The 288,358-nt window shown below is 36.5% G+C and overlaps 27 protein-coding genes and 1 pseudogene across 42 annotated transcripts; 15 read left to right on the top strand and 13 right to left on the bottom strand.

The window, feature by feature from the left end:
• Positions 1-692: 692 nt before the first annotated feature.
• Positions 693-2,711, bottom strand: LOC106707499 (cytochrome P450 6B6). Its single transcript, XM_045677858.1, has 2 exons — positions 1,306-2,711; positions 693-989 (listed from the first exon to the last, which is right to left on the bottom strand). The coding sequence occupies exons 1-2, from the start codon at positions 2,666-2,668 to the stop codon at positions 817-819; spliced, it is 1,536 nt and encodes a 511-aa protein (XP_045533814.1). The 5' UTR covers positions 2,669-2,711; the 3' UTR covers positions 693-816.
• A 1,566-nt stretch (positions 2,712-4,277) lies between these two features.
• On the top strand, positions 4,278-6,098 carry LOC123721007 (annotated as a pseudogene).
• Positions 6,099-41,929: 35,831 nt separating this feature from the next.
• Positions 41,930-48,758, top strand: LOC106707669. Its single transcript, XM_045677994.1, has 15 exons — positions 41,930-42,076; positions 42,311-42,476; positions 42,738-42,920; positions 43,103-43,351; positions 43,679-43,802; positions 44,370-44,540; positions 44,795-44,924; positions 45,269-45,399; positions 45,805-45,942; positions 46,017-46,126; positions 46,401-46,536; positions 46,698-46,867; positions 47,389-47,606; positions 47,843-47,948; positions 48,475-48,758. The coding sequence occupies exons 1-15, from the start codon at positions 42,051-42,053 to the stop codon at positions 48,733-48,735; spliced, it is 2,319 nt and encodes a 772-aa protein (XP_045533950.1). The 5' UTR covers positions 41,930-42,050; the 3' UTR covers positions 48,736-48,758.
• A 1,174-nt stretch (positions 48,759-49,932) lies between these two features.
• Positions 49,933-54,491, bottom strand: LOC106708725 (exocyst complex component 7). The gene is made up of 16 exons (XM_045677961.1): positions 54,306-54,491; positions 54,005-54,170; positions 53,670-53,797; positions 53,437-53,511; positions 53,240-53,357; positions 52,739-52,956; positions 52,599-52,660; positions 52,408-52,508; positions 52,125-52,333; positions 51,884-52,051; positions 51,670-51,808; positions 51,488-51,583; positions 51,181-51,394; positions 50,942-51,035; positions 50,673-50,867; positions 49,933-50,059 (listed from the first exon to the last, which is right to left on the bottom strand). The coding sequence occupies exons 1-16, from the start codon at positions 54,351-54,353 to the stop codon at positions 50,018-50,020; spliced, it is 2,073 nt and encodes a 690-aa protein (XP_045533917.1). The 5' UTR covers positions 54,354-54,491; the 3' UTR covers positions 49,933-50,017.
• Positions 54,492-54,809: 318 nt separating this feature from the next.
• Positions 54,810-56,138, top strand: LOC106708794 (protein transport protein Sec61 subunit gamma). Its single transcript, XM_014500349.2, has 3 exons — positions 54,810-54,949; positions 55,036-55,132; positions 55,903-56,138. Exons 2-3 carry the CDS (start codon positions 55,039-55,041, stop codon positions 56,013-56,015), a joined length of 207 nt encoding a protein of 68 aa, XP_014355835.1. The 5' UTR covers positions 54,810-54,949; positions 55,036-55,038; the 3' UTR covers positions 56,016-56,138.
• Positions 56,139-56,867: 729 nt separating this feature from the next.
• On the bottom strand, positions 56,868-63,240 carry LOC106708644 (glycine N-methyltransferase). Its single transcript, XM_045677943.1, has 6 exons — positions 63,035-63,240; positions 61,580-61,802; positions 58,830-58,957; positions 58,138-58,397; positions 57,814-57,929; positions 56,868-57,098 (listed from the first exon to the last, which is right to left on the bottom strand). The coding sequence occupies exons 2-6, from the start codon at positions 61,786-61,788 to the stop codon at positions 56,930-56,932; spliced, it is 882 nt and encodes a 293-aa protein (XP_045533899.1). The 5' UTR covers positions 61,789-61,802; positions 63,035-63,240; the 3' UTR covers positions 56,868-56,929.
• Positions 63,241-65,148: 1,908 nt separating this feature from the next.
• Positions 65,149-71,655, bottom strand: LOC106707502 (zinc finger matrin-type protein CG9776). Its single transcript, XM_045677993.1, has 13 exons — positions 71,230-71,655; positions 70,792-70,951; positions 69,839-70,032; positions 69,579-69,706; positions 68,526-68,654; positions 68,123-68,226; positions 67,656-67,774; positions 67,056-67,344; positions 66,727-66,832; positions 66,245-66,576; positions 66,020-66,156; positions 65,779-65,918; positions 65,149-65,703 (listed from the first exon to the last, which is right to left on the bottom strand). The coding sequence occupies exons 1-13, from the start codon at positions 71,500-71,502 to the stop codon at positions 65,280-65,282; spliced, it is 2,535 nt and encodes an 844-aa protein (XP_045533949.1). The 5' UTR covers positions 71,503-71,655; the 3' UTR covers positions 65,149-65,279.
• A 2,934-nt stretch (positions 71,656-74,589) lies between these two features.
• On the top strand, positions 74,590-103,109 carry LOC106708928 (neprilysin-4). Of its 2 annotated transcripts, XM_045677953.1 has the most exons (16): positions 74,590-74,626; positions 84,548-84,615; positions 96,181-96,323; positions 97,997-98,251; positions 98,325-98,527; positions 99,519-99,695; positions 99,794-99,901; positions 100,010-100,154; positions 100,437-100,651; positions 101,024-101,200; positions 101,280-101,383; positions 101,469-101,527; positions 101,643-101,691; positions 101,868-101,935; positions 102,011-102,324; positions 102,716-103,109. In XM_045677953.1, exons 1-16 carry the CDS (start codon positions 74,615-74,617, stop codon positions 102,890-102,892), a joined length of 2,274 nt encoding a protein of 757 aa, XP_045533909.1. In that variant the 5' UTR covers positions 74,590-74,614; the 3' UTR covers positions 102,893-103,109. The 2 variants fall into 2 exon arrangements, with proteins under 2 accessions (XP_045533909.1, XP_045533910.1); XM_045677954.1 differs by lacking the exons at positions 74,590-74,626; positions 84,548-84,615; positions 96,181-96,323 and adding an exon at positions 97,262-97,417.
• A 458-nt stretch (positions 103,110-103,567) lies between these two features.
• LOC106708753 (probable U3 small nucleolar RNA-associated protein 11) lies at positions 103,568-105,645 on the bottom strand. The gene is made up of 4 exons (XM_014500305.2): positions 105,273-105,645; positions 104,948-105,073; positions 104,364-104,555; positions 103,568-103,780 (listed from the first exon to the last, which is right to left on the bottom strand). Exons 1-4 carry the CDS (start codon positions 105,501-105,503, stop codon positions 103,571-103,573), a joined length of 759 nt encoding a protein of 252 aa, XP_014355791.2. The 5' UTR covers positions 105,504-105,645; the 3' UTR covers positions 103,568-103,570.
• Positions 105,646-106,953: 1,308 nt separating this feature from the next.
• Positions 106,954-109,882, top strand: LOC106708642 (sodium channel protein Nach). Its single transcript, XM_014500179.2, has 9 exons — positions 106,954-107,054; positions 107,152-107,349; positions 107,429-107,698; positions 107,791-107,890; positions 108,003-108,170; positions 108,284-108,407; positions 108,850-108,955; positions 109,131-109,237; positions 109,752-109,882. Exons 1-9 carry the CDS (start codon positions 106,954-106,956, stop codon positions 109,880-109,882), a joined length of 1,305 nt encoding a protein of 434 aa, XP_014355665.2.
• A 3,327-nt stretch (positions 109,883-113,209) lies between these two features.
• LOC106708733 (E3 ubiquitin-protein ligase TM129) lies at positions 113,210-115,297 on the bottom strand. The gene is made up of 5 exons (XM_045678064.1): positions 114,665-115,297; positions 114,455-114,584; positions 114,118-114,372; positions 113,845-113,969; positions 113,210-113,476 (listed from the first exon to the last, which is right to left on the bottom strand). The coding sequence occupies exons 1-5, from the start codon at positions 115,090-115,092 to the stop codon at positions 113,305-113,307; spliced, it is 1,110 nt and encodes a 369-aa protein (XP_045534020.1). The 5' UTR covers positions 115,093-115,297; the 3' UTR covers positions 113,210-113,304.
• Positions 115,298-116,023: 726 nt separating this feature from the next.
• Positions 116,024-122,202, top strand: LOC106708660 (coatomer subunit beta). Its single transcript, XM_045677884.1, has 20 exons — positions 116,024-116,056; positions 116,361-116,455; positions 116,592-116,821; positions 117,259-117,428; positions 117,530-117,737; positions 117,805-117,942; positions 118,125-118,323; positions 118,404-118,549; positions 118,625-118,765; positions 118,844-119,002; positions 119,085-119,185; positions 119,302-119,495; positions 119,669-119,847; positions 119,932-120,058; positions 120,208-120,357; positions 120,436-120,597; positions 120,687-120,832; positions 121,177-121,266; positions 121,338-121,511; positions 122,038-122,202. The coding sequence occupies exons 2-20, from the start codon at positions 116,365-116,367 to the stop codon at positions 122,152-122,154; spliced, it is 2,922 nt and encodes a 973-aa protein (XP_045533840.1). The 5' UTR covers positions 116,024-116,056; positions 116,361-116,364; the 3' UTR covers positions 122,155-122,202.
• Positions 122,203-123,289: 1,087 nt separating this feature from the next.
• On the bottom strand, positions 123,290-131,883 carry LOC106708840 (troponin T, skeletal muscle). Of its 7 annotated transcripts, none has more exons than XM_014500408.2 (14): positions 131,775-131,883; positions 128,491-128,531; positions 128,251-128,292; positions 127,531-127,548; positions 126,930-126,947; positions 126,139-126,166; positions 125,934-126,059; positions 125,638-125,853; positions 125,272-125,490; positions 125,105-125,197; positions 124,902-124,982; positions 124,706-124,784; positions 123,651-123,865; positions 123,290-123,497 (listed from the first exon to the last, which is right to left on the bottom strand). In XM_014500408.2, exons 2-13 carry the CDS (start codon positions 128,511-128,513, stop codon positions 123,651-123,653), a joined length of 1,158 nt encoding a protein of 385 aa, XP_014355894.1. In that variant the 5' UTR covers positions 128,514-128,531; positions 131,775-131,883; the 3' UTR covers positions 123,290-123,497. The 7 variants fall into 7 exon arrangements, with proteins under 7 accessions (XP_014355894.1, XP_014355891.1, XP_014355893.1 ...); XM_014500405.2 differs by lacking the exon at positions 124,706-124,784 and adding an exon at positions 124,167-124,245 and having other exon boundaries at positions 123,290-123,496; XM_014500407.2 differs by lacking the exons at positions 124,706-124,784; positions 131,775-131,883 and adding exons at positions 124,167-124,245; positions 131,693-131,712.
• A 1,702-nt stretch (positions 131,884-133,585) lies between these two features.
• Positions 133,586-141,422, top strand: LOC106708641 (helicase POLQ-like). Its single transcript, XM_045677885.1, has 16 exons — positions 133,586-134,437; positions 134,912-135,090; positions 135,255-135,446; positions 136,950-137,031; positions 137,405-137,604; positions 137,878-138,023; positions 138,201-138,359; positions 138,534-138,703; positions 138,809-139,013; positions 139,195-139,355; positions 139,438-139,589; positions 139,669-139,764; positions 139,844-139,935; positions 140,014-140,257; positions 140,931-141,065; positions 141,319-141,422. The coding sequence occupies exons 1-16, from the start codon at positions 133,750-133,752 to the stop codon at positions 141,391-141,393; spliced, it is 2,976 nt and encodes a 991-aa protein (XP_045533841.1). The 5' UTR covers positions 133,586-133,749; the 3' UTR covers positions 141,394-141,422.
• Positions 141,423-142,262: 840 nt separating this feature from the next.
• LOC106708697 (ribosomal RNA-processing protein 8) lies at positions 142,263-145,143 on the bottom strand. The gene is made up of 5 exons (XM_014500235.2): positions 144,957-145,143; positions 143,642-144,305; positions 143,161-143,335; positions 142,630-142,866; positions 142,263-142,491 (listed from the first exon to the last, which is right to left on the bottom strand). Exons 1-5 carry the CDS (start codon positions 145,023-145,025, stop codon positions 142,278-142,280), a joined length of 1,359 nt encoding a protein of 452 aa, XP_014355721.2. The 5' UTR covers positions 145,026-145,143; the 3' UTR covers positions 142,263-142,277.
• Positions 145,144-146,617: 1,474 nt separating this feature from the next.
• On the top strand, positions 146,618-163,622 carry LOC106708886 (beta-1,4-glucuronyltransferase 1). The gene is made up of 4 exons (XM_045677888.1): positions 146,618-146,748; positions 147,175-148,121; positions 148,347-148,503; positions 163,293-163,622. The coding sequence occupies exons 1-4, from the start codon at positions 146,695-146,697 to the stop codon at positions 163,509-163,511; spliced, it is 1,377 nt and encodes a 458-aa protein (XP_045533844.1). The 5' UTR covers positions 146,618-146,694; the 3' UTR covers positions 163,512-163,622.
• On the top strand, positions 159,807-162,823 carry LOC123720994 (trypsin-like). The gene is made up of 5 exons (XM_045677889.1): positions 159,807-160,057; positions 160,416-160,665; positions 161,713-161,962; positions 162,281-162,430; positions 162,651-162,823. Exons 1-5 carry the CDS (start codon positions 160,009-160,011, stop codon positions 162,795-162,797), a joined length of 846 nt encoding a protein of 281 aa, XP_045533845.1. The 5' UTR covers positions 159,807-160,008; the 3' UTR covers positions 162,798-162,823.
• A 747-nt stretch (positions 163,623-164,369) lies between the features above and the next one.
• Positions 164,370-167,739, top strand: LOC123720997. The gene is made up of 2 exons (XM_045677921.1): positions 164,370-165,166; positions 165,976-167,739. The coding sequence occupies exons 1-2, from the start codon at positions 164,559-164,561 to the stop codon at positions 166,088-166,090; spliced, it is 723 nt and encodes a 240-aa protein (XP_045533877.1). The 5' UTR covers positions 164,370-164,558; the 3' UTR covers positions 166,091-167,739.
• Positions 167,740-175,646: 7,907 nt separating this feature from the next.
• On the bottom strand, positions 175,647-178,021 carry LOC106707354 (trypsin delta). Its single transcript, XM_014503523.2, has 6 exons — positions 177,808-178,021; positions 177,467-177,481; positions 177,138-177,285; positions 176,599-176,851; positions 176,050-176,205; positions 175,647-175,845 (listed from the first exon to the last, which is right to left on the bottom strand). Exons 1-6 carry the CDS (start codon positions 178,019-178,021, stop codon positions 175,663-175,665), a joined length of 969 nt encoding a protein of 322 aa, XP_014359009.2. The 3' UTR covers positions 175,647-175,662.
• Positions 178,022-180,994: 2,973 nt separating this feature from the next.
• LOC123721006 lies at positions 180,995-182,047 on the bottom strand. Its single transcript, XM_045677992.1, has one exon. The coding sequence runs from the start codon at positions 182,045-182,047 to the stop codon at positions 180,995-180,997; it is 1,053 nt and encodes a 350-aa protein (XP_045533948.1).
• A 2,014-nt stretch (positions 182,048-184,061) lies between these two features.
• LOC123720902 (cytochrome P450 6B6-like) lies at positions 184,062-192,019 on the top strand. Its single transcript, XM_045678161.1, has 3 exons — positions 184,062-184,116; positions 190,048-191,446; positions 191,789-192,019. The coding sequence occupies exons 2-3, from the start codon at positions 190,084-190,086 to the stop codon at positions 191,959-191,961; spliced, it is 1,536 nt and encodes a 511-aa protein (XP_045534117.1). The 5' UTR covers positions 184,062-184,116; positions 190,048-190,083; the 3' UTR covers positions 191,962-192,019.
• On the bottom strand, positions 184,325-185,377 carry LOC123721005. Its single transcript, XM_045677991.1, has one exon. It carries the CDS (start codon positions 185,375-185,377, stop codon positions 184,325-184,327), a length of 1,053 nt encoding a protein of 350 aa, XP_045533947.1.
• Positions 192,020-202,285: 10,266 nt separating the features above from the next.
• LOC106707481 (cytochrome P450 6B6) lies at positions 202,286-236,874 on the top strand. Of its 7 annotated transcripts, none has more exons than XM_045677848.1 (3): positions 202,286-203,831; positions 231,682-231,850; positions 234,275-234,368. In XM_045677848.1, exons 1-3 carry the CDS (start codon positions 202,469-202,471, stop codon positions 234,351-234,353), a joined length of 1,611 nt encoding a protein of 536 aa, XP_045533804.1. In that variant the 5' UTR covers positions 202,286-202,468; the 3' UTR covers positions 234,354-234,368. The 7 variants fall into 7 exon arrangements, with proteins under 7 accessions (XP_045533804.1, XP_045533806.1, XP_045533805.1 ...); XM_045677849.1 differs by lacking the exon at positions 202,286-203,831 and adding an exon at positions 211,391-212,876; XM_045677847.1 differs by lacking the exon at positions 202,286-203,831 and adding an exon at positions 229,835-231,337.
• On the bottom strand, positions 222,774-223,786 carry LOC123720990 (beta-1,4-glucuronyltransferase 1-like). Its single transcript, XM_045677855.1, has 2 exons — positions 223,468-223,786; positions 222,774-223,289 (listed from the first exon to the last, which is right to left on the bottom strand). The coding sequence occupies exons 1-2, from the start codon at positions 223,591-223,593 to the stop codon at positions 223,071-223,073; spliced, it is 345 nt and encodes a 114-aa protein (XP_045533811.1). The 5' UTR covers positions 223,594-223,786; the 3' UTR covers positions 222,774-223,070.
• Positions 236,875-242,346: 5,472 nt separating the features above from the next.
• On the bottom strand, positions 242,347-244,224 carry LOC106708889 (cytochrome P450 6B6). Its single transcript, XM_045677854.1, is given in 3 exon segments — positions 242,347-242,378; positions 242,381-242,503; positions 242,831-244,224. Coding segments are annotated over 3 exon segments (1,518 nt in total). The 5' UTR covers positions 244,194-244,224.
• Positions 244,225-248,802: 4,578 nt separating this feature from the next.
• On the top strand, positions 248,803-257,017 carry LOC106711887 (cytochrome P450 6B2). Of its 3 annotated transcripts, none has more exons than XM_045677846.1 (2): positions 248,803-250,190; positions 256,744-257,017. In XM_045677846.1, exons 1-2 carry the CDS (start codon positions 248,828-248,830, stop codon positions 256,914-256,916), a joined length of 1,536 nt encoding a protein of 511 aa, XP_045533802.1. In that variant the 5' UTR covers positions 248,803-248,827; the 3' UTR covers positions 256,917-257,017. The 3 variants fall into 3 exon arrangements, with proteins under 3 accessions (XP_045533802.1, XP_045533801.1, XP_014359794.2); XM_045677845.1 differs by lacking the exon at positions 256,744-257,017 and adding an exon at positions 250,446-250,705 and having other exon boundaries at positions 248,806-250,190; XM_014504308.2 differs by lacking the exon at positions 248,803-250,190 and adding an exon at positions 255,130-256,540.
• Positions 257,018-269,374: 12,357 nt separating this feature from the next.
• On the top strand, positions 269,375-271,161 carry LOC106711888 (cytochrome P450 6B2). The gene is made up of 2 exons (XM_045677902.1): positions 269,375-270,784; positions 270,968-271,161. Exons 1-2 carry the CDS (start codon positions 269,422-269,424, stop codon positions 271,138-271,140), a joined length of 1,536 nt encoding a protein of 511 aa, XP_045533858.1. The 5' UTR covers positions 269,375-269,421; the 3' UTR covers positions 271,141-271,161.
• A 10,413-nt stretch (positions 271,162-281,574) lies between these two features.
• On the top strand, positions 281,575-283,513 carry LOC123720993 (cytochrome P450 6B2-like). Its single transcript, XM_045677874.1, has 2 exons — positions 281,575-282,984; positions 283,341-283,513. Exons 1-2 carry the CDS (start codon positions 281,622-281,624, stop codon positions 283,511-283,513), a joined length of 1,536 nt encoding a protein of 511 aa, XP_045533830.1. The 5' UTR covers positions 281,575-281,621.
• Positions 283,514-288,358: the final 4,845 nt, after the last annotated feature.

Raw genomic sequence — 288,358 nt, 5'->3', positions numbered from 1 at the left:
CTGACATTTAAAATTTTGCCTACACACGTTTGTTTTAACTATATACTATGTTCGACTGTTAAATCTAAAGGTGTGTAGCGGGCTTTACCCAGCGGGCCTCAGGCAAACCTGTTCAGTTTGGTTTCATATTTTGACTAAATGATGACTAGGCGATAAACATTTCTAGTCATGATGAATGTCAGCTAAAGTGATAAAAAATTATAATTATTAAACGAACAATATCAATATTAAATTAAATGACAAGTGAAGGTCATTAGATCATCAGAAGTAAAAATGATATACTAATATAGCTCATAGATTTGTTGGGTTTTACATCTTTTAAGTGAAACTAGGTATCGCCCGCGACTCCGTCCGCGCGGAATTAAAAAAATAATAAGTAGCCTATGTGTTCTTCCAGACTATGATCTACATCTATGCTAAATTTCATCGAGATCCGTTGAGCATTTGTAATATTAGTATGATAAATATGTCCTCATCTCTTAGTTCGTCTGGGAAAATGTACAGATAAAAAGTGACAGAAAAAGACATGGAAAGGAGAAAGGAACAAGGACTTTGACATCTTCCATATATCGAAAGTAAGAAATTAAAACCAAAATTAGTATCAAAATATTTATTTATTTAGGCTAATAAAAAATAATTAATACCAGTGGGGAATTATTTAAAGTTCAGTGAAACAATAAAGGGTATTTATAAGCATGATAACGCGTGTAAATAACACTTAATTTTTTTACAATGTTATCAAATGTACGTACAAATAAGACATGATATTCCCCAAATTTAGAACAAAAAAATCTTTCACGAGTACACGTGTAACACTTACTTACTTCTCAACTTAAACATCAAAGGTAATCCACCGATAACACCTTGCACTCCATTAGAAGTGGGATCAACCTTAAGCTGGCGCACCGTTTGCGGCGCGGGTTCAACCGAGTAGCACGACAGCACCGCCGCCAGACCAGCCAGCGACTGCATCAGACCCAGTCTCTCACCTGGAATAGTATTTTATACTTATTAGTTTTAAGTAGCGACATTTTTAATATAATATTTGATTATTTCCTCAACTTATCACAAAGAAATAGTATGCTTGCTATAGACAATATATTATCTTCGTTTAATTCTTGCAAACCTAAATCTCATTCGTGTATCAATTAACTTCTGTACATTTTTAACCGCTGTTGTGATGATTCCTCAAATACTTTCTACGACAAACATAAAACATTTTACGCATATTTTTCAACGTATAAAATAGTTTTTCGAACAATAATATTTTAATGGCTTTGTTAGTAAAAAACAAAGTAAACTTACCAATACATGCACGGGGACCTTCGCCAAATGGTAAATATATATTTTTGGTCATCGGGTTAATAAAATCAGTTAGGAAACGGCTTGGCTTGAATTTCTCTGGCTCCTCGAAATACAGAGGATCCATGTGGAACGCCTGCACTGGTATTAATATTGAAACGCCCTCGTCAATAGTAAGGTCCAACTCGGGGAACGTGCACTTACGAGTACACTTCCTTACCAAGTGACCCAACGATGGGAACATTCGGATGCCTTCTTTGAAAGCACAATGCAAGTAAGTCATTTCAGAAACCGCATCATAGCTGAGCTTGTTATCGTATTTCGCTAAAACTCTATCGATTTCTTCTTGCACTTTCCTTTGCTCCTCAGGATTGTATGCTAGTTCATGCAGCGTATAGCTTGTAGAAGAAGAGGAAGTTTCGAAACCCGCGGCGAAGAAGATCATGATTTGAGCCGTAATTATTTCTTCGGTTAACTCCAAAGATACTTCTTCAGGCACGCCATTCGGTTTTATTTTTTCTATTGATTGGCCCACGATCTTTCCTTTTTTCTTATATTCCAAAAGAAGATCGACGAAGTCGTGCCTGCCACATGGTTCGTAATTTCTCTTTTGCAGAATATTTTTGACAAGGGCGTTCGCGTCATTTTCTATTTTGCTAAATAGTTTCATATGTTTGCACGCTTCTGGAAACATCTCTTTGAGCATTTGTTTAATTATTTGACTCAATTCTACCTTAAAAATATCAATACCAAGTTGTCTAAAATAAGAATTTTCCACACTAAGAGAATCCATGTCGAGGCCGAACCCACAAGCACCGATGAAGTCAGTAGTGTACCGCGCCATTATCTCCCGAGAGTCCAGGACTCGTCCAGTCGGCGGTGCGTTGATAGCGTGGTTCTGCAGACGCTCAGCACGCTCCACGATGAGAGGGAACATCGCCTTCAGTTTTCCGCTGGTAAACGCTGGAGACATACGCTGCCTCAACAATTTCCAGAGATCTCCTTCAGCAAGGAAAAGATTTTTTGCCAAGGGCTCAACAACCTTTTGGTGAGTATTTAAACCTCTCATGTGAAAATGTCCAAAGTCTGAAACGAGGATGCGCTTAACAATTTCTGGATCTCTTACGACAAGTTCCGGACGCATCGCTCGATAAAATCCAACTACTTTTTCCTTGGGGTATTTCCAGTACATTTCCACGCCAATTTCTGTCATACTTTTCTTCCATAAGTACATACGCGCATTGTTGCCGAAAAATGGTACAGGTTTGTCATGTTTGATTCCTTTTTTCTCCCAATACGTGAACGTTCTTGTACCGTAGAGGTACAGGGCGACGCACAACACGAACACGACAGCCAGGGTCAACATGGTGGAAGATCTGTCAGTCGAAAACACTCCGCAAGTTTATATAGCCCGCAGTCCGATAATAAATTGATAACAACAGTACACAAATCAGAAATATTTTTGTACTAAATCATTATTACAATGTACTATATACATTATATCAACTTGAAGGTCACAAGTGGCCTCCTCGGCGGCATACACACTAACCATAGGTAGGTATGAGTTAGTCGTAAAAGAGGTAGTTGCTCGGTGTAGATTGCTGCATCAACCAACTACTATTTAAAATGCTAAATAATATTAATGTTAGGTATTTTTCCATGTTGATCAGATCTTCAAGGCAAAGATATGGTTGTGTTATTTTATAAATTAAAATAAGCGCCTGCTATAAAATTCAGTCAAAGATTTGAAACTGCTATTTATTTTATACAACAATAGTGGTAAGATTTTTTCATCAGAAGTAAAAGTGTATACCAAACTTGGGATGTATGTACAGAAAATAGGTGTATTTTATATTGTTATATTTGACCTAAATAAACAGAGCAATATAAATAAAATCTATTTTAATATACACTAACTAGATTAGAAGTGTTCACTATTGTTGCGTAAGTTATTGCAGAACTATGGTAAATGTTAAGAGGTTGTAGTTGTTTAATTTAATAAAAAAGAATAACTATTTTTCGGTCCTATTAGAAACTGATACATACTAGGTTTTACGAGAGGCGGTTAGTTAATATTGGTAATGGGAAGAAAATTAAAAATTAAGTATTTATGTTTATATTAACATTCAGTAATCGACAAAGTTATTATTATTTTTATTACAAACCGGCCCGCGACTGCGTCAGCGCAAAATTTATAAAAGTAACCTATAATGTACCCGGCAGCTACCGAACAGCGAAAGCTCGTCAAAATCGGCCCAACCGTTTCTGAGGTTGCTCGAAACAAACACGGCTAATGGACAGACAGACAAACGGACGGACGGAATAATTACTTTTATTTAATTGTTATTTTAAAATTATTTTTAAAAAGTTACAGTTTAAATTATCTTTTTAAAAGACAATACTAATCAATTAAAAAGATACCAAATATCCGTTTAAGATTGCTTATATACTTTCAATATAGGTTTTAATAAAGAGTTTAAAAATGAACAATTTTACTTTTCTTTTCATGTTCGGTAGAAGTTTCTCATCCAAGTTGTATACAGTCCCCCAACATGCTTTCAATATGATGGTCTTAGTAAGGTCTCTCAAACTCCATTATATCTTGATGGAAGAGTTCCCAGAGTTATTCCAAATAAGCTCCCATATTTTCTTATATAATCAGAATACATTAATGAACAATTTTTTCTCCTTGTTATATGCAATGCAACGTTGACTCAAACACCGGCCGCCTAACAGAACGTAATAGGATTATGAGGCACAACATTTGATGCGCGTGTTCAACCGAGTACCGCGAGAACATCTACCAGACGCTGTAGGGACTTCATCAGACTGAGTCTTTCATCTGAAATTGTATTTATTAAAGTTATTATTGTATGTTTTATATTTTTATCACGTAAGTACTGGACTGACCAAGTACGCACCACACTCGACTCCAGCATACATAATGCCATCCACAGCGCCGAAAACCGCACAGAATGGAGAACCACCCTTCGCGAGATGGTCAAGAGGAGAGGTCGGGACCCTCAGGAGTGAGGAAACGATGCGCAGAGAGAGAGAGAAGTAAATAATATGGTAGTAGTGATAAAAATAATAGGAAATGGATCGTGACGTTTACGACTATAAATAAAAACTAGAAAAGCAACGAACTTGCTGCAATCGATTCTTATAATTATTGTAAATTTACTATCAACTAATATTTCCTTCAACGACGAATTGTAATTTTATTTTTAGCCGACTTCAAAAAGAAGGAAGTTATCAATTCGACTGTATTTTTTTTTAACTCGATTACTTGATAACGTTTGAAATGTCATTTCCTGTCAGCATTATAAGCAAATTTCAATCACATGAATACACATGTTATATTGGACAAAAAAAAAAACTATTCAGAATGGCAATTGAAATGTTTGGAAATTTTCAAGCAATGACTCTTTTATTTGCCTTTGTAGTAGGTGACGACATAGATATCAGCACCAGCATAGATTACACGCAGCTAGCAAAAGGAGTTGAAAATAATAAGAATGACTTGATAGGATTTCTAAATAAAAAAACGATTCGCGATAAATATAAGTATAATTCATAAGCAACATTGTTAAACAACCTGATGGAAGATTGTAATTGTAAGATCGCATGTGTCGGGGCAGAACACGTTGATAGCGGCGGTGCCTTGGGAGGTGTCGCTGCTAGAGAAGACCTACCCTATCTGCGGCGGCTCCATCATCACCGACCTCTGGCTGCTCACCGCCGCGCATTAAAGTACCTCCGCTATCCGCTTTCCAGATATTTGCTAGAGCTTCATGAAATTGTGTTAAAGTAATGTATGGTCGAAACAAAACAACAACTATACTCCGTCTAGAAGTACCTACTAAGAACTGTTCTAAAGACAAAAGAACAATATAATAGACACTAGATTTTGCAGTCAACTAGTTTTCAAATGTGGATTTGCGGCAGTTAAATATAATAAATAATTTGAATTTGAATCCTCCTTCAAAAGATTTTCTCTAACACCTTCAATATCGTCAGGTCACATGCCAGTGCACTGAGTGTACGTCTTGACCCACGGGGGCGAGATGTACGACGTGAAGAATTGCTTCATTCACCCGCGTTACACCAGCAAGACAAAGAACAACGACGTTGGCCTCGTGCGGCTGTATGCGTCGCTTCGCTTCTCGGCACGCGTGCTGTCCATAGGACTCGTTGCCAAGGAGTCCAAGCTGCTGGCCGATCAACCGGCTATAGTGTCGGGATGGGGAAAACTGTGCGTAATTTTTTTTCGTTAAATATTTATTTTTGTTTCATGAAGCATGTACTGTGTAATTTGTAATGTTAAGTAAGTCCGTGCCAACGACGCAATCACCGCCTAAGGTTCTAGTCCTCACAAAATGAACCTTAAAATAAAAATTTAAAGCAAAAATTTGGAAATATAAATATGTATTTATTCATCGAAAGAATTGTTTTAGAATATAACTTATAAGATATTTTTCATGCTCATCTTCATTAATCCACCAGAACTTTTTAATTACCCAAATATTTATTAACGCAAAGAGATCCGCCATCGCACACGTTTTAGCATCCAAGAACATAGATTTATTTCTCTTCGAGGTTAGGTTATGTAAAGCATTCCTAATTATATATCAGGAAGGCGGGCCCAGCGCGACGTATCTTCAGTCCTTCACCATAAAGACTATCGCGATGAAGCTGTGTCGGCTCTTGGAGCTCAACAAAAAGTCAATCGATCCGGCATCCATGTTCTGCGCTGGTCTTTTAGCCAACCTTCGCCAGACACACGTCAGGCATGACATGGCCCGTCAATCATATTAAAAAAAATATGCTTTTAACATTACTTATGAACTTGGAAGGTATTTTAGACTCGAGCAATAGGCCAAATTGAAGTACCATAATTTTATTGGCTGCGGAACTTTCCCGGCGTCTACACTAGACTTTCCAACCCTGTTATATGGGATTGGCTGCAGAATCATTTTACAAATAAATCAATTAATTAACATAATAAATTATTGTAAAGTGTAATCTTACTTCAAAAGCTTAACTGAAAAATATAAAACCAAATCAAGTAATTTTTTATCGTTCAAGAAAATACCGGTTTGGTTTAACTTGACATGGGTCTTTGAGTGTTATTGCGCCTGTGAATACATATGCCTATATACTAAGCGTCTTAACTAATTGAATATGCTCAATATCATTTTAGAAGTAAGTCGAATAGTGAATATGAAAATTTATAGACTCACTAGCTGTCGCCCGCGACTCCGTCCGAGCGCAGTTGAAAAATAGATGTTGGCCTATTCTCAGACCTACTGAATATGCTCACAAAATTTCATGAGAATCGGTCAAGCCGTTTCGGAGGAGTACGGGAACGAAAACTGTGACACGAGAATTTTATATATTAGAAGATCATAGGTACTTTATTACTACAATATTAAAGGAAAATATAATTGATTAGATAGTTGATTAGATAGATATAATACTATGATTCGGTGATTTTTTCATCCACGTGACTAAAGTTGACTTGCAAAATAAGTGGTAATCGCTAACGTTCACTTATCACAGGAAATAAACTGCGATTCGAACGTCACCTAATCTAACATCAAAATCAATACAAAAATATCATCCATAAAAAGTAAAGTGTGAAGAAAAGAGGAACTCTTTTCTTCAAGTTGATATGAAGTATTTTTCTTGATGATTTTATTTCCTTGTCAAAAACACAGATTTATTTTATAAATTTAAGACCATGTTAATTTTATTATTTGGTTTTTAGTTAAAGTAAAAACGTTTTATGTTGTTTCTTTTTGTTATTAGAAACGCAGATACGTTTTTTTATTGAAGATTCTCTTTATAAATACGAGTATGTCTATAAAAATATCTTTAGCTATCGATTTTCTATCGATCTTCTCGGACTTCTCTCCCTGTCGCGCGATTTTCTCTCCCTATCCCCCACTTGGCGACGCCCATGCTTGTCATTTTTTTTTTTTTTGTGACTGAGTCGTCACTGTTTGCCTTGAAGAGGCATTTACAGCTTCACCGGGCTTGAGGTGGCCGGGCGCAGATGGCGCGTAGCCTAAACCTCGTATATGAGTAACTGGGCTCGAGGGCTCCCTCAGGAGCCTCGGCACGGGCTGTTACCGGATTGGGAGGTCACCGAGCTCTTATGCTTGTCATGTTAGACTCCTTTCCCCTGCCAATCCCTGAATGTTCTGAAACCGTACAGGTACAGAGCAGCGATCAATACGACTATCCCGACCATGACTTCTTTTAATCTTTACCTATGAAATTATCGTTTTGTATGAAAAAAATTAAACGATTTTTTTTTTTCATGTATTTTTTATTATTCGAAGTATGTATTAATGGCAGTTAATTGATGGCCTTCTTAAAGAAATCAGCTGGACGGGAGGCACCAAATTCTTCAAAGGAAATTTATACTGCCTGTCGAGTATTGAATTTTATTACCGCCCAGAAGTTATTCAAATTCTGGAAAAAGTAGTAGTCTGTAGGCACAAGGTCTGGTGAGTAGGGCGGATGATGGAGAGCTTCCAACCCCAGTTCTTGCAACTTGGAGACCATCTGCTGTGCAGTATGAGGTCGCGCGTTGTGGTGCAGGAGCTGTCGTTAACTACACTTCTGTTACTATATATAACTTCAAACTTTCGTGGTTTTTACTAATATAATGTTCGTAAGAAACGGGATTCTTACCACGATTAGGCTGTTTGAGCTCCCGATATTTCGGCACAGTTGCATGCGCCATGTTCACGGGTTGACTCACCGAATATCGGGAGCCGAACCGAATGAAATATCGGGAGCTCAAACAGCCTAATCGTGGTAAGAATCCCGTTTCTTACGAACATTATACTTCTGTTACTGTAGTCACGAAGTGTCTAATCTGAATACACGTACCAACACACGTATGTGTACACGTATTTTACTGTCTGATTGATACTGAATCAAGCTACCTACGTACCTCGTCGATTATCACTCTGAATCGGAATGCATCCATCATTGAATCGAGGTACCTACATACCCCGTCGATCTTTATGTAAGATGAACATCCTAAAGCAAGGGTTTTTAACCCCGCGAATGGTCTTCACCACCCCTTACAGCCATCCCTATCCATACGGTCTGAATTTCTCTGATAAATATCAACAAACAACTCACCGCAGTGATACATATACAGTAATATCGCATATACACTGTACTTCTGATATTTATTTATTTATTTATTTGAACATTTTGCCTTTTCCAGGCGTCGTTACATATAATTTTTAACATACATTAAAATAACAAATTACTTATTACTAGGAATTACTTATTAAATGAAAATGATTAATGGCAATTGTTTAATCGCTTACCAACTGTTTCTCTGAATCATCGCTTACCAACTGTTTCTCTGAATCAAAACTGAATCGCAATCTCTGTCTGCCTTCTTTTATATTATTCAGCCAAAGCGAGTAAAACATTACCCTCCATAATGAAAATATTCTAATGTTGACAGGAGAAAAATGTTGCTAGTTCAAAGACTTAGTTTTTTACCGAACTAATCCGCGTGCGTTCGCGACAGGAGCAGTGGAGACGAGTGATTGACCTATGCTTGTTGAAGATGAGCCAGCTTCTACATCATTCATAGTACACATCTACAGTAATGCTCACCCCGTTTGGTAAGAAGCTGATAAATCACATCGGCGCTAGACCAAACAGTCACCAAACAGTGATCATCACTTTTCCAGAACGGAAGCGAGCAAAATCGATAACAGGTGGTGCGTTGGTTTGTAGTGTTAGCTCTGTAGGACATTTTTGCTCTTTTAGGCCGCAACCTTCGCGTAAAGGTTGAACTCGCTTTTAATAATCATTAGACATTAATTCTTATTTAAATATTCACAGAGCACAATCAGTTTGCATCTTTACTTGTTTTAAGTTAGTGAAACAGTTTGATATATGTAAGTACTTAACAGTCATCATTACAAGGCATTTTTTTTGTTAATCTATTATAGGTAAATGTGTAACAATATTTACTTTTTGAGGTATTATTTATATGCAACTCATCATGCGCGATCGTGACTGTTTTATGTCTTAACACCCTTATCATACTTCATACTAATATTACAAATGCGAATGTAGTGTCGGAAAACTTTGGTTTGCGTTATCATTATCGACTAATTTTAAACTTTATCTATCTCATTTACATTAAAATTTATCTATATCTGTTATTTTATAACAAATTTTAAGATTGTTTAATTGTTTAAATAGCTATCTTGATAAATTTTGAAAACCATACCATGGGGTTAGTTGTAACAAAATCTCGAAGCTTGTTGTAACGTGTTATAATATGCCCCAAGTTATGATGTAGATAGCTACTTTTTTTCTTACTTTTAGAATGAGGTTGTATCAAAGAAAGTTAAGGCGGGCAACACAAAGCCAAGAAGTGTACGAGTTAGCGACAGCTAATGTTTTAGAAAAAAAATGCATTATTCGGAAAGCTAGTCAGACTTTCGGATTATGCCACGTCTCTCTTTATAGATACACTAACTGTCGCCCGCGACTCCGTCCGCGCGCAGTTAAAAAATGGGGGGGTATGAAAAATAGATGTTGGCCGATTCTCAGACCTACTGAATATGCTCACAAAATTTCATGAGAATCGGTCAAGCCGTTTCGGAGGAGTACGGGAACGAAAACTGTGACACGAGAATTTTATATATTAGATAAAGAAAAAGAATAATGAACGTACATACATACAAATAACAATACCGAGTTTAGGGAGATGACTTGGTTTACTCTCTAAAACTACGGCTAAGTGGTTTTTTAATGGTAGTGACACACGGTATGTATGGTGACCGAACGATCTGGTTTGTGTGAATGGTGACGCTTGTTATAAAATGTGGTAGATTGCTGACGATAGGAAAACAATTATTGTGCGGCGCTTACACCATACAATCTCATTGTTATACCATAACTTTATTGTTTTTTTTTTTCATTTAATCTTATCATTTTATTTACTTTTATATATTGTTATAAGATTTAATAACAAATGTGTTTTAGTTCTCCTAAAATTTCATCCAATATTTGCTTATCGTAAACCAATTTTCAGATTGGGTTTACGTTAGACAAATGTGTAAGTTGTATTTTAGTGCACTTGGGGGCGAAAAATGCAATTTGCGTTCGTCGCTACTCGTGCTGTATGCTTTTTAATCCAAATTTATAGCAGCAACAGCTTGGTGTGAGATTTTTTGGCAAAGTTTACACCATTTTTGTAATTTATACGTAAAATATTTATATTGTAACTTATGTAAGTGAATGACTGAATGAGATCATTACATTTTTTATGTTCGTTTACGCACAAAGAGTAGGTACAAAACAAATAAAAAGAGAGTTAATAAGAATTTCAGGAGGATCCTGCTATTTTCAGAATTCAATGAATTCAGTTATTTCATATTATGATAATATTAGAATTGTAATACCAACAACTAAATGTGCTTACATACTTTATTCAAAGATTAATCACTTTGTAAATGTTTGTGTGAGTATTGCATGGGTTTGTAAAACAGTTCTTTACCATTCAATGCTCGCTCAAAGCTCGCCGAAGCGGAAGCAAAACACAAAGCGTATAACCGCTATTGTTGTAAGAAAAATCTTTTTAAAACCACGCGCCCAGTATTCCATATTCCATTTAAACAAATATGTCGGAAAATGCCTTTACAAAGTACTACGAGAACTCAGGTATCTTTATGCTAATTGAAATGTATCCAGACAATATGTTTAAAGCTCCATTCTTACATAATACATCATATAAATATTTGGAATGGATAATGAAGATTTTGTGTTGCCAAATATTTCATGGAGCAAGCAACAGTCAAAACAAATACAGTGATTTTAGTTTAGGAAGCAATCCGTGTTATCCCGAAAAATGCGTCCCCTAATTGTCCGGCCTCAATTGTACCACGACCATAAAATGTTTTGTATCGGAAATTGGATTGCTGGCCTTTGCGGCCCGGGCCACGCGTCTATTCGTACCTAACCTCCATCTGCATTATCACACGCCATATCTTATTCCGTATGGAAGGGAATAAAACCAAATATACTTATCTTTAGTCAAAATATTGGCTTATCAAATTTATCAGTTTCTATTATTACAATTTGTGTTATATAATTTGTTTTAAGATTATTATAATTATGGAGCACTATAAAGAAACGGAGGACGGAGGATGAGACGCATAGTAAGAGTGAATATTCTCCTTCTGTAGGTCCCCTCTTCCATCGATCAAAGGAAGGCAGCGATCACTTCGCTAATTCGGCGAATCAGCTAGCCGCTTTCTCGTTTAATTTACGCTCAGTAAATTTACGAAATAATAGAGACACGTATGGAGGACTATATATATTTTATTTACTTATAGTCCCTTTGTGCAGATTTCTCACTACATCAACCCTAATAAACGTAGGCTTTGTACGTGTTTTAATGAAAATACGTGAATAGATGAACGTGAAAATTAACACGCATAAAGCTATTTTGATCGAAAATCAAAAATCCTTACGAATTATGTTTGATTTTCAACCAATAGGTGACCACTAGTATTATTAATACCTTAAATATTTGCTACCGCATTGCTGACAGCTGACTGGTGACTGTTGCAATGAAAACAATTGCCAACAGTGAGCCACGAGGCGGTCGTAACATCCGGGTATGCCAGTCACGTACAACCGGTTCATGACCGGCTCCCACCGGGAATTCGACCGTATTGAATTCTCATCGCACCAACAACCGCCGCCGATTACAAGTCACAACCGGCTATGTACAGAGGTCTACGCCAAAGCTACTACTTTTAACACATTCCAAATAAAAGTCGAAAATTTGTAAATATACAAACGTCAAATTCCATACTTGGCGGCCATTACACTATTTTATATATTTTTTTTAAATTGTTATAATTATGACATAGAGTGAAGTAAAATTATATCATAAAGTTACCTAATGTTAAATAGTTATATGAGAAAGAATATTATATTAATAATATTTCGGAATTTAAGAATATTAGGACAAATCATGTTCTATCTATTATTTACTATATTTAGGCTTTCGTTTGGAACAATTAATAGGCTTGTAATACACAAACAAAATTAATGCGGACGACGAGATTAAAATTAACATGACCTGTTACAGTATATTGACTACATCTTGTCTGTCTGATGCACATCGTCCTGAGCCAATTCTTGTACTACTCCAACGACTAGGACGTTATATCTGTCTATACCTGTCTATTGTATAGCGTAGAGTAAGTCATGACCTTTATCATTTTAAGGCGTACAAGACGTTTAGAACATTATCGCTTTAGAGATGGGATACAATCAGCAGAGTTCACATACATTCAGTCTGTCTGTCAGTGAGTCTGTACATTCATAAGAAAAGTTTTAAGGTACCATCTATTTCTACTAAGAAGTCTTAAAATTGGGTTAATTTTATATGTCCAGTCAAACTGTATTAAGCTTTGGAATTATCTCGATCATAAACCAAGTAGATCTGTCGATGTAAAACACAAAAACTATTTAGAAAGTTTCCAATTCTTCTATACACGGACGCTTCAAAGCTAATGCATTGCAAATTGAAAACGGTTTTGAAGAAAATTTAAATACGAAATGAAATGCAAATGAATCCTTCTGCATCGCAAATTAGCTTTAAATATTTTATTATCATTACTTTAACAGATTAACTTAAGCTTAAAACAAAACCATTTCATCATAATATCCATCACATTCTGCTACTTTTACATTGATTACTTTCATTAACAACCCTCAAGAGTATACGCGGAATTTAATCGTTTAAAAACTATACTAAAAGACTACAGAATATCTTCTACAAAACGACCTACCAAATATTTTATTAATTCTACATCTCATTCCGGATCATTCTTAATCGTACCTATTATTCGTATTTTAGTTATAAATAATAATTAAATAAAAAATTACAGAAATTACATGCATAATTCTACTACTGCACGTCAAAGAACTTTCCCACGCGTTTATTGTACCTACGTTATATACTTACGTTGAAACGAAGTTAAGTGTACGTACAAAGATTGGGACTCTAGTATAGTTATTCGCATTTTGATAAATTATTTCGTGTGTAAACAATTTTTACAGTTAAACCTGCATGTGAAATGAAGCGAGCTTAATTGCGTTGGCAATTAGACGTGGCAGCAAGTAGAATGGAACTCCATTATTCATTAGTGTCATTAGACGCAGCCAAAATCGCAACTTTGTTACAATTATTTAATATCTTTATTTATATCTGTTATATGTTTGATACGAAAACGACTACTGTTAGATCGATTTGTAAGACAACTAACGAACATAGAGTGGGTATATAAATGCTATTCAATTATTTGTTACCATTGGGGTTTTCCGTTGGACCGATCGGCCTATAGATCAATCAGCCCAGATTTTTCCAATCGGCCGATGACCGGTGTGTCCAACGGGAAACTTGGACTTCTTTGAAATCCATTTGAATAGGTTTTTAAATCAAAATGAAAATTCCTAGTTAAACTTTTCTACAATACTTAAGCTTCTCTGTCTGCATGTGGCATCGCCGAGGGACGCTGTGTACACTGTAATGATGGTATTTTTCTTTGTTTGTTCCGCTTAATGAATTGTAACGCGGTCTCAGGTGTTGCGGCGCTGGTTAACTACATAATTTTAATTAGCTTGCACTTATTTTATGTTCTTTGTGTTTCTACTTTCTAATTACGTAAGGTTGCATCGTAGAAAAAGAATTATACCGTACTTATTTTTAATTACATCTCATTTGAATAAAGCGTAACATAAACGTAAATGAATAACAAAATATATAAATTAGAACAAAAATGGTAAGACATCATTTTATGATACGAATGCAATTGTTAATTTCAACGTCAGTCGTCTTATTAATTCTGAATATTTGGTATAAGTTCGTAATTTGATTTCCTGCGTTATTTACGTTCAAACCCGGCAGCTTGTTTGCCCCGAAAGAATACGAGAAGAGCAACAAGAAGCGTACAACTGAGAGCTAATTAAAAATGCGCATCATTTAATTGATATCTCCGCCCTTGTGCGCGTTCGAATTATTTGAAACGAAATAATTCCAGCAAAGAATAACGTTTTTACCTACAAAATAAAGTGTTATCTTATGTGAAGCGGTTATTTAAAATTTAAAGGTTTTTTATCGAAATTTCTAGTACAGTATTTATGCAGTACTCACACGTTAGGTTTTTCATGACACATTTTAACGTGTGTGTGTAATACGTGTAAGACTGTACAGTAATGTATCTCAGATATACCTATCGGTTTTGCCTACAACGTTGAAACCGTCATGCGAAACCTAACGTGTGTGGCTTACATTATAAATTAAACAAAAACAAAATAGCATGAAACTATAATTTATTTAAACGTTTGTCTTATTTGAAAAAAATAATTAATAAGTAATATCTGATTCAATTTAATTTCAAATAAAATATAAATTTTGCTTAATTAAAAAGCAAACTCATTGAAGGAAGTAACGGTTAGTTAGGCACAAGAACAATATTTTTAAAGAATTCTTCGTTCCGACTTTGATCTCAAGTATCAGTGAATTATTCGAATGGAATTTACATATTGAGAGTCGGAGCGCTCGCAGATTTCTTATACGAGATTAATTTAGTGCACAAAAGGCTGCGGATTATAAAAATAAGAAATTTATACCAAGAATTTACGACTCTTTTCATGGATTTTCTTTAACAGTCAAAATTTTCATCAGATTAAGATGATTTTTATATCTTACTAGCTGTCGCCCGCGACTCCGTCCGCGCGCAGTTAAAAAAAAATGAAAAATAGATGTTGGCCGATTCTCAGACATACTGAATATGCTCACAAAATTTCATGAGAATCGGTCAAGCCGTTTCGGAGGAGTACGGGAACGAAAACTGTGACACGAGAATTTTATATATTAGATTAATTTATTTACTTCTTTATCATGATATAAATTACCCAACCTTTAGGTCGTTCTCCATTACATTTAGTCGTTCATAGCAACTCGTATGAAGCCTAATTGCTTTCTAATTGATCTCCTTAATTCATAGTCTAATTGCCGTCGCAATTAAGAAAGCGTCATTTAGCATGCAACATTTTTATGAAAAAAAATTGTTTTATGAATTAATTCTTTGTCTTCTGGATGTAATAATTTAATCGGAAATCTTATTCAACTATATAAAAATGTTTCTGAACAACACTGTGTAATATTTTACTTCTCGGCGAATTAATTAATGTAATGTGTGTCTATGTATAGTATATCTTATGCCATATTCTTAATTTAAATGATGTTAATAAAATCTGTAGAGTCGCGTCGTTGACAAAGTTGTAATACATAGGTTAACAGTGTCTTGCGGCGGAAGCAGTAGTCATCATAGCTGGCCGCAGAAATAGATGTGTAGTCCAAATATTCGCATCACGTTTGATTTCGGTCCCAATCGGGATGCCGCCAATATTGAATTCTCCCGCCCTCGGTCCCGATCCACCACGCTTGAGCCTCGTTCACACTTCGACTATCGCCTTGACAGAACATTCGAGTTATACACCTTATATATCTAATTGTACATAATACATAACACATGTTATATAATTATTATTGATATTAAAATACAATCATGTTTGCAAGATGTATCTTGTTAGATTCGTTAACAAATTAATTGCAGCATTTACTTTTTGCATTTTAAAGCGATTATTAAATGTTCAACTCTAATATTTTTCTTTCCATTGTTTAGTTTGGAATTCAAATAAAACGTAAATGGACAGGAGCATACTTCATGTTTAATAAAATTTATATTTAATAAAAAAAATACAAAGCAAAATATAATAGAAAAATAACAACGGAATCTGTACTCGTATCCGATCAGTCTGCAGTCCAGTATCAGCAATTTGGCAATACTAACGAAATCAGATAACGATACCCAATCAGGCGCCTGTCAGCTGTCCATTGAACAGACTCCGTGTAAATTTGCCTTTCTTTTTCTCCCTACCAAATTGCTTTGTCTGTCGCAAATGTTCTTGAATCGACTAAATTTTAATACAGCCAAGTTTTGCTATACCATCAAATTGAACTTCGATTGACTTTAAAGATAATCAAGGTCACAATGCTTTTGACAACATAATTTCGTATTTAGTTCTGCTTGAACAGTTTTTATTGGGACTGCCATCTCTTTAGGTTTCAATTCTTCGGGTCCCTTTTTGTCATTCGCCAAGAAGTAAAGTGTGAGAATCGTTATTTTACTTTTTCTCCGGTGTTCACATAGTCTACATTTATTATTAGGAGCCCAGATTGTTGCCTTTATATAAAAAGAAAGATAACATCGATTGGAAGTGATTCGTTGATTTGTAGTAATCAAAGCGGACAGCCGAAAGGCATCGTAGCTCATCTCAAGGAAATTCGGAGCACGTACACTGGTATCCGGGCCGCAGATATTGAAAACCCTTCCCCCAATGTTAAAACTTATGTATCATCGGGATTATAAACAATAGAAAACTTTGACTGGATTGTAAGAGAATGAGATTTCGATTGGTTAATATTTAATAAGGTTTAAAACAACAAATTAGAACAATAAACACTCCCCAAATCGATGTATTAGGAAAGCTGAGTAGGAAGTAGGTAAGTATTATAATTTATAGAAAAAGTTTCAGAAAGAAATAAAACTAGCTTACTTTGAAAGTAGTAATTTGAAGTTGTAGTAGAAAGTTACGGTGCAACAGTTCGCAACATGAAGCGAATTGTGGTACAAACTTTAAAAACAGGTTTAATCTCTTAAAAGCCCCTTTTGTAGAGCACGGACCTTTTTAGGCCGTTCTTAAGCAGCATTACTGTCAAAATTTCTTAGTAGACCTCGAGTATTATCGGCATGTTTTCATCTTTACTACTATTTTTTTATGGTTAGTATAAAATAAACATCAGTGCTCCCTTAGCTATATATTTTGGAGATAGTTAATTGAAAACAAAAATATTACACAGTAAGAAAAAAATACTGAACAACGTTTTCCAACTATTATTGTTTAAGTTTCTAGGAACCAGCATCAGGTATCCCTCTATCAATATAGGTCTTGAGTTAGCTTAAGTTACTAACTAAAATGATAAGTAACGATACTTTTGATAGCTGTACCATTATTTTAAATATTATATTAAAATTTTATCGAACGACAAATAGTATTTTAACGCCATGTTAATTGAATGTTGTTTTACAAGTGATTGAGAGCGGGCTTTGACAATTTGTCCGACTCTGATCTAATTTGTATTTCAATCAGTTGCCCGAATTTACACGCGTCAGAGCCAAATGAAAGATTACACATTCGAATAACTTGCTTTGGTTTTTGTCCATGTCAAATGAATTAAAAAAAATAGTTCATTATATTATCGTAATTAATGTAAGCTAATAAATATTTATTATTTTATTATCTTACATATGTTACGCCATTACTTGTCGTGTATTTTTTCAGTGATGTCAAATATTAAATTTCTTTGTATGAAAAAACAAAATGCTTACAAATACATACAGGTAGGTTTGACGAAACAACTTGTTTTTTTGAACCGTTACATTTCGCTGAGTTCACGGAAAATGTTCGTGCATCAAAATGAAAGACTCCCCCGAGAAATTCCATTGCAAAAATGTGAAAGGCTTAAAATATGTGTGTGAAATTCGGCCCCACCTGGACAATGGAAAAGCTATTTTTTATATTTTAACGCTTTACCCACAAAAAATGCTTTAACAAAATATAGGTCGTTGGTTTTTTTTAATTTTAAATAAAAATAATAATACATATATACACACATACACATAAATACAAAAACAATCTCTTTAAAGTTGATTAAAAATACTTTATACTCTCATTCACAAAGCTATAATAAGCATTCTAAAAGCATAAGATCTCTTTGGCATAAGCAACTAAAAATTAACAAAAATACGTTATAAATTATTGGTGAAGAGAAGAAGAACAATAGAAGAATAGAATAAACGTTTATTGCCACACAAAATAAAGTTATGAACTAATATTAAAACAAGATTAAGAACGTGGCAAAAGGTGGCCAGCTCTTCTGATATAGGGACGACATTGGCCCTCCCTGTGCTGGTTTTCAACAAGCCCCTTTGGTCTCACACCATTTGCACTTAGTAAAGAAAGAATAAGTAAACAACGGAATTGGATAATTTAATAAGCATAATCATTTATAGTTGTTGTAACAAAGAACAATATTCTAGATGCTTGTTTGCTGTTTCAAAAATACATATTGTGTAAATATGACCATAATTAAATATTTTACAATAATATTAGTCAAAATTAGTGAAGTATAAATAAAGCGCGGTTAAAAGAGCAACGCGGTGCTAGAGAGCTAATTAAAACTGCGCATTGTTAATTCAGAACTGCGCCGCGTTCACTGCGCTCAGTTGTAACACAAAAGATTAATCATCAACATATAATATAAAATACACTATTTCCATAAAAATAACTAAAGCAAAATTAGGCTGTAGTTCTCAAGTAATGCTACCAAAATATTTGGTTTTAATTTGCCCGTTTTGTTACAGTAACAATGGAAAATAAGCAATCTCCAGTAAATATTTCTAACTTAAAAAAAGATTTTAGTCACTGACTTAATGAATAAACTATTATTTTTTTAAATTATGTCTTTTCACAATGTATTTCGCGACGATAAATAGTCCTCATTTGGAGATTTACTTTAAATTAACTTATTTCAATTTCATATTTTCTGGAGCTCATTTGAGCAATTGAGCATTACATTTTTTTGTACCTAGCGTATCAACAGTTAATCAGCATCTGTGTGAACATAGTATTTAATCACTTGCAAACCTCTAAGTCTCCATACCGACCGCCTCTCCTTCGAGACCGTATTAGCTATAACGTAATTGCAATAGATTAATTTAGCCAAACAGGATTACAGTCCGAGGGGAATTTGTGATATATTGCAAGTAATTTGCGGCTTTCTCTTGTGGTTAGGCCTGTCGAATCATCAAACGCATACCAAAGCGACAACGTTAAATGACGTGCGACCTTATTGTTGGACTAGTTGAATAATTACTCGAATATTATATATCGTATCTAAGATACGAAACCTGCTTTGAAGAACATTATGTTTGCATTGTAAAATTATTTATTATTATTAATATCTGTTTTGTCATACGACTAGTTGTCGCTCGCGACTACTTCCGTATGGAATTGAGAAAAAAACTCAATAAGTAGCCTCTGTTGTAGCTTCTGTAGCATGTGTTCTTCCTATGTTTTACATATGTGGTAAATTTTATCAAGATGCGTTGAGCCGTTCCGAAGATACTTCCTATCAAACATCTATCCATCCATCTAAATATTCGCATTTATAATATTAGTAAGATAATTTGAATTAAACAGACTTTAGGGTACGTAAAAATGAATAAAAAACTAATAAAGGGGTCGTTTCTACAATCTAAAAATAAGGATGGTTACTGATTTATCTTTCGAGAACCCTCAATTTGAAAAAAAATATGTATGATAACATAAAAATGTATATTCCCACAATATAAATCTATTTTGCATTCAAACATCAATACAAAAGCACTTGAGCGCCGGAATCCAAGCCAATCAAATGTTAGCGAAGTCAATCGGATGTTGGCAACGGTTCAAAAGGACGCCAAATAGAATATCTGATTGTTGTTCCGATACAAATTTTTGGCATTTGTCCGTTTTACATCGCTCAATTTGCTGTTGAGTGGCAATTCATACGGATGTTTGAATCCGAACCACCCACTATAATAATGACGATGCCATAAAATGCTGCTAAAATAGATTGTAATTGAAATCATTATATTTTAATTAGCGATATTAAATATGTTCAACAAAATCGTTTGAACTTTAATTTGAACAATGAATAGAAATTTGTTTTACGAACACATTGTAGTGGTAGATCCCGCAACAACAATAGTTCTTGGGTGCACGAATGGGCAGGGTCGACCGGTGAAATACCACGACACAGAAGACTTGCGTCAAATGGAAGCAATTCCGCGTTTCGTCAGATGAGTGTGTGTGTCGGAGGCCTAATTTTAGTCTTCGTTTCTTTCCAACCCTTTTATTATAAGGAAAAGATAGGAAGGGGCAGTGGATTTCATGGAGGAGTGGACGCATAACAAGAGGATATATCCTCGTTCTGTGCGTCCTCTCCTCTTTCGAATAAAGGTAGGCAACGCATCTGCAATTAAGGATGTCTATGGGCAGCGATTGCTTCGCTTTTAAGCGTATTCAGGTAGGCACCTTATGATATAAAAAAAAAAAAACAATGTCACGTCCATTCTACTACAGCAGTTCTTGTTGTCTATACTACTTTTGGAATGAATATTACATTGAAAATAGAATACAATTTAAAACAAAGGAAACAAGATAAGGATAAATCGATGTATGCTGTAAAAATGTAATTAGTAAAAATTTGAATCATAAACATAATCTTGATGTAAATATTGCACACAAATTTGGTCCTTCGATCTTACGATGTTATAGGTTCTTCTAATTTATTAGAAGTATAGTTATTTGTAATATTGTAGATAGTAGAGACACTTTAATTCCCCTCTCCAAAAAGCATTACTCGACAATTCAATTAAAATACAATTTCAGGCGTAGAAATATTAATTTCGCTTGAAACTTGTTGAGGCATAGACAACTTTATATTAGAAAACTTTATTAATATGAACACGGTCTTGTAATTTGAAAATCTCGTTATTAAATTGTCACCGAGCTGTGTGGGCCTAATGATTCCTAATACGAGATCTCATTTTCTCTCTTAATTACTGATGAAATCAAGCCGTTTCATTACATATGCAGGCCCGTACTTAATGTGACGATTAGGATACGTGCCCAAAGCGCACCGGCACGAGGTATTTAACTTGAAAATGTGATTTCAGTTATTATCAAGTATTAAAAACGAACTTATTCTATTATACTTCATTTGTTCTTCTATTGTATGTATTCTTTTTTTCTTTATTAATTTCCAATCTTATTGTACAAGTCGGCTTTTGCTAATAATATTATAACACAGTCTATTTTTTAACTATCACTTAAGATTATAATTTTATAAATGTAATCTAATATATAAAATTCTCGTGTCACAGTTTTCGTTCCCGTACTCCTCCGAAATGGCTTGACCGATTCTCATGAAATTTTGTGAGCATATTCAGTAGGTCTGAGAATCGGCCAACATCTATTTTTCATTTTTTTTTATATAAATCTCATTAATATACTTCTTACCTTTGAATATGCAGTCGTTTACTTTTGTGAGATTCGTTAGCAAGAAATGTGGGTCTAGCACGAATAATTGTGACAATCACCTTCATATCCTCACGTTATCGTAAATTATGTCAAAATTTGTATAAAATTTTTAGTGTACTTTACCATAGTTGTACGATAGTGATGCTGAACAAATTTTAAAATAGATTTTGTCGATGTCGATAAGATGGCTAACAAATACCTTAGGATTATACGAGTAGTTTGTTTATAATTCAACAAACTTACGAACATAATTTTGTTGAAAAAATTACGATTTAAATTCATAAAAAGTAATCAGGAATAAAAGTTTGAGATGTCATTAGATAAATGTGAATTTTATTTGAACCTCTAGCTCTATAAATGAAATCGAGTTTGCGGAAACGGAAGCCCGAACCGGACGCTCAATATGCTAATGTCGATTACATTACCGAACAATTCGATGATACTCGTCTTCACAGTCTCCAAGACATTTAAATATTATACTTGAAAGCTCAATTAACTGGAATTTTTAATCGAATTATGCTAAGATGATGAAAAGGTAAATTTTGCTTTTATATTTACCTATTTTTATGACGTTACCATAAGTAGAATTTATTTCAGAACTATTTTATTCGTGCGGCAAATAAAGATTTATTGGAGACTGTAAAACTAAATCTAAGTAACGTTAGAATGAAACGTGTTTATGGCACATCACTAGCTTTAACACTATTTTACAGTCTTTTCATTTTAGTTGTTCTATTTTACAATTTACGGATTTTAAATTAATTACTTTGTGTCTAAATGTACATAAATGATGAAAAGAAACTAGTTTTGCAACTTTGTATATGTTCATAAATTAATTCAAGTATCCAATTATTCCTGTCTCTGCAATTAATCTATCTTATATCTATATATATAAAAGAAAGTTGTGTTAGTTACACCATTTATAACTCAAGAACGGCTGAATCGATTTGACTGAAAATTAGTGGGCAGGTAGCTTAGAAACAGGAATAGGACATAGGATAATTTTTACCCCGTTTTCTTTTCTTTTTTTTTATTCTGCGCTGACGGAGTCGCGGGAAAAAGCTAGTTATTATTATTTTTTGAATGTAATATTAAAAAATATGTAAATCAATGAACATATAAATCAAATATAGGTACTATCCATATATAAACGGAGGTATTTTTTTAACTGGTAAAAGGATATACTTTGTAGTCAATAAACATCAATACTCATATACTATATAGAAAGCTCCTCTTTACATGAACTCAATACGGTCCAGATTATGAAAATAAGCAAGACATTTCATTTGTAAGTTAGCTCTCATGTCTAAAGAAAATTTTTCTCATAAAAACAGAAAGTGAATTTTAGTGCATTTGAACTCTGACTGACCATCAAGCAGCCGTACGTGGAATACATGCAAATAAAATGTTACCTTACTTCATGTTAGTTGTACATGTATTGTAGAATTCCTAGATAAAGTTAACGTAGCTCCATTTAAAACTATTCACGAGGAACAAAGTAAATTGGTGCATGTGCGAGAGAAAGAATTGCAAGTTTACATGGAACGGAAGTCCGACAGCCGCCTGATTGTAGATCTGTATTCGTTAGTGACTCGCAATTGCAGATCGAATGGAGACCCGCCCTGAATACGCATTTTAAATAACTATCTTCCACTATAAAACTTACTTCCTTACTTAATATTATAAATGCGAATGTTTGGATGGATGGATGTTTGTTAGAAAGTATGTCTAGAACGGCTCAACAGATCTCAGTGAAGTTTGGCATAGATGTATGTAGGTCATAGATTGGGAGAAAGCATAGGCTTCTTGATAAACTTTTTTTAATCTCGCACTAACGGAGATGGGCGTCAACTAGTAGAAAATAATTTCCAATTTCAATGTTGACTAGTAACTTATCGGCAACTTATTATACCTTCATCATATTAGGGTGAAAATGCCAAACTAAAATATACCTAATCCATCTAATTAGGTATATTTTAACTCACAGTTCATCATCATATAAATAAACGTTGGTATTATATTACGAGGGTCACACTGAAAGTTCTTAGAAAATCAAAAACTGAGCAAACTAGCAAGTAGTTATTTTTATTATATATTTTCAGAATATTACTATTAACATTGATACATTACTGCATTCGATAGAACCATCGAGAAAACCACTTTGCCCACTTGTCCTTAGGGGTCTCTTCGATGGCCTTCTGGAACCCAGCCGCTGGTTCTTTGGCGTCCATAAAATTTTTTCCTCGAAGTTTTTCTTTTAATTTCGGGAATAAATAAAAATCGCAAGGTGCGAGGTCGGGGCTAAATGGCGAGTGACCCAGAAATTCCACGTCTGACGACACTAAATAGTCGATCGTTCGCCCGGCGGTGTGCGAAGAGACGTTGTCGTGGTGAAGTAGGATCCTACTTCAAGGTCGTTTCTCTCAATCTTTTTCCAAGACAAGTGGCAAACAATTGTTAGTATACCACTCTGCACTAAGTAAATTTTGATCTTCTAAAACAATCGTCGCGTAATGACCGGTCCTTCCGAAGAATGAGGCCACCATCTTTTTTCCTGCACTTCGACCTCTCATCAATCTAGTTGGCAACTTCTCGGAAGGAAACACCCACTGAGCAGATTGTCTTTTGGTTTCCGGATCATAGCAGTAAATCCAGCTTTCGTCACCCGTAAGCATGTCGAACACAGCTTTTGAGTCACCTCCGTTAAATATTTGTATCATTTCACGGCATCAATCAACACGACGGAGTTTTTGGGCCTCGGTCAAATAATGGGGTATCCACCGGTTATAAAGCTTCCTAATGGCTAAATATTTGTGGAGGATTTTTTGCACTTGAGTCATACCGATGCCTAAGATTGTCCGAATCTGTTGATAGGTTACTCTTGGATCTGTCTCTATCATACACCACACAACACTGATGTTATCTTCAGTCGTCGCCGTAGGAGGCCGTCCTTGACGCAGAGCATCGTTGAGATTAGTGCGGCCACGTTTAAACTCATTAAACCAGTTATAAACAGTGGTCCGAGAAGGGTCTTCATGGTGAAAGGCCAATCGAAGTCTGTCACAACATTCTTGGTGACTTAAATTACACCGAAAGTCATACAAAATCATGGTACGAAAATTTTCTCGCGTTAAATTCATACTGGCGTGACACCAACAACTTTCAATTTGCCGCCAAATCGTAAAACAAATGACAAACGAATGAAATTAATACTCAATAACATTAGCAAGAGTTCTATTTTCAAAATTTAAACTTATTAGAGTATTCTGGTATTAGAGTGCCAACGCTTCGGACTGTCAAAAAGAAAAACGTCACCTATCTAAGACATTTTCCGCGGCACGTGGAATACAACCTTCTCCAACTAATTATGATGGGCAAAATAGCAAAAGACGATCTGGACGAAAAAAAGAAATCGTGCTTGCGAAATGTCAAGGACTGGACGAATATTGCCAGCGTAAAATATTTATATCTCTCAGCACAAGACTGGCTAAAGTTAAATAAGCTGACGGCCAATCTTTATCAGTAGAGAAGCACTTAGAGAGAGATAGATCAGAGTTAATTAAAACTCAAATAATGATTGAAAGAATAATTGATTTTTAATGATAGGTTTATCAGAGATCGATGACAATCAATGTATGTATAGGTTTACATCATTAATTTGCAATTGTGATGCGCTAATGGATTGCAAACAATCATTTGCATGCCATTTGGTAAATAAATTAAATTTCGTAAACAATCTGCATATGGTTACAAATATGTATAATGGAATTTTATATTAAATACAGACTGAAATGGAACGAAATATATTTTAATTAGCAGTCGCCCGCGACTCAAAAAAAAAACACAATATGCCCATGTGTTCTTCCAGACCATGATCTACATCAATGCCAAATTTCATCGAGATCCGTTGAGCCATTATGGAAATACCTTCAAACAAACATCCATCCATCCAAACATTCGCATTTAGAATATTAGTAAGATAGAATAAATTCAATTTTCATCACTTGAATTATTATTTTGAAATATATCCTTTCATAAACAAAATTTTACATTTCATTTATATGTTTTACCTTATAGCAACCATAACGTCTGTTCAAATTGTCTATGGAAATTGTTTCTCACCGCTCTTCATATATTTGAACAAAGTCACTGTTACTTCGATTGATAATTAAACTTAGAAGCATCGCTATGGCTCAATTTTCAGAACAATTACAATGAGAGTACTCACAATAGTTGGGAATGACCACGCTCTCCACCTCCCCTGCATCCCATACAATTATGAGCCCTAAATCTAACTGCTCACTCGCACTCTATGCACTTCACAAATAATTACTTCGAAATGCAATGTTATAAATGCATGTATAGAAAGAAGAATTTTACAAATTTCATCTTCTCGGTGAATTTTCATTTGCCTCTCATAATGAAGTAAGGTCGAAAAGGAATAAATAAGTACGTGCTAAAATACAGCTCTTATATTGACAGATATACGATGGTTGATCTTAAGTAATAATCGTATTTAAAGAAATAATTTTCTAATAATGTTTAATATATAACATTGTTTAACATAGCAAGCAAGAATGGAGCAACACGTAAAGTTTCACTAAAGGCGTTTTATCGCAAAATTATGCGACTCTCTTTACGACTACGAACATGTCTTAATTTGTCGCCGTCCGCGTGTATCGTTCTCCACTATCACAATGAAAACATCTTTAATAATAAAACCACAGGAAAATTATAAAAGGATTTTCAATTGAAAGATTAATATTTTGTTCGTTTTATTTTAGAACAGAAATCATCTTGATTGAATTCTAAGACGTTGAATGAAGCGACAATTTTATAAATAAGTACAGTACTCTATGAATTAAAGCGAAAGAAAAAGATTGCTTTTATCTCTTTAATAGTAACGAGCAGGTTAAAACATTTTCGACATAAAATATCCCACTCCTAAAATTATCTTTACATTAAAACCTTTTTAGTTGTTTGCCAGTTATAAATTCAAATGCTTAGAATATATTAAACGTTTTAAGATTGGGAGAATAGAAAATAATATTTTAAAAGAACGTTTAGAGATGCACTGAAGCAGCAATCTTAGATCTAATACGCTTTACAGACAAGTCCTTCTACAGAAATATAATATTTATTTCAAATACATGAATAGCTTACTCTTTGTAAAATCTCTAAAAGGAGACTTTATTCTATGGATAAAGATAAATAATTTATATTTTTACTATCAAAATATTCTAAGCTTTTGATAAGAGTTCGCATGATGAATATCAAAGTGAGGGAGCTTTTGAGAGAAGCTTTTCAATCCTCGTCGGGTAGACGCACAGTAAATTCTAATATCGGACGCATTCCCGTCACGTTTGATTTTGTTTCGCGTCAGGCGGCTAGATCCATCCGGCCTAGCACCCGCAGAAGTACCTAACGCTACGGCATAGCTTACATAATACATAGTTACATATTCAGCTTTGATCTGGACCACACTACTAACATCACATTGATACCTTATTTACTTTAAACTTCTATAGATAAGGATAGAACAAATATGATATTACTAGCTGCTACTAGCTCCGTCAAATAAAAAAAACATAATAAGTAGCCTATGTGTTCTTCCAGACTATGTTCTACATCTGTGCCAAAATTCATTAAGATCTGTTGAGCCGTACTGGAGATACCTTCAACCAAACATCCATCCATTCATACAAACATTCTCATCTATATATATAAAAGAAAGTCGTGTTAGTTACACAATTTATAACTCAAGATCGGGCGAATTGATTTAGCTGAAAATTGATGGGGAGGTAGCTTAGAACTAGGAGACGGACATAGGAACTTTTTAATCTTGTGTGCATTTTTTTATTCCGCGCGGACGAAGTCGCGGGTAAAAGCTAGTTTATAATATTAGTAAGAAGAATACTTTTGCGAAATACTATGAATACTCTACGTCATTCGTAGAGCATTACCTACGAAGAGAGATTTGTAGCTCGCTACGTAGCAAATACACAAGGGCTGTAATTTTTCAAACACAATCGCAGTGCTTATTAATAACAGCATAAAAGCTTAATTATGTTGCTTAAGTTTTAAAATCTATCGATAGTTTAAATTATATTTTATTTTCAAGCCATAATTGGTTATGTCTGGCAGTTAAAATAATGTTCAATTGATAATAAAAACTATAACAACATAGAGTCTCTACTCTCTACTCATATAGTGAAAGCGATGCACATATGAATGAAAATAAAAAAACTAAATAAAACCTATATTAGAAAGAAGGGATGTTTTATTTGCATAATCGAAATTTAGTCGGAACCTCAGAAAGTTCACTCGTATCTATCGTGTCTACTGCATTTTATGTAAATTAGTACCCAGCGGACTGCCCTAATTTAGTATTCGTGTAAGACAAACTTAAACTTATTTGTTTCAGTATAAACTTTGATGTTGTCACTAAATTATACAAAATCCATACATCCTTGTATGTTCATATGATGTAAAGATGTATACATGTTAAGTACCTAAAACAAAAAGCTATATATATTTACAGAGTTAGTGTTATAAATATCCATACAATTTTACATCTTCTGCCATTTAAGGCGAGAAATACATATTATGTATAATGTGCTTTGGTATGTGCTTTGAGAGTGACATGAGAGAGACATTTTTAAAGTGGGAATAATCGCACCATGTTACTATAACTATTTACAAGGTACTTATAACCATTAAAATAGAAAAACACTTGATTTAAATACATATGTACAATGCAATAATATGTCGTGTTTATCAGTATTGTTGGTTTGTATTTAAAAGTATCTCTCAACTCTCTCTGCTTTTAACATTTGCCTACCTCGTTAGTTTTTCAACGGAGAACTCTTTTTCTTTTTATGCTCGTTAAAGGCATCACGGACCGCTGTTTCGTTAGTTTTGTATCGCTTTACAGTTTCCTTTTTGTTGGGAAGCGGAAACTTTGTCACAGAGTCATAAAGCGCTTTTATTTTCGTCACTGTTACTGAGATGAGTTAGCTTACTTTAAATCTGGAGGACGGTGAAAAAAATTTGGACAGCTTTTACCGGAAAAAATTTCATCGGACGTTATTTGTGATGCTTTATTTTTGACTTTACAAAGTAAATAACAGTTTTTATCACGGGATTTCTTAATTCCTAATTTCGAAACACACAAATATAAATATGTTGTCACGTGTTTTTAAACTAAATTATTGGCAGTAGAAACTCACAGCTTATTTACACTAGTTGTTGTTCTAAATATACATCATCATCGTCATCAGCTCACTATACGTCCCCACCGAGGGGCTCGGAGCCTACCCCAATTTAGGGGTGACTAAGCCATAGTCAACCACGCTGGCCAAGTGCGGGTTGGTTGACTTCACACATATCATTGAATTTCTTCTCAGATATGTGCAGCATCACGATGTTTTCCTTCACCGTAAGAACGTCGGATAAATGTACATACGTAAATCGAAAATCGAAAAACACATTGGTACATGGCGGGATTCGAACCCAGGACCTGCAGATTGCAAGTCAAGTGCTTAAACCCCTGAGCCACCGACGCTCTGTTAATACATGCTCTGTCTCTCTAAATATACATGTTTTAAAATAATATCCGTATCGTACTAAAGGTTTTAATAAAAATATAAAAATAGTTCTCTCAGTCGTCATAAATAGCACAATTTATAGGTCATAATGACACAGTCAGTTGCATAAACTTGTGTACTTTACGTATCGACATTTCCTTGCATGCAGACTTATGCGAGAAAGTTCACTTCAATAACTATATGTTGTGAAACACTCTAATTTACTTCTGGAAATTAATGCAAGTTTAAGACCAAATACAACCTTTCAGAGAAGTCATAACAAAGCAAAAAAAAGTTTTAGGAAACGTAATAAAACCTCGAGCACAAATATCGAATATCAGACAAGCTTCTTGTGTTACCAAATTTGCGGTAAAACTTTCGCCTGCAAATCAGACCCGAAAAGAAAATGTAAACGTTCACCCGACATCAATCCCTTTTCTTGTTTATTCTGAATCAATTTTTTAGAAGTTCTTTTCTACGTAATCAGATCCAAGTTCATTTTGAAGACGTAAAAGAAATATTCGTTTATTCGAAAGGATCAAGATTTTATAAGAAATTAAAATGACGTATCATAGAGTTAATCTGAATACCTTGTTTTATAATAAGAAAAATCTATTAAACACCGTATTTTTTCATAATACAAATTTATTTCGTATTTCATTCGTTTCATATCTTATTGATTTATGTCCAGCAGTAAATTGATACAGGCTGATAATAAAGTTGATAACAAAAACAAACAAATGAAAATACTTTAATAAGAGAGAAAATGAACATGCCTTTAATTTACTAAAAGAACCACGAAACTCTTCTTCTAGCTAGATGCAAGACCATGTGGAAATTAAAATCTAAAATTTCAGCTGAGTGTGCTCATTTGAATGCTAAAGGCTGCTTTGAGCGTCCGCCAAAGCCTGCGCGCCGACAATTAAACCTTTTATGTACCACCACTGCCGCTTTAATGTGTGAAAAAATTTGCTTATACATGACTAACTTTATTTCTAACTTATGAAACTTAAACAAAAAAGGGACACACACAAATCCGTTGATTAATGGTAGGCAAACGCATCTGCATTTGCGGATGTCTATGGGCAACGGTCACCTCGCTATTTCGGCGAATCCAGGTGGCCGTTTGCTTGTTTGCCACCTTTTGATATAAAAAAATAAATAAAAAAAGGATTGTTTTTTTTTTAAAAGCTTTTATACAACTTGCAATGTATGTGTATTAGTTCGGGACGAATATTACAACTCAATTTTGCAGCAGATGTCTTCAATCGATTGAGCTAAAATTTTGCATACATGTGTATTTTATATCATGTGGCAAACGAGCAAGCGACATCCGCAATCGCAAATACGTTGCCTACGAAAAGGGTGCGAAGAGAAAAGGGACAATATTAGGCCTCCGACACGCACACTCAATGGACGAAACGCGGAATTACTTTCACTTGACTCCTGTCTTCTGTGTGGTCGTGGTATTACATCGGTCGAACCGGCTAATTCGTGCAACAGATATTGTTGTTGCTGGCGTCTACCACTGTTGTTTCGTATCGATCGTTCGATATCATTGTATCTATATATTTATTGTGAGAACAAAACATCAAAGAGACAAGAAAAGTTGAGACAAGGTCGTAAGAAAAGCAACGAAATATTTTATGACAGTTTCTGTCCTTAAGGTTACGCGTCAATTTTATTTTATTCCCAATATTTCTTTTGCTCGTATTTGGTTTTTAGTTCATTTTTATTGGAGTTTTCTTCATATTCAATATATTTCATTTCCGTTTCAGTGGCTCGTGAAAATTCAATATCCTCTTACATAAACGTGTGCTTTATTACAATCGTCATAAAAAAACCCAAGCAACGATGACTTACATTTTGACATTATTCTCAGACAACATTCACCAAAAACACATTTAAAATGTTACAAGAAACTCCTAGAACATTTCTAGTTCAATACCTAATTCATCTAACTGTACAGTTCTTGTATATCTTATAATATACATGTACATATAGAAAGGAATAATAGCAATTAAACAGGCATTTCTTCTGAAAGAGCATTGTGGAGTTTATTTTACAAAACCAGAGTACTGTATAATTCTGGTAGCAGTATATCTGTTGAGGAATTTGTTAAAAACAATGCGTCTATCTGAGACAGAAAAATTTCACATATTTTAATCTCTACAGTAATTAGTACTCAACTCTCCTGCAATCAAGCGAATGCAAACCAAGTTAAGAACGGAAATGGAACAATTATGTAAATTAGTACGTGAACTTTGTGGGAACGCGTAAGAAATTCGTCTGTGGGTAATTTAAGCAGGCGTTAAATACGCCCTCTATCGCCAAGTGTTGGCAACTCTTCAGTCACAATGTTGTCTTTGGCAAAAACAACGGCCGTACTAATTTAACGCTCCATGGCTCCAGTTCACAGTCACCGGCAGACGTCAAAGGGAATTTGAATGCATGTAGTCTATTTGAGCGTAGAAAGCAAATGCAAATTAGCACAAGGTTTTTACAACGAATTTCGTCGGAATTTTCCTTTGGTACTGGCACTAACGATTCTAGGGATAATTACTTATTCAGATAAATAAATACAACATTAATAAAAGCTTTGATGATAATAATACAAAGAGACGTACAAAATATAAATCTTTTTTTTCTACTTTATCCGATGAATTTGTTTACATGTCAATTAAAGACTACAACTAAAACATTGCACAATTTTTTTGATTATTATTAGTTAAAATTTTGGTATCTACTATCAAACGATTTTTACATTGAAGCTTTCCCCAGTGCCTCATTACGGCGGCCTACAGGATCGCTTTATTGTCAGAAATTAAACGCAGCTTCCTGCTATTACCCTAATAGCGTTTACCAATTCATTTGCAGTTCATTTTATTTTAAAAACCTTCTTTGTAAGAATCGCTTTCATCGAATCTATTTTAAATCAACTTTTTAGCCGACTTCAAAAAGAAGGAGGTTATCATACTGATGTAAATACATTGTTAGCTTAGTAAAAAATTTGCGAATTTTGTTCATGTTAAAAATGTACAATGCCTCATTAATATCGCAAAGTTTAACTTGAAAAAAAAACACTCGCCATTCCTCTCCTAACAATAATTCTCTACTCATCATTCACTTGTTTGATCTGTAAAGTTATGCTCTGTATGTCTTAATTTTAATATGTCTGTATTTTAGTACGTATGAAGTCAGGGCGGTAAATTGTTGCAGCTCGAACAATCTGCACACGAACCGCAAAATTGTGCCAACTTCCCCACACCGCCCCGCACTACCCCACATCACCCAGAACTACCGCCCGCCTGCACACCACTCGCAATCGCAACCAATAATAATCTTATTTCCCACATAACCTATGCAATCTAAATTTCGAAACATTTATGAAACACGTTCTCTTCTATTATGTTTGTGAATAATATTTAGGATAACGTTGAAATTCAAAATGCGAATGTTTAGATGAATAAATTGATGGATGTTTGTTTCTCCTAAACGGCACAACGGATCTTTATGAAATTTGGCACAGATGTAGAACATAGTCTGGAAGAAAACATAGGCTACTTATTACGTTTTCATTTAATTCCGTGCGGACGAAATCTCAGGCGACAGTTACTCTACTATATTTTGATTTAAGTATAAAGTTATTCTGCGCTTATTGATAAACGTATAAGCTGGCACCCGCGACTTCTTACGTTCGAAACCCGAATTAAGTATATGATCCATTATTATCAAGTTTTTCTATCGATTTTCAAGTAATTTTGCTATTGGAGAAATACATCTCCATACAAATTAGCTCCTATTTTATTTATCGGTCAGTAAGTTTATTCTTAACACATTAAGATGTAGGCGGTGCAAGATGTTCTCACATTTCGTGCGCGGCGACGGGCACGTCTCTGGTTGCTCGTTAGAGGCGCTATCGACGGCACGTATCCCATTTAAGATTGATTTAAGCTCCCAAGCCACGATATGTGTGAATATTTTTATTCCCAATAGCAATCTTATATGTCTATTTGATACTTTTCTTCTCAGATATCTTACTATACGTGTAACTAAGAGTTCAGTAAGTATGATAGGAATCATATCACGGACTTAGTATTCTTATATCTTATCGTTGAAAACTTTATTACGTTAGTTTACAAATTAAAAAAAAAGACCAAGGATTTTTTCGCAATATTATATACTAGCTTCGGCCGTTACTTAGTCCGCGCGGAATTTTAAAAAAACTTTGTAAGTAGACAATGTGTTTTTCCAGACTCTGTTCTACATCTATGCCTTCATCGATATCCGTTAAGCCGCTTTGGAGATACGTAGTATCAAATATCCATCCATCCAAAATTTCACATATATATTAGTATGATATATAAGTTTGAAGAACTCAGCAACATTAAGATAGATGCAACATGTGTAGCTCGCAGCACTGGCCGTGTGGAATTTCTCTTCTTAAGCTTTAAAACAATTTATTACATTAGTGAGGTCTTTTGATTCCGACTAAAATATGTTGCCACTTTAAGAATTAGGTAAGTAATTATCTCAGAATTTACTATAATGTATTATATATCTATAAGCTATTTTACATTCGGTCGTTACTTCAATTCTATCTTTCGTTCGCGTTCAATTTGTTTCGTTTCCAAACCAACGAATTGAAAAAATTCAATATTGTCGGTGACGTATGCAAGGATGCTTTATTACACATATAAAAACGTAAGCCTCAATATACAGACATGTACTGTTTTTTCCACTTATCTCGTATTTCGCTTTCATTTTCCATTCTAATGTATTCTGTTATTGTTTCACTATTATTTTTTGTATTAAATCGCATGAAATAATTTTGTCTTATTTTACTCTGAGCCGTTGGTTTCTGAGATCAAAATATCCGTTTAAAACATATTGTTATCTCTGTTTTTGTCAAAGATGACAGGAATGAGGATTTGTTTTATGCAGAGATTTCGGTCTAAGAAACCCACAGTTAATCATAAAAGATTCTGTTTTTTTATTGTTTTTATACTCCATAGAGGTTTTGTGTAGAAACATTTGAAGTGTTACAAGAAAGTTAATATTAAAATCTCCGCTTGCTTATTGTAAGTACTCAAGTAATTACACGCTCAAGTTTCTGGTCGGAAAACAAGGATTATGTAAATAAAGTGAACGTTTCCACCAGTTGTTATTATTTGCAGTTGTTGGAAACAAAAGAAAACTTTACATTTGATACAAAAAAAATAATACGAAATACAGTATTTGTATGTTCAGGGTAATCTTTTTTAGAGACCTGTCGTTATTTAGTAGTTAATTTAGTTTATTTACTAGCTGTCGACCGCGAATCTGTCCGCGCGGAATTAAAAAAAACTTAATGTGTTCTTCCAGACTATGTTATAAATCTGTACCAAATTTCATCAAGATCCGTTGAGTCGTTCCGGAGATACATTCAAACAAAAATCCATACATCCATCCATCTAAACATTCGCATTCATAATATTAGTAAGATCTATACTAGTAGTATAAAATATAAACAGGAAAAATTTCATTGGTGATTTGCTGTTGGATAGCTACTCTATCCTAGGGTGACATGGTCTACATTTATTACTGGATTTATTTATTCCGCTCGAACGAAGTGGCGGGTTACTGCTAGTCCTTCGTAAAAATATAATTTACACCTAGAAAAATAAACAAGGTAGGTTGTATACTTTATTTTAAACTTATCTATAGTTAACACCCAAGCGTTTTACGATACAGGAATATCTTTACATTTTTTATTAATTGCTCGAACATATTAATTTATAACTGTAATAGAAAACTTATAAAAAATAAGCAGGATAATAAACTTTTCTTAGGTGTTTACCGTTTAACCCCAGATAATACCATATTGTAATAATTAATTTAAGGCTATCGAATAGGTGCTTTCCTGATTTTATTAAAATAAACCTTCTTTGTTCTCTAGGTGCTATGGACTGGCATTACGGTGTGAGGGTCCTTAGCAGTGAAATAATTATCGGAATATGCCGAGTACAGGCGCGGCTCATTGAGTCCGCCGCCCTTTTATTAATGAGCTGAAGTGGCTCATTGTGCGACGCTCAAAAGAATCCCCGGAACCGATTAGATCTGATTAATGACGTCATGAAAATATTCTACTTGTTCTATTCGAGTTTTTCAACCAATTCATGTTTTTTACCTTTTTTGTGTTAGCTAAAAACATGTTATTGGCACAAAACATAACGAAGTCTAACTACTGTTTTAAATACTGTGGAAATAAGGAAGCATCTCATACTTCGTGACGACCGATTTTCACTTCTTACAATATTCAATAGTTTCTCAACTGAATATAATGAAATAAATAAAATGTAGAATAAAATAAAAATAATATAAAACGCTTGTTGCTTCAGCAAGTGCAGTGATATGTAATCTGTCTTGAGCCTCTCAAACCTGCCGCTGTCGGCATCGCGCAGACTTTTCTTATATCATTTTTCCAATAGATACGTAGTATTTATTATTAACTAGCATTTACCCGCGACTCCGTCCGCGCGGAATAAAAAATAGAAAACGGGGTAAAAATTATCCTATGTCCGTTTCCTGGTTCTTAGCTACCTGCCCACCAATTTTCAGTCAAATCGATTCAGCCGTTCTTGAGTTATATATAGTGTAACTAACACGACTTTCTTTTATATATAAAGATAGATGATTTTGTGATGTGCCACTTTACGTTGTTAGCAATGAAATTTATTAAAACTAGTGCAATTTCTGACTACGATGTTCCTTTAAACACTGAAATCAATATCCTCGTTTCAAAATAAAATATAATTAGTTTCAAGTATTTTGTAATTGTTCTTCTTTTTTCTTTCTTTCTTCTTTCTGCTTGACCAAAAAAAACAATAGATTTAAGATGCAAAGTTGCCAGGAATATATTGTATGCCTAGTGTTATATCGCAAAGGTGGAATATATTCCGAAATCCTATTTTATTTGCTATTAATAAGGAAATGTTTCAAAAACAAAATGTTGCTATTTTTAATTTCAGTACCGACATGATTGTACTGTAGAGTCTAGACAAACTAAAAATAATAAAAAGTATTTTAATTTTTATTTTGATGTGGTTCGTTGGCACGCGACACGACCGGCTTCGCCAACCGACACAATAAACACGACTAACGTTGCATAAAATCCCCCTCGATGCGTAGCTGACTGCTTAACTTGAAAATAACCTATAAATTTCATTACAAGTATACAAAACTAGAAAATTTAAGTGACTGTTTTTTTTTATTTCACACACGCCAAATGTACGTGACATTTCCGGAGGTCAGTCCCCAAAGGAGCAGCGTTAAGAACGCATAGGCCAATTCAAGACGGAGTAAAAGAAAAAAAAATCTTGAAGCAAAACGTAAAACGAATAAATACTTCGGTTATGAAAAAATTAAATCAAGGCTACAGAACGAAACATTAATTGACGTGTACCCTAAAGTAATTAACAGTTTCTGTTTTCTTATATTCACATGAAATCGTGTAAGTATATATTTTGATTTTTCCGAGTATAATCATGACATCAAAACCATATTAACATAATATGTGCGGGTCCCGCGTTGTCCCAAAAGTTTTTTCGGGGCGCAATTCGATTATTCAGAATATCAGTTCCTTTCTTTAAATAAAAAATTCTTTCAATAACAACGGCCCTGATGTATTCGGAATTTCCCTTCCAAAAGTTTTTATTTTAACTCAACATATAGATAGAATCATGTAGTTTCAAAGTTTCTCTTCATGGCACGTATGTCAGACATGCAATTTTGTGTGATTATTTCGTTAGTCAAAGTTAATTTAAACCTCAAGTAAAGTGACTTATAATAACCTAAACGTCGTTTATTACACAATATTTAACATTATACTCTGGACTCTGTGGCACCTAGGTATCATTGCCACAAATGCAACAGCAACGCCAACTATCACGGCAGTAGTAAATGCAAAGCGGGGACTCCCCGTGAGACATAATCTTAGTTGTTTATGGCCACCACCAGCGTGGACTTGACTTTGCCAACCAAACTTCCGCAATGAATTTTACTGGCAACGTGCAGTATCACCAATGTATATGAAAATGGTTTAATTTTAACGCCATTTCATCTGCGATTATATAGAATTAATCTGAAAAATGAAAAACTCTTTATTTAATATGTTCATATGCTAATCAAGTCCAAAGTTACGGTAGTACAGATTTAGTTATGGGTATTTTTAACTGTCATGTGCTATAAAGTCATGTAACAAAATTATTAACGACAATACCGCTAATAAAGTTGAAACTTTTCATTACGTTAAAACATTATGAGGCGCCTTTATAACGAAGCGATGAGGCGAAGCGCGAACGCCATTGTCGAGTTTGTCTGCCGCCGACGTATAGAGTTAATTAATTACCAATTACGGAAGCCGCGCTGTAATGCCAGCAACCATAGGTGGGCACAGTTAATCAAAAAGTTAACTTCGTTAATCGTTAATTCGTTAAATAAAAATTTAACTTCGTTAATCGTTAAAGCGTTTAATTTATGAAAATTTAACGCAAGTTAAAGTTAACAGTTAAAGTTAATTTTTGTTTATATTACAAGTATAAGGCGCAAGCGGGAAATGGCCATACGAATAATCTCCGAATCGTATGGACCGATTTTGTCGAGACTTTCAATAGAACTTACGGCTTTCGAAATCTCGGGCGATCGCTAATTCTATCTTTAGTTTAGTTATATAATATACTAAAATAAAATTTAGACAATAGGAGCAATGGACTAATGCCTGTACCATAATAATGACATAGCATGCACTAGTTACACACACTTATATTTATACTACACTGACAATGATGAACAATTGACTTTTTCAGTAAAAATTTTTATCGACAATCCGACGTCACGGAATTAAAGAGCTAACTAAATTTAGACAACACAAATTTTCTATTAAACATTAAGACATGTGGATAATATTCAAAAGAAAACAATCAAAACTTTTGTGCAGTATTTACATTTATCTGTTACTATTTGCACCAGGATATTCATTTGCTCATACTCCAACAACTGAACATTTAATTTTATGTATAATTTGGTAATATTTTTTTATTTTATTTTAGCTGAGGACCCAAGAACAGACTTATCATTTTTTACGTACTTTTTATTTATTAATATAGATTTATTAATAAAACTTCTAACATCAGAGGAAACTTATTATGACATTGATAAATCAATACATAGTATAAAACAAAGTCGCTTTCGCTGTATGTCCGTATGTATGCTTAGATCTTTAAAACTACGCAACGGATTTTGACGCGGTTTTTTTTAATAGATAGAGTGATTCTTAAGGAAGGTTTGTATGTATAATAAATGCATAATATAGTAGAGAAACACTGATAAATTTAAAGTTTTCTAATGTGATGTCGTAAATAAGCACGTTTTTTTGCGCTTATATTGCAAACGCTGGCTGAACCCTACGAGATAGACCAAAATAATGTACTACAGTATTGTTCACCTTAAAAAGTTCAACAAAAAAGTCCGCGATGGTATATGTCTATCTCTTAGGGATAACCCAGCATAACCATTTTTATTCTTTTACGAAGTGATTTTAAACAATACAGCATTAATCCTTATCCATTTAAGTACCTTAAATAAATTGTGCATTTATTCTGTAGTAGGTATATTTTGCATTGCACCCGTGCGAAGCCGGGGCGGGTCGCTAGTAAACTATATAACCAATCCAGTGATACATCTCAACACATCAAACTATACAACTGAGATGCCTTCGATAACTTCTATCATCTAATGATCTATCGTCCAATCTATTGTTATATGTTAAATCAAGTTAAATTACCCAGTGTATAGAGCAGAAGTTACACGACATAACGAAAACAACTGATCGCGGGTGATGTCTTCTCTTTTTCTTATCGCCTATAAAATCGTTATAGTTAATTAGTAAGAATATGTTTTGAATTATTTTCAACGACATTCGATTAATTTTAAAATAAACTTTCGATATACGTAAAAAAAAATCGATGTCTTTTTGTAAAGGTCACTTGTGGCGACATTTCACATATTAATTTTAGTATAACACAATTTAACATTATTTCACTAACATAATTATTTTATCTTTTTCCTCATTTTTTCTCGTTTTGTCGTATACTTTTTTTTTGTAAACAAACAAATTATCTTCGCTATTGTCTTTGTGCAGCGCACGTGCATCCCCGACCATTAGAATTAGGGTTGGGGCCATAAATGCATCGAGTTCGTTATCGCATTCTCTGGGCGGCTGTCCATTTGATCCTTTGTTCATATTTTTGTTGTTCTTAAAATTATTTTTCGTTGACTATGAAGAAGCCCCAAAAAAACAAACGACGATAATAAACACTTAAATCCCTTTTGTTTTTGAGGAATGTTTATTGCGTGCACATTTCGTCTTTCGAATTTTTAAATTTATTTTTCATTGTTTGTTTCTTATCTACGCAATGACAAAAAAATCCTATTTGTACGCTTTTTCAAATGAACCATAAACTATATTTTTTATATTTTTTGTTGTCTTTAAACTCCAACCAAAATAAACATTTTTGTCTGTAACAAAGTTTAGTTGTATTTTAGGTACGACGTTGAAGAGTAATGCACACTCGATTATTTTGATTGCAATTCAACGCGAGTTTATCTTTTTTAATAGATTTTGCGTCTCACGTATAACAATTATTGAATTAAGAGTAAAGTGTTTTCGAACCTTATGTTGATTTTATAACAAAGTCTTGTTCTAAAAAAAAGTGATGTTAAATAAATGAAAACCAGTTTTAATGTGAATAAAATGTAATAAAGACTTTTCGAGATATTTGTGTAAATGTGAAATAATTAATAAACTTTGAAGGTGTCTAGCGCCTAAACTTCGCAATATTTGATAGAGGTAAGTTTGTTTAAATCGTCACTATTTTTGAACAAGGATTCTGTGGTACTCTTTTGATCACGTCTATCCCGGCCGCTTGGTGTATTGTATAACATGCATCACACTCGCTCGGTCTCTTTCTTTCTCGTTCTCGTTCACCATTCGACTCGCCGACGGTCGCCGAACATAGCCGAACTTACAAATGTAGCCTGATGCATAATTTAAAATAAAATGACAACACGTCAATAAGTGTCTATTGTAACAATTAACGGACTAAATTAACGGAAGTAGAATTTAACGGAAGTTAACAAGAGCGTTAACACTTTTTGAATTTAACTTAAAAGTTAATCCGTTAAGGAAAATGTTAACTTCGTTAATTAACGATTAACGGATTAACGAGTTAATGCCCACCTTTGCCAGCAACCCTTTCGCTACGGAACCACAACATATATTATCCGTGACACTAGCTTTTACATCACATCGTATTAGTATTTTTAAAATTATTTTGTAACTTTTCTATAAATATGACATCGTATACAAGTTAAAAATTCAGACGAGCATTTTTATGTCACCAATGCGAAATAAAAATAAACATACCAAAAACACTTTCCTAAATTTGGAAAAACAATTGTGATAACAAGTTGATGTGTTCAGAGTCCCGACCTGGTCCGAAAGCTCATGAATAAATCGTAAGCAGTCAGGTGTGAAATAAATCAGAGATAATTTTCCAATCCGCGGCCGCCGCGACCCGCGCCTCCGTCACGTCACGAAAGTCGGCTCGAGGCAGATTACGCACAGCGCACCTGTCGGAGCGACTTGGGTTTGACAGGATTTTTATTGGATCCCTATTTCCCTATTCAATAAGTTTGGGTTGGCATTACACAGTGAACTGAGGCGTGAAATGTTTTATCCGTTGTAATGGGTTTGCGTGAAACACGACGGGTCTCATTGTTATTGTGATATATTCGCACGAATATTGTCTGAATATTACTTTTTAGATAAACTCAAACCATACCGATACTATACTTACATAACTCAAGCCCTAATATCAAAAATATGATCAAAAGTATTATTTAGCTGTGATTATTACTCTGAAAAGTTGCCCGGACATTAACAAATTGAGAATGCCATACAACAGGCGCGTACTGAACTCGCCAGCACTAACGGGTGTATTACCCAAACATAACCTGTGTAATATATATCCAGTTAATCTCAGGTTTTTTTTTATATATCAAAAGGTGGCAAACGAGCAAACGGCCACCTGGATTCGCCGACATTGCAAGGCGACCGTTGCGCATAGACATCCGCAAATGCAGATGCGTTGCCTACTGTAATCAACGGAGAAAGGGACGCAAAGAAAGAGGATATTTCTCCTTCCTATGCGTCCCCTCTTCCGCCAAATCCACTTCCCCTTCCCATCCTTTCCTAATAAGAAAAGGGTGGGAAGGGAAAGTCAATTAAAATTAGGCCTCCGGCACCATACTCATCAGACGAAACGCGAAATTGCTTCCACTTTACGCCTGTCTTCTGTGTGGTCGTAATATTTCACCGATCGACCCGGCCCATTCGTGCAAAAATGTTGTAAAAGTAGTTCGAAATCGATTACGAGATTCAACTATATGTCTGAACCGGAAATCATAAAACAATAAATAATGTAAAAAATTATAAAATTAAGGTATTTTGGTTTGGTTTATAATATTTTTTTCCGTAAAACAATATTTGAATTGGCTGGATAGATAAGCAACTTTTGCTTCAGATATTAAAAAGGTTACGAGTGTAAAAGTCAATGTCAAAGTCAAGTCAAAACATTAACACATTTATTTGTGAAAATGAATAGGTCATTTTAATTTAAATAATGAAAAAGTGTAACAAAAGAATAGTAAAGAAATTGTTATATCAAAATATATTACATGTAAAACGCATAGACACTTATTTTTTCCAACGAATTTGTGCTTAACTCTGTAATAAAGAACTGATGTATGAAAAACAAATATAAGCGAAAATAAAACATGGAACACATAAGACAATTTGATTGGTAAGTTAACATTACACATTGTTTATAAAATGTGATTATTCTTCTAGAGTACTTCCTTTAAATGATCTAATACCTCATAAATAAAACACAAATAAAATTTGAACATTGTTTTTCAAATTTACTATTTGATGCACTATAATTATATGCACTAGAATTTATAGTGTTTTTATTAAAACACAATTTAAACTACCAACATGAGATATACATACAGAAGCTAAGCCATTTTTATTTTAGGTGTTACTCTGAACATGAGCACTATTTTGTAAGAGAAAATGATCTAGACAACTGTGTGACAGAGAGGATACTACGAAATAAATTCCGAGACCCGCTAATTTCCAGTGAATCAGAAGATGAAAAACCTACATTCAATTGGAATGAGATATTAGCAAAGCAACAAATGGTAACTGTTTAAATTTAAAAACATTTTCACATTGAAATAAACATTATATGTCCATTAAGCATTTAAATATAGCCTCGTACAAAAAGCCATGCACTTAATTAGGTTCATTGTAATATTTTATTTAGAGTTAGGATTTGTTACGAGAGGAAAACATTCACTATTGAAGTATTTAAAGCCTTTAAATTAATGTGAATAATAAACAATCATAAACACAGTTCAACTGCTCTGTTGAAATGTTACAATATCTATATTTTTTCACAGAACAATGTACAACACAGAGTGTTTGTACCTGGATTCCGTAACATACTGCCTTACCCCAAACTCTCCAATCTGACAAGGTCACAGCACTTTCAATGTCTAAAGGTGCTCTGTGCCAAGAATCCTGACATCTTGCCAAAAGAATTTATACCACTACCAAAGAATTTTGATTACAAAATTTTTGAAGTGAGTAAAACATTTTTTTTAATTTTCATTTCATTCTATTATTAGTAAAGTTTTGTAAATGAACTTAATAAAAATGTCTTTAAGGTAACTAAAATAAACCAAATTATTATCCTTGATTGGTTATTAATACTGAATTGTGCCAGTTCTTTCAATACAGATTTTGACTGTATTATAATTTTCAGGATGTACAAAAAGCTTATTTGGAGGAGCAAAAGGAATTCATAGCGTGGGCTAAAACTATGTGGACGACAAACCATTGCATAAGAGCTCTCAGACCGAAACCCCTTGTGGAAACAATGTATGAGGCGGAGTTTGAGATAAAGGCCAAAGAAATGGAATCATTTCCAAAGAATTATATAATGGCCGCACAAATACCGTTAGAATCAAGAAATGACAAGTATGAAATGATACATGACAAAGAATTAATTAGTGTAAGTTGTATAGCTATTTTCAAATATCTTGACAGCCCAAGATTATTGGTGCAGTGCAAAGTGCATCCTGTTACACCTAAATTTGTGTTCTGCGCAAAGACTCACGTGAAATTAAGAGCAGCCACAATAACTGAAATCTACTATACAAGTAACCTTGATTTACATCCCAGATGGATAAAAAAATATATTGTCTATATTTTTACTGATAGAGGTTTCTTGAAAGAATTTAATTATTTGATTCATTAGTTTTTGACTTTAAAAAGAAAAGTTAATTCTGGTAAAAAAAAAAACAATGCATTTAAGTTTAATATGGTTTATTTTTAATAGGTGGATATCAACAGTTTACCACAGATAAGCAATCCTCTGCCTATCACAAAGAAGTTGACCATTATGATCCCGAGAGCTGTACCGGAGCCATGTATGAAGCACCCCTGTAGAATAATATTACCATGTAAGTAGACAACTTTGTTTATATATTACACTTGCCACTATATGCTAGGTCTGTTAAAAGAAATTATACCCTTTTCCAAATTAAAAGCTAAAATAGATTACAGCCATATTCCTATTTTCAATCAGACATTGTTTAAAGTGATATAGTGGACCCAAACTGTAGATCTCAGCTAAACGCTTTACAATTCAATAGTACTGATTCTTTCAATGTTGTTATAATTAGTTTTTACTGTTTTTTAATTGCATTTTTTTTCATCTTGAATTCGATAAAGTGATAAAATTTGAAATCTTGGATTATTTATCCTTTATGTTATGAGGTTGGTGAAAAAATATTTTTGAATCAACCAAGGTGTACTTTTTGTTTACAAATTAAACAATGCATGAGTGTTGTGACAAATAAAGTTAAGAATATGTATATTAGAGGAAGTTTGAAAGTAGCGCCAGTGATGGAGAAGTAGAGGAGCAGAAAGTCAGCATGATATGGACCTAGAATGTAGTGAATTCAGATATAAGGACTGATACGAGATTCATGTAGGAACAAGGGTAGTTTGATAATGATATTGTCCAGACGAGACATCCACCACAACTCTACCACTGACGGAGGTGCACTCCGCACTGGCTCAGTATGCGGCGGAGCAGGGGGCAGCTTGTGTGGCTGATGAGAATGCACTCACCTGTCTTCTGCAGACGGACAAGCAGTGGTCTTTGTGTCTGTCTGTCTGTGATGTTGTTACAACAGGTGAGCTCACTTAGTATACAATATATATAAGCTTTTAAATAGTAATTAAATGCCATAAAATATTGATAATTGTATATAATCCTTTTTTTTCATGATTGAAAGGTTTCTGGTCATTTTAGAATAACAGTGTCCCACAACTGTGTGCCAAAAGTTTGACTGTGGATCTCGGATTCTTTGACTCTGTTCCATATTCAGAACAATTTTTGCTCCCTAAGCTCACGCTAAATATTCCCTTAGTGTATGATAATATCTTTTATCAATTGTTGTAGATGGCAGCAGTCATAGTGTACTAGTGCTGGGTGGAGAGTTCTCCATAGTGAGGGAGTGCGCTCAGACTCGCACACGCAGAGCATACACACATCTACTGGAACACGCTCTCATACCGTAAGACCACAGCATACCGTACACATTTTCAGGATAGGTCACCTATGTGTTCTTCCCGACTGTGTTCTACATATGTGCCAAATTTCATCGTGATCCATTTAGCCGTTCTGGAGATATCTTCGAACAAACATGAATACAATCATTCGCATTTATAATATTAGTAAGGCTAGCTATCGCCCACAACTCCGTCAATATGGAATTAAAGAATAACTTTAATTTCTCCCGCAAACAAAAGCTACTTTAATATTCATATTATAATATTTGGTCATAATTCATAATCTCTGTCTTATACCTTTAAATTATAAGTGTGAATGTAAATATTTAACTAAACATTTCTTACACAGTGATGAAGAGAAAGTTAAATTATATTACAAGAGCAAAGAAACAACAGCTAACAATATGAAAAGTTGCACAAATCTGTCCCAATATTTGGACGACTCTAGCGATGACGAATGTCCCTTGTTCATTGTTGCTGGTAAGTTTATGTAAATTAAAAAAAACAACACAATTTTATAGTGGGGAGAAAAACCGTCATCTAGCTGTCATCTGTCAAATTTTATATGTCATTCTAACGTTTAAAAACAAAACTAAAGTTGTATCAATCTACAGCTTGAAAAAAAAACAGTTTTTTGTTAAAACTAACTTATGAACTTTATTTAACAAGTTACGTATTTTTGGATTTTTTTTTATAATTTAACGGAAGTCGTTGCCACGAATACAGTCCACAGTACTTTGTATGTAAAATTAAGTGTTTTTAGTGCTACTGTCAATCTCGATCTTGCTCCCTTTTCTCCTCATAAATTGTGATAACGAATATTTTATAATGTTATGAATTTACTCTAATATTGTGCCATGAATTTCGTGTTTTTTAAATCTTTAGATGAAATGCAAGCAAATAATACGGATACAGATGAAGTGACAGATGAAAATCCTTCAGCAAACAACTTTATATCCAATGAAAATAATACTAAAACTAAACCAGAAGTAGACAGTGACATCTACAAATGTACCTGTGAAGGTAAGTTTTATACAAAAGTTATATATATTAATGTAAGACGATTTTTTAAAGTTTTTTTTTGTCTATTTCCAAAGGTACTATATTCGAAAGACCTCCGCCGCGGTCTTTTAACAAGTGGCGATTTAAAAATTTCAACAATTCCGATAGCTTCAGTATTATTGTACACTGCTCACATAAACTTAAGGTGAGTAACTTTGCTAGAAAAATTACAAGAAAAATAAAATATTTATAGTATAGCTATAGCCCGCGACTCCGTCCGCGTGGAATAAAAAAAACATATTAAGTAACTATGTGTTCTTCCAGACTATGTTCTACATCTGTGCCAAATTTAATTAAGATCTGATAAGCAGTTGTGGAGATACCTTCAAACAAACATTTATCCATCCATCCAAACAATCGCATTTATAGTATTAGTAACATTAAGTGTAACAAGCGTACTCCTTATTGTTGTGAGACAGAACTCTGTGGGTGAGGTTGTGTTGGAGGCTGTGCCGGAGTACCAGCTGGAGCTGGGCGCCAGCGAGCTCTCATCTCACACCATCAGCAGTCTGGCACTCTCGCTCATGCTGAGGAGGCACGCCACGCTCATGACAGGTACACATTCAACTTGGCAATGACTGGTTTGGCTCACTGGCGCCAGTTAGTGTGTATTATTCCAGCGCCGATTTTGAGTCCTACTGCTCTAATATAAGTCATATATAAAGTCTAACTGTTGTATATTTCCTAAAACTGGTTATATTTTAAAATACTATTAGTGCGAGTGGACGGTCAGTCGGGTGAGGTGGTGCGCGTCGACAGCAACAATCTGGAGGAGCTGAGGGCGGAGCACCCGACGGCGGGCGCTGCGGAGGCCGCTCACACGTTGGGTACCACTCTGGCTCAGCTGCAGGGACTACTACCCGGACACTACCTGCTCAGGCACGAGGTACTTCACACTAATTCATAACATAGGAAAAGTTATACCAGTGGTAGACGTCAGCAACAACAACAGTTGCAGGAATTGTCCTCGCTCAGTGAAATACCACGACCTCACAGAAGACAGGCCTCAAGTGGAAGTAATTCCAAGTACAGTCTGATGAGTGTGGTGCTGGAGGACTCATTTTAGTCCTCTTTCCTTTTTGTAACCTTTTCTTATAAGGAAAGAATGGGAAGGGGAGGTGGATTTGATGGAGGAGATGCATAGGAAGGTTAAATATTTTCTTTTTACGCGTCTCCTCCTTCGTCGATTGAGGGTAGGCAACGCATCTGCAATTGTGAATGTCTATGGGCAGCGGTCGCTTCGTCATTTCGGCGAATTCATGTGGCCGCTTGCTCATTTTTCACCTTGTAATATAAAAAAATACTTTAATATATTCAACACTTTAGTAGATTACCTAATTGTAGGACTTATTTACAAGAATACTAAAACAGAAGTACGTAAACAGTGTTGTATGTATGTGGTTATAGCCTAGCCACGGTATGAACGCGTTGCTGTACCGGCCGTGCGGTGTGGGCGGGGCGGGGGCGGGAGAGGGCGTGTCCGGGGCGGGGTCGGGGCAGGGGGCGGGGGGCGTGGCCGAGTGCGTGCGGCTCGCATTCAGCTGCGAGCAGCGCGCGGACGCGGACGAGACGCAGGCGGTGCGCGCGCCGCCCAACATCGTGCCGTTGTTGCTGCCGTTGCACAAGTACTTACACAACTTAAGACCGAATTAAGGCTGATTTGAACTTAGACCACCTAGATGATCTAGTCCGGAACTCTTATACGATCCATATCATCAACCAAATATAACACACCTAATGGTGACTTAATAGTCAGCGGAAAATGATTAAAAATGGTGAAATTTCTCTTAGACTAAAGTATTTTATAACCCAAAGAATAACATATAAAATTATAGGTTTTCCTAAAAGCAGTATGTCGTAGGTATCGCAAAATACTTCCGTGCGCTTTCACCCCGCACGAGCTGCAGGTGGCCAAGGAGACGAAGAAGCCTGCAGCACGACAGAAGCCTCCGCCGCACGCCATCACGGTCAGTATGTTCTCAAAATATATAGCTATACGGAACATTGTTTCGGAAAGTCAAAAAAAATACTATTTATGCCCAAAATTATCTACCTACTAAACTAATTTTGTTACTTTTATTATAGCAAGTTAACACAAGTTATAAAGAACAGATACTAACACTGTATAGATATTTATTGTTACAATGTTTAAAAATACCATAGACAATAAGATGCCAACCCGATTGAAAAGTATGCAAATTGTAATTTTCAGATTTCAGTGTTTTGATTACACTAACTTTGCCACTCATATTTAATAAAACTTTATAAATACACTTTGACAGTTAACAGAGTCAATGCCACCTAAAAAATTCTGACGTTTAATATTTTTTACAATGCAAAGTCAATGGAATCAAAAATTCAGCCACGTCATTTGACAGATAATATATTTTTTTCTTTGACAGACATTTGAAACCTGACAGATAATGTATGGATTAGTTGTTGTTGTTGTTGTAATGTGACCTCTTTCATGTGTGCCTGTTGTCTGGTTGTTAGTTGGGCGCGCAGCCGGAGGGCGCGGGGAACACTAAGGTACCGCGGCGACCGCTCGTATGTCTTAGGGTTAGCGCGAAGCCCCACCCTGCGTTAAGTATCCACCGTGTCGATGTTTCACCTTGTCCGGAGACAACCCTACCACAATGTCATACCATAGACAAATGTCAATGTCACACTATAGACAAGTGTCAATTGACTATGGTTGTCTTTTCGGCACTTACAATATATCGGAAAATAAATAAATCCAGCTATTTATATTAATTAAGGGATAGAGGTATTTCATCCATTCTGTAAAAAATACCTTTTAAAAACGAAATTTTAAAAGCAAAAACTACGTATGAAGATTTTTTTACATTATAAAATGTTAAGAATTAAATTAAGCAAGGTGAAGCCTCGACAAAACATTTATTCTCTATTGAAAAGCTAATGAAAGCTACGCTTCACGAAAATTACTAGGATTTTAGTTAAAATTTGAAGTTCCAAGAACTTTATTTATTTCTGCTTTTATTCCGGCTAAACACCGGACTGTAATTGATACTCAGAGTAGTATCAGTTACAAATAAGAATGGGTTTATTATTTCTTGCGTCGTTAAGCGTTTTTGTATATTGATCACCTTTAGCAGTTGTCTATGCCCCGATGATATGATCTTTACGTCAAATATTAGATCAACTAAAGTGTTTTCAAGTATTTTTTGCCTGGAAACATTTCTAACTCTATTCTCTCTCAACCAGAGATAATAATGATGGTTGTAAGCTAAAACATTGAAAAAATATGTAAATTTTCAATCTTTCCGGGGTCATAGACAATCTCAAATATAACAGATGGTGGAGCGAATTGCATTAAAAAGTTTGTACAAAAAAAAATCGCAAAAATATTTGGTACAAACTATCTAGGATTCGAACCCTCGTCCTTTATATTTGCAGATCAACAAATTTGTAATTTAACAACAATAAAACTGTCCGTCAAAATGTAATAAAGTAGACATTTTTTTAATGTATTTTTAAAGCCAATGGCTTAAATAAATTTTGTTTCTTATTTTAATGCTGGGTTCAAATCCCGTGAAAGGCAAAATGGTTGGTTAAAGTTTTGCAATATTTGTGTTCCCTGTGTTAGTGATCAAAAACAGCTCTATAGAAAATTCACCAACAGACAGCAAGTGGTATTTTATATATGTATATAAAATAGCACTTATATTTTATGTATATATATTACTTCGTTTTATTTATCCGTATGTTTAGTTGTGATTACATTTTTATATGTATTTTTATCACAATATCTTTGTTTCAGTGGCCAAAGAAGAAGAAAGGAAAGAAATCAAAAAGAAAAGTATAAGCCAATAAAGGTTTATGTTGACATTATTGTTTAATTCATTATAATTTCATTTCTCTTAATTAAATTATTCTTAAATAAAACGGATGATTAAATGAAACAATTATTCACGGGTTATATTCATCTATATTCAGTTTTAAAAAAAAATATACATAATTAAAATTTTTGATTATAAAATAATTTAATAACAATAATATATATTTTTTATAATTTTTAAGCGGCTTCATCGAAATAGCCGTCCAATTGTGTCGCGATCTGCAACAAAATTTAGCACTTTCAAAACAAGATTCGTTAAAATAGTTCACTCTTCTAAAGCTCGACATTTGCAATAGTAAATAAAACAGAAATAATCATTTCACAGCCGACTAAAGCAAAGAAAAATAAAAATTCTCAACAATTTCACACTTATAACATTGTCTATGCCTTCAGGGTCGAGAAATATTTTTTCTTCACAGCACAACACAGCACTTCAACACAAATAAAACCATCGTGTACTCAGAACGAAGACATTTAATTCATTTTTTTTGACCGGCCACTGTTTGCCTTGGACCTCTCCAAGGCAAACAGTGGCCGGTTATTACGGTGGCCGAGTTTACGGCCATTTACAGTTTCACAGTAGTGGGCGTAGTGTGAAGTGGGCGTAGTGTGTAAGGGGTGAAGTATGTAGCGGGCGTAGATTGTAGTGGGCGAAGTGTGAAGTAGGCGTAGTGTGAAGTAGGCGTAGTGTGTAAGGGGTGAAGTGTGTAGTGGGCGAAGTGTGAAGTGGGCGTAGTGTGTAAGGGGTGAAGTGTGTAGCGGGCGAAGTGTGAAGTGGGCGTAGTGTGTGGCGGGCGAAGTGTGCAGCGGGTGTAGTGTGTAGTGGGCGTACCTGTAGGGGCGTGTACTTGAGGTACTTGTCGGGGTTCTTGGAGAAGGGCAGATGTGCGTGGGCGTCGTAGAATGCGGTGTAGGCGGGCAACAGCGCCTGCTTGTTGTCGCGCTTCAGAGACTCGCGCAGCTCCGCGTCGGGCACACTGTAGCCCGTCTGAGCGCGCCGGCACTCCTCCCACTCGCGATTGAATGACTTACGACAGACATATACAACTATATTATATACCATTCTGTGACATATGTTGTAAATGTCTGTATGGTGCTCACCGCAAATTTGTCTTTAAGCAGCTGTCTATCTTTGTCGCGCAGCTTGCTGGGCAGCGGCTCGTCCAGCGTGATGTGAGACAGCAGCTTGTTCCAGCTGCAGGCATTATTTATCGTTTATATCAATAACCGACTCGAAGGACCAAATTACATAGCGAGATATACAAGAAAAATATTATAGAATTGACTATCTATAGTGTGGAGAGATACAGGGTGGTGCATTGTGAGGTGGCAGTGCATACCTCTGCAGGTAGTTGTTCTTGTGCTCCTGTATGATGTCGCGGTATGTGGCCTCGCACTGCGGCTCCGCCAGCGCCAGCACGTCCAGCAGTCCGCCTCGCTGCAGACCCTGCAGCAGGTACAGCGTGTTGTTCAGCAGGAAGATGGCCTTGAGCGCATCCGGGTACTGCTCGCTCTTGCTGCGCAGCGCCAGGTTCAGCTGCGCCAGCACCTTGCCTGTACAAAGCAACAATTAGTGTCACCACTATACGCACGTGTACATAGTACACGTGTACTGTGTGTACTCTAAAACTTGTCAGTAATACTTACGCATGTATATGGCGAGCATGAGGGCGTTGCGGTCCTGTACGGCGGGCAGCTGGCTGGCGGCGCGCATGTACGCCGGCTCCTGCGCCAGCGCCGCGCCTGCGCAACATGGACATTACAGCATATGTACCACATGACACGACGCTGTGTCAGTGCGGGGAAGGGCGGAGGTAGGCGGCGCTCACCGACAGTGGGCAGATGCGCGGCGAGGGCGTGGCAGTGGGCCAACGCAGCAGCCGCCAGCTGGTGCACAGTTCCGTCCACCGCGCCCGCCGCGCTGTCGCTCTTCACCCCCTCCACCCACTCCTCCAGCGTGCGCACGCACTGCAACATCACACGCACGTCACTCCCCACTCCCCACGCCCACAACACACACTACCGCATCCTGAGTGTACTGACGTGTTGCTGGCAGCTGTTCAATATGGCGGTGTAGGGAGCGGGCGAGGCGGGCTGCAGCGCGCGCTGCACGTCCGGCTGCAGCCGCTGAAGACGCGCCAGCAGCGCCCAGCACGCAGCGGCGCCGCGGCTGCAGCGCGACGCCGCACGGTGGCTACGGTTACACGCACGCTACAAAGTTAAACAAGGGATTATAACGTTATTCAAATAATAGTCAGTGTAAGAAGAATGTTGTGCGATGTACCTCAACGTCTGCGGCGAGCAGGGCGAAGCAGTCCTTGAGCGTGGCCGCGAGGAGCGCGGGCAGACGCGGCAGCGGCACCAGGCCGAGTGCGGCGCGCTGCTCGTGGCGCGCCAGCCGGCACACGCAGGCCGCCAGCGCGCCCGCGCACTCCGCATCCGCCTCCTCCTGCCCCGGACCCTGCCCCGGACCCTCGCCGCACTCCTCCCCGTCTGACACACACACACACATTGCATCACAACACGTATGACTTTATGTTATTTTATGAAGGTTCAATATGGCTTACAGGATTCGTTGATAGACCTCCGCGGGCCTATCGCGAGACCCGTCGACTGCTCCAGCGTCTGAGACGCTTTCATCATTAATTTGTTCGCGCGCTTTTCTAATCTATAAACGAAATCAACAAAATTGTTAAGTTATGTAAATCGAAAACTATTGCATTTTCCTAAAATTGATATAGCATTAAATATTACTAACACTTTCTGTAATTTGCTCGTCTTTTTAGTGCTGTCTGAACGATGGAGCAAGTTCTTCGATTTCTGAAACAATACAATCATACATTTCCAAAAAAATGCAACAATATTTCAGCAGTAGTTTGTAAGACAGGCAACACTGACCATGAGGGGCGAGGCGGCCATGGAGCGCGACCTGAGGAAGTCCTTGAAGGCGGTGAGAGAGGAGCGTGCTGCGGGCGCCCGCACTGCCAGCAGCGCGGCAGCGGGAGGTCTGCCCGCGGCGCTCAGCCAAGCCGCAGCGCTGCGCATCGTCTCCAGCGCAGTCCCGCTCCCGCAGCCGCTGCCGCTCACACTCACACTCACGCTCTCCACGCTAGAGTCTGACGTGGCACAACCGCTCAATTATACATATTATACTAGTGGCTTAACTAAGACTTAATGGGTAAAGCTATGTGCTGACAATGTATTAACCAAAAACCACCAATTTGCTTTATCGCTTTGTCATAGCTTTCAGCACTCTTTTTATTCAAGGTACCAAATCTTTTTTCGTTAATAAGAAAATCTTATAGCCCTATATTGGCTGCCCGTAGATTTGTAGTGTCCTATTCTTTGAAGTTTCAAATAAAGTAATGTAAATTCAGCAAAGTGTACTTAGATAATTACCTTCCTCCAAGGCAATCATGTCCATGAGAGTGGTGGGGGAGAGAGGCCTGGTGTTGCGGCTCAACAGCTCCTCAAATGCACTTTCCAACTTCAGCACTCCCGTGTTGTATAACTGATTCTGAATATATTCAAACATAAGATGTATCTAAGAACATTAACATACAAAAGATTCAATTTTAAAATTGATTTTAACTTACAATATTTTCTAGTTCAACACTTTGAGGATTATTCTTATTGAAGTAGTTCTGTGCTTCTGCTAATTTATCCAAAGCCTGTGGAAGATAAGTAATATTTAAATACTTCTATTTATTATTTAGAATTTTTAGTTTAACTCAATAAAAAAAATCAATGTCACATGGAAATAACATTTTGTACTAAGAGACTGTAATTTTTTTAACAATAAATGATTTTAAACACTTGAATGAAATACCTCAAGATAAATATTTAAAGATTCTGTGGAGGATGTGTGTGGACCGGCTTGTATAAGATCAGCCAGCTCTCTGGACATCATGTAGAAGTTGATCACATGGTCCAGAGCCTTCACTGTGCGCTCCATATCTACAATAAATATTTTTTTGACTGGTTATATTAGTCAAAAAGGTGGTAAATGCATATAATAAAAAGCTGGCTCAATCTAACTGGCATTTTTCCTATAGGATGTTATAAAATGTTTTATGACAATTTTGCAACTGACTTTCCAGACAAGTTTAATTTCATATGAACAAATCGTAGTGGCATTAAAAATGTTAACTTTATATAACATACTGTTATGTATATGTTGCAAGCGAGCAGTGTCCCCATATAAAGGCAGAACAGCCGTCTCCAATTGCTGCAGCCTTTGCTCGCAGGCGCCTAGCACGTTGCACACGTCTCCTGCCAACGCGGAGCTGCGATTTGCAGCCGCTTTTAACTCTTGAATGTTTGTCATCTCCTAAAAACATAAAAATGTTAGGGAAACGCCCACATAACAACGAAGCAGGTAACAACCCCGTAGCATGATACTAATTCAATCGTGTACTTAGTGAAAGAAGAAAATAAATTAAAAAATTTCGTTGCCTCAAATTACCTTTTTTAATTTCATTTCTATTTCGAATTTTTTCTCAATCGCGTACATTATGGCTTATCTTCAGAGAAACTATTATTATGCCACTAATATTCAAATTATTAGGTAAAATATCGCTTCAAAATATATGTCCTGAATGCACTACATCAACAGCTAAAATAATTGCAGTTCTTAAATAAAATAATGTTTTTGATAAAAATTTACAAATAAATAATAATATGACAGCCTGTCAACTGTCAAACATCTAACATCTGGGATATCAAAAGCCAATGGAATGACAAGTGGGTAAAGAAAATTGTTCTTGTTTGAATTTTTTCAATTACTTTTTAAAACCAAATAATTGCATTTTGATTTTGCAAACATATGTATTGAACCACTAATTACCGCATTACTTCTTTTGGATAATCGCAAATAAACTTCTTAAATATAAATGATAAAAGATTGACATTCACAAATTTTATTGTTGTATCCAAACGGGTTATGAATGTATGATGACGTGCCGTGCCTTCTCGAAACGTGGCTGACGTTTAATTTTGGGTTGTCTTGTCATAATTGTATAAATCCAACAAGAGTGAAGCGTAGGCACTTTTACAATAACTGCTCAAAGGATTGCATTAATTATTGTGTTAAATTGCTCTAAATAAAACGTAAGTTTAAATTGTGTAAAATTTATTTGTGTTGTGATGTGACAAACTCGACAAACTTTTATTGATTTATTGAATTCCTATTTCAGAAAATGGATCAAATCGCAAAGTTTGTAGAGCCAGGCAAGCAGTTCGCTAAAGACTCTATTAGATTAGTAAGAAGGTGCACAAAACCAGACAGAAAAGGTAAGATAATCCAGATATATTGTGAAGTGTCATCATCATCATCATCAGCTCACTATATGTCCCCACCGAGGGGCTCGGAGCCTACCCCAAGTTAGGGGTGACTAGGCCATAGTCAACCACGCTGGCCAAGTGCGGGTTGGTTGACTTCACCCATATCATTGAATTTCTTCTCAGATATGTGCAGGTTGCATCACGATGTTTTCCTTCACCGTAAGAACGTCGGATAAATGTACATATGTTAATCGAAAATCGAAAAACACATTGGTACATGGCGGGATTCGAACCCAGGACCTGCAGATTGCAAGTCAAGTGCTGAAACCCCTGAGCCACCGACGCTCTTCTTGTGAAGTATGCTACATATATAATATCCTGTTAATAGACGCATTATATTATTTACTTTACTATGAGTTTCCATTTGTGAAACAGTTGGTACACACACATTTTGTATTCTGTATTTTTCAAAGTGAATAGAAAGGATGTCAGTATTTTTTTGTATTTGTATTTTAGCACTAGAAACATAAGGGTAAAAACTGAAAAGAACTAACAATATACCAATAAAAATACTGACTAAAGCATTATCAACTCAGTGAATGTATGCCTTCATAAAAGAATACTTTAGTATAAGGAATATATTCATAACAGCTGCTATAGAAGTGAAAAAAGGGACAGACTGGCATCAGAGTAGAATCACATATATAATTCGAGCTTTACTGATTAACCAACTGTCTCTATGTTACTGATGATAATATATTTTACTTCTTTATTTGCAGAATTCCAAAAGATTGCAATTGCCACTGCTATCGGATTCTGCATCATGGGATTCATTGGTTTCTTTGTAAAATTAATTCACATCCCCATCAACAACATTATTGTTGGATCGTAAGCTTTAGTTAGTTGCTTAGATATAAATTTTAACTTTAAGCCCAGAGCCCTCTAACTTAAATTCTCAATTCTCCTCCGTTTGCACTATGATTTAAATAAATAAATTATATCAATTTTTTTATTTATCTGTAGTTTTTATTTTTGTATATTTTTTTCCTATTTCTTCTTGATTATTAAAATTTTGTGGAGATGCAAATTGGAATGGTTATAAATGAAATATTTGAAAACTTGTATTAGAAAATAAATTAACCAGATACTACCATATCTGTCGCCTGCCTTATTACAAGGCAATTTAGGGTTTTTACAAACAAAATTGGCTACATAAGCCACATGCAAGCACATCAACGGCAAAACCGGAGTTGAAGACAGTTGCCGTGGCTGATATCGGCCGGGATTACATCATTAAAAAAAGGACGAATAAAACCACATAATAAAATTTATAAAAATTCAACAATTTTATTACAACAAAATGTCAAACAATGTCTTTAATAATAAATGCATATAGAGCTAATTATTCGAGTTCTGAACCCATTCAATCTATGTAAAAATGTGACCTACATTTTGGTAGTTTATGGAAAACATTTTGGTAGTTTATTTGTTGGTTGCATTTTATCTTAGTGTAAGAAAGTAACACTTAATTAAAGAAATAGTTACTTTTCTTTTATATTATGTTAAAGTTAAAAAAAACGTAGTATAAAATCTCAACAATAAAGTAAAAAATGGACAAATAAAAAGTGAAGATGTCAAATATATGTCATAAATTAATAGATTGATCAAAACTTAGCGATAATATTAATTTTACTTGTGACTTTTATTGTAAAATTGAGTATATTTTATTCACTTGAGCCCTGAAGTATTTTTCAGTATCCATAATTGTGTTAATTAAATCTATTTGTACTAATAAAAATAGGAACATCAATTGAGTGGTTTCCGCATTACATGTATGTAGTAGGCGGGATTGTCTACTTGATCCAATGCCTTGAAGTCAGCATATATGCTGTGCTCTGCCTTGTTGTCGAATGCCTCATCCAACATCGATGTGAACTTGTCCAGCTTGTGTGGGTAGTAGCACAACCGGAACATGCTGTCAATATAAAACATCACCTTTTTAATAGGAGATCTTCTTGTCTGGGGTATAAAGGGTCTTTTTTAGTTTAACAGTGGTAGACGCCGGCAACAACATCAGTTGCACGAATTGGTCGGCTCGTCCGGTGAAATACCACAACCACACAGAAGACAGACGTGAAGTGGAAGTAATTCCGCGTTTCGTCTGTTGAGTGTGGTGCCGGAGGCCTAATTTTAGTCCTCTTCCCCTTAACATTCTTTTCTTATAAGGAAAGGATGAGAAGGGGAAGTGGATTTGGCGGAAGAGGGGACGCATGGAAAGGGGCAATGTCCTCTTTCTGTGCGTCCCCTCCTCCGTTCATTAAAGGTAGGCAACGCATCTATATTTGCGGATGTCTATGGGCAATGGTCCCCTCGCTATTTTCGCGAATTCAGGTGACCATTTGCTTGTTTGCCACATTTTCATATAAAAAAAAAACGATTGAATGGAGCAATTATGTCGTAACTGGTTAACGTTATGTAAGTTTTTTGGTTTCTTTTTGGATATTATGAATTAACCTATATAGAATAGAATTGAGGTCTTCAACTTCGAAATCGAAAGTTTTAAAAGGTATCAACTCGTTTATCCTTCCACAAAGGTGCCCCTGCAAACTGGTTGTTATAGACGAATTGGTATCGAAGTTAACAAATATAATAGAACACAATGAATACATCAATTCACTTCTGTCTTTTACCTTTGTTCGTTAAGTTCTGCGTCGTCGTTCGTGTGGATGAGGTAGTCCAGCGCTACCAGCTCAGGCTTCCCGCGCACCACCAGGACTGACGTCTTGATATCCACTGGATAGCTGCACTATTTATACAATACATTATTTAGTCTATTGCAGATTTTACATAGAAAAATTATAATGTAAATTAAAATTTGGTCCTTCAAGCAAGATAGCCATTTTTACATTACCTGAGGAATTATTTCGTAGTCGCCAAAAACCTGTGCCTAACTTTCTATAATTCACAGGCGGAAGTAAAAACAAAACAAAAATTATAAAATTATAGTTACTTACATTGTAATATATGGAATGTCCGGGTGTAGCTCCGCTGTTGATCATGGCGTCGTAGTTCCTGTGATCGATGAACAGCAGGCCGCCGGGCTTCAGCACCTTGGCGAAGTTCCGGAGGCACATCTTCTGCGTGCGTTGGTCCTCGAACTCGTCCAGCAAGTGGGCGAACGAGTTGCCCAGACAGATGACCGCGTCGAAGGTAGCGCCCGGCAGGAACGACTGGATGTCGGCCGGCAATGTCTCCCAACTAGCTTCTTCGATTACTGGAAAATGAGAGATTACATAATGTCTTATTGGTTTGATAACATACTTATTTATTCTTTAGCACTTTTATAAGTACAAGGAGGACTTAATGCCTAAAGGCATTCTCTACCAGTCATCCGGTATATGAGAGGAAAGTATAATTATGTGCAGGGCAGATGTGAATTGAAGATACTATTTTACTAATACAAATATTATGTAATACTTCTTACCAATTTGGTCGCATCTACATTTAAACTTATTAAAGTAGGTACTTTAAACTTGAAAATTTACGTTAAAATAGGTACCGAGAAAGGTCATGTGACTTAAATTATAAAAATTGCAATTTATTTTTAAAATAAAAACTATAATATCTTAAACTATATTATACGTAATAAGTACCTACGTAATGGCAACACTATTCAACAATTTAATTAGGTATATATTGTACGTACTCCACTCATCATACTTGTGGTCCTTTCTCTTCTCCCAGCGCGCCTTGAGCGCATGTTTCAACATCTTGTCTGAGGCGTCCACGGACACCACCTTGAAACCCTCGTCCACCAACATCATAGAGTCTATTCTGAAAGTACAAACACATTTACATTTAGCAAGCGCCAATAGTCTAATGGTTCATGGCACAGACGTCCGATCATACGGTCGTCTGTTCGATTTCCGCTATTCAACTATTGTCACAACCATATCCTAGAATCCTAGCACAAGGCTACAGTTAATTAGATTGATAATATCAAATAATCTCTTAGTAATTTTAATTAAAAAAAAAACTAACGAGTGTAGATATATTGTCTACTAAATGTAAACTTCTTTAAGTTAAAATTGCACTAGGTATTTGTGAATAACATTTGACAAAAAATATTTCTTCGAAATTCTTCGAACTTAAAATATAACATTATTAGATCATTATTTTCTTCCTAGTTGATTAGTATCCCCGTATAAGGGTCTTATCTTAAACTAATTCGATGTTTTATAATTTCTAAACGCTAGTGGCAGAATTTTGATGAGCCTTTTGTTTTATTTTTATCCTTAAAAATATAAACTTGTTCTTGTTCGACAGATTTATAATCATCTGATGTTGGACAGAGAGAAGAAATTGTTTAGATTGTAGTTAGTGTCAAGATATGAAATTAATTTTGTTATGTTCTCCTGCGTAACGACAAGTCGAGATAAATGACGTGCGATAAGAGAGCTGTTTATGTCGAAAGGTTAACACTATCTTGTCTTATTAGATATTTAAACGTAATTACACTGTTTTATATAAACATTATCATACATAGATAATAAATACGACAGTCAACGAAAACATGATGGACATAAAAAAAAGTTCATTACACATTTGAGAGTCGATTCGTGAAATTATTAAGATATTTATTAGGCGAATACTTTAACTATCCGATTAAATACCGTTTTTTATTAGATTTATTTCCGAATACCAAAGGATATAATATACTTCTGATCAAGTCTCTTTTTTGTCATATCAAAAGGGAATTTTAAACTACATAACTTCTGCTGATGACGAATATTATTTGCTTAATAATTACTGTTAAAACCAAAAAAGCGCCGCAAATAAAGTTATTTATTTTTTTAAATAAAAAAGTAGTCATTATGAATCGGTATGTGCCAATGATGTTCTGATGATGTGAAAACCGTATTTAAATCCGCTTCGTGGCTTAGCATTACATACAAGCGAAAGTTCACGAAAAGACAATTTGTTTAAAAATATTTACACATGTAAAATAATTTTTAAATAGTTTTTTTTTTACATCCGATGACTATTTTCTGCTTTCAATAAAGTAAACTTATCTCATGTCAGTAAATCAAAACAGGTTATCGCGCAACTCAAAAACTTGTCCAAATTATGTCCCAACTTTCGCGTTTTATTTTTGATCCTGTTTCGGGACCCTTTTATATGTGATTTAAATCGTCTTCTTCTCGAGAAGTTTCGAGGAATTTTAAACTTGATATAACCTTAAGTATTATAACTTACAAACTGGCAACACATTTCCATCCTTAATATAGATCTATGGGTAGCAGTCTTTTACTATTAGAACCAATTCATGCCGCCTGCTCATTTGCTACCTTTCCAAAAATAACGGAAGATCAACGTTGTTAGATTTCGAAAAATGTAAACACAACATAATATTATGCGATTTTTTTTATTGACATAAAATATTCGCACGGACAGAAATTCTGCTGCCATAAACAATGCATGCTTTATTTGAGACTATCAAATAGCTATAAGTATAACTAGCGTTGCCAGGCGTCCGGATAAAGCCGGACATAGGTAGACTTTTTGATTGCGTGTCCGGCCAAAATAAACGGTTTTCCGGCTTTTGTTAGGCTTTTTACATTTCCCAAACGAGAGTGTACCTATTAATACTGAGACAAAATCCTAAATAACATAGAGTGTCCGACCTTTCTACCCAAATGTCCGGCCAAACTGGCTGGTCTGTCTGGCTAGTAGGTTTGGCGACCTGGTAACCCTAAGTATAATACGTCTGGACTGACCAGAACATTTCAGGTATAACTACTGGCATTGCATTACGTATTGTACGCTGAATACAATATAGCTTTCAATTGCCTTATCGCTTTGTGTACTCGTATGTTACCAACTTTTGTTACTTTATCATTTTTTTTTTTGCTTAGTTAAATGATAAGATTTTCATACACGGACAGCGTTTATCTCGCAGTTATATAGTGTTTTGTTTTAGATAAGTATATAAAAATTAATCAAACATGTAAAATGTATATCAAGACTAGCTGTCGCCCGCGACTCCGTCCGCGCGCAATTAAAAAAATCTTAATAGGGGTATGAAAAATAGATGGTAGCCGATTCTCAGACCTACTGAATGTGAATATAAAATTCCATAACAATCGGTCAAGCCGTTTTGGAGGAGTACGGTAGCTAACATTGTGACATGGAAATTTTATATACAAGATAATTTATATATCCAATCACGTACATTTTAATAGCTCATTTTGAGATGACATTTCAACTTGGAGGTTAACTTTTGTACTTTTATCGTTAAAAATATAACTTCTTAGATAGCACCAATCAGTCAGTTATACATAGAATTACGTCAACTATTATCAATAGTTTGATACCAAGATGAAAACTGTGCTTAATTGTTCACTTAGGGCGTGCCTTAGTATAGATTTCTCATGTTAAACTCTGATTTATACACACCCTGTACCGCAGGCGGCGTCCAGCACCTTAACGCAGTTGTGTTTCCTGAGCAGACCCGTAAGGAAGTTCTTGTAGTTCTGCGTGCGCTGGTTACTGTCACCGATGTACTTCTTCCACACCCTGGCCGCCTTGCCGTCCGCGTACTGATCCTTCACACCCTCAGAGGGGATCCCCTGCGACCGGGAGTGGAATACTTTGTCCGCTGACATCGTGTGTTAACACCCTGTTGGTTAATGGGATACTGTTAAACTGTAGTCATTTGAAAAGAGATTTGTATTTAAGAAACAACTGTACTCATTAAATCTATAGTTTTTAGGCGTTTTAATGGAATGATTGACCATTTCCCGGTCTTAAAATTAAATCTTAGTTAAGTCGCTTGTAATATTGTACCGCCTAATATTTATTTTATTGTCCAATACACACCTATGCACCGTTACCTACTGAGGTAACTGTAAACGCGTAGCTAGTCTGCGTAACTTTATAAAAAGTTTTACATAGACTGTATTGCTAAATTATTCGATTATATATTTTGATATCTAATTACGTCATCTTATCACAAATGTTACGTTGCAACTGATTCAGCACGACAAAGCTTATCGGATACATAACATTACGTAAATGCCTAGGTTACCTACTAGTTAAACATACAAAAAACATAGGTTTTACTTTTAAATACGCTAGAGATTGTGTGAAGATTGTTCTAATTTTTGTTTTCTGGTGTAGCTTATCTCGTCTGCCACAAACCACTTTATGGTCTGATAAAAATTATAAATCATAAACGTTACTAGCATAGTGTGTCTTGTAGAGCGAAAGCTTATCTACAAGTATAACCATAGCTAAGCTGCCCATAGTCTATTCCAATAATAAACTCTACCAATTTCAATGTAACGTAATATAAGTAACTCTGATTACTTTGATAATATTTACGTTATTATGAAGTAACTAATTTCTTTCCATTATTAATTTATAAAGACGATAAAGTTAAATATTTATTGATATCCGAACTCAATTAAATAATTAATGTTGTGCGGTTATGACATATACGTATAATTTATCACAACTCTGTGTTATTATAATTTTTTAAATGCATTATATTGGTTACTGCCATTTTATGTTATTAATTATTATTATTAACACCAAAGATAAAACGCATGCATTTAATATTCATAATTTAAGACCAAATTTTTGTATTTATTTTTGTGCACATATTTTGTAAAAATTTGTGTCTTATTGGATTTATTTTAATTTCATAAAGTCGAGAATAATGTTAATAATACACCGAAATAAAACAATTAAAGCGAGAAATCTTTTCTCAATTTTTGAATGAGACATGCGGCGTGTAGAAAATTTATGTACATTTACATAATTTTACAATAACACAATTTAAATCGATTTATTATTAAATAATACAAAGATATTTTACCACAAAAAAGCATTGATAAATAAAATTCCTACCTATAATACAATTAATATCCCAGCGTTTCAATATCACAGTAAACGGCAACGATGTATCAACGATTAGCACTGGAACAACAATCCATATTCAACACGTTATATATTTTAGCACGTACTAAACAATGATGCAATAAAACGATGGTTTTCACGTCCGACGTATAGACCCGCCTCGCTGACACTACGCGGTTACGCGGTTGCGACTAACTGACGCTCGCGGTCTGATCTAACCCACTATTTGAACAGAGGCCTGCAAATTTCAATGTCCTGATGGCATTGATCGTGAAATGCTATAATATAAATAGCTAAAAACTAAAAATTACACACTCTTTTTAAAGGCTTATGTTCAGTAAATCTTACCAATATATTAAATACGAAAGTTTGGATGTATGTTTGTTAGAAGTTATCTCCAGAAAGGTTCAACAAATCTCGGCTCTTTAAAATTTGGCACAGTCATTTGACATAGTCTACTGATAAAATGTAACATGGAATTACGTAACATTATTTGTACCATGTTTTTCTTTGCTATGCATTCTTTTAATTTGATTTTAGTATATGCTGTAATTTTAACTATTATTCTGTTTTTAAATTATTCTAATGATTCTCTATATTTTTTTGTAATAAGCATATCGCAATTTTTAAAAATGTTATGCAATATTTTGAGCGAAAGAAATAGAAATCTTACATGATATAAAAAATACTAACTTCATGTCCAGATATTATTTAGGCAAATCCTTGTGACCATTTTGATACATGAATGCATTGAACATAATAAAATGCATTTATATTTTTCACGGAGTTTCATTCATATTTCGGGGCTTCGAACCTCGACCTTAGATTGCGCATTCAAAATGTCAAAAATCAATATTTATCAAAGAATGTCTTCATACCGCTGCTCCCACGGTGCTGGCCACACAAATCGCATGGTAGCGACTACAAATCCGCTTCGTGTGCAGTGGCCCTTTGGCTGTTAGCAAATTATAGTACTCTGCCCGTAATGACGAGACAGTTCCTACGAGTTCTTACATTTGTACATATCCCATTTTATCTTTTAATATGGTTATTTATTTCTAGTAGTAGTTCAGTTATTTATTTTAAGTCTAGTTTGTGCATTACGTAAATATTTTGTTGCATGATAACACATCCGCACATCTCTGGCTCACATTTGTACAGCGTCATCTATTATTGAATTAAGATAACGCTTCTTCTAACTCAATAACATTGACAATGTAAGCGTGTTACGATAGAGTTGTAATACCTACACATTCATACAAAACCTTTCTTTGACGAAATTGAGAACTGTATGTATTGTTCCTAGAGTGGAACCTTAGGAATAACAAAGTGATATTAATTCCATGGTAGTCATAGGTCAAAGGTCAGGAATGCGGTGAAATGATATGGCATCGTATTATCGTTTAATTTATTTAGTTAAAGTCAGAAATAACAATGAAAATATTGTTTTATTAAAAAAATATTATTCTATAATAAAACGTTACATTAGAAGTACATAATTGTTACTTAAAAATAAATCAACCTCACGTAAATTAGTTAATTATAGTTAGACGAACTTATCTAAGCCGGTGAGAGCTAACATCGCGGTTAGTTTTATTAGAAAATATGTGAAATTTACATATTCATAAAAAATCACACAAAAAAACATGACACGAGGATATTGTGATACATTTTTGACATTGACAGGGCGCCCCCCTAGTGAGCTGTCATAATTTAGTTTGACTTATGTCCACCGGGTCAGATTACTTTGTCTATCTATAGTGTTACTGTGTGTTTACGACTGTAGTGATTTTGGTTTTGAAATTACCTTTCATATTGTTATTGAAAAAAAAACGGAATAATATTTGTCACAGCAGTGAAAACCCAGAGTAAAGTACACACAAAAATATATTAACTTTAAGATTAATTGACAAATAAACAATTTTGTTCAATACAAAATATTCAATCAACCAGAAAGGTTACTTTATTTTTCAGCATTTAAATTAAGAAACAGGTAAATAAAATAAAAATAAGTTAGCATCAAGTCAGTTTGAAGTCCATTTCATTTTATTGTTCAGGTAAATGAAGTTTAATTTTTTATATTCAAAGGATTGGCACTACTGTTGTATATTCCGACTAATTTGTGAAGAAAATACTCTGAAGTATTAATAATATAATAATATTATTTTGTAAAACGACATCTGACAATTTACTAACTAAACAATTGTGTAAATATTTTCTGGAAAACGCGTCAGGTTTACATGCCGGCGCCGACATCAGTCGCATCAATACCGAGCATCGCGAGCTCATCCAATTCCTCTTTGTTCTTCTCCTTTCCTTCCGTCTTCTTCGTCTCCGGACCCTCGTTCTTGTTACTCTTCTGTTGTCCGGGCACGATGGGTACATGCGTGTCGTAGAGTTGTGGTCGCGCGGGCTGGAACATCTGCTGGTTGAGGTCGAAGCCCATCATCATGGGCGACATGGGCGACACCTGGGTGATGGGCGGCTGCACTAGGCCCAGGTGGGCGAAGGGCATGGGCGCGAAGGGCGGGGGCAAGCCCGGCATGAACAGCTCCGGCTGCGTCAGGTCAGATGGCTTCGCGTTGGAGGGGAAGATGATGTCCAGCGCCTCCTGGAAGTCTTTGGGCAGGTTGTTGGCTGGCTGCGGCGGAGGGATCGGCCTGCGAATTTATTTTAAAGTATTTAAATGAACTTAGGTTTTGCGGTATGTGTGTCAGCAGTATGTGTGTACTGACGGCGGCAGCAGCTGCTGCGGGCAGGGCGGGCAGGGTGGGCAGGAGGGCGGCAGGAAGGCGAGCGGTGGCATCGCAATCCCCAACTCCTGCTGCTGCTTCTCGAGCTGCGCCTTCGCTATCTTCTCCTTGAATATCGCCACCTGTAAGAAATGTCACCAAAGAGTTAAGTCACTGATTTTTTTTACACAAATTACTTCTACACAATTTATTTCATTTTCTTTGTATATAAATAGAATGATACCTTTTTCTGTATCTCCGCGTCCATCTCCTCTCTCTTCTTCTTGATGACTTCTTGTTCATGCTTCTTCTTCTCTTCCTCTTTCTTCTGTTCCTCACTCTTTGCTGTTTTCGATAAGTTTTTGAAGACGGGCATCTTTCCTGAAGAAGAATTATTAACATTTTTCGTATAAACAAAAGTCATGAAGAACCACTAAATAATAAAGAAAATAATGATTTCAAAACTGACCAATAAAAGGCATCTTCTTAATTTCTGGCTTTTTCACATCTGCTTGCTGAGCTGATCGCGACTGACTATCCCTTGTATCCTGATTCTCATTTCTTCTCTCTGTTCTTTCCTCTCTTCTATCCGGCTCCTCTCTCCTTTCATCTCTTCTCTCAGATCTGTCCTCTCTTCTCTCAGTCCTGTCGTCTCTTCTCTCCGACCTCTCATCTCTCTTCTCCGGTCTCTCATTTCTTCTGTCATCTCTCCTCTCCTGTCTATCTTCTCTTCTGTTCTCTGACCTGCGCTCGCCGTGACGATCTTGACCTTCGCGGGATGGAGATTTGCGTCGGTCTTTTCTTTACAAAAATAAACATTGGTTTAGTAAACAAATTGTCATATCCTATTTTGGAAGAAACTTTATAATTATTTTATTTATGTATTTTTTTTTAAATATTAATTAATAAAACACAAAAAAAACTTAATTAAACAATATAATGTCTACTCACTCGACTCTGTACTTCAAGTTGTCCAACAATTTCCTGTCTAAGTTGACAGGTATAGATGACATCCATTCTGACAGAGCATTCTTGTCTATCACGCTTTCTTTCTTTTCTGAAATATCTCATAAAATGTTTAAAAAAATACCTCAAGATGAAAAAACTACCATTTTAAAGAAGAAAAAAACAGGTTGTTTGTAAAATAAACACATAAAATTCTAGACAGAACTTAATTAGTAATTCGGATTAATTGACCAATTTTTTTACTAGAACGAAAGCTTTGTTGATCTACAGGTATTTTAACAATTTTCATTGTTAAAACATACAAACATACTTACTTTTACGTTTCTTATCATCACTGTCCGAACTACTGGAACTGCTGGACTCGCTGCTGGACCTCTTCCTCTTGTTCTTCTTCTTCTTCCTTCTGTCCTTCTTCCGTTTCTTGTCCGTTGTGTCGGGGCTGGCCTTCCTCTTTGTGTGGAAACCGTCCTTGCTGAAGGTGATGGTGTGTGCAGCGTATGGCGGCTTCTCCTCCCCCTTGGACTTGGCTCTGCTCTTCTCGAAGGCCTTCTGTCTATCAGACATCCAGTCCGTATCCCAGTGAGGGTTCTGTTCTACAAAGTTCTGGAAACATCATTACAATTATATTATTATGAATTATTTGATCATGTAAAGAGATTTTAATCCGTATTTTCTCTGTTTAATTTAATTACCAATCAAGTGATAGGAATTAAAAAACTCGATTTCAAATCTCGATGTCATTTAAATCAAATTGAAAAACATATCGAAGATTTTTACTTCAAATTTATACAAATACGATGTTTTCCGTATGAAAATCAAAACATACTGAAACAAAAAGTGAGTTCTAATATTGCCATCCCAATTTCTTTGCCAAAATGGAGACAGCAATTATAGTTATATAAGTGTATACTAACAGTGTAGTTTTTAGAGTGCACGATGGACTTGAGATGTGCAGATGCGCAGTGCAAGTCACCAATGAACTGGTCACACAACTTGCAGTACCACGCTGTTGACGGCACGAAGAACTGAAGACCTGAACATATCAGCTTTTAAAAGCAAATGTTGACAAATGAGCAAGCAGACATTTGAAGTCACCAAAATAGACAAGAGTCCGTTGCCCATAGATTTTCATCTATATAGATACACAGAAAGAGGAAATTTCTCTTCTTTTGTGTTCTCTCCTGTGCCAAATTCCTGTCATCTCTTCCTTATAAGAATTAAGATAGGAAGGGAAAAGACACTAAAATTGGATGGTATTTCACCGGACTAGCAGACATGTGCACACCCAACAAATATTTTTCTTACTGGATCTACCTGTTAAAGTACATAAAGCATAGAAAAATAAAAAAAAAATTGTACTGAAATATAATGAGATGCTTACCTCTAATAGGTGTGCGTTTGGTTGGAGCGGAGGGGTAGTTGGGGAAGCCCTCGTTCATACCAGTCACAGAGTGCCACGGCGCCTCCATGTGAGAAGACGCCATTCTACACACAGTATACCACGTTAATACCGAAGTAGGAGCACATTTTTCTTTTTATATCTTCCAAAGTAGTAATTCTGCTATGACTTTACGTAACGACCATAGATAAATTAGGAAACAAAATCAATATGTCCGACTGGCTTCATACCGTGGCATGTGATTCCTAAATTTCCCGGCTTCACGATGACGAAAAATAAAGTTAAGAATCAACGAAACCAGGGACATTTTAAAATAATTTACAAGTAAAAAGAGTTCTGAACTGAAAAAGAGATCTGCTATACACTAAAACAAAGCGTAGTTTACTTGTGGTGTGTGGGCGAATGTAGATGTGTGAGGTAGTCTTTAGCGGTGGCGGGGAACTCATTGCAGACGCGGCACCAATGCATCTCCGGATCGTAGTACACGTAGTTGAACCTCTTAGTCGACGGCGACCTAACAACAGTTAACAGTACGCTGCTTTAAATTGTGCCATACACGGACCACCTTAAACAGTAGATGCAGTTAATGCAGTCCGTCTATTGTCAGTACAAAGGAATAACAAAAAAATGTTATACTCTTCGTTGTGTTGTGATATCGCGTATGAACGAAAAGATCGCGTTTGATAATTTCGACAAAATGTTCATGAGTGTTTTTTTTACAAAAGGTTCAAAAAGTCCTTTCTAATTGACGTCATTTTTACCGTAGCTGCAAAAAAAAATCGAAGTTAGTCTGAAAAAAAATTACATCATTTACGAAATGCCGTAAATTGTGGCATAATTATATAAAATAAATAAAGTTTATTATTATTAGTATGAATTCTCATTATGTTTTACTACAATACAAAATAAAAATATTGGAATGTAGACATAGATATAATAAAATCTATTAAAAAAATGTTGAAATATGAAAACGTAAGTTATTACGAAATTATACAAACATACAACAAAACTCCAAAATCACACAAAAACTTAACAAGATAAATTGGATATAAGAAAGGATAGTAAAATAAAAATCTGTAAACATTAGTATGCATTACTTTATTTAAATTAGACATAATTTTTTCTTAAGTAAAAGCAACATTTCCAATGTTACAAAAACTTAAATATTTCAATACATTTATAGGTAAAAAAAAATATATAAATCATATCAGCAATTTATATTACAAAATGCATTAAAAAAAAATCTTCTTTCGTAAGTCCGTAATTTCCTTTGACCACCGTTGTATATAACCACAAACAACTTGATAATCCACAAACTGGTAAACTTTATGCTTCACTGTACTATATTTAATGTTATTCAATAAAAAAACTTACAAATTATAAATAAATTAATTTAATATATAAAATATATAAACGTATGTAACAAACAGCATAGTACCTGGACTTTCTCCTTGAGCCGCGTTCACCCGAGTTATCCTCTTCATTCTTGTCCACCTCTTCTCCGATGATACCGTTCAACATGTCCACTACATTGTTGATCGTCTTCAACTTATTTTGTATCTCCAACTATAGCAAATGTATTACGATATGCCGCATTAGAAATAAGAGAAACATTGTAGGAAAAAGCTTAAAAAAAATGACTATAAAATGATCAATAACTTAACATAAGTATTTAATTTAAGCAATTTGAAATCAAACCTGTAACTTTGTATTCTCTTTCAAAAACCGTTTGGTGTCAGGACTTGGTGAACGTTTGGAGTCGCTGTGCAGTTCACTTCTCTGCTCTTTCAAGGTCTCCAGCTCCTTTTTCAATATGGTCGCTTTCTTCATGCAGTCCTCGCGTTGTTTCGACAGAGCTGCCTTTTGGTGACGCATTTCCGATTCTATCGCCGCTGTTAAAAGATAATATAGATTTATATACATATTAATAATATTATAACAAAGGGAATTTCATTTATTATATAACAAGTGTAAATAGGAAAATATGCAAACCTTAATTGATTCATAGAAAATATATTAAATAATCTGTTAGGTTCACTTTGTCTTCTCAGTAATGGGATAGTGCAATAGCATCCGATACTTGCTTATATACCAAATTAAGGTTAATAAATTGTAGATTTTTGTTGTGTAATGCACAAATATTATATATCTAACACTTCATTTAGAAAACATCTGCATGATTTAACAAGACTCAACCCTGATCTTATGAGCCGGCTGGAAAGTAGGTCTTGAAGTTAATAGATGAAAGTTGCTATAATTCCGGTACACACTATCTTAGATATGGTTCCGCCTGCATTACTGATGCAAAGTATGTTACTCTATTGATAAAAAATTAAATATTACGCATTACTATATGAATAACCAAAATACAATTGGTAGAAACACTTTCTCACACAACTTACCATGTAAAATGTAAATATTAGATAAAATAATTTATAATTAATATACACCAAGAACATTCTGTCTCAAACCCTTCCTCTACAGGGAATTTTGTTTTTTTTTTATACTTCAACTGTAATATTTGATGTCACTTACAACAATGGAATACATGATAATCCCTTTCATGCAGTATTTTTGGTGCTAAGATAAAAATTAGTTAAAAACAATCTTAAAATGCAGTTTTAGTGTCTGAAATTATGAGTATCACTTACCTTCCTTTTTGATTTGCTCTTCAACATTGTTGAATGCAGGTGGGGCAGAAGCAGGCTGACTCCATCCCGAGGAACCAGGTGGCATTGGAGGCATCCCACCTCCAAAGTTTTCATAGTTAACAGGATATGATGGCTGATAGTTGCGTTGATAATTTCCACCCTTGAAGAATTGATATCAGTTGTAAGTAATTATGTTAACACATTCAATGCCACTATTTTTTTTCTTAAAGTGTACTCGCAAGGTTATTGATGACCCTAAATGTGATGAAAATATACTATTTTGGAGTCAAATACCACAAAACATATTGATATTTTTGTAACTCAGAATCAGATTTGAAAATTCTTGTATTTTCATAGCTTAATTAGATTTTGCTAGCCTATAACCAAACAGTCATCAATAATGTTTGAAAATATATAAATTTAGCGCAATATAATTACATCTCGTGTAAAAGACGGTGGTGCATTTCCGCTGAAACCTTCTTGAAATTGATTATCCCATAATTCATTAGGTTCTGGCAGTTTTGATATCTCATTTAGAATGTTATCATCTAATATATCCTTTTCAGGTTTTTGTGGTGTGCGGCTTCGTCGTTTACCCTCCCTACTGGGAGGGCTTCTACTGCGTTTCCTCTGCATTTGATTTCTGTAATAATTTCGGTCCCAACCGCCACCACGGTCGTAACCTGACTTCCGAGAAACATCGCGAGACATAGTCAGTTCAAGAAAATTTCATTTAATATCTTACAAACAAGGATATTTACGTCTATGTAAAACTTAAATTAATTACACACGATAAAGAAAATCTTATATATTTTGCTTTAATTAAGAAATTACGCTTCACATAAGTTCAAACAAAACTTTGACTTTGACAGTGACAGTTACCGCCATTTTGTCATGTAGGCTTGTCCATAAATCCATAATGTGTACAGTGTGTACATGTTGTCCATGGCCTCCAACCTCCACAGCTGGTAAAATTTCCAAATATCGAGATTTCGATATTTCTTCTTTTCTAATATGAAATAATCGATTTAAAAATTATCCACCTATCGAAACTTTATCGATAATTATTTAAAATTCTCTTTTGGCTGTGACTTTGTCCAAATCCAAAAAGAAATCGTATTAAGAAGCCTATGCGAAATTCCAGGCCGTAATCTTTATCTGTGCCAAATTTCATTCAGATCGATTTAATCGTTTTGGAGATACCTGCCAAAGAGAGAGTTTTTCGTAGTTCAAGATTCTATTCTACGATTCTACTCTACAACACGATTTGTCACTTAATACGCCATGACAGGTTATTGTGTTTTCGCGGGACTTTGAAATATGATTTCTGGAAACACAAAATTTTTAATTTTTCTGTAAAATATGATGTTTTTCTAAATTGAAATTTTTTAAATTAAAAAATCGTGGTTTGATCCATGAATAACTTCTTCCGTTTTCCGTGTAGGGGTGAGATAGAGAAAAATGCACAGTAAATGTATAACAGTAGCAAATAATGAGGCAGGTTATTTTTTTTCGTCACATATCCTGTCAATATTTTTTAAATATCTACATGAAATAAATTCAGTGTATTTTTACCCAACTGGTAAAACCTAGTTCTGGAAATGTTTTCAGGTTTTCATGTATGCAGTTTAGCATGTATGTTTGTATGTAAATTCTTTGTGTCGGCCTAGAGCCTAAACGACTGAAACTATTTTGATAAGTGACACTAGGTTCGCCTTTTTTGCCGGATTTTAGATATATTAGCACAAAACACATACAGCGGACTTAAGTAATTACTGAAAAACGAGTTTAAATCTCACTGGTCACAACTTTAAAAAAAAGTATTACGTACAATATTAGGTATATTTCATCCATTAGAGTCTAGCATTTGAGCTTTTAGGCATTTAAAATTTAGGTTAGGTTATACATTTGTAATTTCCTTATTTGTGAAAAAGAAAACAAGCTATAAAACACGCCAATCAGAAAGCGCCTATCATGAGGACAAAGCAAAACGGTGAAGGTTTTTTATACCTATTTAATTAATAAGGCGCTATTATTCAAATATCGTGGAAGTAAATATTAAATATGTTAAATCAATCCAGTATGTATACGATCTAACAAAATCAAAACCAAAAAAGATTAAATCTAATATATAAAATTCTCGTGTCACAGTTTTCGTTCCCGTACTCCTCCGAAACGGCTTGACTGATTCTCATGAAATTTTGTGAGCATATTCAGTAGGTCTGAGAATCGGCCAACATCTATTTTTCATTTTGTTTTTTTATTTAACTGCGCGCGGACGGAGTCGCGGGCGACAGCTAGTATTTCTACAAAATAACGATAACAACCACACAACTCACGTCAGTATCCCAGAGGGGTAGGCAGAGACCACGCACGAATTTGGCGCGGTTCTGACACACCTCTAGCTTCTTCTACATTTATCTAAATAAATCGATAAAAAATCATTACTTTGTATATAATTTATATTCTTGTTTTATAACAATTTAAAGTGTACAGTAGCGGCTGTGTTAGATTTTTTTAGGGAAAGTAAGGTTATAACTTATAACTTCTTAAGTGACTTAAGGTCATCTAGATTACGTATTTTGGTGAAAAATAATTAGCCGTGTCTGAGCTAAATTTTGCCGATTTTTGTATTTTAATGTTAACGTTGGACGACTGAAAGACTATTTCAAATGTAAACAAGGTAAGGATGTAGAAAGGGGTCATAAAATCATTTATCCCTCCCCTCCATTTTGCTTAAAGCTTGCTAGTTCACCAAGTGTAGCTGTTATTCTGCACGACATTGGTTCGACCGGAGACGTACCTCATTTATAGGTGAGAATTCGTTGTCCACCCATCTAAACATCTATTCACCTGAACAACAAATTATGTGGTGATTAAAAACTCCATGTTGATAGGAATAACATAGACTTTATGAATATATATGTACGTTTTTGAAACAATGCAATAATAGGCAATTATTAATTTGCTGAGTTTGAGATTAAGACATGCTCTTTGAAATAGTGAAACCTCCATTAGTGACAGATTTATCGAAATTGCAGCTGTGTTGACATCGGATCGGGCGCGTCACCTTCACCTTGCCGTGCCGTGTCGAGTTCTATTGATGTCTGTGTCACAAGCTCACTAGTACTAGTAACTACACTACGCGGGAATTCATTTACTTTATATTTTTAACCGACTTCATTAAAAAAACATCCATACTTAATACGAATCCAATGGTGGAAAAACAATTCTTAAACAAATTTTAACGGAAAGAACGCTATCCCGCGTACGTAAATACGGAAATGAATAATCATTTATTTAAGTGTCGACTGTGATTTCCTTCTTTAAATTAAGGGAAAATGTATTGAATGAAGACTTACCAGTAGACCATTAAATATTCGAACCCAGGATCGCATTTTTCGTAGTTACTTTTACGCTGACAAAAGGCTTGAAGGAACAAAATTGATGTTTTAGTTTTGCAAGTATTTGTTCTTAGTTTTATACCTTCCTGTTCAATCTTGAATACAATGATTATGTAAAATCCATCAAAGGGTTTAAATCAATAATTAATTGATAGTTGCCAAAAGTTGGCAACCTCCCGTTAGGTCGTTGCACTGCGATGGCGGGGAAGCAAAACCGCCAGAGACACGCCGGCGCAACCATTGCCGTGCGTTCGCTGGACGCATGCGCGTTGCCTCTGCCTTTCTTGTGGCGCGAAAAAGTACTCGTCTGCAGTTCGATATTTGAAAAAAAAGTAAAAAAAAATTACTTTGTATTGTAAAATTTTATTTACAATATTTTAGTTGTGTGTTTGTGTTAGTTATAGAAGAAAATAGTCAAAATGAAATATAAGGTAAGATTATATAATATAATTTATAATATTCATAAATATTGCTTTTAATGTAAAATCTATTATTATTTTTTTATTAATTGAATTAAAAAATATTTATGTAGAATTAATAAAAACAGTTTTATAAAACCAACACGGTCTGATCTAGAATTAAACTTGTCCCTAAAGTTTATTACCTACACAAATATTAGTAAGCGAAAACCTAAAGAAGTGTAGCAAAAGCATAATGTTTAATTTTAAGAGATTTGTCATTCGTTTTTTTAAATTAATATTGTTTAAACAATTTAAAAGTACTAATAGAAGGTAGTTGGCTATCCGAGATTTGTACAGTAACACTTAAGGAAACTAAATACGAAAAAGTATAAATTACGAAAAATTACGAAAAAGTATAAAGTAATTTTATTGTAATACAGACTAACGTAAAAATTAATTAAGACTGCTTTAATGTAACACTCATTTTGTGGGAGCCTTGGCTCTTGAACTAGGTTGCACTGTGTTTCAGGAGTTAATACCTTTCCCCTTCCATAAATTCAAGGTATTTTACAAACTAGCTGTCGCCCACGACTCCGTCCGCGCGCAATTAAAAAAAGACTCAATTAGTAGTCTATGTGTTCTTCTAGACTTCTATACGATCCGTTGAGTCGTCAAACAAACATCCATCCATCCACCCATCCATCCAAACATTCGCATTTATAATATTAGTAAAAAGTAAGATAGGACCAACCACGTTCTTACCAAGTAAATTTTTCATAGTTTGTTCTGGTGACTGAGTATCAAATCTCTCCACACAAAAACCAAATACAAGAAAAACATAATAGTTATAAAGTATGTCCTATTATGTATCTTATCCCCTAAGTGGTATGTGAAAAGTATTTTCTCCCTCCAGCAGCGCCCGATAGACGACCAATTTTTTTTAAATATTTATGTGGTTAATTTTAAAATAATAATAACAATAATAAACTTTATATCACTTCCGTTAAACAGACCGCAGTAAGTAACTATTAAAACTGAAATTTTAAATCAAGTATGCAAAGCCCAGAGAGTTATAAGAAACTTACAGCAATAAAAAAATAACCTTTTACATTTTTTTTTCATTATCTTAAATTTAACCCATCAAAAGCAAAACAATTACAATCGAATCTGCAATTGCGGATGTCTATGGGCAGCGGTCGCTTCGCTGTTTAGACGAACTCAGGTGACCGCTTGCTTGTTTGCCACCTTAGGACATAAAAAAAATTATTTGAAAAACCTCACCTTTGCAACCTCACCATTTACGAATTAAATAAAATTAATTTTCATATTGGTCCTAAGGATGGATAGGATGGATAAGTGGGGTAAGTATACGTCGCTATCTTGACAATTGACATTTTTAATTATCGTAGCTATAAAGATTTTAATAAAATTTATCTTTGGGAATGGAACCAAGAGTCGTGTATTACAATACTAACTACTCAGTCAATGGGTTACCAAAAAGTGTAAAGTAAATATAATTTGATTGAGACGTTTTCTCTCACAGATGCGAGAAAAATGATACCCGTATCCATTGAGGCGAACGAAAATATTTGGCAGTGTTGTTGTTATAACGATTAAGGTTGAACCATTGTCGATGTATATTATATTTATCATTTTACGTTTTGAGCTGCGATATATCTGGTTGAAGAGACAATTCTGGGATAATGTGAACTGTCTTTTGTTATTTGAACTGTTTTATACGATGTTCCCAGACCTAATACAATATAGCGATAGTCTTAGTTAATTTGTAATGTCAATTAAAATAAGTAAACTCTAAAATAAAATTAAGAGTGAAGGAAAGAATCTTCTCTTTCTGATTAAAATAAAATTGAATTATTATTTTTAAGCTTCATTATGCAACTGATTTCCCATCATAAGCATTGTTCTAGTCTGTACCTTTTTACCAAAATCTATATATATAAAAGAAAGTCGTGTTAGTTACCACTCAAGAACGGCGATCTGAATCGGATCTGAAACGGCGAATCGATTTGACTGAAAATTGGTGGGCAGGTAGCTTAGAACCAGGAAACGGACATAGGATAATTTTTATCCCGTTTTCTATTTTTTATTCCGAGCGGACGGAGTCGCGGGTAAAAGCTAGTATAATATAAAAGAAAGTCGTGTTAGTTACACTATTTATAACTCAAGATCGGTCGAACTGATTTAGCTGAAAAGTGATGGGGAGGTGGCTTAGAACTAGGAGACGGACATAGGAACTTTTTTTTTTATCATGTGTGCATTTTTTTTATTCCGTGCGGACGGAGTCGCGGGTAATAGCTAGTTATTTATAAAACAGAATAAAACAATAAATTTCTGATCAAAGTATCATGTGACTTAATTTTAAAAGCTCTTTTTTATAACACTGAGCTTTATAATTAAAACTTGTACCTAAATAAAAGATGCTGGCTGCAAATAACTGCACTTTATCCAGTTCCGATCGAAACCAGTCGAGTTCTGACTGCGACCCCATACCGTCAAATTTATGCCGTTATGATGTAAACAGAATTCGCATCACCCCTTCAAATGGTTCATCGACCTTAGTACATCGACAATTTGACAATGCTCGAGCAACAGTTATAATAAATTATTCATACCGTATTGTTCACTATTAATCATATATCTCGAATGATTTATCGCTGACATAAATGTAGGTGTTAGTTAGAATTTTGTACATAAAAATGTTATTGCAAAATAACATTTTTCACACATATTTTACCCTTAAAGCATACATAGTTAATATAGCGTTCTTTTAACTAAATTAAACCTTTAACCATGTTAAAGGTTCGACAGAATTCCCTATAACAAAGAAGTTGTAAAAATATTTGTATCACTAAATAGTTTTTGCCTACGACTTCATCTGTGAATAAAAAACATTTAGTAATAAAAAATATCTGCTTAGTTTTTCTTGGTGTAAATTCCATTTATCATTTCTAACTTATGTTATTAAAAACTAACTGTATGGAAGGTTTGCGGTACAAGAAGTGGTTTTATGACGCATTTCCATATACACAAGAGCCTTAGTGTTTTCCACCTTTACACCTGCTTTTCTTTAAACATGGAAATCATCCAATTGATATTTATCTTTGAAAGTTCAGGATGTTAAAAATTCTTTTGATAAATTATTTTCTATAATGTATTATAGTGTTGTCCATACATACAATACAACAGTATATACATCCATACAATGTAATAACATCTGACATTACTAGACAGGCTTGTATTTAACTTTCAAATATTAAATGGCTTTGATTTGTAAGAGGCATGTCAAAGCTCACAAGACTCGTCCTTGCATAACGGATGCGCCGGCGCATCTCTTGTATGTACCTTCAGTCACGCCTTAAACCTATAATAAAATCGATGTTGTGGCTAAATGGTGAGAAAACAACATTTAAATTTAATATTAACATAGTCATACAGCAAAAATAAAATTAAATTCATTAATATTTAACAGATAAACAATCAACCGAACGAATACAATTAAATTTGATCAAATTATTATCTTACTAATATTATAAATACGAATGTTTAGATGGATGTATGTTTGTTTGAAGGTATCTCAGGAACGGCTCAACGAATCTTAACGAAATTTGGCACTGATGACATACTCTGAAAGAACATATAGGCTACATATTAAGTTTTTTTAATTCCATGCGGACGGAGTCGCGGGCGGCAGCTATTTTGCAATAATTCTAAACTTACAATCTGTTTACTATAGACCGACTTTGAATTGAATAATGCAGGTTACAGTGGACATGTTTAATGCATTCGCTTGCTTATTTAATTGAGTTTATTATGCGCACGCGCCTCCATGTTCTTTGCCTTATGATATACGAGTACATCTCATAGTAATAAAAATTACGTCTTCTTTTTATAATATGAACGACGTCACGAATCGTGATTTGATTTCCAGTAATTGAATTTTCCTACGTTTGTATATTGTTTTGTATTTATCTTGATAACGACTGCGACGTTGTGAACTGCTTGATATATGACATATAAAATTTCGTAAATAGATGTTAAATAATTCGTAGTCTTTAGCAAGAAATAAGCAAACACAGGGTCGGCGGGTAAGAGTGCGACCGCCTACACAACAGGTCTTAGGGTATTATACAGTGTCACATAACCCTTTTTAAACTCCCCCCCCACTCTCCAGCATGGTAAAATTAGGACACCGTAGAAAGCTCGCCCAGGGCGCTAGTAGAAACCGTAACTACTAACGTAACATATATACCAACAGATAATATACCAACTTTATAAGTAACCGTAACTACGGGATTGGCATGTAGATGTCATGAGATATAGTTTCATGTTTAATTCGAGAGATATCTGAGAAGTTTGACCCACGTCTGAAAGAGTTATACATTGTTCAGACAACCCCATGTGTTTTATGTTCTATTGTAACACGATGTGGGTGTTGAGTTTCGATATGGGTGTTCATTTGGAAGGTTAAAGCAATATTAAAGTCAACATATTCTATAGTACAGTTATTAGTAACTACTGCAGTTTAATTTCTTATTAATTGGTAATGAATAAATTTTCTCGGAATCTCGATGTATTTTCTTTTTAACAATTACTTTTATTATCATTTGTAATTATACATAATAATAAGTATTTATATATTTAATTCTCACTACAATGTAAAGTTAAATAAACATAATATATAAATAAAACATAATATATTATATTATTTTACAAAAACATCTTTCCCCACTTTTTCTCATAGTTATTCTTACGCAAATATCAAATAGATTACGTAACTATAAAGTACATAGAAGGAAAATATTCTTTTTTTTTAAATAAATAAACCCGGACAACTGTAGTAAATCAACAAGAGTGAACTTTAGATGTTTTGTGTAGGTATACAATGATTTTTTACTTACAGTAATGTATTTAGAAATATTTAAGGAGGTTATAATAAAATGTATGTCTTGTCTATGTATAACCTAAAATAAAAACATTTACAACATAACACGTGAAATATTGGAATTCCAAAAGAAAAGTCTTTATTTCAGCAACACCTAGGGTATCATACATTTCTATATTAATACAGAAAATGAATTCTCCAAAGTTAATTTAAAATAATTATTTGTAAAAGAAAATGAAAAAGTGATGGACCGATGGTTAAAGTTGCGAAAGTTCACCAACGGTGCTAACCTAGGGACTAACATTAATTTACGCGCGAAAACTTGAAACATGGCGTCTGAAGCAATCAAATTAGATACGGCAACTGAAGTGCCGCAAGTTTCGAAGATCACTGAATAGAAAATTTTTGCAACGTTGTGAAAATTTTATACGTTAATCGTTATTTAAAGTGGTACAAGAATTGAATTGTGCAATTGTAAGATGACTAATTTGACGGTAAAATATTATTATTTTTTATGTCGTATCGCAACGTCAATCTCACTAGATATAGACTAGACTAGAATATGTAATCACGTATAGGTTAAAAAATATAATTATTAAAAAATATAAGATGCTGTTTAAGATGGTACGTACTCGAATACGTACTACGGCAATAGACACTTGGTATACAACGAAGTATACGGGTACTAAATAGGCTTAAATGCACACACGTTCCAGCTAGTGAAGGACCGCGATACCAAAGACAATATCGTTTCAAAACGAAAGGGAAAGTTGAGAGCAAGAAACAAATTCGCTTTCTCACGACCTAAGCGCAATATATATTCTGTCACAGGCATAATTAAAATTGACATGTGTGTGAGCATAGATGCCTTTGAAATCTCATCTATTATATAAAAAAAAACTCCAAATTGCTAATGTAGAAAAAAAATTGATAATAAAGCATGTCAACAAACATTAAAAACAACAAACATAAACTTTAGGACTTCGTCCCAAAATAACCTAGTCTATTAAATATAAGCGTCAATACAGAAGAACAAAAAACACATAAAAATATAGAATATCAGTTTCTACGGTTGAAATTTCTTGTGTCCTCAACATCCTATTCTTAAAAAAGTTACAACATAAAAATTGCAAATTTCAAGCTGAAATGAAATGAAACTGAAATTAATATTATGTTCTTAAATTACTATGTTAACGTTTAACAATACGTAACAAATTATAACAACAATACATTATAAATTAAATATTATAATATTATAAATTAGTTGTGCAAGTATTGACAAAGTGTGAATAATTTAATGACAAATTTTTTATTGGTGCCAAAAAGAAATTTGTAATATTAAGTTTTTCCTTAGAAAAACACTCCCACATTTTGACAGAACGAAATCAAACAAAGTATAAAGTGACGTCCGACATGACGAATGATAGATCGACTTTAAGGAGAAAAACCTGATACGCCGACCTTACAGAGTGGGTGCTTATTACCGTTCCATACATAGATTTTGATCAGTTTCCAATCAGCATGGTTAATTTAAGTAAAGACAATATTTTGTTACATTATCTTTTACATTTGTAAACAAACAAATTGTTAAGTTGTGGGTCAAACTCATTATTGATGCCACGATCACCTTTCAAATAGTTAGACGCGCAACGAACTGCTGAAAATAAGACAAAAAATCTAAAGAGAAGTGTAACAGTGAGGCAAGTGGGACACAGATAATGTTACCATATTCCAACATAACTGCGGACGTAACAGTACTATAATCGCTGTATTAGCTAACGATTCTTTCGTTAGATAGTCATTGAAATAATTATTATTCTAGCAATACCATTTTATGAATTAATAAGTTTCAATAAATCTGTCTTTGGTTAATCTCTTGATTGCTTTCGTTAACTACGAAAAAAGGCTTGATCCTTCGAGTCGGATTTAATAGGATATACATTTGACTTGGCTGTATAACTTTTTTTAAACAACTCTGTTGACATGCGTAAAATAACATATTTATATCGCTGTTGATCTTAGCTTCCTTAATGAATAGAGCTAATTTTTTTTAATGGAATTGTAAGTTATAAAAAAATGTTATTAAATAAAACTGGTAGGTTCCAGTCCTCGAAAACTTCCTAGTAATATGGTAAGCTTTGTCATATAGCAACTAGGACGTGGTGACATAATGGCAGTTTCTGTGGTATCACATAATGTAGCATTGCGTGCGAACATGGCACTGGGCGACCGAGGATAGTTTTTGTGCCGGTTCAATAAAGATTGTTGACCTATTGCCTCTATTGAACAGAGCCGTCTTCGCTTACATATCTCGTCCCTTTCCGTTTCCAAGTAAAATTAGGTTATACTTATGCTAAACGAAAGACTGGAGACAATAAAGAAAAAAAATAAAAAAAATTAATAAAGATAAGTAATAACCAGGTTTATGAAATTTAAAATCAGATGCATTATGCTTATTACTTAAGTAATAGTAATCTTTTTTATAATTTAAATCATTTTCATGTGTCATGTACCTTATTAATGACTTGCTGTCGCCCGCGACACCGTCCGCGTGGAATTAAAAACAAACGTAATAAGTTGCCTAAGTATTCTTCCAGACTATGTTCTACATATGTGCCAAATTTCATAAAGATCCGTTGAGCCGTTTCGGAGATACCTTCAAACAAACATCCATCCATGCATCTAAACATTCGTATTTATTATATAAGTACGATAAATATTCATATAATTAAAAATAATTAAATTTGTAAGTTATAATATCTGTTGTATTGTTTAGTTGCACTAACCGTGAGTGCGTTTCATTGAATCAACATCTCGGATTGATTCATGCGTTCAGAGACGGAAAGCGGCAGCGGCGGTAACTAAGGTTGTTTGTTAATTATTATCTATATATTGTCAAGACATTAGCGTAATTTACACGACGAAATTCTATTTTAAAAATAAAACCATTAAGCTGAGCTTTTTTAATTTAAAAACTTTATCTATATTTTTTAATTAAATTAATTAAATGCCTGGTTGTCTATTAATACTTTTAATTATGCGAAATCCAACAACATCTTAACATATAAGATAAGAATTAATAACAACTTGCTCTCAGCGCCTCAGTTCATAGTATTATTGGGACCTTGGAGGTTAATCTTGTTGAACAAATCTCACCTCGACGGCTGCATGACGGCGGCGCTAGTGTGTTCCTCTTGTCTATGTCATCCTGCCTGCACGCTCCATGAACTCCACGACAATGAAAACATAAATATTAGTGTCTTTGGATATTGATAAGGGTTTTAAATTCGTTTATTTCACATAATGAAACGAAGCTAGAATTAAAAGTTAATTGTTAACCTTTAACTAGGATAAGGTTTAGAGTTTTATTACGTAAAAATTAATTTAGGAACGTTTGTAAATAAACTTATCTAGTCTTAGAATCAGTCGTCTGTTATGCTAACAAAAATTTTCTTTTAGTCCTTCGTCAATAAGCGTGAGATTTTCAATCGTTCACTATCCGCTACAAGCTTGTCGCAGCCGCCATTTTGACTATGAGAAAGTGATATAATTGCATCCACCAACCAATGCACTCTTGCAATACGATTGCTTAAAAGTAAGAAAGCTTCTGTTAATCACCATACATTGCGTGCTCTGTATTATTAAAAAGTTAATTGAATTTGATACGTAACATGGAAACTATTGTAGTAAAACAATAACATAAGCAATAACATGTAACGTATTGATGAACACGGAATACGTTTTGACAAATATGACGAAATAAAACAACACAGATAATTAATAACCTAGTCGTATTTTAACGTTTTTAATAGCTTTGTACAGCTATTATAACATTATTTTGTTAACATTATAATCATGAAAAAAGTAAAAATATAATCACTGCACTCATCAACATCTTAGTAATTAGAAAAGTAAAATATACCAACTGATCTGTAACTGTTAAACCAAATTGACAATAGCCGAATATAATTTTCGAATCCAGGACTTAAGATTTCGCAAACCGTATACTCCATTAAGCTACATGTGCGGCGTAATATATTACGTATTTAAAAAACCATTAGCAGCGTCATTAAAGTATTAAATGCTTCTTCTCTTTTGATAATCTTTTTTACTACAAACTGACATATGACATACTTTTAGTAAAATGATTCTCGCATAGCATAATTATCTGTATTTAGAAATAACTCTTAATTTAATAAAATAAATGATTTTGTAACAATAAACAGTGATGATATGAATTAGAAAACGGCTATTGTTTTATAATTCATTACCTTTATATACAAATATGTAACTCTAGGTATTGATGAACACTTGACACACGTTTTTGCATTCGTTAAAATCTTGTTGATTTCTTAAAAACAATTAACATTCCAATTCCCTTAAATCTTAATTGTTAAAAACAAACAAAACTTGTAGAAGTAAATATAACATTTTAAACATAACTTTTGATAAATTTTTGAATATAAACAGTTTTCGACTATTGTTTTGGTAAAAAGTTTGAATCAATTTTATACATCGTGTTGCTAGTAAAAATTCCTACGTCTGAAAACTTAAAAAAATCCTGTAAATTTAAACCGTCAAATTCTATCTTGTCTTTCGACGTTCTGCCGACCCCTTTGTGTGGCAGTGGTTATAATATATATTTGGTAGTATATCAGCATATTCGGCCATTGTGCGGCATCGCGTGCGCTATCTGCAATCAGTATTGTCGGCATTGTGCTGCCACTGACACACACAATGCCGTTTGATATCATTACCGGAGACTCGAATGTTATATCACCGATGTCGGCTTCAAGTCGGCTAATGCAATCGCGATAAAATCCTAAAAGACATCGCGCAAGCACATTCAATTGTTCAGCTGTTCTTTTCCAAGGCCGATATGAGATAATCCGCAAAAAATGTTCGATCTTTTTGAAGAATTATTTAAAATAATTCGTACCATCCATACCGAGTGAACCATCTTCTAAAATAGAATTAAGCTTATAGGAATCATTTATTTATTTCAAAAATATAATAAAACTTAAACATAATAAATTGTTTTGTCACAGGTGAGAGACGTGGAGAGTGACAGTCAGAGTTCCAGTGCTATGCCGGCTTGCAAACTGGAAGAGAAGCTGTAAGTACCTGTAATAAATTTTTGATATAGCTGATGATATGAACTAAGTAATGCAAAAATTACTAGGATAATATTAATTAATTAATTATGTCAAACAACTTGGTTTAAAAAATATATAAATGTAACAGAAGACTATATCTTCGATTCGTATGTGAACTACATATTGATCCTGCACTGTTACTGCACGTGTCCAGTATATTAGCATAAGATATAGACGAGCAAATCACGGAAACGACTGCCCTGCATACAATTGATACCTTCCAAAAATAACTTATAGAAAATATTACCTCATTCGCCTTTTCTTCCGTAAAGTAAATAGTGCTTGTTGTTTTGCAAGAAGAATGATGACCTATTCGTATGCAAAAGTGTAAAAAAAATTAAGCAAAGATAGAAATAAATTCGTCAGATTGTGAGTTCTTTAGTTTATTGGCGCTAAACATTTACGAATGTATCGCGGAAGTAGTTTATTCTGACGATAGAACTCCAATACTGTGAATGCATCGCTTGCATAACTCGTGCACGCACGTTGCCCACTTTGCCTACATCGCTCACTTTAACCATACTATGGTAACTTTGACGATAATTCGAGTGGGTTGTAGGAATTACATTTTAATGCATTTGGTACGTTATGAATACAAAAGATTGCTATTAATATTTTCAAAGGTGCTGTGTTGAATGTGTCAACTAACTTTATACATAGGACATCAACGCCAAATATTGTTTTTTTTTATTTGATTCACAATCGAATACTTTTTTGACCAATATATGTAATCATAATTTGAAATAATTTTCACGTCTATCGCACGACAAAGAAAGTTTTACTTAAGAGTATCTCCGATTACGGGTAACAGGCTCAACTGATCTTGATGATATTTGGCACAGATGTAGAACATAGTCTGAAAGAACACATAGAAGAAACAAGTCTTTACAATAAGACTTTTTTTATGTTTTAAATTTTTTGAAATACTGAAATAATTGATGTTTCAAAATAAATACCTCTAAAGAGGTAGAAGCGGCAGGTAAAGACTAATTAACAGGACAAGAACTGCTCTACAAAACAAATGACTCATCACTGTATAAACAGTTAATTATAAAACAAATATGTTTTCAAACCAAAACGCATTATTTTATTTAATATCAATAGTGTTTTTTTTTTAATTTTCATAAAAACATCCGCGTCTATTAAAATCTTTTACCTCATGGAATATTACTTTTGCTAATTATCTGTTAACCAAATTACGTTAGTTAAATGCTTAAAATAATTATTATTAATTAAATCTTGTTTCAACTTTCTCTGGTAGGAGTTTGTTTATATTTTCATAGTTTCGTATTGTTTAGAATAACCAAGTACTAAACACGATCTAAATCTGGATTGTTCGTGTTAATATTTGAGCTTTAGACTCCATTAAATTCAATTATGTGTGTATGTATATTTTTTATATTTGTGCACAAAAGTACATTAGCAAAGTACACTGAAGCCTCAGTAATTAAGTTAAGAATTAAAACCGCTACAACAAGCACTATTTTTTTTTAATGTGGTGAGCTTGAAGTCTTTTGCTTCCGGACTGTACGATGTACAATCAGCGACAAAGATTAGACATTACCTAGTAATATTTTCAGCAATCAATTGTATATAGCTGTATTAAGTGTTTCTGTTCAATAACTTTTGTAGACAACTGTACAGTAACTAGAACATTTATCGGAACAACGAGAAATCGTCGAGTAATAAAATGCTAAGGTCTAACAATGAATATGTCAAAAGCGTGATATATTTATATGAACACGATTGTACATTGATACGGAATTGATCATCAATTACTGATAGCTTACATTTTATTATTTCTAGATTCTAGGTCCTAATTTATTATTTTATATCAACGTGGAAAAATACAATAATTTTTGTTAATCGTTTTGTAAAAAACTCTCAAAATCCAATGAACTATGAACGATTTGAATTATACATTAAAAATCAATATTATTTAACAACCAACAGAATTATAAGCTATTGAAAAACCTAATGATATTGTTACCGATGTAACAAAAGTCACAAAAAGAGCTCAACAACTATTTATGGTAGAAAAAATGACATTGAGACAGCGGGCGTTACAGATGGCCGAGTTGTTCAGCCTCACGATGGATTTCCACAACAGTTACATGCATATTATCATGGATGAATATATTTTTGGTTATAACACCCGATGTAATCCCACAACCACGATCCCAATCAGCCAATTACCATACAAAAGATGTGCATATTGTAATAATTGTAATATCAAATTCAATTTGAAAAGTATTTTATGACTATTAATTAGATAGAATTATTATCAACAAAGAAGCAGCATTTCTTCACATTATTATAAGAGCTTATATTTTCTTGAAAGTATTTTCAACATTATTCTATGTTTTAATACACGTTTTCATTAAGATCTTTACCTTCCGTTGTTGCTCATCTCTATATTTAAATATTTTTACGTGAATACAAAAGGATTATCTCTTTTTTTATTCAAAAGCGAAAGCGCTTCCCGATACTCCAAGGCTGGATACATCATGCAAAGAAAGCGCCGGAGATTCTTTATTACCTTCAGTAATTTATACATCACACAACCGTCGTAGGGTTATGAATATTCCCTTTGTCCCTTCCTTTGTCGATCCAATCATTCGCTCATGAATAATTCACAAATATTTTAATAGCCATGTCTCATCTGATGTTTTGTATGTACGACCATACATCATTATCTCTGTTTACAATAAAAGAAATGATGCGCTGTTTTTCCGTCTTTTCATTTACAAGGTAACGAGACGAGCTACATAATTAAAAGTGAGAGACGATTGCAGTATAAATTAATAAAAAAAATAAATTAAAATTCATACGACTAGTTATTTTGTCCTTGTTTGTTAAAAAGTTTCCTAGTGATTTTTTTTTTCAAAAATGTAATTTAATTAAAGTACTTTTAAGGCGCGTCAAAGCATTTTTACATTTACTTGATTTTTTTTTAAGTTACCTTTTTTAATTTTTATTTCCGAAAAATATATTTTGTCTCAGTTTCGCCATACTTGTTACAATTTATATATTCCTTTGTATTATTAAGGCCAACGGAAACCCAGTAATTAATAATGATAATTCATCTTATTCTTGGGTGTAACTTGATTCCATATTTGATTTATTAAATATAACAATTTTCAGTGTTCGTGTTCAAGGCCACTAAAAACTAATTGGTTTCTAAACAAATAAAATTACCAACAGATATGCGTCATCTTGTTCATTACTCGAATATATTAGATCTAAACATAAAATATTATTTTACGTCATACAATTTTATCTACAAACCCTTTTGTTCTTTTATTTGTTTATGCTTTCTTTTCTTTCGCTTGTTTGTTTTTTGCAATTGTTATTTTTACATCGACACAGGCGATGCGTAAAATGTTCTAATTGATGTTAAAGCATTAAGAACATTAAAAACGTTGTAGGTTACAGACGGATGAACATACAATGTACATATATTAATTGTACATCAATAATCAGTTTTCCTCGTTTGATAACAGCCCGCTCGTAACTCGTTCGTAACTGAATCGCCTAATCAGTAGCTGCGTGTAATCAAAGTCTTTTTTTACTGATGATCGTATATATTATATACTTTGTTAAGTTTGAATAACTGAAGGTCTGTAAATACCGCGTATTTCCTGCTACTTTTTTACTAACGCTTTTATCGATAACTAAAAATTCGTAGCGTAGTAAAGCCACATTCTCGGCCGCCTCAACTAGTGTCCTGCGAAATCGTTCTTTACCATTCTTTAAAAAAATATCGAACGAAAAAAACTAACTTACGTCATGAAAAAACAGTATATTTATTTTGGATTCGTTATAATATTGACTTATTTGATCCACCGCCGAATCATTGACAGCGAAAGTGTCTGTTAAAATTGAATGGATAGTAAAGTCGTATGTGTGCGTTTGTCGCCTTGAGCTTGGCAGCGGCCAGAGGCCAGCATGTAACGGCCTGCAGGCAGCGGCCAATGGCCAGGGGCAATAAGGACATCCGCCGCTTTACGATACTTTCTAATCTTTACCTCTATACGCTTGGCTTAAATCTTTTCGATTTATTATCTCACGCAAGTGTTAAGAGCATGTAACATGTACGTTTCCAGTTTTTTTTAACTAGCTGGCGTCCACGAATTCGTATACGTTGACATTGAATTAAAAAAAAACTCAATGAGTTTCTTTTAAATTTTTTTTTATAAACATTTCTCCATAAAATGTTTATCCCCGAATTTTATGTTTTGTATTCCCTACTATCTTTGAAGGATAACCTTGTGTCAGATAGAAGACATTTTGCCATTTTCGTGCTTGAAAACATATAAAGCTTACTATGTGTTGACACGATGTTCGCGACAAGCTTTTGTATGTTACATAAGATATATTTTTAAGTCAAGTAAAAGTTGATCCTTATGTAATACTAATTATATCTTTACTTCGTTGGCGTTTTGAAATTGAACTTTTTACTTAAATGACAATGAACAACCTGCCTGCCCTGGATAAAGCACTTTAACATTACTTCATAGTAAGTAACTGTTTTTGCTATACATAACTCGTAAGTATTTTTACCGCCATTATTTTTAAAAAAGGTTTTACTGTCAGCTTTCGATACAGAAATTCGCCAAAATTCAATCGACGTAAACGTTTCATTAAGAAGGGTTTCTATAAACATTACGAAGTAAATTATGACTTACATTCATACAACGTTTAATAGTTAGCAGGTCCTAACAGAGCAATTTACAGGGAAAGTGAGGTCCTTATTAGGCAGCATTACACTGCGACGTAACCGGACGCCTATTTAGCGGAGCACCCACACAAGCGGCGCAAGACACAAGCGGTATACATAGCGGGATACATTTATATTATATACAAATTGTAATTTTATATTTTTTATTATTATTTTATGGTGCTTTGACCTGACCAAAAAACGATTTTTCACAAAATTGTTAGGGCTCTGTCTACTGAACTAGTTAAAATTATGTTTTGGGAGACAGCGCCTTCTATCTATTAACTTATGTTAATAAGAGTTAGTTGCTACATTGTATCTAAATATTTAAATTACAATAAATTTTGTCTTTAAAAATTTAAATTTTAAATTAATTAATTCATTACTTACGATTTATTTAAACTAAAATACTCGTAGTAATAAATACGCTGCCTCTTTTGCGTTAGATCAGGGTAGTGGAAAGCCGCGTGCGCGAGTAGAATTAATTGCATGCGCAGGCGCATACGCAGGCGTGGCAATGAACCTGCGTCCACACGTGCTGCCTTCCATTGTCCACACAATACTGTCTTACTTTATCTCATAATTATTATGGAAATCTTAATCTCTTATCTAAGGCATAAAATTGACATAATCTGTGCAAGAAATTTTCTAGACTTTTATTTTCTAGACCTTTTTTAAAATTTATAGATTTTTTTATAGCACAAGGTGGCAAACGAGCAAACAGCCACCTGGATTCGCCGCAATAGCGAGGCGACCGTTGCCCATAGACATCCGCGAATGCAGATGCGTTGCCTATCTTTAATCAACGGAGAAGGGACGCCGATTTTATACCGAACACGCATTTTTTCTTTAACTTTTGAACTCTTAATTTAATTTCTTTCTCCTCACTTCTTCTATGTATCCCAGGAAAAAATTTAGGAATTACTGGTTTATCACCTTCAATGAACGTGAAAATTCTTTTCTTTTAATTCTATTCCTAATTTTGGTAGACAACATTACCTTTTTGATACTTATGACCGTATTACGAGTATTATTTTTTATTACGTGACCGAGACGCGCTTTACGGTAAGTCTTCGTTATTGCTAAGGCAATTCAATACATTTCCGGATCATTGAATTTTCAATATTATTATAATAATCGCACAAGGCTTGTTTGTGTTTCCTTAATCAGATCATACTTTTATGTGCCAAATAAACACGGTTCCGTTTTTTTTGCCGAAAAAGTTACAAAGCATACGATAAACTACTTTTACTTGACCAAATTCAACTTTATATGTGACTTAAATTATCAAAACGTCGATACGGTGAAAGGCTTTGTTGAATGATAAAGTATTTTAAAATATTAATAACAATCTAATATATAAAATTCTCGTGTCACAGTTTTCGTTCTCGTACTCCTCCGAAACGGCTTGACCGATTCTCATGAAATTTTGTGAGCATATTCAGTAGGTCTGAGAATCGGCCAACATCTATTTTTCATTTTTTTTTAACTGCGCGCGGAAGGAGTCGCGGGCGACATATATGTATAGATATATTTTTCGAATGTAATGATTGTTTTGAAACTTTTTTTTGAAGTAACAACAACTTAAATTGAATCCAATTATACAAAACATAATTAAACTTAATTTAAATATAATATTAAAACTAAAATATATCATTAAAAGGTTTTCCTTTAGGCAAGGTTCCGAAGATACTGGCAGCGTTCCCCCTTTGAATGGCTAGACTAATTCTTTGTAGGTAGCTGCCAGCTCTTCGATCTCCTGTGATGTCGACTAACTTTTTTGCTGTTTCCTTAAAAAGCCTTCTAGCACTTTTTTGAAGTTGAACTAGTTCAACTATAGTTTAAACCGCTACTCTCCGTTACTAAAAATCAAATGAACCTATAACCTAATACACGCAATAGGCTTGTCTACTTACAAAGACAATTTGCATAACATAACAATACAGTAACGTAGTATTGTGATAGTGTTGTAATGGTCCTGCTCGACCTGGGAGGCGTATACTGAGTGCTCACATCTATGTCACACTAAGGATCGATCTTTGTCTAACAGCTCTATTGCAAGTGAAAGAGACCCGGATGTGATCTGATCTACTTTTAAACGAGCACCGAAACTTGTATTCACATTCCTAACTGTAATGTCCTTTACTGTTACTCATAGAAAGAAATGCAATCATACTTCTGACCAGAGGCAGGTAAAGGAAGCGTATGTGGGTTATATTACTTCTCTTTTACTTTTTATTTTATGTTGTTATATTCCGTACTTTTATACAGTTTTCAACGCTTAAGTGATAGCTCATTCTACCCATAATTACTTTTATAAAATACCTAAACCCCAATTAATCTTTACTAAGTATTTATAAGGCCTATGCCAAGAGGCACACTGAGATTAGGGACATTTTATCATTTTTTTGCACGTGTATATTTCAAATAATTTCAGAATAAAGGGATATATTATTATTATTATTAAGTAGTTATAGTGTGGTTAATAAATGAACTTTATTGCTTCATAAACGTGCTTAGTCAGTCTTTGTGTCTTCGAACTGCGAGGAAAGTTGATTCAACAATGGAATTTACTCGCTAGGCAAGTGTGGAGAACGTAAAAGTCATTTAGTTAGCCATAAGTCAAGGCGTCGCTTTGTATGCGCACCGCAAGACGTGACCGGACTGCGTGTGCTGCGTCTGGACACGTGCCTTGCCGTTAGCCTGACAGATAGGGCTGACAACTTCCAAGAAACGCAGACCTAAACACTGCATCAAAAAACACGAAGACCTGTGACTCATTTTCTTGTAAAAATGATGTCCAGTGATTTGTCACACCATCCACTTTAATCCAAGACATCGATTTTAAATTCTTCACCAAAATTATGCTCCATAAAAACCAGAAGAATTATAGGAAGCGTCAGACCTACAGACAAGTCAATCCATTCTATTATAACTACGTACAATATTAATTTATATACGAAGTCAAATCTATTGAAAAAAGTTATGCAAATCTGGTAAATAAACATCTGGGCTCAACTAGCTCGTTGTTATCTACTAAAACTAGAGAGCAATATGGCCTTTAGGATTTAGGACTATGTTACCATATGCCTGAGCATATTGTATAAACGATACGAAAGTTTAACCACGTCTACCATTCTTACACCTCAAGATAATAAATAAAATGAATCTTACGTATTGCTCATCCTCGTAAAACAAGTTAAAGTTGCGTCAAGTTTTCCTTCATGTGAAATTATTCCGAGTAAAAGGAAATATGTGTCAAGCCTGCCGCAAACATTACTCAGATGACAGAATTATTTTGGAGAATGAGAGAAAGAGAAATACTAACTAAACTACGTAGAAACAAAGCTCAAGTTAGATTTTCCTCAAACTAGATTTATATTACGGTAACTAGTGATGCAACGGATGTCTGTTTCCGTTTCCGCAAGTGCGGAAGTTCCGCATGCTTTTCAACATCCGTTTCTGCTTCTGTTTCCGCAACTTTTATAACGGAGATAAAACGGAACTTTACGACGGCTGAGAGATCCAAATGCGCGGCGCGAGACGGGCAGTCCGTGCGCGGCCTTTCGGCACTTGTCGCATTTGTTTGTTTACGTACTATTTTGTGAATTTAAGCGCGTAATATTTTCTGCTGCTGTTTGAAACGATCAGTTTCTCTTGCTGGAGTGAACTGTCTAGTTGTTGCCCATATAAAATTTGACAACTGGCAAAATGTGACTATTTCATACTTACGAGTTATTAAATGTACTTTTGAATAAGTGATAACCATGTAATATATCATCATCATTATTTGTAATATATCATCATCATTATTATCATCAGCTTACTATGCATCCCCACTGAGGGGCTCGGAGCCTACCCCAAATTAGGGGTGACTAGGCCATAGTCTACCACGCTGGCCCAGAGCGGGTTGACTTCACACATATCATTGAATTTTTTCTCAGATATGTGCAGGCAGCATCACTACGTTTTCCTTCACCGTAAGAACGTCGGATAAATGTACATATGTAAATCGAAAAACACATTGCGGGACATGGCGGGATACGAACCCAGGCCCTGCAGATTGCAAGTCAAGTGCCACGAGCCACCGACGCCTAATAATTATATCTTTTTCTAATCTAGATTTGGTGCATTTGATACTTAACACATTCACTGTTTACAAAATAAAAAAAATGTAACAGCTGGGAGCCAAAACTTTTTATGATGAATTTTTATTTAGTATCTGGGAATGTTGAACATATAGATAAATTAATAATGTTATTATAATTATTTCAATAAAAAACACATTTTTTGCGTTTGAGCGCTAGAGATCACCATCACACATATACACAAACACATACACACACGCATACACACACATACAGGACATACATATATTTAAAAAATACACATACATAACATTAAGTTCAGCCTTAGCTTCATGTGATACAAGATATTTGTATGTTTGCCTCCGTACGAACGTGGTACTAATCACTATAACACTGTAAGAATGAAACTAATACTCTTTTTCGTTAGTTGACTATATTGCCAGAGTGGCCACACAAAGCAACATGGACTCGCTTCAAACGCCGGCGGCTTACTGGCTACTACAAAGTGAACGGGCTCCTCGCTCGGATCCGAGTGGTCAGCAGTGAATGTATTAATAAAGAAATAAATATATTTGTCGTTTGTCAACACGAGTGGTTTGGCGAACATTAATTTGTAAATAGTGTAATTTTGTTTCCTGAAAATAAATAAAAAAACGCGTATTTTAACTTATTGCAGTGCAGTAAAAAATACATACATTGAAGGCTAAAGGACACCGATATCCAATGCCTTTATAAATTAAAAACGAATACAAACTGTTTTTACCCAAAAAAATATTTTTGTAAATATGTTTTTTATTATTATTTACACTTCTGTTTCCGCATCCGTTTCCGTTTCCGTTTCTGCTAAAATTTATTTTTGACATCTGTTTCCGTTTCTGGTTCCGGTAAGACACTTCCGTTGCATCACTAACGGTAACTACTAACATAGCCTAACCCTTTAATCGTTGAAAATACCTTCTAACAAACATCCATCCATCCATTTCTTCTTCTTCTTCTCGGCCACGTAACGCCCACTGCTGGGCATAGGCCTCCCCCAAAGATCGCCACGATGATCGGTCCTGTGCAACCCGCATCTAGGATACTCCCGCAATCTTGACTAATCCATTCATTTAAACTTTCGCAGTTATAATATTAGTAAGGAGTTAAAGATATTTTAAATTACTTTTTTAAAGTTTTATGCCACACATGATGATACGATGTTATGTATAATGTTTCTAGCTGCTTACTTCATTTTTTCCCAACGGTAATGAATTTTAAACGTAAAAATATTATCTTTGAATGTCAAGTTTGCAGTTTATCATTTTAAATATAACTTGCTATGCGCATGGTTACGATCTTTTTTTTTATATATCAAAGTTAAATGGTACAAAGAACTACTTAATTCAGATATTTGTTTTGAAGAATACTGTTTAAGATATTTAAAAGGGATAGCAACAAAAATTATAGATACGAAGACATATATACGGATATGTATATTGTTATTTGTTAATTTTATATACACATTTTACTCCAGTTGAAAACCTCTTTAGCCTTCTATTAATTTACTTATACTTCATTCAGCAAACATAATTATGCGAATACTGTTTAATAACACACCAAAATTGCTGAAAAAGAAGACATTTAAAGAAAGACAGGTAATCTTCGTGATTTGTTTACATGTAATATTTACTAATCAGAAATTCTTGTTATGGAAATGTCTTCGAAGAAATGCTCTCTTCATTTACACATACATTTTTTAAATAAAAAAATATGTATTTTGTAAGAACGTTTTTTTTTTAATATGTATTTTGTAAGAACGTCACTAGTAATTGAAAGTTAAATAATAGGCTTCAAATCATTATTACTTTATGATATTTAAGTATGTACAACAGTAACAGAGTAAGGCAAATTACAACTTACAATGTTTTACCATTTTGCTGATTACGGGTATGATGCTCAGTCGCAACAATTTCCGCAGTGGAAAAGGAACCTACCATTGTCTAGCATTCATTATAATTTCACTCTATTATTTTTGTTATGTTCTTCCATGATCATTGCAACACATTCAGTGCCATCGATTCGTATCACGAGTCCATTCTGACGTGAAAAAATTATTAAAACATTTTTTTTTTCAATTTATTTTTGGAGCAACCTATGTGTTAGACTTGTTAAAACAGTATGACCATATTATTTGCTATATCTTGTATTGCAATATAGTTCAATTATCTTGACTATTTTTACATAAAATATGAATAAATTATTAAAGAAATTGTCTAATTATATATCATTGCATATGCAATTAGATTACATATAACTTATAAATTTAAATACACGTGTCGGTAAGTAAATAAATAATGTACAAATATTATATACTTACATAATTTACGAGAGTAATCTTCAGAAGATACGAGTACATACAACATTCTTGCTTCTAGACAGGAAGTGATTAAAATAATTGTTCACCAATTTAAAAATTATTTATCACCACATATTTTATTTTTAAATTACGAATTATCTGCCTATTTATTATTTTCTTCATTTATTCGGTAAATGTAATGTTTTTTTTTTTAGAAAACGCCAATAGCCCTATGGTTAAGGGTACAGGCATCCAACCAGGTGCTCGTGAGTTCGAATATTCGTAGTGACATTCGTAACAACAAATAGTAAATTTCAAATCAGCTATAAAAACTGGTTTTTTCGCGGTAGTGGAAAAAGAGTTTAAAATAATTTGTTTTCAGGGAGCGTACGGTACGACGGTCGTCGGTACTGATCTGCGCGTTGGTGCTGTCACTGGCGGCGCTGGGCGGGTATACAGCAGTGCTGCTGCTGGCCGGCAACTCTGCCACCATGCCCTGCCTTAGCGAGGAGTGCGTCGCCACTGGTAAAATACCACCATCTACCACGCAACAACAATCACTTTATCTAGTTTCGATCCAAACTACTAAGTACAAAAAACTACAAAAAACATGTTAAAAAATTTAAATATTAAAATATAGAGTTGCCATGTGTGAAATTTAATGTTCCATTGTTTACCATTTTAGTATTGGATCGAAACGAGATATAATTTACTTCTCTATTCTCTTTCTTTAACCTTTTATTGCAATAAAATCCCAGTGTTTACTCTCCCAAGCGTCATTTGTTATGATGTAAATATGCAGTAAACACTTGAATGGAATCCGGCAGTTGTTTGTACGCAATTAAAGAAATAGAAGATTGCAACAATTAAAAATAATTAAACTTCATAATAAAAATAATTTGCATTTGAGTCGACGCGATGTGCAAGCTGCATGAAAATACATTAAATTCTACCTAGAGCACTTCTACAAAAGGATGTTTACACACTAGACTTGGATATAAATTAAAAGTAGCAATTATAAAAAATGAAATTAATTCTACTCATTACAAAATCCAGGATACATATTGTCGTAAACTTTCCGGTCTACATCAGATGCTGATAATTCGAAGTCACCGACTCAGTAGTTAGTTGGCAAATTACTTTAATTATAATGTAATTTAATACTGAATTAAAATGATAATTAAATAATATACAATAATTTAACATTACATTTTCCCTTAATAACGACGTAGTTTAAGATCATCGGCATGATTTATGCCACGTGGCGTTTTCAACGTAATTGAACCTAACTGCGTACTAAAAGCTGATACGGTTGCATTAATAAGGCACCGATGCGCAGTAACCAGGAATTTTGTTTGTCCGTTTGACCGTACCTGCCACCATGGGTACACATATTTATTTTCTAACACGTGTACACAAACAATATCAGAACAACATATAACGCCTAACATATAAATTAACTTTTCAGTCACAATTTATACGTCAAGTTAGACTGATATTAGAAAAAATATATTTTGTTACAATGGATTTTATAAAAGTGGTGATGTTTTTTGTTGGTGTTGTTACTTTAATAAATTCTTCACCCGTTGACAATAATATGTCATTGATAGAAAAGACTGGTGAGCAAAGTGAAGACGTTAATTTGAACTACTTTAATAAACATTTTAAATTAGGAAAGTCTTTAATCTAATTACTAATATTAAAAATATTTTTTTTTATGAAATGCCGGTTGTTCAGGATCGTTAAAACTAAACTATCATAGACCTTCAAATTTATTAAAGAGTATGTTATTGATTTTACATAATCAATATGCTTTGATGCATGCTCACAAATGTGTGTGACACAAGTATCATCATTTCGTTAGGTTTTTACGAGACCGACGCAGACTTTATGTATGCGGGTTTTTATGTATGTATGTCAATTTCATTATGACCTTGCGGCGTAAACGATTGAACTGTTTTTGATGATTTGGTACAAACAATTTATTTTTTTATTAACTATAACAGTGTTTTTTATATATATTATTTATTTATATATTTATATATATATATATATATATATATATATATATAAATAAATAAAAAATTGTATAAAGAATAAGTGAACATAACTATACATCAATGTATGGAATTTATATAAAGCTAAATAAATAAATAAATAAAATAACAGTGTTTTTTAATTTCCATATATATCGACAGCCTCCCGTATCCTCTCATCGCTGAACAAAGATGTGGAACCGTGCACTGACTTCTACGAGTTCGCGTGCGGCGGCTGGATCAAGAAGAATCCGGTGCCGGAATGGGCAACCTCCTGGGACCAGCTGGCGCTGCTGCGGGAGCAACTGATAGAGAACCTGCGCGAGCTGCTGGAGGCGGGCGATGGGGAGGACGGAGAGATCCTGCCAGAGAGCGTAAAGAAGGCCAAGATTCTGTACAAGACTTGTATTAATACCGGTATGTTACATTTTATTGCCTATTTAATTATTACAATTTCTTAACTTAAAGAAAATCTTTAAATTGTCAACAGACAAATTGGAAGAGAACGGAATCAAGCCGATCGAGAGCTTACTATCGAAGTTAGGTCTGCCGAGCAAACCGCCTCAGAATGCAAGCGAGGACTTCTCGTGGGAGTCAGTGGCGGGGCGCGGCCGCCGCATGCTGGGTCTCAACGTGCTGATCAGCGTGCAGGTCGCAGAGGACGTTCGCAACACCAGCAGGAACCGCGTCGTGGTCAGTACTAATAAATATCTCATGTCTATCGCGCATAACACAACGGAGAAGACAGAGATTGTGGACTCGTATTTGGCACACCTGTCTCGCCTCTTCCACATTCATATATCTACGAATAGAGGTGTAAACTGTATGATTGTATTCCCACTGATGATGTAGCTAATGTATGACTTAAAGAAAATGTCAAATATAAATTTAAAATCATTATCAAGACTCTAATATAGGTATAAGGACCAAACAACTAAAGTTGTAAGTTCCTCGCTATTTCTGTGGTAAAGTCAAGGATAACTTATAAATGTAATTTTAGAAAAACCCATATTGCAAAACAAAGGATTAAAAACTTCCATTGATGGTTACGACTTCTTATATAATTTTTTTTATATTTATTTTTTGTGGACATTTTAATCGAATTAAATTTTATGTTACGCGCATTGCTTTGTAAAACAAAAATAATGTACGTAGAAACAAGCACGCTTAAGTTGCTGATATACCACACTTCGCATGAAATCGAGCCATCAAATGCTAAAGACTAGTCACGAACTGGAATCTTTAAGAACGTCAAGATGTCTCATTAGATTGTGTTTACCTTAAAGATATCATCTGTATACCTACACAAATTAAATTCGTTTTATAAAGTTACATACTCTAACATCCTAAATAAATTAAATTTTTGATATATTCGTTGTACTAAGTTTACAAATTGATTCGTCGAATTCTACGGTATGGTTTGATTAAATGTGGAATTTTTATAACTATAGTTATTTTTTCCATAACTAAAATTGATATAATCTTGCTAGGCTTGCGAAATTATTTCAATTATTTCATCTTCAATAGCGACTTAAGTTGGCTCAAATCTTATATTAGACCAGTTGTTCCTCGTCGATCTGCTTTTAACCTTTACCTATTATTAAAATATGACCTGGATATTGATGTATGGCGAAGAATAAAAATGTTTTTTTATCTATCTTTACTCCGGTTGTTTCTCCGCCAGGTGGAGCAAGTGTCGCCGGGCTTCAGCGAGCGGTACCTGCTGCAGGAGCAACAGTTCGCTCACGAACTGGCGCAGTACGAACAGTACATCCGCGACATGGTCTCTATCGCCGACCCCGACGTTGATGCTCAGCTCTTCGCCGATGACATTATAGCCTTCAGCAAGAGCCTCGCCAAGGTACGGTCTCCTTAGACGTAGCGACCGATTTGCAGGAACCAGTCACAGATACATATCGCATCACGGAGAATTTCTCTATTGCTTGCTTATTTTCCTAGATAATGACCCCGATGGAAGTCCGTCGTAGCGGCACGCACTTGTTCCACGAGGTCAGCTTGTCGCAGCTGCTGCAAGGCACCGCCGGAGGACCGCCGCAGTGGAACCAGGTACTCAAGAGTCATTGCAATTTGTAAACAAATTCTTACAATTTGTACCAATTTTTCAAGTCCAATCTACTATCAGAAGTTATATACGGTGTTAATTGATAATTGCAGCATAATTGGGAGAAATACCTGAAGCTGGTGTTCGCCAACACGAGTGTGACACTGGACCCCATCACCGACCGCATCATCGTCATGGACCTGCCATACCTGCAGAAGTTGTCCGTACTTCTCAATGAAACGGAACCCCTCGTAGTTGGCAAGTGGCATCTGTGACTTTTTAATCATATTCAGCTCACTATATGTCTCCACTGCCTTTCCAAGTTAGGGGTGACTATGACATAGTCAACGAGACCCAGTGCTCAAAACTCATTGGTAAATGGCGGGATTCGAATTCAGGACCTGCAGATTGCAAGTCAACTGCTCAAACACCTGAGCCACCGACGCTCTTCATTTAAGGGCTCGCAAAATCTGATTGTAGAATATGTCAAGAGGTTACTTTTGTTTCGCCCTCTTCTATGATGAATGTTGTCGACGTCAGAGCGGTTCCTGTGGTGGAGCGTGTTCTCGACGGTGGCGCCGATGACGCTGCGCTCCTTCCGCGACCTCGGGTTCAGGTTCTCGCGCGAGGTGTTCGGTCTGCGCCAGCGCACGCCGCGCTGGAAGACCTGCGCCGCCAACGTCAACGCCAACTTCGGCCTCGCCCTCAGCTACGCCTACGTCCGCCGACACTTCCACCCCGACGACAGGGAGAAGGTAAACTAGTAACGATCTCATAAGGGTTGTAATAGTAAGATCTGTTTTTCTCAAAGCCTAATTTTAATCCTGGAAAGTATCTGAAGAGGAAGTGGATTTATCGGAGGACGGGACGCATAGAAAGGCGAAATAATCTTTTGCTGTGCGTCCCGTCCTCCGTCAATTAAAGGAAGGCGCATTTGCAATTGCGGATATTTAAGACCATTCGCTATTTCGGCGAATTAAGTGACCGACTGCTTGTTTCCTATCTTATACAATAAAAAAGTATCTGTAATTCTCTTGAAATTGTGATAGCGGAAAAGAATATTTTGTGGTGTCAGAGTAGAGATAGTGTTGTAAATGGTGTGATGTGCGAGGTGCGATGTGTCTCAGGCAGTGGAGATGGTGGAGGATGTGCGCGCGGCGTTCGCGGCGGCGGTCCAGCAGCTGGACTGGATGGACGCGAGCACGCGCGCGCGAACACTGCGCAAGCTGCAGGCGATACGTAACTTTGTCGGCTTCCCCGCCTGGCTGCTGCACACAGACAAGCTTGACGCACATTACAAACATGTACGTAGCTTTGTTACACTTTAACTTTTACATTCGAGATACACAGATGTTATTGTTATTGTTGTTGTTGTTGTTGCAGGCGCACGTGGTCGAGGGCAGTCTGTTCGACACTTACCTTAACCTGACGTGGGCCGCCGTCAAGAAGTCCTTCGAGTCGCTGCGAGAGAAACCGGACAGGAACAGGTCCTTACGCAAACACCATTCAAAATATTGTTCTTTCTTATTGCAGTATGTTTGTGATTTACATTATTGTTTGTTTCTCTCTCAGATGGGTTGCAACAGCTACCACAGTGAACGCGTTTTATTCGGCTACACTTAATTCAGTCAGTAAGTGACAATTTAAATATGTTTGAATAAAGTAAGGTTTTATACACATACATTAAAAAATACAGTTTTGTTTACATTTGTATTATTTAGTACTGTAGCGTTGGTAAATTTTCAGCATTCCCGGCGGGCATTCTGCAGCCGCCTTTCTACGGCAACGGCATTGAGTGAGTTCATGTCTTTCTTAATATTATAAATACTGAAAGTTTGGATGAATAGACGGATGTTTGTTATCACGTAAGTCAACGGCTGAATCGATAGAGATATTTTTCAGCCTAGAATAACTAATAGGCTACTAATCGCGGTCATCTCGTACCTAAATACTTTTTAATTTTTCTCTCAGGGCAATAAACTACGGCTCCATCGGCGCAATCATGGGACACGAAGTTACGCACGGCTTTGATGACCAAGGTAAGAATTATTAAAGGTTCTTCGAATACTTTTTTTGTGGTCTAGATATGTAACAGTGGAGTGCAACATGTTCAGGTCGTCGCTACGACGAGGAGGGCAACCTGAAGCAGTGGTGGTCTGCGGCGACGCTGGAGCACTACCACGCGAAGGTGCAGTGCATCATCGAGCAGTACGGGCGCTATCACATGCCGCAGCTGCCCGACTACGCGGTGCACGGCTTCAACACGCAGGGAGAGAACATCGCCGACAATGGCGGCCTCCGCGCCGCGCTCAGCGCATACGCGCGCTACACGCGGCGACACGCCGCCCTCGCCGCCGCGCACCCGCGTGTGCTGCCCGGCCTCCCACACTACTCCCCCAAACAGCTCTTCTTCCTCGGCTTCGCGCAGGTACGCTCGCACACCCACACTTACCTACTCTATGGCGGCTCGCAACTATTTTATATTGCAGATAATGACGAACGAGCAGAGGGCCACCAGATTTCGCTCTAATAGCGAAGTAACCGCTGCCCATACATTCCTGTTACAAGCCTACCATTAATGAACACAGTAATGGACGTACAGAAAGAGGTTATATCCCCTTCCTGTTCGTCCTCGCCCCTGCCAAATCCACATCTCATCCTAGAACTTCACCACACATACACAAAGACACACTCATCAACCGAAACGGAGAAATACTGCCACTTTACGTTTGTTTTCTGCGCGGTCGTGTATATTCTATTGAATATTGATGGAGTACGATAACATGTTTTTTTTTCAAACAACATGTACTATGTATCAGATCTGGTGCGGCAACTCGACAGTGGGCGCGCTGAAGTCCAAGCTGGTGGAGGGGGTGCACAGCCCCAACAAGATCCGCGTCATCGGCACCCTCAGCAACTCTGAGGAGTTCGCGGAGGCCTGGAGCTGCCCCAAGGGCTCCCCCATGAACCCCCACCACAAGTGCGTGCTCTGGTAACACACGTCATCATAGATATAACTCGACCAAAGACAATATACACTTTCATTAAGTTATTTTTAAAGTTACCGACCTAGTTTTTAATATATTGTACTTAATTAATTTTAATTGGTTATTTATTATTTTAAACGCGACTTAAAATTGTCAAATTGACTGAAATTCTAGATATTTATAGCTTCCTATAATCTGGGTTATGAAAATGGACATAAGAAAGTGATAATTTTATATAATCAACGAAATTAAAAAAATCACTGAACGCATTTGAGATTATAGAATTAAATTTTGAAAGAGATGGATAAATATATGTAAGTTACGAGTGAGTGAGATATCTGATTAATATTATATCGAAATAGACATAGATTTTTACTGATTACTATATGCAATAGTTTTTAAGATTCATAATAATTTTGTACTTTTAAAAAGCAATTGTGATCATTGTAGTTCCCGAAATCATGTTGTCCGGAGTTAAATAAAAAATTCAACTTATAAAAACTACCACAAATACGATGAATTTAATTTCCTTATCAACTTTATATCAAATAACTGAATGAAAACCAATTTTACTCCGTACAACTAAGATTTTAATATCATATTGTAAAGTAAGTGAACAAATTCAACTTTAAGTTCATAACTTTACTATTTATTACGAAATAAAACATACAAATAACATGGGATATTTTATTTCTTCCTCATATATTGGAACTTGTAGACGGGTGCAGAAACTTTCGTACCCTGCCGTATTCTCTTGGGCTTCATGATCTTAGCATCATGGAGGTGCCTCTTCAGTTCCATCTTCTGTTGTACAACTGTCAGCTGCTTCTCTCGCTCTATCCTCTTTGACAGCTCCTTGTACGTCTTTAGTTTTGTTTTTGTTGCTTCTTTTACAACCTGTACGAAGATAGTAATTTATTTATCATTTATTTTCCTTAATAAAGACAGGCTGTGATGTAAAACATTCAGTTAATTGGAAATTGAAAGTCATTTCCATCAATTTCATTATTCAAACACAAAAAAACTAAATATAGGATGTTCTACATTTTGTAATTTTTTATTTCCTGTGTTTGTTGATGCCATGACATAAAATAAGCCACGTTTTTGGAACGAAGTTCCTTATCGCGCGTTGTGAAAGGGTGCTAGACGGATAAAATTCTTACGAAAAGTTGTCACGACACTTTTTGCTATAGACGAATGAGCGCTACTTCACCATGGCAACGACGTGACAATATATAACGAAAATTCATAGAAATAAAATGTACTTCTTGTGAAGACTTAATTCTTATTTTCAACCATCTAAAGTCAAACCTGGATAAACAAGTCCAAGGAACCTCAATATTTTTCTTGCTCATTGTGGTTTCTCTCTAAACCGAGTTTCTTGTTTATAAAATTTCTCCGTTGGGACAAACAATGACTTTTACTTAAAGAGGTTTCATGCTTATCCCAGTTGGACTGTACACTAAAAATTACAACTTACCTGTTCATCTACAGTGGGTAATGTAATCTTGTTCAAATCTGAAAGCCTGGGGCGGTTAGACTTCCTATTTATCAGAGAGGGATGAGTGTCCAGCCTCTTAGCTAAGTCAAAGTTCTTCTCTTCCCCTTCGTCCACAAAGAATATGTGAGTGTTGGGTGTTGCATCAACTACATCTGTCATGTGCAACTGAGACTGAAAACAATGGTATAACATAGTAGTTAATTCATGCAAAATATTGCTTTAGTAGTAAATATATATTCTGATTTAATGAATTCATTATTTTTAAAATAGGTAAATCTTTTTAAATTTCAAAGTGAAAAAATTAAAGCAAATAATAACTGGATATACAAAATTACATATTTGAAAAACTAACAACAACATGTCTATAAGATATATCTTTTTAAGTATTCAAATAATTTCTATGAACAAATACTCTATTTTAATCATTCTGTGATCAAGACGGGGGTGACAATGGAGATGACGGCAGCCAGATTGATTTGGAGGATGGGAACATGGTGCACCAACGCTATGTAGGTGGGACAAGGTCAAGGAATAATAATTCTGTGAACATATGTCCTACCAACCTGTAGTTTCTCAATGCGTCTGCTCTCCATGGTACGCTTCATGTTGATGTACTTGATATCCTGTGTCTGCATCAGCTTTATCTGCTCCACGCTATGCTCCTCCTCCTTCTCCAGCTCATGATGCTCCTGAATACAATGAATGTTAATATCACGAGAAATTACCATGACATTTGAGATCTTTATCAAGCAATAAGTTTCACAGACTGGTGACAATTATAGGAGAATCCAACAAGTTATAATGCTGAATGTTACAATATAATTTAGTGTACTTCAGTAAAGCAAGGGATCTTTAGGTCCTACATTCTGATGTAACGATTCAACTCACCCCATCCTTGACTCTTGAATTAACCATATGAAAGTAGAATTCATCTGGATTTTTGTCCAACGTACGTTTGCGTAACAGTTTAAGCGTTGCGCCCTTCTCATGATAATCTTCAGCTCTCTTTTTGTAATCTTTTTTCTTTTCCAATAATCCCAAATGTTTTCTGGATTCGGGCTGATGTCGTTCTTTGTGCGTTTTTTGGTTAGCCTTCGCAGCTTTTTTCCATGAAGACATATTGCTTTAATTTAACACGTTAAATCTTATAACTTACAAAAATTGTAACTAAATTGTGTTTTTAATTTAAATATTATAAGATTCGTACAAAAACGCTACAAACAACGAATAACTTGGCACGTTTTGATGACATTTAGAATGACCTGACACTGACATTGACATAATCTCAACCAATAACAAAATTACAGCCACTGCTGTGACTGCTGTCAAAATACGGTTTAAAAAATATTCTGTTAAACGCAGATATCATTTTAACAATGTTTAAAGTCAAGTCGGGCATAAAATAATTGTAGAAAAATTTCATGGGTCATAGGAAAATAAACTAAAGGACTTTTGCAAGTATGAAGTTACGTTAGGTTTAAAAATATTGGTCAAAATTAGTATTTTCAAGAACATTTTGCGATCTCAAGTTAGGCCGTTTTTTTCAGGCGGAAAGACAGGTTATGTGGAACTTGACTCTCTAAAACCCTCTCGGTGGCCATCCTTAAATACAACTAGTGAGAGTCCTGGGATTTCCAAAGGAACGCACCAGGACAAAATATCGGTTTTGATCTAAGGCATGTAGTTCCTACATGCCGCATATCAGAACCGTATCCTTTTACTCTAGTTTAGTCGAAAGCTCAACACATTGTGCCAACGAAAGTCTTGAACGCGAAATCAACGAAAGTTAGGTCTATTGCGTTCCAAATACGAACAATTGTACGCCTGTTACCAACTACCATAAGAACAATTTATTTCAAACATAATATAAACCAAAGCTTCAAATGGTTACATATTTATTATACATTGAAGCGTCATTAAGGTATATACATTTATTATATAATAATGAATTCCAACGCTAATTATCGGCGGACACAGCTCACCCCGCCAGCCCTCTCCATGTTGACAATATAAATCGCCTGATAGCGATTTCAAATAGCTATCTCAATGTCATCATTAGCAGATACTGATCGATAGACATGTCACCAGTTGTAGCATTGAATTGTGTCTTTTGGACAAACTATCTACATCACCTTGGCTTTATTACTTTGCCCGTATCTGATCATACTTTGTTGTAAAATGATCATGTTTCAAGTTTACTGCACGTTGTTAAGTCAGGTCGTTTTATTCAAACAATACTTACTTATCCAAATACTGTACGTAAATTTAAGTTCCAAATCTAGGATCAGAGAAGTTGCTAAAACTTCACAGGTAATAACCAGTTAAAGCTAAAATAGTAGCATTTTTAAAGCAATTTTACTTAATTACACCTTTGTTGGCGGTTGCTGCTAAAGGTCAGCGGTCATAAAGAGTTGACAGCGCGCTAATTACAAGTGACACGATGACAAGTACGTGTTGCTGACGGTGTTAATAGCTCTTATTATCTGATCAAATATCAGTAAATTGCCAAACTTAATACATTTTTGAGTTTTGTCCACACGACAAAGCCAGTGGCATTTGCAGTCCCGTCATGGCAAAGCCTTCAACGTGGGTGATGACGGTGCGCCATTTCTACAAAACCACGACGCTACACGGCTTCAAATATTTGGGTTCTAAATTCTTTTCAGATCGGTTGGTATATTATTTTAAAGACACACCAGGGTTTGCAGCAAATTAAGCGACTATAGATTTATCGTACTGGTCTGTTCACTTCTTGGTAACCTGGCAGAGTGGGATGGCTGTTGTGCTGCTGCGCGAGCGCGTGCTGTGCGGGCGTGTTGTGCGCTGTGCTGTGGGCTCGTTTCACGCAGGTGCCGGCGTTGATAACGCTGCGCGACCTACTTGCTGAGCCCCAGGTGCTGCGCCTCTCCAACATCGCCTTCTGCCCCGCCGCCGGCAACATCGCTTACTTGTTTCAACAGAACTTGTATGTAACGAAAAGATCATAAAAAGAAGCTACGACAATCAAACAAAAGATGTTAGCTCAAAGAGATAAATTACCTCAGAGTTACAGACAACGCAACACGAACGCGACTGCCGGCGATACTGTCGCTGGTGCTGCGCAGGAAGCCGTTGACTGACAGCCAGGCGGAGTTGCTGGAGGGCGCGCTGAACGTCAACAATCTGACGCTGGTGGGGGCGTTGACGCGGCTGATGCCCCCCTGCTCTCGCATCATCAGGAACTGCCGCTGGCTAACGATGACACTGCCCTGCGGTGACATCTTCCAGCAGGAGCTGACGCAGTGGGGCCTCTGCTGTGTCATGCGCCCCAACGAGTTCGTAATGCTAAGCATTGCACTAGCAACTTGCACTTGGTACTAACCAACAGTAGCTTTAATAATATTATAATGTTTAATTAATGTCACAGAATCCAACTGTCATCACTTTTAACTACCCGCTTCACGACCTCAAGGCGGCTGATAACCGGCATGCAGTTCTCGGACCACAGTCGCGTCTATGGCTGTGAGGTAAACACTGCTTTTATAGTCATGTTATATTATAAGGGCTTTTGTTACACAAATATTGTTATTATATTATTTGTATTACGCCTAAGCTTCAGACATTAACTTTAATTGTTAGTTTTTCACAAAATACCCGGGCGAAGAGTGGGTGGAGCCAGTTCCCCTAACTCCAGGCTACAACTACATAGGCTCGCTGACGTCCACCTCCATAGTGGACAGCGACGCCGACAAGCTCGTCAACAACCGCTGTGTCTACAAGGACCACTACACCAGGAGCAACTGCATGGTACATCTGTATATCACATGTTGTCGCGGTCTATTTTGTGACCGTGTTTCTAATAGGTTTCTGTATATCTGTTAAATTATTATTCATAAAACCTTATAATAATAATTTTGCAGATAAAATGCAAAGAAAAGTTGTGCGGCTGCGCTGATCCTCTGCAAAGCAACGAGGACAACGAGACGAGCGGCCTACCCACATGCTCTATACCAAACCTCAACTGCTTGCGGACTTACAAGGATGGTATACGACTTAAGATATCATAGTTAAAGACCAAACATTCTAGACTCTACACATATTGTATGTATTAATAACATTCTTGTCTGTAGGTACTATCAAAAAAGTATATTTCGTTCACATGATGTATTTGAGAAAACGAAGAACCAATTTTAATTTTTTTTTGTCTAGCTGTACATCTGTCCGCAAAGCCGCTTTTGTTTTGAGTGATCTCGGTACGGCTGGACAGATTTTGACGGGATTTGAAGGTAGCTGATGCACGCGGGCATATTATAGGGACCTATTTTTTTACCTCTGCGCTGACGAAGTCGCGGGCGACCGCTTGACTATAAGTCCACCCTTGCCAGTTGGGACTTGTGAGTGGTTTTTCGTGAACATTGTGTTTTTTTATTTAACTAATTTATAGCAATTGATATATCTTATTGTTTAATTGCAAGTACTGTTTCAGATAATTTAAGTTGCAACTGCCTGCCTTCCTGCAGAAGAGTATCAACGGACTTATCCCTCGAATTCAGTCCCATGAATGCCTTCGAACATGTTTACGACAACGTTTAGTAAGTAATTTTAATTATATTAAAATAATTAAAAATCGAAATCCATTCTTTAGAGGCTCTTTATATTGCACAATTTTATGAGTCATGGGTTTGATATTTCAAAATAGACAATAGAAGATGTAAACTAATAATTTTGTAAAATTAAATCTTACTCAATGCTGTAATTGTCTTGCAGCGAGGGTCTGAACGCCAGCCAGGCGGTGGTGCTGAGTCTGCACATCAAGATCACTGATTCCAAGAAATTCGTCGTGAACCCAACAGAGACTTGGATCACTTTGTTATGTATGTATGCTATATAAATTACGAAGCGCCAATAGCAAAATGATTAAAAGTACGTCCATGTGTTCGTGGGTTTGAATCTCACCATTCTACTTTTATAGTGTACCTTTTTTATAAACAAAAAAAGAATATTCGTATCTAAAAGATAATAGAAAAGAATATTTTTGATGTGAAACATCTATAGGCTCACTTGTAAACCGATTTGTTGGCGTGGCGACGCTTGCCGAGGCGACGGGTCGCCACGCTATACATATATATATATTATGTGTAGTAAAGTGTACGGTGTGGCGACGGGTCGCCACGCTATACTGAGGTATACATATATATATTTTATTTTAATAATATTATCTTTTATGCATATTACTTGTACACACACGATGTTTCACATCTGCCAGGCGTCCCATGACGGCTCACATTTTTTTTTTAATTATTGACGTAACTTTTTTGGTTCCTACGTCATTCAGTCATGTTAACTGAGGTGAGTATGTATGTATGTAACATAGTAATGTTGTGACAGCGTCTCTCGGCGGTGTGTTCAACATGTTCCTGGGTGTGGGATTGTTCAGCGCGCTGGAGCTGCTCTTCCTCATCTTTGTCAAGTTGCCGATAGCTTTGAGGAAATCCAAGAAGTTGCCACCACTAAAATAAACTGTAATCTCTTTGAAAATACAGAGATAGTTTCCCTATTAAAAACAACAGATTATGTATAATTTTTGTGATCATAAAGTTTTGAATTCAGTTTAATATTAATAAAATGCTTATACGTAATTTCATATCATTTTATTACGACACCAATTGATACATAAACAAACATTTAATAACAATATAGTTGAGTACATTTAAAAAACAGTTAATATTAAAACTATGTTTAAACCTTACTTTGTTGTTTGTGTAATTTTTTTTACATTTATAAAAAAATCACGTTTCGATAAATTTGACTAACCGTAGATTTCTGAGACTAAAAACTCTGTCTAAAACATTTCGCCATCTCTGTCATTATCTTTAACGAAACAGAGATAACAATATGTTTTAAACGGAGATTTTAATCTCAGAAACTTACCGTAAATGACTAGTTACACTTACATACAGTTAAACTTCACTTATCAGAATATTTTGAATTTTGATTTTTTAACGTGTAAATTCTAATAATTTCACACGGACAGGAATGTTCCAAAATAAAACTAACAATTTGCATTGTTTATCTATATATATAAAAGAAAGTCGTGTTAGTTACACCATTTATAACTCAAGAACGGCTGAATAGATTTGACTGAAAATTGGTGGGCAGGTAGCTTAGAACCAGGAAACGGACATAGGATAATTTTTACCCCGTTTTCTATTTTTTTTTACTCCGCGCGGACGGAGTCGCGGGTAAAAGCTAGTCTTATATATAAAATTCTCGTGTCACAGTTTTCGTTCCCGTACTCCTCCGAAACGGCTTGACCGATTCTCATGAAATTTTGTGAGCATATTCAGTAGGTCTGAGAATCGGCCAACATCTATTTTTCATACCTCTCCTCTCGGAGTCGCGGGCGACAGCTAGTAGTTATCTATAATTTCGCTTATCGCTTGATAAAGATCTTTTAATAATACATAAATATAATATGTCTATTTATATAAATCCTGTAAAGATGGACCCCGACGGGTCCGAAACTAGTCGGTGCCGTCACCGGACGATCACATGTGAGTTAAGTCATTCTTAATTAATTATTATGTCTCACGAAAGTTTAAACAAATCGTAACAAGATTCATAATTAAAGTTATGATTATCGCCAGAATTTATTATGTATAGTGGCTTGCATTAATATCTCTTACAAATTTAAATGTCAAAAATCATCTTTCATTACTTTTTTTAGATTGGCAGTTTTTTTATCAGTTGTAGAAAAAAAGACGACTTGTAAACACCATAATATTGATATGTAAATTGTTGCCATCAGAAAAATTAAAAAAATTGATGACACGTTAATTTTTTCACACAATGTATAACCAAATAGATTATATCAAACATATTTTCTTGTAAGTTTATACAGTTTATTTAACTGACAAAGAGGGTAATGTTTTTCGCGTGTATGTTAGTTTGTTTTTATGTATGTGAATTTGATGTATATGTAAGTTCCATCGTGACGTCACAGAGCCTAAACGACTGAACCGATTTTAACGAGTAAGTCATTCGATACGTCATCTTCCCCGGAGTGTCATCTTACTTAATATTATAATGCAATTTAGATGGATGGATGGATGGATGGATGGATGGATGGATGGATGAATGGATGGGTGGATGGATGGATGTTTGTTTTAATGTATCTCCGGAACGGCTCACAAATCTTTATGAAAATTGTCTGGAAAAATACAAAGGCCACTTATTACGTTTTTTTTTAATTCCATGCCGACGGAATCTCGGGCAAAATCTAGTATGGTATATTACATCGACACTAAAACACATGCTTTGAGAAGGTTTAAAAAGCAGCCAATTGATAACGATCACATCATTAGAGCCTCGATCAGTCGTGTTTTTTTTTTAATTCAGGCTAGTTATTACATATAAATATACCGATAGTCAAATGTAATAAAGTTAAAATGCCATTCCATTTTTCGAGTTGAAAAACCTCGTAATTATGTAAAAATAGTACATCATATAAAATACACGATTCATTTATATTTTGAAATACATTTAAAGTTCACATATATATATTTTTTTTATTCACACTTATTTTTTTCAATACATACTAAAGTTATTAACAAATTAATGTAATATATAATATATAGACACTTATATATTTCTTTTAAAAACAACATTTGTAGTATATACAAAGCGATTAGAACATTATTAATCTAATTACAACATACACTTACGCTCTTCTATAGATAGACAGGAACTATCAAATAAAATCCCTAGTAAAAAATAAATAGCGAAATAACTGATTACATTAAATATTAATAAACTTTATCTACTTTATCTAACTTTATTATTATATAGGATTTAGAATTATTAAAACCGTTTGACACTTTAATAAACTAACAGACCATAGATCAAACTATTCTCTAGAAGGGATGGTCTCTATGGAGCTCAGATCAAGATGAATCTGTCCAAGTTGTGGGTTTACAAAATGAAGGCGGAAATCGGAATTTGTCAAAACACTTTTATATGACCTTACTATGAAGAGTAAATTTTCGAAAAAAAAAAGCAATATGTTTATCAAAAAACCTTATTACCTCAAATTATATAGTTTTATTTTAGTACAAAATAGTTCTAAAAATATAAGTAATTGATAGATATTCAGTACCAGTAATTTTATACATGAATAAAAAAAAAGATTCGTACATAACAAATATATATAAAAATATATTGAGATATAGAGAGATATTAGGCAAATGCTTTATGAGATATATAAAGCAAATACTTTGCCAGCTACTGATATAACTTATACATATATTTTATATCTTAATTTAAATTCAAACAAAAATATATTCAACACAAACAACATTAAGTTATAAATTAAGCACAAATTAAACAGAGCACAATCATAGACTATTTCTAGTTTATATAGTACATAGTACATAGACGATTTTACAAATAAATCAATCAAATATTCTAAATATTTCTTTGTTGTCAATATTAAAATTTCATAAATTCATTTCAATATTTAACAAAAAAAAAAAATTATAAAAATAACATTAGTATCAGTCCTTTTAATGTGCAAATTTTTAAATTAAACAAACTGGAAAAATTTACAAATCATAAAGTTTCATCATAATGTTCGACACATTTATACATACATACACATTGAGCTAAATAATCAAAAATAATAAATACCATTTAAATGTATACCAACAGACATTCAATTCGCATAGACTAGAGTGAAGTTACAATCTATTTAGAGTCAAAGGTATTCAATTGATAAAAAGACACTTTACTCAGCATTACAGTTATAATTTTTTATAGTTTTGCAACAAAATTTCTGCAAATTTTAAATAAAAAGTGTAAATACCACAACATTGCAAACTTGAATGTAGTGGTTAGTATAGCGTGTGGTTTAGAGCGGCGGCGGGTTTGCCAGGAGGAACATACTTCAGGAGTCCCGCTGGCGCGCCGGCAGCACGTCCAGCATGCAGAAGACGGCGCGGCACACGGGGCACGAGCCGCGCGCCGCCAGCCACGCGCTGCTGGGCGTGCCAGCCCCCAGTGCAGCCCCCGCCCGCGCCGCCCACCACCGCGCCATGCACGAGCAGCACCACAGCACCCTGCACCGCACACCACTACACTACAGCCCTATCTCCTACTCTCAATACATTTACATTCCCTACTGTTTATGTTTCTTTACAATACTCCGCTTAAAAGATCATTATGTTCATAGTAACATTAGGCAAAATGTATATATCATCATAATCAGTTCATCTTATGTCCCCACTGAGGCTCTTGGATCCTACCCCAAGTTAGCGGTGACTAGGCCATAATCAATCACACTGGCCCAGTGTAGGTTGACTTCACACATATCATCACAATGTTTTCGTTGACCGTAAGAATGTTGGGTAAAAAGTATATAAGATCAATAAAAAGTATAAATATTGCAATAAATAGGTTCAAGTGATTGTGGAGGGGTGTAGCCTACCTGCAGTTGCACTGCTGGCAGGGCGGCGGCGCGATGCCGGCGAGCGGCGCGGGCACCGGCTCGCAGCGTCGGTCCAGCTTCACATCCGCCATGTTCTGCATGCACCCAATGCACTGCTCCAGTTCCTTACAAAGAGAATATATCTTATAAATATACATCTCACACTAACTTATAGCTAGGTCTTCGAACTCCCAAATCAAGTAATCACCACATATATATATATATGTATGTACTCATATTAAATTATAACAGTTCTATTTCTTAATAGTATACCTGATCAACATAGTAGGTGGGGTTCTGGTCGACATAGTGTTTGAAAAGTGTGACAAATCTCTCAACAACTGTGGGCAGTAGCGAAATATGGTCGGGCACTCGAACGGGTCGCGGCAGACGGGGTTGTAGCTCGCGCAGTGCGGTCGTCGTAACTCGGAATGAGAAGGGCTCCACATCGGGCCGGTATGGGATCACTTCTATGTTCACATATTGCACCTCCTCCTCACCCGTTGGAGTCAGAGTGTGGTTATCAGTCTAAGTACAAGAAAGGAAATAAGAACTGATGCTAGTAGAATTTTTGAAGCGTAAAAATGTTTAAATTTTAAATATAACTTACAGCAGTAGCAAATAATGAACAGTCTCCATGCTGCACAGCATTCATGCCATATTGAGTGACTCTAATGAGCCAAGTATCAGTGGCCACCAACTTGCTTGTGGCAGTCAGTGGCAGGCACACTTTGTCCACACTGCAAGAGGAATTACTCTTGCTTAGACTACGTTTAAAACATTGATTTTTTTTTATTGTTTATGTATAAAGCAAAATTACCTGCGAAAAGCAATATTGATGTTATTAGCGACCACCCGCCAGTCGCAGCCCTGAGGTACGTAACATAAAAGAGGCCGTACGACAGGGTGCTTCAGTTTTTCGTACTCCCACCAGCAAACGAGCTTATAGCACATTAGCAACACAATGATAACTGTAGAGATCGCCGACGGCATCATCCACGACCCTCGCTCACCACCGCACCACAGTGTAAAAACATATCCCAGCGGCAAACAAGAATGAAAAAAAGCCGTAATTGTTATTCTCTTCATATGATATCCGATAAAGTTCATATTTTCGGAACCTAAAAATCCCTCGAAGATCTGAGGAATAGTAAACCCAGCGGCCACGAACTCAGTGGGTGGATAAATAACGCAAAATGAAAATAGCAAATAGAATAATGTGAGAAGTATATCCATTGCGAAGGACATTCAAATTTACAAAGATATTGTTATTTTTTATCTCGGTACCACGCACAAAAATGAAGTTAAAACATAGCGGATGCGCAGTTTCCTTCTTTTCCTTATCAAAATTGTGTATTAAATAAGCACAATATCAATACTGCTTATCAATGACACCTTAAAATGTTTTTTAAAGATTTTATGGCTTGGATACTGAATCATTCAGCCAAGATTGACAAATGAAAATTGCACCAAAGAGCCAAAGAAGACCGAATGACAACTGACAGTGACACTGGTGGTAAGTTCGAATCTCAATCGCTTTAAAAAATCGATAAAGCAATGAAAATGGATAATACAATTTTCTAGACAGAGGTAGCAATTAGACAACATAGGCATTTTCTCTGTAATAAATTTCTGGTAGTAAATTTATTTATACTGAGTAGGAAATTTATTTTAAATGGTGGCCACGCATTATTATGTTTCTTTTTACTGCTTCAGTATTGAAGGAAACTGCAATTAATTGCAAATTTCATCAATATCTCCCTGGCTTTATCTCACTTACGTGGAGAAGGCACAAGGTTTTATAAACCCCAGTTTTCGCCTGCCTGTCGCCAACCTTACTTGAGAGATATATCTTAAAATGAAAAACAATATAACCTAAATAATTATAGCTTAGTAATTCAAAATTACTTCTAAAAATACACCTACAATATAAATTAGTAAAAAAGCATTTTAACAAAAGTAAAATAATAAAGAATAAATCGATTGTAATATTTGATTTGAGAAATAAATACTAAACGAACGGCAACCTGTCAATACAAGTGTCAATTTGTCAAAGTGAAATGTGGATGTGGACACGTATTAATCAAAATTGTTTGATTTATTTTTAAAATTACTTAATTACTTAGGTTTTATTACATGTTTTAGATCCGATTTAAGTAATTTAACTTAAATCGTGGCAGATATTTTTCACAAAAAGGTTTCTTATATCCAGGTAAATTTTCAACAAAAATACTGGTAGTAATTTATATCAACAAAATTGTTAATTTAGGTTTTTTGTAATTAAAAATGGAAACAAAGTGGTCACGTTAGTAAGATAGGAATACACCGTTCAAAAGGCTAAAATAATAAGTAACCGGCATTTTTATATGCATTTGAAAATCATAAAACGTTTGTTCAACATTATCGTTGATTCATACATTCCCAGACATAAATACGCTACTATATATTTCGTCGTTATTATTATTTTATTATCCTTCATTTAATTTTTTAATAACATTTTGTATTTTGCATTGCAGCAAGATGGCAGGTGTGGAACAGCCCTGCTATACCCTCATCAACTTCCCCACAGACACAGAGCCTCACAATGACATGCAGCTTAAGCTAGATTTAGGTACCATTAGTGTTATAATATATTGCTATATTAATAAATATACTATTTTCTTTGTTAAAAAACATACACATATATGAGCCTTGTGTTATTTATTACTTGTATTATTTAAAGGATGTATTTTATTTTATTTCAATAGAAAAAGGAGATATAAAGAAAAAGATTGAAGCATTAAAGAAGACAATTGGTATTATTCTATCCGGTGAGAAGATTCCTGGTCTTCTGATGATAATCATCAGATTTGTGTTGCCGTTGCAAGATCACACTATCAAAAAGCTTCTACTGATATTTTGGGAGATTGTTCCCAAGACATCATCTGATGGAAAACTCCTGCAAGAAATGATTCTTGTTTGTGATGCGTACAGAAAGGTAAACTTCGCCTTGACAACTCTTGTGCTGTTCATGTGTATCTTAAATCTTAAGCTGGGTATTCACTATGTTTGCGAACCTATTGCGCTCTGCGCTCATGCAGCAGCTCTGCATAGTGGATACGTTTGCGAACTTGGAGCGCGTACGGTGCGTGCTCCGCGCTCAGCGCTCCAACGGGTAGCAGTAAATTGGGCGAACACAAAGGGGAGCTCAGTCTGTTCGTGGACGTGGGCACGCATGTTCCTATGGAGATACGTGTACCAATCTCCATCAGAGCGGTTACGGGAGCGCGGAGCGCAAGAGGTTCGCGAACGTAATGGATACCCACCTTTATTTTTGAACAGATCTGTTAATTTTTACTTGATGTGATAAAAATATATTTTATTCCACTGCTCAATTCTATGGTCATGTTAGAGATGTACGATATATGTCGTCAGGATTTGCAACACCCTAATGAGTTCATCCGTGGCTCAACGCTGCGGTTCCTGTGCAAGCTGAAGGAGCCAGAGCTGCTGGAGCCGCTGATGCCCGCCATCCGTGCTTGCCTCGAGCACCGCCACTCTTACGTACGCCGTAACGCAGTGCTTGCTATATTCACTATCTATAGGTACAAAAAGCTACTATTACTTTTACTATCATCAAAGTGGATTTGAAACACACTTTTTTCAATTTTGTTGTGCAGCAATTTAAAGGTTTAATTGTTTACAGAAATTTCGAGTTCCTGATCCCAGACGCACCGGAGCTGGTGGCTAACTTCCTCGAGAATGAGCAGGACATGTCGTGCAAGCGGAACGCTTTCCTTATGTTGCTGCACGCCGACCAGGAGCGCGCACTCGCCTACCTCGCCGCACGCCTCGACAACGTGCACAGCTTCGGTGACATCCTGCAGCTCGTCATCGTCGAGCTCATATACAAGGTCTTATATCTACCACGTCTCCCCAACTTGAAGTGTAACAGAGTGTACAACGACAGTTGTGCGTCAGGTGTGCCACGTGAACCCGTCGGAGCGGTCCCGGTTCATCCGCACCGTGTACGAGCTGCTGAACGCGGCGAGCGCGGCCGTGCGCTACGAGGCGGCCGGCACGCTCGTCACGCTCTCCAACGCGCCCGCCGCCATCAAGGTGAGAGCTGACACGCCCTGGCAGTGACACGCCACCGCAGTGACACGCCCCCGCAGTGACACGCCCCCGCACTGACACGCCCACACACTGACACGCCCCGCACTGACACGCCTACACATTGACACGCCCACACACTGACACGCCTCCGCAGTGACACGCCCACTGACACACGCTTGTCGCAGGCGGCTGCGTCGTGCTACATCGACCTGATAGTGAAGGAGAGCGACAACAACGTGAAGCTGATCGTGGTGGGGCGGCTGAGCGAGCTGCGCGCGCAGGGCGGAGAGGCGGCGGCGCGCGCGCTGCCCGACCTCGCCATGGACGTGCTGCGCGTGCTCGCCGCCTCCGACCTGGACGTGCGCCGCCACACGCTGCAGCTAGGTGATACTTCTGTCCCACGATACTGAGATATTGCAGTCGAAGTGCGGCGAGTCACTAGACGTGTTGTGTTTGTGTGTCAGCGCTGGAGCTGGTGAGCCCGCAGCACGCCGAGGAGCTGGTGTCGGTGCTGCGCAAGGAGGCGGTGCGCGCGCAGGCCGCCGACCACGACGACGCCGCCAAGTACCGCCAGCTGCTCGTGCGCGCCATGCACCGCGCCGCCATCAAGGTATCACACACACTCTGTTGTTGCGTTGGATCAACAAAGATGTGAAGAAGGTGTTAATGTGTTGCGGTGCGTCAGTTCCCCGAGGTGGCGGGCAGCGTGGCGCCGGCGCTGCTGGAGCTGGTGGGCGACGGCAGCGAGCTGGCCGCGCACGACGTCATGCTGTTCCTGCGCGCCGCGCTGCACACCTACCCCGAGCTCAGGGAACTCATATACAAGGTGACACCGAGTTGCAGGACCGGGTAGCCTTGCCTTCTTTTATGTATCTGTTTACTTTAATGTGTTGTGGTTTTTCAGAAACTACTAGAGTCGATAACCAGCATCAAGGTGGGTAAGATCGCGCGCTCCGCGCTGTGGCTGGTGGCGGAGTTCGCGGACGGCGAGCAGCGCGTGCAGGCAGCGCTCGACGTCCTCGCCTCGGTCATACCCATGCCTGCAACTGATGACACTAACAAGGTATCTATATACTGTTCACAATTCTACATTTAGATCTTTTTCTCGTTGTTTAAGATAACTTTGTAATTTAATTAACTCTCAGGAGGAGGAGAAGACCGAGGAGCAGAAGACGGAGGCGCCGGCGAGACAGCTGGTGACCAGCGACGGCACGTATGCCACACAGTCCGCCTTCAACCTGCCCACGTCAGTACTAACACACGTTGTTACCGACATTATTATTACCCTTTTCTATTGAGGAAAAGATGGTGATTAGACGACGACTATGCACCATGCGTTATAAAAAATGTTCGTTTACGCAGGGAGGGTGCGGATGGTGTGGGGGGTGCGGGCAAGGGCAGCGGGCTGGGCGCGGCGCTGCGCGAGGGCGACAGCTTCACAGTGGCGTGCGCGTGCTCCGCCCTCGCCAAGCTGGGCCTGCGTCTGCCGCCGCCGCGAGCTGCGCGTGCGCTGCATCTCTCCGCCGCGCTGCTCGCGCACCACAAGCTGCACGCAGGTACTGGACCACACTACCCTCACTTCTTACTGAGAAGAAATTTGTGAAATCAACTAACCTGCACTGGACCAGTGTGATTTAGTCACCTCAAACTTGGAGTAGTCTTCGAGCCCCTCGGTGAGGAAGTTACCAGGTGGATATTGTAAATGGTTTGTCTGTGTGTGGTCGTGCAGGCAGCAACGGGTCGAGCCTGACGGCGGACGACTTGGAGCACGCGGCGCTGTGCCTGCTGGCGGGCGGGGCGCAGCCCGAGGCGGTGCGCGAGGCGCTGCTGCACGGCACGAGGCGCGCCCTCGCCGCCCTCCTCGCGCTGCCCGACCGCGCCGCCGCCACACTGCTGCCGCACGCCGAGGTACACCGCCATCCTCATCTTATATAGGTACAAGTCTCACTACACATATTGCAGTGTATATATGTATTGTGTGTTTGTGTGCAGGAACGTCCGCCGCCTGTGAAGACGAAGGTGCCGGTGGAGACGGGCATCGTGTTCCCCGCGCTCGCCGGCGCAGCTGCGCACGCGCACCACGACATCTTCCAGATATCGCTCTCCAAAGCGGTGCAGGGTACGCATCTACTCCAACTGCTCTATCATACACATACCTCTTTGAACATTTTTGCCCGATTTATTTCAGTCCAGTGATTGTTTTCAACGCTCAATCATTTACAACTGAAAATATGTAAACTCACAGTATAACTGTAACAATGTGCGCAGGTCGCGTGGGGGGTGGTGGGGGTGGCGAAGAGGGTCGACTGTCGCGTGTGACGCAGCTGACTGGTTTCTCGGACCCCGTGTACGCGGAGGCCATCGTCGCCGTCAACCAGTACGACATCGTGCTCGATGTGCTCGTCGTCAACCAGACCGGTAAGTGAAGACTGCTGATTGTGTACCTGCAGCGATGGCAACTGCTGGAGGCGGATGTAACGTGTGTCTTGTGCGCAGATGACACGCTGCAGAACTGCTGCGTGGAGCTGGCCACGCTGGGCGAGCTGCGGCTGGTGGAGCGCCCCGCCCCCGTCGTGCTGGCGCCCCGGGACTTCGCCTCCATACGAGCACACGTTAAGGTCGCCTCCACCGAGAACGGCATCATATTCGGCAACATCGGTAATTTGTTCTTATCTAATAATACATTGAATAATATATATGTAAATATTATGTATTTTGAAATTAACGAGTGTTTGTTATCGTGTCAGTGTACGAGGTGTCAGGTGCGTCAATGGACCGCGGCGTGGTGGTGCTCAATGACATCCACATCGACATCGTGGACTACATCCAGCCCGCCGTCTGCAGCGACGCAGACTTCCGCCAGATGTGGGCGGAGTTCGAGTGGGAGAACAAGGCGAGTTGTCCCACGCCCCTCACACCACCCCCCCACACCACGCCCCCACACCACGCCCCCACTCCATGCCCCCCACACCACGCCCCCACACCACGCCCCCATACCACGCCCCCACACCACGCCCCCTACATCACACCCCCTACATCACGCCCCTACACCACGCCCCCCACACCACGCCCCTTACATCACGCCGCCACACCACGCCTCGTACATCACACCCCCTACATCACGCCCCCACACCACGCCCCCACACCACGCCCCCCCACACCACGCCCCCTACATCACGCCCCCACGGCAAAAGGGTCACGAGCAGTGCTAAATGTTGTTTGTTATAATATTTGCAGGTGTCGGTGAACACCAACATAACTGACCTGCGCGAGTACCTCGACCACCTGCTGACCTCCACCAACATGAAGTGTCTCACACCGGACAAGGTGACAATACGACCTGCTATTGCATTGTACAATGTACAACAAGACGTTTGTGTATATGTTGTGATGTGCAGGCGCTGTCAGGTCAGTGCGGTTTCCTGGCGGCCAACTTGTACGCGCGCTCCATCTTCGGTGAGGACGCGCTCGCCAACGTCAGCATTGAGACTCCGCCCCCGCGCTCCGCCGCCACGTCTGCGCCTTCGCCCCAACCTGTACTGGGACATGTCCGCATCCGCGCTAAGAGCCAGGTATGTATCAGGAATACACCGAAATGGAGAAGCGACCCTTACATATCAGTAATTGCAGATGAGTTGCCTATCTTTTAATCGACGGAAGATGAGACGCAGAGAATATTCCCCTTTCTCATGTGTCCCCTCCTCCATCAAATCCACGTTCCTTTATAAAAAAAATGGCGGAAATGGAAAGCGCGGAACAATTGGTCCAATGGGATTATTTAAAATTCTTCGCCCATACACTTTATGTGTTCGCAAATGTTTAGATGGATGAATGGATGGATGGATGGATGTTGGTTTGAAAGTATCTACAGAACGGCTGAAAAGATCTTGATGAAATTTGGGTTATAGAATATAGTCAGGAAGAACACATAGGCTACTTATTAAGTTTTTTTTTCATACCGCGCGAACAGAGTCGCGGTCGACAGCTAGTAATATATGAATTTTGTAACATTTTATTTGTTAACAAAGTGATGTTTAACACTAGAGCACAAGTCAAGTTGTACTGTATGTATGTATGTATGTATGTATGTATGTACAGGGCATGGCGCTAAGTCTGGGAGATAAGATCAACATGATGGCGAAGTCTCCGCCGCCTCGCCCCGCCCCAGAGGAGGCTGCGCCCCGCGCTGACATACCTGCCTTCCTTGATGACTAACTACCACATACACTATATTATTCAATACATTTTACACATTACGAAAATAACTATAACTTATAACTGTTTTTTAATTAAATGTTATTTTGTTATGATATTTTTCAAACAGGTTACTTTGAAACAAAAATAAAACTGTATATTACGTCAATGCGTACGAATATCTGAATATTTTGTTTAACATTCCTTTACGTATAAAAATTATTTACACAAAATAATATTGTGACGGTAAGTCAGTACAGAGGAGTCAAGTTAGATTATAAAATTAATATAGTTAATTGTGGTTTTCTGAGACCGAAATCTCCAATTAAAATATATTGTTATCTCTATTTTGTCTAATGACAGGGATGACGATATGTTTTCGAAATGTTGGCCTCAGAAACCCACTGTAAGTATGTTATATTAATTAAGTTATATTTAATGTAATTTGAATATATTTCTTAGAAATTATTGAGTTCTTTTATTGGAAAATTTCCCGATATATTTAATATCAAATTACGATCTTATTTCATTAAAAATACGACATTGAATATTGGTCTTTACTCATTTTTTTAACCTTACCATTTTTTTCTTTGCCTCCTACTTCAATGTCGCCCGCGACTCCGTCCGAGCGGCATTAAAAAAACGCCTATGTTTTCTTCCAGACTATGTTCTACATGATGCCAAATTTCATCAAGATCTATTATGCAGTTTAGGAGATATGTACTTTCAAACAAACATCCATCCATCTAAACTTTCGCATTTATAATATTAGTAAGATCTGGATGAAATTTGACATGTATATAGTCTAGGAACACATAGGCCACTAATTAAGTTATTTATTTAATTCTGCGTGCTCGAGGTCACAAGCGACAGATAGTGTAGTATAAAGCATTTGCTCTTTTGCATTTTTTTTGAGGATTAATTTAAAAATAAAGTTTTATATTGGCACAAGCGACTTGACTCGTTCTTGTCATCTCAGTAGTTTGGTACGGTTAATAATTTCTTACCTTTTCATTGACAAGCGTTTGATGGCGGATATGCTTAACATCATTGTACGGACATTTTTCCCCTTACCAATGTTGCTTATTTGAGCTGCGTACTATTTACGCACATTATTTGACTATTAAATAGTTGGGTAAAATAAAAGAAATATAAGTTTTTATGAAATAAATTAGTTTATTGCGACGTGACAGATGTTGTTGACGCGTGTCGTGTGTAAATGTTTGCTCCGTAACGATTGACTCAACAGTATAAATAATAAAAATAATTTATAATAGCAATAAGTTAATGGATTGGTTACAAAACAGTTCAACGGACGCGGCCGGCCCGCGCCCTTCGCCCCTCGCACCTCGCCCCATCCCGCCCTGAGGACAAACAACATTCGTTACTGTCTCGCATCTTTTAAAGTAAAAAAAAAACAAATATTTTGTACATTCCAAAGAAAAGTGAACAGTCAGAAATAGTAGTGCTTCTTTTAAATTCAAAGTTCTGGAATTTAAACAACAATCGAAACCTACTTATTCCTCTTCTTCTTCCTCCTCCTCTTCCTCTTCCTCCTCCTCCTCCTCGACCTCCTCCTCCTCGACGACCTCTTCCTCCTCCTCCTCGGGCTCGGGCTCGTATTGCGGCTCCTCGTCCTCGGGCTCCGCCTTCACGTCCTCCTCACCCTCCGGCGACTCCGGCTCGCCCTTCTTCTTGCCCGGCCTCTCGCCGAACCACTTGGGCAGTCGCGCTGCACATAAACACAACGTTAAAAATTATAATTCTTCTTGAATATTAGCTAATTTGCCAATAATTCAAGTGTCTACTAATTTTAAAAGTGCAAAATAAACGAGTCAAATTTTAATATGTAATCAAACAAACAGAGGAATATTGGGATTTATACAAAAACAGATCGAATACAAGATCTACGTGTGGTAAGTGCGGGGGGAAATTGTTTACATTTTTTTTTACAATAAATCATGATACAATGAAATGGATTTAATGTACAAAGGAATAAGGTCCGTTTCGCGTCGGCAGAGTCGGTCACTTACCCTTTTGCCTGCCGCCGAACTGCTCGGCCCTTTCGTGCCAGATCTTCTCAAGGAAGTCCTTGTTCAGTTTCTCTAGGTCCTAGGCAATGGTTAACATTCAGGGTCAATACAAATGGTGACGGGGCTCGATACAAGGTACGATGGGCGGTACGAGGCGGACGGTGCTCAACGCAATGCCAAACTAACCTCATGCAAACTGTATTCAAAATTATTTACGTATTTTATTATTGACTCAATCTAATTTAAATAATTCCATAAAGTACTTTTCCAGTTAACACCGAGGTTGAATGAACTACCAGAGCGACGTCTATCCACATTAGAAGACATGGCTTATGTTTAGCTTGTGGCTAGATATATAAATGTTTCTGGGAGTATTTAATATTGGTGTTCAGTTAGTTGGGCATTGGTGCAATATTGGACAATACATGTGGGGACGAGTGACGAACACCATGCCGAGGTAATGCCGAGGTAATGCCGAGGTCATGCCGAGGTCATGCCGGGGCGTCAGTCACACAACATCGCGCCGAGTCGCGGCTTACATTTGTTTCGGTTCGTCCACTGATCCATCTTCTCCTTCCACAACTTATCCAAAACTTCCGCTTCTATAGTACTGTAACCCTGCGTTTAAATATCCTCCATCAAATATTTCTATCGCGATTAATGTTGATAACAATATGGTTTAAAGTTTATACGAATTTAATACACCGTATGGAATAATTTATATTTTCTACTTACACCTTCGAATAATTTCTTTTTGTCGTCATAGGACCGTGTGTCGACACGCCTTTCATATTTTGACGCGACCTGGATTTTGGGCTAGAAGAAAAAAAAATAATTTTATTAATTCACGATTCTATTGGTCTTTGGGACTAATAGTTGACAGAAATCCCACGTGTATATTATGAACCATAAGACCTTAGCATAACAGATGAACTTACGGGGTGCTTGCCTGTGAGTGCCTCGGGGTCGAGACCCTTCTTCAGGGCCTTGTGTCTCAGCTGCTGCTTTTGTCTTTCTTTGAGCTCTTTTAACTGCAAGCAATGGCTTACATTAACATTGAATAGAAATCAAAAAATATTGTTTATTAATGATAGTTGCTACTAACGTCGTAGTCCTGTCTCTTTTGCCTCTCCTCGAGGTCGTATTTCTCTGTTTCGAGCTTGACTATGCACTCCCAGAGCTCGGTGGCCTTCTGGCGCAGCTTGTCTACGGACAGGCCCTCGATGTTGAGCGGCTTGATGCGGATGGAGAGGGAGATCTTCTTCTCCTCCTCCAGCTGCTCCTTGGTCTTGTTGCGCTCCAGCTGAGCGCTGCTCAGTCCGAACTGAAATAAAACTCTATGCTTATTTTCCAGTTTATTTTTTCAGTTTAGTTTTTATTTTTCTTCAATGATTGATGTCATATGTATCTTTCTATTAACATGAATGAAGCCGGATGAATCTACCTCGTGTAGCATAAGAGATTAGCTTACGTTATCGCTCTTCTTCTGAATGGTGAAGTTGGGTCCGGTCTTGCTGGACTCCTTCATGGCCTGCAGCATGGCCTGGCGCTTCTTCTCCGCCTCCTCGAGCCGCTGTCTCTTCTCCTCGATGTCGCGCTGTTTCTTCTCCTCGATCTCCCGGACTCTCCTCTCCTCCTCCTCCTTCTTCTTCTGGGCGAGGCGCTTCTCTTCTTCAGCGCGAGAAACCTACGAACACATAGGTCATGTTATAATGTGTGTGAATGATAACAATTTATATCATCAGAATCGATTTTATATAGTCATACCTTGCGTTTAGCCTGCTTCTCTTTGAGGCGCTTGAGCTCGTCCTCCTCCTTGGCCCGCTGTTTGCGCCATTCGTTGATGTACTCCTTCAGCTGCTCGTCCAAGTCCGACCGCTTCTGGTCTTGACGCTGCCAACGTACACATTGTATTTTAGTGACTGTTGTACACAATTGAATTGAAGCTACAAACAGAAGATCCGCTGCTTACCTTGATGAATTCTGGATCTCCCTCACCCCTGCAAAATGAAATCCATATGAATATCGGAGTATATTCGAGTACTTTTGTTAATGTTAGAGCCGACACAGCGCCGGCGAACAATACAAATACAGCTTCTGTTACAATGGATATTAATTGATAATTAAGAAACAGTCGCTCGATCGCTAAGCTTTCATTAACTTTTCGTCTGTTTCGTAAAATTAAACAAAATATAGCCTCGAATCCAACGCTTTATTATGGCGATACATGGATAAAGTTAACACGTACTTCTATCAGCTCGGTTATGTCAGCGGACGGATTATTCAATGACACATAACATATAATTTTTATATCCGGAGCGACGTTGCCGCGCGCCACATATAGTATTAGACAAACTTCCACCAAAGCGATTACAGCGAGCGTCTCGGAAGTCGCCAGAAGTTTCGTCGCGGCGCGAGTCGCTGCTCCACACGGACGACGAGGATATGGCGGACATAACATTATAATACAAATTATTGTATTAAGGGACGCTCATGCTGTCACGTCATGCGATTATTGACGCAATCGGGGCTAGCTCGAGCGCGGTAACCGTTGACCGACATCTCGACACATTGCGAGCGGCGCGGGCGCAAACCGCCTCGGAAATAGATCGCCTGCCGACCGACAGAAATAGCTTTCGCAGCGGTCGAATCGAAGGCGGTTAGGCATAGCAGTTTACATCCGCGACGAGCTTGCGCCCGAGCCTGGTTTAGTTAAATGACAGTTTAATGGTTAGTGACACCACAGAGAGCGGTGCAACTTACGCGATCGATGGTCTACTCCTAGAAACAGAAAATAACAATCAGCCTCTACATCTTACCACCGGTAGCTAGCTATCTACAATCGACATTAAGTGATTCATTTTCAAGATCTCTTTGCTATAAACTAAACTATGATATTACCACATGGTTAAACTTTATTGTTAAAACACGAGCTACGTTGTCTATAGATTAGATACGAATATATTTTTAAATTAAACAAAAACTTACTCCATTAATCCTCAGTTGGAATAGATCGAGGTGTGTGTGTATGTGTCTATATGTTTTGTATAGAACAAGAAATAATGTCGAATATAGGTAATTAGCTACATAATATCGTCTTAAATAATTATAGATAGGAAAGAAGTAAGCGGTGAGAGCGATTATTTTGCGCATACGCATCCCTTTTATAACGTTACAAGCAATTGTGAAGGTTTATTTAAATTTTGAATAGAAGGTAAATACGGCCGCCGGCCAATGCAAGATTAATTCATTTGCCAATCACAATCTCCACATCGATAGGTGTAGCGTAACATCGAATCGAAAGAACCCATCGACTAAAAGCGAAGCGTCTTAAGTCTAAAGTAGAAACCGTCGAGACACTTACTCTGGTTTAGGAGCGGGCCTGCGTGTTGGCACGTCGACGTCGGCAGAAGAAGATAAAAGAAAAAAAAACATAGATTAGAAATTGAATCCTTATAAACAAAGAAATGACACTTTACAATAAGCACTTCTTTGTTAAGGCAAACGAGAGACAGATTCAAAATGGACGAGAGAAAAGATCCGACGGGTTCGAGTCGGCTTCTCGCGTCCTCGGTTGATGGTTCCTGATGCAGGCAGAACCATTTGTGAACAAGTGTCGTTGTGCTGCAGTCATGCAAGTCGTTGGAAGCACATATAAACAGCGGTCGAGCTCCTACCGTGTATGGTGCGTCGGTAAGCAATAGAGGCCGCGACTCAAGCACTAAAAGCGTTAGGTTGGCGCTAGACTTAGCCTAATGAGCGAAGTGAGAGCTAGTGCTGGATCAACCAAAAGGGCACGCCACTTACTTCCTGCAACAAAAGAGAGAAGAGGGGTCGGTGAGGGCGTGCAAAAGTTTCGAAAGGAGGTACACGGTGCAATGGCTTCCCTCTCCTTAGTCTTTAACTAATTCAGGGATTTTTAGCTAAGTAGAACTAATAGATTTATAAAACGAAAGATGATAGACTAGCCGAGGCAGAGATACCAGGCCCTGATAAGCTAGAGTAATGAAAATCAAACAGTAGAGGTATATAGAGTGGGGTCTAGTCTGCTGGAAGAGGAAGGTACGGGACTGGCAATACTTACGTCTCCGGAACTTCTTCTTCTACTTCCTCCTCCTCGGAGCCACTGCAAAACACAAAGTAGACATCAACTCATTACAATTTTTACCTATGCTAAAAACCAAACTGACGTGATGATATTGGACGTTAATAAATTGCAGTGAGATTAAAGTGCGGGAGTGAGAACTTTTTATTTTATTTGTCGTTAAAATAAAACGTTGTGAAGTTAATTATATTAAATGATATAGATTAAATGGCAACTTACGAATATTCCTCCTCGTCAGACATGTTGGTAATTTATGTTATCTGTGAATTAAAAATACATCATTATTGTCTATTGTTATATTTGACATTTTGAGCTTTAAAAAAGATTGAATTACTATTTGTATGTAAATTACATAACATAAATAATAAAACTAACAGTCATCTTGACAGCCTTTTCTTTGACCAATGAGAAAGCGGTAGCTCTACAGCTTTTTTTAAATCTTACTAATATTATAAATGCGAATTTTTAGATGAATGCATAGTTGGATGGACGGATGTTTGTTTTAAGGTATTTCCGGAACGGATCAACGAATATTGATGAAATTTAGCATAGATGTAATGAAATTTTGGAAGAACACATAGGCTAATAATAAAGTTTTTTTTAAATACCGCGCGGGCGGACTCGCGTACTACAAAATAAATTTTATTTCTGGTTACATCATCAGTTTAATGTTGCCATTTTCGCAACTTCTAAATTCCATAAAAAATGTTATGCAGGTTAATTTGCAATTGGAGTTGAAACATTGATAACTTTCAGAAGTAAGGAAACTTTTGCTCATTGGTATCCTTAAAATCATTTGTAGGTGCAGCTCGCTATCAGTGTCAAAAAAAACTGCCATAAAATCCTTAAAGGACTATTTCTACATAGGATTTCATCTGCATACAACTTGTAATCGGGCTAAACGTTTTTCTTTTTCATGAATAAATAATTATAAGACAAAGACGAGGTTAACTGCCAGTGTCAATGTTGCCATATCTTAATATAAACTACTCACAAATCTCCCAGTTATATCATTCACAGAAAAAAAATAAGATTTAAGGTACGATTTATAGACCATTCAATATTAAAATGATTAAAAACTGCCGTTTGGTTGTGTAATTTTCAATTGCATTACATCTTAGTGACTGGACTATTTGTGTCTTGGCATTCCACCCTACTTAATGCCCGATGTTGTTACTATAGTATACCTTTCAATTGTTTATAGTTGGCGTGAACTCAGAATATTCAAAATATATCCTGATATTATCTAAACAAATTGTACATAGATACTGATAAGAAGAGATAACTCTCTCTGACATTAATTTGATTTAAATTAAGTTTTGTATCATGGCTTAATCTTATTTACTGGACAAAAATATTTTATTGTCCAGTATGGTATGATACTTGCTACGAAGAATATTGTCTTAGTATCTTTTCCGAACTTTCTTTTCAACATTTACTGCTATTGTATAACTGTAGCAGACATTTCTGCATTGACTTGTGAAGTATAAAATTAAGAAGATTTAAACTTAAACCAACTCTGATTAAGACCAATCGTCCTTGAGAAATATTTCAAATAGGTGAAGTTGAAAACCAATTGGCTGTTTCAAGGTCATCCCGTTGTGCACTATGTTGTCTTTGGTAGGCGCAATGCTATGTGAAATTTTTCGCAAGTCGCCAAAGGCTTGTCACATCTGACTGGTAATATGTAAATTAATTGTAAATTTTTTTGTAGCTGCCACACACATAATTTTTCAATCCAAAAGTAAAAAAAAAAACTATATGTCCATTCATCCGTAATCGATTGCAACCAATGTAACATGATGTCATAACAGCATAATGCACTTGTAATGCACATATACACAAGAACCTATCGATGAATAAAGCGAGAGCGGCGCTCCGCATTACCTAATAAACGCGTTCGCGTGCCAAACAGTTGAAAAAATAGAACGGTCGCCGGGAGGGATGGCGCGAAACGCGTATTGTTTATGATGTCCCGGTTTATTTTTAGAGGTTTTATCTTTCTCGCCATCGCGCACACCTACGGCCGGCGAGCTGGCAAACTTTCAAGCGGAATATAAAATTGGATTTCAGTACGAAGGCAACGCTTCAAATACCGATTGCGTTGACTTTCCTAGCAACGTTCTATGATTCAAAAGGTCTTTGAAAGGTTATGGACAGGCCATAGACAATTTCCATCGGTCATCCGTTGGACCAATTTGTACTCATAAAAAAATCTTATGTTGCTTCTAATATTCAAACTCTTTTTATAATTCGTCTATTATCGTAACCTTCATTGATTTGTTAAGAATTTAAGGTTGGTTTTGTAAATGTAAACTTAAGGTATATTTTCAGGATAACAAACTGTCCTATTTTTTTGCGCCAATAGAATATTAATTGGACTGAACATTCGCTCGATGCAACTATTTTGAGCGTCGTCTGTGGCGCAGTTGCTAAGCGTATAATACCAATGTGTTCTTCGCTTTTCGAAAATTTAGGGTAAGCTCTGAGCTCCTAGGTGGGGACAGATATGGTCTGATAACGAATTATTTTATTGATTCTATTCCCAATCAATTTCGTCGTGCTCAACTAAACCTCCTAATGAAAGTATGAGAAACATGTCAGATATATGCAGGTATATTATGTTGATCAATAAAACAATATTTCGTATAAAAAGAATAATGTTGTGGCCAGACCATACCACGTGCACATACTTGCCAGCTTACAAACTGATTCTTTAAGATCAAAGATTGTTAAATGATAAAAATTATAAATTGTTGTCAAAGCTTTGCGTTACAATAACAGGTGGTTAAAAGTGTGGAGAAAATGTTATCTAGAAAAAAAATTTATACATGCAATTTTGATCGTTAAGTTACGAAGTTGCTTTGATAACTTAACAATTTTGATCTTCAATATTTATTTATACCTGACAACACAAAAAGCTTTCTGCATCTTATATAAATGTTATTGCAAAACTTTAAACAGTACTAAATTTATTTGACCACTTTAAAATATTCAATTACAAGCATTCAAAAAATTCTGCTTAAATATTCGTTGATAGTCTCTTCTTTTTACCTCAATCAATAGAAAATTAGTGAAAGTTGTAACAAATTTGCAAATTTTTAACAAGTTAGAGTTAAATTACAAAGATAACTTAGATTTAAGCCAGTGTCCGGCTGATGTTATAATAATATTGTGTATCAAAATAAAAGTGTACAGTGTGTAGTGCATTTTGGATGTGAAAAATGACATTTTGACCGGTAAAGGTAAGAAACATGTCCACAAGAATCGCGGCGGCTAGCGTCGCTCCCGCGAGGTAATGTAATCCCGCGCGCTATACAAGGCGCTCGTCTATTTCTGCGCGGCGCCCGCTGCCCCCGATTTGGCAACACTACACGGGTTTTATTTTTAAACTGCACAAATCCATTAGGTGCAACATTACCGTAAAACCGTCGGTTTTGTATCGCACTTAGGGCCCCTACACACTGTACGGGTCCGAGACACTAGCACTTCGCGGCACTTACGTCGCACGGGTTGAAGGCGGTCACTCAGTCACTGGTTCGCACCGGCAGCGCAGCGACGTTGGAATGTGGAGTCCGCGGCGACCGGGGCGGCTCTGGCGGTGGCGCGCCCAAGCGCGGCGACGGCCCCCGCCCGCGCCGATGCCCTCGCCCGCACCCCGCAACTATTTTTGGGCGCGGTCATTTTTGAGCTGAAACGTCGGCAGCTCCGGTTTCTGAAGGGAACTGACACCCTGCACTCGGCACGCGCCGCTCGCTCCCAGCTACCTCGCCTGCACCCTGACGGCGACGCGCTGCTCGGCAGTAACGGGCGTGGCCCACTGTCGCCTGGCGATTACATATCCAGCAACATTAAGTAGTTCAAGGAGAAATTCAACTACAAACAAGCAAAATTATCAAAGCTAGACGAAAAGATAATTTTGCTTGAGATTGCATCCCTATTGAATTGCCATCTCTTACTGGATGACATCTCTGAGGTTGGCCACCCGGCTTTCAGAAAATCAACTTGTTTTTGGTCCAAAATAAGTTTATACTTGTTTGATATTTCCAGTCGTTTTTTGTTGTTATTTTACTTATGAAAGTCCTCAGCATGATGGAAACTTCCAAACCCATTGGCGCTTCGCAAGGAGTACATCGCGATAATGTCACATTAGCTTTCCAATTCAATGGAACAATCGGTAAGAGAAAAGAACCAGAGAGTTCTGCTGCATTCGATTTACAAAATTTCTAAAGAAAAAAAGGAATTAAGGTCATGGTTGCTCATACATATGTATTGGGATGGACATCGCTCTAGGCACGACACTGTCTATCGTTATAGTAGGAAATGTTATAAAGCATTGCCAATCAGAACTCTACGCATATTTACTTATTTGTATATAAAGTCAGATCGTGTAATATTATTACCTAACTATTACACCACTAAGATGGCAATTGTCCAAGGAGTACGGGTACATTTAGTAGGAGTTCAGTACAAATACTCATAATTATGTACTAGGGTGTGCTTTGTGTATGGCCAAGCGTCGTTAGTGCGTTTGAGTGATAAAAAGAAACTAAAGTTAATTAACGAGCATATTTGTAAAAGTTAATTTTCAATATCCGTATATACTCTAATGGATAGGTCTAGTTAAATTCTTTGATCTATTTATACAACCTAACAGGAACTTTCGAGTTTAATTAATTTAAAAAGTCTTACATGAGACATAATCACGTCTGCTTACAAAGAAATAGACTGGTTTTATGTGATCTTTCTTGTAATAAAAATATAAATGTTTACATATGTGGAATTTATTCCGTTACTCAACTCTATACTTTAACAATGGTAGAGACCGCAACATCTTTTCTCGAATGGGCCGGCTCGACCGATGAAATTAAAAGGCAATTTTTTCTTAATAAATTTCAAATTACAACATGATAAAAATCTTCGCCCTAATAAGGAGCCGCTTTTGCTAGTCAGGGCGAGCGAAGAAAGTCCTATATTATTCAACAATGTACACTTTACTAAGAAACGATTACCCTTTCACATTTGGGCTTAGGCACAGGGATTTCAATTTATTTCTAGATTTGTTATACATCGCAGTGGTAGTAATTTTACATTGGTAGATCCCGTAACAACAATATTATATTTATTGGGGGCACGAATGGGCCGCGGGCCGCGGGTCGACCAGTGAAATACCACGACCACAGAAAAGACAGGCGTCAAGTAGAAGCAATTTACCGTTTCGTCTGATGTGTTTGCGTTCTTTTTGATAATATAAAAATTAATTTACAAAAAAAAACAGCGATAAAAGAAATTAGTTTTGTAATTAAAATGAACGTTAATTTTTGAACGTAAGTTTTTAGAAAATTGAATTTGACATTGACAGCTCGTGAAAATTCTGTTTATTTTATTTAACCAAAACATTTAACAATATTTGTTTATATTATGCTCATTAACTCTTTAATGTAATTGTGATGTTATATAATAAATAGTAAGTTAAAAATGAACTCTGAAAAAAATCATGACATTAATTCTACGTGTAATTCAACATCAACTCCGAAAAGGCGGCGACTGGGGACTAGAAGAATTTTAAGTGAAGTGAATAACAAAAATGATTTATTTGCGAACTTTATACGACCTCAATCGAATTATAAAGGGCTACCTGTTCCTGCAGACTGTTGTGATTCACCACCATTGCCTTGCAATCAAGTAGAATATTTAAGTGATTCAGGAAATAATACTAGCGACGATATAAATTGTACATCCGATATCACAGAATCATGTTTTGGGCAAGAAATTGAAACCTTTACACCTCTTTCTCATAATGAAAAAAATCCACAATGCCTTAACATACTTAAGGATGATGTATCTGATGAAATGTTTTCATCGAAATTAGAAGACGAAGTTTGTCAAAACAATTTATGTAATGAAGCAATAGTAAAAAAACATTTCAGAGATGAGATCACGGAAGGATTTGAAGCAATAAATCAATCAATAAGCATTATCAAAGATATAGACAACTTTTTTGAAGCAAAAGACTCTTTTCTTTTGGATATTCCTGATCACTTTACACAATCAGAATCTAATGGTAAATCAAAAAATAGTGAAGTTTTGAAAGAACATTTTTATCAATTACCTATGATTGTGAAAGGTCTATTTAAAACATATAGAAGTATAGAAAAATTATATGGTAAGCAAAATATTATTAAAAATATCTTTATGAAGGTAATTATTTCTAGATAGTTTGTTCTTAATAACTACCTACACAATGGAGCTAGGACAGATAGAGCAGGAAACAGGAAAGATAAAGTATGCTCTTAGATCCAGAAATACAAATAACCTCTACTTTCTACTCTGAATAGGCATCTACAAAGCTAGCGCGTACCATCTTTAGACCACATCATCACCTTATCGGGTGGGATTTTCAATATAAAAAAAAACTCCATAATATATTTTTTGTGAACTTCTAGTTATGTTTATTAAAATTGATCTATTAATGCATATGACAACTACCATTTCTAAAATAAGTAATTTGTTTTATATTTCTAACAAATGATTCACTTGTTACGTCACCTCTGTAAATGAAATTAACAGCTGAGCTTTACCGCAATAATTATAGTATTTAGGTCAAGATGGATTCACAACTTGTATGTTTGTGTTACAGATTGGCAGGAGGAATGTCTAAACTTAGACGCCATTCAGAAACGAAACAATTTGATTTATGCATTGCCAACAAGTGGAGGCAAAACACTTGTGGCGGAAATTCTAATGCTACGTGAAGTTATTAATAGGAAACACAATGTGCTCTTTATTTTGCCATTTGTTGCTATTGTACAAGAAAAGGTTATTTATTTCTTATCTTACTAATATAATATAATTTTTGGATGGATTGGTGTATGGATGCTTATTGTCTTATAACTCTGCAATGGCTGAATAAATGAGGATGAAATATAGTATTGTCTAACTAAGTTGACTACATTTTTCAAAAGTAACTTGTTATATTTCAGATATGGTCTTTATCACCGTTTGCGCTTCAATTAAATTTTTTAGTTGAGGAATATGCAGCAGGTAAGGGTCACATACCACCAAAGAAACGCAGAGCAAAGAACAGTATTTACATAGCCACAATTGAGAAAGGTTTAGCTCTAGTAAGAAGTCTTATAGAGTTGGACAGATTACATGAAATTGGTCTTATTGTGGTAATTATTTATATTTAAGGTTGTAAAATAATTTTTGTACTTGAAGTCTTTCGACTATCATCAGGGTTATCTGACATCTCCGAGCGGACGTGGACTTGCGGGTATTCCAATAAAATAACTGTTGTAATAATTATCCCAATTATAACTATCGATGATACAATCAATGTCATTACTAAAATAATTTAGGATTGTTAAGATAGAATTGGATTTAAGTATAGTAACGTCCACCGAGCACGTGGTTGCGTGCGCACCTTATGACGATTCAAACCGAACTGACTGATTTGTCAAGATGGCCGCCCTACCAGTGCTCGGTGTTCGTTATGGGTATTGACAGCGCCAACACGGCCAATCCTGACGATCGCACGACCTCGTGCGTATATAGTCGCGCTTCACCGTGATGAGATGTCATTGTTCTCTCTCTATTCTATTTGATCAAAAAGCAAAGATACACCATAAGTAAAGATACACCATTACCATTCGTTCGGCCCTTCCTGACTAGAAGGAAATTCATCATCATTGCAAAGTAACATGGATCGGTCGTGCAAGGCCCCCTCGACCAGCTATACATTACCAATTATTACAGCGTGGACCGGGCGTACGAGGCTCCTTCGACCAGCTACACGTTGCCAACTATCATAGCGTGGCCCGGGCGTACGAGGCCCCTTCAACCAGCTATACATTACCAACTATCATAGCGTGGCCCGGGCGTACGAGGCCCCTTCAACCAGCTATACATTACCAACTATCATAGCGTGGCCCGGGCGTACTAGGCCCCTTCAACCAGCTATACATTACCAACTATCATAGCGTGGCCCGGGCGTACGAGGCCCCTTCAACCAGCTATACATTACCAACTATCATAGCGTGGCCCGGGCGTACTAGGCCCCTTCAACCAGCTATACATTACCAACTATCATAGCGTGGCCCGGGCGTACGAGGCCCCTACAACCAGCTATACATTACCAACCACCAAAGCGTGAACCGGGCGTACGGGGCCCCTTCGATCAGCTTTATATAACCGACTGTATATGCGTGGCCCTTTATATCCCACTTCTGATGAAGTCTTTCGACTATCATCAGGGTTATCTGACATCTCCGAGCGGACGTGGACTTGCGGGTATTCCAATAAAATAACTGTTGTAATAATTATCCCAATTATAACTATCGATGATACAATCAATGTCATTACTAAAATAATTTAGGATTGTTAAGATAGAATTGGATTTAAGTATAGTAACGTCCACCGAGCACGTGGTTGCGTGCGCACCTTATGACGATTCAAACCGAACTGACTGATTTGTCAAGATGGCCGCCCTACCAGTGCTTGGTGTTCGTTATGGGTATTGACGGCGCCAACATACTTTATTAACCATTCTAGGAAACAAAAAAATGTTAGATAATAATACATTATCGTACCTAAATAAAGTGACGGACATTCGAAATTTTCTGAAATTTCAATAAATTTGCGATGCCTTTATACAGATGTATGTAATTTGTATGTAGGTGGATGAACTCCATCTGATAGGCGAGGAAGGTCGCGGCGCCACACTGGAGTCTTTATTGACAATTGTTAAGTTTGCGAATCGTAAGTTTTTTTTTAAATATCTGGAATAAAATGCCTAAAACAGACAAATTATAAACTTTAATTATTTTCACAATGAAGAGAACAATGTTATTAGTAAAACAATGTGACTCCTATTGTTCTTTGTTCACTATCTTTTCAGAATTACCTCACACAGTCTAACCTGGATAAGTGAGAGTCTGGGAAGGCGATATTTTCACGTTTATAATCTCCACTAACTAAAGTATCTCGCTTAATAGGTCGTCTGTTGGAACCAGACAATGACTCTCGGTAACGCAGACCCCACTCTGCTCATTATTTCAATTTGATGTAGCTTTGAAGAGAGCTTCATCGCATCGCATTAATTAATTTAGGTAATAAAAATGTATTTCCGTAGGTGATATCCAAATAGTAGGCATGAGTGCGACCATAGGCAACCTGGAGGAGATAGCGGAATTCCTGGAGGCGACGGTGTATCAGCGGGAGTTCCGGCCAGTGGAGCTGACTGAGTACGTCAAGATCGGGGACATGCTGCACAAGATTGTGTGGGGACCAGCCGGCATGGAGACTGTGCCCGAGAGGCAGCTTAGTTATGATGTGAGAATGTCTAGTTTGATATACTGGTTTCTTAACAATATTCTTTAGTCTATGAGTACACAAATATTGTAAATGACACAGTGAGTGGTCATTGTATCTAGGTTATAAACATTATTCTATTTTAATTCCGTCAGATAGACTCGTATTGCTAGACTCAGTGGTCTTTGTTAGTGTCTATTATAGGAAATATACGCTAAGAGGTTCCTTTGGTGACCAGTTAACGTCTCCGAGTGCAGCACATAGTTTGTAGAGTATTGTTATGTCCGCATGTAGTACACTAGTGCTGCTTCGCGGCTGGACCCGGACCTTCTGGGCGGGCTGGTGGCGGAGGTGGTGCCCGCTGCCGGCTGTCTGCTCTTCTGTCCCACGCAGCACAATGCTGAGAGCGTCGCCATGCTGCTCTGTAAGATGCAGAGGAAGTGAGCACACATTATTCGTAGACATTTTTTTCCAGAAAAATAAAGTATTCTAAAAGATTCTAGTAAATAACCTTATGAATGACAAACTTCGAGAACTCTAGCGTTTTGTGGAGACACAGAAGGTACAGGGTGACAGGTGTGTTGTCCTGTCGAGGACTCATTATGTAAGTTGTGCAGGGAGATGTTGTCTCACCGCGTGGCGGAGCGAGCGGCTCTGGCGCGCGCGCTGGCCGCTGAGGGCGCGGGCTCGCTGGCGGCGGCGGCGCGCTGCGGACTCGCCTACCACCACGCCGGCCTCTCCAGTGATGAGAGGAGTCTACTCGAAAACGCTTTCAGGTTCAAACGACTAATTACTCCGTTACGAACTCTATAATTTAATCGAACTTATTTGAAATTCGGGTAAGGATACACTTACTGTAGATTCCTCATACCAAAACTATAGGTTCCTTATAGATTATTGACCGCTAAATGACTTCAAACGTAACAGTTATCTCTATAATGTTACAAAAGGAGCGGTGTGATCTCAGTGCTGTGCTGCACCTCGACACTTGCGGCCGGCGTGAACCTGCCCGCGCGCCGCGTCATAGTGCGTGCGCCCCGCCTCGGCCGCGCCCCCCTCTCGCTGCCCGCCTACCGCCAGATGGCGGGCCGCGCCGGCCGGGCGGGGGTCTCCGACGCCGGTCAGTGCACACCCCCCACACACACACACACACTGCGCCTCGGCCGCGCCCCCCTCTCGCTGCCCGCCTACCGCCAGACACACACAGACACACTGTATGTTGTAGGTGAAAGCATACTAATCTGCAGCGAGCAGGAGTGGTCGTGGGTGCGCGGCGTGGTGGGCGGGCGCATGCCGGGGGCGCGCAGCGTGCTGAGCGGGGCGGTGCCGGCGCTGCTGCTGAGCGGTGCTGCGCTGCGCCTGGCCCCGCGCCGCGCCGCACTCGCTCGCATGCTGCACCACACCCTGCTCGCCGTCACTCACAGGGACAAGTACGTAACGTAACACTTTTTAAATTACAAATACTAAAAGAACGAGTAAATTTAGTTAAATTGAATTACCTAATTTTTCACTAGTTGGTGTTTTTCTAAATGATAATGTCAGTTTTATTCTTTTTTTTTATAGGCAATTGGCATAATACCCTTTAGTTCTACTGCGCTTATTTCTTTTCAGTATAGATTTGGAGGAGTGCTGCGACGCGGGCATCAGGTCGCTGGTGCGGGGCGGGGCGCTGGAGGTGCGCGGGGGGCGGGGCGCCGCACACGATGACACCTGCCACATCGACGATGACACCGAGCTGGCGGTCAGCAAGCTCGGCAGGGCCGCCATTATTGGTACTAACACTTTAATCTGCCACTATTTGAATATTTTGACACATTTGGATGAGCTGTGAGATTTGTGAGGTGTTTGTTCCAGGGTGCATGGAGTTGGGCGTGGCGCAGCAGTTCCTGTGCGACCTGGAGGTGGCGGGGCGGGGCGTGGTGCTCGGGGGGGCGCTGCACCTGCTGTACCTGGTGGCGCCGCACGACCCCGCCCTGCGCCCCGACTACAGGCACTACCACAACCTGGTGACGCTACATGTACCTACTGGTCGTTACTTATTGCAATCGATTCTATTTAATTATGTCTCGATATGCCATGCTGCAGTACAGCAAGCTGGGGGAGGAGGGGGTGCGCGTGGCGCGGGCGCTGGACATCACTGACAAGGTCGCCGTCAAAATGATGACCGGAAAACCTATCACTGTAAGTATTTATAGTGTTGTCTAGTAGTACTGTGTAAATGTTTATATTTGGTATGTCTACGAAGTGTTTACCGTTGTAGGACGTACCGGAGCATGTCCTGAACAGGTTCTACGTGGCGATGATGCTGTACGACCTGTACCATCAGATGCCATTCCCGGAGGTAGCCGATAAGTACGTACAGAGTTAATTATCACATGTAAAGGTTGTTTTAAAATATTAATATGTTTCTAAATGTGTGAATGTTGTTAGATACTGTGTGTCGCGGGGCGCGGTGCAGACTGCGCTGCAGGCGGCGACTGCGCAGAGCTCGTGCTGCGCGCGGCTGTGCGAGGCGCTGTGTGAGGCGGAGGGCGCGGCCGGGGGCGTGGCCAGCGGGGCTGGGGGCGGGGCGATGTGGGCGTGGCGCGCGCTGCTGGCGGAGCTGGCGCCGCGTCTCCAGCACTGCGCCACGCCGCAGCTGCAGCAGTTCATGGAGCTGCCTAACGTGCGCAAGGTGATAACGTATACAAGTAGACGTGACTCGTAACTCAGTCTCAGTCAGATGTGTGATATGTGTAGGCGCGGGCAAGGCAGCTGTTGCAGGCTGGTATAATGTATGAGTGTGTGTAGGCGCGGGCAAGGCAGCTGTTGCAGGCGGGTATAATGTATGAGTGTGTGTAGGCGCGGGCGAGGCAGCTGTTGCAGGCTGGTATAATGTATGAGTGTGTGTAGGCGCGGGCGAGGCAGCTGTTGTAGGCTGGTATAATGTATGAGTGTGTGTAGGCGCGGGCGAGGCAGCTGTTGCCGGCGGGTATAATGTATGAGTGTGTGTAGGCGCGGGCGAGGCAGCTGTTGCAAGCGGGTATAATGTATGAGTGTGTGTAGGCGCGGGCGAGGCAGCTGTTGTAGGCTGGTATAATGTATGTGTGTAGGCGCGGGCGAGGCAGCTGTTGCCGGCGGGTATCATGTATGAGTGTGTGTAGGCGCGGGCGAGGCAGCTGTTGCAGGCGGGTATAATGTATGAGTGTGTGTAGGCGCGGGCGAGGCAGCTGTTGCCGGCGGGTATAATGTATGAGTGTGTGTAGGCGCGGGCGAGGCAGCTGTTGCAGGCGGGTATAATGTATGAGTGTGTGTAGGCGCGGGCGAGGCAGCTGTTGCAAGCGGGTATAATGTATGAGTGTGTGTAGGCGCGGGCGAGGCAGCTGTTGCAGGCGGGCTACAAGCGGGTGGAGGACCTGGCTAAGTCCAGCGCGGAGGAGCTGGTGTCCCGCATCGACCACCTGTCCCGGACCGCCGCCACGCACCTCATCAGCGCAGCCAGGGTACGTTAACTTTGTAGCCATTCAAATAATTCGTGACGTCGTGTCGTCTATTGTATCACAACTTTTGTCCCTCAAATGCATGTGAAAAACCAAAAAATTACATTATTCTTAAAAAGTAATGGCTCCAGTACATGAAATGTAAGTTATAAATAAATCAGCAAGTCGTTATAATGCAGCTGAACAAAAATATTTTTATTCTGCCTCCCTACCCCCCCCCCCCAAAGGAAGGAAAATGAAAATGTTAATTTTACAGATGATGCTCATAGAGAAGGTGGAGAATTTGCGAGCGGAGGCCGAGGAAGTAATGGACGAGTTGAAGACTAGTTGAGAATTAAATAATTATTTTTTGTAGTTACTGAGTTAAATTGTATAATAAAAATGTATTGATTTCATTAAATTTTAAATTAATCAACACATTCAGTGCCGCTATAGTTTTAACGAGGTAACTCGCAGGAGGAAACGGTGGCACTCAATGTGTTAAGATATAAAATGAACTGCATAATTCTATAATTTTATTTGTAATTGAAACATAATACTAAAGTGAAATGTTTTTTTTTTATCAAAATGTGTATGAAATAAATGTATTAAAAATAAATGTTTCTTTTTTTAACTCGTAAAATCCAGGTAATTAATTAAATTCAAACTTTTTGACGCACTTTTACCCTTTTCTTTAAATACATAGTTAACTTGGAACATGTACAAATTATATATCAATTTACATATATATACAACTAGCTTGTACCCGCGACTCCGTCCGCGCGGAATAAAAAATAGAAAACGGGGTAAAAACTATCCTATGTCCGATTCCTGGTTCTTAGCTACCTGCCCACCAATTTTCAGTCAAATCGATTCAGCCGTTCTTGAGTTATAAATAGTGTAACTAACACGACTTTCTTTTATATATATAGATATACAACCTCAACTTGGATGATAGAAACATGGTTTGTCAGAATACTGATCAGAACTAAGAAGACAGAAATCTACTAGTCTTCTAGTAATATTAAAAATTAATTAAAAAAATGGTACCCATCTGCTAGCACTACCTTTTGATAAAAAAACCTATCAAAATCAAAGTACAGGGAGCGGAGTTACGCGGTAACACACATAAAAAAATACTGTCAAATTGATAACCTCCTTTTTGAAGTCGGCTAAAAAGGAATCTTAAATTTGAACACGGAGTTAAATAAAAGTCAGATGTAATATGATAATAGTTTATCTTTTCTTATACAAACAGGGTTTGAGAGTGAGGTGCGGCAACTTCGACTTCTTGACTGGAGGCTGCTGCACCTTGATGAAGTGGAAGAAGAAGAACACCTGGTGCTGGTTGTCCAGCTCACGCAACTTGAAGCCCAGTCGCTGCACCTCCCGCGCGAAACCCTCCGCATCCTCGAATCTGCTCTCCACCTCCGCTATCAGGAGATGACCCCTGCACATCCGACACTATTATAATCTTCAACATAAACTTTAATTGTTTTAATTTTTTTTAAAGAAGTAACATAAAACCACTAACTAGCCCAGTTAGTTAGAAACTAATGTGTTAGTTATTAATAAGAAAAGTACTAACCCGACTTTCAGTACCCTGTTGGCTTCGAGCAGGTACTGTGTGAGGTCGGTGCCCATGAGTGCGAGGCAGTAGACCGCCACATCGACACTGGCGGCAGACAGCGGCGTGTGCGCCATGTCGCACTCCTCCACTGCCGCGTGTGTCGCCACCAGGTCGAAGGAGCGCACGCGCTGCGGCACCCGCCTCGACAGCGCTGCCTCACCGCAGCCCATGTCCGCTACCAAGTGAGTCTTAGGCCTGCAGACATACAGTCAAAGGCTATACCAGCAGTACCCTCCTCCTGGAGGAATCCAAAGCTCGGAAGAGCAGCCAACATAGCAGGAGACACTCACACTCGATAAGCAAAATAACAAGCATGTGATAATTTACCTAAAGTTCCATTTAAATCCATACATTTTGACTTTTCGATTGCTAACTATTTTTTAAATCAACAGCTATGAAAGACACATTTATTTTCTCATTACCACACTAGAAGTCATTTCAGGACCTATTTCAGTATTTGCACAACATTTTAATTAAATAAGTCCTTACATTTCAAGTATTTTCTTAACAATGACATCGAGTGGGTTGACGGGCCACTTCTTAACCTGCTGCTGGTAGCCCTGGTGGTATGTGTGGAAAGCCAAAGGGTCCGCCTGGAACAGGCTCTGAGCTTCCCCCCCGCTTGATGTGTACAGCTTCTCATTTAAATATCTGAACTGGGCAGCTAAAACACATTCACTATTAAATCTATATATATATAAAAGAAAGTCGTGTTAGTTACACTATTTATAACTCAAGAACGGCTGAATCGATTTGACTGAAAATTGGTGGGCAGGTAGCTTAGAACCAGGAAACGGATATAGGATAATTTTTACCCCGTTATCTATTTTTTATTCCGCGCGGACGGAGTCGTGGCTAGTTAGAAATATATATACCAAATACACATTTGTTATTCACAATAAGTTTTCATAATCACAAATTAGTTAATTAAATACAATGTTAAAATTGAGTCTTTTATGTATTTTAATACCTTTGAGTCTATTCAGCATTCTTTCCCGGAGCTGATTCCCGCTGACTTCTATGTGATTCCTTTGATTGACTTTGTTTAACATTGATTTTATGATTTCTTTCTTATGGCTTAGTTTTCTGTTAATTTGAGAAGCTTTGGATATTGTTTGAACACCATTTAAGACTTTTTTAGTTGTAACATTTTGGGTATTATCTGGCTTTATTGTTTTACTTGTTTCTTGACTAAAAAGTATTTCTTCACTGTCTTCATTATTAAAATTATCATTAAATTTTCTTTTCCTTGCATCAAGTAGAATTTCATCTAGTTTATCATCGTCACTATTTTTTATTTCCATTTCGTCAACATTATTATCTGATACCGAAGTTTTCTTCTTTTTTGTTTGTTTTCGCTTCTTTTTGCTGCCAGTGTTGCCATTTTCTACTTCAATATTTTTAATTGATTCTGATAAATTCTTATTTTTTATTTGCTTTCTCTTGTTCTTATTTACTTTATTCCTCAAAGTGTTGTTATCATGCAAATTGTTTTTCTGTTTAATGAGTTTTGTTTTATTATTTCCATTTAGAAGTAAATCTGCATTTTTTACAACTTTATTGTCTACAGTATTCTTTGTGGCAGTATGATTATTGCTTACTTCTATTTTCTTTTTGTTCGTTGTCCGCTGTTTCTGTAAAGAAATAATAAATCCTTTCATAGGAAAACAAAGTGCTTGCTATTATAACATCTATTCATATTACAGCTTTGATCATATTCCATTTTACAATTACAAATACAGCAAAAAAAACACAGTAAATTTAGCATACAAAATCCATTGATCAAGTGCCTTTGAATGAGGAATTTTAAGTACCAGTAGATTTTTAGAAACTACTCAAAACATTTTTTTTTATCCACAGTCCATGATTCCACCCTGCCACAAACCTTAAGTATGAAAACATTTTGCTATATAAATTCACTCCATTCACATGTGACAAGTTCAACCACACTTCGCATAAGCCTGTGTTTCATCCATCACAACCTCCGCCTAGATAATATTACCATCCTTAAAAAATCACCACCATATTTTGTGGTAAAACAAGTCTGTCTACTTATTGGTTTAACGATAATTTAAATACTCAATAGCCAACCGCTAAGCTGCTAAAATACAAAAACTGTGAATTACGCAGTTTAACTGATATCTGTGATATTCTCTGTGAAAATAAACTTCTCTAAGACTTATGCCACTATATTATGGATTTTAACTACTGTGAATATGACGCAGTTTCGATTTATTTCTTTAGTATTTTCTACGTAATAATTATACCTGGAAGAATTCATTTACCTTTATATTATTTACATAGCTGATGCTAGGTTTTTTGGTATCTTCTTCCCATTCTGGTATTTTAAACATTTTTCTTGTACTTATTTAACTAATCATTTCAGAAAAAAAAGCAGTTTTATAAAACAAGCAAAAACATGCGGGCAATTCAAATGACATTGACAACTTGACATGACATTGATGTTCGTTTTTGATAGTTGCCATTTCAGTAATACAAGTTCTGAAACTATAGTGTAGTGTTAGTTGTTCGTGGGTTGCTATATATTTTTTAATAAATTTAGATATTTCTCCGAAAAATATATTATCTCATCATCTTATTTTTTAGTGTTGGAATAAAAAGTAAAAAAAAAAAAACTATACTGGAAAAATGTAAAGGACATCGGTGAACGTGTACAAACGAAACATTTCAATTGACGCTGGTAGAGTAAGCATTATCTATTGGAAGTAGGAGACGGCTTAACAAAGGAAGATCACATCAGAATGCGGGGTCTAAAGAATCTTTGATTTTCAGCATTTTGCTTCCTTCCTCCTGATAATAATGTTAACCCGGGGCGCGCGCTAGACGGCCTTTTTTACCATAAACGCTCTTCAACTATTATGGCTATCGGTATGGCGTATTTTCCTGTTTTTCAGTACACGCCATATATTATTTCAATCCTGAGTTTTTTGGACAATAGCTGAAATACTCTTGTTTAACTAGGTACATAGATGTGATTGCGGTAAGAGTGACTGGGGGCGTATCGCGCATGCCCGGCCTTCGTACATGCGCAATCAACTTTAGGTCTCTACTCCCATATATTTTTTATTATTATTAGTGTTTAATGCAGTTATTTCTTAAGAATTTATTCATAGAACATAACAATAACATAAAGTATTAGTTAAAGTTTATTATCGCACAGTTAAAATGCATTTTACAACAATTTATTAATTGATTTTGTGTATTGAGTGGTTTTATAATGCTATAACCTAAAATGTTATTATTTTAAATACTTATTATGTAAAGTTAAGAGTGATTTAATTTAGGATTTAGCTAAATGTTTAAAGTATTTTTAATAAAAAAAAAAACATTACTTTTTCTAATTATTTCCATGAATTAAACGTGAAAAATTATTGTACGTGAAGTTATTTTGAGTGTGTTTTTGGAAATTCACATCATTTTAAACAGTTCAAGGTGAGTTAATACAAGACTGGTTGAACAGAGTGTGTAATTTTTTAGAGAGAGTAAGAGGGATGGCAATATTTTGGTTACACAGATATAACGACAGCGGAGGCTCCGTGTAAGAAAAAGCAATAGTTATTAAATTAAAAACATAAGTTAAAAAATACCCTCCCGTCTCTTGGTTCTAATGATTAATAAAGAGGGGTGTACTTACATCCCGCTAGTATTCTTTAACATCACGACAACTGCGTGAGCGAGATGTCAGATATGACGAAATTACCGTTATGTTCAAAGATATTCATATATAGCTGTCGCCCGCGACTCCGCCCGCGCGGTTAAACACAATAGTAGCCTATGTGTTCCTCCAAACTATGATCTACATCTGTGCCAAATTTCATCGAGATCCATTGAGCCGTTCTGGAGATACCTTCAAACAAACATCCATTCATTCATCCGCTTAAATATTTTATTTTAATATTAGTAAGATTCTTAAATATGTTTTTAAATTTTCATTGTGTCGTTTTCAGATGAGTTTCGTACAATATGAAAAGTGTTCGTATGCTGTAATAATAATCAAATGAGATGCGCTACATCACTCTACAGCGAGCGATGGTGCGGTCGCGGAGAGACAAGATCGTAAGTATCGCCTGTGTTTACAATTAGTTGTAGTATATTATCATGGAAAACATACAACATGTCCGGAAAAGACGTATACAACGAAGTACCCATATTCCTTGCTCGAAAATATGACGATTTAACCCAGCTTACCTTTACCCAAAGTTGCTGCGTTTGGGTGCTAGAGGTTTTTTATCATTCATAATCATCAGCTTACTATACGTCCCCACTGAGGGGCTCGGAGCCTACCCAAGTTAGGGGTGACTAGGCCATAGTCAACCACACTGGTTTATGCAATAAATAATTTGCAAAATTGAAAGCCCTTTAGCGGCCAAACGAAGCAACTTGGGATAGAGTTAAGTCGGGTCAAATCGGCGTATTTTCGACGTTATATTTAATTTACTGTCTATATTCTTCCATATCTTTAAAAATATATGACGGTTGCAGTGGCGTTGGCGGTGTCAGTGGTGTTTCATCAGCGTGGTCGCCGTTGCCCTGGTGTTATACAACGCGGCCGCCAACATATGGCTGCTGCATCCCTCGTGCGCCCAGAGCGGGCCCACCTCGCGCCCTGCGCCCACCGCGCCCACCGCGCACTCCCCGCCGCCCACCGAGCCACCCTGCGAGCCCTGCCTCGAGGCCGCGCCCAGCGCCGCCGCCGACGACGACCCCATCGGCCGCCTCGACCTGCGCCTCGGTCGCTGGGACGGCTCGCGCTCCTACAGGCTCTTCGACTACGCCACCCTCGGGGACGTGTACGCCGAGGTGTCCGCCAGCAGGCGCGTGTGTCTCGCCACGCAGAGCTCCATAGAGAGGCTGCACGAGCTGATGAGGATAGCGGCGCACTGGTCCGGACCGATGTCCGTGGCGGTTTTCGTGGCCGGAGACGAACTGAGACTCCTCCGAGCGTTCGCGACGTGGCTCCTCCGATGTCGGCCGGAGATCTACGGGCGACTCGCGCTCCACGCGGCGACGCCCGCCGAGAGGCCGGGCACGCAGGGCGCCGCCCCCTCCTGGGCGAGGGACTGCGACGCGAAGCCGCTGCCGCCCGCGGAGCGCCGCGCGGACACGGTGGCGTGGCGGGCGCGACATCCATATCCCCAGAACCACCTGAGAAACCTCGCGAGAAGGAACTGCCACACGCCCTACGTCTTCCTGGTGGACGTCGACATCGTGCCCTCCAGGGGCATGGCGGAGGCGCTAGATGCGTTTCTGGCGAGGGCGCCCAAGTGTCCGCTGTGCGCCTACGTCGTGCCCACGTACGAACTGGACAAGAGAGTCGCAGAGTTTCCTGCGAATAAGTCAGAATTGCTGCGCCTGTCGAAGAACAAATTGGCGATACCTTTTCACAGGAAAGTGTTCATTTACAACCAGTACGCTTCAAATTTTTCTAGGTGAGTGATTCGAGATCTTTCACAAGACGTAAGTTTTAGATTTTTTAATTCGTCCTTCGGCCGCAAATTATCCGAGAATTTCCATTGCTCGTTCAGCCACAATTGTGATAAGTACAATACTTGGTACAAATATTTTGCAGTAATTTTTGGACGTAAGAGTCATGTAGAAGTTCGTAGCGGGTTTGATGTGAGAGCAGTATTGAGGTGGAGGTATGTGTGGTGCAGGTGGGAGGCGAGCGGAGGTAACGAGTCCTGTGAGACACACGTGAGCCACGATGTGACCAACTTCGAGCTGCTGTACGAGCCGTTCTATGTGGCGACGGATGCTGTGCCGGCGCACGACGAGCGCTTCCTCGGCTACGGCTTCACCAGGAACACGCAGGTACACGCTTCCTCAGCCGAGCTTCACCTCACACGTGGAGACCACGTTTATGCTCTAGAATACTACTCGAATACTATATCTCGCGGTCAGTTTTTGATTTCGGATTTTCTAAGACTTGACTTGTAACAAGTGCGTAAAGAGGGGGGAACGAAAGTAAACATCGAGATGGCATTTCCTGGCGACGGTCCAGCGGCCGCTTACCTCACTGCTGGATGCTGTTACGTAATCTGAGAGAACGTCACTACGGTCGATGTCTTTCGGAGACAGATTAACTCGTGAACAGGAAACCTCTAGCACCAAGCCTACGGGTGTTAAGGTTTAAAAACATTTGAAGAAAAATTATACAAATATCTCCCTTTTGACATTGATAATTTTGCTTATACTTTTCTATTCGATTATTTTAGTTGCCGAAAAGATATAACACTTTAGGTTAACTTACATTTGATACACGTCTCAAATAAAATACCTAAAGTTGCAACACTGCATTGAAATTCCTAAATGATTGATGTTATTAATATTGTTGCCAGTTACAAAAAGAAAGTTAGTTTTTCTTTATTTTATATATGATAAATAACTCTGTAATGTTTAAATAATTCTGTCTGTCTAATGTCGCCAAATTACTTTTAAATGCCAGCAAATTTGTCGTTAATGTAGGACACGACGCGGCCCCGACCTGCTGCTGTAAAAATACATCGCCGTAAAGACTGCTTGCAAACGTGCAAACTTTTATATTTTTAAAACAATCCACTTTATAGCAAGTATTAAGAAGTTTGTTTTGTACCTCTAACTTATAAACTCTCTTAATTTTGTAATCTAATTTATATGTCGCAGTCATATTGTATAATCCGCCGTATTACATTACGGCTAGCTGTTATCAAAAACTTTGGCTAGCCTAGTGTTGAATGTCGCGTGGCGCCGAATGCATTCCGTAGTTTTTATTCAGCGAGTAGCCGTATTGATTACCCGGCTACTCGTTGAACCGCCGCATTTCAAAACGGCACTGTTTTTGATGAAACAGCTAGCCGTAAAGTAATACTACGGATTGTGCAATATGACTGCGACACATATTTATCTTGCTAATATTATAAACTAGCTTTTTCCCGCGACTCTGTCCGCGCGGAATAAAAAAAAATAGAAAACGGGGTAAAAATTATCCTATGTCCGTTTCCTGGTTCTAAGCTACCTGCCCACCAATTTTCAGTCAAATCGATTCAGCCGTTCTTGAGTTATAAATGGTGTAACTAACACAACTTTCTTTTATATATATAGATGAATGTTTAGATGGATGGATGCTAGTAATGTCTATATGTAATATAGCTGTCGCCCGCGACTCCGTCCGCGCGGAATATAAAAAAACTTAATAAGTAAATAAATATTACGTGAAATTAAGTAATAATAGAATTTATATTCTAAGAAACGAAACACAGCGCCATCTATTGGTTGTATTTACAACCTAGATGTCAAACAAAATTGAAGAATTTTATCGATGAATCAACGTACACCGCCATCTATGAGAACTTCATAAAACTAAACAGTAAATAAACACTTGCTTAAGAAACAATTAATTGATACATTTTATTCGTTTACATTCACAACACAAGCGAATAATTGAGATGATAACTATCCTATCCAGTAAGTTAGACCAAAATACGGGTACATGTGAAATTTGATTGAAATCGGTTCAGTAGTTTTGGAGTTTATTGGCAACATACATCGTGAAACAAGATTTTTATATTAAACAATGATAAGATAAGATATAAAAATCGTATTTCGCAAACATGATTATTACGTATTAAGCGCCATTATTAAAATGATTGTCTGTCCGAAAGTCCGCGTTCGAATTGGACTTTTACTGGAAGTCATCTTATGTGTGGGAATACTAATTTTTTTTTTTATTTCACACTGACGAAGTAGCGGGCGACCGCTAGTCAAAATTATTACACATTTTCTAATTACGTTATCATGTTCAAATTGTGATATTTTTGACCTTTAACAGTTCGTATTCTTAACCGTCTTACGTAATACAAAATATTCAACTTTGACGTCAATGTTTGGAAAATATTTCTCAGAACGTGTACAGTCGGATGGTAAAGACGGTAACAGATTCGTTTTATTACCGGACGCGTCTACGTATTATGTGGATTAGAAAATAAATTTAATACAAATGCTATTGCATTTGTTAGTTTAATTTAAATAGAAATAAGTAATAAGTCCGTAATGTATGAAGTTGAATTATTTGTTCCGATAACTTCTTTCTCAGAACCCAAAAAAAAAGATTTGTTTTGATTTAATTTTCTTAGGAAAGACTCCGTTATTAGTCGTAGTATTTAGCTATCTAACTATCGGGGTTCTCAATAATGTAAAATAAAATTTTCATTCGAAAATATATTTTTTAAACACTGACTTTTAATCATTTTTAATAACGAAAATAATACAAAATACATACATTGCTCATGACGTCATGGCTGTCACAACACTATTTTATTATTTTAATCTGTATAAAACTAGCTGTCGCTCGCGACACCGCCCACGCGGAATTAAAAAAACATATTAAGTACTCTATGTGTTCTTCCAGACTATGATCTACATTTATGCCAATCTTCATCGAAATCCATTGAGCCGTTCTGGAGATACCTTCAAACAAACATCCATACATCCATCCAAACATTCGTATTTATAATATTAGTAATATTACCTACACGTTTTTGATTTCTGTAATTGATACCTTTTATTTTCCGTTCCCGATTTCCAGTGGATATTAAAAACGTTGGCAATGTGTTCACTGTAATAAATAACGCTTGTGCCTCTCTCGTTTGGTAATGGTCCACGCGTCAATTTATACTTCCGACGTCCCTCGCTCCCGATATTGAAATGCTATTGGCTATTGAATTAATGACTTTAATTTTGATCCTGTGACGTCAAATATATTCGATGCGGAAAACATAAATTCATGCTAATCTATGTTCGAATGTTGAACTTGTTTTCGTCAGTTAAATTTTTTACAAGTGTAATTTTTTTCTACGTATGTTACGTGCTTGATAAATATGATGACTTTGCACTCTTTTTTTCTATAAAAAAATTGTGGTTCTTATAACTCTTATGTCTTTTTTTCGTGAACGAAAAGCATTAATTTTATTGCTATTTACAAATCATTATCACTTTTAGAAATACGGGAATTCTAAGCAAGCAATATTTTCGAGGCATACTCACAGTCGTTAGTCCTCAAGGGAGTCCCTTACTGTTGTATATGTGAAATACGCACTTAAGGACTGTTTAATTATCCATCAAAAGTCACTAAGTGAGTCTCATGCATAGGCTTAATGCTTTGCCGGCCGACGGCGCGTCGCAGGCACTTGATGAATACGCGCCGCCTCTGTCAAACCACCTCTTGGCAATCTTCTATACAGCTGAAATGCTACATCTGTTTTATATAGGTGATATATTTTAATATCCAACATGAATAAAACGTTATTAAGCACGAAATAGTTTTTTTTAGATGATAACAGTCTGTTTCTTACACACGAGTACTATCTTTATATATCTAATATACATACATTAAAATAAAATCAATTGTATCAATATGTATGTATGTATTTTAATATTGTTTATTTTATTTGCGATGTTTCACATGATCATTAGTGCTTTAAAATAAGAAGAAAATTTTCCAATGTTTTTAAATAAAAACAACTTTAAAAGCTCGCATGATCAAGGTATTTTCATCAAATGTTCAGAAATAGAACTGACATTTCCATTAGAATAAACTTTAGGAGCGAAGCGAGTGATGTTTCAAACATTCATTTTAAATTATGTTACTTCTTACTAATTTTATAAATGCGAAAGATTAGATGGATGGATGGATGTTTGTTTGTTGTAGCCTGGAAGAAGACATAGGCTATTTATTAAGTTTTTTAAATTCCGCGCGGACGGAACCGCGGGCGACAGTTAGTCTATTCATAAAGGAACAACGATCACTTTTAAATAACTTTCCTAAAGAATTGTGGATGGTATGTATTCTACTTGAAACTTCTATGACTAAAACTTAGTCAAAAAGACATAGGTACATTGTTAAATTGAAGATAAGTAGGTTTAGAATAAACTAAGTAAGAGAGTGTATTTATTATATTTTCAAAATCAAATGAATTCTAGTTAGTTGGGGATACTAACTTCTGCCAGAGAGTGGACGACGCCACAGCCGTTGTCACCGAAATAACCTTAAGCCCGGCAGCAGTGAACTCGACTCGGCTCCGCTCGGCATTCGCAGTCTGCACGCGGGTTATTTTTATTCGGACAACGCGATGTCTTGTATTTGTATTGTAATTAGATACCTGACCAGCATGTTGACTATTTTTAATTCATTTATCTAACTAATATTATAAAGGCGAATGTTTGGCTTGATGGATGGATGGATGGTGGGTGGGTGGTACTAGGTATCTACAGAACGGATCTTGAATTTGGCATAGATAGAACATAGTCTAGAAAAACACATTGCCTACTTACTAAGTTCTGTTTCAATTCGCGGAATATACCTGCATCTCTGTGAAGTTTTCCACAACCAAAGTATTTGCGAAACATGAATAGTGTATGTATGTATGCAAAAGATTTTTACACTATACTTGTGGACATTTTATTCAGTCAAAGTTAAAAAGTATAATTCCGTAAGCTGGTAATTTTGTCAATGAAACAAAATAAACGAATGAAATGATTTATATGCATGCATAACATTTTTATGTTGTTCGTAATCTTGTACTATACAATAGTCAGCTGGGTGGGCGACGTAAACGCTATTGGCTGCAGAGTTTAAGTGATTTTTGAGAATTTACAATTTAAATTAAGGGCAGATGAAAAGAGCCAACTATTTATTCATCTAATCCTAAGATCTTCATTATCCCCGTTCACATTGTTGTCAAACTTGACACCTTATACCATATCTTTAAGAATAAGAAATTCAAGCAGACAGTGTTGGCACTATTTTTTTAATTCTAAGAACATTATCAGCAAAATGAAAAAAAAAATAACTTGAATCTCATTGATTATCAATGAGATTAAAGTTAATGATAACAATAACGTCATTGCTGTTGATATTTGAAAATAATATTTTATTAAAAAATTATGTAATTTTATTGTTGTAAATTTTTACACACGTATAGCACAGACTCTAATTTGACCGAAACATAAAATCCTTAGAAACGGTTCAAAAGGAGATCAAAAACATTTCGTATTTTATAACGCTACTAATGGAGGCTGGTCTGTACAGATCAGCCGATACAAAGCGCGTTTTAAAGTACATGTTAAGATCTATCGGATCCCATACAACTTCCCTTTATATGATAAAACGTCGGATATAACTATGTACATTGATTTGGTATTGTTAAAGCTCGCGTTATTGAGGCGCGTTCTTCAGAACACCAACTGTGTTCTGATAGAATCTTCTCGTTGGCCCGCGGCGGTGGCCCTGCGTGATAGAGAAACTCTACAATACGGCGTCGCTCGTAAAACATTGTTATTGACATAGTTGTCCCGTTTAATGTCCAATAAAATTAAATATAAAAGTTTAGATCGTACTGCTAACGAGTTATAAGCATTAGCGGGAATGGAAATATGTTCATAGCATGATATAACTTACTTACATTATTATTATATATAGGTATATATAGGTAGTAGGAGTTTGAGGGTAGGTGTGAAATAAGTTAAACAGTTTTTATCAGCTCCCAATTACAAATATAATTTAAAAATATAATTAAGTAGTGTCTATGTTCAGTACTTACATGTGAGAGTTAGTTACCCACTGGCTATCTATTTCCTTTCTAATTTTTCACAAACATTGCCACAAAAGTCACACTATCCAATCACAGTTATGGAAGCACTGAAAGAATCTTTTGCTACTATTTCTGAGATGTTTAACACCCGAATGTCAGAATTTCAACGTGAACTGCAGAAGTCTAGTCCTGTCCCAGTTACAGCCTCATCACTTGCTGAAGAATTTTCTTCTTTCAAGAAATTCATTGCATCGGTGCTGGAAACAATGCAAAAACAAATAGAATTTTTGAGCAGAGATATTGACCGAATGGAATTACAGCGAAGGCGTAAGATAATATTACTTCATGGCATCTCTGAAGACAAGACGGAGGATACTGCTGAAGTTGTGTCAAAATTGATATCCAACAAATTGAAAGTTCCTGGTTTCTCAACTTCTTGCATCAGTCGTTGTCATAGGCTAGGACGTACTGCAGGTAAAAAACCAAGGCCAATCATAGTAAAATTCCGTGAGGTCTCCATGCGTGATAAAACTTGGTTTTCTAAAACCAAACTAAAGGGCTCAGGTATAACGCAATCAGAGTTTCTGACTAGAAATCGCCACAATATATTCTTGGAGGCTCGGAAGCGACATGGCATTACGAACTGTTGGACAAAAGACGGCATAATTCATGTGCTGGCATCGGATGGCTCAATCCACCAAGTTGAGAGCTTGGCAGAACTTGATGCTGTCCCGATTGAAGCCAGCCCTGCTTCATCTGCGCAGTCAACAGCCACAGATGGCAAGCCCTCTGTGAAATCGTTTGCTAATCAGGTTCGCACAAAGCGAATTACAAGAAAATAGTGCATTTCTTTTTTTTCTCTTTCTATTTTATTATTTCCTGTATTCTAGTACATAGTTTCTTAAATGTTTAGTCTTCCACACACTTGGATAAGGGATTTTAGAATTGTGTACTGTGGTTTACTTATGTAACTGTAATTTTACACCTTTCTGTCGTCCTAATTTATAGATATTGTTTGTACAAATCCGTGTTGGTAAACAAACACTTCTAGGAATGACAGCTGTCACGCTGCATTTTATGATCGTACTCATTGACGCATACTTGTCAATCATGTCAAACTTCAAATGCACTGTGACGTGCAACGCCATAGTTTCTATAGAGGTTCTTGTTTGAACTTTATTGTTTTTAGGTACATTTAGTAATTATAATAGTATACGAGTACACTTTATATTTTTCTTTTTTTCTTTTTTCATTTAGTTTTTTCATATGAATAGTTTGTGTGACATATCGACAAGAGTGTCAGTAAATATTACATTACTATACGATTTACTTTACAACAGTTGACACCTGTGCTATGTTATAATAATGTTTTAATTAATGTTTCATTTTTATTATTATCTTTATTTTTAATTTTCTGTTATAAATTGTTCGAACTTGACAGAAGCTGGCGGGTAGCAACAGCACCACATCGAAGCACTTTTGTAATTAGGTTTACATTTTATAATTTTTGTTTATATTATTATTTAATTATCCCTTATTTATTGTTTTTTTTATATATATATTTTATATTATATTTCAAAATTAAATGAACGATAGTGATAGTGACAATGTTACTGATTCTTCATTGTATAAATCAGCGTCTAGTGGATTGAATAGTAGTTATGAAAGTATTCCTCCAAATGATGTGGCCCTAAACTCTCATTTTACAGATGTCTCGAAAAACTTTAATATTGTCCATATAAATGCGCAGAGTATACCGGCACATTACCCCGACTTTTTAGCCACCTTTGATAGCAAAAACATACATGCCATTCTTGTATCAGAATCCTGGCTTAAACCCTGCCTGGCCTCGACTTCTTACTCTCTACCAGGGTTTACTCTCATTCGCAACGACCGCACACAACGGGGAGGTGGCGGCGTTGCTATATATCTTCGTTCTCACATTCCGTTTTCAATTATTAATAATTCAGATCAAAATCAAGACGTGAACGCAGCAGAATACTTATTTATCGAAATACTCTTTTGCCATACAAAACTACTTCTAGGAGTCTTATACAGTCCTTCTTCAACAGTTGACTACTTTTCGGCATTTGAACACCTCCTGGAAGAATTCGTATCCATATACGATCATATCATTATTATGGGAGACTTTAATACGTGTCTTTTAAAACAAGACGTAAGATCTGCAAGATTAAATAATATTATTGAGGCAGCCAATATGCACATTCTTCCTCTTTCAGCCACACATTTCTTTCCGAATTGCGTCCCATCACTTCTAGACCTAATAATTGTCTCTTCTCCTGATCATGTTGCTAAGCATGGTCAATGTGCTGCCGATGCTTTTTCATATCATGACCTTATTTATATGTCATATAAAATCCGACCTCCTAAGGCAAAGTCAAAATTTCTACTTCAGCGCAACTTTGCGAATATGAATCTTGATAAATTGAGAAAGGATGCCCTGAACACCGACTGGAACGTAATTTTCAGTGCCAAGACAGTTGATGAACAGGTGGACACATTTAATTCAATATTAGTCAACTTATTCGATATCCATGCTCCTATTCGTCCAGTGAGAGTTCGCCACGCACCTGCACCTTGGCTAACTGAAGATATTAGAAATCTAATAAACAAAAAAAACAAAGCCAAGGCTAAATACAAGGCCAATCCCAGTGATGTAAATCGTGAAAAGCTTCGACAAGCTCGAAATCGCTGCAATATGGCGTGTAGAGATTCACAACGACGCCATATCCATAAATCTGTTCAAGATGAAGATCCTGCCAAGGTCTGGAAATTTCTTAGAAAACTTGGAGTTGGTAAGCAACAGAACTCTCCAACAGATAATACTGACTTAAATGGTCTCAATCTCCATTTTTCCTCTTCATCGTTCATAAGTAACATAGATAAATCGAACACCTTAAAATATCTTTCTAGTATACCCAACTCCAGTAACTGCTCTTTCAATTTTAGTCAATTTACGGATCGTGATGTCGAGAAGAGTATTCTATCCATTTCCTCTGACTCTGTTGGCGGTGACTGCATTAGCCGTAAGATGGTCATTCCTTTACTTGATATTCTTATTCCCATCATTAAACGCATCCTAAATTATTCAATTACCACCAGGTCATTTCCCAATCTATGGAAAGAGGCACAAATAATTCCTCTACCCAAAAAGTCCAAACCATCCTCTCCGTCGGACTATCGACCAATATCCATACTTCCGTTTTTGTCCAAAGTCCTAGAGCGCCTTGTCCATCAACAACTTAACTCCTTCCTCTCCTGCAACAATCTTTTAAATCCATATCAATCTGGCTTCCGTCCTGGCCATAGTACGGCTACTGCCCTCTTGAAAATCACTGACGACATAAGGTTAGGAATGGATGATCAAAAGCTCACGGTGCTGACATTGTTGGATTTCAGCAATGCTTTCTGCACTGTGGATTTTGATATTTTACTTGCAATTATGCGCTCTCTTAACATATCTCCGGCTGTTATTGACTGGTTTCATAGTTACTTGTATGGGCGTCGGCAACGTGTGCGAGTTCAAGATAATTATTCCTCTTGGTGTAGCATAAATGCCGGCGTACCGCAAGGTGGCGTGTTGTCCCCACTTCTATTTGCAATTTTCATTAATTCTATAAGCTCTCAAATATCTTCTCTCTACCACCTATATGCAGACGATCTCCAAATATATAACCAGTCTACTTTAGCTGATTTACCAAGTGCTATAAATATAGCTAACATGGATTTGGCCAGTATTTCGCGTTGGGCTAAATCTTATGGTCTGCAAGTCAATCCTGCTAAGACGCAAGCTATCATTGTTGGCAGCTCGCGTCTTATTAGTAAAATTGACTGGCATCAACTACCACCTATTATATTTGATGGCATAATAGTCCCGTACAGTGACACTGTGAAAAATCTTGGCGTGCTGATTGACCGTAATTTATCTTGGGTACCGCAGATACGGGAATTGAGTCGAAAATTGTTCGGAGCCCTTGGTTCTTTTCGACGCTTGTGTAATTTTCTTCCGATTCCTACCAAAGTTGCGCTTGTTCAGTCCTTACTTCTGCCTATACTTGACTATGCCGACATTTGCTATCCTGATCTCACAGAGGAGCAATTAAATAAACTTGACCGCCTTCAAAATGTTGGTATACGGTTTATATTTGGGGTACGCAAATATGACCACATATCCGAATATCGTGTAAAGCTCAAGTGGCTCCCAATCCGTCTTCGCCGGAATGCTCACATTCTTTCTACTTTATATAATATACTGTTCAATCCACTTGCTCCACATTATTTGAAAGAACGTTTTAAGTTTACATATCTCACTCATGACCACACCTTGCGTTCTAGTACAAACTTTTCTCTTCTTACTCCTTCACACACCTCTTCTTTCTACTCAAAATCGTTCACGGTTTACGCTGTGAAACTATGGAACTCCTTACCTCTCTCTATTAGATGCAGTAAAAGTATTGAATCGTTTAAAAAACATGTCAAAGATCACTATCTGCAGCTCTAATTTGGCTATATATTGCTGAAATATTGTATTATTTTATTTTCTCTTATTAATATTTCTATTGTTTTTATTTTTATTTCTTATTACTGTTCGTGTGCACCCTACCGATTTGGTTTACTTAGCTTAATTTCTACCCAAAGGTTGTCTGGCAGAGATCGCTGCTTAGCGATAAGACCGCCTTTTGTGAAAATCCTGTTGTACTTTCTTTTTTGTAACTCCATGATAGTGCACAATAAAGTATATTTGTATTTGTATTTGTATTTGTATATAAATGTGAATATTTAGATGGATGCATGTTTGTTTGAAGGTATCTTCGAAACCGCTGAACGGATCTTGATGTAGATGTAAAACATAGGAAGAACGATGATGATTGAGTCTAGACAATAAGTGAGTTAACTCGCTCCTCGTTTGTACTTTGCACCGTCGGAATGTTTTAGCCGGTGAAGGTCAATGAATCATGGCTCCGCTCCTGGACACGGCTGTTTTCACACTTGTTAATTAAAACAGCGCTTAGATCAATATTATTACTTGTAATGGAACCCACTCACCTGAATAGAAATTTATCTTTGTACTGTAAACCTTTAACTACTCGGGAATTTTCCTTAAGAGATGAGCACCATCTGTAGTTTTGTTTACTAACTGAAGGAATTATTAACAGTGGTAGAGCTCGCATTAACATCTATTGCATGAATGGACCAGCTCGACCGATTAAATATCATGATCACTGGCACGAAATGAAGTCATTCCGCGGTTCGTCTGATGAGAGTATGTGCCGGAAGCCTAGTTTTAGTCCTCTTCCCCTTCCGACCCCTTTGTTATAATGTAAGATTGGGACTTCCCAATGTAATGTAGATTTGGCGGTAGAGGGGACGCATAGGAAAGGAAATTCTCGTACAGTGCATCATTAAAGGTAAGATTAATAGTCGCTTCGTTATTTGGCGAATCAAGGTGCCCGCTTGCTCATTTGCCACCTTGTTAAAAAAAGGAACTTTACTAAGGATAAAATTAATGAACCAATCGTTATTAAAAAGAGTTTTGTCGAGTTAGTCAGAGTTCCCCGAGACTATGTTGAACCAGAAACAAAAAGGTCGCGGCCGTGGATATCAAGCGTGAGAAATTTCCAATTGCGGTCAATTGCGGTTGTGCAAGTGTTGCGAATTGGGACGCCTTCGACGTCGTTGTTACGGCTGCTGTTAGTCCACTGTTAACTGCAGCTGCACCTCGCCAGCGATGCCGCGGCCACTTGTCTGCCTATTCCTTTGTCTCTTATCGCCCGTAGGTAAGTCCTCTGTTGTAATTTTGTTGCCTACGATTTGCTAATTATAAATTAAATAATTATATAATTAAAAATCTAAAAATAAGAAAATGTGATGTAACATTAAATGTTACATCACATTTTCTTATTTTTAGATTCGTTTATCGCTTTAGCAATAAAGTAAACATGTTTTTTTGTTAAATTCTATTCACACAAATGGCTTTTCTGTTTTGAAACTTTTATTTGCTATAGTAAATTCTGTATAGATTTCCTGTGGTGCAAGAATTATTTAACTTTAACAGTCTCCAGCAGCTAAATATAAACAATCATATTTGTAATAAGATACATATAACAAACATTTTACATAGATTTATAAATGTAGATCTTCAGGAGGCAGTGGAAGGAGAATGTTGTAAAGAGGAGGGAGACAATCCGAGCACGGATGTGGAATTGCAAGATGTAGACTTGCAGGAAGCTTGCCCTGAGCTAAGCGGGCAGATCATCGGCGGCAGACCCAGCTCTGTAACGAGGCACCCCTATCAGGTGTCCATGGTGATGAATGGTAACTCCTTCTGTGGAGGTTTCATCATCAGTCCAGATTACGTGCTGACAGCGGCCCACTGCGTTCAAAAGTAAGTTTTAATTTTAACAGTTATACGACAACTTTTTATCATTAAGTGGCAAACGAGCAAAGGGCCACCTAAATTCGTTGAAATAGCGAAGCTACCGCTGCCCATAAACAGCCGCAATTGCAGATGCAACAGTGGTAGATCCCAAAACAATAATATTTGTTGGGTGCATGAATTGGCCGGCCGGTGAAATTCCACAACCACGCAGAACATACGCCTCAAGTGGAAGCAATTCCGCGAACACTCTATGACTGCCGGAGTCCTAATTTTAGTTCGCGTTCCCTTCTCACTCTTTTCTTAAAAGGAAACGATGGGAAGGAGAAGTATATTTGACGGAGGAGAGGATGCATAGAAAGGGGAAATATTATATTTCTGGGCGCCCCCTCCTCCGTCGATTAAAGGCATCTGCAATTGCAGATGTCCATGAGCAGTGGCCGCTTCGCTATTATGCCGAGTTCAAGTGGCAACACCCTCGTTTACACCTAATAACTTATAGAAAAAAAAAGAGAAGCGTTTTCTAACTTTAATCGCCGAAGGAACATATTTGCTCTTTTAAGCCGCAACCTTCGCGTAAAGGTTTTACTCGTTTTTAATATTGATGAGAAATTATCTTGAGTAAATATTCACATAGCACAATCAGTTTGTATTTTTTACTTGTTCTATCGTGAAGGTTAATGAAGTTAATAAAAACACTTTGATATAAGTAGTGAACAGTCATCACTACAAGGCATTTTGTTGCTCAAACTAGATAAACATCCTCATATTATAGGTACCTATATATCTCGTATAACAACAAGAAATAGTAGTCTTGTAATGATGATTTAGCAAATTAAGTTTTGTGAGGTATTATTTGTGTGCAATTTATCAGTAGTCGTTATGATAAATTTAATTTAGAATTAGGACTTTCGTATTCAAATGCTGTAAATCGTGTAATGGCCTAAACTTATTAGTGTTACTAAGGGAGTCAGGGTAGGTAATATACACCGACACTATCTGAGTTCTCAAATTCTCAATGTTCCCGTAGTTTTGATATTGTTACGTTTCGCACAGTACCGCGGCGGGCGCGATCCGGCTGCGCGTGGGCAGCACGCGGCGGGACTCGGGCGGGCGCATCGTGAACGTGGCCAACGTGACCGTGCACGCGCAGTACGGCAGACCGCGCTTCGACAACGACATAGCCGCGTTGCGTCTGGCGCGTCCGCTCGTCTTCAGCAACGCAGTGCGCGCCATCCGCCTCCCGCAGCCGCGCCAGCCCGTGCCCCTCGTCCGCCTCACCGTCACCGGATGGGGGCTTACTGCTGTTAGATCCTAGAAACTTTTTTACTTTTATAGCTAACGAGAAAATAGTTCGACTAATGTTGAGCGAGATCCTGGACTCGTTCCTTTCTTTCTCTCTATTCTTTCGATTTTATTAAGTCTCTATCATGAAAAGGTCGGTAGTAGTACTCAATTGGTTCCACAATAGACGAAATGAAATTTCTATCAGTCACGCTCGGATCGTGGACCGGAGTGGGGTTGATGACGATGGTTTTATTACTGTTCTATGAGTAGTTTATTCTATATGACGTAGTAGATAGCGTACAAGAGATGTTCTTGATGGAATGTTTGGTTGTGTCAGCCGCGCGGACGACGCATCCCGCGGACAATGATGGAGGCGCGGGTGCCCGTGGTGCCGCACTGGCTGTGCCGCCTCTCGTACGGCGACGCGCTCACCGACAACATGTTCTGCGGCGGACACTTCCTCATAGGCGGCGTCTCCTCTTGCCAGGTGGGACCTACACGGTCACTTGTCTTCATATACGGCAATTTTCTGGAACATTTTATAATTAAACGAACTCGGGGTCCAATGACTTCGTTGCTAGCTGTTACGCACTGACTGCGTTTGAAATTAAACCAAAAAAAATGATTTCTTTCCCTGTGGTGCCGCTTGTGTTGTTTTTCCTGTCGTGTTGTCCTGTCACTCCCCTGCATTAGTGTCCTGTGTGCAGGGTGACTCCGGCGGACCGGCGGTGTTCCGCGGCACGGCGTACGGCGTGGTGTCGTTCGCGCGAGGCTGCGCGCTGCCGCTCTCGCCCACCGTCTTCACCAATCTCGCCGCGCTCAGGGATTGGGTCTCGCAGAACACAGGAGTCTGACGCTGGACCAAATTCAACTATATCTCCGCACGCACACTGTTCATATAAGCTTAGCAAGTCTGTGATATAAATAAATGTTGTCTTCGCATTCCCGTGTCTGATTGCCGTTGTTTTTTTAATTAACTTTTGAATAAAATTTTACGAATTTGATCGTTTTTTAATATTTTATTTTGCGTTTGTATAACATATATTATTAGATCTTCTTTTGTATGATAAACTGGTTGATTATCTACAATCAGTTCCTACCAATGACATGTGCCACGATTAGCCGGTCTACAAAATTTACTAATATTCTCTTACTCAAAAAAGGTTAGCAAAATATATAAGAATATAAAATTCTATGAGGCTAAAACCGACATACTTGTATATCTAGATTTCTTCTAGATTTCTCTCAAATATATGTTCAAATCAGTCTATCTTTTAAAGATTGAACTGCCGTTTATATAATTTTAAATAGGTAGTAATATACTAGTAATGGCTTTAAATCTTCCTCAGGTATACGAGATGTTTCTGATCGGCTACCAGTTCCGCGTGCTGTCGCCGATCTTCACGATCCACTGGGGGCTGCAGGCGCGCCGCTCGCGCCCGCTGTGGCGGGAGAAGCAGAACGAGAAGAACAGGAAGCACTTCGAGACGTTCAAGCGGGAGTTGTTCGCGCGGTACAGGACGGACCCCCTGCACCTGCTGCGCCGCCCGCCGCAGAGGAAGGCCTAGGCCTCGCCGGGCCGCGCGCTCTCCGCCGGCCTCCACCGCCCTCTGCTGCTGCTACTGCCGCTGCTGGCACTCCACACGTGTCTGTCCTCTATTTGGTGATTCTTAATACTTTTGACAAAGTGAAACTTGAATCCCAGTGATAGTTAAAAGAAAACTTACTGACAAGTACAAAATTTTTTGGAAACGAGATATAAAATAGTACATAATATAAATAGTCTCACTATCTTAAAGACTGTTTTCGTAAAATGATAATGTAAATATTTGTATAACTGATAAGAATACTTCGTATTAACTTTACTTCTGTAACACTGTTCGGCTTTGTAAAAAATAATGATAAAAATAATGGCTTAAGATCACAATAAATGTTCAAGGTAACATTATGTATGAAGACTAAGTTTAGATATAATGTTAAATGTTTTAAAATAAATTAAAAAGTGTTCATTTAATTTTGTTAACATCAAATTTATATTATCTCATCGAGAGTAGAAGCTATTTATTGTTTGTAATGTTTTAAAAATTGAACTCTTGCGCCTGTAACGAGTGAGATTAGGCAAAGATTACATTCCATTTGCAATTTGCATATAATATAAACAGAAATTTATATACTTCTGCTACTTATTTCATCAATTTTTAGTTTAAATTAAAAAAAAAAATCGACCGTTATATACTGTATTCCATGAATGTTGCAAATTTACACAAAATTTATGTGAAGAAAATAATCTTGTAAAACTTTTACCTCGGTCTTCCTTCCCTTGGTGCTTAAATGATTTGTTACGAATTGATTCGTTAATCTTTGACACTTCATACTCTTTGTCGATGCTTTCTGTTCGCGTGCCCTTTTTTTTCTTTCCGACTTCTGTTACAACAGACAACAGTGTAAAAACGTGTTACAAATAAATTAATTACAAGAAACAGACTTTTATTCAAGAAACTAATGTTAAAACATAACATTTTTGGTCCTTCGAGCTTTCAAGAATACCGTGAGTGCAATATCACAATTTATTATTGTATATTAATTTTTCTCGACAACGCCGACTACAATAAAAAATGGCGACACAAGAAGATGGTGGCGAAAGAAATATCTTAGACAATTTAAAAGTACAAAGAAGTTCCATCAAAGGAAAACTTACTCGCATATTTAATTATATACAAAATTACGATCTTACAAATAATATATATGAGATTAAAGCAAGACAATCGGAAGTTGATAGAATCTTCCAGAAGTTTGACGAGGTGCAATCCAACATAGAACTTTTAGATTATGAAGATACAACTCGGAACGAACAAGAACGTAGCAGTTTCGAAAATAAATACTTCAGTGTAAAGGCAAAAATAGAGGAACTACTATGCGGACCCATTGTGCAACCAAGTACATCAAACATTTATGATCGTCTTAGCTCCAATACGAATTCAGACTACAGAAAACCCAGAGTAAAACTACCGCAGTTAGAGCTGCCGAAGTTCGACGGTGATATAAGACAATGGCCTGCATTCAAGAACATTTTCATGGCCTCCGTGGATAATGCTGACATACCAGTCGTGAATAAGCTACAATATCTGAAAACGGCATTAACTGGCGAAGCAGCTGGTCTTATATCTTCACTACTAATTACTGAAGAGAACTATGTCAGGGCTTTAGATATTCTCAACCAAAGGTATGAAAACAAAACTATAATTGTTAATTTCCATTTAAAAGCTATTACAAACTTTACTACTATAACTAGATATAATCTAAAAGAATTTCTTGTCACATTGCAGCAAAGTTTAGATTCTTTAAAAGCTATAAATTTACCTGTCAATAGTTGGGATGCATTATTAGTATTCTTAATATCTCAAAAATTAGATAACTCATTGCGTGCTGCATGGGAATTGAATAGGAAAGAAAACACTATTGCTAGTTTGGGTGAGCTACTTGAGTTTATGAATGGTCGTAGAACTGCCTTTGAATTAATAAATGATAAATTTCATGAAAAACATGGTTCAAAATTATCTTATGTTGCCTCTGTTGAAGTTAATACATCTTGTTTATTATGTAAAAAACCACATTATCTGTATAAATGTCCAAATTATCTTGAATTACCAGTACATGATCGTATAGAATTAATTAAATCCAAGTCTTTGTGTTATAACTGTTTACAGCCTTACCAAGTCAAACATAAGTGTTCAAAATATAAATGTCAAATGTGTCGTGGTAGACATCACACCACTATACATTATGAGAAAACTCAACAGGTTAGTCATGCTTCAATGAATGTGTGTGACAACCAACAAACATATTCTCTACAAAATGCTACTCCAATAGGTACACCTAACATTAATAACTATCACTTGCAACCACATGCATCTAACTTACAATCACAAAATGTGACATCTAATCAAACATCTCTTCTACATGAAAATACTAATACTACTTCTACTGTATTAATGTCTAACACTAATAAACAACAAATATTGCTTTCTACAGCTATTGTGCAAATACAAGACTCTTTGGGCAAGTGGGTGAACGCGCGAGCTCTTCTGGATGCTGGGAGCCAGGTAAACATTGTTACCCACAGACTAGCCTCTGCATTGCGACTTAATTTCCAGTATGATGCTTGTGTCATACAAGGTGTTGGCAACAGTCATTCTCAATCACAAGTTAGTATCAATACAAATATTTCATCTCGTTACAATGATTACAAAGCTAATCTCACATTTATAGTGATGGACAATATTGCAGTGCCATTACCTCATAACTATATACCCACACATACATGGCACATTCCACCTAAGGTGACAAATACTCTTGCTGATCCTACATTTTTCATACCCAGCACGATTGATCTACTCATTGGGGCAGAACTATTCTATTCATTATTATTAACAGGCCGAATAAAACTTGGTTCACATTTACCTTTCTTAATAGAGACTATATTTGGATGGGTTGTTTCTGGTGCGTATATTCCAGATACTCAACAACTTACAAACAACTGCATAACACATATTAGTATGCATCTATCTTATAACTCTACAGACAAATTACTTCAGGCTTTTTGGGAACAGGAGGAGTTGCCTCAAAAACAATTACTCTCCCCTGAAGATAAATATTGTGAAAACCTATTCACATCTACTACTATGCAAGACAATAATGGCAAATACATAGTAGATTTACCTATACAATCTGAAAAGCTTAAAATGCTAGGTAATTCTTTCAAAACTGCTTATAGTTGCTTACTTAAACTTGAGTCAAGATTTAACAAAGATGCTAGCCTACATAAACAATACAAAGCATTCATTAATGAGTTTTTAGAGCTTGGACATGCACACTATATTGAAAACTTCTCGTCATCAGATGAACATGCTTATTACATGCCTCATTTTCCTATCATAAGACCTGAGAGTGTTTCTACAAAATTACGCACAGTATTTAATGCCAGTGCTAAGACATCTAGTGGTTTATCTCTTAATGATATTCTATATGAAGGTCCTAACATTTACAATGATATATTTGATATAATACTTTGCTTTCGACTTTATAAATATGCTTTCATTTGTGATATTGTTAAAATGTATAGAAATATCTGGGTTAATCCTAAATTTACAGCCCTACAGAGAATTTTATGGCGGAATTCAAACACAGAACCATTGAAATGCTTAGAACTAAAAACTGTTACATATGGTACTAAGAGCGCTCCTTTCCTTGCTTGCCGCACAATGCAACATTTAGCTGATAAATACATAAACACTCATAAGCTAGCTGCTGAATGTATAAAGTCTAGTTCTTATATGGATGATTATTTATGTGGTGCTCAGTCCGTGGAGCAATGTGTAGAATTATGTACTCAGCTCATTGACTTATTGAGTAAAGCTGGTTTCGAATTGCATAAATGGTCAACTAATCATTCAGAGATATTATCACATGTCTTAAAGTTAGATTGTACACAAACTGAGAACAATCCTTACAACTTTTTATCTCACACCCCAGTCAAAACTCTTGGTTTACAGTGGATACCTACTAAAGATGTACTTCAACTTTCCATTCCTAATTCAAGTGACAACTCTCAATGTACCAAAAGGAATGTTTTATCTCAAATTGCACAAATATATGATCCTATTGGTTTACTATCTCCTACAATTATATTAGCAAAAATATTAATGCAAGATATTTGGAAACAAAATATAGATTGGGATTCTTTAATTCCTCAAGAATTGTTAGAAACTTGGAATATGTTCATTTCACAATTACATTCTTTAAAAGACACAGATTCCTAGATATTACTTTTCTGATATTCCTACAGATACCATTTTGCTAGGGTTCAGTGATGCTTCACAGAAAGCTTATGGAGCATGTTTATATTTAAGAGCAACTTATCCTAACAAAGAGATTACATGTACTTTAGTAACGGCTAAGTCTAAAGTTGCACCTATTAAAAAGCAACAGTCAATCCCTAGACTAGAATTGTGTGGAGCACTACTTTTAGCTCAGTTAACTAACAGATTTTTAGATACAACTAAAAATAAAATCAATATTTCATGTATATATTTATTTACAGATTCTTCAATTGTATTAAGTTGGATAAAATCACCATACAAACATAAACATGACACATATGTTACCCATAGACTCATGCTTATCATTAATGCTACACAGAGTGACAACTGGTATTACATTAATACTAAACAAAATCCAGCTGACTTAATTACACAAGGTGTCATGCCAAATGCACTTCCATCATGCTCTTTATGGTGGAATGGACCTTCTTGGTTAACACAAGACCAAACATTGTGGCCTATCACTGCAAATATACCTGAAAATGATAGTCAAAAAGTAATTGATTTGTCAACAACTAAAGTGGTAAATATTTGTACAAAATTAACTAAAAACTACTCATTCTTCTATGATCTCTTTTGTAAGATCTCTAATTTTACTCGCTTAACTAGGTCAGTAGCATATATATTTAGATTCATATATAATTTAAAAAACAAAACTAACAAACACATTTCTTATTTATCAGTTTCTGAACTCAAACATGCACATAATTTTATCATTCAAACATCACAACATCAGTCATTCACAAAAGAAATTAGCGAATTACAAAATGCTCAGAATAATAATACACAGTCAGATCACATAAGCACACATAAATTATACACATTTACTTCTAGCCCTATCAGAAACTTAAATCCTTTCTTGGATGAAAATAATTTGTTAAGAGTGGGAGGGCGCATTCAGCACTCGGACATACCATATAGTCAGGCACACCCTATTATATTAGCTGCTAAAGACCACATAACTACATTAATTGTACGTCATTATCATCTCAAATTACTTCATGCGGGAGTTCAAAACACATTATACAACATAAGGCTCACTTACTGGCCAATACATGGTAGACGTGAAGTTAAAAAATGTATTCACACATGTGTAAGATGTACTAGGTACAGAGGAACAGTCTGTGGACAACAAATGTCAAACCTACCAACTCCTAGGGTTACATTAACTCGTGTTTTCACGCACGTAGGAATAGATTTTAGTGGTGCTGTATCCATCAGAAACACTATGGCTAGAAACTGCAGATATTTAAAAGGTTATATTTGTTTATTTGTGTGTTTGGCTACTAGAGCAATTCATTTAGAATTAGTGACAGACTTGTCATCTCAAGCTTTTATATGTGCTTTAAAGAGGTTTATATTTAGACGAGGATTGCCTACTTGTTTGTACACAGATAATGCAACGAATTTCAAGGGTGCAAAATCTGAACTTCATGATCTTTATAAAATGTTTAAAAATGACAAATGTTATAGTGAAATAACCGATTTTTGTGCTTCTAATAACATAGAGTTCAAATTTACTATACCATTAGCTAGCCATATGGGTGGTATTTACGAAGCAGGTATAAAATCTGTTAAGTCACTACTTAAGAGATATTTGTTTACTACTAAGTTAACATATGAATTACTTTACACTGTATTAGTGCAGATAGAAGGAATATTAAATTCCAGACCTTTGTATCCTATCACGGATTTGCCAAATGATTTAACTTGTCTAACACCGGCTCATTTTATCATAGGTACAGCTATAACAGACTTACCTGAGCCTAATTTACTAGAAATAAATGAGTCTAGACTTAATATTTACAAAAGAATAATACAATTAAAACAGAGATTTTGGAAACAATTCTATTTCAGTTATTTATCAGAGTTACAAACTAGAAACAAGTGGTTAAAGATTCATAATAATTTAAATATTGGAGACTTAGTGATAATTAAAGATGAAGTTACTCCCCCCACATTTTGGCCTCTAGGCAGGGTAATTTCTACCAAAATGAATAAAACGGATGGCCTTATCAGGTCAGTTGTTATCCGTACTTCTAAAGGAGACTATGCTAGACCTATTCATAAGTTAATTTTGTTACCTACTAGGACTTAAATTTAAATCTACTTAGAAGCTACTTTAATTTTGTTTGTTACTTAGTTACTAGTGTTATGTTATGATTACTACTTCTATTATTATAATTGGTTTGCTACAAAAGTGTAAAGGATACTTACCTTGTGTGTACATCATACTTACCTTGTTACCTATTAATACTATTACTTAAATTATGTAACTACTAGATTCTATTGTGTTATTTTAGAGTTATATAATCTCACTATTTGTAAAAAGGGCGAGAATGTTACGAATTGATTCGTTAATCTTTGACACTTCATACTCTTTGTCGATGCTTTCTGTTCGCGTGCCCTTTTTTTTCTTTCCGACTTCTGTTACAACAGACAACAGTGTAAAAACGTGTTACAAATAAATTAATTACAAGAAACAGACTTTTATTCAAGAAACTAATGTTAAAACATAACATGATTACTGAATCGTTTGAAAGCTTACAATATAAGGGAACTTCTTCCATTCATCACAGCTTACGACCTAATAGGTTGACAAACAGAAACAATTCCAGTATTATCGTCAGTTCCCACTGCCGAAACTTCTTGTTATTTTCTTATTTTCTTATTTTCTTCAAAGAGATTGAGTGGGACAAAATGTTTTTTTGCGATTGTTTCGGCAGTGGAGCCACGGTTACGTGTCAGTTTTACAAACACAAAAAGAAGAGGCAGAGAAGCGTGTTGATTTAGGCCATTTTTAGCCGACTTCAAAAAGAAAGAGGTTATCAATTCGACTGTTTTTTTTTTAATGCGTGTTACCGCGAAACTCCGCCCCTGGTGGTCCGATTTTGATAAAAATTATTTTAATCGAAAGGAAGTGCTTGTATATGGGTCCCATTTTTTTGTTTTTTTTTCAATAGTTCATGTTGTCACAGAAATAGAAGTCGCGCGACTAGTCGGTGAAAACAAAGTTTTATTTTGTTTGATGTTGTTTTTATTTTACTAACAGTGCAAATAAACTTTAGAAAAATATGTTGGTAATATATTTAATTGGTTTAAAAATTAATGTTGCAAAGTTGAATAGTTAGGTAATATTTGGTAAATTTAATTTTAGACCTAGTTTAAATTTGAATAAAATGTTAAACACATGCAAATACTGCTTTTATCTACAATATTATCCTCACTTATTTAATACTAACTGTCGCCCGCGACTTCGTCCGCGCGGAATCAAAAAAAAACGTGTTCTACATCAGTGCCAAATTTTATCAAGATCCGTTGATCCGTTCCGAAAATACCTTCAAGCAAACATACATCCATCTAAACGTTTATAATATTAGTAAGATAATGTTTTGTGTAGTAGTAATCTCGAATGCGCGTACATTTATTTAAGTTTCAGTAAAAACGCGTTTTATGTCATTAAATTTAGTATGAAATTAAATTATTAGTAATTTCAAATGTGTTGGCGGCGCAATCGGCGCGCTGCGCAGTCTCCTCCCGTTACAACCCAACACACCAACATTTGAGTTCAGTTCATCGTATTGCAGCGCCCCGGGTTGGTGTAAAGTACAACAAAAATCTCATACTAATTTTGACATCATTGATGATGACACAAATATTAGTGCTAGGCCCACTGCACAGGGACTCGAGACATTTAAAAACTTATTTTTTATGGAACTTGATCATTACGAACGACTTTCAACCTCCGTAGTTCGAAACCTATTACGAAATTATAATAGAAATTCAACGATGGGCATTAACTCGTTAATCCGTTAATCGTTAATTTTAACGAAGTTAACATTTTGCTTAACGGATTAACTTTTAAGTTAACTTCAAAAAGTGTTAACGCTTTTGTTAACTTCCGGTAAACTCAACTTCCGTTACGTCTCACTCGTTACATTAGAAACAGGGACACGTGTTGTAATTTTGTTTAAACTATGCGATCTAGCTATGCTGGGCTAATGTCGGCGACTCGAATGCTGAACGAATGAGTTGATAATAGAATATACATGTGAAGTTCGCGTACTAGTGTAATGCATCAGAGCGTCCAGGAAAGACGTGACCAATGGGACAAAATGAAATGATGGTTCGAAAACACTTTTCTACATTCATACCTTTAGACTTTATCTAATACTTGAGATACAAATACCACTGACTGACTATAGGTTCAATTGCAATCAAAATAATCAAGTTTGAAAAGATCTTATTAATGTGTTAGAGAATGTATAGTGAAATTAATATAGTGAAACAAGTGTCGCCACAATAAGTGTGATATTGTAAATTCAATTTACAAATATGTGTGCAATTCGTGCACATCATCACATCGTATCAAAAGACATCAAAAGATCTTCTTTTCACTTGTTTCACCTATTTCTCTCAGCCCCAAAAGCAGTATAATTTTGGAATGGTTAACTTTTAACGATTAACTTTAACTTGCGTTAAATTTTCGAGAATTTATTGCTTTAACGATTAACGATGTTGATTTTTTAATCAACGATTAAACTAAAGAAAGTTAACTTTTCGATTAACTGTGCCCACCTATGTAGAAATTCTTGTTTTCCTTTTGTATGTATTTCGGACAGCTGCTATACCGAAAGTTTTAATGCAAGAGCAACCAATGAGATTTCAACACTTAAAAGTGAAACTTAAACTTAAAATGTGGTACTTGAAAAGGCTTAACCTTTTAATTATTTTACAATTGTTTTTTGTAATCCTTACTAAGAATAGTTGTTACTAAAATGTTTTAAATTACATTTTATTAAATGATAAGATGAACATCGCATAGATGACAGATTTGTTGTAGGCTTGAATTGCAACAGTTGTAAGTCCTGTTAGAGATTATACCTATACTATTGCTCTAAATACGATCATAATTCATAGTTAAAGATTTTTTGATTTAAAATTGCTTTATTCTCTTCCCAACATTAACTTCAACTGTGACATACTTCACGTTCATCTTTTTGTGCAATTTCTTCAAAAAGGGGTACCCACATTTGAAAACAACAAAGATAACAATCTTTATATCAATAAGTAAAGCAATATCTTTGTACGCCTTGTGGGTATAAGTATTTTTGAATATCTTGGTGGCTTGGAGCATCGCACGAGTCCCTTGGCAGAACACAATGTTAGCGTGGCGCAATGTTAGGGAGAGGGGTGAGAGTCGGCGCTGCACAGCACGCAGCAAGGTCGGCTGCCAAGATATTAAAAAATACTTAGACCCACAAGGCGTACCTACATAGATATTGCTTTCCTTATTTATATGACTTTTGTTATCTTTGTTGTTTTAAAATGTGGGAAAGGTGGAATATGTTGTTATACGGGTTTTACGACACTGGAAACTCACTCTTATATTCGCTGGTCATAAGCAAGTCATAATGACATTGCAAAATAGTCACCGTGACGTTTGATAAGTTATATTGTAGGAGATTAAAAGAAGTTATCTTTTTAAAAGCAAGTGACACATGTTATGTACGCTATGACCGGGTAGTCGTCGTGATCGTTGCTCTGTACCTGTACGGTTCCAGAACATTCAGGTATTTATTTATTTATTTCTAAGAAGACCAACAGCCAGGTTAAAATTTAGATTACGTACGGTCAAGTTGGCGGTTGCAACTTTTATAGCGAATAGAGTTATATCTAAGGACTTACTAGCCAAAGTTAAAAAGTTGCGGAAATTCGTAGATTTTTAGTTATTGAATAGATAAAATCGTATTTTAGATGCGATTTTCCACTACTTTTGGAAATGGGCAAAGTCTTCATCTTATACAGTCTCACGTCATGTATTTTACTTAAGTAAATTTTAAAAAATACTCTATTTAATTCGATTTAAGTTTTTTAACACCTCATGGTCAATTCGATCGAAGCATTTGCTATAATCAGTGTGAACCACATCGACTTGCTTTCCTTTGTCCATCGCTCCAGTTATGAAGTCATTAAGGATGATGAGATTGAAAGTGGTGGACCGTCCTCGAAGGAATCCATGCTGAACTACTAAATGAATGTTTTAAAGCTGCGTATAGCTGATTGTATATTATCTTTTCGAGTACTTTAGCAAGTACACACAATTTTGAAACTGGTCTGTAATTGGTGACATCGGTTCTCGAACCTTTCTTATGAACAGGCGTAACATACGCACGTTTCCACAGTGTTGGGAAGGTACATTGAGACAAGGATTTTTTAAATAATAGCGTAACCGGGACAGACAAAGATTCGGCACAGTTAACCAAAAATATCGGCGGCAAATGGTCCGGGCCGGCAGATATAGTGGTGTCTAATGATTTTAGGTATTTCTTTACCGCAGCGTATTGTACTTCGATAGTAGCGATATCAGACAACGAATCGCAAGCAATGTTTTGGCGACGTGCATCGAAACATGCTTGTGGCGCATGAGAGCATGTTGAATTGAAGTAATTCGAGAATAAGTTGCACACTTCGATGCCGTTCGATGCCACTAGGTCGCCGTAGTAGGCCAACTCGGGGATTCTTGTTTCTGTTTTTTTCGTTTTAACGTATGTCCAGAAGTATTTAGGGTTTTTCTTAATAGACTCCTCTACAGTATTGAAATACCTGTCATAACACTTTGTCTCTAATTTCTTTACCCTATCCCTAAGTAGCTTATTACGTTTCGTAATCGGACCTGTTATTATATTTTTTAAATTACTTGAAGCATTTGTGTTTTTCTTTAATACATTTTTAAGTGCCGGGGTTTAATGGGCTTTCCTTTGGGATGCATGGGATTTTCTTTCATGTACAATAGTCTTAGGAATGTACTTGTCTGTTAAGTTATTAATAATTGAATAAAAGCAATCGAAACATTCGTCGACGTCAGTTGAGGTAAGTTCGTTATACCAATTGACGTTTGAGATTACTTCATTACTTGTGTCATATTTTCCCTTATTGAATAGATATTTCAATCTTGGGGCAGGCTTTAATATATGCACTTCAATGGTCGGCACGTAACAAATGATGGCCTTGTGATGAGGATCAATGGGAACTAAAGGTTCGTCACACTATGCGACCTTAACAAACTGATTTGCAAGGACGAGGTCCAATAATCTGCCGTGCATGTTGTATACGTGGTTGTACTGGGCGACGCCTAGCGTACTCATCGTGTCGAGCAGGGCGCACTCGTTCGCGCCGCTCGCGTGGCCGGTCAGCAGCGCGGCCTTCTCAACATCCTCGCTGCGCCATATGACGCCGCTCAAGTTAAAATCGCCCAAAATAAAAAAAAATGTTATTTATGTTATTAAACATAGAATGTTCTAATTTTTCCAAAAAATTATTTAACTGACAAGAAAATGATAGTCCAAAGTTTTGCGGACATAGATACAAAACACAAATGTTAATGTTATAACGTAGTCTACCGTCCGCATTTTTATCGATCGATAGAAAATTGTATTGATTTTGATGTTAGATTAGGTGACGTTCGAATCGCAGTTTATTTCCTGTGATAAGTGAACGTTAGCGATTACCACTTATTTTGCAAGTCACCTTTAGTCACGTGGACGAAAAAATCACCGAATAGATATCATAGTATTATAACTATCTAATCAATTATATTTTCCTTTATCATTATAAAGTAACTATGTTCTTGAATTTATAAATTTTCATATTCATTATTCGATTTACTTCTAAAATGATATTGAGCATATTAATTTGGTTTAGTCGTTTAGAAAAGAGGTATTCACAGGCGCAATAACACTCAAAGACCCATGTCAAGTTAAACCTAACCGGTATACCTATTCTTGAACGGTAAAAAATAACTTGACTTGGTTTTATATTTTTCAAGAAAGATTACACTTTACAATAATTTATTATGTTCATTAACTGATTTATTTGTAAAATGATTCTGCAGCCAATCCCATATAACAGGGTTGGAAAGTCTAGTGTAGACGCCGGGGAAGTTTCCTCGCGCGCAGCCCAGGCCCCACGACACCACTCCTATAAGCACGCCGTCTTGGACTATTGGCCCTCCGCTATCTCCCTGAAAGATACATTAGTTTATATTTAACTGGAGAAGTAAACAAACTTACTGCACCTCACCTGATGAGATGGACGGGAATTATGTGGCCCTCCGTCCGTGGTTCTTCACTTTGGCCTATTATTCGAGTCTTAAATACCTTACAGGTTCATAAGTTTTGTTAAAAGCATATTGTTTTTGAAATATAATCGACGGGCTATGTCATACCTGACAGGCGTCTGGCGAAGGTTGGCTAAAAGAGCCAGCGCAGAACATGGATGCCGGATCGATTGACTTTCTGTCGAGCCCCGAGCGCCGACACAACTTCATCGCGATAGTCTTTATGGTGGAGGACTGAAGATACGTCGCGCTGGGCCCGCCTTCCTGATATATAATTAGGAATGCTTTAACATAACCTAATCTCGAAGATAAATAAATCTATGTTCTTGGATGCTAAAACGTGTGCGATGGCGGATCTCTTTGCGTTAATAAATATTTGGGTAATTAAAAAGTCCTGGTGGATTAATGAAGATGAGCATGACAAATATGTTATAAATCATCGTAAAACAAGTTTTTTCTTGAACAAATATATACAATTTTACTAGTAAGTAATTACAACGATTCCCATATTTTTCTCTGCTATTTTTTGAAGGTTCACTTAGTGAGGACTTGAACCTTTGGCGGCGATTGTGTCGTTGGTGCGGACTTACTTAATATTACGAAATACACAGTACATGCTTCATGAACAAAAAGAAATATTTAACGAAAATAAATTACGCGCAGTTTTCCCCATCCCGACACTATAGCCGGTTGATCGGCCAGCAGCTTGGTCTCTTTGGCAACGAGTCCTATGGGCAGCACGCGTGCCGAGAATCGTAGCGGCGCATACAGCCGCACGAGGCCAACGTCGTTGCTCTTCGTCTTGCTGGCGTAACGCGGGTGAACGAAGCAATGCTTTACGTCGTACATCTCGCCCCCGTGGGTCTTCCACGACGAGCCCAGACGTACGCTCAGTTCACTGGCATGAGACCTGACGATAATGAAGGTGCTAGGGAAATCGTTTGTGTGAGGATTCAAATTCAAATTATTTATTACATTTAGCTGAAGCAAATTCACATTTGAAAACTAGTTGACTGCAAAGTCTCCTGTCTATTATAGAGGTATATTGTTCGTTTGTCTTTAGAACAGTTCTTAGTAGGTACTTCTAGACTAGACGGAGTATATATTATAGTTGCTGTTTTGTTTCGACCATTCATTACATTAACACAATTTCATGAAGCTCTAGCAAATATTAGGAAAGCGGATAGCGGAGATACTTGATAAGGCAATGCGCGGCGGTGAGCAGCCAGAGGTCGGTGATGATGGAGCCGCCGCAGATAGGGTAGGTCTTCTCTCGCAGCGACACCTGCCAAGGCACCGCCGCTATCGACGTGTTCTGCCCCGACACAATCCGCCGAGTTGACCCTACGTATGTAAAAACGGAAGCAAAAGAACTTAAAATAAAAAAAAATGTAAAATGTTTAGTAAATGTGTGTGTAATATGAATGTACTATGTGCTTGTAAAATATGCACCTGTTTACTTGATGATGAACAGCAAGTATTTTTTTATCATGAAAAAAAAACAGAAAGTGATTTTACTGCTTACCAGTGCGGCGTGCTCCTGTAAAAAAACAGTTTTGTAAAAAAAATATTTAGTGCTACTTTTTAAAAAGCAGACTTTTGTAGACTGTCTTGTAACGTGATGAATTAAGTGCCTCATTACTTTTTCTAGTTGTATGTCGAGTTGTTTGTTTGTTGTTGTTCTTATGCGATCCAAACCCATTTTATCAAATTGTAATGATTGCTTCAGTAGATGTTCCGAGTACTACAGATTTTTGCGAACGATGTAATGTGTCTTTCGATTTGATTTGTTGCGCGGCGTGTCATACGTGTACAGTCGGACTTTTGATTTTTAAACTAACAACCAACTATTGTTTGCAATCTTACCCATCAGGTTGTTTAACAATGTTGTGTATAATTCCTTATATTTATCACGAACCGTTTTTTGATTTAGAAATCCTATCAAGTCATTCTTATTATTTTCAGCTTCTTTTGCCAGCTGCGTGTAATCTATGGTGGTGCTGAGGTCTATCTCGTCACCTACTACAACGGCAAATAAAACAGCAATTGCTTGAAAACTTCCAAACACTTCAATTGTCATTCTGAATAGTTTTTTAATTGTCCAATATAACATGTGTATTCATTTAATTTAAATTTGCTTATAATGCTGATAAGAAAATTACATTTACAACGTTATCAATTATTCGAGTTGAAATTCAATTACAATTCGTCGTTGAAGGAAATATTAGTTGATCGTACAATTACAATAACTATTGGAATCGATTACACAAAGTTCGTTTTTCTTTATAAGAGAAGGGGCAAACGAGCAGCGGGAACACCAAGGTGATCATCGACGCCCAATGGACATCCGCATTACGCGTACTCGGTTGAACACACGCATCAAATGTTTTGCCTCACGTAATCCTATTACCTTTCGTACCTCTTTTATCAACGTCACATTGCACAGGTATACAAGGAGGAAAAAATGTTCATTAATGTATTCTGATTATATAAGAAAATATGAGAGCTTATTTGGAATAACTCGGGGAACTCTTCCATCAAGATACAATGGAGTTTGAGAGACCTTACTAAGACCATCATACAGAAAGCAAAGCATGTTGGCCGAAGTAAATAGATGACATTTTATATTTGAGATGTATTAGATATACTTACGTTTATGTCCCTACTTAGGCCGAAACCGACTCCAAAATAACAATAATTATACAATATAGACATGTTACAAGAAATAAGAGAACTTTCTTTAGAGTTTAGAGACACGCAAAATAGGCGCTTGTCGTGGAGTTGCGGAAAACTGAGCCCCTACTACTAACTACTAGAGTTTAGAGAGTTTTCATAACATTATTTTGTTTCTTTTTAGTGCATTTTGTTTGAAATTGTTTTTTTATGTTACTTTTGAGTGCATTTTGTTTGAGATTGTTTTTTTTTTTAAGTCGGCTATCGAATCGGTATATTTTTTTCTAAAAATTTTTATTTTATTTCTTAATTTTTAGTGAATTTGAAGTTACAATTACAAATTTCCTTAATACGAGTACGTATGAGGACATAAATAAGACAAATAAAGAAAAGGACTTTCCTATTTAATATGTGTGTACTTCAATTCAAAAACTAATTTAGAATGCAGCAGATAACCACTTATCCTTTAAACAATGAAATAATTATCAAAATCGGTATACAAATTGAAAATTAACGAACTAATACATCGTAGCGTGCCTTCAATTTTGTCCAGCCGCGCGCCGCACTAGCATTTTTCGAATGCGCGTAGTTTTTAATCATTTAATATCTTCCAAACTATTGATCCGAATTACACAGTTTAAAGGCTAATGTAATCTGCATTTAATACTCTAGCCTTCAAACATATTTATTTGGATAAGGATTCATATCGAATATAATATAATAGCGCCGTAAGCTTACGACGCTGTTTTTCGTGTGCATTTTAATCGGCGTTTGTTCACAATAACATGGTTTTTGTGAGCCATACATAGATGATAGATATATGCCACCAAAGACTTTTATTTAGCAAATTTAAGGATGTATAATTACTCCACACATCATTTTTATGTCGGTCACATAGTTTGACCTACGAAGCCTAGAAAGCAAAATTGTGCTTTTCATGTAGCATTTTTCGTTTCCGCGTAATTTTATTCTTACGATATCTCCTAAACTATTAGACAGAATGATATAGTTTTTGAGGCAAATATAATCTACATTAAATTCTCTTGATAATGAAAATATTTATTTACATAAGGGTTAATACTGAACTCGAATAATAGCGTCGGAAATAGGGCATGAATTTAATTGATGTTTCTGAAGAAAAAAATGGTTATTGAGATTATGATTATGAAATATTAAGAAAACTATAAAAGATAGATATATGCTATCGCAGATTTTTATTTAGGACATTTAAAGAGCTACAATTCGTCGATACATCATTTTTATGTAGGTCCTATAGTTTAGCCTACGTAAGCGCTGAAAGCAAAATTGTCCCTAATTTTCGCAACAAATTTTGAAGCTAAATTCAAAATCTACTAGTCTTCTAGTTATTTAAAAAAAAAAAAACAAAAAAATGCGACCTATCTGCAAGCACTTCCTTTCGATTAAAATATTTTTTATCAAAATCGGACCACCAGGGGAGGAGTTTCGCGGTAACATACATAAAAAAATACAGTCGAATTGATAACCTCCTTCTTTTTGAAGTCGGCTAAAAATAAATAGCAGTTTCAAATCTCAGTCTGAATTTTTATAGCAGGCGCTTATTTTAATTTATAAAATAACACATCCATATCTTTGTCTTGAAGATCTGATCAACATGGTAAATGACCTAACATTAATATTATTTAGCATTTTAAATAGTAGTTGGTTGATGCAGCAATCTACACCGAGCAGCTACCAATTTTACGACTAACTCATACCTACCTATGGTACCTGAGTATACCGCCGAGGAGGCCAACCTTTTAACTTTCAAGTTGATTCTTATCTATTCAATATCCTTATGACTCCTAAATACTATATAAACCTAAATAATTTAGAATAAATTCATTCATAATTCATGTCATGTACATTGTAAAATATAAACTCGAGAGCAACCGAAATAACGACATCTAGTGTTAAGTTATGTAACATTAGAGTATTCTTAACCACAATATGTTTTCAATATGTATATATTTACATTACTATATGTGCAAAGCTATATAAACGATTTTTGGTTTTCGCATATCACCAGATCTTGTCTTACGCTCTTGCAGATGATCGTTCAATCTTTATTAATAATAATTAAGTACATTGTAAAAATATTTCTGATTTGTGTACTGTTGTTATCAATTTATTATCGGACTGCGGGTTATATAAGTGTTTACACTCCTACGAAACGTGTGTCCGGAATTTGGACGACTCAACAACCAACAGCGGAACGAACGAATACTACAGAACTCAAACGACCTCAAGAACGCAAAGAAAACCAACCAAACATATACCAAAGTGTCAGCAATACGCGGGAAGTATATTACTAGCAAGACAAATTTTTAACAATCGCGATTTAACAAACATACAGCGCCATCTATTGTGCTGTAGCGGAAACGGCGCCAACATTCCGCCCACCAAGAACCTTGTTCTTTCCGCCCACCATGAGGTATTCGTGAGCGTCTTCGTGTAATTTAATATCTCTAGGTAACAAAATAATTTTGTTGATAGGCCTTGTTAAGATAGATGATTTACATTTCAATTTAACCACCCTAACAGCCTTGTCAGGTCCGGGAATCAGTTCTAGTATACGCGCCAACAACCATTTGGCTGGAGGTAAGTCGTTTTCTTTTATAATCACCAATTGACCGACATCTGGAGAAACTGAAGATTTTTGCCACTTTTGTCTTCTCTGTAGTCCTTGCAGATACTCTGTTGACCAGCGTTTCCAAAAGTGTTGCGTCATTTTTTGTACTAAGGTCCATCTATCTAATGCGCTTAATCTTGTATTCTCATGGTCTGGTTCAGGAATTATCATAGTTGCCTCACCAATGAGGAAATGAGCTGGCGTTAGTGGAAACAAATCATCTGGATTATCATTTAGTTGACAGATGGGTCTAGAATTTAAGCACGCTTCGACCTGTGATAGCAGAGTTGTCATCTCTTCAAATGTCAACGTTGAGTTTCCAACGACCTTAACAAGATGAGTTTTGGCACTTTTGACCGCAGCCTCCCAAAGGCCACCAAAATTGGGGGCTCTCGGTGGAATAAAGTGCCAAATAGTGCCTTCATTCGCTAATAACTCAACTATATCTTTCATACCACTTGAACAACGAATGTTAGCGTTATCCTTTAACTCCTTTGCGGCCCCTACGAAGTTTAATCCATTGTCACTCCAAACATCTGAACAATGTCCTCTTCTGGATATGAATCTCTTGAAAGCTGCAATAAAGCCTTTACTGGTAAGATCACTTACAACTTCAAGATGTACTGCTTTTGTTTTCATACAAATGAAAAGACAAATGTATCCCTTAAATGCTTTATGGCCTCTACCCTTAGATGTACGCAACTGTATTGGACCAGCGAAGTCGACGCCTGAAGTCTTGAACGGTCTGCCAGGTGTGATACGAACAGAAGGAAGTTCACCCATTTTTGGCTGTAGAACCATTCCTTTATGTCTCACACATACTACGCATTCTCTTACACACTTCTTCACTAACGGTTTTAATCCTATAATCCAATATTGGTTTTGCAAGAAATTCGTCATTAATCTATTTCCACCATGAAGCAATTTAATGTGAGCATCTCTGACAACCAGTGTAGTAAGGTGGTTGTGTTTGGGTAAAAGTATAGGATGTTTTATTTCTGAACCTATAGTAGCGCCTTGTAATCGTCCTCCGACTCTAAGTATCTGATTTTCGTCTAAATAAGGAGATAATGTCTTTAGTTTACTTCTTTTCTTCACCATACCGCTCTCTTTTAAGTCCCTTATTTCTTCCATAAAATCTTGTCTTTGACATAGTTTTATACACATTTGCATTGTTTCGTTTAATTCTTTAGTACTAAGGTAATCTGTGTATTGTTTTTCAGGTTTCAAAAGAAGGAATCGCCGACAATAGGTAAGTACTCTCTTCATTCTATTCAAAGTTGAAAATCGTTCATAAATGGGTTTTTCTTCTAGTTCGCACAGAAATGTTTTAACCCTTTGTTTTCTTTCTTCTAAAGTTGTAGTGTATGAGGCATTTGTTTGTTTATATTTATGTGTTTCTTTTAGCCAGGTTGGGCCTTGCCACCACAGTGATGAAGCAACAAGATCATCAGCTTGTATACCCCTCGAAGCTAGGTCTGCAGGATTGTCCCTTGAAGAAACAAACCGCCAAGCAGAATTGTCCAATAAGGTTTGTATTTCCGTGACTCGATTGGCCACAAAAGTTTGCCATTTAATAGGTTGTCCTTCTATCCAAGCTAATGTAACCGTAGAATCAGTGTATGCAAAAACCTGCCCCATTGGAATTTTCAAATGGATTGCGGCTTGATAAAGCATTTTAGCCAAAAGAAGAGCCCCACATAACTCCAAACGAGCAACAGAAATTTGTTTAAGAGGTGCAACTTTAGTTTTACTTTCCAAAAGCGTTATTTTAGGATTTCCATCATCATCTAACGCCTTGACGTAGACAACAGCTGCATAGGCGGCCGTGGAAGCATCGGCAAATCCATGAAGTTCGACGTTAGTTCTGATTTGGTAAGTATTAATCCAACGATCTATTTTAATACCTTGTAGCTTAATCAAATCATTTCTATAAATGCTCCATTCAGTAATTACATTAATAGGTAAAGGATCATCCCATTCAATTGACATCAGCCATAACCTTTGTAAAAATATCTTCGCAGTTACTATTACCGGAGCAAGCCACCCAAATGGATCGAACAAGCGTGCAATATCTGATAGTATTTTTCGTTTAGTTACTCGATCTTCAATGGGTGGTAAATTAACGGAAAATGTAAATACATCTAAATTTCTATCCCACACTAAACCTAATATTTTTATAATTTCATCAAACTTAATTTCATATGTTTCCTTCAAGTCCGGTTTGTTTTCACTAATTTTTGCCAATAACTCGTTTGAATTACTGCACCATTTTCTTAATTCGAACCCTCCAGTTTTTAGTAATGCATTCATTTCATTGTAAATCTCCATACCTTCCTCAACACTATAACAACCCGTAAGTAAGTCATCCATGTAAAAAGATGTTTTTGTGATTTCAGCAGCTAACGGAAATTCATTAATTCCATCTTCGGCCGTCTGTAAAAGCGTGCGTACTGCAAGATAAGGAGCAGCGGCCGTTCCAAATGTAACAGTAAGTAGTTTATATGATTTTAACTCTTCATCTGGACTATCTCGCCAGATTATTCTTTGATAATCCGTATGTTCTTCGGTAACGCGAATTTGTCTGTACATCTTAATTAATTCGCTGGTTAAAAGTTATGTAACATTAGAGTATTCTTAACCACAATATGTTTTCAATATGTATATATTTACATTACTATATGTGCAAAGCTATATAAACGATTTTTGGTTTTCGCATATCACCAGATCTTGTCTTACGCTCTTGCAGATGATCGTTCAATCTTTATTAATAATAATTAAGTACATTGTAAAAATATTTCTGATTTGTGTACTGTTGTTATCAATTTATTATCGGACTGCGGGTTATATAAGTGTTTACACTCCTACGAAACGTGTGTCCGGAATTTGGACGACTCAACAACCAACAGCGGAACGAACGAATACTACAGAACTCAAACGACCTCAAGAACGCAAAGAAAACCAACCAAACATATACCAAAGTGTCAGCAATACGCGGGAAGTATATTACTAGCAAGACAAATTTTTAACAATCGCGATTTAACAAACATACAGCGCCATCTATTGTGCTGTAGCGGAAACGGCGCCAACATTCCGCCCACCAAGAACCTTGTTCTTTCCGCCCACCATGAGGTATTCGTGAGCGTCTTCGTGTAATTTAATATCTCTAGGTAACAAAATAATTTTGTTGATAGGCCTTGTTAAGATAGATGATTTACATTTCAATTTAACCACCCTAACAGCCTTGTCAGGTCCGGGAATCAGTTCTAGTATACGCGCCAACAACCATTTGGCTGGAGGTAAGTCGTTTTCTTTTATAATCACCAATTGACCGACATCTGGAGAAACTGAAGATTTTTGCCACTTTTGTCTTCTCTGTAGTCCTTGCAGATACTCTGTTGACCAGCGTTTCCAAAAGTGTTGCGTCATTTTTTGTACTAAGGTCCATCTATCTAATGCGCTTAATCTTGTATTCTCATGGTCTGGTTCAGGAATTATCATAGTTGCCTCACCAATGAGGAAATGAGCTGGCGTTAGTGGAAACAAATCATCTGGATTATCATTTAGTTGACAGATGGGTCTAGAATTTAAGCACGCTTCGACCTGTGATAGCAGAGTTGTCATCTCTTCAAATGTCAACGTTGAGTTTCCAACGACCTTAACAAGATGAGTTTTGGCACTTTTGACCGCAGCCTCCCAAAGGCCACCAAAATTGGGGGCTCTCGGTGGAATAAAGTGCCAAATAGTGCCTTCATTCGCTAATAACTCAACTATATCTTTCATACCACTTGAACAACGAATGTTAGCGTTATCCTTTAACTCCTTTGCGGCCCCTACGAAGTTTAATCCATTGTCACTCCAAACATCTGAACAATGTCCTCTTCTGGATATGAATCTCTTGAAAGCTGCAATAAAGCCTTTACTGGTAAGATCACTTACAACTTCAAGATGTACTGCTTTTGTTTTCATACAAATGAAAAGACAAATGTATCCCTTAAATGCTTTATGGCCTCTACCCTTAGATGTACGCAACTGTATTGGACCAGCGAAGTCGACGCCTGAAGTCTTGAACGGTCTGCCAGGTGTGATACGAACAGAAGGAAGTTCACCCATTTTTGGCTGTAGAACCATTCCTTTATGTCTCACACATACTACGCATTCTCTTACACACTTCTTCACTAACGGTTTTAATCCTATAATCCAATATTGGTTTTGCAAGAAATTCGTCATTAATCTATTTCCACCATGAAGCAATTTAATGTGAGCATCTCTGACAACCAGTGTAGTAAGGTGGTTGTGTTTGGGTAAAAGTATAGGATGTTTTATTTCTGAACCTATAGTAGCGCCTTGTAATCGTCCTCCGACTCTAAGTATCTGATTTTCGTCTAAATAAGGAGATAATGTCTTTAGTTTACTTCTTTTCTTCACCATACCGCTCTCTTTTAAGTCCCTTATTTCTTCCATAAAATCTTGTCTTTGACATAGTTTTATACACATTTGCATTGTTTCGTTTAATTCTTTAGTACTAAGGTAATCTGTGTATTGTTTTTCAGGTTTCAAAAGAAGGAATCGCCGACAATAGGTAAGTACTCTCTTCATTCTATTCAAAGTTGAAAATCGTTCATAAATGGGTTTTTCTTCTAGTTCGCACAGAAATGTTTTAACCCTTTGTTTTCTTTCTTCTAAAGTTGTAGTGTATGAGGCATTTGTTTGTTTATATTTATGTGTTTCTTTTAGCCAGGTTGGGCCTTGCCACCACAGTGATGAAGCAACAAGATCATCAGCTTGTATACCCCTCGAAGCTAGGTCTGCAGGATTGTCCCTTGAAGAAACAAACCGCCAAGCAGAATTGTCCAATAAGGTTTGTATTTCCGTGACTCGATTGGCCACAAAAGTTTGCCATTTAATAGGTTGTCCTTCTATCCAAGCTAATGTAACCGTAGAATCAGTGTATGCAAAAACCTGCCCCATTGGAATTTTCAAATGGATTGCGGCTTGATAAAGCATTTTAGCCAAAAGAAGAGCCCCACATAACTCCAAACGAGCAACAGAAATTTGTTTAAGAGGTGCAACTTTAGTTTTACTTTCCAAAAGCGTTATTTTAGGATTTCCATCATCATCTAACGCCTTGACGTAGACAACAGCTGCATAGGCGGCCGTGGAAGCATCGGCAAATCCATGAAGTTCGACGTTAGTTCTGATTTGGTAAGTATTAATCCAACGATCTATTTTAATACCTTGTAGCTTAATCAAATCATTTCTATAAATGCTCCATTCAGTAATTACATTAATAGGTAAAGGATCATCCCATTCAATTGACATCAGCCATAACCTTTGTAAAAATATCTTCGCAGTTACTATTACCGGAGCAAGCCACCCAAATGGATCGAACAAGCGTGCAATATCTGATAGTATTTTTCGTTTAGTTACTCGATCTTCAATGGGTGGTAAATTAACGGAAAATGTAAATACATCTAAATTTCTATCCCACACTAAACCTAATATTTTTATAATTTCATCAAACTTAATTTCATATGTTTCCTTCAAGTCCGGTTTGTTTTCACTAATTTTTGCCAATAACTCGTTTGAATTACTGCACCATTTTCTTAATTCGAACCCTCCAGTTTTTAGTAATGCATTCATTTCATTGTAAATCTCCATACCTTCCTCAACACTATAACAACCCGTAAGTAAGTCATCCATGTAAAAAGATGTTTTTGTGATTTCAGCAGCTAACGGAAATTCATTAATTCCATCTTCGGCCGTCTGTAAAAGCGTGCGTACTGCAAGATAAGGAGCAGCGGCCGTTCCAAATGTAACAGTAAGTAGTTTATATGATTTTAACTCTTCATCTGGACTATCTCGCCAGATTATTCTTTGATAATCCGTATGTTCTTCGGTAACGCGAATTTGTCTGTACATCTTAATTAAATCGCTGGCTAAAACGATTGCGTACTGTCTCCATTGCAATATCAATGTACGCAAATCTTTTTGCAATGTAGGACCAATAAGTAAGGTATCATTCAACGAACATCCCTTTGATCCCTTTGCCGAAGCGTCGAAGACTATTCTAGTTTTAGTTGTGTCCTTATCATTTCGAATAACGGCATGATGAGGTAAGTAAATTGATTGTTTTGTATCAGTATTGGCTAGCTCCATATGACCCAAGTGTAAATATTCATGAATGACCTTAGTGTATTCTTGTTTCAAATTGTCATCACGTCTAAACCTCCTTTCCAGCTGTAAAAATCGAGATATTGCTATTTCCTTTGTCTCCCCGCACATTTTGACAGGATTCTCACAACCTGCTTTAAAAGGAAGATAAACCTTGTATTTGTTATCTCTTGTTTTCACTGTTGTATTTTTGTAAATGTTCTCACATTGTATTTCTTCCTTAGTGTGCTTTCGCTCTGAAACATTAGTATCACTTTCTATTTCCCAAAATCTTCGTAGTAGTTTATTATCACAATCACATACATGCATATTTATAACTATTTTAGGTAGTGTTTCAGATAATTTTCCTGACAAAATCCAACCGAGCCTTGTCTTTTGTGCAATAGCCCCTGTTGAGTTTCTCAGTAACCCGTCATCAATTATTTTGGCATAAGCCTCGGCCCCCAGTAAAATATCAATGTTGTTCGGCACATTGAATTCGGGATCAGCTAGAGCGATTGACTCGAGTTCAGGCCAGTTGCTCACTGTACTTTTATGGGTTGGTAAATAATTTGTTATTTTCTTTAAAACGTAGGCCCTTACGAATAAAGTGAATTGTGGTTCAATCCGAGAGCGTAATTCCAAATCAACTACGTACTTGGTACGCAATTTGCTCCCGTTACTAAGTCCGGAAACCTCACCGTTGACCTTTACTCTTTTAAGACCTGCTGACTGAACGAGGTCCTCAGTTACGAATGAGGCTTGAGACCCCTGGTCAAGTAGAGCACGGTAAATGTGTGTGTAACCATTCTTCCAAGAAACATCCACCAGTGCTGTCGCTAGCAGTACCTGACCAGATTGACTTACAAAATGGGTAGCGATGTCTTTGTTTTCAAGGTTGTCTATATTCTCATTAGGTGCTTGTTCTTCCGTTCTAGATTCACCCTTACCCGGATGTAGTAAAGAGTGATGTTTCCTTTTACATATATTACAACTTGTGCTTCTCAAGCACATTTTGGCACAATGATTAGGAATTAAGCAATTGAAACATAAGTTATTGGACTTTACAAACTCAATTCTTTGTTCTAGGCCTTGTCTCACAAAATCTTTACATTGAAAAATGTAATGATCGCCACTACAAAAGGTACATTTGAGCGAAGATACAGACGCTGTCGCGAGAAAAGATTTGGACTTATGTGACTTTGTTTGGTCTTCTATAATTTCCAATGATTTAAATCGAACTTCAAGAAATTGTGACAACTGATGGAAAGTCGGCATTTTGTCATTTTCTGAGGAAATATGCTGCTCCCACAACCGGTGACTGGTAGGATCTAGTTTTGTAACTGTAATGTATACTATTATGTCGTCCCAAGTGTCTGTTTGTATACCAATGTTTTTTAAAGAACTAAGACACTCAGACGTAGTATCCAGCAACTGTTTCAGAAAGTGACCAGATTCGTGGGTAAGTGGTTTTAGTCCAAATAATCTTTTAAATACGTAATTCGTAATGTATCTTTTGTTATTAAACCTTTTAAACAGTGTATCCCATGCTTGAGTGTAGTTTTCGTTTGTAACATTAATGCTCCGCAATAATTGCGCAGCCTCTCCGCTTACTAGGGACTTCAGGTAATGCAATTTCTGCACGTCGTCTAAACTTGTATTTTTGTGAATTACTGAAGTAAACAAATCCCTGAATGACGGCCAATCCGTGTAATTCCCCGAGAATGTCGGAATTTGAATCGTAGGCAGCCTAATATCTGTATTAGCACTAGTTCGACTCGGAGTAAGTGTATCACTTGCTGTAGTTTCTTTAACCAACTCATGTAATTTTTCTTTTAAAGATGATTTATAGTTGGTATAAAGTTCCTCTAATTGTTCACTTTTGTCTTGACTAAAATAATCTAATGTACTTCTCTGACCACGAAGAATCAAACCCAATAATTCTTCATGACCCTTAATAAATGAACAATATATTTTTTCTAATGTTTCAAGTCGCGTTTCTATGTAACTTGGTGTCACTCGAGACTTAGGTGATTTTAGGTAATTACTTTGGGCTTTCTGGATTTGTTCAATCCTGTCTTCTTGCAAATTGATTAACTTTTTAGCTTGCTCCATGACAAGCACTCAAATTAGACCCAACAAACAAAATTATAAAACTAATGGGCTGTTGTTTACTTGCTTAACCAGCTTAAAGTGAGTATAATTCACTGTACGCAAACCGAATTATTCATCTACGAGTGACAACGCGCTAAGTCTTATACAACCCACGATTGTTTGTAAACTTGTTTGCGTACACGAGATTGTTAACATAAAAAACCGACTTGAAACCTTAAAAGTCCAAATATGACTTAATACTCTTAGTCCGAGAATCCGGCTCGAAGGACCACTTGTTTACACTCCTACGAAACGTGTGTCCGGAATTTGGACGACTCAACAACCAACAGCGGAAGGAACGAATACTACAGAACTCAAACGACCTCAAGAACGCAAAGAAAACCAACCAAACATATACCAAAGTGTCAGCAATACGCGGGAAGTATATTACTAGCAAGACAAATTTTTAACAATCGCGATTTAACAAACATACAGCGCCATCTATTGTGCTGTAGCGGAAACGGCGCCAACAATAAGCTTGCGGAGTGTTTACGACTGGCAAACCTTCCACCATGTTGACGCTGGCTGTCGTGTTCGTGCTGTGCGTCGCCCTGTACCTTTACGGTACAAGAACTTTCACGTATTGGGAGAAAAAAGGAATCAAACATGACAAACCTGTACCATTTTTCGGCAACAATGCGCGTATGTACTTATGGAAGAAAAGTATGACACAAATTGGTGTGGAAATGTACTGGAAATACCCGAAGGAAAAGGTCGTGGGATTTTATCGAGCGATGCGCCCAGAACTTGTCTTAAGAGATCCAGAAATTATAAAACAAGTTCTCGTTTCAGACTTTGGACATTTTCACATGAGAGGTTTAAATACTCACCAAACGGTTGTTGAGCCCTTGGCAAAAAATCTTTTCCTTGCTGAAGGAGATCTCTGGAAATTGTTGAGGCAGCGTATGTCTCCAGCGTTTACCAGCGGAAAACTGAAGGCGATGTTCCCTCTCATCGTGGAGCGTGCTGAGCGTCTGCAGAACCACGCTATCAACGCACCGCCGACTGGACGAGTCCTGGACTCTCGGGAGATAATGGCGCGGTATACTACTGACTTCATCGGTGCTTGTGGGTTCGGCCTCGACATGGATTCTCTTAGTGTGGAAAATTCCTATTTTAGGAAACTTGGTATCGATATTTTTAAGGTAGAATTGAGTCAAATAATTAAACAAATGCTCAAAGAGATGTTTCCAGAAGCGTGCAAACATATGAAACTATTTAGCAAAATAGAAAATGACGCGAACGCCCTTGTCAAAAATATTCTGCAAAAGAGAAATTACGAACCATGTGGCAGGCACGACTTCGTCGATCTTCTTTTGGAATATAAGAAAAAAGGAAAGATCGTGGGCCAATCAATAGAAAAAATAAAGCCGAATGGCGTGCCTGAAGAAGTATCTTTGGAGTTAACCGAAGAAATAATTACGGCTCAAATTATGATCTTTTTCGCCGCGGGTTTCGAAACTTCATCTTCCTCTACAAGCTATACGCTGCATGAACTAGCATACAATCCTGAGGAGCAAAGGAAAGTACAAGAAGAAATCGATACAGTTTTAGCGAAATACGATAACAAGCTCTGCTATGATGCAGTTTCTGAAATGACTTACTTGCATTGTGCTTTCAAAGAAGGCATCCGAATGTTCCCATCGTTGGGTCACTTGGTAAGGAAGTGTACTCGTAAATGCACGTTCCCCGAGTTGGACCTTACTATTGACGAGGGCGTTTTAATATTGATACCAGTGCAGGCGTTGCACATGGATCCTCTGTATTTCGAGGAGCCAGAGAAATTCAAGCCAAGCCGTTTTTTAAGTAATTTCATAAACCCGATGACCAAGAACATATACTTACCATTTGGCGAAGGTCCCCGTGCATGTATTGGTAAGTTTACTTTGTTTGTTTGTTTTTTTTTATTCTGCAGTATTCAGTAAATATTTTACTTTCAAATACTAACAAAGTCTTGAAAATATTATTGTTCGAAAAACTGATATGCGTAAAATGTTTTATATTTGTCGTAGAAAGTATTTGCGGAATCAACACAACAACGGTTAAAAATGTACAGAAGTTAATTGATATACAAATGAGATTTAGGTTTGCAAGAATTAAACGAAGATAATATAATGTCTATAGCAAGCAAACTAATACTTTGTGATAAGTTGAGGAAATAATCAAATAATTAAAATGTCGCTACTTAAAACTTATAAGTATAAAATACTATTCCAGGTGAAAGACTGGGTCTGATGCAGTCGCTGGCTGGTCTGGCGGCGGTGCTGTCGTGCTACTCGGTTGAACCCGCGCCGCAAACGGTGCGCCAGCTTAAGGTTGATCCCACTTCTAATGGAGTGCAAAGTGTTATCGGTGGATTACCTTTGATGTTTAAGTTAAGAAGTAAGTAAGTGTTACACGTGTACTCCTATAAGATTTTGTTCTAAGTTTATGGAATGTCGTGTCTAATTGGTACTTACATTTGATAATATTGTATTAAATTTAAGTTTTATTTAGTCGCGTTTTAATTCTTATAAATACCCTCTATTGTTTCACTGAACTTTAAATAATTCATTTATAGTGGGTATTATTTATTTTTTATTAGCCTAAATAAATAAATTATTTTTAAGACTATATTTGGTTTTAATTTCTTACTTTCTATAGATGGGATATGTCAAAGTCCTTGTTTCTTTCTCCTTTCCATGTCTTTTTCGTCATTTTTAACTGTATATTTTCCCAGACGAATAAAGAGTTGAGGACTTGTTTATCATACTAATATTATAAATACGAATGTTTAGATGTATGGATGTTTGTTTGAAGGTATCTCAAGAACGGCTGAACGGATCTTGATGAAATTTGACATTGATGTAGTAGATCATAGTTTGGAAGAACACATAGGCTACTTATTATTTTTTTAATTCCGCTCGGACGGAGTCGTGGGCAGACAGCTAGTTTCATATAAAAGATGTAAAATACAACAAATCTATGAGCTATCTTAGTATATTATTTTTACTTCTGATGACCTTCAGTTGTCATATAATTTAATTTAATATTAACCTTGTAGCTGACATTCATCATGACTTTAAATGTTTATCGCCTAGTCATGATGACTAAATACGTGTCCAGACTGAACAGGTTTACCTGAGGATTAAGCCCGCTACACATCCTACGTTTTAAATTTTAAATGTCAGTCAAACTGTATACAGATCTCAGTTTTACCTACGCACGTAGTTATGATTGAACTGGACAGTTTCACACTTTAGTTAAAACTGAATGTGTGTAGCGGGCTTAACCCGTGTAATATAATTTTGGAGAACATTGAATACTTAAGTATAATCACTAATAGGTTTTCATCTCAGCAGTGTTAAGTATTTTTCAACAAGATATCTATTCTTAAAAAGGATCGAGATGCTCAAGTTTCAATAACTTAATTTTCCTTCCTAATCAATAAAATGAATGAATGAATGTTAGAAACAAAGTAGCAGAAAAGCAAAATAAGTTGTAATCTACATCACAAAAATATCCATAAAATGCTTCTTAATTTTTTTGGTAGAAGTGAGGATAAACAGGCCGCAACCTCTCCTCGACCTTTGTTTCACTCTTTACCTTTACTTCCTACACACGACGCAGTCCTAGTCCTTTTGTTCATGTTGATTTGTATGAAAAAATATCTGCTGACACAAACTTATATCACCTTAAATAATACCTACGAGATGGACCGAAGACTTGATCAAGGTTTCGGATTTGCGGTGTTTGCAGGAGACAGGACATACCAAAGTTTTTACTCTGAATTAAAGTTTCTCTTGGAGAATTACAATTAATAAGATTTCAATTACATTTACTATTTTGGGTGACCGTGTGAGACCGTGTTTCATAACTTTGTAGATTTATAACGTAAATTTATGATAAGAACTTAACAATATTATTTACTAACTTTTACCCGCGACTTCGTCCGCGCGGAATAAAAAAAATGCACACAAGATAAAAAGTTCCTATGTCCGTCTCCTAGTTCTAAGCTACCTCCCCATCAATTTTCAGCTAAATCAGTTCGACCGATCTTGAGTTATAAATAGTGTAACTAACACGACTTTCTTTTATATATATAGATTTTACAGTGGTAGACGCTAGCACAGCAACATCTGTTTCAAGAAAGAGCCGGCTCACCCGGTGCAGTACCCGGATCACACAGGAGACAGGCGTGAAGTGAAACAATGCCGCGTACACTCTGATGAGTGCGTGCCCGAGGCAGTATCAATTTTAGTCTGCCATTTGTTGATCGAATTATTAATTGACCACTTGAGAAGACTCGCTTTCTATATCAAATATTCGTAGTCCACAAAACCACAGATCTCTTGCTGCCACATAAGACCTTTTTTTTCAGGGTAAAACCAAACAGTTATATATATACCCCTATATAAATATATACCCCTCCTCTGAACCTCGCCCGGCGCACACGCGGTGTTGCGTTTGCTATAGCATGCGTCAATGTGCTACTGTAAACGACTGCTGTAGCATTGGTATGCAACGTGAAAGAAATACAAGAGCAATCGTAAAAATACCATACAAAAAATTAGTGTCAAACTGGTGTGACTGACTGCCCGTATCCGTATTTGTTAGAATGATTACAAGAAATATTTATAAACAAATAATCTCCTATCTTGTATATTTCCTATCTTGTATTCTCGGGAATAGACATGATCAACGGAAGACTAGATATTCCTTGGTTAAAATTATCGACGATTTAACTTATCTCTACTCAAAGTAGCTAGTAGCTAGAGGGCTACAATGTTTTTTTTTTAAATTATTTTAACGTTTTTTCAAAAATCTTGAAAAGTTATTGATAAATTCATATATTTAAACCATGATCTTGATTCAATAAACTACACGTAGCGCGCGCTGCGTTCTCACACTCTATACTCTATTGGAATTAAACATTTGTGGCAAATTTTATCATTGATAAAATGAGTATCATAGAGAATATTATAGAGAAATAGCAATCGAGATAACCGCTAATAGTTTTATTTATGGGGCCTCGAACAACTTCCGGCCCTACTAAGAGACTTTATGATTCTTTTCAGACGACTTTTAGAAGGCCAAAATGAATATACAAAAATTAAGGTGAATTTACCGGAAGTTTAAACTGTCACGATAAGACCCATATTTTATCCCAATATAGGTTGTGCTGCTCATGCAGATTATAGATTTTTTCATATAACAAGGTGGCAAACGAGCGTGCGACAACCTGAATTCGCCGAAATAGCGAAGCGACCGTTGCTCATGGACATTTGCAATTGCAGATGGGTTGCCTACCTTTAATCGACAGAGAAGCGGACGCACTGAAATAGGATATTTCCCCTTCCTATGCGTCCTTTCCTAAGCCAAATCAACTTCCCCTACCCATCATTTCCTTATAAGAAAAGGAACGTGGACCAAAATTAGGCCTCCGGCACGCACACTCAACAGACGAAACGCGGAGTTGCTTCCACTTGACGCCTGTCTCCTGTGTGTCGTGGTATTTCACCAGTCGACCCGGCCCATTCGTGCACCCAACAAATAATGTTGTTGCGGGATCTACCACTGTTAAAATAGTTATTGCTAGGTGGTGACATTGGTCATCCTAAAGGCCCCACTGCTATCTAAAACGAATATAAACTGGACAGTCACGATGACTAGTACAATTGTTATATTGACGTAATTTTGGACTTTACTTGCGATAATATAATTATTTTATCAACATTAATACACGTACATAAATAACAAAAAGTAATAATTAAAAACAATAAATAACTATGACTTGTATAATTAAAACCCAAAAACACCACTGATTATATTCACACGGAAGAAATAGAATCAAATGATACCTGATTTCTGATTATTCAGTCGGTGACTATGGTATTTTACATATATAAAAGAATACACCTTTACAATCTTTTTTTTTTTTTTTTTTTTTTTTTTTTTTTTTTTTTTTTTGCCTCTACCTCTAACATGTTGGTCAGAGTCTATATTCACTATTCTCATTCATTCCAGTTCTCTCTTTTATTCTGCTCGCACTTTTATTCTGCATACTATATTCTTTCTTTCATTCATCCGCTTTTATTCCTGTTCGGGTGGGGTTCCCGATCTAATCTATTCTATCTATGTTCTACTTATTTATTCTGATTGCAGGTAATAAAACACAGCTTCTTAAATCTTTATTCATCAACCAGTTAAATGCTTACTTTCTAACTTAATTTGCTAACAACTTATTTACAGGATCTTTTAAAGTCTTATTTTTCTACTTCTCTATTGGATACCCAGTCTATATAATCTTATTTTACTAATCATGTTTATTTTATTTACAGGTGCAGTGTGTGTAACACTCCGGATTTCCTAAAAGGTAAGGCACTTATTTTTTAGCTTTATTTTATCTTATACTACTAACAACATTTTACTCTTTTTTTTACAGGATTCTATTGAACAGGTAAGTATACTTATTATTAAAGGTCTTATTCTACTTTATCTTATCTTACTGCTATTTCTTTTCTCTATACTTCTATGCTTATAAATAATATATATAATAATATTATTGCAAGCATCATTAATACGCTTATATTTTATTTCTTATTTACTACTTTTCTACTTAGTCGCTTTGCAGTACTCAAAAATCTCCTTTTATATTTTCAGCTGTTATTGCCCCGCGAATATAATCATTATATTGGTTTGCAATACTACCTCCATTTCCCATATTCTCGCTTTTGAATTCTGTCTGTGGGCAGTAATTTGTGCTGTTTACTGTTGCCTTATATTTAACTATATTTAAATACTTGGCAAAACTACCGCTACCCTGCCCACTTTTTATTTGTATTCTATTTGTTATTATTTTCGCTGTTGTTTTTGTCCTGTTCTCATCAGCCGGTAAATTTGCCTTAGTTATCCCTTTTTTCAGGTTATTCCGGGAGATTTTGGCGGTGTTTTGGGTGCCCTGGGCGTCTTTAACAGTAGGCGACAGTTGAACGCGCAATCGTGTCCCACTTTTTCCGGATTGGACAATTGCGGTCGAAACTATTATGGTTGGTTTCCGTGAGTTTTGCCCTATGGCAGTTTTGACACTTGGGTGGTATCCCTGCTATTATGTCCGCGCAGTCTGATCGCAGGTGTGGACCTCCGCAGTGACTGCACAGGTCTGTCGTGTCCGTGCAGAAGCGCCTGCTATGTCCGAAGCCCAGACACCGAGTGCACTGAATTAATGGTGTTTGATCCTCCACTTTAATTCGCTGAAGGTCAATGTGGGCATATCCTTTCTCCACCGCTTTTTGCCAAGTCAGTGGCGACACCGCTACCACGATATGGCTTGTGTGTGGATTCCTAGTTTTCCTTCTATATTTAATTTCGATCCTGTTTTCCTCTTCATCGAGGGAGCCAAAAATACCCCGATTTTGATTTTTCAGTGCTTTCTGTATGTCTTCGTCCGTGTTGATGTTTAGGACGTCTCTGAGGAGCAGCATCGGGTCTTTGTTTTTGACCTCCTCGACGCTGAGGTCTTTGGCTGTGGTTTTGAGTCTCTCCTTCATCTTCTCCCTTTCCTCTTTAGATCGGAATCCCATTATAATTTTCCTATCTTTTGCCTTTCTAATCCTTTCCACTCTCACCCAACCTTCCTTTGCGTCTGCTGTCTTCCGAACCTTTTCTAGCACCTCTTCCCCCGTGTCCATTTCGTTATTAGAAGTGACAACTATGGAATGTAGCGTCACTTTCTTTGGTGTTTCCTGTGTATTTTTCTTCCCATTTTTTGTGATATTGGCATATGTATCTGTTTGTGTAGCCAATTTCTCGCTGAGATCCGTAATTTTCTTGTTGTTTTCCAATAGTAGCCTTGAATTTTCCTCTAGTTTACTTAGAAGTTCTTCGTCAATTTTGCGGGGGGCTATTTGGTTTATTGTGCTTTGGTCGGTTTGTAATGTGTTTGGGGTTTCACATTGAGTGGAGCCCTTTTTGAGTTCCATGTCAAGCTCTTTGACTATATTGTAGAGACGTTTTAGTGACTCTTTGAATACATTTTTAATTTCAGTTTTTAAGTTTCTGGAGTTGTTCAAGTGGAGAAGGGCTTTATTATGGCAGGCCCTTGCTTCGGCAACACGACTTTGGTTGCCCTCCTTGGGTGGGGTGTCCAGCACTATTTGTGTGATTTTTTCCGAATCCGGTTTCTCACCCTGTGGAGATGCTGATGTCGGTTTTTCATCTTGCGTCTGTCTTTGCGCAGTGCTGGCCGCCTCCCATTCACCGATGCTACGTCTCACACTTGTTGCTGTGGCTGGTCTTGACATGTTCGCAGTGGGTTTGGTTGGGGTTCTTATTCCAAACATGTGGAGGCAGAGTTGTCAATCAATAATACGTAATCCAAAAAGGTTTGTAAAAGTTGTATATATAGAGTATATAAAGTATGATTACTTGTCAAGGGCTAACTAATTTCAGTATACAGTAAAATTTACACTAAAATTAATTTTATTTGTGTCTTACAACGAGTCTACTATTTGTAGAGCTTGTCTCTACATTCACTTTTCTTGTAGAGCTAGCCAAGCTCTTTGTACTTGTTTTTATGTTACTAGGGTTTAAAGTTTTTGTTTTCTAAAAACAACTCAAGTCCGATGCTACTTAATGTCTATTTGATAGTCTCAATGTAAAGCTCTCCAGGAGCCCTTTACAATGATACCAAACACCGATAACTTACGATGAATGTAGCCGGAGTTATAATTATCTTAACTTATAGTTTAAAAGTAGTTAAACCCAAGACTTTACAATTTTACTTAAACTAATTCTAAAACTAAATAAATATCTTACAATTGTTTAGTATTGTTGTTCAAATCTCAAACAATAGAACAATAATAAACGAGCGCGGCGAAACAATAGAACAATAGGCGGTCGAGTTAACGTTCATGCCATTGAATACTAAACAAATAAGTCGATTTATGGAAGTAAGTTGTTTTAAAACAAACAAGTCGATTTATAACAAATAAGTGGTTTTAAGACAAACAAGCCAATTTATGACAAATAAGTCGATTTATAACAAATAAGTGGTTTTAATACAAATAAGTCAGTTTATGACAAATAAGTCGTTTTAAAACAAATAAGTCGGTTATTACAAATAAGTATTTTTTACGAACAAACAAGTCTATTTATGACAAATAAGTCGTTTTAGAACACTTTTTACACTTGTTAATAACCGCTTATAATGGTTTCTTACTATTTTACAATTTTTGTTTACATCAATGTTAAGTTTTATGAATTTTCAAAATTCGAAATAAAATAGAAGGAAAATTAAAATGGGTCAAAAAACCCCGTCAACCTTATTTTTTACAGGTGCTTGTTTAGCCTATTTACAATTTTTGTCAAAATACTTAAAGATAAAAAAGTTATTTTTGGAATTTAATTACGTAACTTTTTGGTCCACTTTTTGTAAACTTGTCTGTATCTTGATAAATACTAATCAGAAAAATCTGAGTAAGGTGTCTGTTTAAAGGTCTTTAAATGCCGAATCTGATGATATAATAAAAACAGTACCTTATAGATTTACTTTTCGAGATACGAATTTTTGAAGTTGTCACTAATTTTTCACTTTTTTCCTCACTCAATAACTTTTGATCCTTATGTCTGATTTCAGATCCTGAAACGGCGTTTTGTTCACCTCGTCCTAAGCTATCCGATGGTGTGCTTTGTCACGCTCCAGCTGCCCCGGATCATTGACCTCGTGGCCACGTGCTAGTTGTTTTTCTGCATTTTTCACCCGGTTTTCCGGGTCAGAAAAATCTGGAAATTATCCAGGCTCCTAGATCTCGACGAGCTCTTCAATTTGACACCAAAAAACCGGTATGTTGTCGATCGTTCTTAGCCAGCGTTAATTTTTGAAGTTTGAAAACTTTATAATTTTGCACTTTTTTGACTATAATTTCTAAACGGATTATCCAAAATTCACAATTTATACACCGTTATGTTCCTTGCACTATTCTGCGTACTTTGATATATAGCACTCCCACTTTTTCAAAACTTTTCCCTCTCTCGCGATTTTTAACACTTTTTTCAGGTGCGGAGCGACGCGGAACGGCGCGGAAGCGGTGTCGTCGGCACGGCGGCTGGCGCGCAACTTCCCTTTACAATCTTTACGTCAGTTCTGTTCTGTTCAATTGTTTGATTATTTGTTTTGGCTGGTGATAAGATAAACCAAGTTTTTCGCAGATTTAGGGTTAAGAGGGTTAAGGGTCAGAAGTATCTAAGTTTTACTTCAAAAAATGCCTTTTCATACTCTGACCAGGCCCAGGATACTTCCGTACTTGTCGTTCATCGCGAATGTAATAGCGCCATCTCTCGATATACCCGATGAAACATTTGAACGTTAATTTCTTTAAATGTCACAGATGTCACCACGCGGTACAATTTAGATTTGACATCCATTTCGGTTAAGTTTTAAAAAAAATTAAGATTCATGTGCTGTTGATTATTTGTGTTTCTGGTGTTCTTCTGTATGTTTGCCTTATTTTCGGACTTCTTCGCTTTTCTTCAGTAAGTTTTTGTATACTGTGTGGAAGTGTTTATTCTGAAAAGACGCTTTTTATATTTGTGATATAAACGCCAGTATTTTCAAGTTTTTGTGCGCCATTCAAAAAGATTTTATACGATGCCGAGGCGTTGTGCATTAGGATGTCTTTCAAGGTCACGTAAGTACACAATAATAATAAAATTTCAATTGTCTCCAATCCTATGCAAATCGTGAAGCTGATAGGGTCTTCGTCTAATTCCTATATTGCCAAAGAAAAAAATATTCATATTTTTATTCATTTATTATATAAAAGAAGACACAATAGATAATGGACAAAGAAATTATATGTGTGGCTGTGTCCTGAAAAAAATGTTTTCGGAAGAATTGTCAAAAGATGTGAAACATGACGAAACGACATGATTTCAGAAGTGATCATGCCAGTAATACATATGCATACATAAAGGCAAAAGAATAGTTTTCTGATAAAAAAGTGGCTGTGCTTCTTCTTTACGTCACTTCTTTATCATTAAAAAAAAATCCAGGAAATTCAAAATGTTTGTGTTTCATACTTAAAAAGGGATTAGAGATTTGAAAATTATGCACATGGGTTTTTATTACTTCGTTGCTGAACACTATAAGAGATTTTTGTCAATTCATCTTCGTAAGGTCTAAAGTGGGGGGCCAAAGTTTGTATTGAGAGACGTTATTTCTTCCGCAGAATTACTTGAAAATTGAGATAAACACTTTTGAAAACAGATAATTTGCTATGTAATTCGAGCTTTTTTTTAAAGTTCGTATCTAACTGTTTGTCTTTGAGTTCGTCGACATGCAAAAATAGTATGCGAGACTTTTAAATAAGCCAACGACATTTTTTTGCACATTCATAAGGAACCAACTAGCCATAAATGTAATTCATAGACCTACCATTGAAAGTGTTCGCTTGATGTCACTTCGAGATGAAGAAAGGACATGTGTTAAGAGAAAAGATTTAAGTGCAATGCAAACAAAGCATTGAGTAGGCCCCGAAACTACTGAAAAATTATTTAACTGGTTGGAAGCTACACTATCATAGGCTGACATACTTATGTTTATCACTAGGTTTTTTTTATTCCGCGCGGACGAAGTCGCGGGCAACTGCTACTTGTTAATATAAACATAAATACTTAATTTTTAATTTTCTTCCTGTAACCAATATTAATTAAACGCCTCTGGTAAAACCTAGTATGTCATCATCATCAACCTGCCCTTATCCCTATGGAGGGTCGGCACAGTATGTACTACTCCTCCATACATCTCTATCAGCCGTCATATCTGAATTTACCCCCTTCTTACTCATATCCTCTTTCACACAATCCATCCATACTTTCTTTGGTCTTCCTCTACCTTTATAGCCATCCACATTCAATCTCATTACTTTTTTGTTTATAGTATGTAACAGTTTCTAATAGGTCCGAAAAATTGTTATGCTTTTTAATTAAATTAAGCAACTCCAACCTCTTAACATTGACCATAGTTCTGCCAGAACTTACGCAAGAATAGCGAATACTTCTAATATTATTGGTGAATATTAGTTAGTGTATATTAAAATAAGTTTTATTTAACTTGCTCTGTTTATTTAGGTCAATTGTAACAATATAAAATACACCTATTTTCTGTTCATTCATCCCAAGTTTGGTATACACTTTTACTTCTGATGAAAAAATCTTACCACTATTGTTGTATAAAATAAGTACCAGTTTCAAATCGTTGTCTGAATTTTTATAGCAGGCGCTCATTTTAATTTATAAAATAACACATCCATATCTATTCCTAGAATATCTGATCAACATGGAAAATGACCTAACATTAATGTTATTTAGCATTTTAAATAGTAGTTAGTTGGTTGATGCAGCAATCTGCACCTAGCAACTACCTCTTTTACGACTAATTCATACCTACCTATGGTACCTGAGTATACCGCCGAGGAGGCCACTTGTAACCTTTAAGTTGATATAATATTATTATGACTCCTAAATACTATCTAAACCTAAATAAGTTAGCATTCATAATTATTATGTGTATCGTAAAATATAAACTTGAGAGCAACCAAAATAACGACATCTAGTGTTAAGTTATGTAACTACTACTGAAATTGGGCAAACACTAGAGTATCCTTAATCACAATAATATGTTTTTTATATGTATATATTTACATTACTAAATGTGCGAAACTATATAAACGATTTTTAGTTTTCGTATATCACCAGATCTTGTCTTACGCGATTGCAGATGATCGATCTAACTGTATTAATAATAATTTAGTACATTGTAAAAAATATTTCTGATTTGTGTACTGTTGTTATCAATTTATTATCGGACTGCGGGCTATATAAGCTTGCGGAGTGTTTGCGACTGACAGATCTTCCACCATGTTGACGCTGGCTGTCGTGTTCGTGTTGTGCGTCGCCCTGTACTTCTACGGTACAAGAACGTTTACGTATTGGGAGAAAAAGGGAATCAAAAATGACAAACCTGTACCATTTTTCGGCAACAATTCGCGTATGTACTTACGGAAGAAAAGTATGACACAAATTGGCGTGGAAATGTACAGGAAATATCCCAAGGAAAAGGTCGTGGGATTTTATCGAGCGATGCGCCCAGAACTTGTTGTAAGAGATCCAGAAATTGTTAAGCGTATCCTCGTATCAGACTTTGGACATTTTCACATGAGAGGTTTCAATACTCACCAAAAGGTTGTTGAGCCCATGGCAAAAAATCTCTTCCTTGCTGAAGGAGATCTCTGGAAATTGTTGAGGCAGCGTATGTCTCCAGCGTTTACCAGCGGAAAACTGAAGGCGATGTTCCCTCTCATCGTGGAGCGTGCTGAGCGTTTGCAGAACCACGCTATCAAGGCACCACCGACTGGACGAGTCCTGGACTCTCGGGAGATAATGGCGAGGTATACTACTGACTTCATCGGTGCTTGTGGGTTCGGCCTCGACATGGATTCTCTTAGTGTGGAAAATTCCTCTTTTAGACAACTTGGTATTGATATTTTTAAGGTAGAAATCAGTCAAATGGTTAAACAAATGCTCAAAGAGATCTTTCCAGAAGCATGCAAACATATTAAAATATTTGGCAAAATAGAAAATGACGCGAACGCCCTTGTCAAAACTATTCTGCAAAAGAGAAATTACGAACCATGCGGCAGGCACGACTTTGTCGATCTTCTGTTGGAATATAAGAAAAAAGGAAAGATCGTGGGCCAATCAATAGAAAAAATTAAGCCGAATGGCGTGCCTGAAGAAGTATCTTTGGAGTTAACCGAAGAAATAATTGCGGCTCAAATCATGATCTTCTTCGCCGCGGGTTTCGAAACTTCATCTTCCTCTACAAGCTATACGCTGCATGAACTAGCATACAATCCTGAGGAGCAAAGGAAAGTGCAAGAAGAAATCGATAGAGTTTTAGCGAAATACGATAACAAGCTCAGCTATGATGCAGTTTCTGAAATGACTTACTTGCATTGTGCTTTCAAAGAAGGCATCCGAATGTTCCCATCGTTGGGACACTTGATAAGGAAGTGTACTCGTAAGTGCACGTTCCCCGAGATGGACCTTACTATAGACGAGGGCGTTTCAATATTAATACCAGTGCAGGCATTGCACATGGATCCTCTATATTTCGAGGAGCCAGAGAAATTCAAGCCAAGCCGATTCTTAAGTGATTTCATAAACCCGATGACCAAAAACATATACTTACCATTTGGCGAAGGTCCCCGTGCATGTATTGGTAAATTTGCTTTGATTTTTTGTTTTTTTTTATTCTACAGCATTCATTAAATATTTTACTTGCATCAAATATTTAACAAAGGCATGGAACTATTATTGTTCGAAAAAAGTTCTATATGTAACGTACATATGTACATAAAACATATGCGTAAAATGTTTTATGTTTGTCGTAGAAAATATTTGAGGAATCATCACAACAGCGGTTAAAAATGTACAGAAGTTAATTGATACTTAAATGAGATTTAGGTTTGAAAGAATTAAACAAAGATAATATTATGTCTATAGCAAGCATACTATTACTTTGTGATAAGTTGTGGAAATAATCAAATATTAAAAATGTCGCTACTTAAAACTAACAAGTATAAAATACTATTCCAGGTGAGAGACTGGGTCTGATGCAGTCGCTGGCTGGTCTGGCGGCGGTGCTGTCGTGCTACTCGGTTGAACCCGCGCCGCAAACGGTGCGCCATCCTAGGGTCGATCCCACGTCTAATGCAGTGCAAGGTGTTATCGGTGGATTACCTTTGATGTTTAAGTTGAGAAGTAAGTAAGTGTTACACGTGTACTCCTATAAGATTTTGTTCTAAGTTTATGGAATGTCGTGTCTAATTTGTACATACATGTGATAATATTTTAATAAATTAAGTGTTATTTACACGCGTTTTCCTGCTTATAAATACCCTTTATTGTTTCACTGAACTTTAAATAATTCGGTTATTGTGGGTATTAATAATTTTTTATTAGCTTAAATAAATAAATATTTTTGATACTATATTTGGTTTGAATTTCTTACTTTCTATAGATGGGAGATGTCAAAGTCCTGGTTCCTTTCTCCTTTCCATGTCTTTTTCCGTCATTTTTTATCTGTACATTTTCCCAGACGAATAAAGAGTTGAGGACTTATTTAACATACTAATATTATGAATAAGAATGTTTAGTTGGATGGATGTTTGTTTGAAGGTATCTCAAGAACGGCTCAACGGATCTTGATGAAATTTGACATTGATGTAGTAGATTTAATCTGGAAGAACACATAGGGTACTTATTATTTTTTTAATTACGCGCGGACGGAGTCGCGGGCGACAGCTAGTTTCACACAAAAGATGTAAAATACAACAAATCTATGAGCTTTATTAGTATATTATTTTTACTTCTGATGACCTTCAGTTGTCATTTAATTTAATTTAATTTAATATTAACCTTGTAGCTGACGTTCATCATGACTGTAAATGTTTATCGCCTAGTCATGATGACTAAATACGAAACCGGACTGAACAGGTTTGCCTGAGGATTAAGCTCGCTATACAGCCTCAGTTTTAAATTTTGAATGTCAGTCAAACTGTATACAGATCTGTTTTACCTACGCACGTAGTTATGATTGAACTGGACAGTTTCACACTTTAGTTAAAACTGAATGTGTGTAGCGGGCTTAACCCGTGTAATATAATTTTGGAGAACATTGAATACTTAAGTATAATCACTAATAGGTTTTCATCTCAGCAGTGTTAAGTATTTTTCAACAAGATATCTATTCTTAAAAAGGATCGAGATGCTCAAGTTTCAATAACTTAATTTTCCTTCCTAATCAATAAAATGAATGAATGAATGTTAGAAACAAAGTAGCAGAAAAGCAAAATAAGTTGTAATCTACATCACAAAAATATCCATAAAATGCTTCTTAATTTTTTTGGTAGAAGTGAGGATAAACAGGCCGCAACCTCTCCTCGACCTTTGTTTCACTCTTTACCTTTACTTCCTACACACGACGCAGTCCTAGTCTTTTTGTTCATGTTGATTTGTATGAAAAAATATCTGCTGACACAAACTTATATCACCTTAAATAATACCTACGAGATGGACCGAAGACTTGATCAAGGTTTCGGATTTGCGGTGTTTGCAGGAGACAGGACATACCAAAGTTTTTACTCTGAATTAAAGTTTCTCTTGGAGAATTACAATTAATAAGATTTCAATTACATTTACTATTTTGGGTGACCGTGTGAGACCGTGTTTCATAACTTTGTAGATTTATAACGTAAATTTATGATAAGAACTTAACAATATTATTTACTAACTTTTACCCGCGACTTCGTCCGCGCGGAATAAAAAAAATGCACACAAGATAAAAAGTTCCTATGTCCGTCTCCTAGTTCTAAGCTACCTCCCCATCAATTTTCAGCTAAATCAGTTCGACCGATCTTGAGTTATAAATAGTGTAACTAACACGACTTTCTTTTATATATATAGATTTTACAGTGGTAGACGCTAGCACAGCAACATCTGTTTCAAGAAAGAGCCGGCTCACCCGGTGCAGTACCCGGACCACACAGGAGACAGGCGTGAAGTGAAACAATGCCGCGTACACTCTGATGAGTGCGTGCCCGAGGCAGTATCAATTTTAGTCTGCCATTTGTTGATCGAATTATTAATTGACCACTTGAGAAGACTCGCTTTCTATATCAAATATTCGTAGTCCACAAAATCACAGATCTCTTGCTGCCACATAAGACCTTTTTTTCAGGGTAAAACCAAACAGTTATATACTTAGTCCAGCCATAAGTTCTGTTACAAATGAAAATGATTTTTTTTAAAAATGAAGTAATGTAATATTAATAAAATTTATACCTTCATATTTATTAAGGTCTCAGCAAAAAATAAAAAAATATTCCATTTGAAATGGCCATCTTTAGTTTTTATACAGGCCTTTAATGTGTTTGGCCAAGAATCTATGGATTTACGCACTGTATCCAAGGGAAATATCGCCACTGCTTGCCCCAAAGATTTTTTAAGAGACTCAATGCTGGCGTGTCGTTTAGAGCAGGCCATGTCCTCTAAAACTGACCATAATTTGAAGTCTAAAGTGTTGAGGTCTGGGCTACACGAGGGCCAGTCTTCAACTCTTATAAAGTCCGGAACGTTGGTTTCAAGCCAGCCTTGGGTAGTTCGTGCCTTGTGACCAGGTGCAGAGTCCTGCTGGAAAGTCCACGGTATATTTTTAATAATTGTATTGCTTAGAGGTTTCACTACATGATCCAAGACTGTATCTTGATATACTTTGATTGAAGTTTTCACTCCTTTTCCACAAAAATGTAGTTTTGTGACTCCTTGATAAGACACGCCCCACCAAACCATCACTGACGCAGGATGATGACCACGTTTTACCTTTCCGACAACTTGAGCAGCTTCTTTAGAACTGTGAGTGTACACATTATCATTTTGCTTAATGTAGTGTTCTTCAATCGTGAAAATTTTTTCATCGGTAAAGAGGATATTTCTGTGCCTTTCTCCTGCGTATCGCGACAGAAGGCGTTTTGATCGATCCACTCTCTTTAATTGTAAAGATTGATTTAGGGCATGCCCTGTATATCGTGGATAAGCACTGAGCTTCAGGTCTTGTTTTATAATACGCGACAGAGTTCTAGCGGGAATCTTCATTTCTCGCGATAAGATTTTTTGCTTCCTAATGGGGTTTCGACGAATTTTAGCTTTAACAGCATTAACAGCCTTTGTAGTTCTAACAACACGCGGCCGCCCCGATCTTTTCTGGTCTTCGACAGACGAAGTGATGCTGTATCTGTTAATAGTATGATATACGAACATACAGCTGATACCAAGCTTTTGAAGTGTCTGGAATATGATCGACTGCTCTATACCCACTTTGTGCAAGGCGATCACTGCAATCCTATTTTCTTTAATACCCCATTCCATTTTGTAATTTGATAATGAACACAAAAAAATATGTGAAATGGCGCAAAAACGAATTAAGTTTTTAAAATAATATACGTGTTCAAATTTAAAAATAATTAAAAAGTTGAAAAAAAGAAATGTTTTTATGTAACAGTATTTATGGCCAGACTAGTTATATATACCCCTATATAAATATTAGGTCCTTACATATGAAATTGGCGTTTTTCGTACTGGCCACTTTAATCACGAATTTCTCCTCTTTGGTAAGGAATTCCAAATTCAAATTTGTACAGCTATAGACTCATGTATTTGTGGTTCGATGACCGTCATTCATTTGTTTTTTTTCTTCTGTTTTTTTCTGTTTGCGTCACTCATTTTACAAAATGGAAAACTTAAAATATCGCATTATTTACGAGTACGAGTTCCGCCGTGGCACTAGTGCTGCGGAAACGACTCGAAGGGTGAATGATGTGTATGGCGGTCGTGTTGCAAAAGAAAACACAGTTCGTTTTTGGTTCCAACGTTTTCGTTCTGGAAATTTCGATCTGCAGAACAAGCCCCGTGGACGGCCTGAGACTCAAGTTGATAATGAAGAGTTGAAGGCTATTGTGGAAGCGGATCCATCGCAAACCACGTCCGAGTTAGCTGCAGGCTGCGATGTTAGTGATAAAACTGTTTTAATTCACTTGAAGCAAATTGGGAAGATTGAAAAGCTTGAAAGGTGGGTACCTCACGAATTGACTGAAGCAAACCGGCAAACGCGCGTCGACTGTTGCGTTACATTACTAAACCGGCACAATAATGAAGGTATTTTAAACCGAATCATTACCTGTGATGAAAAATGGGTTCTTTACGATAATCGGAAGCGCTCAGCGCAATGGTTGGATCCTGGCCAGCCAGCCAAATCCTGCCCCAAGCGAAAATGAACCCCAAAAAAGTTACTTGTAAGCGTTTGGTGGACTAGTGCCGGTATTGTTCATTACAGTTTTCTCAAATCTGGCCAGACTATTACGGCTGATGTCTATTGTCAGCAATTGCAAACCATGATGGAAAAGCTAGCGGCTAAACAACCTAGGCTGGTCAATCGCTCCACGCCACTGCTGCTTCACGACAACGCTAGACCACACATTGCGCAACAGACGGCTACTAAATTAGAAGAGCTTCAATTGGAAAGTCTAAGACATCCTCCGTACTCCCCGGACCTTGCTCCAACAGATTACCATTTTTTTCGAAATTTGGATAACTTCTTGCAAGGGAAAAAATTCAACTCCGATGGGGCAGTCCAAATCGCCTTCAAAGATTTTATTGATTCCCGTCCGACTGGTTTTTTTAGTAAAGGGATCAATGAACTACCTATGAGATGGCAAAAGTGCATAGAATGTAAATAATGGCTCATACTTTGATTAATTAAATATATTATATTAAAAAATATTCCACTTTTTGTTCCTCCCATACAAAACGCCAATTTCATATGTAAGGACCTAATATATACCCCTCCTCTGAACCTCGCTCGGCGCACACGCGGTGTTGCGTTTGCTATAGCATGCGTCAATGTGCTACTGTAAACGACTGCATTGGTATGCAACGTGAAAGAAATACAAAAGCAATCGCACAAATACCATACAAAAAATTAGTGTCAAACTGGTGTGACTAACTGCCCGCTTACGTGTTTGTTAGAATGATTACAAGAAATATTTATAAACAAATAATCTCCTATCTTGTATATTTCCTATCTTGTATTCGCGGGAATAGACATGATCAACGGAAGACTAGATATTCCTTGGTTAAAATTATCGACGATTTAACTTATCTCTACTCAAAGTAGCTAGTAGCTAGAGCTTTTTTTAAAATAATTTTTACGTTATTTAAAAAATCTCGAAAAGTTATTGATAAATTCATATATTTAAACCATGGTCTTGATTCAATAAATTACACGTTGCGCGCGCTGCGTGCTCACACTCTATACTCTATTGGAATAACATTTGTTGCAAATTTTATCATTGATAAAATGAGTATCATAGAGAATATTATAGAGAAATAGCAATCGAGATAACCGCTAATAGTTTTATTTATGGGGCCTCGAACAACTTCCGGCCCTACTAAGAGACTTTATGATACTTTTCAGACGACTTTTAGAAGGCCAAAATGAATATACAAAAATTAAGGTGAATTTACCGGAAGTTTAAACTGTCACGATAAGACCCATATTTTATCCCAATATAGGTTGTGCTGCTCATGCAGATTATAGATTTTTTCATATAACAAGGTGGCAAACGAGCGTGCAACAACCTGAATTCGCCGAAATAGCGAAGCGACCGTTGCTCATGGACATTTGCAATTGCAGATGGGTTGCCTACCTTTAATCGACAGAGAAGGGGACGCACTGAAATAGGATATTTCCCCTTCCTATGCGTCCTTTCCTAAGCCAAATCAACTTCCCCTACCCATCATTTCCTTTTAAGAAAAGGAACGTGACCAAAATTAGGCCTCCGGCACGCACACTCAACAGACGAAACGCGGAGTTGCATCCACTTGACACCTGTCTCCTGTGTGTCGTGGTATTTCACCGGTCGACCCGGCCCATTCGTGTAATGTTGATCCCGCAACAAATAATGTTGTTGCGGGATCTACCACTGTTAAAATAGTTACTGCTAGGTGGTGACATTGGTCACCCTAAAGGCCCCGCTGATATCTAAAACGAATATAAACTGGACAGTCACGATGACTAGTACAATTGTTATATTGACGTAATTTTGGACTTAATCTTGCGATAATATAATTATTTTATCAACATAAATACACGTACATAAATAGCAAAAAGTAATAATTAAAAACAACAAATAACTATGACTTGTATAATTAAAACCCAAAAACACCACTGATTATATTCACACGGAAGAAATAGAATCAAATGATACCTGATTTCTGATCATTCAGTAGGTGACTATGGTATTTTACATACATAAAAGAATACACTTTTACAATCTTTTTTCTTTTAAATATAGAATATTTAATCTGAGGTATGTAGGTTTATATTTTGCGTCCGTAATTTTTTTTTATATTTAACTCAAAATCTTTGGAACCTCTGAAATGTCCTTGCGTACGTCAGTTCTGTTCTGTTCAATTGTTTGATTATTTGTTTCGGCTGGTGATAAGATAAACCAAGTTTTTTGCAGATTTAGGGTTAAGAGGGTTAAGGGTCAGAAGTATCTAAGTTTTACTTCAAAAAATGCCTTTACATACTCTGACCAGGCCCAGGATACTTCCGTACTTGTCGTTCAACGCGAATATAATAGCGCCATCTCTCGATATACCCGATGAAACATTTGAACGTTAATTTCTTTAAATGTCACAGATGTCACCACGTGGTACAATATAGATTTGACATCCATTTCGGTTAAGTTTTATATTCTGTATGTTTTCCTTATTTTCGGACTTCTTCGCTTTTCTTCAGTAAGTTTTTGAATACTGTGTGGAAGTGTTTATTGCGAAAAGACGCTTTTTATATTACTTATATTACTATTATCTACTATGGTATCTGAGTAAAATGCCGAAGAGGCCACTTGTAACCTTTAAGTTGATATAATATCCTTATGACTTCTAAATACTATCTAAACCTAAATAATTTAGAATTCATAATTATTATGTGTATCGTAAAATATAAACTTGAGAGCAACCAAAATAACGACATCTAGTGTTAAGTTATGTAACTACTACTGAAATTGGGCAAACACTAGAGTATTCTTAATCACAATATGTTTTCTATATGTATATATTTACATTAATAAATGTGCGAAACTTTAGAAACGATTTTTAGTTTTCGCATATATTCAGATCTTGTCTTACGCTATTGCAGATGATCGATCTTTCTTTATTAATAATAATTTCGTACATTGTAAAAAATATTTCTGATTTGTGTACTGTTGTTATCAATTTATTATCGGACTGCGGGTTATATAAGCTTGCGGAGTGTTTACGACTGGCAAACCTTCCACCATGTTGACGCTGGCTGTCGTCTTCGTGCTGTGTGTCGCCCTGTACCTCTACGGTACAAGAACGTTCACGTATTGGGAGAAAAAAGGAATCAAACATGACAAACCTGTACCATATTTCGGCAACAATTCGCGTATGTACTTATGGAAGAAAAGTATGACACAAATTGGCGTGGAAATGTACAGGAAATATCCCAAGGAAAAGGTCGTGGGATTTTATCGAGCGATGCGCCCAGAACTTGTTGTAAGAGATCCAGAAATTGTTAAGCGTATCCTCGTTTCAGACTTTGGACATTTTCACATGAGAGGTATCAATACTCACAAAAAGGTTATTGAGCCCATAGCAAAAAATCTTTTCCTTGCTGAAGGAGATCTCTGGAAATTGTTGAGGCAGCGTATGACTCCAGCGTTTACCAGCGGAAAACTGAAGGCGATGTTCCCTCTCATCGTAGAGCGTGCTGAGCGCATGCAGAACCACGCTATCAACGCACCGCCGACTGGACGAGTCCTGGACTCTCGGGAGATAATGGCGAGGTATACTACTGACTTCATCGGTGCTTGTGGGTTCGGCCTCGACATGGATTCTCTTAGTGTGGAAAATTCCTCTTTTAGAAAACTTGGTATTGATATTTTTAAGATAGAAATCAGTCAAATTATTAAACAAATGCTCAAAGAGATGTTTCCAGAAGCATGCAAACATTTTAGAATATTTGGGAAAATAGAAAATGACGCGAACGCCCTTGTCAAATCTATTCTGAAAAAGAGAAATTACGAACCATGCGGCAGGAACGACTTCGTCGATCTTCTGTTGGAATATAAGAAAAAAGGTAAAATAGTTGGCCAATCTATTGAAACAGTTAAATCTAATGGCATGCCCGAAGAGGTATCTTTGGAGTTAACTGATGAAATAATAATGGCTCAAATTATAGTCTTCTTCGCCGCGGGTTTCGAAACTTCATCTTCTTCTACAAGCTATACGCTGCATGAACTCGCATATAATCCCGAGGAGCAACGAAAAGTGCAAGAAGAAATCGATAGAGTTTTAGCCAAATACAATAACAAGCTCTGTTATGATGCAGTTTCTGAAATGACTTACTTGCATTGTGCTTTCAAAGAAGGCATCCGAATGTTCCCATCGTTAGGTCACTTGGTAAGGAAGTGTACTCGTAAGTGCACGTTCCCCGAGATGGACCTTACTATTGACGAGGGAGTTTTAATATTAATACCAGTGCAGGCGTTGCACATGGATCCTCTGTATTTCGAGGAGCCAGAGAAATTCAAGCCAAGCCGTTTCTTAAATGATTTCATAAACCCGATGACCAAAAACATATACTTACCATTTGGCGAAGGTCCCCGTGCATGTATTGGTAAGTTCACTTTGTTTGTTTGTTTTTTTTTATTCTTCAGCATTCATTAAATATTTTACTTGCAAATACTAACAAAGTCATGAAAATATTATTGTTCGAAAAACTGTTTTATACGTTGAAAAATATGCGTAAAATGTTTTATGTTTGTCGAAGACGATATTTGTGGAATCATCACAACAGCGGTTAAAAATGTACAGAAGTTAATTGATACACAAATGAGATTTAGGTTTGAAATAATTAAACAAAGATGATATTATGTCTATAGCAAGCATACTATTACTTTGTGATAAGTTGAAATAATAAAATATGCAAAATGTCGCTACTTAAAACTAGCAAGTATAAAATACTATTCCAGGGGAGAGATTGGGTCTGATGCAGTCGCTGGCTGGTATGGCGGCGGTGCTGTCGCGCTACTCGGTTGAACCCGCGCCGCAAACGGTGCGCCATCCTAGGGTTGATCCCACTTCTAATGTAGTGCAAAGTGTTGTCGGTGGATTACCTTTGATGTTTAAGTTAAGAAGTAAGTAAGTATTACGCAGGTACTCAGGAATGTCGTGTCTAATTTGTACGTACATTTGATAATATTTTAATAAATTTAAGTGTTATTTACACGCGTTTTCCTGCTTATAAATACCCTTTATTGTCTCACTGAACTTTAAATAATTCGGTTATTGTGGGTATTAATAATTTTTTATTAGCCTTAATAAATAAATGTTAATGTAAATATAAAATAAATATTTGATACTATATTTGTTTCAAATTTCTTACTTTCTATAGATGGCAGATGTCAAAGTCCTTGTTCCTTTCTCCTTTCCATGTCTTTTTCTGTCACTTTTTATCTGTACATTTTCCCAGATGAATAAAGAGTTGAGGACTTATTTAACATACTAATATTATGAATAAGAATGTTTAGATGGATGGATGGATGTTTGAAGGTATCTCAAGAACGGCTCAACGGATCTTGATGAAATTTGACATTGATGTAGTAGATCATAGTCTGGAAGAACACATAGGGTACTTATTTTTTATTTTAATTCCGCGTGGACGGAGTCGCGGGCGACAGCTAGTTTCACATAAAAGATGTAAAATACGACAAATCTATGAGCTAACTTAGTATATTATTTTTACTTCTGATGTCCTTCAGTTGTCATTTAATTTAATATTGATATTGCCGTTTAATAATTTAACCTTTTAGCTGACACTTATGACGACTATAAATGTTTATCGCCTGGTCATGATGACTTAATACGGAACCGGACTGACAAGGTTTGCCTGAGGATTAAGCCCGCTACATACCCTCAGTTTTAACTGTACAGAACAGTCGAACACAGTATACAGTAAAAACAAACGTTTGTAGCCAAAAATTTTCATGTCTTTCAAACTGTATACAGATCTCACTTTTACCTACGCACGTAGTTGTGATTGAATTCACTATTCAGTTAAAACTGTGCAGTTAAAACTGAATGTGTGTAGCGGGCTTAACCCGTGTAATATATTTTTGGAGTACATTGAAAAAAGCACATTGAATACTTAAGTATAATCACTAATTCTTATCTCAGCAATGTTTAGTATTTTTCAACAAGATGTCTATTATTAAAAAGGGCCGAGAGATTCAAGTTTCAATAACTTAATTATTTGTAGGTGTCCTTCCTAATCAATAAAATGAATTAATGAATGTCAGAAACAAAGTAGCAGAATAGCAAAATAAGTTGACCATAAAATGCTTCTTAATTTTTTTGGTAGTAGTGAGGATAAACAGTCCGCAACCTCTCCTCGACCTCTGTTTCACTCTTTCCCTTTACTTCCTACGGGCGACGCAGTCCTATTACTTTTGTTCATGTTGATTTGTATGAAAAAATATGTGCTGACACAAACTTATGTCTCCTTTACACTTAAAAAGTACCTACGAGATGGACCGAAGACTTGATCAAGGATTCGGGTTTGCGCTGTTTGCGGGCATTTTGGTCATCAATGCGCGACCCCTACGTCCTGCGTAGACTGACTAAGAAGACAAATAACCAAATTTCGGTCAAAACACTAAACCATAGACACCACTACAATTTGCGCTAAATGTTTTTCTCAACTTATTTCACAATATAACTAACAATATAACTACTGTTACACACAATTTTTAAAAAAACTAAATAAGTCGAATACTATAACAGCTGGCCAGAATGATTTGCTGTATTATGTTTTATTATAGGATAGACTTAGAAGTATTCTATAATTAATTAATTAAGAAACGGCTTAACTCACGTTTGATCGTCCGGTGGCGGCACCGACTAGTTTCGAACCCATCGGGGGTCCATCTTCAGGGCGAGTGTTTAATCCGAAGACTTCGCGGTCGCGTCACTCGCCCTGAAGATGGACCCCCGATGGGTTCGAAACTAGTCGGTGCCGTCACCGGACGATCAAACGTGAGTTAAGCCGTTTCTTAATTAATTAATTATTCTATAATTGTCTATCGGCGTATTCCCCATTATTAAAGAAAGATTGTTATAAAAAAACTGTTAAAAGCCTTTGATATATCTTTCTTATGTTATAAATGAGAAAGTAGAATGATCTAACGGATATCGCTTAAATTTCGCATAGATGTAGAACAAAGGCTACATAATAGCATCAAGTAAAAAGTTCCGACATTAAACAAGGAAATGTCAATGTGTCTTTATACTCGAAGACATACCAAAGTTTTTACTCTGAATTAAAGTTTCTCTTGGAGAATTACAATTAATAAGATTTCAATTACATTTACTATTTTGAGTTAGACATAAATTGAAACAAGTACAATATTGTAGCAATCTAGACCGTGTTTCATAACTTTGTACATTTATAAAGCAAATTGATGATAACAACTTAACAATATGATTTATTTTACAGTGGTAGACGCTAGCACAGCAACATCTGTTTCAAGAATGTGTCGGCTCGCCCGGTGCCCGGTTCAGTACCTCGACCACACAGGAGACAGGCGTGAAGTGGAACAATTCCGCGTACAGTCTGATGAGTGCGTGCCTGAGGCAGTATCAATTTTAGTCTTGTTTCCCTTCCCAACCTTTTCCTATATAGAAAGGATGAGGAAAGGAAGTGGATTTGACGGCAGAGGGGACGCATAGAACGGGGAAATATTCTCTTTCTGTGCCTCTCTTTACCCGTCGATTAAAGTAATGCAACGCATCTGCAATTGCGAATGTATATGGGCAGCGGTCGCTCGCTATTACGGCGAATCCACGTGGCGGCTTGCTATAATTATAATTTTATATTATGAAATAGCAACTTAACAATTAACTAAAGCCCTACTAAAGTGCAAAAATTTATAAGCGTATCAAAACACTTCAACGAATACAATACTAAAAAAAATATATAGGCAGAGGTATGTTGTATTATATCTGAATTAGGTATTGTATTTTAGTTCAGAATCAAAGTAACCGACATTGCCCGAAGAATTGTAAACCTTAAGTGGCGATGGGCCGGCCATGAGCGGACGGCCGATGGGGCCGCAAAGTACTGGAACGGCGGCCACGGACAGGTCGAGGCAGCGTGGGCAGGCCTTTTTTTCCAGAGGGGAATGCTTAATACATACTCCGTGCCTCGTGGCAGACACGGTAGTTATGTGAGATTCCGATTCCGAGAATCCAGAATGGGAGCATACCCAATAAACCCCTCTGTTTAATGGCCTCAAGGCCATTATGTGGGGCGCCACGGGATCACGTGAGTTTGCAACCGCGACACCCCACTGACTGCCTCGGGAAGGGGCCCTCACTGCGCCCCTGAAGGGTCACTGCGCCCTTAGGCGCTCCTCAAAGACGACACCGTGCAATGCAGGTTCGGGATCCCCGCCGTCCCCCGCTGGTGCTGCCTAGGGTTTATAGAGACCCACCTCTTGGCCCTCGTCTTAATCAAGACAGGGACCCGCGGTCCTAGTGGCTACAAGAAGTGCGGCAATGACCAAAGGCGTCTTTCCCAGTGAGTGGAAGGACGCTGAAGTCATAGGGTTCCTCAAACCCTCAAAGCCACCTACCAATCACACGTCTTATCGCCCCAAAAGCCTTCTCAAAACCTTTGGGAAGATTGATGAACGATTAATATTAGCACACCTTCGCACCTTTATAGACACAAAAGGCATGCCTATTGCAGAACAGTTTGGCTTTCGCGCCAAACATTCATACACCAATCAAGTGCACCGCATCACGGAGCATATCACGTTCACTGCGGATCAGGCCCAGATCGACCTGCCGCGGAATTTCAGCTGGTGCGGACGAAGAAAACTATGTCCCTCTCACTAGGTGCGGTACAATTATCTCATAAAAAATCACGGCAGGCCTTTATCGGCCTACCACGCACTGACGGTAAAAAATATCAACTCGTTGCGGCAGGGGTCTATCGCGGCCCGCCGTCCCAACAGGCGGTTGGCGACCCGATACCGCACGGAGCGCCCCGCTTCGCTAGTTAGTGTTGTGCGTCGCGTTTTTTCTTTTCGTAAAATTAACGACGCACGATGGCAGGAAACAAAAGAAAAATACAAATTTTGGAAAATAAACTAATTCGCGAGGCAGATAAAAGTGATAGTGACAGCAGTGAGGAAATATTTTCCTTCAAGAAAAAAAATAGATATTTTCCTTCAAAAAAAAATTGATATTTTCCTTCAAAAAAAAAAATAGGATGTGCACACAAAATCTTTGTGCGAAATGTTTTAAAGACAAGCATAAATAAATAATTAAATAAACTATTTTTCATTTCTTTTCTACAATTCTATTTTATTTTCGATATCTCCTTATTTTTGTCTTTCCTATCACTACTAAAAATACTTTCTAGTGCGGTGCTGGTCGATATCGACCCGCCACTTTCCCTGGTTCATTTCTCATTTCCTGTTTGGCAGATCCCGGGGCGAATCAACTCTAAAGAAGGTGGGTTCAAGGTTATTCTAACAGTCCAAAAAGTACACACCTATATTATGTTTTCGCAAAGTTATAGCGATTTAATCTAACCTTATGCTGGTGGGTCGAGAAAGGCCTGCCACGCACTGGCGGAAAAATCATTGGGGGCACACTTTGGCCCGCCGCCGCACCAGACGAAGGTTTAAGATTTTACTTGCCGCAGCTAAGGTGATATACTTGTCAAACGCCAACGTGGTCTTAGGAGCTATATTCCTCGACGTAGCGAAAGCGTTCGATAAAGTATGGCACAACGGGCTTATATACAAGCTATACGAGTACGGAGTACCCGACCGTCTCGTATGCATAATACGAGACTTCCTAAGTATTTGCACGTTCCTCTACTGCGTCGAGGGAGTATGCTCATAATTGCACCCCGTTCGAGCCGGGGTGTCCCAAGGTTCGGTGTTAGGGCCAGTTCTCTTTACCCTTTACACCAATGACATTCCCCGCGTACACGGTGTGGAGCTAGCTCTATTCGCCGATGACACCTGCGTATTCACATCCGGTCGTACACCCGATGCTATATGTCGACGTCATTGATTTACTACTAGCCTTACTACTTTACTACTAGTAGTAAATCAATGGTCGACGTCTCCAAACCGCTGCCAACACGCTTGGTGCCCGGTTTCGGAAGGAGGATCGAAATAAGCCCTAGAAAAAGGGCGGCGCTCTACTTTTCACGCCAGAAAGAGGCTTTTCTTCCAACTAATAAACTCATGGACAGCCCAATACCTTGGGAAGACCAAGTTAAATACTTAGGTGTCATACTTGATTCTAAACTTAACTTCTCCGCTCATGTGACCCTGGTCAGGAACCGCACGGTTTTCATCCTAGGTCGACTTTCTGCGTTGTTTAATAGAAAGAGTAAAACGTCCCGTCGGAACAAGGTGACACTCTATAAATCAGTAGTTCGCCCCGTCATGACGTATGCTAGTCCGGTATTCGCGCACATCGCCCCGAAACAAATACATCGACTTCAGGTGATTCAGAATAGATTCTTGCGTAGAGCCACGGAAGTCCCGTGGTACATGCGCAACAGCGATCTTCACATAGACTTAGACTTGCCCACCATTGCCCATTCATCATTGAAGTTGGCGTCGCTTCGTTATTTTGACTCTGCCGTCGGTCATGCTAATCCGCTAGTTGTAGGTGGCGGCACCTACAATCCAATCGCGCTAGGTAAGTTCCGTCGGGATTATCGTAGACCTAGCACGTTCTTTACTTTCAAGACGATGCAATCACTATCGTTCAGGTTAAGGTAAAACATCACAGACAGACCACACTCCGCAGTCGCTGTCGGCTACGGCAATCATTCTCGCGATACGGCCTCATAGCAGGCAGGTTTTCTCCTATTAATAATACAAGCGTTGCTGGAGTTTCTTCCGCCTTCTCCCAGCGCTAACGCTTTCCGAAGTGGTAGTAATGTTAGCTGTATTAATAATAGCAATCAGATAATAGCAACCGATCAAGCCGAGGTTCGGCCCTCTCGGGCACCCTTGAATCAGAATGCTAAACGCGTAATGAGTGACAGCCCATGCCGAGGTCCCCTCTCGGGGGCCCTTGAGTCCAGTCACTCCATGGAGCGTCCACCGAAGCGATCTAAGAGCTCGGTGACCTCCCAATCCGGTAATAATAACGAAATACGAGTAACAGCCTGAGCCGAGGCTCCTGAGGGAGCCCTCGAGCCAAGTTACTCTTAAACGAGGTTTAGGCTAAGCGCCATCTGCGCCCGGCCACCTCAAGCCCGGTGAAACTGTAAATGCCTCTTTAAGGCAAACAGTAACTAGTCACACAAAAAAAAAATTAGGCCTCCGGCACGCACATTCAACAGACGAAACGCGGAGTTGCATCCACTTGACGCCTGTCTTCTCTGTGGTCGTGGTATTTCACCAGTCGACCCGGCCCATTCGTGCACCCAACAAATAATGTTGTTGCGGGATCTACCACTGTTAAAATAGTTATTGCTAGGTGGTGACATTGGTCACCCTAAAGGCCCCACTGTTATCTAATACGAGTATAGATTGGACACTTTTCCCAGTCACGATGACTAGTACAATTGTTATATTGACGTCATTTTGGACTTTATCTTGTGACACTATAATTATTTTATCAACATTAATACATTTTGTAATATTAAACAATTTAACAATATAATTTTGGCACATTTTAATGCAATGTTTGGAACATTCAAGTTATTAGTATTACACATACAAATACAAATAAAAAAAGAAATAGTCCTTTTACACCATCGTACAATTCCTCTCAAATCTAACTTTCTTTCGGTTTCAGTTTTTGTTTTAAGCGACTTTTATTTTATATCCTACGGTAGTTCTTCCTTCTATATTGAACGTTATCTACAATTTTTAAAAAGTATATCGTAGGTAAGTAATTGCAGAAAGCAGCGTGTTATTTGTAGTTACTATAATCTGGCATAATACACGTATATCAATAGCAAAAAGTAACAATAAAAAACAACAAATAACTATGACTTGTATAATTAAAACCCAAAAACACTCCCACGGAAGAAATCGAATCAAATGTTACCTGATTTCTGATTATTCAGTCGGTGACTATGGTATTTTACATACATAAAATAATATACCTTTACAATCTTTTTTCTTTTAAATGTAGTATTAGATATTTGATCTAAAAGTATTAAAAAAAATAATTTATCAGCTAAATAATAAATTTAACTCTACTTCTAAATAATCCTCGCAATAACTCAAACCGAATGTAAATAAATAAAAATGTCAGACGTCCCGCAATGACGGATGGAAAGAGACTGCCCCGAGCAGCAGCGCATGCTTCGTTGTAAAGCCTTTTGTGAAACTACCTCCACCAGTGCTTCCGTTCCTAACAATAGGATATTACATCAGTGGTATTAATTTTTTTCTTTGGTTTAACTCAAAATGTTAGGAACCTCTGAAATGTCCTTGTGCCGTCTCGAGGTTGATGAGCGTGGGGAGAGGATGCTGAGTGGACGAAGAGGACAAATGCTCGTGAACCTTTGTTATTATTTGGTGACGTAATTAATTAATTTGTAGACGAATATGGTTAATTATCTTACCTATATAATTATGTTTTCTCAGGTTTAATAATGATAATAACACTTTATTAAAATTTATTATGTTTAACCTGTTTTATTTTAAATAACAAGAAAAAAAACTTGTTTTTAAAAAAGTTTATTTTCTTTTAATTTTCTGCATATTATTTGACCGAACTAACTGCGACAACAAATAAATATTAATATATTAAATACCTGGCCTAATATATAAAATAACTGGCCAAATATTGTGTGACTATAATTAAGCAAATGTCACGATGACTATTTTGCAAAGTCAATATGATCAACGAATGTAACTGTGAGTTTCCAGTGTCGTAAAACCTGTATAAAAACATATGTCAACTTTTCCATATTTGAAAACAACAGAGATAACAATCTTACTAATATTATAAATGCGAATGTTTAAATGGATGGATGTTTGTTTGAATGTATCTCCGGAACGATTCAACGGATCTTGATAAAATTTTGCACAGATGTAGAACATAGTCTGGAAGAACACATAAGCTTATTACGTTTTTTTATTAATCCCGCGCGGACGAATAAATAAATAAATAAATCTAACTATGCAACATTAATTTTTAAACCAATCTATATATATAAAAGAAAGTCATGTTAGTTACACTATTTATAACTCAAGAACGGCTGAATCGATTTGACTGAAAATTGGTGGGCAGGTAGCTTAGAACCAGGAAACGGACATAGGATAATTTTTACCCCGTTTTCTATTTTTTATTCCGCGCGGACGGAGTCGCGGGTAAAAGCTAGTTAAATATATTACCAACATATTTTTCTAAAGTTAATTTGCACTGTTAATAAAATAAAAACAACATCAAACAAAATAAAACAAATATCATATAGTCATGTTCAGAGGGGACCCGAAGATCACATGGTCAAGCTGGCCTTAAACTTGCCCACGACGACGCGAAATCGCGGGAGACCACCGACCACTTGGCTGACGACGATCCAAAATGATCTAAAAGAAATTGACCTTGTCGAACAAGACTCCAGGAATCGTGCTGTCTGTCGTGAATTAGGACAAGAAAGGCCGACCCCAAATAATTGTGAAAAGGCATAGATAGAGATAGATCATAACAGTTCTAAGACTTTGTTTTCACCGACTAGTCGCGCAACTTCTATTTCTGTGCCATGAACTATTGAAAATGGTCTAAATCAATACGCTCCTCTGCCCCTTCTTTCCTTTATATTATTGTGTTAATAAAACTGTCACGTAACCGTGGCTCCACTGCCGAAACAACCGCAAAAAACATGTTGTCCCACTCAATCTCTTTGAAGAAAACAAGAAAATAACAAGAAGTTTCGGCAGTGGGAACTGACGATAATACTAGAATTGTTTCTGTTTGTCAACTTATTAGGTCGTAAGCTGTGATGAATGGAAGAAGTTCACTTATCTTGTAAACTTGTGCACTTTCAAACGATTCAGTAATCATTTAAGCACCAAGGGAAGGAAGACCGAGGTAAAAGTTTTAAAGATTATTTTCTTCACATAAATTTTGTGTAAATTTGCAACATTCATGGAATAAAGTATATAACGCTAGTATCTTAATTTAAACTAAAAATTGATGAAATAAGTAGCAGAAGTATATATATTTCTGTTTATATTATATGCAAATTGCAAATGGAATGTAATCTTTGCCTAATCTCACTCGTTACAGGCGCAAGAGTTCAATATTTAAAACATTACAAACAATAGCTTCTACTCTCGATGAGATAACATAAATTTGATCTTAACAAAATTAAATGAACACTTTTTAATTTATTTTAAAACTTTTAATATTATATCTAAACTTATTCTTCATACATAATGTTACCTTGAACATTTATTGTGATCTTAAGCCATTATTATATCATTTTTTTTTACAAAGCCGAACAGTGTTACAGAAGTAAAGTTAATACGAAGTATTCTTATCAGTTATACAAATATTTACATTATCATTTTACGAAAACAGTCTTTAAGATAGTGAGACTATTTATATTATGTACTATTTTATATCTCGTTTCCAAAAAATGTTGTACTTGTCAGTAAGTTTCCTTTTAACTATCACTGGGATTCAAGTTTCACATTGTCAAAAGTATTAAGAATCACCAAATAGAGGACAGACACGTGTGGAGTGCCAGCAGCGGCAGTAGCAGCAGCAGAGGGAAGTGGAGGCCGGCGGAGAGCGCGCGGCCCGGCGAGGCCTAGGCCTTCCTCTGCGGCGGGCGGCGCAGCAGGTGCAGGGGGTCCGTCCTGTACCGCGCGAACAACTCCCGCTTGAACGTCTCGAAATGCTTCCTGTTCTTCTCGTTCTGCTTCTCCCGCCACAGCGGGCGCGAGCGGCGCGCCTGCAGCCCCCAGTGGATCGTGAAGATCGGCGACAGCACGCGGAACTGGTAGCCGATCAGAAACATCTCGTATACCTGAGGGAGATTTACCGACGTTACTAGTATATTACTACCTATTTAAAATTCGGCAGTTCAATCTTTAAAAGATAGACTGATTTGAACATATATTTGAGAGAAATCTAGAAGAAATCTAGATATACAAGTATGTCGGTTTAGCTTCATTGAATTTTATATTGTTATATATTTTGCTAACCTTTTTTGAGTAAGAGATCATTATAATTTTTTTTAGACCGGCACATGTCATTGGTTTATGCTGTTCGCAATTGTTTGGCAAGCGTGCGTAGCGGGCTTTACAAAATGTAATCTGCACCGTCATCATTATAAGACTACTATGTTGTTGCTATATAATATAAGGATGTTAAGACGCATTTTAAATATACAAAATTAATTAGATAAAACAATCACGATCACTCATCGTGAGTTGCATGCAAATAATATCTCAAATTGTATTTCGCTACGTCATCATTATAAGACTACTACTATGTTGTTATACATATACCTATAATAGTTTGACAAACAAAATACCTTGTAATGATGACTGTTCACTACTTATTTCAAACTGTTTTCATGAAATTCGTTAACCTTCACGGTGAAGCAAGTAAAGATGCAAACTGATTGTGCTAATGAATTAAATTGAATTAAATTGCTTAGTTTGTTTTGTTTGAAGAGGATTCCGTTTCAATATTATTGTAGTAATCAGAGCAAATCTTTCTTATCTCATCGTACCAGCCTTTCTGTCACATATTTCTCGACGTACCTGTCGAAACACACGCATGTTGTACTTTGTTCATTGTACTGGTACGACACGAGGACTTTCAAATGTTGGGAGAACAATGGAATTAAACATGACAAACCTGTACCATTCTTCGGCAACAGTATGCCCATATACTTAATGAATAAGAGTGTAACGTAAATGTGTACGGAACTTTATTTGAAATACCCAAATGAAAAAGTCTCGGGGGATTACGGAGTCTCGAATCCCGAATAAATTTAAACGATCCGGACTACGTGAGGGGTATTCTCATAACAGATTTCAGGGGCATCAACATCCATAAAACTGTCGTCGAGCCTCTGCTCAGAAATCTATTTTTAGCCGATGGCGACTTGTGGTAGAGCGTCGGTGGCTCAGGGGTTAAGCACTTGACTTGCAATCTGCAGGTCCAGGGTTCGAATCCCGCCATGTACCAATGTGTTTTTCGATTTTCGATTTACATATGTACATTTATCCGACGTTCTTACGGTGAAGGAAAACATCGTGATGCAACCTGCACATATCCGAGAAGAAATTCCATGACATGTGTGAAGTCAACCAACCCGCACTTGGCCAGCGTGGTTGACTATGGCCTAGTCACCCCTAAGTTGGGGTAGGCTCCGAGCCCCTCGGTGGGGACGTATAGTGAACTGAAGATGACTTGTGGTAATTATTGAGACAACGTCTGAGTCCCGCGTTTACGAACGGGAACCTGAAGGCAATGTTTCCCCTCAGTACGGAGCTCGCTCAGCGCCTGGTACACAACGCGATCAAAACACCGCCGACGCTAACTACCTGAGCACGGAAGATTCCGCTTTTAGAATACATCTTTGTCGAAAGAATTCAAATGTCTAAGGAAATGTTTTCGGAGACATGTAAACATTTTATAATACTTAGAAAAGTTGTTACCTATTTAGTTTGGAGCATTATCGAAGTGAGAAATCATGAACCCTCTGATCGAAACGACTTTATAGACATACTCCTTGACTATCGAAGAAAATGTAAAATGGCATTAGAGTCAATAGAGAAAAGAAACCCTTACGGAAGTCCTCAAGAAGTGACTTTGAATATGGACGAATTGCTGATGGCCTTTCAAGAATTGTATTCTTCACAGTGAATTTCGAAACATTCTCTTCCGCTATACGTTTTACATTATATCAGCTGCCATACCATCCTGAGGTGTAGAATAAAGTGCAAAAAGAAATCGACGGAGTTTTGTCTAAGTACAACAATAAGCTTTGTTACGACGCATTAAATGAATTAAAATATGTACATTGCGTTTTCAAATAATCACTACGAATGTTTCCGTCCTTTAGACTTCTGATTAGTAATCTACCTATTATTTACGTTGTTTATAATCTTTGAAATAAGTGACGCAAATAAAATTGCAATTTTGCTGTAATTCCAGGTGAGAGACTTTAGGTAATGATTTTTTCAAAATCCTTTTTTAATACTTAGCAACATAGATACAGAATTCTCTTTGCAAAATATTATCACCCAGTCAATCAAATTCTGGACTCATATTCATTTTGCTTCTCAGTCGGCGCGGAATTAAAAAAAAAAACTTAATTAGTAGCCTATGTGTACTTTCAGACAATGTTTTAAATCTATGCCAAATTTTGTCAATGTTTGCCATTAAGCCAGGAGGCAAACAACGCCGTTCAGCAAGGAGCAAAAAACAAACATGAACATGTGGATTTGTGTTTGCTGTTTGTGCCAGGGATCTGTGTCGGTTTTTCCACACAAATCAAAGGATGTTTGTTTACCGACGCTTGCGGTGTATGATTTGTACGTTGCAGCTTGCCGGCTGCAGAAGTTTGAAAGTTTTAATTACTACAAAATGGTTATTAATGTTTATTAACTACCTAATTTTTATTTTTGCAACTGGAACTTTTGGAGATACCTAATAAAGATAAATATGTTCATATAAAATAGGCATGACAATAATCCAAATATAAATAAACAAGAACCAATGGTAAGAATTTTTAGACATATTTTTTAAATTTTTTAGATAGCCTTTAAAAATGAACAACAACTTCGTCGTCCACCATGTTTGCCAATCCGGAATAAACTAGCACTTTCGTCAAGCGTTGTGATGCCAGTTTGTGATGAGTATTTGTGATCGGTGTTCAGCTCGTGTTTAGTGATGTAGTGTATGTTGATTTGTACCAAACAACAAGCGTCTGGAACGGCTTTTAGATATTTCTGTTTACGAAAATGGCCGTTTTGTGGACATGAATTTTGACCATCATTTGTTTTTCGACATGATGTGGAATGTTTATGATATATTTACGAAATCGATAAATATGTAATTTTAAAGAATTAATCATACAAAATTATATTTAAAAAACGTAATAAGCCTATGTTTTCTTACACACCACATTCTACATCTGTGCCAAATTTCATTAAGATCCGTTGATCCGTTCCAAAGATACCATCAAACAATTATCCATCCATCCATCCATCTATCGAAACAAAACATTCACATTTATAATATTAGTGAGATAATATTTTGTTTAGTAGTAATCTCGATTGCGCGTACATTCGTTTAAGTTTCAGTAAAAACGCGTTTTATTTCATTTAAGTTTTTATGAAATTAAATTATTAACAATTTCAAATGTCTTGGCGGCGCAATCGGCGCTACACAGGCTCCTCCCGTTAATTGTGTTCAGTTCATCGTATTGCAGCGCCCCTGGCGCCTGTAAAGCACAACAAAAATCTCATACTAATTTTGACATCATTGATGATGACGATACGAAGGCGATTGTCACAAATATTTGTGCTAGGCCCACTGTCCAGTGACTCGAAACGTTTCTAAACTTATTTTTTATGGAACTTGATCATTACGAACAACTTTCAACCTCCGTAGAAATTCTTGTTTTCCTTTTGTATGTATTTCGGACAGCTGTTATCATCGGAAGTGTTAACGCAAGAGCAACTTATGAGATTTCAACACTTAAAAGTGAAACTTAAACCTGAAATGTGGTACAATTGTAAACTAGTTAAAAGGCTAAACTAACCTTTTGTAATCCTTACTAATAATAGTTGTTACTAAAATGTTTTAAATTACATTTTATTAAATGATAAGATGAACATCGCATAGATGACATATTTGTTGTAGCCGTGAATTGCAACAGTTGTAAGTCCTGTTAGAGATTATACCAATACTATTGCTCTAAATACGATCATAATTCATAGTTAAAGATTTTTTGATTTAAAATTGCTTTATTCTCTTCCCAAAATTAACTTCAACTGTGACATACTTCACGTTCATCTTTTTGTGCAATTTCTTCGAAAAGGGGTACATCTACCTATATTTTGATTATCTTGGCGGCTTGGAACATTGCACGAGTCCCTTGGCAGAACACAATGTTAGCGTGGCGCAATGTTAGGGAGAGGGGCGAGAGTCGGCGCTGCACAGCACGCAGCAAGGTCAGCCCCCAAGATATCAAAAACACTTTTTTATATAACGATTGTTATCTTTGTTGTTTTCAAATGTGGGAAAGGTGGCATATGTTGTTATACATGCTTTACGACACTGGAAACTCACACTTATATTTGCTGGTCATAAGCAAGTCATAATGACATTGCAAAATAGTCACCGTGACATTTGATAAATTATATTGCAGGAGATTAAAAGAAGTTATCTTTTCAAAAACAAGTGACCCATGTTATGTACGTTATGACCGGGATAGTCGTAGTGATCGTTGCTCTGTACCTGTACGGTTCCAGAACATTCAGGTATTGGCAGGAGAAAGAAGTCTAACATGACAAGAATAGGCGTCGCTTAGCGGGGGATAGGGACGAAAATCACAATAAGAACAGGCGATCGGTAGAAATCGATAGATACAGATTATGTTTATAGATGTATTTTTGTATTGATTTTGATGTTAGATTAGGTGACATTCGAAATGCAGTTTATTTATTTTACGTAGTTAGTGAACGTTAGTGACTACCACTTATTTTACAAGTCAACTTTAGTCACGTAGACGAAAATATCACCTAATATATTTAATAGTATTATAACTATCTAATCAATTATATTTTCTTTAATTATTATTATATTTATAAAGTACCTACGTTCTTGAGTTTATAAATTTTCATATTCAATTGGTTTAGTCGCTTAGTAAAGAGATATTCACAAGCGCAATAACACTCAAAGACCTGATGTGATGTTAAACCAAATCGGTATATTCTTGAACGTAAAAAAATACTTGATTTGGTTCTATATTTTTCAGTTAAGCTTTTCAAGAAAGATTACACTTTACAATAATTTATTATGTTCATTAATTGATTTATTTGTAAATTGATTCTATAGCCAATCCCATATAACAGGGTTGGAATGTCTAGTGTAGACGCCGGGGAAGTTTCTTCGCGCCGTCTTACACTAATGGCCCTCCGCTATCTCCCTGATATATACATTAGTTTATGTTTAAATGGAAAAGTTAACAAACATACTGCACCTCACCCGACGAGGTGGACGGGAATTGTTTGGCCCTCCGTCTTCGCACTCTGACTATATCCCGGTAAAGTTGTGGTACTACATTTTGGCCTGTTGTTCGAGTTTTAAATACCTTCCAGGTTCATAAGTTTTGTTAAAAGCATATTGTTTTTGAAATATAATCGACGGGCTATGTCATACCTGACAGGCGTCTGGCGAAGGTTGGCTAAAAGAGCCAGCGCAGAACATGGATGCCGGATCGATTGACTTTCTGTTGAGCTCCAAGAGCCGACACAGCTTCATCGCGATAGTCTTTATGGTGGAGGACTGAAGATACGTCGCGCTGGGCCCGCCTTCCTGATATATAATTAGGAATACTTTAACATAACCTAACCTCGAAGAGAAATAAATCTATGTCCTTGTCCGATGCTAAAACGTGTGCGATGGCGGATCTCTTTGCATTAATAAATCTTTGGATAATTGAAAAGTCCTAAAACTGACTGACAAAAACTTCTTGTAACCAATATTAACTAACCGCCTCTGGTAAAACCTAGTATGTAATAGTTTCTAATAGGACCGAAAAATAGTTAGGTATGCTTTTTAATTCAATTAAGCAACTAAAACCTTAAAATTTATCATAGTTCTGCCAGAACTTACGCAAGAATAGCGAACACTTCTAATCTAATTGGTGAATTGGTAATTTTTATTTATCTCCAAGTTAGTGTATATTAAAATAGGTTTTATTTAACTTGCTCTGTTTATTTAGGTCAAATGTAACAATATAAAATACACCTATTTTCTGTTCATTCATCCTCAAGTTTGGTATACACTTTTACTTCTGATGAAAAAATCTTACTATTATTGTTGTATAAATTAAGTAGCAGTTTTAAATCTTTGACTGAATTTTTATAGCAGGCGCTCATTTTAATTTATAAAATAACAGATCCATACCTTTTTCTTGAAGATCTGATCAACATGGAAAATGACCTAACATTAATGTTATTTAGCATTTTAAATAGTAGTTAATTTGTTGATGCAGCAATCTGCACCTAGCAACTACCTCTTTTACGACTAACTCATACCTACCTATGGTACCTGAGTATACAAGTTCAAGTTGATATAATATCTAAACCTAAATAATTTAGAATAAATGCATTCATTATTAATGTGAATCGTAAAATATAAACTTGAGAGCAACCAAAATAACGATATCTAGTGTTAAGTTATGTTACTACTACTGAAATTGGGCAAACTTAATCACAATAATATGTTTTTTATATGTATATATTTACATTATTAAATGTGCGAAACTTTAGAAACGATTTTTAGTTTTCGCATATATTCAGATCTTGTCTTACGCTATTGCAGATGATCGATCTTTCTTTATTAATAATAATTTAGTACATTGTAAAAAATATTTCTGATTTGTGTACTGTTGTTATCAATTTATTATCGGACTGCGGGCTATATAAGCTTGCGGAGTGTTTGCGACTGACAGACATTCCACTATGTTGACCCTAGCTGTCGTGTTCGTGCTGTGCGTCGCCCTGTACCTCTACGGTACAAGAACGTTCACGTATTGGGAGAAAAAAGGAGTCAAACATGACAAACCTTTACCATTTTTCGGCAACAATGCGCGTATGTACTTTTGGAAGAAAAGTATGACACAAATTGGCGTGGAAATGTACTGGAAATACCCAAAGGAAAAGGTCGTGGGATTTTATCGAGCGATGCGCCCAGAACTTGTCGTAAGAGATCCAGAAATTATAAAGCGCATCCTCGTTTCAGACTTTGGACATTTTCACATGAGAGGTATCAATACTCACAAAACGGTTATTGAGCCCATAACAAAAAATCTTTTCTTTGCCGATGGTGATATCTGGAAGCTATTGAGACAAAACATGACTCCCGCGTTTACCAGTGGCAAACTGAAGGCGATGTTCCCTCTCATCGTGGAGCGTGCTGAGCGCATGCAGAACCACGCTATCAACGCACCGCCGACTGGACGAGTCCTGGACTCTCGAGAATTAATGGCGCGCTATACTACTGACTTCATCGGTGCTTGTGGGTTCGGCCTCGACATGGATTCTCTTAGTGAGGAAAATTCCGCTTTTAGAAAACTTGGTATTGATATTTTTAAGGTAGAATTGAGTCAAATTATTAAACAAATGCTCAAAGAAATATTTCCAGAAGCTTGCAAACATTTTAGAATATTTGGCAAAATAGAAAATGACATGAACGCCCTTGTTAAAACTATTCTGCAAAAGAGAAATTACGAACCATGTGGCAGGAACGACTTCGTCGATCTTTTGTTGGAATGTAAGAAAAAAGTAAAAATGGTTGGTCAATCTATTGAAACAGTTAAATCTAATGGCATGCCCGAAGTGGTATCGTTTGAGTTAACCGATGAATTAATAATGGCTCAAATTTTTATCTTCTTCGGCGCTGGTTTTGAAACTTCATCTTCTTCTAGTAGCTATACGTTGCACGAACTCGCATATCATCCCGAGGAGCAACGTAAAGTGCAAGAGGAAATCGATAGAGTTTTAGCCAAATACGATAACAAGCTCTGTTATGATGCAGTTTCTGAAATGACTTACTTGCATTGTGCTTTCAAAGAAGGCATTAGAATATTCCCATCATTGGGACACTTGGTAAGGAAGTGTGCTCGTAAGTACACGTTTCCCGAGATGGACCTTACTATTGACGAGGGAGTTTTAATATTAATACCAGTGCAGGCGTTGCACATGGATCCTCTATATTTCGAGGAGCCAGAGAAATTCAAGCCAAGCCGTTTCTTAACTGATTTCATTAACCCGATGACCAAAAATATATATTTACCATTTGGCGAAGGTCCCCGTTCATGTATTGGTGAGTTCACTTTGTTTGTTTGTTTGTTTTTCTTTAAATTCCACTGTATTTATTAACTATTTTACTTGTTATTTACATTTAACAAAGACATAAAAATATTATTGTTCGAAAAACTGTTATATATCTACGTTGAAAGATATGCGTAAAATGTTTTATGTTTGTCGAAGACGATATTTGCGGAATCATAACAACGGTTAAAAATGTACAGAAGTTAATTGATACACAAATGAGATTTAGGTTTGAAAGAATTTTGTGATAACTTTGTGATAAGTTGTGGAAATAATCAAATACGAGTATTAAAAATGTCGCTACTTAAAACTCATAAGTATAAAATACTATTCCAGGTGGGAGACTGGGTCTGATGCAGTCGCTGGCTGGCATGGCGGCGGTGCTGTCGCGCTACTCGGTTGAACCCGCGCCGCAAACGGTGCGCTATCCTAGGGTTGATCCGACTTCTAATGCAGTGCAAGGTGTTATCGGTGGATTACCTTTGATGTTTAAGTTGAGAACTAAGTAAGTTTTACATATGTACTCGTATAAGATTTTTTTGTTCTAAATTTGGGGAATGTCGTGTCTTATTTGTACGTACATTTTTGATAATATTGTAATAAATTAAGTGTTATTTACACGCGTTCTCGTGCTTATTAATACCCTTTATTCTTTCACTGAACTTTAAATAATTCGGTTATTGTCGGTATTAATTATTTTTTATTGGCCTAAATAAATAAATACTTTTGATACTATATTTGGTTTGAATTTCTTACTTTCTATAGATAGGAGATGTCTAATTCCTTGTCCCTTTCGCCTTTCTATGTCTTTTTCCGTCACTTTTTTATCTGAACATTTTCCTAGACTAATAAAGAGTTGAGGACATATTTATTTCACATAAAATGTGTAAAATACGGCAAATCTATGAGCTATCTTAGCATACTATTTTTACTTCTGTTTAATAATTATTGTAGTAGTGGGATGGATGGATAATCAAGTGAAACACTTTTAAAATTGAAATAAAACTTTAATTTCGTCGTATGCGTCGTTTGCTCCTGCGTCCTTCGCCGGTTGCCCTTCAACTTCCTCCCTCATTCGTTTCGCTCACACACCCTCTCGCTTACACTTCCGTTTTGTTCCATTTCACACAAATAACTTAATCGTCTTACTTTCCATTCCCACATTCGACCTTCCTGCACTCATGTCTGTCCTCAGACATGCTATTTACACACCTTATACAAAATTAAATCTTAATTAAAACACTCTTAACACATTACATTCACAAAAAGAAATAATAAACATTACAATCATGAAGCTAACTGAATAAACTTTATACAATAAACTCAGCAATAATAAAAAAAACATCTTATTTCACTTTATACTTAACATAAAACAAAACCTTTGGCCAACAAAAAGAAATTCACCATGACAATCAATGAAGATAACTGCAACAGAGATTTTAATAATTAAATAGTATGAAAAATACCTTAGCTATATTTTAATACTTCAATTCCTCTGATCCCTCTGTTGTGGCCATCTCTTCATTTGGTCTGCAGAACTTGATGTCCTTATGGGCCCTCGGCCGAGCTATCTGCCTTCTCCACATGATAGCGATCATTGCGGTTACATTTAACAACTTTGTAAGGACATAGATATTTGGGTTTGAATTTAAGACTTGGGCCAAACTGTGTTCGTTTAATAGCGACTAAATCCCCTTCAGCATATTTGATACTTTCCTTCCATTCACACAAATAATTTAATCGTCTTACTTTTCATTCCCACATTATAATGGATGTTCAAATTTTTAACATTTTAGCTGACATTCATCATGACTATAAATGTTTATCGCCTACTCATGATGACTAAACATGAAACCAGACTGAACAGGTTTGCCTGAGGATTAAGCCCACTACACAACATCAATTTTAACTGTACAGAACAGTCGAACACAGTGTACAGTTAAAACATACGTGAGTAGGCAAAATTTTAAATGCCAGTTAAACTGTATACAGATCTCAGTTTTAGCTACGCACGTAACTACCATTGAACTGGACAGTTTGATACTTTATTTAAAACTTTGCAGTTAAATTGAATGTGTGTAGCGGGCTTAACCCGTGTAATACATTTTTGGAGTACATACATTGTAAAAAGCACATTGAATACTTAAGTATAATCACTAATAGGTTTTCATCTCAGCAGTGTTTAGTATTTTTCAACAAGATATCTATTCTTCAAAAGTTTCTTTCCTAATTAATAAAATGAATGAATGAATGTTAGAAACAAAGTAGCAAAAAAAATTGTAATCTACATCGCAAAAAAAAACATAAAATACTCTACTTTTTGGTGGAAGTGAGACCAAACAGGCCGCTGTTGATTTGGTAATCTCTGAATATACCTATACATACTCCTTTGATAATTCTGACCTACTTGGCTTTTTATGTAGTATATTTAAATTACATTAAATTAGGAATACTAGTTTTATTTTCAATAGATTGAATTATGTCATAATAAATTAATTCCGTTAATATTCTCAAAGAAGTAAGATGTCTAGTAATCTAAAATAACTGTTTAACTTTTGTATACATATTTAATAATGATCCTGTATCAACTTAATTATATCCAATATGTTTGAGTAGGAATAAATATTTTCCGAATCAATCTTTAAGTGTCTTTTTGGTTTGAGAGTAATCCCATCATCAACATCTACCATTTCAAGAGGTTATGGACCCAGGACGCTTCCACATCCGCCATTTCAAGAGCCGCAACCTCTCCTCTGTTTCACTCTTTACCTTTACTTCCTACGGGCGTCGCAGTCCTAGTCCTTTTGTTCGTGTTGATTTGTATGAAAAAATATCTGCTGACACAAACTTATATCACCTTTACTCTTAAATAATACCTACGAGATGGACCGAAGACTTGATCAAGGATTCGGATTTGCGGTGTTTGCAGGAGACAGGACCATGCATGGATGCCGGATCGATTGACTTTCTGTCGAGCCCCGAGCGCCAACACAGCTTCATCGCAATAGTCTTTATGGTGGAGGACTGGAGATACATCGCGCTGGGTCCGCCTTCCTGATACATAATTATTAATGCTTTAACATAACCTAACCTCTGTTTATTTAGGTCAATTGTAACAATACAAAATACACCTATTTTCTGTTCATTCATCCCAAGTTTTGTACACACTTTTACTTCTGATGAAAAAATCTTACTACTATTGTTGTATAAAATAAGTAGTAGTTTCAAATCTTTGACTGAATTTTTAAAGCAGGCGCTTATTTTAATTTATAAAATATCTTTGCCTTGAAGATCTGATCAACATAGTAAAGAAAGAAATAAATAAAATAAAATAAAAAGCTTTATTGATTCCTTACAAATTATGCATATATACTACTTGTAACAATAATTATTACTTATTTAGTCTACAACTACAAAGTATGTAATAAACTACTAAACATTACTTATAATCAGTTGTAAGGACCGCCAATAGCGGTAAAAGCCTCCTCCATGTTTTGCCATCCTATTCTGTCTCTAGCTAGTCTACTCCATGTTTTTCCTACTAAGTTTGTTATGTCATCGTCCCACCTCTTTCTTGGCCTACCTTTTCTTCGTTTTTTGTGTATTGGGTACCAGTTTGTGACTATTTTCGTCCATCTGTCGTCCTTCGTTCTCTGTACATGTCCCGCCCATTTCCATTTCATTTTTAATGCGTGTCTTACTCCATCCGCAGCTTTCGTTTGTCTTCTTATTTGAGTGTTACTTATTCTGTCTTTCAATTTATAACCTGCATAGCTTCTTTCAATGGCGCGTTGGCATATTTTTAGTTTATACAGAGAGGATTTTGATAGAGGCCAGGTTTGGCAGGCGTATGTGAGGCATGGTAGCAAGCATGCATTCATCACTTTTGTTTTAATTTTAGTAGCAAGTTTACTTTTAAAAATTTCCTTCATAGCCCAGTACTTGCTCCAGGTGTTCTTTATTCTACGATCTATTTCTTTGTTTGTGCAGTCATTCATAGAGATTTGGTGGCCTAGATACACATATTCCTTTACCCATTCTAATAGTGATGAGTTGACTATAATTTTACATTCTGTTCTGTTTGTCATGAGTTTTGTTTTGCTCATGTTTATCTCGAGACCAATTTTTATGCTTTGTTCATTTAGCGTCTGTATCATGTACTGCAATTCCTTTGGATCCTCGGAAAATAAGACGATGTCGTCTGCGAATCTCAAATGGGATAGGAATTGGCCATGAATTTTTAATACAACATTTTCCCATTTGAGCGATCTAAAAATATGTTCTAATACCGCTATGAAAATTTTTGGCGACATAGGGTCCCCTTGACGGACACCTTTTTCTATCTTGAACATTGGTCCGGGTGAATCTATATTTATTCTTGCTTTGCTATTTTTATAGAATAAGCAAGTCGGCGGCTGCAACCTTTATAACGTAAAGAGTTATATCAAAGAACTTACTAGCCAAAGTTAAAAGTTGCAGAAATTCGTAGATTTTCAATAGTACCACGTGGAGTCGGCGTTGATTGATTCTGTTCTGTGCCCTGCGTTTTGCGTTCCCTTTCTTCAAAATTACTAAAATATTAAGCAATGTAATGTTACATTTTCATTATTTTTTGTATGTTTATTCAATATTACATATTACAAATTATTTGTTCAATAACAAAAAATCTACGAACTTCCTATACGTTATATACTTCCTATACGTACGTTCAGTCTTCATTGTGGCCTAGGTACAGGCATAGCATAGGCCAGTAGTGTTGAATGTCGCGTGGCGCCGAAGAAATTCTGGCGGTTTTTTATTCAGCCGCATACAATCCGGCTACTCGTTAAACCTTTATTTACCTTACCTTGTTAACTCTTTATTTCGAGGAGCCAGAGAAATTCAAGCCAGGTCGTTTCTTAACTGATTTCATTAACCCGATGACCAAAAATATATATTTACCATTTGGCGAAGGTCCCCGTTCATGTATTGGTGAGTTCACTTTGTTTGTTTGTTTGTTTTTCTTTAAATTCCACTGTATTTATTAACTATTTTACTTGTTATTTACATTTAACAAAGACATAAAAATATTATTGTTCGAAAAACTGTTATATACCTACGTTGAAAGATATGCGTAAAATGTTTTATGTTTGTCGAAGACGATATTTGCGGAATCATAACAACGGTTAAAAATGTACAGAAGTTAATTGATACACAAATGAGATTTAGGTTTGAAATAATTAAACGAAGATAATATTATGTCTATAGCAAGCATACTATTACTTTGTGATAAGTTGAGGAAATAATCAAATATTAAAAATGTCGCTACTTAAAACTAATAAGTATAAAATACTATTCCAGGGGAGAGACTGGGTCTGATGCAGTCGCTGGCTGGTATGGCGGCGGTGCTGTCGCGCTACTCGGTTGAACCCGCGCCGCAAACGGTGCGCCATCCTAGGGTTGATCCCACTTCTAATGCAGTGCAAGGTGTTATCGGTGGATTACCTTTGATGTTTAAGTTAAGGAGTAAGTAAGTATTACACTGGTATTCATATAAGATTTTGTTTGTTCTAAATTTGGGGAATGTCGTGAACATAATACTTTTGGGAACGTAATACTTCAAAATGTGCTTAAACTCCTGTTAAAATATCCTTAAACATACATGTCGCCGCGAAGATTATTTTGCTGATTATTAATTTGATTTGCCTTAGAATAGTTACCTAATTACAAATTAGAAATGTTTAATCAATACCAATATGTAGAACAGTTTTATGTTTGTGAGTAAATAATCTAAAGTTGATGTTCTTGGTAAATAGTCTTGACATTATTCAATGTTGACATGACTAATAATTAATTGTCTTCAATTTCTTAATAAACATCTGATAATTACTTGATTCTAAATTAAATTATGATTATTTTTAAATAAATTGAATTTTGGAATATTGTTTCTAAATTAAATTATGATTATTTTTAAATAAATTGAATTTTGGGATATTGTTTTGTAAATAGCTAAAAGCTAGTTTTTAAACGTTTCGTTTTTTGAAGTGACGTTTGCCTCGAGTGAAGAGAACAAGTTTATAAAAGGCGTAACTTGAGCGTGGAGCTCACTTTTCTGCCGATTTTTGGAGAAACAACATTGTAAGTAGATTCTATGTTTGTTTGATTAAAAAATTATTATTTTTAATTGTTTTACTTGTTTTCATTTTGATGAAATTCCTTAAGTTTGCCTTTAGTTTAAAATACAGCCCTTTATAGCTATAGCAGAGCCGATGACCAGATAAGGTCAGCGGTTCTGCGCTTTTTAAAAAATAACTGTCCTGTCTCATCTTCGACATACACTATGTTTTAAAAAGTGATCCAAGTATTAAATATGGCCTATTAAAGTGGATCTGCTAAAGTCGATGTTATTAATGCCGAACCAAATTATTAAAAAATATATAATGACTAGCTGTCGCCCGCGACTCCGTCCGCGCGCAGTTAAAAAAAACTTAACAGGGGTATGAAAAGAACAAAGGCTACATAATAAGTTTTTTTTAGTTTAGGTTGCGTCAATTACAAAGTGTAGATTACACCGTTCCGACATTAAACAAGGAAATGTCAATGTGTCTTTATACTCGAAGACATACCAAAGTTTTTACTCTGAATTAAAGTTTCTCTTGGAGAATTACAATTAATTTACTAAATTACATTTAAATTATCTATCTAAATTCAATTACATTTACTATTTTGAGTTAGACATAAATTGAAACAAGTACAATATTGTAGCAATCTAGACCGTGTTTCATAACTTTGTACATTTATAACGCAAATCGATGACAACAACTTAACAATATTATTTACTAGATGTTACCGCGACGACATCCGCGTGAAATAATATACATGTTGTGCAGTGTGCAGCAAACTGTCACGATAAGACCGATATTTTATCGCTATACCTATACATGTTATGCTACTAATGCAGATTATAGATTTTTTCATATTACAAAGTAGCAAACTAGCGTGCGACCATCTTAATTCGCCGAAATAGCGATGCGTCCATTGCTCATAAACATTTGCAATTGCAGATGGGTTGCCTACCTTTAATCGACAGAGAAGGGAACGCACAGAAATAGGATATTTCCCTTTCCTATGTGTCCCCTCCTTCGCCAAATCAACTTCCCCTACCAATCATTTCCTTATAAGAAAAGGAACGTGGACCAAAATTAGGCCTCCGGCAATTGTTGCAACCACTTCACGCATGCCTCCTGTGTGGTCGTGGTATTTCACCAGACGAGCAGACACTTTCGTGCACCCAACAAATAATGTTGTTGCGGTATCTACCACTGTTAAAATAGTTATTGCTAGGTGGTGACATTGGTCAACCAAAAGGCCCCACTGCTATCTAAAACGAATATAAACTGGACACTTTTCCCAGTCACGATGACTAGTACAATTATTGCATGGACATAATTTTGGACATTTATCTACTGATATATATAAATATTTTATCAACATGATTCATCCATTTGGTAATGTTAAACAATTTAACAATATAATTTTGGCACATTTTAATTTAATGTTTGGAACATTCAAGTTATTAGTATTACATATACAAATACAAATAAAAAAAGAAATAGTCCTTTTACACCATCGTACAATTCCTCTCAAATCTAACTTTCTTTCGGTTTCAGTTTTTGTTTTAAGCGACTTTTATTTTGTATCCTCCGGTAGTTCTTCTTTCTATATTGAACGTTGTCTACAATGATTAAAGAGTATATCGTAAGTAATTGCAGTTAGTTACAGTTTGATCGATTTTTAGTGTAAATATTTTTCACCTATATTTTTCTAACACAAGAAGACAAAGATCTTGGTGGTTAGTATGCCCCCTCTTTGGCAGAATGTTTAATTCTGAACTCAACACTAATATCTTTGAAAGGAAAATTTACATCATGTGGTACGACGATAAGTGATTTTTTTTTCGACATTATATAGATAGATAAGTTTCTTTAATATCGAACAAAAGGATCTTGTAATGATGACGGAGTAAATAACATTTTGTAAAGTACCTATATTATTTGTTTGCAAGTTTGCAACTCACATTGTATATAATTAAATATGTAATTTAGAAATGTGTCTTAAACGAAAAAAACCCGTTGTTACATGATTTAAAAACTTCACTGTTAGAACTAAACTTTACAACAGGTACAAATATAATATAGAAGTCCCCTGGCTCATCTCATCGACCAATGTTACACAACAGAAAGAAAAAGAAAAAAATATGTTACAAACTTAAATACTAAACGAGTGGTTAACCTCTGAGCGTCGTTGGCTCAGAGGTTAACCACTCGCCAAGGGTGTATTCTTTTATGTATGTAAAATCCATAATCAACGACTGAATAATAAGAAATCAGTGGTGTTTTTGGATTTTATTTATGCAAGTTATAGTTATTTGTTGTTTTTAATTGTTACTTTTTGCTATAAATGTACGTGTATTATGCCAGATTACAATAACTACAAATAACACGCTACTTTCTGCAATTACTTACGATATACTCTTTAATCATTGTAGACAACGTTCAATATAGAAAGAAGAACTACCGGAGGATACAAAATAAAAGTCGCTAAAAGCAATTACGCCTGAAACCGAAAGAAAGTTATATTTGTGAAGAAAAATACGATGGTGTAAAAGGATTATTTCTTCTTTTATTTTTATTTTTATATGTAATACTAAATACTTGAATGTTCGCCACTCGCCAAAGTATCTGTGTAAATAGCTCTCCAATGTCGGCAAAGAAATTAGATCCAATTTTTCCCGCAAGATGGCAAGTTTTTATATTTTGGTCAGGGCTATAATATTCCGGCGTGCATTAGCAATCTTCACGTCAAGGTCCTGTCAAAATCAGTCCAGTTGTTTCGGAGTTTTTTCGGAACAGACGTGGCTTGCGGAGTAAAGTAGTAGAGTAAAGTAAAGTAATGAACTAATACATCGTAGCGTGCCTTTAATTCTACTATTATACTACTAATACTCTAGCCTTCAAATATATTTATTTGGATAAGGATTCATGCCGAATATAATATTATAATAGCGAAGTAGGCTTACGACCCTATTTTTCGTATGCATTTTAATTAACGTTTCTTCAGAATAACATGGTTATTGTGAGACATCCATAGACGATAGATATATGCAACCAACTTTGCCGACATTGGAGAGCGATTTACACAGATAAAAAGCCGATTGTAGAGCTCCCAGGCCAAGATTTTTATATTCTTGGTTAGACTTTTTTTCTTCATTCTACACTGGCGAGGTCGGGGGTGACCGCTATTAGATATAAAACTAAATCAACAATAAAACTAGTAATTTTTTTCGACTACTTTTTCTTTTGCACCTTTCTATGATTAGGACTTTAATAATGTATTGTAAGTTAGACCTTAAAAGAAAGTCTTTTAAATTTTATATTAAATTTTCAGTTCAAAACTGTCATTATACTATATAGTATATTATATAATTATTAGAAATTTCGATTTTCAAACTACTATTTTTTGATATAAAGGATAATTGCTTTTATTTATTACGAAAAGCCAATTTTCAACTTTTTGTCTGTCTGTCTGTATGTCCGAAGGTTCGCGTTAGTTCCAGGTAATTTACGAAACGGCTGGACTGATTTTGACGATTCTTTGACTGGAAGGTATTTTTTAACGAGAAGGGTGCAAACGGGCGGAGTTGATCAACGACGCCCACAGACATCCGCAACACTAGAGGAACTGCAGATGCGTTGCTGGCCTTTTAGGAGATGAAATGTTCACTTGTTGTAGGGCCCCAAGTAGTACTGGTTTGGAAATACCGCCGCGTTCCACAAGGGTCTGTGAGGACAGACCGTTGTGGAACGCGGCTGTGTGTGGGAGGAAATTTCGCGAGAATTGCACCGTCGAGTTATGCCAGCCATCCAGATTGTGAGGATGGTACAATTTTATGTCTTCTTCTTTAGCCTCTGTTGGATGTAGGTCTCCTCGCTACGATGACTAGTCCTGCCGCTCGCATCCAGCGCACTTGCACAAACTCGAACAGGTCATCGTTCCATCTTGTATTTTTAAGGCTTCAGGTTATACAGGTATGCGTCAACAGACGTTGTTGGTATGAATTATACTTAAGTATTAAATATACTTATTTAAATTTAGTAACAAAATATATATTTAATGGGTAAGGCCCGCTTCACTCCTTCTGTTTTAACTGCACAGTTTCAACTGAACCCTTGAACTGTACAGTTAAAACTGACGTATGTTGGCGAAACTGAGAACAGCTAAACTCACAACAATAAAAATCAAAACTGTGCAGTTAAAACTGAAGGTATGTAGAGTGTTTAATCCCTAAGCAAAACTGTTCATTACAATTTCATATTCAATCATCATGATGACTCGGTGATAAACATCAGGAGGGATCTTGGTAAAGCACTAGTATAATCTACGTACATATACGTTTTAAAAATAAAAAGAACATTTACTTATATTCTCATGATGAATCGTAAAATATTTGTAAATCCACATTAATTATCACTTTTCTGAAAGGAAACATTAAAAAGATTATTATAATACGACAATTGATAAAAGACATCAGTAGGTAAAAAAAAAAAAATTTTAGATTTATATTTTCCAAACTTTGATGAAGAATAAAAAGATGGAAAGAAGAAAGGGACATAGACTTAGACATCTCCCGCACTACGAAAATTGTGCGAGTATAAAAAAGACAAAATAATTTAAAACAAATATTTTATCGAAAATATTTTATTAATATGTGTATTTATGTTATGAATTTATTATAATTAACAAAAATTACTTTATACCTATATATACCTCAGTAACCGAATGTTGTAAAGTTTAGTGAAGCAATAAAGAGTTTTTATAAGCATTAAAATGCGAGTAAATAACTCACTTAAATTTATAACAATATGATCAAATTCAATTACAAATTAGATACAACATTGCCAGGATTTTGGACAAAACCAATCTTATGCCGAGTACACGTGTCACAATTAGTAACTTCGCAACTTAAACATCAAAGGTAATCCACCGACAACACTTTGCACTATATTAGAAGTGGGATCACCCCTAGGATGGCGCACCGTTTGCGGCGCGGGTTCAACCGAGTAGCGCGACAGCACAGCCGCCATACCAGCCAGCGACTGCATCAGACCCAGTCTCTCACCTGCAATAGTAATTTATACTCATAAGTTTTAAGTAACGACGTAATACATGTTTTAGTATTTCCACAACTTTTCAAAGTAATGGTTTGCCAGCTAATGACATTACATTATCTTCGTTTGGTTGTTGCAAACCTAAATCTCATTTGTGCATCAATTCACATTTGTAAATTTTTAACCGTGATTCTGATGATTTCAAAATTATCATCTACTACATACCACATTTTACGTATATCTTTTAAAGTATACAAAAAGTTTTTCGAACAAAAATGTTTGCTATTTGCAGCTAAACTAGTTGATGTAGAAGTTAAAACACAAAAATGGGAACTCACCAATACATGCACGGGGACCCTCTCCAAATGGTAAGTATATATTTTTTGTCATCGGGTTAATGAAATCAGTTAAGAAACGACCAGGCTTGAATTTCTCTGGCTCCTCGAAATAAAGAGGATCCATGTGCAACGCCTGCACTGGTATTAATATTAAAACGCCCTCGTCAATAGTAAGGTCCATCTCGGGGAACGTGCACTTACGAGTACACTTCCTTACCAAGTGACCCAACGATGGGAACATTCGGATGCCTTCTTTGAAAGCACAATGCAAGTAAGTCATTTCAGAAACCGCATCATAGCTGAGCTTGTTATTTTATTTCGCTAAAACTCTATCGATTTCTTCTTGCACTTTCCTTTGCTCTTCAGGATTGTATGCGAGTTCATGCAGCGTATAGCTTGTAGAGGAAGATGAAGTTTCGAAACCCGCGGCGAAGAAGACCATGATTTGAGCCATCATTATTTCTTCGGTTAATTCCAAAGATACTTCTTCAGGCGTGCCATTTGGTTTTGTTTTTTCTATTGATTGGCCCACGATCTTTCCTTTTTTCTTATATTCCAACAGAAGATCGACGAAGTCATGCCTGCCGCATGGTTCGTAATTTCTCTTTTGCAGAATAGTTTTGACAAGGGCGTTCGCGTCATTTTCTATTTTGCTAAATATTCTAATATGTTTGCATGCTTCTGGAAACATCTCTTTAAGCATTTGTTTAATAATTTGACTGACTTCTACCTTAAAAATATCAATACCGAGTTTTCGAAATGAAGAATTTTCCATATTAAGAGAATCCATGTCGAGGCCGAACCCACAAGCTCCGATGAAATCAGTAGTATACCGCGCCATTATCTCCCGAGAGTCCAGGACTCGTCCAGTCGGCGGTGCGTTGATAGCGTGGTTCTGCAGACGCTCAGCACGCTCCACGATGAGAGGGAACATTGCCTTCAGTTTGCCGCTGGTAAACGCTGGAGTCATACGCTGCCTCAACAGTTTCCATAGATCTCCTTCAGCAACAAAAAGATTTTTGGCCAAGGGCTCAATAACCGTTTTGTGAGTACTGATGCCTCTCATGTGAAAATGTCCAAAGTCTGAAACGAGAACTTGTTTTATCATTTCTGGATCTCTTAAGACGAGTTCTGGGCGCATCGCTCGATAAAATCCCACGACCTTTTCCTTCGGATATTTCCAGTACATTTCCACGCCAATTTGTGTCATACTTTTCTTCCATAAGTACATACGCGAATTGTTGCCGAAAAATGGTAAAGGTTTGTCATGTTTGATTCCTTTTTTCTCCCAATACGTGAACGTTCTAGTACCGTAGAGGTACAGGGCGACGCACAGCACGAACACGACAGCTAGGGTCAACATGGTGGAAGGTTTGTCAGTCGCAAACACTCCGCAAGCTTATATAGCCTGCAGTCCGATAGTAAATTGATAACAACAGTACACAAATCAGAAATATTTTTTACAATGTACGAAATTATTATTGTGTTATATATTTATGTAATATATATTTATATATTTATGTAATATATATTTATATATTTATGTAATATATATTTATATTGTAGAAGTTATTATTAAGGACGCGCCCCGCAATCGCGCGTTTAAAAAAAATATATAATGGCCAAAATATACGTGCAGCCTTTGGACCAACTATACGCAGCGGGCTGTCAGCGCTTTACGCGTCCAATACAATAATGGATTCAGGATGCTGATGGGGCTGCCTCGTTTCTGCAGTGCATCTGGTATGCTTGCTCAGGCAGGAGTTGATGGATGCCATGCCATCATAAGAAAAAAGTCTGCTTCGCTGCTCTGCAGACTGAGAGCTAGCTCCAACTCCATCCTGGGCACCATAGCATGGAGATTTGACTCTCCGCTGTTACTAGGAATTGTTCGTAGATGCATTTCGAACAATAACCTAGTAACAAAATAATTTAAATATGAACTGTTTTATCTTATTTTACTAACATAGTCGTAGGATCTGCTGTTTTATTTTATTTTGTACTAACACTATATATGGCACCGGCCGATACCAGTTTGCAAATGCAATATGCTAAAACAGATAGGATATTCTCCCGCATGCAAAATATATTCGATTGAGTTAAAGATATTGATTCAAAATCATCTGATGCAGACTCATTTTTGTGCGAATTTGAAACTGTTGATTCATTGCGTAATGATTTCGAAAATGTGCTGAATAAAATAGCTACCTTAGAGTTGAAGTCAAATCCTAATTACGTTGTTGATTATCAACCGCTTTCCTCGTTAGAAATTCTATTAGGCAGAGTGAAACGAGCTGCCAAAAAATTGCAATCGCAAGCCTCTCAAACTAGTGTTCATGTCGGACCCACATGTCAACTTAGACCTCCGAAATTGCCTCCGATGGAGATCCCCGAGTTCGATGGCGACATTAATAATTGGCCTTTGTTGTAAACCATTGACTATACCTACATGCCTATACTAGTTCTGAGTCGTCCACATGTACTTTGTGCAATTGCAATCACGACTACATTTATAAGTGTAAGGTATTTTATAACTACAAACCGAATGAACGTTTTAAATTCGTCAAGTCGAAAAATTTATACATAAATTGTTTAAGTTCTAGTCATCGTGTTTCCGCTTGTGCCTCGACATCTTTATGTAAAAAATGTAACACTAAACATCATACTTTATTATGCTTCGGAATCGAACCCTTTGCCGCGCGAAGCGCTCAGACGGCCCGTGCTGGTTACAAGCGAGTCGAATACGCCCCCCGCTCGCTCCGCAGGTACCGATGACATCGCGCTTTGTGCGCTAGCGGATGGTCGCAGTTTTACTCGCCGCGATTTTCGTGGCCCTACCACGGTATTACTAGCAACCGCACGTATTATTATCATTGTAGATTCTCGTGGTAATGAACATAGTGTTCGCGCTTTGTTAGACAGCGCTTCTCAAAGCAATTTTATTACTTGTTCTTGTTGCCAAATTTTCGGTTAAAACGCAAAAATTATTCAGTGGTTAAGGGGATAGGAGGTTCGAGTAAAGCCATTCAAGGTTCCGTAAAACTTAAATTTCATTTTCGTTTCGATTGCAACATTTTTTATGATACTGATTCGTTGGTTGTAGATAAAATCGGCTACCGACCGCAACAGTCGATCCTTCGTTATTGTCGAATGTTAAAGCTCTTCCGCTAGCAGACGTTTCATTGAAGTTGTATGTTTATTTAATATTTGTTTCGTGTCTTTGTAATAAAGGGAAGATGTTAGCTAAAAAATAACTTGGGCTCGGTATATTGAAATATTGCAAGGGTCCAAAGGTCGCATGAATGAGCAATCGCTGCGCGCGCGCCGACTATGCGACAAATAACTACCGCATGCAAAAAAATATATATGACACGGAATGTAAAAAATGAAAATATTTGTCTCGTACAAATGTGCCAACTGTGCCGAAATATCGGGAGCTCAAACAGCCTAATCGTGGTAAGAATCCCGTTTCTTACGAACAGTACACTTGAGAATATCCTCTTTCTCTATCAAATATTCGTAGTCCACAAAACCACAGATCGCTTGCTGCCTCATATACAACAGTAATATATACCCCTCCCCTGAACCTCGCCCGGAGCACACGCGGAACACCGCGTGCATCGCAAACGCAACAGCGTTTGCTATGCGTTGCAAACGCATTGCAGGTGTCAATGTGCTACTGCAAACGACTGCTGTAGCTTTGGTATGCAACGTGACAAATACAAAAGCAATCGCAAAAATACCATACAAAAAATTAGTGTCAAACTGGTGTGACTGACTGCCCGTATCCGTATTTGTTAGAATGATTACAAGAATTATTTATAAATTTCAAATAATCTCCTAATCTCCTACATTGTAATCTCTGGAAAAGACATGATTAACGGAACACCAGATATTCATTGGTTAAAATTATCAACGATTTAAATTATCTCTATACAAAGTAGCTAGTAGCTACAGGGCTTCAATGTTTTTTTTGCTCATTAATATTTGCAATTGCAGATGGGTTGTCTACCTTTAATCGACATAGAAGGGGACGCACTGAAATAGGATATTTCCCTGTCCAATGCGTTCCCTCCTCCGCCAAATCAACTTCCCCTACCCATAATTTCCTTATAAGAAAAGGAACGTGAATCAAAATTAGGCCTCCGGAACGCACACTCTACAGACGAAACGCGAAGTTGCATCCACTTGACACCTGTCTCCTGTGTGTCGTGATATTTCACCGGTCGAACCGACCCATTCGTGCACCCAACAAATAATGTTGTTGCGGGATCTACCACTGTTAAAATAGTTATTGCTAGGTGGTGACATTGGTCACCCTAAAGGCCCCACTGCTATCTAATACGAGTATAGATTGGACACTTTTCCCAGTCACGATGACTAGTACAATTGTTATATTGACGTAATTTTGGCCCTTTATCTTGCGATAATATAATTATTTTATCAACATTAATACATTTTGTAATATTAAACAATTTAATAATATAATTTTGGCTCATTTTAATTTAATGTTTGGAACATTCAAGTTATTAGTATTACATATACAAATACAAATAAAAGAAGAAATAGTCCTTTTACACCATCGTACTTTACATCGTTTGTTTTCGTGATTGGTAGGAGGAAAACAGATTTATTAATTAATACGAGTAGCTGTGCCCGCGACTTCGTCCGAGTGAATTACTGGCTTCGGGTAGCATTTACTTATTTAGGCTAATTGTTTTACTTAAACTTATAAAAAGCTAGCTATTGCCCGCATATCCTCTTTCTGTGCGTTCCCTTTTTCGTTGATTAAATATAGGTAACGTATCTGATTTTATAGAATAATATAATACATTCGGCGAATTCAGGTGGCTGCTTGTTCGTTTGCCACCTTGTAGTATAAAAAAATCCACTATTCACTTTTGTTTTTTTCACCCTTGAGGGTGAAACTCTTACAAACCTTTGAAGGTCATATTTATTTATATCAAATTTTCAGCATCCAAAAATTTTCAAGCTTCTAGCTGTAAAAATGACGATACTTGCATATATCTCATCGCTCTTTTCTACCCCTTGGAATCCATTTTTGGTTTTAAAAAGTAGCTCATGTCCTTTCTCAGGCTCGACTATTTGTGAGCTAAATTTCATTTAAATGGTTTCAGTAGTTACGGCGTGAGAACGCGACAGACAGACAGAGTTACTATCGCATTTATAATATTATAGTAAGGATAAGGATTATTTGGATAATGACATAGAGCGCCATCTGAGAAAAAAAGACTAGGGAATAAATTTATCGTTTCACTTATTGATATATCAAAGAACAGCTCAAACTGTTGAAAAGCAACTTGGAATTTTGTACAAAGATTTCTATTATTATAATATGTAGATGAACATTAAGTTAGGATTTTTCTATACTTATCCACTAGAGGACGAAATTGGTGGTATAACATTCAGCAGAATTAATAGAAAAATGATAGAACTACTTTTTAATACCAATATACAAATTAGGTACCTACTACAGTAGAAGTAGAACATAGTCTGGAAGAAAACATAGGCTATTTATTAGGTTTTTCTTAAAATCCGCGCGGACAGAGTCGCGGGCGACAGCTAGTATTTTATAATTGTAAGTAAAAATTAGACTAAGTCATTAAAAATGTTACCCTAAAACAGGCTTTCACGAGGACGAAGTCGCGGGCACATCTACTAAATAAAATATAATAATAATCAAAAAGTAGTTACTACTATAAGTATTATGTAGCCTTACCTTTAAAGTATTGAGCAGTCGTTGAATATTTAACCAGTACAAATATTGAATTCATAAGGTTTAACATTTTATTTGGTTAAAAATCAACTTAAAATCAAAAAAAAAAAATCGTAGAAATTTCATACACAAAGTTTTTAATCTCTTATCGGATGAAGAATTTAATTATACTTCTGTTATCATCCTTGTTATTTATATCGGTTGGCGATAAACATATAAATTTCTGGTTCATATACATATTCGCATTAGTGTATGTAATCATGCTAGCCTTAGCACTAATAGTCGTGGGCGTCGTCGCTCTCTACCTGTACGGAACAAGAACATTCAGATATTGGGAGAAGAGAGGAATCAAACATGACAAACCCATACCGTTTTTCGGCAACAACTGGCCGATGTACTCCAGAACTAAGAGCATGTCACAAGTGGCTACTGAACTGTACTGGAAGTATCCGAAAGAAAGGCTCGTGGGCTTTTATCGAGCAACACGACCGGAATTATTGATAAGAGATCCGAAGCTCGTAAAGCAAATCCTTGCGACAGACTTTGGCTATTTCAATATGAGGGGCTTTAATACTCATAAAAAAGTTCTGGAGCCACTGGCAAAAAATCTGTTCTTTGCCGATGGCGACGTTTGGAAGTTATTGCGACAACGCATGACGCCTGCATTTACAAGCGGAAAGCTGAAGACGATGTTTCCACTCATCATAGAGCGAGCTGAGCGCTTGCAGAATAATGCAATAAATGTACCGCCAACTGGAGGTGTTCTGGATTCCCGAGAAATAATGGCGCGGTACACTACCGACTTCATAGGAGCGGTCGGATTCGGTCTCGATTCAGATTCATTGAGTGATGAAAATTCAGCTTTTAGGAAACTCGGTGTAGAAATTTTTAAATTTGACGTTAGTCAACTGATAACACAAATGCTCAAGGAAATGTTCCCGGAAACATTCAAGCATTTAAAAATTATGAAAAAAGTCGAAGATGACGTATTCGCCCTAGTCCGCAGTATATTCCAAAAGAGAAATTATATGCCAAGTGGTAGAAACGATTTCATTGATCTACTGCTAGAATGTAAGAACAAAGGCAACATGGTTGGCGAATCTATAGAAATAACAAAACCTGATGGTACACCCGAACAAGTGTCGGTAGAACTATCTGAAGCTCTAATGGTCGCTCAGGTGTTTGTGTTCTTTGCTGCTGGTTTCGAGACTTCCGCTTCCTCTACAAGTTATACGTTACATGAACTAGCATATCATCCAGAAGAACAACTGAAAGTGCAAGAAGAAATCGATAGAGTTTTGGCAAAGTACGAAAATAAATTATGCTATGATGCAATCAATGAGATGAATTATTTACGATGCGCTTTTAAAGAAGGTATCCGAATGTTTCCTTCTTTGGGCCACTTGGTGAGGAAGTGTGCTCGTAAGTATACATTCCCGGACATGGACCTAACGATAGACGAGGGAGTCACAATAGTCATTCCTGTACAAGCTATGCACAAAGATCCTCAATTCTTTGAGGACCCTGAAGAATTCAGACCTGAGCGATTTTTAACTGACTTCACTAATCCATTGACGAAACATATATATTTGCCTTTCGGTGAAGGTCCTCGAGCTTGCATTGGTAAGTGTTACTATATTCCGTTATTCTCTTTATTAGATAAATGGCAAAGTAAATGACCATACTGAAAAAAAACTTCAGCATGTAAACTCCTGAATGTGTCTGGAATTGTCTCGAGATTGCACGTTTTATTTTTTGTAATGTGTAATATGATTTTTGTAATTATGATATTTATGTTAGAAAAATCGGAATTAAAAATTATGATACAATATTTAATTCCGATCGCATTTAACGCATAAATATTTTAAATAATTCCAGGTGAGAGAATGGGCCTGATGCAGTCGCTGGCTGGTCTAGCGGCGGTGTTGTCGCGTTACTCTGTTGAACCCGCGCCAAAATCGCCGCGCCATCCCACAGTGGATCCCACCTCGAATATAGTCCAGTCCGTAATCGGTGGCATACCTTTATTGTTCCGTCCGAGGTTCAAATAAAATAACAACTTCATTAGCTCACAGAACTGCTATACCATTTGATATTGATAATGTGAACGGAAATGGTAATAAATACGGTGTTGGGAAATTGTACTGCTACCATAATTTTTTTAAATTACCATTTATTTATTACTTCATATCTACATATATAAACTAGCAGTCGCCCGCGACTTCGTCCGCGCGGAATTAAAAGAACCTATTAATAAATATAGCCTTGTATTTAACAGTGGTAGATCCCGCAAAAAGTGTGACATTGTGAAGTCAACCAACCCGCACTGAGCCAGCGTGGTTGACTATGTCCTAGTCACCCTTATTTTGTGGTCGGCTCCGAGCCCCTCGGTAGGGACGTATAGTAAGCTATATATAGTATAGTCCGTACACAAAATGTATGTCGGCGACCCATAAACAAACAGATACGAGCTTTAATATTATTTCTAGACATTATGAGGAAAAAACAATCTCAAACAAAATGCACTAAAAAGTAACAAAATAATGTCATGAAAACCCTGCAAAGTAAGAAAGTTTTCTTCTTTCTTGTAACATATTGTTCTCATATTGTATAATTATTGTTATTTCGCAGTCGGTGTCAGACGAAGTAAATAAGTGACATTATATATGTGAGATGTCTGACGTTGTAGTTACGTTTATGTTGTTCATGTTTATAAGCGGAAACCGACTCCAAAATAACAATAATTATACATTACAGACATGTTACAAGAAACAAGAAAACTTTCTTACTTTCGAAGGTTTTCATGACCTTATTTTGTTACTTTTTAGTACATTTTGTTTGAGTTTGTTTTTTTATGATGTCGGCTTTCTTTATTTTTCTTTATTTTTTTTTATTTCTCGATTTTTAGTGAATTTGAAGTTGGATTACTAATTTTCTTAATACGTATGAGGACGAAAGTAAACACACACACGGGACACTCAGAAAGTTTTGCGAGACAAAAAAATGTTCTGTAGGTAAATATATTTTTATTACATCTTTTCAGAGTACTCTTCATCAGTCTCTATACAAAGTTTCATGCACTAAAAAGTAACAAAATAATGTCATGAAAACCCTCTAAAGTAAGAAAGTTCTCTTCTTTCTTGTAACATGTCTATATTCTATAATTATTGTTATTTTGGAGTCGGTTTCGGCCAAAGTAGGGGCAAACGTAAGTATATCTAATACGAGTACATCTCAAATATAAAATGTCACTTCGACCGATACTGATTTTGACGTGACTTTCACTGAAAGGTATCTGACGTGTGCATATTATGGGCTTTTTTTGTTTTACAACATAGTTTTATTTCCATTTTTATTCTGTGATGACGAGTTCGCGGACGATCGCTAGTATAAGTACAAATTAAAAAAAAAATTCCCCTTACACGATCGCATTTCTCCTGAAAAATCCAACTTTTAAAATATTTTAGCCCTTTTTATTTAGTAATACATGTTAATTAGTAAGACTGTTATGTTGAACGTTGTCTATGATGGTTAAAGAGTAAATAACGTTCTTTTAAACAATAATTTCAAAATTATGTTTTAACTGTAGAAGAATATTTAACTAAATAGAAAGTACTTTTTTTCATTATTGTGTACTTGCTTAATTTTAACGCCCTGCTACATGTTCTGAATATAATATATACTATAGATTTGCTATTAAATTTTCTTTTGCTTTTATTTAACAAATTTAAGGATCTATAATTCGTTCATACATCATTTTTATGTAAGTTTGACTTACGTAAGCCCAGAAAGCAAAATTGTGCGTTTCATTGTAACGTGATGTAGCATTTTCGTTTGCGCGTAATTTTATTCTTACGATATCTCCTTAACTATTAGATAGAATGATATAGTTTCAAGGGAAAATATAATCTACATTAAATTCTCCTTTGATAATGAACATAATCATTTACATAAGGGTTAATACTGAACTCGAATAATAGCGTCGGAAATAGGGCATGAATTTAATTGAAATTTCTAAATAAAAAATGGTTATTGTGAGAAAACTATATATGATAGATATATGCTATCGCGGACTTTTATTTAGCACGTTTAAAGAGCTACAATTCTTCCATACATCATTTTTATGTTGGTCCTATATAGCCCGGGAGCCAGGTACACTTTCGGTCAATTATTTCCTCTCGAGCGAAACTTCGTAAAATGCATAAGGGACTTTTACTATGAATACTCGCGACCATCAGCTGCGGCTTCGTGGGTGGGGTGGGCAGTGGCAGCCTCCCACGCATAGAGAAAAAAATTTTTTTTCAGTAATTTCCTCTCATTTGAAAATTTATCGGAGTATAGTTTATGTAGTATTTTGGAAGAAAAACATAGTCAGCTGACCATAACACGGTGGATTACACCTAAAGTGGCTCCTTGAAGATGAAAAAAAATTTTTTTTCAATGATTTCCTCTCAACTAAAAATTTACCTGGTGATCGTTTATATGCTACTATGAATGAAAATTAATGTCAGCTTGCTGTATCTCGGTGGAAAGTTTGTCAACTGGTACCTTGAAAGCTGTAACGCAACAGCATCTATAACCTACTGAAACTTATCAGCTGACTTTTCCCTTGACTTACAGCTAGCTGATTTTTTTTTTATTTACTAGAGTATTTTAACAATTCTCTGGTAAATTTTCATCAAGTTTCAGTAGGTCATAGATGTTGTTGCGTTAAAGCTTTCAAGGTACCAGCTGACAAACTTTCCACTGAGATACAGCAAGCTGACATTAATTTTCATTCATAGTAGCATATAAACGATCACCAGGTAATTTTTAGTTGAGAGGAAATGATTGAACATTTTTTTTATTTTTTTTCATGTTCAAGGAGCCAGCTGACGTATAATCCACCGTGTTATGGTCAGCCTACTATGTTATTCTTTTAAAATACTACATAAACTATACTCTGATAAATTTTCAAATGAGAGGAAATGTCTGAATATATTTTTTTTCTCCATGCGTGGGAGGCTGCCACTGCCCACCCCACCCATGGAGTCGCAGCTGACGGTCGCCAGTATTCATAGTATAAGTCCCTTATGCATTTTACGAAGTTTCGATTGGGAGGGACTTGGTCATGAAAATTTGTCGCTGGCTCCCGGACCAATAGTTTAGCTTACGTAAGTGATGAAAGCAAAAAAGTCCTTAACTTACGCAACGCATTTTGCAGTTAAGTTCAAAATCTACTAGTTATTTAAAAAATTAATTAAAAAATGAGACCCACCTGCAAGTACTACCTTTCGATTATTATTTTTTTATGAAAATCGGAGCACCAGGGGCGGAGCTACGCGGTAACACACATAAAAAAATACAGTGGAATCGATAACCTCCTTATTTTTGAAGTCCGCTAATAAAACCACTATTCAATTAATTTTACATACAAAATTAATTGAATAGTGGCTTTATTAGTTAAAAATAATAAAATACCTTCGGCATCGCAAAGTCGCGCGAATAGTCGAGAGTGCTAGCTCATAATAATAACCGCCTAAACTCGTAACAATAACAACTTATCACTAATCTTATAATCTATTGATTAAGTGTATTTTAATTACGATAGCTGGTGCGGGACAATGCAATCGTTCTGTAATATTTATTTTCAGTAGTTTTTTTTTTTTCATAAAAGTACTGTGTATAAATAGCAAAATTATATACATACATCGTAAGAGTTGTTATAGAGACATTAAGTCTGTCTGTCTGTAAAAAACTGTCCAAATGTATTCTTATTATATTCAAAGGAAAGATAGGAACCGAATGATACCTCACTCGGTTCAGTTGTTTATGCTGCAGCCGGTCACAATGGAATTTACATACAAAATCCACATACATAAAAACAAATTTATATACGCGTGAAAAACATGACAGTAATTTAATCGACTTAAAATTACGTTAAAAATAATTCTTATTATGTAAAATAAAAGAAACAAGACATTTTATAAGCTGTAGATGATTTCTTCTTGGATTTATTTTTAGTTTTTATTTATCATTAGTTATCCCACATACATCCGCAATTGCAGATGCGTTGCCTACTTTTAATCGACAGAGGAGGGAACCCACAGAAAGAGGATACATTCTCTTCCTATACATTCCCTCTTTCGTCAAATCCAATTACCCTTTCCATCCTTTCCTTATAAGATAAAGGTGGGAAGGAAAAGTGGACTACAATTAGGCCTCCGGCACGCAATTTTCTTTTTTTTTTACTATATGCTCACCCATAATGGAGGTAGGTAGAGTAAAAATGATGACTATACCTACCTCCAATATGACTGGAGTGGGCTTATAGGATTAACCACAAATTAATTTTACAGGTATTCAATAATTAAACAGAATTTATTGATAGTTGTAGGCCATTAAAGTAACAGCACTAGTCGTTACATATATTGCGTTCTTTATGTTTTAAATTTGAGACCGAGTGTTAAAAAACAAAAAAATAATTTATCGGACAATTTTATTGATATAAAATTTTTATCTTCTTTAGTATAAGTAGATATGTAGTTCTGTTATCATCATTTTCTTTATCGGTTGGCGTTAAACATATAAATTAGCGATTCATCAACATATTCGCATAAGCAAAGTAATTATGTTAGCCGTTGCTCTAATACTTGTGGGCGTTGTCGCCCTGTATCTGTTCGGAACAAGAACATTCAGATATTGGGAGAAGAGAGGAATCAAACATGAAAAGCCCATACCGTTTTTCGGCAACAACTGGCCGATGTACTCCAGAACTAAGAGCATGACACAAGTGGCTAATGAACTGTACTGGAAGTATCCGAAAGAAAGGCTCGTGGGCTTTTATCGAGCAACACAACCAGAATTATTGATAAGAGATCCGAAGCTCGTAAAGCAAATCCTTGCGACAGACTTTGGCTATTTCAATATGAGGGGCTTCAATACTCATAAAAAAGTTGTGGAGCCACTGGCAAAAAATCTGTTCTTTGCCGATGGCGACATCTGGAAGTTATTACGACAACGTATCACGCCTGCATTCACAAGCGGAAAGCTGAAGGCGATGTTTCCACTCATCATAGAGCGGGCTGAACGCTTGCAGAATAATGCAATAAATGTACCGCCAACTGGAGGTGTTCTGGATGCCCGAGAAATAATGGCGCGGTACACTACCGACTTCATTGGAGCGGTTGGATTTGGTCTCGATACAGATTCACTGAGCGTAGAAGATTCAGCTTTTAGGAAACTCGGTGTAGAAATCTTTAAATTTGACGTTAGTCAATTAATAAGACAAATGCTCAAGGAAATGTTCCCGGAAACATTCAAGCATTTAAAAGTTTTGAAAAAACTCGAAAGTGACGTATTTGGCCTAGTCCGCAGTATAATGCAAAAGAGAAATTATATGCCAAGTGGTAGAAACGATTTCATTGATCTACTCCTAGAATGTAAGAACAAAGGCAACATGGTTGGCGAATCTATAGAAATAACAAAACCTGACGGAACACCCGAACAAGTATCAATAGAACTATCTGAAGCTCTAATGGCTGCTCAGGTGTTTGTGTTCTTTGCTGCTGGTTTCGAGACTTCTGCTTCCTCTACAAGTTATACGTTACATGAACTAGCATATCATCCAGAAGTACAACGGAAAGTGCAAGAAGATATCGATAGAGTTTTAGCGAAGTACGATAATAAATTATGCTATGATGCAATCAATGAGATGAATTATTTACGATGCGCTTTTAAAGAAGGTTTGCGAATGTTTCCTTCCTTGGGCATTTTAGTGAGGAAGTGTGCTCGTAAGTATACATTCCCGGACATGGACCTAACAATAGACGAGGGAGTAGCAATTGTCATTCCTGTTCAAGCTATGCATAATGATCCTCAATTCTTTGAGGACCCTGAAGAATTCAGACCTGAGCGCTTTTTAACTGACTTCACCAATCCAATAACGAAACATATATATTTGCCTTTCGGTGAAGGTCCTCGAGCTTGCATTGGTAAGTGTAATTGCATTTATTTTTTTTCTCTTTATTAGATAAATGGCAAAGTAATTAAATAGGCTATCCTGAGCGAAACTTTGACATATAACGCTTATTTATTTTAAAGTTTCATTTGTTGTAATTAGATATTTATGTTACAAAGATCAGAATTAAAATTTATGATGCAATTTGAAACGCATTAATAATTAAAATAATTCCAGGTGAGAGACTGGGTCTGATGCAGTCGCTGGCTGGTCTGGCGGCGGTGCTGTCGCGCTACTCTGTTGAACCCGCTCCAAAATCGCCACGCCATCCCATAGTGGATCCCACCTCGAATGTAGTCCAGTCCGTAATCGGTGGCATACCTTTATTGTTCCGCCCGAGGTTCAAATAAAATAACAACTGCATTAGCTTCCAGGACTGCTACACCATTTGATATTGACAATGTGAACGGAAAGGAAATAAATACGGTGTTCGAGGAGATTTTACATATATTTGTTGGTTGTATGGTACTAAGAAAAAAGAGCAATTTAAAATGCACTCAAAAGTAACCTAAAAAAAACAATTTCAAACAAAATGCACTCAAAAGTAACCTAAAAAAACCAATTTCAAACAAAATGCACTCAAAAGTAACATAAAAAAAATTCAAACAAAATGCCCTAAAAAGAAACAAAATAATGTCATGAAAACTCTCTAAACTCTAGTAGTTAGTAGTAGGGGCTCAGTTTTCCGCAACTCCACGACAAGCGCGTATTTTGCGTGTTTCTTAACTCTAAAGAAAGTTCTCTTCTTTCTTGTAACATGTCTATATTGTATAATTATTGTTATTTCGCAGTCGGTGTCGGCCGAAGTAAATAGGTGACATTTTATATTTGAGATGTATTAGACATACTTACGTTTATGTCCCTACTTAGGCCGAAACCGACTCCAAAATAACATTTAATTATTTAATATCTCCCAAACTATTGATCAGAATTACATAGTTTAAAGGCTAATGTAATCTGCATTTAATACTCTAGCCATCAAACATATTTATTTGGATAAGGATTCATATCGAATATTAATAGCGCCGTAAGCTTACGACGCTGTTTTTCGTGTGCATTTTAATCGAAGTTTGTTCACAATAACATGGTTTTTGTGAGACATCCATAGATGATAGATGTATGCTACCGAAGACTTTTATTTAGCAAATTTAAAGATCTATAATTACTCCATACATCATTTTTATGTAAGTCATATAGTTTGACCTAGAAAGCAAAATTGTGCATTTCGTGTAGCATTTTTCGTTTCCGCGTAATTTTATTCTTACGATATCTCCTAAACTATTAGACAGAATGATATAGTTTCAATTGCAAATATAATCTACATTAAATTCTCTTGATAATGAACATGTTTATTTACATAAGGGTTAATACTGAACTCGAATAATAGCGTCGGAAATAGGGCATGAATTTAATTGATGTTTCTGAAGAAAAAAATGGTTATTGTGAGAAAACTATAAAAGATAGATATATGCTATCGCGGATTTTATTTAGCACATTTAAAGAGCTACAATTCGTCCATACATCATTTTTATGTAGGTCCTATAGTTTAGCCTACGTAAGCGCTGAAAGCAAAAATGTCCCTAATTTTCGCAACAAATTTTGAAGCTATATTCAAAATCTACTAGTCTTCTAGTTATTTAAAAAAAAAAAAAAAATGGGACCCACCTGCAAGCACTTCCTTTCGATAAAAATATTTTTCATCAAAATCGGACCACCAGGGGCGGAGATTCGCGGTAACACACATAAAAAAAAAAAAACAGTCGAATTGATAACCTCCTTCTTTTTGAAGTCGGCTAAAAATGTAGAAAAAAGAACACATTCTTAATATCACGGTATTTTTAGTTATCTTTACTATACATGTTTCTCAATATACGTTTCTACAAAAAGTTCATTTAAAATTTATTTAAAAAAAGTTCCTATGTCCGTCTCCTAGTTCTAAGCTACCTCCCCATCAATTTTCAGCTAAATCAGTTCGATCGATCTTGAGTTATAAATAGTGTAACTAACACAACTTTCTTATATCGTATCTATATACAGGGTGTCCCAAAAGGTTACGTACATACGAAGGGGGTTGATAGGGGTGGTCACAAGGGTCACCAGAAAAATAAAATAAAAATTCCCCCGTGGGTATTAAAAAAAATAAATGGCATTCTTTAAAAAACTAAAAATTTTACACCTTGTGGGGCGAATTTGCTACCGATGACCCACAAATATTTTATTTTTATTTTATTTATTTATGTATGCAGTACATCAAAAATTGCTGTGTGCGAGGATTTTCGCAAACAAAATTGGCTACATAAGCCACATGCGAGCACACCAACGTCAAAACCGGAGCTGAAGACAGTCGCCGTGGCCGATATCGGCCGGGATTACATCATCATCATCACATCAAAAATTAATTACACTACTATAATTTCGCCAAACTGCAAGAGCAGTTTATTGGCGAAAAACTGCACCCAAAATGCTTACAATACACTAATACTACAAATTAATACTACAAATTACTTAATTATTAATTAAATTATTACTACAAATGAGACACTACAATTTAAAATAAAAATATAAATTAATCTATACAAGTTAAACAGTTACTTACTCGGTAGCGTATGTATCTAGTAACTGCGTTTTGAATTTTTTCTTATCGCTGCCTTTTCTCAGGCTATCTTCTTGGAGTGCATATGCATTAAATAATCGCGGCACTAGATATCTACGCGTCCGTTCTCCATAATAGTTTTGTGCACATGGTTCGTCAAAAATATTACGAGCTGACTTTCTTAGACTACCATACACATACTTTTTAACGAGAAAGTAGTTTTTACTACCTTGCTCAGTTGCCAACAAATATTTGATTTTTTCTATAACTGGTAGAATACCACTGAGTTTAAACAATACATTGTAATCACCGCTCTGTTTACATTTCTTTCTACTTTCTTTATCAACTAATAGTTTAACAAATCTTAATTGTATATGTTGTATTTTATCTATGTAAGTTCGGAATGTGCGTCCATAAGCAGAAAGACCGTAGCTAATTACTGAGTCGGCAAGAGCATGGTACAGCATACGTAAAGTGCATTTATCAACTATGCTTTTAAGATACACGAATTTATATAAAATACATCTTAATTTATTACACAATAATTCTGTATGCAAATTCCAATTAAATGTGGTATCAATAGTTAACCCTAAATACTTATATTTATCAATAAATTCAATTGGTTTACAGCTACAATTACATATGTTTTTTGTTTTATGCAAGCACTCGTATGAGTGACCTATAATGTTTATGGATACTCTAGGCTTATTTATATATGGCGATTGGATATTGCCATATTTAAAAAAAAAAGCTGTTAAGTTATCGTCAATAACTCTTTATCAATATGAAATAAAAAAACAATACATATCTAACAAAGATTTTAAGGAAAATTAAGTTCTTGTCCAGTCAAGGACTTCGTAATTACGATTTCACTCAACTTCCTCCAAGTGTACTGAAAAAAAAAAGTACTATGCAACTCCGGCGAGTAACTTAAAAAGATAGGTAATTTTATTGGTAGTTCGTTTTGTAAGAAGTGTAAGCACGCCTCGCCAGTCAGTGCCTCAGGTATCAAATCAATTGGAAGATGTGCCGCTAGAAACAGTCAAGGATATGTGGTTCCAGCATGATGGGTGCCCAGCACATTATGCACGTCCTGTAAGGGATTTCCTAGACGAAGAATACCCTGGTAGGTGGACGGGAAGGGCCGGTGCTATAGCGTGGCCAGCTCGTTCACCGGATTTAAACCCGTTAGACTTCTTTTACTGGGGTGCTATAAAAGAAAAAGTTTATGGAAAACCAATCAGGGACTTGGCTGACTTGAGGGTGAGGATCACAGAGGCCGCGAAATCAATTAATAATAGAAGATTTGCTCGTCATATCTCCCGCTCATTTTTAAAACGATGTAGGGCGTGTATTTATGTTGGTGGTAGACATTTCGAGCATTTTATTTGAATAAATAATTACAATTTTGTTTCATTTTTGAGTTTCATTTTAAACCATTGCAATACAATTACCTATTTTTTAAGTTTTAAGGAACAGAATAGACATTTAAAAATGTATTTGCGCACGAATTTGAGACTATTGTTTTATTGGTATGTTTTGTTTTGAAGGGGTATTGTTCCCAAAAAATATTTTTAAATGTCCTAGTATGAATTTTTTAAGTAAGTGTTATACCATTTTGGAATCGCAATAAAATTACCTATCTTACTTACTTACTTTACTCGCCGGAGTTGCATAGTACTTTTTTTTTCAGTACACTTGGAGGAAGTTGAGTGAAATCACAATTACGAAGTCCTTGACTGGACAAGAACTTAATTTTCCTTAAAATCTTTGTTAGATATGTATTGTTTTTTTTATTTCATATTGATAAAGAGTTATTGACGATAACATAACAGCTTTTTTTTTAAATATAGCAATATTTGTGGGTCATCGGTAGCAAATTCACCCCACAATGTGTAAAATTTTTAGTTTTTAATAAATGCCATTTATTTGTTTTAATACCCACAGGGGAATTTTTATTTTATTTTTCTGGTGACCCTTGTGACCACCCCTATCACCCCCCTTCATATGTACGTAACCTTTTGGGACACCCTGTATACATATCTTAATATATATAAATCTCGTGTCACAATGTTTGTCCTCAATGGACTCCTAAACCACTTAACCGATTATAATAAAATTCGCACACCATGTGCAGTTCGATCCAACTTGAGAGATAGGATAGTTTAAATCTCAAATTATAGTCGCAATTTTAATTTATTGCTAATTATTTGTCTGTTATTATTTGACAGTCACAATTATCTGTTAACTCCAAATGATTCTAACAGATGCCGATACCTTTAGACTGGGTTGAGTAAGTAATCAATAGATGGCGCTGCTATGGTAAATCTACGAACGTGTCATATAAGCTTATTAACTGCGCGCGGACGGAGTCGCGGGCGACAGCTATATATATATATATATATATATATATATACTAAAGACACGAAGGAGAAGGAACAATTAGTAATACCACACTCCTACTGTAATAGCAGCCTGGTCAATATGTTATTGTATCCAACAGCACTAACAGATGTTTTTGCAGACAGATCATTCACACGTCGTTAGCGTGCGTGACCAGAACACACAGGCCTCGTTTATTACAAATGTAGCTAAAAATCCTTTAATAGCTGTTTATTGTAGGAAATTTAACGCTCTTCAAAAAAGATCGGAATACTTTTTGCGATAAAATTTACCGTTTAAAAGTTATTAGTTGTATTCATAGTTAAATTCATCATTTTCCTATTTTTTATTTACTATCTCTTTTTGTTTGCAATAAAATTATGAAGTAACTCTTATAGGCCGTATATAAACGTGCTTCTACATAAATTTAAGTGTTTAAATGATTTTCTTTATTAAAATTTGTGAATTTAAGGCAATTAAACGAAAAAGCTAAAAGCAATCACGTTTTAAATTTATTCGTTTTGTAATTTAACGCCATCTGTGAGTAACGTGAGAGAACTTCATATCCTTCGAGTCTATAATATAGACTCAAAGGTCAAAGGTCCATAACCTTTGACCACGAATTACTAAGAGAGGCCATACTAACCCTACTAAGAGATTTTATGCGAACTTAAAGAAAACTTTTAGAAGGCCAAAATTAAGGTTACGGTCGGAAAATTCCTAGGTTAAATCTTAAAATAATTGGACTACGAACTAACCATACATAACACCTATAATAATCCCAATTAGGTTGTGCTGCTAATTCAGCTTATAGTTAGTGCTAGGTGGTGACAGTGGTCACCCTGAGGGCCCCACTGTAATCTAATATACATTGGATCCTGTCACGAGTTAAATGCGCTGACCTTGAATGCGCAGAAGTTAGGGATGTTAAAAAAATAATCGATTATGAAAAAAAAAACGATTATTGTAAGTCTTTTTACGATTTTTATAATTTATTCGATTTTTTAAAAAGCGCTATCGATGAAATATTTCACGCCCTGCGACATATAATACGATAAATAAGTTCATTAAAAATTGTTGTAAATGAACGAGGCAGTTTAATATATTTTTATATTCTAATTCTTATGCCTTCTAATATTAAATTAAATAATTAAATTAAAACAACTCTGTCTGTCTCGCTTTCATGCGAAAACAACAGTACCGATTTAAATTAAATTTGGTACAAAGATAGTCTAGATCTAGAGCCTGAAGAAACTTTCTTCAAGAAATGACATAGGCTACTTTTTAAATAGAAATAGAATAGAATTGAATTAAATAAAAAAAGGGTTTGCAAGTGGTTGAAAGAGGGGATGGGAAATTATATGGAAATATCATCAATTTTATAGTTAGAAGCTTGAAACTTATTTTTAGTCTGTTAATTTGCTGTAAATAAATATGACATTTAAAATTTGTAAAAGTTTAACCCTCTAGGGAACAAAATAACAATAGGGAACAGGAGATGAAAGTTTGTATGGAAATATATAAGGTTTATGAGAATGTTTTGTATGTTTAATATGTTTTGATGTAATAATTAATATGATTTATAATTTTTGTTTTTACTTAGCCTAAATAACTAAAATGCTACCTGAAAACAGTATTTCACGCGGACGAGGTCAGGAGCATAGCTATTTTATGATATTTGTGATTATAAATATTTTTTTAGTGTTTAAAAATTGTTTGTATTATATTTCCATTTATAAAACCATAAGTTTGTTGTTTTGTTTTAATACATTTACTTAATTTTATTTCATTCTATAAAATTTTTATGGCAATTAGTGTTTAGGAAATATCTAAATAGGAGCGTCGGTGGCTCAGGGGTTAAGCACATGACTTGCAATCTGCAGGTTCTGGGTTCGAATCCCGCCATGTACCAATGTGTTTTTTGATTTTCGATTTACATATGTACATTTATCCGACGTTCTTACGGTGAAGGAAAACATCGTGATGCAACCTGCACATATCTGAGAAGAAATTCAATGATATGTGTGAAGTCAACCAACCCGCACTTGGCCAGCGTGGTTGACTATGGCCTAGTCACCCCCTAACTTGGGGTAGGCTCCGAGCCCCTCGGTGGGGACGTATAGTGAGCTGATGATGATGATGATGATGATGATGAAATATCTATTGTATTTCTATGTTTCCCTGGAATTTTAATTTTTTTTATAAATCGACTAAAATCGATATTTTTTTCTTTAAAAATCGACAAATCGATTTTTATCGTCAACTGTAAAAATCGATTTTCGAATAATCGATTTTTCTACTCCATGATAACATCCCTAGTTGCGACTGAGAGATAGATATCGCCGTTAGGTAGGCGCCATATTTATATGCCCGCTAAAGCGAGGAATGGACTTTCGGTAGCGCTCGGACCACGACGTACTTAGACTAACTCTTTAATCTTTATTTACATCATACAAATGATATGCATACAAATACACTGAGTATACATATTAAAACTTTACAATAGTCACACAGAAGGATAAAAAAATTATCCTTATTTTAATAATATCTAAATTATATAACTAATACAATTAAATCTAGACGTATGGAAGAGCACAAATAACACAAGTGGGAAAATACATAAAATTCACACGGTACGACAACTTACATTTATCAACATTTTAACCTATCCAAAAACACAAAATTTACATTCTCAATAATATATATATATATGTAACATTTAATACTGACTAGATACATAATTAACATGGAAGTTACTTTTACAACATTTTTTATTTATTTATTTATTGAGCTTTATATAATCCATACATTGACTTACAGTTAAAAAAAAAAATTGTATAAAGAATAAGTTAACTTTTACAACATACATATAAAGGTGGACAACTGGCGATACGATCGAACACAGATAGCGGTACACACGATATACTAGCGCAGTCACTGTGGCGATACACTTTTCATAACAGTAGCACGGATACTTTGGCCATACACGACACATATTCACATAATAATTTCACTATATTACGCAAAATAATATTTCTTAAAAACATCTGGTCCCGCGGTTCTTGCACATTGCAAGTCATTGTAAAAATAGTGCCATAAACTTTAAATCTTGTATGGCTCGCACGGCGCGGCTGTTGCTTGCCTCTATTGTTTAATTTCGAGAAGCGATGAATTCGTTTTCATAATATTCCTAAGCCAAAAATAATTATCAGAAAACCGACAATAAAATAGGTAATATGTAACTCTTTGTATAGGGAATGTTATACTTTCGCATTTCAGATATATTTTACTTATTCGTTTTATAACTATTCAAAAAATTTTTTTTTTGGTAATTCTTCTAAATGAGCCCATTAATGTTCTTGATCTAAATTGTAACTTGCCGCCTTAATTCTTAAAATAGTGAAATGCCTTTTTGTCGCCTACGATCACAAATAACCCGGCCGGTCCTACTAAGAGATTTTATGTGACTTTAAAGAAAACTTTTAGAAAGCCAAAATTAAGGTTACAGCCGGAAAATTTCTCAGTTAAATCCTGCCACCAAAGCGCTATGGAAGCCGGAGATGCGGGGTTTTATTCCCGCCTCACCAACCCCCATCGGAGGGTCCGCTATCGGGTCCCGCCGTCGATCCTACCCATCCGAGGCGGGGCTGTATAAGCCATTACCCCACGACCCACCACACATCCGGTCACGAGGGCTTCAGGAGACAGGATAAACCAGTACCCACCTGCAGTCTCCGCGATCCTACCACCTCGCATCTGCGGTGCGACCCCACTGGGCGTGCTCCGAGGTGTTCCACCTCTGGCAGCCCCCACCTGGTGGGTCGGTTCTGCGCGCTAGTCTTACCTATCCCGAGCCTAGACTGGCTAGTCCCGCACGCTGGATGGACCCTGGTTCCTCTTAGCTTCACCGTGGGAGGCAGCCACGTTTACTAGAGCACCACCGCCACGTCAAGGCGGGAACCTAATATAACCCAAAAAATATAATTATCACAATTAGGTTGTGCTGCTAATGCAGCTTATACTTAGTGCTAGGTGGTGACAACGGTCAACCTGAGTGCCCCACTGCAATCTAATATATATTGGACTTTCTCATTCACAGTGACTAATACAATTATTACATAGACGTTGGATTTTGGACTTTGTATTGCGATAAGATAATTATTTTATCAACATGATTAATACATTTTTGTAATAAACAATTTTGGAATATGTTTTTAGCACTTTTTAATGTAATATATGGTATTTAATATAGAAATAAAAGAAGAAATTTACACATTTTTACTTTTCCTGTCAAATCTAACTACCTTTCGATCTTGGGGTTTTATCAATTTTTATATTGTATTTCTTCGTTCTACATTATGTGGAAAGTGTACTAACTATTTTGTGTCGTAAATTGTTTGCTGCACACTATAAAATTATTATATTATATATTATAACTATTATTTTAGTGTACTTGTAAAAATGAGTTTTTTTTTAATTTAAGTTCATTAAATTATTCGAATAGCTGTGTAACAACAAACAACATCGTTTCACAATTTTACAAATATAATAAATGTTTACAATGAAAAACTCTTCATTCAATCCAGCTAGGCACTTTACAATCAGTCCCGACCAAAAAAATTGCTTAATTATAATGAGCGCGATTGTACACATGCGCAAGCCGCCCCACTACTTTTGCCCAGCGCTATTAACTCGTAACGGGACCTATTATAACATTGACGTTGGACTTTGGACTTTGTATTCAGATAAGTTAATTATTTTATCTACATGATTAATAAATGTTTGTGATAAACAATTTCACAATATGTTTTTAGCACATTTTAATGTAATATATGGTATTTAATATAGAAATAAAAGAAGAAATTTACACATTTTTACTTTTCCTGTCAAATCTAACTACCTTAATCTTTCGATCTTGGGGTTTTATCAATTTTTATATTGTTTTTCATCGTTCTACATTATGTGGAAAGTGTACTAACTATTTTGTGTCGTAAATTGTTTGCTGCACACTATAAAAAATAATGAAATAAAAAGTATTGCATTATTAAGTAGTTATTTTCTACATAGTAAAGTAGTTCCCTCTCAATATTTTTAGCCGACTTCAAAAAGAAGGAGGTTATCAATTCGACTGAATTTTTTTTTAATGTGTATTACCGCGAATCTCCGCCCCTGGTGGTCCGATTTTGATAAACATTATTTTAATCGAAAGGAAGTGCTTGCAGATGGGTCCCATTTTTTTGTTTTTTTTTTAAATAACTAGAAGACTAGTAGATTTTGAATATAGCTTCAAAATTTGTTGCGAAAATTAGAGACATTTTTGCTTTCAGCGCTTACGTAGGCTAAACTATAAGACCTACATAAAAATGATGTATGGCGAATTGTAGCTCTTTAAATGTGCTAAAAAAAAGTCCGCGATAGCATATATCTATCTTGTATAGTTTTCTCACAATAACCATTTTTTTCTTTAGAAACATTAATTAAATTCATGCCCTATTTCCGACGCTATTATTCAAGTTCAGTATTAACCCTTATGTAAATAAATATGTTCATTATCAAGAGAATTTAATGTAGATTATATTTGCCGTTGAAACTATTTCATTCTGTCTAATAGTTTAGGAGATATCGTAAGAATAAAATTACGCGGAAACGAAAAATGCTACATCGCGTTACAATGAATAGCACAAATTTGCTTTCTAGGCTTACGTAGGTCAAACTATATGACCTACATTAAAATGATGTATGGAGTAATTATAGATCCTTAAATTTGCTAAATAAAAGTCTCAGGTGGCATATATCTATCATCTATGGATGTCTAACAAAAACCATGTTATTGTGAACAAACTTCGATTAAAATGCACACGAAAAACAGCGTCGTAAGCTTACGGCGCTATTATATTATATTCGATATGAATCCTTATCCAAATAAATATGTTTGGTGGCTAGAGTATTAAATGCAGATTACATTAGCCTTTAAACTATGTAATTCTGATCAATAGTTTGGAAGATATTAAATTATTAAAAACTACGCGCATTCGAAAAATGCTACTGCGGCGCGCGGCTGGACAAAATTAAAGGCAAGCTACGATGTTTTAGTTCGTTAATTTTCAATTTGTAAACCGATTTTGATAATTTGTTTATTGTTTAAAGGAATAGTGGTTATCTGCTGCATTGTAAATTAGTTTTTGAATTGAAGTACACACATATTAAATAGGAAAGTCCTTTTCTTTATTTGTCTTATTTTTTTCCTCATACGTATTAAGGAAATTTGTAATTGAACTTCAAATTCACTAAAAATTGTGAAATAAAACAAAAATTTTAAGAAAAAAAAAAGCCGACTTCAAAAAAAACAATCTCAAACAAAATGCACTCAAAAGTAACATAAAAAAACAATTTCAAACAAAATGCATTCAAAAGTACCATAAAAAACAATCTCAAACAAAATGCACTCAAAAGTAACATAAAAAAAATAATTTCAAACAAAATGCATTCAAAAGTACCATAAAGAACAATTTCAAACAAAATGCACTAAAAAGAAACAAAATAATGACATGAAAACGTCTTTCTTTCTTTCTTCTCTCTTTCAAAAACCCTCTAAACTCTAAAGAAAGTTCTCTTCTTTCTTGTAACATGTCTATATTGTATAATTATTGTTATTTTGGAGTCGGTTTCGGCCTAAGTAGGGACATAAACGTAAGTATGTCTCATACATCTCAAATATAAAATGTATAATATTATATTTACTTCGGCCGACACCGACTGCGAAATAACAATAATTATACAATATAGACATGTTACAAGAAAGAAGAGAACTTTCTTTAGAGTTTAGAGGGTTTTTGAAAGAGAGAAGAAAGAAAGAAAGAAGTTTTCATGTCATTATTTTGTTTCTTTTTAGTGCTTTTTGTTTGAAATTGTTTTTTATGGTACTTTTGAATGCATTTTGTTTGAAATAATTTTTTTTATGTTACTTTTTACCACTGTTTGCTTCTAAGTATTCAAATAAACTTTGAAAATGTGACCTTCAACCAGTTTTTATAAATTGTCAAGGAATCACATCACCATCACGATTTATAGTATTTGAATACGAAGCGAGCGAGAACACAGTCGTCTGTTATAGTCAAGTGTTGTATTATATGTTTAACGTGAAATAAATTGTGTTTTCGTGATTGGTAGGAGGAAAACAGATTTATTAATTAACACGAGTAGCTGTGCCCGCGACTTTGTCCGCGTGAAATACGGCTTTGGGTAGCATTTACTTATTTAGGCTAATTGTTTTAGTTAAACTTATAAAGAGAGCTAGCTGTTGTCCGCATATCTTCTTTCTGTGCGTTCCCTTCTTCGTTGATTAAAGGTAGGTAACGCATCTGAATTGTAGATGTCAATGGGCATCGGTCGTTTCGCTATTTCGGCGAATTCAGACGGATGCTTAGTCGTTTGCCACCTTGTAATATAAAAAAATCCACTATTCACTTTTTTGATGAAATTCATCCCGCATGCTAAACACGATAAATGGCGTTGAACAATGCAATAGATGTGTAATCTTTTTTTAACAATGCATTCTTTCAGTATAACAATAATCAGTAATTACTAGTACGTGCAGTTATTTGAAGTATTAAGCAGACGTTAAATATTTAACAACTAGTGATATTGCTTTCATTAGATTTTAAATTTGATTAATAACAAAGACCGAGGGTTAAATATCATATGAACCAAATTTTTTTCGGTGAATTTTGACAGGTAAAACCTTTTTTTTATCTCTTATCGATTGAGTCGTTGAGATATATTTCTGTTATCGTCATTGTTATTATTATTTCTTATCATTTCTATATCGGTGGACGTTAAACATATAAATTTCAGATTCGTTCGCATAAGTGTATGTAATCATGTTGGCCCTAGCCCTCATAGTCGTGGGCGTCGTCGCTCTCTACCTGTACGGAACAAGAACATTCAAATATTGGGAGAAGAGAGGAATCAAACATGACAAACCGATACCGTTTTTCGGCAACAGATGGCGTATCTACTCCAGAACGAAGAGCATAACACAATTGGCTGAAGAACTGTACTGGAAGTATCCGAAAGAAAGGCTTGTGGGCTTCTATCGAACAACAGTTCCGGAATTAGTGATAAGAGATCCGAAGCTTGTAAAGCAAATCCTTGTGACAGACTTTAGCTATTTTAACAGGAGGGGTTTAAATACTCATAAATCTGTTGTGGAACCGCTGTTGCGAAATCTGTTCTTTGTCGATGGCGACGTTTGGAAGTTATTGCGACAACGCATCACGCCTGCATTCACAAGCGGAAAGCTGAAGGCGATGTTTCCTCTCATCATAGAGCGAGCTGAGCGCTTGCAGAATAATGCAATAAATGTACCGCCAACTGGAGGTGTCCTGGATGCCCGAGAAATAATGGCGCGGTACACTACCGACTTCATAGGAGCGGTCGGATTTGGTCTCGATTCAGATTCATTGAGTGATGAAAATTCAGCTTTTAGGAAACTCGGTATCAAAATTTTTCAATTTGACGTTAATCAAATAGTAAGACAAATGCTCAAGGAAATGTTTCCGGAAACATTGAAACATGTAAATGTTTTGAATAAAGTCGAAAGTGACGTATTCGGCATAGTCCGCAGTATAATGCAAAAAAGAAATTATAAGCCATGTGGTAGAAACGATTTCATTGATCTACTCCTAGAATGTAAGAACAAAGGCAACATGGTTGGCGAATCTATGGAAATAACAAAACCTGATGGAACACCCGAACAAATATCAATAGAACTATCTGAAGCTCTAATGGTCGCTCAGGTGTTTGTTTTCTTTGCTGCTGGTTTCGAGACTTCCGCTTCCTCTACAAGTTATACGTTACATGAACTGGCACATCATCCAGATGTACAACGGAAAGTGCAAGAAGATATCGATACAGTTTTAGCAAAGTACGATAATAAATTATGCTATGATGCAGTCAAAGATATGAATTATTTACGATGCGCTTTTAAAGAAGGTTTGCGAATGTTTCCTTCGTTAGGCTATTTGATGAGGAAGTGTGCTCATAAGTATACATTCCCGGACATGGACCTAACAATAGACGAGGGAGTCACAATAATCATTCCTGTACAAGCTATGCACAAAGATCCTCAATACTTTGAGGACCCTGAAGATTTCAGACCTGAGCGCTTTTTAACTGACTTCATTAATCCAATGACGAAAGATATATATTTGCCTTTCGGTGAAGGTCCTCGAGCTTGCATTGGTAAGTGTAATTACATTCATTTTTTTCTCTTTATTAGATAAATGGATGCTGAGCGAAATTTTGACATGTAAACGCTTATTTACTGTAACGTTTAATTTGTTGTACTTAGATATTTGTGTTAGATAGATCAGAATTAAATATTATGATGCAATTTGAAATAATAAATATTTTAAATAATTCCAGGTGAGAGAATGGGTCTGATGCAGTCGCTGGCTGGTCTGGCGGCGGTGCTGTCGCGTTTCACTGTTGAACCCGCGCCAAAAACACCGCACCCTCCCATTGTGGATCCCACCTCAAATGTGGTACAGTCCGTAATCGGTGGCGTACCTTTATTGTTCCGTCCGAGGTTCAAATAAAATAACAACTTCATTAGCTCACAGAACTGTTATACCATTTGAAATTGACAATGTGAATGGAAATGGAAATAAATACGGTCTTGTGAAATTGTTCTGGTCCTTTGTTCTGCTACCATTTTTTTTTTAATTACCATTTATTTATTTATTACTTCATATCTGTATATATAAACTAGCAGTCGCCCGCGACTTCATCGGGGAATTAAAAGAACCTATTAATAAATAAACTCTGTAAAACAACAATATTATCAAACAAAACTAATTAATAATGAAAAAAATATTAAAAAGACATGGAACATTATAAAAGACGTATGCGACATTAAACCTAAAGATGAATCACCCGTTGAACTACTTAATATTAAAAGAACACCTAAAGAATCACTCAACAATGTCAATGCGTATTTCACAAATATTGGAGAGAGTCTGGCTGAAGTCATCTTAAATAAACTTGATAAAACAGAGTGTGAGTTAGCAAAACAAGCAGCTGCACAGCTAAATTCTTATCTTCACTCCATGTCATTTGCACCTACCGATCCCTATGAAATAAATAAAATTATAAATGATTTAAAATTAGACAGTTCCCCTGGTTACGATGGTATCACTAGTAAATTTCTCAAAATAACGAAAGCAGCCTAATCGTGGTAAGAATCCCGTTTCTTACGAACAGTATATTAGTAAAAATCACGAAAGTTTGAAGTTAAATAACGAAAGATTTCCTTGTCCATCCAATAGCACATTTCTGTAACCTCAGCCTTGAACAAGGTGAATTTCCGGATTTATTCAAAACTGCAATTGTTTCCCCTATTTTTAAATCAGGTAACAACCAAGAGGTTTCCAATTATAGACCCATATCCCTGCTTTCTACCATGTCCAAGATTCTAGAACGACTGGTCAATACGAGGTTAACTAACTATCTCGAAAAAAACCAGTTGCTAGCAGACAATCAGTATGGTTTTCGCAAGGGAAGATCAACGGATGATGCCGTCTTGGAACTAACATCTATGATTAACCAATACGTCTACAGTGGAGAGAAAGTAATTTGTGTATTCCTAGACCTAAAAAAAGCCTTTGACACAGTTTCTATACCAATTCTATTATCGAAACTAGAAGCTCTAGGAATCCGCGGTCATGTCCTCAAGTGGTTCCAGAGTTACCTAAAAGGAAAAAAACAATACATCAGAGTTAATAATGTGCTCAGTGATGCTTTGACATGCAGTTTTGGAATTCCACAGGGAAGTACCTTAGGCCCAACCCTTTTCTTAGCCTATATTAACAATCTCCCCAAAGTGCTACCGTCCATGCCCACTCTCTCTTGTTTGCCGACGACACAGTCCTTTTGTTTCATGGCCAAGACTGGCAAAAGGTGCATAAAAGTGCAGAAACTGGACTAAAGAGCGTGACAGCCTGGCTAGAGAACAATTTACTAACCTTGAATGCTTCTAAATCCAAATACTTATGCTTCACTAAGTCCGATAATTACTTCCAAGGTCTAGGCCAAACTATCACGTTACATACCTATTCATGTAATAATGAACATCCAGGTCAATGTACTTGCGACGTACTTACAAGAGCCAAAAGTATTCGATATCTCGGCGTACAGGTCGACGACACTCTAAGCTGGAAGGAGCACATATCACACATTTGCACACGGGTCAGAAGGCTTATTTATATATTCAAGCAACTGCGTACAGTCGCAAATAAAAAGACTCTCATCCTAACTTACAAAGCGCTCTGTCAAAGTGTTATTTACTATTGTGTGACGGTATGGGGTGGAGTACCGAAAACAAGGCTGATTGATCTAGAAAGGGCACAAAGAGCAGTACTGAAGGTACTAATGCGCCTTCCGTACCGACATCCTACCAATGCATTATATGAGGAGTCTCAAGTGCTCTCAGTTAGGAAGCTCTTCATACTCCAATCCCTGCTAAGATACCACCGCACTTCAGCCAAACTGCTGCTACACTCGTCAAAAAGAAAACCACGCTGCCCTATACCTCTTATCAAAACTAGTTTTGCGCAAAGGCACTATAACTTTCTTGGGCCTTTGATATATAACCAAATATTAGCTCAGTGCGACATCAACCTAGGAGCTCTAAACTACTTTAAATTCAAAAAATACGCAACGCAATGGCTATTGACTCTCGACTACGACCAATCTGAAAATCTTTTAAAAATAAAACAATAAAAAGTGAAAAAAAAAACATCAATATAAAAATAAATTAACATCCATGACTATGCACACACACACACACGCTCGCACATACACATACACACCCCACAAATACACTTACTTTTACTTCCTGACGCAGCTTCTCACAGGGCACGGCTGTTTTGGCCGTTACCTGTGTGAAGTTGTGGGAATTGAGTCGGATCCCGGTTGCCACAATTGCGCGACCGGCGCCGTGGACACGGCCGAGCATACGCTCGCCGTGTGCAACTTACTTAATATCATATTTTTGTACTGTAGTAACGTAAAATCATAAATAAGAGAAGGCGCTGTCTCCTGTAACACAGGTTACACCTAGCACAGGTGACAGAGCTCTATTAAATTTGTAAAAATATATTTAGTTCAATAAAAAAAAATATATATAGCCTTATATTTAAATGTGGTAGATCACGCAACAACGCTGTTTGTTGGGTGCACGAATGGGCCGTGTCGACCGGTAGAGTACCACGACCACACAGAAGACAGGCGTGAAGTGGAAGCAATTCCGCGTTTCCTCTTATGAGTGTGGTGCCAGAGACCTTAATCCTCTTTCCTTTCCCACCCTTTTATTATTAGGAAAGGATAGGAAGGGGAAGTGGATTTGGCGGAAGAGGCGACGCATAGGAAGGGGAAATCTTTTCTTTTATATTTAAGGTAATGGTAAAGTTGGGCAGAGGTAAAGGTTTAACAGTTTTTAACTACACTTTTTTGACCTTTAGTGGTCAAGTTTGAAAAAAGCTTGAATGAAATAGTTAATTATTTGTTCTCAAAATTATACATCTGAATTTTTAAATAAATCTGCTGAATAAATAACGTTTTTCCATTCAAACTATGGACCCCCACTTTAGACCTTTAGATGATGAATTTCGCAAAAATCTTTTATAGCTCTCAACTACGTAGTGATAGAACCATATGCAAAATATAAAGTCTCTTGAAGTCGTACATACCAAATGAAAAATAAATGTAAACACGAACCATGATCACCCTTTTAAGACCTTAAAAGTTTTAATTTTTAAAGACCCTAAAAGACCTAGTGAAATATTTGTGCTGAAAAGCATTTACATCAATTTTCATAAACTTTTTCCGAAGGAATAATGTTGCTCCATACTAACTTCGGACCCCCACTTCGGACCCTTAGGGGACGAATTTCATAAAATCCCTTCTTAGTGGACGCCTACGAAGCAACAGAAACCTCTATGCAAAATATCAAGTCTCTAGACCCAGACGTTTTGGCTGTGCGTTAATATTTGAGTCACTCAGTTTACTCTTCTAAATTATTTGTGCTGAATGGCGTTCGTCACAATTTTGAAGTAATTTTGCCATAGGATTTCGTCTACGTAGAGATTAACAATTTACACCCCCATTTTTTGACCTTTGGAGGTCAAATTTGATAAAAGCTTAACGTTGTTAATTATTTGTTCTCAAAATTATACATTTCAATCTTCAAATAATTCTGCTGAACAGCTGACCCCAACTTTAGACCTAATACATAATAATTCTTAAGCAGAATTACTTGGAAATTGAGATAAACATTTTGGGCACAGGTAATTAACTATGTCATTCAAGCTTTTTTAATTTTTTCTGTAAAGACAAAAAGGGGGGTTTAGCAAATGCTAAACTCCTCGCAGACAAAGTCCTCCTGCAGAATTATTTCAAAATTTAAATTAAAGTTTTTCAGCATAAATAATTAACTACGTCTTTCAGGTTTCTCTCATTTTTGACCTCAAAAGGTCTAAGGGGAATCAAAGTTCGTATTTATATTAATTTTTCATAGATAAAGTATGAAAAGTAGAGACTTGATATTTTGTAGAGGGGTTTCTATTACTACGTAGTTGAGCGCTATAAAAGATTTATGCGAAATTCATCTTTTTAAGGCCTACAGTGGGGGTCCAAAGTTTGTATTGATTCGACTGTAATTTTTTTCATGTTACCGCGAAACTCCGCCCCTGGTGGTCCGATTTTGATAAAAATATTTTAATCGAAAGGCACTTCCTTTGCAGATGGGTACCATTTTTTTAAAATAACTAGAAGACTAGTAGATTTTGAATTTAGCTTCAAAATGTGTTGCGAAAATTAGGAACATTTTTGATTTCAGCGCTTACGTAGGCTGAACTATAAGACCTACATAAAAATAATGTATGGAAGAATTGTAGCTCTTTAAATGTGTTAAATAAAAGTCTCCGAGAAGATATATCTATCTTTTATAGTTTTCTCACAATAACCATTTTTTTCTTTACAAACATCAATTAAATTATTTCCGACGCTATTATTCGAGTTCAGTATTAATCCTTATGTAAATAAATATGTTCATTATCAAGAGAATTTAATGTATAATCTACATTTGCCCTTGAAACTATATCATTATGTCTAATAGTTTAGGAGATATCGAAAGAATAAAATTACGCGGAAACGAAAAATGCTACATCGCGTTACAATGAAAAGCACAATTTTGCTTTCTGGGCTTACGTAAGTCTAACTATATGATCTACATAAAAATGATGTACTGAGTAATTATAGATCCTTAAATTTGCTAAATAAAATTACATTATCCTTTCAAACTATGTAATTCTGATCAATAGTTTGGAAGATATTAAATGATTAAAAACTACTCGTATGTGCATCCGAAAAATGCTACTGCGGCGCGCGGCTGGACAGAATTAAAGGCACGCTACGATGTACTAGTTCGTCAATTTTCAATTTGTATACGGATTTTGATAATTATGTATACTAGCTTTTACCCGCGACTCCGTCCGCGCGGAATAAAAAATAGAAAACGGGGTAAAAATTATCCTATGTCCGTTTCCTGGTTCTAAGCTACCTGCCCACCAATTTTCAGTCAAATCGATTCAGCCGTTCTTGAGTTATAAATAGTGTAACTAACACGACATTCTTTTATATATATGGATGATTCTTCTTTGTTTAAAGAATAAGTGGTTATCTGCTGCATTCTAAATTAGTTTTTGAATTGAAGTACACACATATTAAATAGGACAGTCCTTTTATTTATTATTTGTCTTATTTCGGTCCTCATACGTATTAAGGAAATTTGTAATTGAACTTCAAATTCACTGAAAATTGAGAAATAAAATTAAAAAAAAACTCAAACAAAATGCACTTAGAAGTAACAAAATAATGTCATGAAAACCCTCTAAAGAAAGTTCTCTTCTTTCTTGTAACATGTCTATATTGAATAATTATTGTTATTTTGGAGTTGGTTTCGGCCTAAGTAGAGATATAAACGTAAGTATGTCTAATACATCTCAAATATAAAATGACACCTATTTACTTCGGAGGGTCATGACATTATTTTTAATGTATCCTGTAAAAGTCTTAAAGGGACGTTAAAGTTCGTATCTAACCGTTTGTCTTTGATTTCGCCGCACAAGTTTTGTGTACGTTCTATACTACAGGAATGCTAATGTTGCTGTAAAAGTAGTATGCGAGACTTTTAAATAAGCCAACACCACTTTTTTACACATTCGTAAGGAGCCAACTAGACGTAAATATAATTCATAGACTATCACTGAATGTGTTCGCTTGATATCACTTCGAGATGAAGAAAGGACATGTGTAAAGAGAAAAGATTTGAACAATGTTACTATTGACACGCTCTCTAATAAAGTGATACCTAATATCAACATGCTTGGTCCTATTATGAAATAAAGGATTATGTAATAACTTCTGAGCACTCTGATTATCATTACAGATTACAATACACTGCAAGTTACCTGTAATTTATTTCTGTAAATTACTATGATATATATAGCCTCTTTACAAAATTCAGAATAAAACCAATATATTTTGCCTCTGTATAGACAATGCAACTTGACACTTAATAAGTAGCTTATGTATTCATCGAGGTAATGTTCTACATTATTGCCAAATTTCATCAAGATCCATCCTTCCATCCATCTAAACATTCGCAGTTATAATATTAGTAAGAAACGATGGTAGACGCGCCAGCACAACAACATCTGTTGCACGAATTGGTCGGCCCGCTCGGTGCACAACCACACAGAAGACAGGCGTCATGTGGAAGCAATTCCGCGTTTCGCCTGACGTGTGTGGTGCCTGAGGCCTAATTTTAATCTTTTTTCCCTTTCGACTCTTTTCTTATATAGGAATATTCTTGTATAGGAAAAGGGAGTGGATATGAGGGCGGAGGGGACGCATTGGAAAGGGAAAAATATTATCTTTTTGTGCGTACCGTATCGATTAAAGGCAGACATCGCATCGCATCTGCAATTACGGATGTCTTCGATCCGCGTTCGCTACGCTATTACGGCGAATCCAGGTGGCCGCTCGCTCGTTTGCCTTCTTAAATATGTATAAAAAAATACATAAATTAACAATTCACTAATAGTTGAGTAAAATGGAAAAGTAATAAACTCATTTTGTTATAAATGACAACGACAACATTCGCTGTTATTAAATACTGTGTTTTTTAAAAAATATATAAAAACAGTTACTCTTTCATAGATCATAGTCATATGCGCAATAGCAATCGATAAAAGCTATACCTATGGTCCTTCGACCACGTGTATCCCGGCCGACCCTACTAAGAGATTTTATGCGACTTTAAAGAAAACTTTTAGAAGGCCAAAACTAAGGTGACGGTCGGAAAATTCCTAGGTTAAATCTTAAAATAATTGGACTACGAACTAACCATACATAACACCTATAATTATCCCAATTAGGTTGTGCTGCTAATTCAGCTTATAGTTAGTGCTAGGTGGTGACAGTGGTCACCCTGAGGGCCCCACTGTAATCTAATATACATTGGATCCTGTCACGAGTTAAAAGCGCTGACCTTCAATGCACGGAAGTCGAGTGTTGGTGTTACTGGTAAGAAGTGTGAGGCGGAAGGCGGGGGTGGCCCGCGCGGGCGCCCCGTATTGGTTAGTCAGTCGCCTTCCTTCGTCCCGCTTCCCTGCGCACGTCTTGAATATCCTCGAGTACAATCGCGTGCTTAGTGTTTTTAGTAGAGGAGTCCGAGATGCTAAATGGGGATTTACTCGCGTTGTTTTGTGTCTTTGTTTTGTTGTAATAGTTTATATTAAAAATCCAAAACTTTATGTCTTAAAGCGTCAAACAAGAAAAATCGTATACGACGAGAATAGTTTCCTCAAAAAAGAATCAATTGAATAAGTGGCCGACCTTAAACTTATAAAATCAAAAAAGCTGCCACAAATATTATAAAAAAAAAATTAAATCCATCGCTATTTCATTGAAACAGATTGACAATAGACTGAGTGCAACTGATAAATTGTTGATAGATGAAATATCTATAAATCTACAGCAAAGTTAAAGAGAAGCCGATAAATCTTATTCAAATAGTGTTAGTAAATTACAACACGTCAGAAATAATTTAAATCAAATTCAAAAACGTACAGCGCTTGCCACAAAATACATCAGTGGCGACAGTAAGAAAAATTGTGACAACAGCAGAGAATTCAGAATTGATTTGTGTGTTTGAAACTCTGGGCATAAAAAGACCACGTGTTATAAAACGATGTATTCATATCTTTCATCTAACGGAAACGGAACTTCCAACCATTGAGAAACTTCGTCGAAAATTAGAAAAAGATAACAATTTTCAAGGATCTGAAGCAAGTCTTAGGAGAATAATTAGAAGTTTAGGATTTAGATGAAAAGAAAACCAGAAAATAATAGATCAGTCCTTAGAGAAACCTCTAATATACGCCTGCGTCGGATTTAATGTTTAAAAAAATAAATAAAAAAGTATCGTCAAGAAGGGCGACCTATAATTTACACAGATGAATCTTATCTAGATTCTTCCGATTCCATCCAAGCCTGGGCGGATGGGTCAACAAAGGGTCTTAAAGAACCCATATCGAAGGGGCAACGATTAGTGATTGTACATGCTGGTTCTGAGCAGGTTTTGTCCCTAATGCCTTGCTGATATTTAAGGCCGATACTAAGACTGGAGATTATCATGATAATATGAATTATCAAAATTTATAAAAAATGGATTCGCACTGAGCTAATGTCTAATCTGCCTCCAAATTCTGTAGTGGATAATTGAGAATGGTATGTGTGGGATGACCACAACAAATAATAAGACCTTGCACGCACATCAAATTCTAAGACAGCTGATATAAAAGCCTGGCTCTTAGAAAAAGGGATAGAATACAATGAGCAAATGATAAAACCAGAGTTATATAAGCTTATAAAAGCAAACAAAATACATTTCAAAACATTCTCCATCGATAAAATCTTGGCTGAAAAAGGTCACAACTGTTTGAGACTTCCTCCATATCATCCAGATCTCAACCCTATTGAAATGGCGTGGTCTATTTTTATAAAATAGTATGTTGGAAGCAAAAGTATCAGATGGAACATTAATATTGTTAATGAGTTTGTTAAGGAAAAGGTAAATATGATGAGAGCGCAGGAGACTTTACAACAAAATAAAATCGATAGAATAAGAATATAAAAGAAGTGACCACATTATTGAGAGTGTGGCGACAGTTCAGATAGTCAAGATGAAGAAGATGACAGTGAAGTTTCTGATGACAGCTATGTAATGCCCTCTACCAGCACTTCCGGCAGGCAACCTCAGCCTTCTACTAAAATTTCATTCGAAGATGACTTCATGGAAGGAATTACACCATTATCGGATGATTCATTATAAAGATAATCAATAAATTTTTTAGTGTACTTGTAAAAATGAGTTTTTTTTTAATTTGTTCCATAATTTCATTAAATTATTCGAATAGCTGTGTAATAACAAACAACATTGTTTCACAATTTTACAAATATAATAAATGTTTACAATGAAAAACTCTTCATTCAATCCAGCTAGGCACTTTACAATCAGTCCCGACCAAAAAAATTGCTTAATTATAATGAGCGCGATTGTACACAAGCGCAAGCCGCCCCACTACTTTTGCCCAGCGCTATTAAATCGTAACGGGACCTATTATAACATTGACGTTGGATTTTGGACTTTGTATTGAGATAAGTTAATTATTTTATCTACATGATTAATAAATTTTTGTGATAAACAATTTCACAATATGTTTTTAGCACATTTTAATGTAATATATGGTATTTAATATAGAAATAAAAGAAGAAATTTACACATTTTTACTTTTCCTGTCAAATCTAACTACCTTAATCTTTCGATCTTGGGGTTTTATCAATTTTTATATTGTATTTCTTCGTTCTACATTATGTGGAAAGTGTACTAATTATTTTGTGTCGTAAATTGTTTGCTGCACACTATAAAAAATAATGAAATAAAAAGTATTGCATTATTAAGTAGTTATTTTCTACATAGTAAAGTAGTTCCCTCTCAATATTTTACCACTGTTTGCTTCTAAGTATTCAAATGAACTTTGAAAATGTGACCTTCAACCAGTTTTTATAAATTGTCAAGGAATCACATCACCATCACGATTTATAGTATTTGAATACGAAGCGAGCGAGAACACAGTCGTCTGTTATAGTCAAGTGTTGTGTTATATGTTTAACGTGAAATAAATTATGTTTTCGTGATTGGTAGGAGGAAAACAGATTTATTAATTAACACGAGTAGCTGTGCCCGCGACTTTGTCCGCGTGCAATACGGCTTTGGGTAGCATTTACTTATTTAGGCTAATTGTTTTAGTTAAACTTATAAAGAGAGCTAGCTGTTGTCCGCATATCTTCTGTGCGTTCCCTTCTTCGTTGATTAAAGGTAGGTAACGCATCTGAATTGTAGATGTCAATGGGCATCGGTCGTTTCGCTATTTCGGCGAATTCAGACGGATGCTTTGTCGTTTGCCACCTTGTAATATAAAAAAATCCACTATTCACTTTTTTGATGAAATTCATCCCGCACGCGAATTGATTGATTCCTCAATGGTTAAGTTAAGTTTAAGTATATGTTAATCACGATAAATGGCGTTGAACAATGCAATAGATGTGTAATCTTTTTTTTTACAATGCATTCTTTCAGTATAACAATAATCAGTAATTACTAGTACGTGCAGTTATTTGAAGTACTAAGCAGACGTTAAATATTTAACAACTAGAGATATTGCTTTCATTAGATTTTAAATTTGATTAATAACAAAGACCGAGGGTTAAATATCATATGAAACAAATTTTTTTCGGTGAATTTTGACAGGTAAAACCTTTTTTATCTCTTATCGATTGAGTCGTTGAGATATATTTCTGTTATCGTCATTGTTATTATTATTTCTTATCATTTCTATATCGGTGGACGTTAAACATATAAATTTCAGATTCGTTCGCATAAGTGTATGTAATCATGTTGGCCCTAGCCCTCATAGTCGTGGGCGTCGTCGCTCTCTACCTGTACGGAACAAGAACATTCAAATATTGGGAGAAGAGAGGAATCAAACATGACAAACCGATACCGTTTTTCGGCAACAGATGGCGTATCTACTCCAGAACGAAGAGCATAACACAATTGGCTGAAGAACTGTACTGGAAGTATCCGAAAGAAAGGCTTGTGGGCTTCTATCGAACAACAGTACCGGAATTAGTGATAAGAGATCCGAAGCTTGTAAAGCAAATCCTTGTGACAGACTTTAGCTATTTTAACAGGAGGGGTTTAAATACTCATAAATCTGTTGTGGAACCGCTGTTGCGAAATCTGTTCTTTGTCGATGGCGACGTTTGGAAGTTATTGCGACAACGCATCACGCCTGCATTCACAAGCGGAAAGCTGAAGGCGATGTTTCCACTCATTGTAGAGCGGGCTGAGCGCTTGCAGAATAATGCAATAAATGTTCCGCCAACTGGAGGTGTTCTGGATGCCCGAGAAATAATGGCGCGGTACACTACCGACTTCATTGGAGCGGTTGGATTTGGTCTCGATTCAGATTCATTGAGTGATGAAAATTCAGCTTTTAGGAAACTCGGTATCAAAATTTTTCAATTTGACGTTAATCAAATAGTAAGACAAATGCTCAAGGAAATGTTTCCGGAAACATTGAAACATGTAAATGTTTTGAATAAAGTCGAAAGTGACGTATTCGGCATAGTCCGCAGTATAATGCAAAAAAGAAATTATAAGCCAAGTGGTAGAAACGATTTCATTGATCTACTCCTAGAATGTAAGAACAAAGGCAACATGGTTGGCGAATCTATAGAAATAACAAAACCTGATGGAACACCCGAACAAATATCAATAGAACTATCTGAAGCTCTAATGGTCGCTCAGGTGTTTGTTTTCTTTGCTGCTGGTTTCGAGACTTCCGCTTCCTCTACAAGTTATACGTTACATGAACTGGCACATCATCCAGAAGTACAACGGAAAGTGCAAGAAGATATCGATACAGTTTTAGCAAAGTACGATAATAAATTATGCTATGATGCAGTCAAAGATATGAATTATTTACGATGCGCTTTTAAAGAAGGTTTGCGAATGTTTCCTTCGTTAGGCTATTTGATGAGGAAGTGTGCTCATAAGTATACATTCCCGGACATGGACCTAACAATAGACGAGGGAGTCACAATAGTTATTCCTGTACAAGCTCTGCACAAAGATCCTCAATACTTTGAGGACCCTGAAGATTTCAAACCTGAGCGCTTTTTAACTGACTTCATTAATCCAATGACGAAAGATATATATTTGCCTTTCGGTGAAGGTCCTCGAGCTTGCATTGGTAAGTGTAATTACATTCATTTTTTCTCTTTATTAGATATATGGATGCTGAGCGAAATTTTGACATGTAAACGCTTATTTACTGTAACGTTTAATTTGTTGTACTTAGATATTTGTGTTAGAAAGATCAGAATTAAATATTATGCTTGCATTGGTAAGTGTAATTACATTCATTTTTTTTCTCTTTATTAGATAAATGGCAAAGTAATTAAATAGGCTATCCTAAGCGAAACTTTGACATATAAACGCTTATTTATTGTAACGTTCAATTTGTTGTACTTAGATATTTATGTTAGAAAAGTCAGAATAAACTATTATGATGCAATTTGAAACAATTAATATTTTAAATAATTCCAGGTGAGAGAATGGGTCTGATGCAGTCGCTGGCTGGTCTGGCGGCGGTGCTATCGCGTTACACTGTTGAACCCGCGCCAAAATCGCCGCACCCTCCCATAGTGGATCCCACCTCAAATGTGGTCCAGTCCGTAATCGGTGGCGTACCTTTATTGTTCCGTCCGAGGTTCAAATAAAATAGCTCACAGAACTGCTATACCATTTGATATTGACAATGTGAACAGAAATGGAAATAAATACGGTATTGGGAAATTATTCTGCTACTTTTTTCTATTACCACATTTTTTTAATCAACCTTTATTTATTTATTACTTCTTATTCTTATAAGAATGAGTCGTGAAAGCAAAATAAAATACCCCCTTTTTTAATTTAGCTTTTACTTACAGTAGGTTTATGACACCAAAATCTCTGTATAAAGCATATTGTCATCCCCGTTATTACTTTTGACAAAACAGAGATAACAATATATTAGGTCCTTACATATGAAATTGACGTTTTGTATGGGAGGAACAAAAAGTCGAATATTTTTTAATATAATATATTTAATTAATCAAAGTATGAACCATTATTTTCTATGCACTTTTGCCATCTCATAGGTAGTTAATTGATCCCTTTACTAAAAAAACCAGTCGGACGGGAATCAATAAAATATTTGAAGGCGATTTGGACTGCCCCATCGGAGTTGAATTTTTTCACTTGCAAGAAGTTATCCAAATTTCGAAAAAAATGGTAATCTGTTGGACCAAGGTCCGGGGAGTACGGAGGATGTCTTAGACTTTCCAATTGAAGGTTTTCTAATTTAGTAGCCGTCTGTTGCGCAGCAGTGGCGTGGAGCGATTGACCAGCCTAGGTTGTTTAGCCGCTAGCTTTTCCATCATGGTTTGCAATTGCTGACAATAGACATCAGCCGTAATAGTCTGGCCAGATTTGAGAAAACTGTAATGAACAATACCGACACTAGTCCATTTAGTTAGTTTTATCACTAACATCGCAGCCTGCAGCTAACTCTGACGTAGTTTGCGATGGATCCGCTTCCACAATAGCCTTCAACTCTTCATTATCAACTTGAGTCTCATCTCAGGCCGTCCACGGGGCTTGTTCTGCAGATCGAAATTTCCAGAACGAAAACGTTGGAACCAAAAACGAACTGTGTTTTCTTTTGCAACACGACCGCCATACACATCATTCACCCTTCGAGTCGTTTCCGCAGCAGTAGTGCCACGGCGGAACTCGTACTCGTAAATAATGAGATATTTTAAGTTTTCCATTTTGTAAAATGAGTGACGCAAACAGAAAAAAACAGAAGAAAAAAAACAAATGAATGACGGTCATCGAACCACAAATACATGAGTCTATAGCTGTACAAATTTGAATTTGGAATTCCTTACCAAAGAGGAGAAATTCGTGATTAAAGTGGCCAGTACGAAAAACGCCAATTTCATATGTAAGGACCTAATATATATGACGGCAGAGGTGGGTCAGGGTTCACAGCAGGGTCCATGAATATGATTACTTTATACAAAATGCAATATAGGTAACGTAGATAAGGTAACGCGCGATGGTTCAACGTCTGCTCTTGCCGACTGCCCCAGCTGAAGTGTCATGCTTCGATCGCTCGTGGTTTGGTTGACTACATCGAACGCCGAAAGACGGCGCTTACGTTCCGTAGTACACTCGACTGTCGCAAATGGCGCTAGTGTTTCGTTGATGGCTCTAATGTTGCGTTGATTACGACATATATTTTATACAGAAATTTTGATCTCAGATCAATCCTACGGATAGTCTGAAACAGAAAAGAAGAAGTAGCTAAAGTTCCTTGAAAATAAGTCACAAGGGATAATTTTCTTTTCAAACTTAATCTTATGGATGTGGTGACATCATATCAATAACAAAGTAGTAGGATAGCTACATTTAAATATAATTTTGTATGATTAATTCTTTAAAATTAATATTTATCGATTTCATGTATATTTCATAAACATTCCACATCATGTAGAAAATCAAATTATGGTCAATATCAACAAATCGGCCATTTTCGCCAATTAATTGCCATTGCCAAACAATTGCCATTAATATCAGAAGCACAGTGTATATGCGATATTACTGTGTATGTATCACTGCGGTGAGTTGTTTGTTGATATTTATCAGAGAAATTCAGACAGTGTGGATAGGGATGGCTGTCAAGGATGGTGGAGGCCATTTGCGGGGTTCAAAACCCTTGCTTTAGGATGTTCATCTTACATAGAGATCGACGGGGTACGTAGGTACCTCGATTAAGTGACGGTTGCAGCCCGATTTAGAGTTACGATCGACGGGGTACGTAGGTACCTCGATTCAGTGGTGGATGCATTTCGATTTAGAATAAAGATCGACGGGGTACGTAGGTACCTCGATTAAGTGACTGGTGCAGTCCGATTTAGAGTTATGATCGACGGGGTACGTAGATACCTCGATTCAGATACATGTACACATGCGTGTGTAGGTACGTATATTCAGAGCAGACAATTCGTGACTACAGTAACAGAGGTTGTAGTTCACGACACACCAGCTTAACACCGATAACAAACACCCAACACAAACAAGTATCACTATTCACTTAGCTTGGCGAAAGCGAAAGTGTTACTTTATTCCGGATTGGCAAACATGGCGGACGACGAGTTTGTTGTCCACTTTTAAATTCTACCAAAAAGATAAAAAAATATGTCTAAAGAATTTTTGCCTTTGGTTCTTGTTTATTTAAATTTTGATTATCGTCAAACAACGTACAAAATATAAACCGCAAGCGTCGGTAAATAAGTTTGTCGAACATCCTTTGATTTGTGTAGAAAAACCCACACCGACGCTGATCCCTGGCACAAACAGCCCACGCCAAACAAAAACAGGCAAACACCAATCCATATGTTCATGTTTGTTGTTTGTTTTTTGCTGTTCGCCGTTGTTGGCCAGGATTGCATAGCCGACTTTAGAAGGTATATATTTAGAAGTTATCCGATATCAATGGACCTTGATACAATTTGGCATAGATGTAAAACATTGTCTGGAAGAACACATAGGCTACTAATTAAGTTTTTTTTAATTTCGCGCGGACGAAGAAGCAAAATTAATATGAGTCCAGAATTTGACTGACTGGGTGATAATATTTTGCAAAGAGAATTCTGTATCTATGTTGCTAAGTATTAAAAAAGGATTTTGAAAAAATCATTACCTAAAGTCTCTCACCTGGAATTACAGCAAAATTGCAATTTTATTTGCGTCACTTATTTCAAAGATTATAAACAACGTAAATAATAGGTAGATTACTTATCAGAAGTCTAAAGGACGGAAACATTCGTAGTGATTATTTGAAAACGCAATGTATATACATTTAATTAATTTACTGCGTCGTAGCAAAGCTTATTATTGTACTTAGACAAAACTCCGTCGATTTCTTTTTGCACTTTATTCTACACCTCAGGATGGTATGGCAGCTGATGTTATGTAAAACGTATAGCGGAAGAGAATGTTTCGAAATTCGCTGTGAAGAATACAAATTCTTGAAAGGTCATCAGCAATTCGTCCATATCCAAAGACACTTCTTGAGGACTTCCGTCAGGGTGTCTTTTCTCTATTGACTCTATTACCATTTTACATTTTCTTCGACAATCAAGGAGTAGGTCTACAAAGTCGTTTCGATCAGAGGGTTCATGATTTCTCGCTTCGATAATGCTCTTAACTAAGTAACATCATTTTCAACTCTTCTAAGTATTATAAAATGTTTACATGTCTCTCCGAAAACATTTCCTTAGACATTTGAATTCTTTCGACAAAGAAGTCTTCTAAAAGCGGAATCTTCCGTGCTCAGGTAGTTAGCGTCGGCGGTGTTTTGATCGCGTTGTCTACCAGGCGCTCAGCGAGCTCCGTACTGAGGGGAAACATCGCCTTCAGTTTCCCGTTCGTAAACGCGGGACTCAGACGTTGTCTCAATAATTACCACAAGGCGCCATCGACTAAAATAGATTTCTGAGCAGAGGCTCGACGACAGTTTTATGGATGTTGATACCCCTGAAATTTGTTATGAGAATGCCCCTCACGAAGTCTGGATCCTTTACAATTAATTCGGGGTTAGAGGCTCCGTAATCCCCCAAGATTTTTTCATTTGAGTATTTCCAGTAAAATTCCGAACACATTTAAGTTACACTCTTATTCATTAAGTACTAGCTTTTACCCGCGACTCCGTCCGCGCGTAATAAAAAAATAGAAAACGGGGTAAAAATTATCCTATGTCCGTTTCCTGGTTCTAAGCTACCTGCCCACCAATTTTCAGTCAAATCGATTCGGCCGTTCTTGAGTTATAAATAGTGTAACTAACACAACTTTCTTTTATATATATAGATATGGGCATACTGTTGCCGAAGAATGGTACAGGTCATGTCTAATTCCTTTGTTCTCCCAACATTTAAGTCCTCGTGTCGTACTAGTACAATGAACAAAGTGCAACATGCGCGTTTTTCGACAGGTAAGTCGAGAATTTGTGACAAGGCTGATACGACGAGATAAGAACGTTACTGCAATAATATTGTAAAGTAATCGTCTTCAAACAAAACAATACTAAGCAATTACATCAAAGACATTTGGTTTTATGAAAATAAATTTATTTGATTATATTTTGTATCATTGAAATCTGGCTGCACTAAACATTTCTTATGGAACTGAATACCTGTAAAGAATACATAAAATATATTAAGTTCGTCACTGATATCCGCATCAGATAAAATTTCTAATGACAAATAAAATGTAAACTGGCCGATAAGATATTATTTATAAGTCTTTTTCTTAATAATATTATGATGATTTAGTAGGTAGTCATGCGACGCAACTCCCGGACCACCCAACAAATGCCTACGCGCACAATACTTATTCCAGGAGAGATAAGACATTTATAAACATCCGATGTGCCTTGCAGGCATAATCTGGGTGGTCCCTAGCATAGTGCATGGTAGAGATAAGTTAGTATTAAGTTAGTCTTAAGCGAGCAGTCGAAT

The sequence above is a fragment of the Papilio machaon genome, chromosome 5, assembly GCF_912999745.1.
Source record: "Papilio machaon chromosome 5, ilPapMach1.1, whole genome shotgun sequence".
Lineage (NCBI taxonomy): Eukaryota > Metazoa > Arthropoda > Insecta > Lepidoptera > Papilionidae > Papilio > Papilio machaon.
Note: the sequence above shows the minus strand (reverse complement) of the source record. Positions and strands in the feature narration are given on the sequence as shown.

Bases quoted from the DNA above. Each gene is read 5' to 3' on its own strand.
- LOC106708642 (XM_014500179.2), top strand. From the start codon at position 106,954: ATGGCAAAGCCTTCAACGTGGGTGATGACGGTGCGCCATTTCTACAAA. The intron at 107,055-107,151 runs GTTGGTATATTA...GTAACCTGGCAG, and splicing joins TCTAAATTCTTTTCAGATCG to AGTGGGATGGCTGTTGTGCT. The intron at 108,171-108,283 runs GTACATCTGTAT...ATAATTTTGCAG, and splicing joins ACACCAGGAGCAACTGCATG to ATAAAATGCAAAGAAAAGTT.
- LOC106711887 (XM_045677846.1), top strand. From the start codon at position 248,828: ATGCTAGCCTTAGCACTAATAGTCGTGGGCGTCGTCGCTCTCTACCTG. The intron at 250,191-256,743 runs GTAAGTGTTACT...AAATAATTCCAG, and splicing joins AGGTCCTCGAGCTTGCATTG to GTGAGAGACTGGGTCTGATG.
- LOC106708641 (XM_045677885.1), top strand. From the start codon at position 133,750: ATGAACTCTGAAAAAAATCATGACATTAATTCTACGTGTAATTCAACA. The intron at 138,704-138,808 runs GTCAGTGCACAC...TGTATGTTGTAG, and splicing joins GGCGGGGGTCTCCGACGCCG to GTGAAAGCATACTAATCTGC. The intron at 139,765-139,843 runs GTAAGTATTTAT...TTACCGTTGTAG, and splicing joins TGACCGGAAAACCTATCACT to GACGTACCGGAGCATGTCCT.
- LOC106708928 (XM_045677953.1), top strand. The intron at 96,324-97,996 runs GTAAAATACCAC...ATATATCGACAG, and splicing joins CGAGGAGTGCGTCGCCACTG to CCTCCCGTATCCTCTCATCG. The intron at 101,936-102,010 runs GTAAGAATTATT...CAACATGTTCAG, and splicing joins GCACGGCTTTGATGACCAAG to GTCGTCGCTACGACGAGGAG.
- LOC106707669 (XM_045677994.1), top strand. From the start codon at position 42,051: ATGGAACACATAAGACAATTTGATTG. The intron at 44,541-44,794 runs GTGAGCTCACTT...GATAATATCTTT, and splicing joins CTGTGATGTTGTTACAACAG to TATCAATTGTTGTAGATGGC. The intron at 45,400-45,804 runs GTAAGTTTATGT...TTAAATCTTTAG, and splicing joins TCCCTTGTTCATTGTTGCTG to ATGAAATGCAAGCAAATAAT.
- LOC106708697 (XM_014500235.2), bottom strand. From the start codon at position 145,025: ATGTTTAAAATACCAGAATGGGAAGAAGATACCAAAAAACCTAGCATC. The intron at 144,306-144,956 runs GTAAATGAATTC...ATTTCTTTACAG, and splicing joins GCTATGTAAATAATATAAAG to AAACAGCGGACAACGAACAA. The intron at 142,492-142,629 runs GTTAGTACTTTT...TCGGATGTGCAG, and splicing joins AACAGGGTACTGAAAGTCGG to GGGTCATCTCCTGATAGCGG.
- LOC123720997 (XM_045677921.1), top strand. From the start codon at position 164,559: ATGGCGACACAAGAAGATGGTGGCGAAAGAAATATCTTAGACAATTTA. The intron at 165,167-165,975 runs GTATGAAAACAA...TGCTTTCTACAG, and splicing joins TTAGATATTCTCAACCAAAG to CTATTGTGCAAATACAAGAC.
- LOC123721005 (XM_045677991.1), bottom strand. From the start codon at position 185,377: ATGGGTGAACTTCCTTCTGTTCGTATCACACCTGGCAGACCGTTCAAG.
- LOC106708660 (XM_045677884.1), top strand. From the start codon at position 116,365: ATGGCAGGTGTGGAACAGCCCTGCTATACCCTCATCAACTTCCCCACA. The intron at 117,738-117,804 runs GTCTTATATCTA...GTTGTGCGTCAG, and splicing joins TCGTCGAGCTCATATACAAG to GTGTGCCACGTGAACCCGTC. The intron at 118,324-118,403 runs GTGATACTTCTG...TTTGTGTGTCAG, and splicing joins CCGCCACACGCTGCAGCTAG to CGCTGGAGCTGGTGAGCCCG.
- LOC106708733 (XM_045678064.1), bottom strand. From the start codon at position 115,092: ATGTCCTTCGCAATGGATATACTTCTCACATTATTCTATTTGCTATTT. The intron at 114,585-114,664 runs GTAATTTTGCTT...TTCCTCTTGCAG, and splicing joins ATCAATATTGCTTTTCGCAG to TGTGGACAAAGTGTGCCTGC. The intron at 113,970-114,117 runs GTATACTATTAA...TCTCTTTGTAAG, and splicing joins CCACCTACTATGTTGATCAG to GAACTGGAGCAGTGCATTGG.
- LOC123720993 (XM_045677874.1), top strand. From the start codon at position 281,622: ATGTTGGCCCTAGCCCTCATAGTCGTGGGCGTCGTCGCTCTCTACCTG. The intron at 282,985-283,340 runs GTAAGTGTAATT...AAATAATTCCAG, and splicing joins AGGTCCTCGAGCTTGCATTG to GTGAGAGAATGGGTCTGATG.
- LOC123720994 (XM_045677889.1), top strand. From the start codon at position 160,009: ATGCCGCGGCCACTTGTCTGCCTATTCCTTTGTCTCTTATCGCCCGTA. The intron at 160,666-161,712 runs GTAAGTTTTAAT...CGTTTCGCACAG, and splicing joins GCGGCCCACTGCGTTCAAAA to TACCGCGGCGGGCGCGATCC. The intron at 161,963-162,280 runs GTTAGATCCTAG...TGGTTGTGTCAG, and splicing joins CCGGATGGGGGCTTACTGCT to CCGCGCGGACGACGCATCCC.
- LOC106707502 (XM_045677993.1), bottom strand. From the start codon at position 71,502: ATGTCTCGCGATGTTTCTCGGAAGTCAGGTTACGACCGTGGTGGCGGT. The intron at 70,033-70,791 runs GTAAGTGATACT...ATCTTTTAACAG, and splicing joins AGAGCAAATCAAAAAGGAAG to CGGCGATAGAATCGGAAATG. The intron at 65,704-65,778 runs GTCAGTACACAC...ATAAATTCGCAG, and splicing joins CCGCAGCAGCTGCTGCCGCC to GCCGATCCCTCCGCCGCAGC.
- LOC106708886 (XM_045677888.1), top strand. From the start codon at position 146,695: ATGCGCTACATCACTCTACAGCGAGCGATGGTGCGGTCGCGGAGAGAC. The intron at 148,122-148,346 runs GTGAGTGATTCG...TGTGTGGTGCAG, and splicing joins TACGCTTCAAATTTTTCTAG to GTGGGAGGCGAGCGGAGGTA. The intron at 148,504-163,292 runs GTACACGCTTCC...AATCTTCCTCAG, and splicing joins GCTTCACCAGGAACACGCAG to GTATACGAGATGTTTCTGAT.
- LOC106708840 (XM_014500408.2), bottom strand. From the start codon at position 128,513: ATGTCTGACGAGGAGGAATATTC. The intron at 128,293-128,490 runs GTAAGTTGCCAT...TGTGTTTTGCAG, and splicing joins TCTGACGAGGAGGAATATTC to TGGCTCCGAGGAGGAGGAAG. The intron at 123,866-124,705 runs GTAAGCCGCGAC...GTTTATGTGCAG, and splicing joins GTGGACGAACCGAAACAAAT to CGCGACTGCCCAAGTGGTTC.
- LOC123720902 (XM_045678161.1), top strand. From the start codon at position 190,084: ATGTTGACGCTGGCTGTCGTGTTCGTGCTGTGCGTCGCCCTGTACCTT. The intron at 191,447-191,788 runs GTAAGTTTACTT...ATACTATTCCAG, and splicing joins AGGTCCCCGTGCATGTATTG to GTGAAAGACTGGGTCTGATG.
- LOC106711888 (XM_045677902.1), top strand. From the start codon at position 269,422: ATGTTGGCCCTAGCCCTCATAGTCGTGGGCGTCGTCGCTCTCTACCTG. The intron at 270,785-270,967 runs GTAAGTGTAATT...AAATAATTCCAG, and splicing joins AGGTCCTCGAGCTTGCATTG to GTGAGAGAATGGGTCTGATG.
- LOC123720990 (XM_045677855.1), bottom strand. From the start codon at position 223,593: ATGATGACGGTGCAGATTACATTTTGTAAAGCCCGCTACGCACGCTTG. The intron at 223,290-223,467 runs GTTAGCAAAATA...AATCTCCCTCAG, and splicing joins TGATCTCTTACTCAAAAAAG to GTATACGAGATGTTTCTGAT.
- LOC106708725 (XM_045677961.1), bottom strand. From the start codon at position 54,353: ATGTACGCGATTGAGAAAAAATTCGAAATAGAAATGAAATTAAAAAAG. The intron at 51,584-51,669 runs GTGAGCGCCGCC...CATGTTGCGCAG, and splicing joins CGCGCATCTGCCCACTGTCG to GCGCGGCGCTGGCGCAGGAG. The intron at 50,060-50,672 runs GTACGCCCACTA...ATTTTGTTGCAG, and splicing joins TCAAGTACACGCCCCTACAG to ATCGCGACACAATTGGACGG.
- LOC106708644 (XM_045677943.1), bottom strand. From the start codon at position 61,788: ATGTCAGCGGACAAAGTATTCCACTCCCGGTCGCAGGGGATCCCCTCT. The intron at 58,958-61,579 runs GTGTGTATAAAT...TTGTACTTTCAG, and splicing joins GACGCCGCCTGCGGTACAGG to AATAGACTCTATGATGTTGG. The intron at 58,398-58,829 runs GTACGTACAATA...CTCATTTTCCAG, and splicing joins CCACAAGTATGATGAGTGGA to TAATCGAAGAAGCTAGTTGG.
- LOC106708794 (XM_014500349.2), top strand. From the start codon at position 55,039: ATGGATCAAATCGCAAAGTTTGTAGAGCCAGGCAAGCAGTTCGCTAAA. The intron at 55,133-55,902 runs GTAAGATAATCC...CTTTATTTGCAG, and splicing joins CACAAAACCAGACAGAAAAG to AATTCCAAAAGATTGCAATT.
- LOC106707481 (XM_045677848.1), top strand. From the start codon at position 202,469: ATGTTGACGCTGGCTGTCGTGTTCGTGTTGTGCGTCGCCCTGTACTTC. The intron at 203,832-231,681 runs GTAAATTTGCTT...ATACTATTCCAG, and splicing joins AGGTCCCCGTGCATGTATTG to GTGGGAGACTGGGTCTGATG. The intron at 231,851-234,274 runs GTAAGTTTTACA...CGGTGTTTGCAG, and splicing joins ATGTTTAAGTTGAGAACTAA to GAGACAGGACCATGCATGGA.
- LOC106708753 (XM_014500305.2), bottom strand. From the start codon at position 105,503: ATGTCTTCATGGAAAAAAGCTGCGAAGGCTAACCAAAAAACGCACAAA. The intron at 105,074-105,272 runs GTGAGTTGAATC...CATTGTATTCAG, and splicing joins ATTCAAGAGTCAAGGATGGG to GAGCATCATGAGCTGGAGAA. The intron at 103,781-104,363 runs GTAAGTTGTAAT...ATCTTCGTACAG, and splicing joins TACCCACTGTAGATGAACAG to GTTGTAAAAGAAGCAACAAA.
- LOC106707499 (XM_045677858.1), bottom strand. From the start codon at position 2,668: ATGTTGACCCTGGCTGTCGTGTTCGTGTTGTGCGTCGCCCTGTACCTC. The intron at 990-1,305 runs GTAAGTTTACTT...ATACTATTCCAG, and splicing joins AGGTCCCCGTGCATGTATTG to GTGAGAGACTGGGTCTGATG.
- LOC123721006 (XM_045677992.1), bottom strand. From the start codon at position 182,047: ATGGGTGAACTTCCTTCTGTTCGTATCACACCTGGCAGACCGTTCAAG.
- LOC106707354 (XM_014503523.2), bottom strand. From the start codon at position 178,021: ATGACAATTGAAGTGTTTGGAAGTTTTCAAGCAATTGCTGTTTTATTT. The intron at 176,852-177,137 runs GTATCTCCGCTA...CATTATCGTCAG, and splicing joins GCCGCGCATTGCCTTATCAA to GTCTCATGCCAGTGAACTGA. The intron at 175,846-176,049 runs GTATGACATAGC...TGTATCTTTCAG, and splicing joins CTTCGCCAGACGCCTGTCAG to GGAGATAGCGGAGGGCCAAT.